At 41.2% G+C, this 207317-nt stretch overlaps 6 protein-coding genes, 1 long non-coding RNA gene and 1 pseudogene across 30 annotated transcripts; 3 read left to right on the forward strand and 5 right to left on the reverse strand.

The window, feature by feature from the left end:
- Positions 1–350: 350 nt before the first annotated feature.
- On the reverse strand, positions 351–22675 carry ZC3H12D (zinc finger CCCH-type containing 12D). 5 transcript variants are annotated; one of them, XR_005224749.2, is made up of 8 exons: positions 22290–22675; positions 19082–19522; positions 13805–13944; positions 12322–12556; positions 9728–9834; positions 7449–9022; positions 6320–6417; positions 351–455 (listed from the first exon to the last, which is right to left on the reverse strand). XR_005224749.2 is itself a non-coding variant. In XM_027819409.3 (6 exons), the coding sequence occupies exons 2-6, from the start codon at positions 19381–19383 to the stop codon at positions 7965–7967; spliced, it is 1842 nt and encodes a 613-aa protein (XP_027675210.2). In that variant the 5' UTR covers positions 19384–19522; positions 22290–22675; the 3' UTR covers positions 5823–7964. The 5 variants fall into 5 exon arrangements, 1 of the variants encoding a protein (XP_027675210.2); XR_005224750.2 differs by lacking the exon at positions 6320–6417; XR_005224747.2 differs by having other exon boundaries at positions 6320–9022.
- Positions 22676–28157: 5482 nt separating this feature from the next.
- Positions 28158–55314, reverse strand: PPIL4 (peptidylprolyl isomerase like 4). 3 transcript variants are annotated; one of them, XR_005224751.2, is made up of 14 exons: positions 54991–55263; positions 53779–53846; positions 53629–53693; positions 51565–51682; positions 50617–50759; positions 48074–48170; positions 45862–45978; positions 44460–44584; positions 43774–43840; positions 42891–43017; positions 41729–41825; positions 41109–41247; positions 40055–40203; positions 28536–28584 (listed from the first exon to the last, which is right to left on the reverse strand). XR_005224751.2 is itself a non-coding variant. In XM_037894952.2 (13 exons), exons 1-13 carry the CDS (start codon positions 55058–55060, stop codon positions 28348–28350), a joined length of 1455 nt encoding a protein of 484 aa, XP_037750880.1. In that variant the 5' UTR covers positions 55061–55314; the 3' UTR covers positions 28158–28347. The 3 variants fall into 3 exon arrangements, 2 of the variants coding, with proteins under 2 accessions (XP_037750880.1, XP_037750879.1); XM_037894952.2 differs by lacking the exon at positions 40055–40203 and having other exon boundaries at positions 28158–28584; positions 42891–43002; positions 54991–55314; XM_037894951.2 differs by lacking the exon at positions 40055–40203 and having other exon boundaries at positions 28158–28584.
- Positions 55315–60120: 4806 nt separating this feature from the next.
- GINM1 (glycoprotein integral membrane 1) lies at positions 60121–103864 on the forward strand. Of its 3 annotated transcripts, none has more exons than XM_037894959.2 (8): positions 60121–60857; positions 81690–81749; positions 81944–82040; positions 85458–85609; positions 87680–87836; positions 88637–88770; positions 90910–91073; positions 93738–99508. In XM_037894959.2, the coding sequence occupies exons 1-8, from the start codon at positions 60747–60749 to the stop codon at positions 93835–93837; spliced, it is 975 nt and encodes a 324-aa protein (XP_037750887.1). In that variant the 5' UTR covers positions 60121–60746; the 3' UTR covers positions 93838–99508. The 3 variants fall into 3 exon arrangements, with proteins under 3 accessions (XP_037750887.1, XP_037750888.1, XP_043399061.1); XM_037894960.2 differs by having other exon boundaries at positions 60478–60857; positions 88640–88770; XM_043543126.1 differs by lacking the exons at positions 90910–91073; positions 93738–99508 and adding an exon at positions 102914–103864 and having other exon boundaries at positions 60523–60857.
- Positions 69578–71260, forward strand: LOC119565796 (annotated as a pseudogene).
- Positions 95620–126303, reverse strand: KATNA1 (katanin catalytic subunit A1). 9 transcript variants are annotated; one of them, XM_007057031.3, is made up of 11 exons: positions 126225–126303; positions 115742–115915; positions 114806–114963; positions 111522–111705; positions 109887–110008; positions 108627–108732; positions 105071–105229; positions 102943–103069; positions 101085–101219; positions 100167–100293; positions 95620–95970 (listed from the first exon to the last, which is right to left on the reverse strand). In XM_007057031.3, the coding sequence occupies exons 2-11, from the start codon at positions 115910–115912 to the stop codon at positions 95772–95774; spliced, it is 1488 nt and encodes a 495-aa protein (XP_007057093.1). In that variant the 5' UTR covers positions 115913–115915; positions 126225–126303; the 3' UTR covers positions 95620–95771. The 9 variants fall into 9 exon arrangements, with proteins under 9 accessions (XP_007057093.1, XP_043399059.1, XP_037750884.1 ...); XM_043543124.1 differs by having other exon boundaries at positions 115742–119151; positions 126225–126252; XM_037894956.2 differs by lacking the exon at positions 126225–126303 and adding an exon at positions 126036–126169.
- Positions 126304–133085: 6782 nt separating this feature from the next.
- On the reverse strand, positions 133086–172954 carry LATS1 (large tumor suppressor kinase 1). Of its 8 annotated transcripts, none has more exons than XM_043543129.1 (9): positions 172234–172408; positions 169310–169425; positions 163187–163699; positions 158953–159103; positions 156055–157583; positions 151098–151680; positions 149740–149922; positions 147631–147737; positions 133086–137376 (listed from the first exon to the last, which is right to left on the reverse strand). In XM_043543129.1, the coding sequence occupies exons 3-9, from the start codon at positions 163535–163537 to the stop codon at positions 136867–136869; spliced, it is 3414 nt and encodes a 1137-aa protein (XP_043399064.1). In that variant the 5' UTR covers positions 163538–163699; positions 169310–169425; positions 172234–172408; the 3' UTR covers positions 133086–136866. The 8 variants fall into 8 exon arrangements, with proteins under 8 accessions (XP_043399064.1, XP_043399062.1, XP_037750889.1 ...); XM_043543127.1 differs by having other exon boundaries at positions 156055–157586; XM_037894961.2 differs by lacking the exon at positions 169310–169425 and having other exon boundaries at positions 156055–157586; positions 172234–172954.
- Positions 172395–173125, forward strand: LOC122465083. Its single transcript, XR_006289651.1, has 2 exons — positions 172395–172511; positions 172624–173125. It is a non-coding gene; the product is annotated as an uncharacterized LOC122465083 (long non-coding RNA).
- A 10365-nt stretch (positions 173126–183490) lies between these two features.
- NUP43 (nucleoporin 43) lies at positions 183491–200005 on the reverse strand. The gene is made up of 8 exons (XM_037894968.2): positions 199714–200005; positions 198378–198500; positions 198018–198095; positions 195192–195372; positions 191885–192020; positions 190979–191130; positions 187770–187892; positions 183491–184682 (listed from the first exon to the last, which is right to left on the reverse strand). The coding sequence occupies exons 1-8, from the start codon at positions 199831–199833 to the stop codon at positions 184471–184473; spliced, it is 1125 nt and encodes a 374-aa protein (XP_037750896.1). The 5' UTR covers positions 199834–200005; the 3' UTR covers positions 183491–184470.
- Positions 200006–207317: the final 7312 nt, after the last annotated feature.

The raw sequence follows: 207317 nt of genomic DNA on the forward strand, positions 1-207317 counted from the left end.
TGAATGGAAGAGGAGAAAGAGAAATTAGTCAGGGAAGCAGGAGAGAAAAATTATGATGCTGGAGAAAAACAGGAAGGGATGGGGGGGAGTGGGAATAAGTGGGGTGGCTGTGATGAGCAAGTCCTAGGATGTCAGTGGTCTGCAGAGGGAGACTGTTTGTTTATTTTGATCAGCTGACTGTGTTCAGTGCTTAAATGGTCCTGTGTACTATTGTAGCATTTTAGCTTCCTGCCTGGCACTACTTATGCTTCTAATTATCCTCTTCACAGCTCCTCTTTTTCTGGCCCACATGCTGTATTTTGATTCCACATTACTCTCAGAAATCACTTCAAAGAAATTCAGCTGTTTTCTTGAGAAGGCAATTAAGAGGAGATTTTATTTAAAACCTTGTGCGAATGGTGATCCTGGTTGCAAAGTCAGCAAATGTATGTTTTGCAAGGGAATTTTCCTTTTGCCTGCAACAAAAGGAGCAGTTCATTCAGTACAGCAATTCTGATTCATAGCATGTAAAGGACACAGCTGATTTATTGTCATAAGCCGATACCCAAGGAATCGTTTTAGTAACATTAGCCACCCAAATGGCCGTGCTGTAATATTGCTGTGCACTTGTATAGCATTTTTTCATCCAAGAATCTTACAGTCAAGTAAGCCTGTACCTGTGAGGTAGATGTTACACCCATTTTAAACATGAGCAAACCTAGGCACAGAAAGGTGATGACCTACCCAAGGTCACATAGTGAGCTAGTAGCAGAGCTAGGAAGGAAACCCAGGAGTTCTGTCTGGCACCTCGAGAGTTTAGTTAATACAAAAAGATGATGAGTAAGGTAAATAGAATGTAATCATGGAGTGATGTGCTCATTCTATAGAGAACACAAGTCACGTGTGCTATGTAAGAGTGGAGTCTGTTTTTGAAAGGCTTTCACCAAGACTGATTTTGTTCCTTTTTTATTTGCGGTGATATTCTAATGCTCTAAGACTCTAAGTGGAATTTAATGTTTGTTTGTATTCTCTTAGGAACAAGAGAATTGGTAGGCAGGAAGGAAGCCATGAAGCCCATTTTGTTCTATTTAAATGTTTCTGATAAGTTAAAATGCTTCCTTGTAAACTCTGTGTCAGGTTGCATGTAAAGGGTAGTTCGAACGTTAACAGAATCTCTTAAATTGTGTTTACAGAACATTCTATGTTAATCTCACCCTGGTTTTGCATTTATCTGTTGTTTATAGACTTCCCTATGGCATTCACTGCGGTATTACCTGAGCACCCCACATCATTAATGGACTTATCCTCAACACCCATGGGAGGTATGAGAAGTGTCACTGTCCCTACCCCATTTTATTCTTGGGAAACTTAGGCACAGATATTGTGACTTCCCACAGTCATGTAGGAAATCGGTGGTAGAGCCAGAAATAGAACCCAGATCTTCTGAGTCAAAATCCAGTGCCTGAATCATACCCATTTGCCCCTTTACTCTGTCCTGTGGTCTCCTTCCTGCATGGGTGGTTTGTGCTTATTGCTTTGTAATGAGGCATTTTATTTTTTGTCCAATTTCCCCTCCATGCTGTAACTGAGGGCCTCCCTGGCTTCTGAGACAAGGGGAGGAACTCATGGAAACTTTACCACACCCATGCCTTCCAAGTTTCCCAGGAAAACATCTGTTCTGGGATGAGATGTAGCATATGAAATTTCAAGGGCACAGACTAATTTTGTGGAACTGGGGGGGAGATTTTGAGGTTTTGGGAACCTAGCTTCAGCTTTAACCCTGGAGCCATTACATCTGCTTCATAATTTAAATATCCCTGAAATGTTAGGGTGCTTTTAAATCAGCTGTATATCCACCCACATGACTACTTGTGATCTCTTGGGAGATAATGTGACAATTACATAAAGTTTGCATGTTGTCTCAGAACTTATGATCCAAACTTATTTCCTTGGAAGGTTATTGTTGAATCTTTTTGCCTTTAGTGAAGCTAAAGGGTAAGCCCCCTTATGTTAGCTTCCCTAAAGGCACAGAGATTCAACAATAACCTTCCAAGGAAATATGTTGCCTTTCCTTTGAAAATCCTCACTTCACTGTAGCTTTAGACAGGGCTATTTTTCACAAGTGTGATCACTGTTTAGTAAGTGGGGGAATTTTCCTCCAGCGTTCTGCAACATAATTTAAAATGCTCTGATCTAGGTAAGAAGGATATAAATTTGCAGTTTTCCCTGTAGATGTTGGCAGGCCATGGAATTAATCTTGGCACAATAGAAACCAGAACTTACTGCTGTCACTTCCAGAAAATGTTCTTGCCTAGACCTTTACTAAATAATTATGTAAATTGACCCTCCTCTTCTGAACAAAAGAGAGAGTGGAAGGGACTCCTGTATGAGCAAATATCTGGTGAGCAGCTGTCCTCCACCTTCTCTTGGCCTGAATTCAAAGCCAGGTGTGGCTCTTTTCCTTTCAGACAATATGCACATGGCTTCTAGAGTGGCTTAACGCCAGCCTGCTGACATGCTTTACTGATCTTCTTTCAGAAGAACTTCATTTCTCCCCCCAAAAGGAGATAGGTACAGTATGGATATTCTGTCTGGGAGTGCTACTGTATCATAGTTTCAAGAAAAGAAAAGGAGTACTTGTGGCACCTTAGAGACTAACCAATTTATTTGAGCATAAGCTTTCGTGAGCTACAGCTCACTTCATCGGATGCATACTGTGGAAACTGCAGAAGACATTATATACACAGAGACCATGAAACAATACCTCCTCCCACCCCACTCTCCTGCTGGTAATAGCTTATCTAAAGTGATCACTCTCCTTACAATGTGTATGATAATCAAGTTGGGCCATTTCCAGCACAAATCCAGGTTTTCTCACCCTCCGCCCCCCCCACACAAACTCACTCTCCTGCTGGTAATAGCCCATCCAAAGTGACCACTCTCTTTACAATGTGTATGATAATCAAGTTGGGCCATTTCCAGCATATATCCAGGTTTTCTCACTCCCCCCCCTTTTTCAAAAAACCACACACACAAACTCACTCTCCTGCTGGTAATATCTTATCCAAAGTGACCACTCTCCTTACAATGTGTATGAAAATCAAGGTGGGCCATTTCCAGCACAAATCCAGGTTTTCTCACCCCTCCACCCCCATACACATACAAACTCTCTCTCCTGCTGGTAATAGCTCATCCAAAGTGACCACTCTCCCTACAATGTGCATGATAATCAAGGTGGGCCATTTCCAGCATAAATCCAAGTTCATAAACCAGTCGGAGAACACTTCAATCTCTCTGGTCACGCAATTACAGACATGAAGGTCGCTATCTTACAACAAAAAAACTTCAAATCCAGACTCCAGCAAGAAACTGCTGAATTGGAATTCATTTCCAAATTGGATACTATTAATTTAGGCTTAAATAGAGACTGGGAGTGGCTAAGTCATTATGCAAGGTAGCCTATTTCCCCTTGTTTTTTCCTACCCCCTCCCCCTCAGACGTTCTGGTTAAACTTGGATTTGTGCTGGAAATGGCCCACCTTGATTATCATGCACATTGTAGGGAGAGTGGTCAGTTTGGATGAGCTATTACCAGCAGGAGAGTGAGTTTGTGTGTGTATCGGGGTGGGGGGGTGAGAGAACCTGGATTTGTGCTGGAAATGGCCCACCTTGATTATCATACACATTGTAAAGAGAGTGGTCATTTTGGATGGGCTATTACCAGCAGGAGAGTGAGTTTGTGTGGGGTGGGGGCGGAGGGTGAGAAAACCGGGATTTGTGCTGGAAATGGCCCACCTTGATTATCATACACATTGTAAGGAGAGTGATCACTTTAGATAAGCTATTACCAGCAGGAGAGTGGGGTGGGAGGAGGTATTGTTTCATGGTCTCTGTGTATATAATGTCTTCTGCAGTTTCCACAGTATGCATCCGATGAAGTGAGCTGTAGCTCACGAAAGCTTATGCTCAAATAAATTGGTTAGTCTCTAAGGTGCCACAAGTACTCCTTTTCTTTTTGCGAATACAGACTAACACGGCTGTTACTCTGAAACCTGTCATAGTTTCAAGGAAATACATGTTTATAGAGGTAGAAGGGAAGTTGCATTAAACTGAATCTTGGGTTAAAAAAAAAAAAAAAGGCAGTTGGAATCAAAATTCTCAAGTTTCTGAAAAGCAAGGGTTGGTGAATAATTGACCCCTGCTGATATTTTAAGGATTTGAGAAGTTTTGGGAGCTTGTGAGGCCCCTGCCCCTGTTTTTCTCTAGAAACTCCATCACATCCAGTGAAAGGCCATCTCTGTGACTGGACAACACCACCTATAGTGAAGGGGCAAGTTATGGATTTTTTTAAGATTCTCTGTTTAAAACCACCCTTGCATGTAACACATTTCCTCTACAGCTTTACCATTATATGTGTCATTGGATGAGGTATTAAGTTTCTTTTATATTCCTAAATGAAATGGATAAGGGCATCAAAAACTCCAATAATTCTCACTGATGTAGTAAAGCAGAGTGCATTAAGGTTAGTGCTATACACTGTTCTCCAGTAATCAGTTACATTACGGATGTTACAGGAAATAAAAATACCAGATAAGAAACTCCTCTCACAGGCTGAATTACTTCCTGGTTCTTTGTGGTGCAGTCAAGCAGGCTTCAGTTACGCACACAGGCACCTTTGTGGTACTCTATCTTCAAAACTATAAAGTTAAACTGAGTTTGCATGACTAGGAGGAAAACCACCTTATCTGCCCCAGTGAAGGTTTGGCAGCATAATAAATTAATCCAAATATGCCTGCTGAATCTACATGAAACAACATGAAAATTGTTTGTTTTTTTTAAATCACCATTGCTAAACTGCCCCCAATATAAATAGTTAAATCCCTTTCATTTAATCCTCTTTTTAAATAAAAGTAATTTCCATGTGGCGGGGGAAACCAGGTTAGAATATTCCCACCTTCTTCCACTTAACAGTGCATCTAGTTGGGGAGTGCCTTGACAAGGGCAGTGACTGCCACATCCACAGCACCAACCCCCCCCCCCCCACGCCCTTATTGTAAGGAAGCTTCTCTAATGATGCATCAGAAGGACTCTCAATTCACATGCAGCCATGAGGACAGGTCAGAGCCAGGATGTTGGTTCTCCCTGTCTCCAATGCCACACCATGCCAAAGCTAATGTCATAGCAGGAGATTTATAAAGGCATGAGTGGGAGTTAGTTAAGCACTCAACTTTCATTTGTCTTTGAAAATCTCCCCCATAAGAAGCAGCATCAACATCGGTTCTATTTGCTCTCAGTGCATAATGCACAATGCTGGCAGCAATGGGAGTGGAGAGTTCTGGTCTGGTAACATTTTACATCCTCTTCTCAAAGAGGCTGAGCATTATGGAGGATGAGAGGCAGTGGAAAGATCAGGCTGTTTTGTATCCAGTGCTCTTGTGCCTTTCACACAGGTGTTATGTGGCAGGCAGTGTAATAGGGTTATGGGATATGCGTGTTTGATCTCCCAGAAATCCTGCTGTGAATAAATAGCAATAAATCAAGGGTCCCAGACAAGCTGCTGGATAGCAGTGATAGCGATGCATGTTCAGAGTCTCAAGCTATTGAGCTACATTGGCTCTTTTGTGCAGGTGGTAGGTGTGGTGGTCAGAGAGAATGCAGGGCCGGACCGTATTACTCTTGAAGAAAATACCCCAAAAAGAAGCAATGGATAAGAGATCCTCTACTGTACCTACAGAGATTAGATGTAGACAGGTACTTGCAGGATAGTGTGGCAGGAGTGAGAGAGTGTGTGTGTGTATTAAATTGAATAGCTCAGATATACAATATTTTTTCTAAAGCAGAATGTCATCCATATAATGAAGAACATTTAATATGTGTTACAATGTGACATACTTAGAGTTTGGAAAAATTCCAAAAAGGGTCAACTTTAAGATTCCATGTTTTGTAACCTAGATAATGAAATGGCACAGGCTAGCAGCTTTACAGCTTACCAAAATCAAACATGTCCCAAAGGAACACAGTTTAAACGTTTGCATCCACAAATCAGCTGTACAACTGGGACCATAGTGGGTAACTAAAGGTCAGTTTAACTCAGTTAAGTTTTTGTTTTTTCATATAAGAAAAACAGCTTCTCTTCTCATTATCACCATCCTTGTGTTTTGTCCAGAAAAAAATTCAGAGGAGTTCAGGGTTTAAGTCAAAGATAAACCCACTAAATGGAGTTGAACTGCTCTTAAGTGCTGAATATGGATCATCATCAGCTTCAGCTGTCTCTACCATGGTCTGTAGGAACCCTGCTAATATTTCTTAACTAACAAAACAGATTTTCAAAAGAAACCTACTTTTTATCTTGTGAAGTATAAAATGGGTCCAATCCTGCTCCCACAGAAGCCGATGGGAGTTGTTAACCATTCAGTGAGGACAGGATTGGGCCTAATGGCTGTAATTATAAAGGCAGACATGCAATGACGAAAAGCCAACGTTCTCTTATAGCTGGGATGTCAGACTAATGTGGGAAAAGGCCACATTAAAAATGTAATGTTGGTGGGTGACCAATGTCTATGAAGCAATATACTAGATCTTGTAGGCTGAGCTCCTACAATGGGAAGTTTGTACAAAGCTCAGAGAGAGTGTATGAGCCTTTTGACGGAACTACACTTTTTAGGCCAAAATTTTAAAACATGACTAGTGATTTGGTGTGTCTGTCTTTGGGTGCCCAGCTCATGTTTGGCATGGTGAAACTGTCTCCTTTTCCAGAGCGCACAGGATAGACTATTGCATCCTGAGGCCACCCCTTTTTGGGAAGGGCTCAAATCTTGCAGTAATATATTCCTTAATTGGGCTGAACTCTCATTAGCTTCAATGGATAAGATCATCTGTGAGTAAAAACTGCAGGATTTATCCTCTGCTGAAGTTCTGAATTTTCCAAATAGTTGCACTAAGCACACAGAAATGAGGACACTGCAGGAAGCCTGCATGCATTTCTGCAATGGGAACAGAACCTCAGTCTTCCCATTCAACCTTTGTCATTTCAACAGAGTAACCGAAAGACAATGAAAACAGCTCTGTGTGAGACCGGGAGAAGTTTGGCCCTCATGGGAGGGAGCCCATGCTAGTGGGAGATATGCTCTGTGGCTTTCTATGGATTGTCATCGCTTTATTTTTTTTTTTTTTTTAAAGAAAATCTGAGTTCTGAGGGGAATCCTTTAAAAATGCAAATCTCTTCAAAAGAAGATTGTCCCACATTGCTCTCATGAGCAGGGGCGAGGGATAGCTCAGTGGTTTGAGCATTGGCCTGCTAAACCACAGGCTGACCACAGGCTGAAACCCACTGCAATAGCATCTTTGATTAAAGGCTCTTAAAGTGCTTGTAAAACATACACTAAGCCTTGCAGCAACTGCTCTGTAAGGTGGGGCAATGTTGTTAGCGAGTAAAGAACAGGCAAGTTAAAGGCCCCGATTGTGACTGACCTTCTTTGGATGGGTGGAAGGTTTTCAAAGAGTACATGTTCCTTGTGTGGTCTGCATATAGGTCAGTCACAATTGCAGCACCTGTATGCTGGTGACCCCAGTGCCTGCTCCACTTCCAGGGATGGCTGGCATCTTTCAGAAGATGGGAAGGGAGAAGGGGCAACAGCCCCACAACAGGAAGTAGAGTGGGCCATCCACACGAGGGGGATCCTAAGGATGGCGCAGTCTCCCTGTCCTCTTCTAGGGAACTCAGTGAGGATTGTGCCTCAAGGAAGGAATCACTTTCCAAGGCACAGTCCCTCCCCAGGATCCCTCCATGGGTGGTGCAGCTCCGTTCCATTGCCTGCTGGGCCCGTGGCTGCCTGCCACCATTTGAGTCTAATTGACTTGCCCAAGGCTACTCAGTGAGTCACTGGCAGAGCTGGAAACAACCTTGGACCCCGGCCCCAGCTGACAAAGTCTCTTGGTTTTTGGTTTTCTTTTGGGGGCACTGATGTTAGGAGGGTCTCCATCACTTCATAAGCGCTTGTGTCTTTGAATTAGTAAAATTAAACTAGCCATATCCTTGAGATCAGGGTACAAGAACATAACTCGATCCACTACATCGTATGGGAAGACAGAGCAGAGCACACTGCGGATGTGCGCTCGCTCTCCAGCAAGTGGCTCTGGAGCATGATTTGGGAGATACTCGCTGTGAGAAGTGGGTGAGTAGCTGAAGGAGCTGGGCTCCTTGCGGGGGTCTAACAAAAATGGCTGAATGGGAGGCTGATTCTGCAAATGCCTTTGGTATTGTCCATCTTCACGTTTGCTGTAGGGAAATGGGCCATTAAGAGGAGACCTGACAGAGTGTGTGACTTGCTGTTGGGCCTGTAGGCCTTGTGTGGACTGAGATCTGTCCACATTGTATTGGATTCTCTGACTCTGCGCCGCTGACATTTGCACATTGCAGCAGTGCTCAGGCCTAGGGTGAGCTGGGTGCCTACAAAGATGAGAAGGCAGCTCGCACTGTTGTAAGCACATGCAGTCCAAACTATGGTTGTGATGAGTTACGTATAGATTGTGTCTAGGATTACAGCATTGATGGGTACTGTCCATTGCATCCCCTCTCTTAGAGGGGTCTGCCAGCCTATTTGCACTATATATCTTGTCCCTGAGGGATAACTCAGAGAGCTGCTTTTCCATGAGCCTTTGATCTCTCTGTAGGTCTTGGTGTAATACATTTTGTTGGGGTTCCAGCTTACAGAGCAGCCTGTCTCCCCAGGCTCTCGCTGAATGCTCGGTGTAGCTCCTTTCCTGTTGCGTGGAATGGAACCAATCCGCTGCAAAGCTCTGAGTGGAGCTGCCGCCACCTGTAGCACCATTGGGTTCCTCCAGCCTTTCTATGCAGGCACCGTGAGGTGCATTCCCTCCTTGGGCTGTAGTCGGGGCAGCCTTCAGCTTTTCTTCCTCTGTCCCCAAGCTTTGAGAGGAGGCCTTTGTTTTGGCTCGGAGCTCATCAGCCACTGACAGCTGAGCTTGGTGCAATCGTTCTGGGTGGAAAAATTTGCACTTGCTGCCATATGTGCATTTTTTTCCTGAAAGAAAACAAAACAAGGAGCTGAGAGGTAGGAGTGGGACATTTAAAGTATCAGACAAATATTAATTTATCTATTTTAGGTACTTAGAAGGGAACCCCTCCCCATAGTATTTGAGCACCTCACAGTCTTTAATGTATTTATCCTCAACACTGCTGTGAGGTAGGGGAAGTGCAATTTGCTATTACTAAGGATACCAGAGGTGCCAACTTGCCACTTTCGCCGGGGGTGCTCGATCCCTGCTCCACCCCCAGCCCTGCCCCCACTCCACCCCTTTCCCACGACCCCACCCCCACCTCTTCCCGCCCCCTGCCCTGAGTGTGCTCTGCCCCCTCCTCCCCAGTGCCTCCTGCATGCTGCTGAACAGCTGATTGCGGCGGGCAGGAGGCACTGGGGGGAGGGAGAGAAGCTGATCAGTGGGGCTGCTGGTGGGTGCTGAGCACCCATTATATTTTTCCCCGGGGTGCTCCAGCCCCAGAGCACCCATGGAGTTAGCGCTTATGAAGAATACGATTTAGTCACAGAGGTCAGGGAAGTCACAGATGCTGTGACTTTACCGGACCTCTGTAATCTCGCTTCAACAACGGGGCTGGAGTGCGGGCTGGGGCCCTTGACCTGCAGCTTTGGCTGCAGCTGGGGCTGTGTGCAAGGAGCTCCAGAAGAAAAACAGGCAGGCATCACTGTGTCGAGTTAAAGAAAACCTACCATAAGGACAGGGCTGCCATCTAGTAAAAGGAAACACTGGCTTTTTGCTGAGGAAGTTGTGAAGAGTAGGTCCATGACGGCCTAGTGGGTCATCAGGAGGCATAAACCTGAAACCCAAAAAGAGCATTAGTCACTCAGTAGACATCCCTTTGTGAAATACTGCATGTCACTTACATTCCACTCTGGGGTCTTTATTTTTTTTAATCGTTTATTGTGCACAGTTATGACAGAAAAGCCTTGTAACATTTACACAATCCCTATCAAATCCTCTATCTTAGATCTCTGAGCTGCAGCCACACTCTTTCTGGGAGGGAAATAGTGCTCTTTAGCTGACCAGCCCTAGAGGTACAGTACTGCAAGTTCATAGAGCTCCTCCCCTTGCCACAGGTTCTAGTACAGGGGTTCTCAAACTGGGGGCCAGGACCCCTCAGGGGGTTGCGAGCTGTCAGCCTCCACCCCAAACCCTGCTTTGCCTCCAGCATTTATAATGGTGTAAAATATATTTTAGAAGTGTTTTTAATGTATAAGGGGGGTTGCACTCAGAGGCTTGCTGTGTGAAAGGGGTCACCAGTACAGAAGTCTGAGAACCCCTGTTCTAATATCCGTGCTGGAATCTCAAGCTGCGGAGAGAAAGGGTTGGCATTATGTTGGCCAGGCAATGACTTTGAATTTTCAGGCCCTGTATGATACTTTCGAAGCAACAGAAAATGACATGTTGGTATCTGCCCAGACTCCCTGTGTGCATCTATTTGCAGTGTTTGCAGCACAATGATCTGTGTTTGGCCACCCCAACTCTACAATATATACATATTTTAAAACAGTAGGAGTTGGCAGACTCAAATCCACCAGTGAAATCAGAGTGAAGGCTGATGTCTCATCACTCTGCCATTACTTCATCTTCCTATGCAACACACATGCACTGTATGTAAGAACACATGGATTTCTAAGACCTAGCACTAAGCCTTGGTTGAAAACCAGACCTACATATGAGCCTCTGCCTGCAGTGATACTGTGTTATGTAAGTCTTCGAAGCATGGCGAGTTGGAGAACTAATTCCCCTGTCATCTGAATGTGATGTTTTAGGAAGAGCCATCACAGCATGAATGTCAATAGCAGTTAGCACTTTTATAGTAATAAACCAATTAATCCTCATAATACCCCTGTGAGGGACTAGCTGGCTGGTGAAACAGAGGAAGAGAAGCTAACTGACCAATTTAGGCCACAGAAGTTGTCAGAGTGGATTAGAAACTGAGCAGCTCCTCTCTCATCCTCTGTTCAGAGCACTAGCCCACACATCTCTCAGCAAATGCTGATTGACCATAGCTCTTTCTGGTCTATTGGTGACCATGGTTATGTGAGATAGCAACAAATGGTTGGTGGGGTTGGGGCACATGAATGAGCGAGGACATTTAATTCCCTATCTCTGTGTGTGTGATGGAACCAGCAGCTGGGATCCTAAGTGTCTCTGAGAGATGAGCAGGTCTGTCCTAATGTGCTTGGCAAAAATAGCTAGACATATTTTAAATTTTTTTTTTTTTTGCAGTGAGGCTTGTGAAAATGTTCTGACAGCCTTACGAATGGGAAAGGAAGACAAGGGCAAAGGAGAAATGTTATGTAAATGTTTGATACCCATTATTAACAAGGGAAGTAACCTGGTTGTTAGAGACACAACAGATCTGACCTTTGAGTCCCATTATGCTGATAAGTAAGGGCATTAAGAAACCAAACACCATTACATTAAATGCATTGCCAAGTATTTTAGTGCAGTTTTGGGTGGCTGAGAACTACCAGCCGTCTGATATATCAAAGGTAAGATCAATTGAGCGTACCACATCTCGAGAGGCTTTGCAAGCTCATCAGTGTGAATGAAAACTTGCTCTCAGTGCCCAGCTAAATAAAGGCCTGGACCAGCTGACTGAGTAACAGCCTTTCCAGGGGCAGAGAAAGACATACAAAATTGGGAATGATCTGCACACCACCCAGATTCATATATCTATGATGAATGCAAAAAAATAGTGAAGGGATCAGTCGTGTGGGAGACCAGGATCTAATTGCAGATCCTGGCCTCTCTCTGCTGCAGCTAGAAGGATCCTGGCCTCTGTCTGCTGCAGCTACTGTCTGGGAGGAATTGAAAATGGAGGGGAAAGAATTACTCACAAAGGGAGGGGAAGGTTTAACTCACTCTTAACCCAGCAGGATTATTAGACATACTGCCAAGCAGCCAAATGCCTCCCTGTTGCCAGATATCAATTTCATTGTGTCTCTGTCCAAAATAAATGTTATAGTGCTGTGACAGGGAGACACAGGCCTATCTTCATCTCATATCTCTTATTCTCTGCACTAGTCGGGCTTTAGGAGCAACATGGGTCCTAGATCACCTTTCAGTAAACCTGAAATAGACAAGTTCCTCAAGGAGTTACACAGGACCTTTGAGACCAGAGGTGGGGAAGAAAAAACTAAAGACAGGACGCCCTAGCAGACTCTCTTAAAAATACACCTGCTCCCTTTGACATCAATTAAAGTTGCACTTATGGGTTGAATTTGGTCCACAGCATTCAAGGATGTAAATAAAAGTAAAGACAATTGTCCCCTACTTGTCACTGACAAAGGAGTACATGAGTAGCCGCTTCTCTATGAACCACTTCCACTCAGGATTCTCACTCTGGAGGTCCCTGTAGTTGTCATTGGACACAATCACCCCATCTTTCTCATGGGCCACTTTAATTATATAGCGATCGTCGTAGCAGACCACCCTCCTGCCTTTCACCTTGCGGGATGGGGTGTACACGAGAATGGTTTGCTTTGCAAGCTCATCAAGAATGTGCTGATCTGAAAACAAAAACAAGAGGGAGGGAAATTAGTGATTAGCGTGTACCAAGCATATGTTGGAGTCCTTTAAGAATCTAAAAGCATCTTAAAAATAATAAGGGTTTTTAGGTATCTAAATACAGACTCAGGACCCTAAGTGAGGGATGTGATTTTTTTTTTCAGGGGCACTGAACTATTGGCATCAGCAGGAGCTGATGAGAACTCAACAAAGGTATAAATTAGGTAACCTTTCTAGGTGTTTAAATATGGACTCAGGAGCCTAGCCTTAGACATCTATTTTTTTGAAATCTGGGCTTAAAGGACAATTAAGCTGTGATCCTGAGCTACGCTGAGCACCTACAACTCCCCCCGACTGCAGTGGGAGCTAATAGCGCTCTCAAAACCATCCCCTCATATGTGAGAACCCACCATTAAGCAAGCCTCTTTAGGAGGTAGCCAATTTACATATCTGAGACTGCGGATACTGTATTACTGAATTACAAACAACAGAAAATGTCTGGGTGGTTCAAAATCAGTTCTGAACCGATAACAGGCTACATGGCTTATTGTCAGTCATTCCTGCTGTTGGCTCTGTAAACATTAGGGCTATGCGCACAATTTCACCTGTAACAGCAATTTTATTTCTTTTCCCTCTTCCACGTGGGTCTGTCTTCTTATCTAGAAGCAGCAGCATGATCGTAAGCTCAGTGTTCTTGCTGATTCATTTTTGTACACTCATTTCTTCTCCGCTCTCTGCCCCTCTGTGCAGATATAGGCTTTGGCTAACATGTTTTATATATTTTACACAGTAAGTGCCTATATCGGTAATGACATAACCGAAAATGTTGTGGATTGGCTGTCGTTTGTGTGTTGCGACTAACTGCTGCTGGAGAAATGTCACCCTCCAGTAATACAGCTGACAGCTATACCATACATCATAATGCAGTTAAGCGCTACCAGAGATTCATTCTCCTTTAGCTCAACTGGCAGAGGTCTGTGCTTTTGAAGCAAAAGATTCTGATCTCTGTCACACATGCTACACAGACAGCAACAGCATATACACGGCCACGGATTCATCACTGAAACACCCTGAAATGTGTGCCTTGCTGTCTGCTTCCATTGTGCTGCTTTCTCTCCAGGAAAGAATTGCATCAGATTCCTCAAGTCCCCAATGCCTACCCTTTACATGACATGATAGAGGTACAGTGTTGCTATAGAAAAGGTTAATTTGTAATATATTTCAGATTGTTCTTGGAACACCCTGTCTACCTGTAATGGGGCTATCAAATCGTGGTGCTTCCTTTCTCCACAATGGGACAAAGACCTTGATGTCTTTGTGGCCTCTCTCCTTGAACCAGTCCACTGCCAGCTGAATCCCCCGGCATGAGAACACTTCTTTGTTCCCATGGCTGCAACCAGAAAAGAGAGAGGGAAATAGGTTAAGATTCAGGAAGAGGTTCATGCAGCTCTCGGAAGCTGAATTAGTAATACAAGGTAATCACAACATCAGCCCCAGCACCTCTTAATGATAGCCATGGAAGCCACCTTTACATACTGAGCAGAGAGCCCCAGCTGCACAACTTCAAATATATCTTCCAAAGGAAGAAGTGACATTTTATTTGCACCACAACTGGGATGTTTTCAAGGACAAGTGCTCCTGCACTCTAGACTTCAAGGGCAGACGTAATTGGGGAGATACTCTCCCTCTCCCTCTCCCTCACACTGACTACCTCAGCCTCCATGTAGAGATGGACCTGTGACATAAAGGTTAGATTCACTTTAGTCCATGTTGGGCTGCTCTGGACTCCCCTTCCGGTGTAGGCTGGTGTTTTGAACAGAAAGTGCTCATTGTGGGAGCCGAATCGCAAAGCGGCAATTTTCTCCTCAGAAATAAAACTTCTTAGGCCCTATTCTCTTGCTGTGCTATGTTAAGATGATGGCCAGGGTGGCCGCAGGTCACTCTTCTCCAGCTGACTCTTTGAGAGGCAGGACTCAAACTGGGGCGTGGAGGACACATGACTGGAAATCCCCACCACCCTCCCAGCAGATTGCATGTGTAGGTGCTCCCTGCCAATGACTCCCCAGCAGGGGACAGGACCACCATGTGGGGATGGGAAAATAGGAGACCCTGTGCCCTAGACCACTTTAATTTAGCCCAAATTGTTGGATTTTGTCTGTCCAGGCCAGAGGCCAGGGGAAAACCTAGGATCTCTGTTGTAGCAAACCCAGTTATGGAAATCAGCTAAAATTCAGCATCAATCAGGATGGCCTAGGAAAATGATGTCTGAGAGAGCCTGTAAGAGACTATATCCTTGTTCAGTTTCTTCACCCTGCCCCATAAAGTTCTTGTTTGTCATTATGGCTTGTTTAAATTTGACTACATTGTACATTGAAGAAGGTTTAAATTTGACTAAACAGTACACTGAAGAAGGTAATTTCGTTGCTCTTAACCATCTCTGCACAAGGAAATAAATGTACTGGTTTTATATATAGTAATCATCACACAGAGATTGAACCCTATGCTACGGTCCTGAAATGGAAAAACATATCCACACCCACGCTATCTACAGCAGCCTCACTTGTGTACTTTGAACTCTCTAGATCATATCTCCACAATCATACTAGTGCTTTCAACATTGCAGAATACACACACTAATTATTAGTCTGTTATTATAGTTCTACATCTGCACCCATCTATAGTGACATGACAGATAGGTTAGAAATGTTTCTATAATTACTGTCACAGGTACAGAGTACATTTATCTTCTGAACTAACAAAGGCATGGAAAGTATCATTTTATGCTGAATCATAAGTGCAGTAGTGAAATGATTGATTATCCCAAAATGATAAAATGGAATTTTATGGAATGGAATTTAGGGGGAGCCACCCAGCTGCCTCTGAAGGAGCTGTGGTTACAGGCCTCCAATACCAGAAGCCTACTTCCCCATTCACTTACACCACTGTTATAGCCATGTACCATCACGGATTTTAACAGTCACTCTGGATTTACCCCAGTGCAGATACAAAGAGAATCAGACCCCAGGAGTTTGTGTTTGGCATAGCGAGTATAGTAATAATACTTAGTCACCTTTGTAAAGTGCTTGAGTTCTGTGGATGAAAAGCTCTAAGGATTAGTACTGGATAAGCAGTGATGTTATTACAGTGAAACAAAATAAAATAGAGTCAGAAGTCAGGGTTGAACTACCCAGAATGCCTTCCTCCACCTGGCAGCTTGAATATTGCTAGACATACCTGCACATACTACATAACCTCTTTTTCATTTTAATATGCTTGCAGCTGGTAAGATTCTGGCAGTTCCCTTTTCAAGTTGGGAAGGGATATGTTTGTTGTTTTAACAACCCTGCCATCAGGAGCTCTGCTGTAGAGCTCCTCTCCCCAGGCAGTCTAGCTCATGGTTAATATAGTTTGTGACTCTGTTAGAGATGGGGATGCAAACTGTTTTTCAACCATCCTACTCAGGTTTGGGAGACAAGAGACAAAGACATGTTATTTCCCCCCACCATATATATAGAGATGGCTTGATACAGTACAGTGCCCTATCTACTACACCACATGATCTTTCTGTACCATGTACCAATGAAGTTTGTCACCAAGATGCTAGGATGTCAAAGCCCCTTTTCCAGCATCACTGGGAGTGTTTTAGCTAAAAGCACCTTCTAGAGCCATCCAGTGATCTAATTAATTTTCATAGATTCTAAGGCCAGAAGGGACGACTGGGATCATTTAGACCAGTGACTCTCAACCTTTCAAGACTACTATACCCCTTTCAGGAGTCTGATTTGACTTGTGTTACACCTCACTTTAAAACTACTTTTGGAAACCCATTTTGGGTATATGGCCTAAAAGCTCAAAATAGTAGCAACATTGCAGCCAAAACCATCTACTGCATCTACAGCATAGCATCACTGCTTTTGAACATTTCCTGTCTGGTGATCTCTGAAGTAAAAGATTATGCACACAGTAGACCAGGGAGAGCTCTGAATTATGGAGCTGCAGTCTAATTCCATCGCAGGATCCTGCAAAGAAAGATGGTCTTGTGGTTTTCAGGTGAGCCTATGCACACCTGTGTTGTAACCCAGCTGTGATAGTGACTCCTTGTATGACCTTCAGCAAACCACTTAACCACTCTGCAAATTTACTTAGCTACCTTTCAGAGAGCTAGTGGGGACTCAGTAGTTAGCACTTTTCACTTTGAGTCCATTACCAGTATTAAGAATTGTAACGTGGGCATTAATTTCAAGCAGTTTGTGAATTCACTAGAACCTTTGATGATGGCGATTCAGACCCTAATTCGAGATTGTTTTGACTTTTTTATTTTATACTATGCAGTACCTGGATCCAACAATAAAAACCAAGCTCCCTGTTGCTTTACTTTATTGTTTAGCCCAGAACATGTGCATAAACCCCCTGGGCTACAGTGATTCACTCTCAACTGGCCTAACACAAGGAATGAAGAATCAGCTGTTTAACCAACAACAAAGTCCCTTCTCCAAAGATCCTAAAACGCTTCTCCAAAGCTCTTTGGGACATCATTTAAAACAGCATTTTCCTCCTCATTAGTACTACTGTGGTGCCACATGTCAGTATCAAAGCCCTCTCACTGTCAAGTGACGACATCATCAGTGGAGTCCAAATTTTCCAGCAACTGCACACTAAGCATTATGGGACACTGCCCTGCTCGGAGGCATACTCAAGTGACAGCTGCAGTGGAAGACAGCTGTACAAGGGGTGAAGGACAGGTTGTTGGCTTTCCCCCATTGCCCTTAAAAACCTTCAGGGATCTGTGAGGGCAGAGGTCCTGGATGGAGTCGGGGCTAAGTGGAGACTCAGCACCAATGAAGATCCTGCAGAAGGAGTACCTGGCAATGGTGGAGGTAGTTCAGGGGTCTGAAGGTTGAGAGTGGTTTGGGGCTGATCTCAGGGCCTGGTGAAGTAAGTGAGGAACCTGTGGCAGGTTCTAGGCTGAGTGGGAGGAAAAAATGAGAGGGTAGAAAATTCCAGTTTTGAGCGGGAGAGCCGAAGCTAAAGCATGTGCTGCTCCCTCCCTACTTGCCTAGGGGATGGGTCTCCCATGCTCATACCCAGCCTTCTCTCTCCTGCCTCGGGGAGTTGGTTGCTCCCACCATTCTGCCTGGAAGATAAATCTTTGGCACTTCTCCCTCCATCCAGAAGAAGAAGTTACCAGGCAGGGTTCTCTTTCCTTCCCCAAGGGTCAGTCTCTGGAGGGGTTTTCTCCCTTCTCACTCTTGCTTCCCAAGGATCAGGCTCCTTATATGGGGAACTCCCCCTCTCCCCTTCCCAGGACTGAAGATGCTGAATGGGAAATCTTTTTTGTCTCTTCCCCCTTCCCCCCCCCCCAACAATGCAAGAAAGGAGAGCATGCCAAGGAGTCTCCTAAGACGATGTCATCAAGTAGGGAAATGGGAGTTGGTTGGATAGGAATAATTGACAGTCAGTGTAGGTTTAGAAGGTGATTGCTGCTGGGCTTGATGGCCTTGGAGGTTAAGGTCACTGAAGTAAACGATGAAACATTTGGATGTTTATCCAATACTAACTCTGAACACCTGGAGTTTCCATCGCCAGCTTTACAGGGGTGTATAATGCGATGTTGTGTGTCTCCTGCGTGCTCAGCTGCGTTTTTGCCACAGTAACTGGAGTATGTATATTTTTAAAAATTCTACTTCTCATCCTAGAAGTGGAACACAAACTATTTACAGAGAGAAAGGAGATTTATTTCAGTATGAAAGTCACAACTGAGCTGATAAACACTTGGAAAATGTAATATAGTCCAATTCCTATAAATCATGAATCAAAACCAAAACACACAAGCCAGGGACGTTTTGGGGTTGTGCTTGTAAAACCAAAATGATGATGCTTGAGGTTTTGGCAAAACCAAAATCCACATTTCCCCATTTTAACTGCTCTCTGCTTCTCAGGTCAGTTAGATTCTTCATTCTCTTTCTTGAGTCATGGTCACCTGATTTACAATCCAGACAAAATGGCAAAAACAGTACAGGGACTAACCATGTGATCTACTGAACTAATACAAGATTCAATCAACTGAAGTACTGTGCTGCTGCTTATCTGGACTTCTCCAAATGAATCTGATTTTTGAAAACCAAGTATAGTATTTACTTTATCTGGTCATCCAGCTTGTCCTGCCAATGCCTCAGCATATTGACTTAGATCTCCTGGATACTTGTGTGTAGCGATAGCATGACCTCACTTAGGAACTAAAGTGAAGGGAAGCCTTGTGAAACATATTGCTACAGACAGTAGAGGTTAGGAGTTAGTTTCAAAATGGTGATCAGAGGTGATCATTATTTTAAAAATCAGCTCATGATACTGAGGGAGAGCAGGTCCATGAAATAAGCTACAGCCCCATGAACAGAGATATGAGATCGCTCACCAAGCATCTTGTGTGCTTCACACATAAAGGAGAGCACAACTTCAGGCTGGATTCAAATGCAAAGTTACTGAGAAATGGAGATCCCTTGTAGGTATCAAAATGGAAAGGCACATACCTCATAGCAATGTTGCTGCCGTCGATCACGATAGGTCTCAAGTGACTGGAAGAATCGCTTGCCTCTTCTTCTGGCTGCTTGGGCACTGCCAGACTGCTACATGACCCCCGGGGGACAAGTTTTGGGAGAGGATGCTGGGCCTGCCTCTCCTGAACCGCAGGCCTGCTACCTACCCGAATCAACTCTTTTAGCACATCATCCTCCAGGGCCCCTTGGCCCAGATTCTCCAGCACTTTGCAGATGTCCTGCTTGCCATACCCCAGCTTGCAGAAAAACTCCATCTTGCCCAGGTGCGCTTCCATCTGCACAGCAGGTACTTCCTCTGGGTCTGGGCTGTTACCAGTCGGCAGGATGTGAACCTGCCAGGGCCAGTCTCAGCAGGCTTTTCTGTTCCCTTTACTTAATGCTTTTGTTCTCTCAGCTGCTTTTTGCTGGCATCAGCTTTAGAGGTGGGGAAAAGATTTTAAATAATACAGTTAAATGTGGTAGCCAAGGAACCGCTCTCTCTTTCACACACGTTCAGTACACAGTTACACCTGTACAAGAGGCCAATCTTATTAGGTCCCTTCTGGCTTAAGAGAGTGCCCTAGCTTTTCCTCAGACACCATGGACGTTCTTCTGCTCCACTCTTGTTAGAAAAGCACCTCTGTAGAGCATCCAGTTTTTGTCAGCTTCTTGGGGAGAGTGGTTGAAGATAGGCATTGCACTACTCTCATCTCACAGGAAATCACTTAGAATAAAACATAACTGGGGATTTTCAATTTGCTCAGTGTGGTTAATGACCCATAGATAACATCGTTCTGATTTCAATGGAGTGATCTCAGATGTCATAGCAACTCAACAAATATGGCAAACTTCATCTAGTGGCAATAAGGGAGTGTATTATTTTCAGCATTACTCAGAACTTTGAAAACAGGTTAGCACTCATGAAAAATTCTGCTCTTGTGAAACTGTTCAGGTGAAATCACTCAGATGTTCCGCTGATGCCTGACTTACCCTGTTGTTTTTTTAGTACTAGCTTTTCTGTCAGGGAGGTTTTTTTACTTGAACAAAAAGAGTTTACCCTTACAAAGGTGTAGGTGTAGCACCTTGAGCCTAACCTTATTTGAGCAGTTTTAATTTCAGTTGGATTAATTGTTGAGGGGCTGTGGCGAGAGGAGCAGACTGAGTCTGCCTGCCTGAGAGTAAGCTAAGGTAACATAACTTTCTGCAGCGTTCGCTAGGAATGTTGTACTGGGTCTTGCCCTGGCATTTTTCTGAAAGCCTACTGCCACTGCAGCTCCATGATGGAAGCACTAGTTTAGATTGGCATTTTAACCCAACCTCATCTCTGCAGGAGTGAAGGCTGATGTTTCCTTCCAGAGAAGCTGAGGTACTTTACAAGAGGAGGCTCTCTTGGGGGCAAAAGTGGATAGTAATTAACTCAGAGCTTCAACGAATCAGGGTTCACCTGTAATACCATCTTTGTCTCAGCATTGGGCTTTTCAGACTTTTCAAAAGCCAACTTCCTTCCCTGATGAGTTTGCAGTTTAAAATATGGTCATTGGATAGCACAATGAATAACGTGCTAGTGTGCTGAGACCACTGGCTGTGAGGCCGATCAGTCCTGTGTCACTGAGTTCTTGTACGCCCCAGCTGTATGTATCCTACTGTTGTCTCTCATCTTAGACTCATATTGTAAACTGCTCCTGGCAGGAGCCAACTTTTTTGTTCTGTGTTTGTACAGCACCTAGCACAGTGGAGTCCCGGTCCATGCCTTGCGCTCCTAGGTGCAATGATAATATAACTAATTATAGAAGAGTAGTACCCCTTGGGTACCCGCCCTCACATTGCTGCTGTCCTCACCAGCAGCTACTCCCAGGTACAGGCTCATGTGTTTGCTGCAGGCTTTGCATTAAGGAGCCAGGCTCCTTATCCCAGGCCATGGAGACTCGTGCTTTTGGATCCACGGGTCCTGGGCTCAATCCCCACATCAGTCACTCCAGCCAGGGCATCACAACACGTGTTGTGACCTAAGTGGGGATTGGAGCTGCTGTGGCTCTCTGGAACGTGGGCTGAACTTCCCTGGCCAGACCCCCTCTGTAACCCACCCACGTATGCACTGTGGCTCTGGGCTCCACCTAGAGGTCCAGCCACGGACAGAGGGCTGGAGTCTGCTAGCTCCTGTGAGCTGTGCAACCTGGGTCTTTTCGCTCAGGCACCAGAGGAGAGGTTTAGGCTGTTCGATCCCAAGTTCCTGGTTTCAAGCCCCAGAGGATTACACTTTGGGCTGGGAAAGCAGAGCAAGCAAATTGCCTTATTGAATAGATTGTGTGTGTCTCCTCCCTCCCCGCTTTTAAATGAGTAGCAGAAATGGATGGGTCAAGGGGCACATTAATAGTGAAAATACATTTCCAAGGGAACTCCCACTGAATGTCCGCTCAGAACTGATCTGTAAGGGCACTGGCTTCTCCCTCACGCTCCCCTCCAGACTCTCTTCTGCAACATCTCCACTAGCTGACTAACAATGTATGGGCTATGGGGCAACTGGGTACAGTCAATGGGTAGAGACTTAAAACAGACAATGAGCCCAACCCTCAACTTGTGTAAAGAGGGTAGTTCCCCATGAGCTACCACAATTTACACCAGCCAAGGCTCTGTCCCACAGTCACTTCTCTTTGAAGCCTCTGATCTTACAGAGAGACCCTCACAGCTGGATATTTGTGCCAGAGGAGTGAATGGGGCTCTGTGTAGCTTGAAAGCTTGTCTCATGCCCTGAGGTTGGTCCAATAAAAGGTATTAACTCCGCCATAAATAAAAGGTTTTGGCGCCTGAGGGTTGTTCATCGCTGGCATTAAGCCAGAGCAGCAGTCAGTCTCCTCTAGCTTGCATGCTGCAGCGCCAAGAGTGCGTGGACAGCTTTATGCCACCTTAGCGCTCCTCTCCATCCCCAACTTGTGCTGGCTGCTGCTGAAAAAGTAGCTGTACAGCTCTTGAAATGTACCAGCTACCACTAATTTGATTCTTACCTGTGGACATTGTCTCCACAGGAAATTTTAAGAACTAGTCTAAGAAGCTAAAAATACTGATCAAACAGCCTCACAGAATATTTGGTGGGAGGCTAAACCATTTGGTTGTGCTGAAGGATTGTGTGGGTGAAAACTCAACTTTCTCCTCTACCACCCTCCTGCGTTGGCTGAAATGAATAAAAGTGAAGAGTTGTACTCACAGAGAGCTCTGTGACTTGTCCGATACTATGCTTTGAGTCACCGGCTGCCTTGTCCCACTGCTAATGCACCAGGCTGGCGTCTGAGCAATGCTGTTCCCCACAAGGAAGTCAGCCCTGTATTTAGAGGCTTGTTATAACTCTGATGTCAACTGAACGCAAACAAGTGCAGCAAGCAGGCGACACCCCTTGCATGTGATCATTTTACTTCCTCAGCTGGTTGGTTAATATCATTGAACTACGAGGCCTTAGACTTTCATTTGTTTTGCAAAAGAGGAGGAAACTAAAGGTTTGAAACAACAGCTTATGAGTCACACATGGAGAACCCAACAGCACTCAGCTAGCAAGAAAGAGAAAAATAAGTTAATCTAAAGTCTCAAAGTGGATGTTTACCAGGTAGTGTGTTTTATCAGAATGACGGGGGCGGGGGCGGGAGAGGGAGAAAGTAAAGAATGAATTGTCCATCACACTGTCTCCCAAATTCCCCATTTTGTTTCATTTCCTAATGACCCACATCCTGCAAGCCCTTAGCCAGGTGCGTCAGTGGTGGAGAGGAGCTGCTCAGCAGGCCTATGATATATTTATAAATTCACTTGGCCATCACAGATAAGCCCAGAGCTCTTTACTGAAGGATTCCTGAACTCACACATTCATGTAGATGGACACACTACTCTCTCCAGAGCTACGGTGGGAGATGCCTTCCCACTATAGACGTGGAGTTCTTTCATCTCACGCCGAATGCTGCCATAACCAAACCACTGTGCCTGATGCTTCACTGGCAGGGAGGGACCTAGCCTATGGGAAATATCTGCAGGGACGGTTAGTAGCTATGGGGGGGTCCCAGCAATTAAGATGGATTGAATCTCTGGAGCATTGAAGTTGCTGCAGCTGGCTCCTGTGGGAGCACGGGCCCAGGCCACAGGCTGCTGCAGAGGGAGGGGGTGAAACAAGAAGGAAGCTGCTATGTCATTGTCACACAATAAGGTCTCAACGCTCGCCTGCATTTTATGGCCAGCATGGATATTTATTTTATTTATAAAACTTCAACTGACTGAGGCCCACCGCGTTGTACACACATATGGCCCTAAGCTGTTCTCAGGGCCCTCCAATTTGGTCAGTACATGCAGGTGTTATACAGCTAGTCTTAAATGAGCTTGTGGGTCTCTCGCCTCTTTGTATGTACAGCACCTAGGACAACGGGGCCCAAGCCTGATAGGAACCTTTTGGCACAGCCATAATCGAAAGTCAGCAATTGCCTTGCCGTTACTGTAAAACCCAGGAAACTCATTCCAGTACATGGTGACTGGAGCTGTTTTTTTATTTTTTTAGAAGAATGATGAAAACTCTTACTGTGAAATAGTAATAGCGAAACAGTGCCTGGGGTGGGTTGTTTCTGACTATACATAGCTGCGGCTGCAGCACATTCAGTGTCTTATAGGCCACAGCACAACAGAGGAAAGGGATTTCCCCCCCTCCCTGTTTTTACAATTCTAAATTTTCAAAACAGCAGCTATTGTCCCATGACAAGCTCACCCGTGAGAAGTGTAACTAATTAGAAAACAGACTGTGCCATTAGTTGTCACTCGTGATGGCAGCGGGCTGTTTTCTCATTCAGTGAGACAGTACAGCAAAGACTGTGTGATATTAGCTCCCCGGGTTGCTAGTGCCTGTCCCGGCCCCAGTACCGCCGAAGTAACAATGAACCTTAGTTCATTTACCTAAAGCATTGCATTGCTTTGACCAAAATGTCCTTGCGAGTACCTTCTCATAGAGACAAGGACTAGCAGACGTTCCCCTGTTGAGGTTGATTGTTTTTAGATTTGGGAATTTCCTGCATTGTGCAACAGCCACTATCTTCCCCCAGAAGAACGTTTTACCATGCTCAACCTAAAGTAGCTCGTGTTTGATACTGCTATGGGGTAGCTGACAGATTTTTGTGTGATTTCAATTGTACCTCTGGTCTTAGAGGACCGTGTACATTCTTGGTGTAGATTCCTCAAGCGAAATGCAGGCCCCACTGAAGTCCAGGGTAAAATTACCATCAACTCATATAGGGATGGAATTTCACCCTTGGACTGGAATTAAAATGTCTTGGCTTTACCTTCTCATTTGTAAGTGTATTACTGAGGCAGGGTGTTCAATCATAAGTACATACAATTCGCGCTATTGTCTGAGACTGTGGGTTCTGAGCAAAGAGATTCTAAATGGCAGGATCTAACATTAGGACCTGACCCCAAAGCCCACTGAAGTCAACGGGAGTATCTCTGGGCTTTGAATAAGACTCTGGGTGCCCTGAGTCAGTTTATAGCAAATCTAAAATACTTCTGAAGGCAAGACACCTTGATTCAGGCCACCTGCTGATGACAGGAAGTGACTGTGGAACTTCCACTGGCACTATTATCACTCGGTAAAATTGTTTGGTTTCTTAAATTGCAAAATGACAGTCACCTTCCTTCACTAGGGGCACAGCAAAATCGTATTCTGTTTGCTAATAAAGAGGGGACATCTGATTTGTTATCTGTGTTACAACTACAAGAAACCCTGTTCTGGCCCATGCCACCGGTTTCAAAAGTGAATACTTTGCCAGAAATCTGGTGCAGTTTGAGGGGATTGCATAATAGACACACTTAGCTCTTTCAATCAATGTATGGAGCAGCATTGGAGGTAGGCTGCCAAAACAAACAAAAACAAGCACTGCATTTAAAGCCAACCAAGGGGGACATAAAAGGCTATAGAAAGTGGTGATTAGTCAGAAGAGAGGAGAGCCCTCCCCTAGCCTGGCTGGATATAAGTTGGCCTGCCCCCAGCAAAACTAAACATAAGACAAAGCCACTAAACTCATACGACCAGAATGCAACTATTTCAGGCCCAGGCCATTGCCAGCAGTTGCACTAAACAGGTGTAGGAGGTTTTAAAAAGATCTTCTTTTGATGCCATCAGGATACACATTGCCTAGTCCCCTTCCAGAAGCAGAAAATTCTTAGGCTTCTTGGAAAACATTATGACCCCATTGCAAGATTTATCAGAACATGACCAGAATTTTTTTTTAAACTGTTGTTGCACCAGTGCTTTAAAGAGCTATCAGAAAGATTTTATTTCTGCTTTTATAGCTGAGTTGTTCTTATACCCCAGAGTTTTCTATCATACTAACTTAAGCATCTCGCTCTCAACCAAAAAGTCCCAAACAAGCTTCAAGTTGAAAAGTTTATTACTAGTCAACCCGAGATTTCTTAAGTGCTCCTGAAAACATCCTTCAGCTTTAAAGATTTGTCATAACACCTACAAAATTCATGGTTACTTTTTTTAATGCAGACAGTGCATTACATTAAGACCATCACTTCAAAACAAAAATAAAAATCTGACAGTAGCTAGAGCAAAGGTGTTCAGGCAATATATTACATACAACAAGCAAGCATTTGAGTGACCTACTGTCATTTAACATTTTTCAGATTGTTCTTAGCCATCAGGGTATTAGGCGCTTTTCAGAACTAGCTCCCTGCCCCAAAGAGCTTACAGTCTCCGGCTCTGATTTTACACTTGACAGTATGCTCTCAATTGCAGGATTAGAGACTAATTTTAGACCTGACAGACAGAGCAACAAGCCATGGGGAGACGAGGAAAGACAAGACACACCAATAAGATCAGCTGGTTACTCAATTAAAGCATATGCACATTTTAGTGGTGCACTTAAACATATTTATCAGAATAATTACAACTCATTTTTATGGACATCAGGCAAAAAGTGAGTCTTAAGGATCCATTTGAATAGCATGCATGCGAGAGAGGGGTAAGTGACTTGTAGCATAGAACTGTGAGGACATCTCATGCACAGGGGAAGTATGGAGGAATAACTTTGGCAAATGCCCCAGTCAGTATTTCACAGAAGGGAAACACTATGATTATAGCATTTAGAAGTCGGCATTTTGATTATAGAAAACTGAGCTGGATTGAGAGCTACTGAAGCTGCCAAAATATGAACTGACAGGGCTGATCATACTAGAGCAAATTCGTAAAATACTAAATATCTACCTACGAAGATCAAAACAGGAAACCATCAGCAAGACAATTGAGATGAAATACTAAGGTAAAGAAGGTACCTGGAAGAGTACAGGATGACTGATGACGTGATAGGGAGGATCCACAAGTAATCTAGAATAGTGCACCAACCAACCCCAGAATGCTAAAAATCAGGCTCCTCTCATTCCCCACCAATATGTCAAAGGTGTAACCTTAGGCCTCTATTTTGAGACCCTGGCTTCCTGCAAACATTTTTAGTGCATTAACACCAGCACTGGCAGGTGATGGGGGGTTTGAACATAAACATTCTCTCACCTATGTGTGCAGCTGTTATGTGTGCAGAGAGGTGTCTACAAAGTTGCATGTGGACAAGAGCAGAGGACTTGAAGCTCCATTGAAACTCAGATCTATAACTCCCCGCCGCCATGGAATAAGATGCTTGAGAGTGTGCTACTGTACTTTAAAGCTGTTTAAGGAAAAGGGAATTCTATAAGGAAAGAAGAGGGGAAACCCCAAATCTTGAGCTCAGAAAACTGCACTGATGCCCTGGAGCGTCTGAAAAATTCCCCTTGAAAAGACGTCACAGCCACAGCTAAGTGAACGTAAAGAAGCTGAGGTTTCTGCTCCGAGGTTTGTGGTTTTACAATCAACGTTACCAGGGAAATGGATTATTTAAATATCATGCTCATCAAGTGTCAGTATTAATCCTGAGGTTGAAGCTATCGTAACTGACAAAAATGAAAGAACAGTAGGGAAGTATGAACGCAACATGAGTAGAATGAGTCAGCTTTCTTAGGACATACAGGGCATGATTATGGCCTATTATTAAAAGAAGAATCTCTCTCTACTAAGCCACAAAACCACCGCAAGGACAGTCATGGTGTGAAATGGTTGGTTGTCTCAGCTGACCTTGCAACAGAGGTCAGTTCATCTACACTGTAATGTTACTTCTGAACACACCAGACAACATGAGCATGATCATAGCAATGGATTCCATCTATCTCATAGTGCTTAGAACTTGTAGCAGGAAGAGTTCGGATATTTTCCAGAATAGCAGCCTTCACATAGTGAGACATGCTGGGAATTGAGGTAGGTATGCCAGAATTTCTCAGCCCCATTTGGCATCTCCTAAATTTAGGTACCTACATTTGTATTTAAATCATAGAACTGTAGGACTGGAAGGGACCTCAAATTGTTCATCTAGTCCAGTCCCCTGCACTCAAGTAATTACTCTGTACCTCTGTATTGAGTACAGCGACTTTTGCACATTGGAAAGGCAGCATGGAAAGTTTGCACTGACACCATCTGTGCTATGGATAAAGAGTATCCAAGATCATCAATCCATCTCTCTTCAGCAGCATTAATTTCAGATACAGCAAGCATTAAGAATAAGAATTGTGTTAATAGTTTTAAGTGTTTACTTGACATGTGGTGAAAAAAGAAGCCATTTCTGTCTTCAAAACAAGAGAACCTTTCAAGGAATGGATTTTCTTACAGCAAAATAGGAAGTGACAGACAAAACCCAACTCCCTTGTATTTCTTAGGGCTATGAGAAAACCATACTGCCCAATCAGTCCCACTCTGGACAGTCTGTTGTAATACAATCCAACAGTTGAATACCATGTGCTGAATCCCACCCTGACTGATCACTGTTTCTAGCTCTGGGGGTCTCAGGGTAGGTCTACACCGCAACAAAAAAACCCACTGAACTGAGTCTCAGAGCTTGGGTCAATTGGCTCAGGCTGCAGGGCTAAAAATTGCAGTGTAGACATTTGGGGTGGGCTGGTGATGTAGAGGCCCAAACCTCTACACTGCAACTTTTAGTCCTGTAGTGAAATAGCAAAGAAATACACATAAAATACAAAATCCTTTATTGAGACAGTCATCCAGAACCAAGCAGTATCCTATGCTATCAAAGGTTAGACATGTACACTGGGCACTCCTGGAATTGAAAGATCAAGAAGCACTGGCAAACACAACTTTGCTCTGGTACCTGCACAGTTGTTTCCAATGCATTATACAAATATAAAAAGAGAAGGGGAGATCATCTGTATCTGGACCGCTCCTTATCTTTGGATTTCTTAGGACTTCTGCTTCTGTCTCTCTTTTTATCACGCTCTCTTTCCCAAAGCTCTCCTCGGTATTTGTCTTTAGATTTGCTGGAACTGTAGTGGCTGTCTCTGTCCCGAGACTGGCTGCGACTGCGACTCTGATGTCGGTCTCTCTTTTCACTCTTTCTTTTCTCTCTACAGCATTCTTCTTCATATCGTCGGTCAGAGTCCTGTCAAAGAAGTTTGGTGACATGCAGGTATAGGTGAAGGGGTAAAAATATTAAAGGGTATAAAACAGAACAAGAAAGTAGGTAAGACCCGCTCTCTGGCTTTCTAAAGCTTGTACTACTAGTAAGCAATTCAAACGCAAAATGTAAAGCATTTAATGTGAAATAAACATGTGGCTAAATAAACTACAGCAACACCAAGAAGTGCTACCTCTAAGGCAATGGTATTCAATTACATTTTCTTGGGGAGGGGGCGCGTGCAGAAAAGGCAATGTCCAAATCTTGGGGGGCCAAATGGCTCTTCAGGTGTTTGCACTTTAGTGAAACCATGTCAATTCTTCACCCAGCTGGCAGGGATTGGCTACCTATGGCATATGCACCAAAGATGGCACCAAAGATGGCACATTGGCTGATTTTGTTAATAGCATGCAGACTGCTAGTCCAATCAGGGGCATGCTTTGGGATGCACTTTCGTTTATTTGCCTTCTGCTTACAGTCATGCCAGGTATAGGTGTGGTCTGTTTATCTGAATTTCAAATCGATCAAACATCATGATTATCTGAATAAGCAATGTGTTCTCCCATGCTCATTCGGGTAATCAGGATTTTCAGTCCAATGGTGGCGAGAGGAAGGGGGAGTAGCTGCAGAAGACACGAGCCTCCTTATTACTGCATGTGCCGGGGGGGAGCTGGGAGAAACCCAGGGGAACAGGGGACGACTTCCCTAGAGCCTGTCCCATCCCCACCTCCCCCTGCCTACATCCAGCTCAGGACTCTGCTGTAAGAGGACTCCTGCTACCTGGCTTCCCATCTAGCCAAGGGCAGCCCTGCTACTCAGCTCTAGCTCCACCCAGGCTCCTACCAGCTCTGACCAAGGATGGTCCTGCTACTCAGCTCTGGCTGTGGCCTGGGCTCCCAGCAGATCTAGCCCCTGTATTCTGTTCCTCGTCTCAGCTTCAATTTCTTTGCATGCCTTCACACCCAGGCCAACGCATGTTGGCTTGGAGGATGCATTGCAGCCATGGAGCGAAAGGGGCTGCCTGGCAGGGGAGCTGCCCATGAGGCAATGTCCAAATCTCCACACAGCTCCAGCCTCTGCCAAGTGGCCCCTTTCGCTCCCCAGACGCAAAGCATACTCTGAACTGGTACAGGATGATATTCAAATGCATATCAGCATGGGGACACTACAGCCAGGACCAGCAGGGGAGCCTGTGGCCAGAGCTCCCAGAGAGCCCAGGTTAGAGCTGGAGCCAGGTAGTAGAGCCCCCTGCTCTGCTGACAGCTGACACCCAGCCCATCAAATGGAAGGCCTCTGTGGCCAGATTCGGTCTGTGGGCTAGTAAATGACCAACACTGCTCTAAGGCCTTCTATCTTCCATTAGCTGAAAGAATAGCAGATAGTGGTTAGTTCTTGTGGTTAAGGTCATGAACTAAAGCAAGTGGTAACTTGGTAATAATGGTCAGGGTTCAGCTCTGGAGCTTTTGTTTGGCCTGTTATCACAATTGGAGTTATTTGCAAAATTCAGCTCTGGGTTTGGATTTTGATTATTCTGACAATGGGGGTGTCTGGATCCAGGCTTTTGGTTCAGGCCCATCTCTATTTTGTATCAGCACAACACTGATTATGCAAAGCTCTATAATGTTACTTAGTTAAACTAGGGAAATTTCAGACACTACAAGTCATCAGAGAACAACTGCTATTCAAAAGCTCATAAGTAACATGATTCAAAATGCCATTTGGCATTAGAACTGAGCAGCCTGCGGCACTTACCTACAAGCTCTAACACATCAAAGCTTTTGTCAGAAGCGTTCAAGAATTTGCATTTTGGGAAGATCATTAAGAAACTGATTTGGCACTGAAATGTCTGCCAAATGAAGACAACAAGCCCTTTAACATATCATTTCTGGAATGATTAAGACGATGAGGCCACATCATTTCAAACCCCAAGCTTTTCCGTAAGATGTTCTGGTTGCTTTCATTTTAAAAAAATAGACTCTTTACTGTTTGCACAATCATTAAACTACCCAGAAGTGAGATTTCTTTTATTTCAAGATCTGAAAAGGACGATTTACCCTTTTTTTCCTTCAGCTCCTTCCCCTCCCAACACACATGCATACACTTCCTAAGAGATTTTGTGAAAGTCTATATTCTAACCCCATTCTGTGTCCTCTTCAAGTCAGTGTTGTAGCTTGCGTGGGAACAAAGGCTACTTCACCAATATGCAAATATCAAAAAAACCACACAATGTAGTCATTGCCAAAGAAGAAGAAACGTGCTTAACATTTGTTCATAGTTATAAACTATCCCTTACCATGAGGGCAAGTATAAATTTGCCTTTTAAATAAAGGACATATACCCAGTCCACATGTACTACAGGTATAAAGATCAACATTTATAATCACTAGTACACTGATCAAACAGGTGTTTATATGGACACCACAACAAACAGGTTGGCTTGTATTCTCAAACGTATTAACTTTAGTGTATCAAACACAGTCACATGTTTACCAAAGCTCACCTGGCCTAAAGCACAGTTAATTTCACTGACCAACAGCACCAATGCCTGTGTTCATTTACAATTTAAATACTAATTTAATGTAACTCATGCAGCTGTGTGTGTAAACCAGGTCTTAGATTCAAGGTAAGTCCCCAAGCATGGCCCCAACGAACTCCCACTGGACCTCAGTGGCCAAATTTCTAGACTTAAATCCACAACTTTAAATGGAAACCTTTTCTGACAAAAGAAATCCAAAAACTGCAGCACTTCCTTCAAAATAACTCCACAAGCGTAAGGGAACAGAGAGAAACCCTACATCTTTTAAGTTGTGGTTGTAAACAATAAAACTGAGATTACATGAATCCAAGAGAAAAACCTATATAATTAAGTGATTATAATAGGTCACAGTCATTGAGTCCATAACCTATGTGAAAGATACTTTCAGGCTGCCCTCACGCAAACACAGCAACTGCTGCAGAGGGAGATCAGGCTACACAATCTAAAGCAGTCTGAAAAATGTGAGCATGACAGCATGCTCTTTATTTAAGTAGTATGCGCTGCTACAAAAGATTAATTTGTTTGGGGATCACAGAGCATCTTCACCTCTCTGCCTCAGTTTTTCTACCTTTAAAATGGGGGTAATACCTAGCCTCACAAGAGTGTTACAAGGATTAGTTAATGTTTCTTTCCACAGCTGTCTGGCCATGTGCCCTGCACCATAGGCTGCTGGAGGTAAGGGTGGCATGGCATGAGCTATCCCAGCTTTATGCCACCTGAAGATCTCTCTCACACTGAAGTGTGGAACAGATGGAGTAAACTGGGACTGGGAGCCTGGGGAGGAGAAAGAAGAAAAACAGATCAGATGAGGAGCTTGGGTAGTAGGAGGGGAAGTTTTGGACAGGATGGAGATGGAGACTGGGATAAGAAGCTAAATGGTGGGGTGGGAGAGTCAGGAATGGAACAGAGACAAAGTGGAGCAAAAGGGGTCAGGAAAGGAAGAGGAAGAAGGGTATAGAACCCCTTGAGAAGATTCTCCTACAGAACCTGGAATTGTTCTGAGTCTCTACAGTCTCTGCTGTCATCATATAGCTGTGAAATTCACTGCCAACGTCTCTCTCCTTTCCCCTTTAGTGACTGGTCAATATAATATTAACTTTGGGTGTAGTTTTGTACATGTAATTTCCTAGAACATTCTGAAGACTGCAAAGTCAAGCACTCAAAAGTTAGGAAATGACAGAATTAAGGTTGCCACCTTAATTCAGCAATGTTGCCCATGTGTGTTATGACATGGTCTTTAGTGATAGGATCACATACAATTCCCCCCCCCAGGATCCCTGCTTTATTTAATGCACAGAACAGATCCGCGCTGGGGATGAATCAGGGATGTGTAGTGAAGGCTGTTCGTAGGACCCCTGCCTTATTTGTTGCAGAAGAAGGGTGTGTAGTTACTGAGGCATGGGACTGCAGGAAGAGAAAAGATAGTCTCATGGTTTAACCAACAGAATGCAACCCTGGGAAACAAAATGTTATAGTGTATGTGGTGGAGGCAATAGGTAGATGAGCCAATGATCCAAGTAGGATCATGTGTCATGAGAGTTAAAAAGAGAAGCAAGATAGCATGGAATGTTTCCCCCTTTAACCTGTATAGTTGAAGAATCCACCATACATTTCAAAAGCTTTTTATTAAATCCACGCGCCGTTTACCTGCATCGCAGGGATATGCCCTTTATACAGTTATGCAAGAATTGCTGACACGGTAATTGGTCATGATAATAAATCAGAATCAAAACTTTATAGAAGGAAGAGTACAAGAGCTGGATTCAGAAACCTACAGAAATGTAAAATCTACCTTGCTAGTAATCATTTTATAATCAAATTCCTTTTGGAGATACAATAGCTTCAATATTTGATATATCACTATGAACTCTTATAGCTGTTTGCCATCTTTATCATGATGTTAATAAAATTATATTAACTGAAAACTTACCTCAGACTATTAATTATCTTTCTGTAGAATAGTTTATGTCAGCACTATGTATAAAAACAACATCTCTCCCTTATTTTATGAAGGATAGCTGTACAAGTATTTTTATATATTAATACAAATGAAGAACACTACGTTGACAGTGTGGTTGAGTTTTTTACCACACCAAAAATGTAAAATAAAATCCTGAAACCCAACCCCAAGCAGAATTTTTAACCTGAAAGAGGAGAAGCACCAGAGACTCCATGAAGGCAAGTAAGGACTTAAATAGTGCGATCAATTTTACATGAAAGGCTCTCAGATACTACAGTGATAGAAAGCAGTATAAAACCTGAAGACAGACAAAATTAAGGAAAAATAATCAGGCACCTGCCTCCTGCAACAATCGTAATCACATAACACGACCCTACATTATTCAGTGGTCATCTGTTCAGGTGAATAAAGCCATCTTAAATACAATCCACAAATGGCAAACTTCTTAGATCCCCTGATTAAAGTTTCCTTCATAAGCAGCTTGGAATTGGGTAGGCAGGGTAGGAGACAAAGGTTTCTTGTTGCACAGATTAAGGCCAGAAAGGACCTTTACATCATCTCATCTATGACCTGCTGTATAATACAAGCCATAGAATTTAAATAAACCTTTCTGCAGAGAGTCTGAGGTATGTCTCAACATGGAGTTCAAACCAACTACCTTAAAATTAAGAGTGATCACTTTATTGACTGAGCTAGCCATGGCACCTTAAAGAGGAAGTAACAATGACCCCGATCCAATTCAGATAAAAAGAAAAGGAGTACTAGTGGCACCTTAGAGACTAACCAATTTATTTGAGCATAAGCTTTCGTGAGCTACAGCTCACTTCATCGAATGCATTCAGTGGAAAATACAGTGATTTTTTATTTTCCACTGAATGCATTCGATGAAGTGAGCTGTAGCTCACGAAAGCTTATGCTCAAATAAATTGGTTAGTCTCTAAGGTGCCACTAGTACTCCTTTTCTTTTTGCGAATACAGACTAACATGGCTGCTACTCTGAAACCAATTCAAATAAACAGCCTTCACACCTGGAGTCACATTCTACTGTTGTGCTATGAGCTTTTGTTGATCTGAGCTATCCTTTTCCATACTTTTTCCCCCCGTAAGTGTAATCTTATCTTTGAATACAGAGACTAACATTTGCATTTTCTGAGAAAACTACTATGCATCTCTACAGGATCTCTCTGTTCCTTTAAGTAATTAATTTACAACCTTAACTCCACTTTATCTAAGTTTTTAACCTTAGAATAATATATATGGTTGCATTCAGTCATAATTTTGTAGTATTTTCTATAATGTTTGTTTAGTTGACTGAGAACAGTAAATCTCAAAAGATATTGTGAGAGCCAGCAGTAGTATTTTTACAGTCAAGTATGTTAATTAACTTACTACCCTAGGGTTTTTTGCATTGCACATCACTGTCATGAGTGACAAGAGAGGGTTATGTCTATGACCCTGTTTAACTTCTCAAGGAGAAACAGCAAAGAGATTTTTCTAACAGCAAGTTGGAAATTAAGTTAAAATGTGCAGTCAACATACATCTGATTTAGAATCAAATGTTCTTGTTTTAAGTGGACAGTACTGAATGGGGAGTTGGTAAGGGGTAATCCAACTACAGTACTTGGGTTGTATTTACCTATCCTTAGAGCAAGGGGAATTTTAAATTATTGAATTAATTTTAAGTGCAAAGGAAAATGCTAATCCCAGAAGATGCTAATTTAAACTGGCTGTATAATGAAAAGGCAGTATGGATGCTGTTTTACTTTTCCTGATAAAATTATGATTCATGAAATTTAAGAAACCGGCTATATCTGCCCTATCAGCTATAAGAGAATTTAACATAGTAATAGAATATCAGAAATTAAGAGAAAGAAAAGGCCCATTAGGTCATTTAGACCCTCTCTATGCCACCATAAACCAGTCACTCTAAATGTCTGAAGTGGAGGGATATTTACACTCATACTATACAGAAATTGGCATAGTTAAGCAAGAATTTATCAGATACTTGCTTATTCCCTGTAATTGAAAGTCAGGTGTTTAAGGCTCTGATTAAAGGGTGCAGAATTTTGAAAAAATTCATTCCAGTTATAACATTGCATCAGCTGCTTTAAGATTCTTCAGTTTAATGCTAGTTACCATTGTGGCATTTTAGAAGTTACTTAACTAGAGGGAGGCTATGGTTCTTATGTTTCCAGAAAAGGAACAGCTTGCCTCACAACACCACTTATCATTCCTATGGGGGATCAGACCAACAGGCTAGTTAGAAAAAAAATTATATAATTACATCTGTAAATGCTTATTCTGCTACATTCAATCCTAGTCTATGGATCCAACGATTTCTGCTATTCTATCACTACTACTCAGCAAAGTAGTCTGATTGGTGGTTAAACATTTATCATTTTTTTCTGCTGTAAATTTGTCTTATTTTTGGGTGCAATGATAATAAAATGAAGAAGGCTAAAGAGAACATCTTATTTACTGAATTTTGAGACTAAATTCAGACGGAATGTGGTAGTTTCAAGGTGCCTAGGAAGAAACCAACTGGGCATTGTGGGCAAAAAAATAAATACATATTTATATAGACAGGTACACACGTAGGTGACAGCTATGTGATATTGTATTTTCACCACCCTCTGTGCACTAACCCAGATCTATGGGAATTACTACAAACAGAATCTGAGGCGCTCTTAACTTCCACTTTTTTATTGTATTTGAATTGGCTATAAGCAAAGTGTTTCCTTCTCCTCCCAATCTCCCATCTATTGAATTTTCCCTCCATCTTTCCCAAAAATTAACTGGCCTGAAGCCCTGGACAAGCAACATTTAGTCCTAGAGGACAGATCAAAGTTTAAGATCAGACGTCCTGAAAACCAGCAGGGCTAGAAGTTTACTCCACACCCAGGAGATACCCAGCTTTCCAATAAGACACGCAGCATTTCTATTCTGGGAGACCCAGAAATATCAGACTTAAAATTACAACATTACTGACGAGGAAAAAGCTTTTTTTTTTTTTTTTTTTTTTTTGGGGGGGGGGGGGGGGAAGGTAATTTTTTTTATTGGGTTCTAAGAACATATTGACTAATTTTCCTCTCCCTTTGATACCTGTATAAGATGAACCTATAGTATAAAGAAAACCTGGCTTTATAAAAAGATCTGAAAAGGGATACAATTTTAAAAATTTTTTAAAATCGTTCTTCTGTAAAAATGACAGATTACATGATGCCATGGGGGGGGGGGGGAGGGGCAAATATTTTATTGCTACAAGTTTAGGATTATTTTTAGAACCTGAAAGCGGCTTTGCCTCTCATGAGTCAGGTAACCATCTCAAACTCATGCTGACCAAACCTTTATATTTCACCAGCCATTGTACATAGTCCCTATATTTTCTTCTCTCATTTACCATTGGTGATTCATGTGTACATTACATATTACACAAACTGTACAGTAAGTGATGGCGTGATACAAAGATTGGTACTAGCATGAGTTTGTTACATCTTAAACAATAGCTATTTTAACAGGATTATCAATTACTTGTACTGTATTTCTATAGCACCTAGGAGCCCTAGTCATGGCCCAGTGCACTCTTGTGCTAGGTGCTGTACAAAAAGATTGTCCCATCTCACAAGCTAAGTCTAAAATCAAGAGGCAACAGATGTATACAGAGTACAAGGAAACAAGAATGTACTGGTCTGCATGACAGGCAATACTCTCAGCACACCAACAGCTGTTGTCAAGTTTTTTGTAGGCCTCAGGGCAGAGGAGAATTTTAAGGAGGGACCTGAAGACGGATAACAAGGTAGCTTTGCAGATATTCATGCAGAGCGGCTCACAAACGAGAGAGGCAGCATAGGGACAAGCATGAGGGTGTTGATTTGAAAACTTAACAAGTGTGCAATGGAGGTGGCATCGTGGGCCAATCAGACGTGGGAATTGACATCTCCACTGTGAAGGAGAGATGACAGGTAGGGTGGGGACAGGCTGTGATGGATCTTGAAAGTGAAGACAAGTAGCTTATGTTTGATGCCATAGATAAGGAGTCAGAGGAGGGATGCAAAAAGAGGGCTATGTGAGTGTGACAGAATATGCAAATGATCTTTTCAGCAGCATTCTGAATGGATATGAGAAAGGCAAGATTGCATTTGTCAAGGCCAGAGAAAAGGATATTGCCCAATCAACATGTGAGATGATTGGAGCCTGGATGAGAGTTTCAGCTGCGTGAATGGAAAAGGAAAGGCCATATTTTAATAATCTTATCCATGTGTAAAATCTGTATCTTAACATTTTAAAGATTTTAATCTATTTTATGTGTCTTTTCCCTTTAATTCTTTCACAGCATGTAAAAACATGTATTGGCACAGAGAATGATAAATCTTTTAGAAACCTCAGTTACTAAAATGATGATAATGGATTTTAAGATGCAGAGTCTTGTGACATAGCAGAGCTACAAACATATGTCACACAGCATTGGAAAGGGAGGGGGGAAGGTTCCTAATATGCAGATAGAATAAATCCCTCATTGGCTAACTCCTTTTAGTTATCTCATGTTGGACTTTAGGCCTGTCATTGGTCCAGCATTATATATTGCTCATCCTATTTCTTTGACCAGTGAAATGTTGGGGTGGAGGAATTCCACACTGGGTTGCAGCAGGAGGTTTAGAAAGGGAAGAGGAAATAGGAGAAGGGAATCTGTGGCAGTTTATTTATTTTGAAATGGCACTTATCTGCAAGCTCCTTAGAGGTTTGGAGTATTAGAAGCAGTCTAGCCTTAGGGGCATTACTTGGCAAAGGACAGGTGAAGCACCTGAAGGATCATGCAAATTGCTATTTATCACACATGATCCCACCACCAGAGAAACACCACAAATTTGCAAACTCATCTCACCACAGCAGAGATATCACAGGCATTTATATCAACAGAACAGCAAACAAATGAGATTGCCTTTTCCAATTGGCAACTTAAGATCAAACTTAGCTGTCAATATTTTTATTAAACTATTACAGCTATAAAACAGAACAAAGTCCAACAGAAAGAGTAGCTGACTCACTAATCTAACACTTGCTACCAACCATAAAAATCAACACATGGCTCACTACGCTCATAAACCATGAGAAATTATAAACACATGGGAAAGTCAGTAAGGTCTTAAATAAATGTCAACAGAAGTCCACTGGACAAGAACTACACTCCTCCCACAGATTCACTGACTCTGATAAGAAATCAAGGAAATCGACACCGAGAGCAGAGAAAACTGGAAAGGAAGGAAGTCATAAATGAAAATAAAGTTCCCAAACAAAAAGTACAGGTATTATCGAGAGCACCCTGCCAGCTCCTATTCAGATCCCTTCTCTCTGCCAGGGAGCCCACCTGCTCAAGACCCACATCCTGCTACTTACTGAAAGAAAACCACAATACCCTTACAGCCCCACCCTCTGGAATCAAGACACACAGTGGAAGAGTCAAAAATAATGTTTAAACCTGAAGTAGACTGAAGAGTCAGAAAACAAGAGTATGAAGAAGGATGAGTCAAAACACACTGAAGGAAAAAAAAAAGACCACCACCAGAGAGCTGAAAAACATCTTATCATGGAAACTACTCAGAGCACAAAAATACTCTTCAGATCATTATAGCTGATAGCGCCACCCAGAGTCAAGGTTGCTTACTATTATACGACCTTGTTTTCAGTTGATTAAAACTTCAACCATTCAGTTTCAAAATTTCCATACCGGGTGTCTACTTCAGGCTAAACTTTTAAATTAGGAAATTACATTTCAAACAAACAAAACAAAAACAAAAAAACCCCACTTTGTTAAAGGAACATTAAGGTTGAAAAGTCAAGCACTCAAGAGTTGGAAATGCCAGAATTAAGGCTGCTCCTGCCAGACACCAATATAGTAGTGATGAACACCACAGAAGCACCCAAGAGAAATTAATAATTTTGTACTCAGTGTAGGTTTGGATGGTATGCAGTAAATAAGGTCTGGGACCATACACTGGCTGTAGAGTATAAAAAGAAATATTGAATAATCACCTGTTTATTGAATGAGATAGGGATCCTCTGGGAAGAATAGCGTGTGATCACGTAATTAAAAAAAAGGAGTACTTGTGGCACCTTAGAGACTAACAAATTTATTTGAGCATAAGCTTTCGTGAGCTACAGCTCACTTCATCAGATGCATTTGTTAGTCTCTAAGGTGCCACAAGTACGTCTTTTCTTTTTGCGAATACAGACTAACACGACTGCTACTCTGAAACATGTAATTAAAGACTTTCACAGTGCACATGCACAAGGAAGCTGCATTAAGTTTGCACAGGAAACCTTCTTTCTGGCACGTCCTAACTTTTGAGTGCTTGGCTTTGCAAGTTTCATGTTCTTTTAAGGTAGATTTTTTTATATATAATTCCATAATGAAGTGAGGCCTTAATGTAGGACAATTCTATTTGAAATTATCTGCTCTTACAGAAAATTAGAACACATGCAGATAAACTTAACTAGATTTTTAGGGGTCAATTCTGCATTTTGTAAGAAAAAAGGAACAAATGGGAAAAAGGGGTAGAAAAGCAGAGCTATTTCAACTCTATAGAACATGTCTGAATGCTATGGAGACAACACAACTTACCTAGTGTATTATTCTGTTTGGCATGACATGTTTGTATGTGAAAGAGGAAGAGTTTCCACACCCTCTTAGCCTATATCTATGCCCATAATGGGAACCTGTTTAGATGTTGTCTCCCCCATGTATCACACTCTCTCCATTGCAGGATGGATTTCCTAGACATTTCTTTACCTTGTTTCAGAAGAGGAACTACATTTTTTTTTAAATTGGTCACACTGTGCTGATTTATCTTCTCAAACTACAGTCTCCAAACAGCTTAGCCAATATGCCACCGATATGAGCTGGAAATAGGATACATTTACTAACACTTCTCATAGTCTATTTGTGGCCGATGTAATCGCACCTTACATATAGGTCAGCTGTTCTAAATACCACATCAATATGTAGTGCAGCATTGTACGGTTAGGATAGGTTGCTTGTCAGTGAAGTGAATGTCTCTTTTTAGCCACGGTATACCTCAGCAGACAGAACAGAACACAAAATGCGTTTGACCTAAAGAAAAGCAGCAGGGAAAATTACAAACATCAGCGGAACTGTATTGCTACCACCAATAGTGGAAACAGTAGTGTAGACAAGTGCAGGTGTTTTTACTACCAGGTGATTAGATGATATGATGGTAAAAATGCCTGTGCCCTGTCTGCACTAAGGGTTCAATGGTTAATACTAACAAGGCGCATGAAATCTGCCATGTGCCAGGCAACGGAGCTTTTTAAAAGGAATGGCCAATCAGCTGTGTTCTTTCATACATGGTGTTAAAGAATGCTAAAACGACCAATTTAATAAATTCTACTTGGATTACATTAATGAAGATCAATAGTATCCTAAGAATAAAAACAGATGGGTGCAGGGAGGGGGGCCACTACTGACAATCATTGTCAGCAACTGATTGTTTTCACAGTGTCAACAAAGCCATCATTCTCCAGTAATACTAATCTACACAATACAAATACAGATTTCACATTTATACTTCTGAGTCAGCTGAAAGACGAGTAAAACCATTAAGAGGCTGTTTTCTGACTGCACGTTAGAGGAAGCTACTGTGCACAATTCCAGGAAGTACATGAAAAATACATTGCACTCATGAAATATGATTAAGCTTCGCTCATCTGTGATGGGAAATATGTGAAAAACAGACCCAGTGTTGAAACGCCTACTTTTGTGAAGTCTGTGCTACCTTTTCAGGACATTTCAGCAGAAGGTCAATTATGTACACCTAGCTTTAGAAGTTCAAGAATATCTTGGGCAGCCACTTTCTACACTGCAACAAGTCCTTCATTCATTGCATGTTTGCATGCAAGGTCCCCAGTCGAACCCATTTCCTTTTAGCAGTTATGAGGAGACATGGCCGTAAAGTGATACAGAATTAAATAGTCAGTGAAAAGGTGGCAGTTCAGTACCTTGGATTTTTTGGTCTTCTTGTCATCCTCTTCATCGTCCGAATGGCGGTGCTTTTTCTTCTTGTGTTTTTTACCTGAGTGTAGGTGACTTGCTCTAGCCTCCTCTATCTCCTCATCCAACACAAGGTCATACTTTGCGCTACATCAGTTGATTAAGGGCAGACTTGGTACCAATCATTGGTCAATTCAGAATATAAAAGCTCACAAACCAAGCAAAACCACGCTTTATCATGGGTATAACATTGAGACAGCCAGTATTTTGTGCAAAATAAAAATCACGTATAATGAAAAATTAAAAGAGTAAGGCTGATTGAAATCTGCTCTGGGAAACAAAACATCCTGCCTCTCCACTGCTTTGCAGTAGGGTAGTTATTTACAACTGGGAGAAGTGGGTGTAAAATAAACACATTCTGATTTGACTGTGTTATGCACACAAAATAGCAAATTAAAAAATAAATCTGTAATTCGAGAACTGATGCCACATAGTTATGTTAAGCAGCAGTTAAACATCTGCCCAACAAAAGCTTAGAGATTTAGAAGCTGTTTTCAAAACGTCTAGTTGCAAGTCCACTACATTATAGGCCAATACACCACACAGATTATTCAACTGTTAAGGATACTCTTGATTTAGCTTTACTTTCTCCTTCAAAGTTAATTTGGAAGGTTTATCACATTCCTTTTCATACTCTTTGAAGTCATCCTTGGTATACTTCCCACCTGTTCATACAAAAACAAACTGGGCTTTCATCTCCAGCTTAAAAATCAAAGACATAGGAGTACAGCACATTTCAGGATACAATTGTCATCATTACTGTAATCATATTTAAAGATGTGCACAGTAACAAACTCCAGGAATGGTCTTATCGTGTGCATGACCCAGAGCAAAAGAGGGAGGATCAGGCCATGATTTTCCTTCTGCCTCTAGTCCTTCTGCCTGAGAAGACCTAGCTAGGTAATGGTTTCCTCCCACCTCATGCCTATTGGATGCAGAGCTTGGATAGGATCACAAGGCACCAAGTGGCAATTGTTCTGTTTGTGCTTGAAGCTGGTCCTGCAGCTCTCTGCTTACAGCTCTGTTGGCATTTCTGTTACTACCCCCTATTTTCAAAATGAAAACAATGAAATTTTGCTCTGTGCTAAAACTTAGAGGAAGGGAGGGAGTCACACTACAAAATTATACACTTTTTAGTATAAATTTTGAAAAACATTTTTCATGGGTTAACATTTTGAAGAGGTATATTGGATTTTATTTTCCATATTTCTGTTTTGAAGTTTTGAAAACTAGTTAACAGTACTGTCAGTTATGTACTGCCACCTTATGGTGAAGGCTAATACTGCAACAGAAGTATTAAATACCTTGATATTCAATTTGTCTTGTAAATGTAGTCCTTCATGAAGTGAATGGCAAACAAAGGCAGAATATGCTGATTACTGCAGTTTTATGTTAATAAATAAAATCCAAAATTATCCCTTTAAAGTTTGAGATTAATATAAAACAATACCAATAGTTGACTTTTACTGTCAAAAAATACACTTGGCAACATGACAGCTACCGATAAACCCCTTGTCCTCTAATATGCAGTAAACAGGTAGAGACCTAGACTTAGTAGCCTTTGCTCATGCAGCCAGGAATACCAAGCTGTGGCCATTATACTGCCGAAAGGAGTTGATTAACCTTGTAACAGAGATGCTTGTCCTATACAAGGACTCTAGTTTAGGAGAGCAATATTTAATAATTTAAGGTTTGAAGTTGGCACAGAATCAAAAGGATGACAAAACTACCTTTTCCTCTCCATTTAATCTTTGCAACAGATTGGCTAAAATCCACATGTATTCTCCGGTCATCTATCAGCACGTTATCCATTTTGAAGTAGGCTTTCTCACAATCTTCCTCCTTTTGCAGTGTTTCCAGAAGATTTAAGTCAAGATTAATTAACAAATCATACACAAATATTCTTATGAAGTCAGCATTTAAATTTAAAGTGAATTGCTCTTGGCATAGAGATTCCTAATGAATATGCCACAACTGAGTAAATACGTATTTCATTTTCTAAAATGGATTATATCACAACACTCACACTTTTAAATTTTTAAAAATAAATATAATAATTTTACTATTTGCCTTAATGCAAGCATTTCATCTTTGAGATTAGATAAATCTATGCCAAAACATACTAGTTATTTATGTGTATTATGTTTGGAATAATACATTTAGATACAATTACAACAGACAATGGCTTTATTAAAAATCCTAAACTTTCTGGCAGGCTAAAGATAAGTGTTCTGGCATACTCTTGAATTTCACTCAGATATCACTCTACTGTCATTCTGTGAGAAAGTTAACAGCCAAACAATAAAACACAAGCTATACATTTTATATCATGAGAACAACTCTTACAGTCTGATCATATTCCAATTATTGACTTCAAAAGGGACTGAAGTACATATTTAAACAGTTTGCTAAACAGGGATGAACTTAAATATATGCTTAAATGTTTTCCTGAACTGAGGACTACATCCTTTGTAGGCTGCAGTCAATAGATGAGAATATTAACCAACACACTTGAGCAGAACACCCGTTCTCATTCCATCCAGCATAGAGCTGTGTTTGTGAGGAGAGAGATAACCCAAGCATATTATTACACTGCTTTTATAAGCAACATACCTTTTCAAATTCAATGAAAGCATAACAAAGAGATTCACCCGTCTTCCAGTCTCTAATCACTTCACAGCTGAAAAAATAGCATGAAATTAAAGTGTCAATGCCTTCTCGTTTGAAAATGGCTGACGACTATCACTGTTTGAAAGGGTCTTTAACAGGTTAGAAATTTTAACCTGTGTTATAATGCCTTTGAGGCTTGATCCTCAACCGTAACTCCCATAAGTAACCTCTACTCACACTGGTAGCCTCAGTGACTTCAAACAGCTGAAGTGGATTTAAATAGGACTACTCATGTGAGCAATCGTTGAGATTTGTACGGGTTTTAGAATTAGTCCTAAAATTAGTAAAACAAAAGCTTATTGAATCAGATTCTATTTTCCATCATTAATGCTCTGATGTTTTTTTACATTTTACTAAGCTAGGACAAAAATTTGTTAGTTTAACTTTTGGGATTGCAATTAATGCTGAGGAATGTTTAAGAAAGAGCCATGTAACAGGCTGGCAGTATTTCTCTGAAACACCCCAACTTGTCAGCAGTTGTCCCACTACTATACCCAGATACAAGGGTGGTCAAAGTGGGTCTCCAAAGAGAGTGAGCGCACGCAGAGCAGTGGAACCTAGGGAGACTGCTTAAACTGAACTTGGTTCTCTTTTTGGTGTTTTTTTTATAACTATTCTGTAAAAGTTACCTTTTAATGGGCCCAAATCGTGAAAATATTATCTCCAGGTCTTCATCTGTGGTCACAGGATTCAGTTTACAGACAAACAGCACATTTTCTGGTGGTTTGATATCTGCATCTGGTAAATCTCCCACCTACAGCACACACAAAAGGGAAGGCTTTTCAATTTGTTCTAGACAAAGCTTCCTGAATTTCATGGCACTATATTCTGTTGGGAAAGGAAGGGAGGGGACGACAAATATTCTTTTCCTCATGACTCGATCAGTGGAAACCTGGGGAAATACCTATAGTCACTCAAAGGACTCAGAAAGGAGAACATTATTTTCCCCAAAAAGTATGGTTAGTGGTTAAAACAGGTGACTAGAAATGTGCAGTGTTCTACTGCCAGTGACTGCATGATTAATATTCTCTGCTTTAGTTTCCCCATCAGTAAAATCAGGATAATACTTCTCTCTCTTGCAGGAATGCTGAGGCTTAAATTTGTTCGTAAAAAGCTTTCTTTACGTTCTTTAGATGAAAGATGCTATGCCAGAGTACCATTAGAGCTTAGTTGGTATCAGTCAAATTTGGGTGGATGAATAATACAAAGTTGACAGACAAAACAATGCGTAATGATTTGTCACATACATTCATACAATGAAAGGACTCACTGCTGCCATTTTAAAAAATAAGAACTGAACTGGGTCTTCCTCATTAATATTCCTAAAGAAGGTGAACTGAACCTCCTCTAAAGTCTGGCACCAGCCATATTAAATTCTAGTTCACCGCAATTCCACGAGGACTCCAGAAGCTACAACCATATAGTACCATTAAGTCATAAACATCCCAAGGGAAGAAAGCAGGGAGAAAAAATTAACTATTAGTGGGTCCTTGCTTATTATCTAACAGCAGGCAGCTATTCTGTTGTAATTCTGTGAATGGGAACCAACCACTATATTGCTGTGTATTCCCAATGCCAATATGTGAATTTGGGGAGAAATTATTTCATGGTAACTCAGCCATCCAATACATACAAACTTCCAGTACCAAGATAGAAACACACAGCAGGGATAACAGTTCCATGCAGGACTGACCAGCTTTTATAATTTTACAAGCGTCTCTAGCAAGTTCTTACAAACCCCCTATAAGACCAATTCTAGTCCTGGGTTTGGAACAGAGATGGTACAGGTGTTCCTGGGAAATCTTCTCCTACAAATGGATGAAGATCAAGTGTCCATGTTCACTCTTTTAGCTCTACCAGCAGCCTGATACCATGCACCCTAGTCCATGAGGCCAACATTTCTGATATGCAACTCAAGGCAAGCACTTGTCTTAAGCATTCACTCACCCAGACATAATATAGAGCATATATACACAAAGAAATTACATCTGACAAGACGAAAAAACCCCAAAACACAAAACTGATGTTTACCATTTCCAAGAGAATGGCCTGAGTTTTTGCTTCTTTCTCTGCCTGAATTTCTTCCACTTCATCAACAGACTTTCCTTTGAAGTCATCAATTTCTTCATCTGCTCTTATTCTGCCACTCTATGAGAAATTGAAAAAAAAAAAAAAGCATTTTAATACTGACCCATGGGTAAGCCTTTATTTTTCTTAATACTAAAACCCTACCTCAGTCTGGGATTGTGTGTGTTGTGAAACTAAGACTATATCCCTGAACCATTAGGCTAAGATCATTCACTCTGGTCAGACAGACAACCAAGCAGCCTACACATGGTAATGAGTTTCTATCACAGTCAACCTGGGCTAGATTCAATTAGACAATATGGAGTCTTTCACCTCTATTATACCAAATGTATCCCCAACATACCTGCCAGCTTGTTTCTATTTAGGGGAGTACCCCCTCCCTTTTTTTTTTTTTTTTTTTTTTTTTTTAAATATTTCTTTATTGAAATGAGTATACAAGTAGTATTGAAGATTTCTGCCTCATCTAGCAGGACTTCAATTTAACAGTACAATTACAGGAACTGTATATTTTATACTATTGTATTTAGTCAAGTATTCCAAACAAAAACATTCCTACAACAAAATAAATTCATTTATTTACAACAAAATCCATTTTAAATTCTCCTCCAAAAAGTTCTCTTATTTCAAAACATTTCACTAGAGCTAAATGGTGTATCCCTGTTTTTTCTCTGCAAGTGTCTGATTATAAAACTTTCAAGTGTTTGTCTAACATACACTGGGCTATCAAGCTCCATATGCAGTGTTTAGACTTGTGGATATATTAGACAAATTTTGGTATACCCTCTATTCTAATTAAGTTCCTATACCAAACTCATCACTAAGGTATCTGTTAAAACTTTTTTTAAAACATGTAACTTCTCTAGTCAATTTATTGTTTGAAACATTGCTCCCAGACAAAAGATATTTCCTTTCAGCAGCTCCAATAACTGCAAGGTAAGAAAACATAATAAGCTGAATTGTTCTGCAAATCCCTTCTGCCTAGAATACAAACAAAACAAATCAGCGTGTCTGCTTGTATGTGAAATAATACTTTCCAGTTTAACAATAATTTTCTTTTGTGTGGAAATGCTGATAATGTTTCTTATTGAAAAAAGGGAATAAAAGGATAAACTTCATTTTATAAAATGTAAAAAGAAAATAAGTTAGCAGAGATTTTTTTGATTCTTCCAGAAGAATGTATCAAGGAAACAATGCCAGAGCTGGGCATTTCAGACAACAGGTTCATTACTATTAAAACAACATTACAGCTTTTCTCTTTGTAGTGTGAATTATAAAGTAAGTCTTTGCATCCCATCCCACTATACACAGTCACAACTGGAAACACCCTGATCTTTTTTTGTTCTCTTCTTCAAAACTGTAATAGTTATTTGCTTTGTAAGCATAGAGGTCACTTCAAGTACAACTGTGCTGTGAAGGTCCATCTAGACTAGTATGCTGTGTTTCAACTGTGGCCAATGCCAGGTCCCAGGGGATAAGGAATGAACAGAACAGGCAATCATCAAGTGATCCAACAGAGGCAGGGACACCATCCCCGCCCATCAGCCACTGATGGACCTATCCTCCATGAACTTATCTAGTTCTTTTTTGACCCCTGTTATAGTCTTGGCCTTCACAACATCCTCCTCTGGCAAGGAGTTCCAAAAGATAACTGTATGTTGTATGAAGAAATACTTCTGTTTGTTTTAAATCTGCTGCCTATTAATTTCATTTGGTTACCCCTAGTTTTGTGTTATGAGGAGTAAATAACACTTCCTTATTTACTTTCTCCATACCAGTCATGATTTTATAGACCTCTAACATACCTCCTCTTAGTCATCTCTTTTCCAAGCTGAAAAGTCCCAGTCTTATTAATCTCTCCTCATATGAAAGCCATTCCATACCCCTAATAATTTTTGTTGCCCTTTTCTGAACCTTTTCCAATTCCTATATATAGATCTTCAGAAATCTTCCCCCACTCAAGAAATGTGTAATTGCATATTGGCAGCTCTTATTTTGCAAAAGACTTCCTTGCATGTTTAACTTTAAGCACGAGTAGTCTATTTGACTTCAATGGACTATTCACATGCTTTGCTGAATGTGAGCCATAGGGGAAACAACTAGTTAGCACATTTATTCATTTCCAACACCTTCCCAAGAAGCTGTTGGCAGTACTTACATCTAGTTGTTCCTTGCTGGGCTCTGGGGAGCAGTCAGGTATTATTAAACCAGAGGGGTCATCAAATGGATCATCTAATATCACTGTATGATTTATCCTAATGGGAAATTTAAAGTCAAGTCAAGTCCAGTCCAAGAGTCAGCATTTTAATTGGTTTAAAACTAGCTCTTTGATTCCATGTTCATCAATTAATCTTAGGGATACTAGTAGAGATTATATCCTACTACAGGGCTAGACAAATAAATACTCTATATAACTACATACTAAATTCTACGTACTCATATATAACGATTAATAAAGCCAGTTCAGATGTGCACACAGGCTGCTAGGATACAAGGAATAAACCAAGTATTTTTATTAATAAACAATTCTTGATTTTTTAATGTACTTGTTTATTCCTTGACCAACATTTAATCTAGTTTATGAATAAAGTCTTCATTTCAACCTCTTGCCCTCTTAACTCCCCACTTAGTGCATCCTACAGTTATTTTTGGCTACATGGAATCAAAACAAAAATACAGCTGAATTGTCCGAAAGTGGTACACAGATTAATATAGAAGAAACCTACAGATCACCACAGACACCTTCACAGATCCAGTGACCAATCCAAACATACCAAGAAATCTGTTATCTACAGACAGACACTCAGATACCACAGAACATGCTCCAAGAAGAAAGTCCGGGAAATTCATCTTAACACACTTAAGACCACCTTCAACAAGCAAGGGTAGTCCACCAGAGAAGTAGATCACATCATGGAACAAGTCACCCAAATTCCTCGAGAGAACCCGCTTCAATATGGAAATAAAGCCTCCTCTGTCTGTACACCTCTAATTGTCACTGACAACCCACACTGGAACCCATATGGGAGGCAGGGGTATCAAACAATTACAACCTATACACTATGGGAACCATATCCTGAATTAAATCTTTCCTGAACTGCCCCCCTCTTCTGGCCTTCAAACAACCCCATCCCAACCTCACCATCAGAAGCAAGCTCCCCACAGACCAAGATACGTCAACTAAAAGCAACAGAGCCTGCTAGATGAGCAGATACAAAAATCTGTAGATATATCTGAACTGCAATAATGATCAGCATCCCCCAACACCACACCTTTCAAGATCCATTGGTCCTACACATGCCTGTCAACATGTGCTGTACCTCCCTCATCCAGCGCACTAAATGCCCCAACAATAATTATGTGGGTGAAACCAGACAATCACTACATTCCCAAAAAGTTATAAAAAGACAAAAAACACCCTATTGCTTGTGTGTGTGTGTGAACATTTTTCACAATGAGATCATTCTATATCTGACCTCTCAGTTCTCATCCTCAAAGGAAACCTGCATAACGCTTTCAGTAGACAAGCCTGGGAGCTTAAATGTATAACTTTGCTAGACACTAAAAATCTTGGCCTGAATACAGAAACTGGATTTATGGTTTATTACAAAAATCCATAACCCACTAACCTCCTCCCCCATCTTTTTCTTCCTCTCCTTTTTCCTCTATGTTTAGAGAGGTGTTAACAGGCCACTTCACCTTGAATGATCCCTTGAAATATGTGCTACCTACTTATGCTGCACGATCTGTTCCACCTTGTACTTAGTTTTGACACTGAGTACATGTCCCAGACCTGAAGATCTGTGTGTAAGCTTGTCTCTCACCAACAGAAGTTGTTCCAATAAAAGAAATTACCTCACCCACCTAGTCTCTCTCATATCCTGGGACTAACACACCTACAACACCGCATACACAGATTAACAACATTATAAACATTTTGGATGGTCTGGACAACAACATCCATCCCATCTATGGACCCAATCCTGCAAATTCCCAATGGTGCTATGTGCAGATGCAGGGTCCATCTGAGCTTACAGGTCTGGGGCCTACAACTTCTCTTTCAGTTGATAAGACAGCATGATCTAGTCAATGCATCTTCCTCTAAAGTCATTTAGAAAGTCCCCCATAACATATGATTACACAATATTTTACCAGTAATAATGGAACGAAGAAACATACTAGATACTTTAACAAGTGTCCCGACATTGCCATATTAACTCTATTTACAGAAAGATCAATGAACCAGTTCTTACAAAAATCACAACACACCCTCTGTAAGAGGGCAGGTTCCATTCCCACCCTCTGATACCCAGAAACCTCTCAGACTCTCCAGTAAGTAGCACCTCCATATTTATTTATATTCCTGCCACCAACCCCAATACAGTCCTGTGCAGCTAAGTATTAACAGTGGTTTCTTGCCCCTTCCTGCAGGGCCAGAGAGGCACAGAGATCTCCCTTCCTTAGAATTCCAGAACAGACAGGGTTCAATTAACCTAATCTTCTGTCCCTTCCTTCCTGTGTCACCCTCAGCTGGTGTCTAATTGGTTCATCAGTCTCGAGACTGATCAGCTAATTAGCCACACTCCCCAATCGGCCTTCTCCATGGAAACTAATCTGTGCCGAAGTGATCTGAGGGCTGGCTAATAAGTTAGCCTCCAGCACTTTGTCACCACTAAGCTACAAAGTTAAACCTAGTCATACCTGATGTCTTGATAAGGAACAAATTCCTTGTCAACGAAGGTCTCGTTAATTTTCTTTAATACATCCATGCCTTCTGTTACTTCTCCAAACACTGTGTGCACACCATCAAGGTAATCTAGGTTTTCCCCTGTAGTAATAAGAAACTACAAGGACAAGATAAAAAAACCTGTTTACAAGTAAACTGTAAAATTTTTAGAATCTCCATATAATTTTGGGCCTGACACCATGCCCACTGAAGTAAGTGGGAGTTTCACCATTGACTTCAATGGGAGAGGACAGGAACAGACCTTCAAGCAGCGTAAACTGATGTAGCTCCATTGGCTTTAATGGAACTATGACAGTTTACACCAGCTGAGCATCTAGCCCTCCACCGTTAATTTAGAACAGACCATACGGTTAACCAACACAATAATGAATGACAATTGCAACCCATGCTTTACAATCAAATTGGAAAAGTCTTGCTCATTGCTATATTTAGCTGGACACAGCTCTAGCTAGGAGGAACTTGACAGATTTGTCCAGGAGCACAGGAGCAGATTTTAAAAAGTAATTTTTTTTTGAAGTATACGTAGGGAATACTACACATTAGACCAGGTTAACCGCCACACTGTCCCTTTCAGTCCTCTACCTAAACAACGTTATTGTTAATGATTATTTTATCAGCCTAGCACCTTTGAGCAGCTCTAATAAAGAGCCAATAAGTGCACCTGACGATGAAGAAAACATGTTAGTAAGGTAGGATTTCAGCTTCCAAGTTAGAGAGTTTATTATAACTAGGAAGCTCTAGAATCATTTGAAAAATTATGAATTCCTCATCAGTATCCTTTTAACAATAAGGACCAGCAACTGTGTGTTATTTTCATTGTTATGCACATTTTTTAAACCTGTGGAGTTTCCCTCTTTGCTATTCCAGAGTTATAGCAAAGCCTCTCAACACTGTGCGCTGACCTGAGATCCATGTTGATCATTGCCATTGTTCACCATTGACACGGTTCCCTTTTTCTTGTGCTTAATTCTTGGCACTTTTTCTGCCTCAAAAAATCTAGCTTGATCACCATAGAGTTTACTGAAAATATATACAATAAATATGTTATGAGGCAGCAAGATTAAAAAATGCTGACAGTGAAACAAGCGTTATACAACAGTGAACAAGACAAAATAATTTACAAAAATATGTTATAATAAGAATGCTCAAAGAAAATGATCATTTTACACTATACATTTATACTGTGACTATAGGATTACCCAGCCACCCCCCATAATGCAGATAATGTTAACAGCTCTTTCCCTGCAGACATTCTACAGAATTAGGGGGTTTTAAGCATATTAGAAAACACTTTCTGACATCTCTGGTAGATACTAGCATGTAATTTGCTAGAAGCTACTGTCAAAATGTACTTTCAGTACAGTGTGCAAGGAATTAAAAGCATAATTCACTTTATCAAATATAAATGGTACTTGTGCATCAAATTCTCTTTATAAAACAAAGTAAAAGCAATTAAATAGCTTGTTCATAGACTAAAATTCATCATCTGAACAGAAAAAGCTGCAAACTTCATTTTACACATTAGCTTTCAAGGCATACAGGACTCGATGCAGTGATTTTAAGTCTCAATGTCTGATCCTGATTTCACATTGTTCTCCCCCAGGTGAGATCTGGCTTACACATAAAGTTATGATTTTAAACTGATTGTGAATCTACATGTGCACTCTTAAATCCATTTCAACATGGCTTATATCAGTTTACGTTGCACCAAGAACTGAAACCCCCACATTTCAGTCCTGTTCAGCAATAAGAAAAAGATAACATCCTCAGAATGGATCTGTATTCTCAGAGGCAAACAGTAGAACAGAAGAGGGAAGCAAGTCAGCCTGCCACTCTTTTAGAAGATTCTACTTTTGACAGAGCACATCAAAGAGCCAGGCAGGGAAAGAAAAATCAGTGTATAATATGAAAAAGTGCAAAGGAAGAGAAGATCCCAGGAGTGACTGGTAACAGACCAGAATAATAATACACCAGAACCCTGGATTGTCAAAAGTTTTAAACCACTTACAGGGACACAGTTTGGTCCCCATCTACCCTACAGCGTGGGTAAAAGTTTGTAACCAGGTCTCCCTAACTCCATTGTAGCATAGCATAGAACAGATGCAAATTTATTTGGTGTACTTCCTTAAAGGTCTGTATTACGGAGGTCTGGAGTAGCATTAGCCAGTTTGCAAGTCTATTGGCTGCAGTTAGTTACATGAGAAGTATTCATCAACTATGCAGTAAATACAGGGTTTTTTTTCCCCCTGCAACTTGAACTTGATTTTCCCTCTAGAACATCAGTTTCAAAGGAAAAATGATCTGGAAGATTATGCAGTCAGCCAGAATTCTATCTTACCTGTTTGCATGTTTCTTCAGGTGCATCACTATACAAAACTGATTTTTATAAGAAACTTAATTTTCTTCCTAACACCAATTTTAATGCGTCCCTCTTAAAAACACTCAAACACAAAACTCTCCAATTACCTATTTCCAAAAAGCACACCATGTATTTAGTGTAGTTAAAATGTGAGCCCAAGCAACAGTTTTATTGACTTGGAAAGGGGGCTCGGGGAGTTGACACATGAATACAGGAATTTTTACTATAGTCGCCTGCTTCCCCTCCATCACAAGCAAAATGTAAGTGCAATAAATCATAGTTCTCAGCACTGCAGTAGAAAAATGTGTTTACTTCCACAGAGCAGCTACGTAGGACACACAGCACAGCAGCCTAACCTACAGTCACCTGCTCACAATTACACCCATTATTGATTTGATTTAGAACAGAAGCAGCATGCTGTCCCGAAAAAAAACTAAGTGTCTAGGATAAAAAAACAGCATGAGGAATGACAACAGACATCAAGATGTATGAGCCAAAAGAAGCTCTCATCTCCCAACAATCATTCAGTAGGACATTCAGCAAGTGCAAACTGGGTCAACTATACTCCCAAATTAGGCCTATTTCATTTTAGGTAGGTTTTACTCACCAAAAGATGGACTCCCCTCCACGGCCAGTCCCCAAGGGGTCACCAGTTTGTATAATAAAATCCCTCTGTAACAATGCAAGATACACAAGGTGTTAGTCTACTTACGGATGTAGACAAAGAAGGAAATAAAAATCTATTTTAAACGCTCACCTGTACATTGTGAACGAGGCAGTAGTTGTAGTACTTGATTTTGCAAAGCTTCAGAAAGTTCTGACAAGCTGCAAGAAATTATATTGAAATTTACTAAAAAAACCTGTTAATGTGATTTGCACATGGATCTTTTCTTTTTGGCTGTACTGGGACTTTATTAACCTTGACTCTAAAGCCTTCCGCACATCTATGGAAAAGATTAAATACCATGCATTTTCCCTTCTTAAATCCCACATCCAGCAATATTTAGAATCCTAAATATGAACAGTTGTATAACAAAGATCAGCACACATTCTACCCTCCTTGGCCTTCCCCAATTAATGTCTACCAAGGAAAAAGTCAATGTTGGTTTTTCAATTTAAAAACTATTACACTTACTGAATATTTTAGAGACTTAAAAATAAGATGTATAGTGTCTGTAGAAGAAGAAAATGAGTTCCCAACCAAAATTGTTGTTTATAATTAGAAAAAAAACCAGAGTAATAAATTTCCACATCCCCCTGAAATTAAATGTGGAAACTAAGGCCCTCATCCTGCAAGTACACACATTTAACTTACCAGAGTAAGCATCTTTTATCCTAACATCCTTATACCCACCCAAACACAGAATCAAGGACCTAATTTGGTATAGCAAATGTAATCTCCAACATGCATTTTTTCAACAAAAAAAAAAAAATATCTGTGCACACTTTATGAGAACTACAAACCAGAAAAAGGCAGGATTACTGCAAGCCCCCAACAAGGGGTTCCTTAAGAGTGTTAAGTATCAAAGGGGGTAGGCGTGTTAGTCTGTATCCACAAAAACAAGGAGTCCGGTAGCACCTTAAAGACTAACAGATTTATTTGGGCATAAGCTTTCGTGGGTTAAAACCCACTTCTTCAGATGCATGGAGTGTTTGAGTCAAGTCAAATGCAATCAACCCCTCATTTTCATTCTGTGACCGTATCACCCAGGAGAGCTGAAGCACAGTCAGCATCACCACATGATCTGCTCCGTGACCCTCCTGGTGCCCTGCTTTTGAACCCACCCACCCCCCACTCCCACCCCGAGGAATCGCCCCCCCCCGTACAGCACTGCGCCATTAGCGCGATCCTAAACTCTGTGGCCTCCGCCCTCCTCAGCTGAAGGAGCGGGACGTTTGCACTGGGTGGGTCTGCCCCCAACGCGCCCCCCCCCCCGCTGCAACTCCCCAGCCCCCCACCGCCCCTCACCTCTGGGCCTCTCCTCCGTGTACAGGTCGACCACCAGGTCGCCCACCGTGGTCTCCAGCAGCACAGCCATGGCCGCCGCGCCCCGGAACCACAACAACGCGGCGCCAGGCCCCGCAGCGCGTCCCTCCCGCGGCTGCCTCCGGGAGAATCAAGGGGGAGAGGCGGCAACTTTCGGCTCTGCAGTTATGGAGCGCGCCCGCGCAAACTGAGCGTGCTCAGTGACACCTATTGAAGCCGCCGCCCGCCTCACCCTCTGCCCTCACTTGGGCGGGCGGTGTGACGCAACAGCAAAAGGGGGCGGGGTGTGCGGAGCGGAGGGGCGGGACACTGTCTGCACAGGAGGGTGAGGCTAAGCAAGGCGCATGCGCTGCGCTGATTGGCAGTGGCAGAGGGAGTGCGCGCGCTGAGTCTGCCTGCAGGGGTTCTGGGACTAGGGCTGTGAGGGGTGGGGGCTGTTTCTCTTCATGCAGCCGGCTACAAAGGTGGATGGAGCTGGTGAGAGAGGCGGGGTTCTGTGAGGTGTTTTACACAGACAGCTGTACTTGCTTGTGTTAAAAGCGTCCGTTGTCAAAGTGTGTCTGCCTAAAACCTCCGGGCCCTTCACTGACTTGTCTCAGCAGCTGCTGGGGGGGGCCTGACTTGGGGCTACCTGGTTCTTCTCATCCACTGGTCGCGTGTGGTTTCACACCTTTAAATCACGGACTTTTTAAAATATTATTTTTCATTATTATTAGCACTGCTCTGCTTTATCTTTGCTAATGCTATGGGGTGGGGGCTATCATTGCGCTATTTAATATTTTAATCGCAAACAGGCACAGATTTTGTAGCATCTGGAACTTCTGTAAGTAACGAGTGTCAGGGGCTGGAAATCACAGGAGAATGATTCAGGGGGGCTTGGGGTGTACGTATGGTTAGCCTGCAAGGTGAGTTAGGAGAGTGCAGGGCCGTCCCTAGGTACACGCAGAATACGCAGCTGCGTGGGGGCACCAAATTGCACCAAATTTCATGGTGCCCTAGGCAGCTGCGTGCTGCATACGCGGCAGCACCAGCTCCGGCAACCAGCCCTATCCCTTGGCCGCCGCCCACTGCAAGGGGCAGGGCCGTCCCTAAAAAGGGCCGTTCCTCCACCCCACCTCTTACCCTTCCCCCAGCTCCGCCCCCATGCCACGTGTTCCCCCAGCGACCACGCACTCACCGGCAGCACCAGGAAGCGGAGCAACTCGGCCCCAGCCCGCTCTTCTTAGCCAGCTCCTAGCCGCGTCGCTCCGCTTTCCGCTTCCCGCTTCCCGCTTCCCGTGAAGGGGGGGGACCGACCCCCGCATTCACCGGCGGTGGGAAGCAGAGCGCCGTGGCTAGAAGCTGGCTGAATAGAGCGGGCTGCGGTCAGGCTGCTCCACTTCCCACTGGTGCTGGTGAGTGCAGGGGACCCCTCTCACAAGCAACACGGCTGGGGCCGGGGCGAGGGAAGCGGAACGGGCTGCTCTCAGCCCCCTGCTAATTCCCCGAACCACTCTGGGCCTGTGGCCCCCCCCAAAGTGGACCCCACAGCTCCTGCCCCTTGGGCCCCGCAGGCTTTGAGTGCAGCCTAGACCCTGGATGGGGAGGGAGCAGGTGCTGCCCCCGAGGAGGCCTGGGGTCCCCCACAGTCCCCCCGCGGGGGGGGGGGGCTGCGTAGGGCACCAAAATGGCTAGGGACAGCCCTGGGAGAGTGCTTGAGTGGCCGAAAATCTGGTGGTGCCAGGAAACTGATACCCAACTACCACAAGAAAGACTCCCTCCCCCTGGAGACCTGGGGTAACAGGCTGACTCTCAGTCCTGGGTACACCAAAAAGCGTCACATGTATTCAGTGTAATTTTGAATGAGGAAAATTAAGAGAGGGAGTGATGAAGAGAGCATCAAAGGGAAGAGAAGAGAGAATGGCTTTATAGGGTAAGTGAAAGCAGAAGGGAAAAGAGAGAGGAAGGAAGTCAACACTTAGATAAATATTCTGTACAGGGATCATCAAAGATGGGATTTTTCAGAGGAGTCTGAGGGAATTAGTTAGACACCCAATTCCCATTTAATTTCAATGGGAGTTGGGTGCCTGAATCCCTCAGGCTCTGTTGAAAATGCAAGGCTAAAAGGGATCCTTATTTTGCTACATGTTTGCATATTCATACAGTATTCTAAATAATTATCTTGCTGTTTAGTACATTTTAAGTATGATTTAATCACAAAGTCCATACTCAGAACATCATAGCAGCTTTAGAAGTGGGCCTGGTGTCAGTTGTGTAGAGTTCATCAGGCTTTTGTCAGAACACAACCCACTGAAACACGAACTATGACTTTACACTGGAATGCAATCCATAGTTAGGAAGGCATGTAATTTAAACCTACTCCCACCAGCATATGCAATATTCACAAATGCCAACAAATGATGCATGCTTATATCTGCCATTCCATCCTTGCAAACAGCTGTGTAACCATTATGAAATTCAGCAAAATATATCACTAGGATCCCTATTTACCAGATAGATTTATTGCATTATGTTGCTGGCTGACCTCCAGAGTGAGACTGTACAATGAACAGACACAAACAGAACTTCTGCCCCCTCGTTGAGTGGTACTTCTCTTATAGATGAGTCTTCTTTTTGGAAACTGCTTCAGTAGACAGCCATGCTGCATTTAAATTAGGGCTGTCAAACTATTAAAAAAAATCACAATTAAGCGTGAGATTTTAAAAATAGTTACAATTAATCACACTGTTAACCAATAATACAATATCAATTTAAATTCAGCATGGAAGCGTGACCTCTGGAATGGTGGTCAAAGCATGAAGGGACATACAAATGTTTAGCATATCTGGAATATAAATGCCCAGCAATGCCGGCTACAACAGTCCCATGTGAACGCCTGTTCTCGCTTTCAGGTGACATTGTACATAAGAAGTGGGCAGCATTATCTCCCGTAAATATAAACAAACTTGTTTCTCTTAACGATTGGCTGAAAAGAAGTAGGACTGAGTGGACTTACAGGCTCCAAAGTTTTAAATTGTTTTGTGTGTGAGTGCAGTTGTATATAAAAAATTCTATATTTGTAAATTGTACTTTCATGATAAAGAGATAGCACTACAGTACTTGTATGAGGTGAATTGAAAAATACTATTTCTTGTTTCTATTTTACAGTGCAAATATTTGAAACAAAAGTGAGCACAGTACACTTTGTATTCTGTGCTGTAAATGAAATCGATCTTTGAAAACGTAGAACATCCAAAAATATTTATAATAAATTTAAATTGGTATTCTGTTAATGTTTAACAGTGCAATTAAAACTGTGATTAATCATGACTTTTTTTAATCTAGTTAATTTGTTTTGCATTAATTGCTTGCATTAACTGTGATTAATTGACAGCCCTAATTCAAGTGTGTGGGTAGAGAAAGGAAATGGAAATCAAGAAACCTGTTCTATTCTTTGCCCTGTCAGTGATTTGCTATGTTACCCTGGGCAAATCACAAAACTTCTCTGTGCCTCAGTTTCCTGATCTAACTGGAAATAACAACAACAATAAAAATCATACTAACTGTTGGCAAGTGTTTGAAATTATCAGATAAAAGCAACTATATAAAATATAGAAATCAAAATTTCAAAAAATTATAACATTTATTTGGAGATAATCACAAACAAAACAAAACAAAAAACTAAAATAAAGCAGGACCAAGCAGTTATATACATGAAAGTTTCTTCAATGCTGAATGGTTCAAAGTCAAAGAAGTGAGAAGAATGCGCAAGATGTCATTTCCTGTAAGACTCCTAAACCTCAATCTCCATTGCCTTGTACATGTGCAAAGTGGATGTAAAATACTACTTCTCTGTTTTCACAACATTTCACATTTGCTTTACACAGATGTAAATGATCATGCAAGATGCAAGGTATTTGAAAATAAGCCCTTTTGTGTATTTAACTTTCAAGTATATAGATCTTCTATCCTTCAAATTATTATTTGCACAGAGTTTTAAATGTATTTACCTTTCCTGCCTATTATATCTGGAATCTCCCCTTTCCAGTGATATAGAGCTCCCACTTCTGGCCTTGCAGGGTAGGGAGGTCTCAAACCTGGTTCTGGTGCAAGACAGAATATTGCCTACATCTCAAACCAGTGTAGATTACATCAGAAAAGTCCACTTATGGGGGAAAAGAAGGAAACATTTATCTAGCAGGGGTTTTTTTTGTTTTTTAATATACAGTGGCTCTTCAAAGCTCCTCAGCAGTTTGAGAATTTGGTTTGTTCGAAATAGCTTCAGAAAAGGATTTATAGACGGAGTGCAGGTGAGGCCATGCAAAGATGTATGGTGAAGTAATTATCACATGAATATCACCACCTATGTTCATATGGTCTGTGGGGATGCGAGTCTATTTGCTTACTGTAAAAAGCATTATTCAAAATGTGCAATTTGTTTTCTTAATGTAAAATGGATATTTAGAGCGCAGCACTGGCTCACTGAAAAAGTCTCCCAGCAGGCCCTGATATCACAGAACAAAATGGTTTAAGAGAAATCATTACCATCAGTTGCATCAAAGATTCATTAACTACAAAATCTTAAAATAGGCTTTAGCTCAGCAGACAATTGCAGACTGTCAAGCAAGCAAGAAGGATTTTTAAAAGGCTGTAATGTAAGCAGGCCTAATTAATTTTCTTTCCTTTTTTGTTAAGGGGATTTATAAAAGTAAAAACTATTATTTTTTTAAAAGATGTGTAATGAATAATACTTTGGGGCCCTGTTATTTCGTTTAACAGTCTGGGGACCTAATCCCACAAAGAGTTGTCCACACACATCGAGCCTGACCCAAAACCCACTGAAAGCAATGATAGTCTATCCACTGACTTAATGGGTTTGGACTGAGGTCCTTAGTTACTCCGGTATGGAATCCCACTGCCGTCAGTGAGTACAGGAATAACTATAAATGTGTTTGTAACAATTTTCATGATCAGGCCATTGCATTATTATTGTAATTAAAATAATTTAACACATCTCATTTTCTTTTCTCTCCTTAAGCTGTTTGTTTACATTTGACATTTTACTCAGCTTGGACAGTTTCACTTTCCACTTACAATAAAGTCTTCCCTCCCCCCCCCCGGCACGTACCCGAAGATACAAAGCCGGGCGAGGAGAGCGTCCCGCACACATACTGCGGGCTGGGACGGCGGGGCTTTGAGAGCCGGCCCCCTTCTCCAACATCGCGCCCCGGCATCGGGAGCGGGGAGAGGGAGAGAGGAGCGCGGTGGCTGGGGGGAGAGGGGGTGTCGCCAGGGGAACAGTTGGGCCTGGAGCCTCCCCTACAGGCTGTAGCCGAGGGAGGAAAGGGGCAGGGACCGGGAAGGGGGAGGGGAGACGAGGCTTTGCCCGGCACACAGACTACGCGGGGCGAGGCAATGGCCGGAACGAGCCAATCCGCCTCATTGCCTTTCCCACCTCCCGCCGGGAAACCCCATCGCCACCGCCCCTCCCTCCCGCGCATGGCTCCGGCGACGCCCCGGGGCCTGGGCTCCGGCCAACACAGAGCCGCACAGCGGCGCGGCGCGGCCCGGCCGGCCGGCGTGCCCCCCTCCCGCGGAGGCGGGGTGTTTGCGCGCGTCCCCTCGCCCCTCCAGCCGCTCTTATGCAACACAAGGCAGCCGCAGCCCCGGCCCGGCCCCGCTCCCTTCCCTCCGCTGCGGCCCGCCCCTCTCCCCGCGGGGAATGTTTCACTAGTTTGCTTTAATTCCCGGGACCCAAGATGGAGGCTGCGCTGGGGCCTGGCGGGCTCCTGCTGCTCCTCCTCGGCCTGGGGCTGCTCGGCCCCGCGGCTCCGCAGCCCGCCGCCGCCCCCCCACAGTCCTTCAGCCAGGTACCGAGAGGGGAGACCCGGCCCGCGGCGGGGCGGGGTGGGCGCGCTGGCGGAGGGGCTGGGCTTGAAGCGGTTTCCATCACAGAGCAGGTTCAGTGGCTCTCAGCCGCAGCCCTCCCCCGCGGTACCAATTGTTCCGGCGCCCCTGTGTGCGGGGGAGGTCGGGGTGCGCCGGGGGCGGGGGTAAGGGACGCACCTGGCAGACAGGGGTGTGTGCTGGTGGGGTCGGGGCGTGCGGTGTGCCTCAGTGCATTGAGGGGTGAGCGTACATGGCGAGAATCAGGCTGTCAGTTTGAAAATATAAGCCTGATGTTGGCCGGGTGCTGAAACTTGACCTTGATGATCTGTTTTCCAGACGCATTTTATTAAAACGTGCTTGGGTGATTCCGTGTTTTCAGACTGCATCAAAATGAGTTTACCGGGGATGGATCTCTCCTTTTTTTGTTTGTTTTTTTACTCTCTTGTGTATGGAAAGGAATGCTGCAGATTGATAGTTTATGCACATGTTAATATTTAGAAAAACGGCTGCTTGGGGGAAGAGAGAAAATACAGGCATTAAAAATTAACTCGCACATGAGCTGTATTTTTTCTTTGTATTTTTAACGCATACATCCACATCTTGACAGCTCCGTGCTATAGATTATCATGATGCTATAGGCCCAAATCTTGCTTTCAGTGCTACATGATTGAGCCAAGAAAATGTTATGGTACATAGACAGGTTTCAGAGTAGCAGCTGTGTTAGTCTGTATTCGCAAAAAGAAAAGGAGGACTTGTGGCACCTTAGAGACTAACAAATTTATTTGAGCATAAGCTTTCGTGAGCTACAGCTCACTTCATCGGATGCATTCAGTGGAAAATACAGTGGGGAGATTTATATACACAGAGAACATGAAACAATGGGTGTTATACCATACACACTGTAAGGAGAGTGATCAGGTAAGGTGAGCTATTACCGGGGGGGGGCGGACCTTTTGTAGTGATAATCAAGATGGGCCATTTCCAGCAGTTGACAAGAGTGTCTGAGGAACAGTGCGGGGGGAGGGATAAACATGGGGAAATAGTTTAATTTTGTTTAATGACCCATCCACTCCCAGTCTCTATTCAAGCCTAAGTTAATTGTATCCAGTTTGCAAATTAATTCCAATTCAGCAGTCTCTCGTTGGAGTCTGGTTTTGAAGTTTTTTTAAGTATTGCCACTTTTAGGTCTGTAGTCGAGTGACCAGAGAGATTGAAGTGTTCTCCAACTGGTTTTTGAATGTTATAATTCTTGATGTCTGATTTGTGTCCATTTATTCTTTTACGTAGAGACTGTCCAGTTTGGCCATGTACGTGGCAGAGGGGCATTGCTGGCACATGATGGCATATATCACATTGGTAGATGTGCAGGTGAACGAGCCTCTGATAGTGTGGCTGATGTGATTAGGCCCTATGATGGTGTCCCCTGAATAGATATGTGGACACAGTTGGCAACGGGCTTTGTTGCAAGGATAGGTTCCTGGGTACATATAAGGTGGGGGTTGTTGCTGAAATATATATTCATATGATTGGCTATAAAGTAAATCTGTTTTTTGTTAGGGGTTTATTTTGGTACGATTTAAAGGTTACTTTTAGGGGATACTTCATGAGACCTGTAAACCATGACCTCTAGAATTACACCACCTCCCCCAAAAAACCAAACTCAACAACTGGCTCTATGTAGATACTGAAATTGTCTCTAATTACAATAGTTGTGAATGTCAGAGCATCTTATCACAGAAGTACCATATGGGAAGCTTCTGTTGGGTTGGCCTGTTAACACACAACTGATAACATGAACTTTGTTACAAAGCTCTCCTCAAGATAATTGTGTAAATAAAAAAATAAGCCGGGTAGCAAACCCATTAGTGGTACATCCTATACTGCAAGAAGAAAACCTGAGTTTACTTCCTGGTTTCTGCCTCTCTTCACAGAGGGCCTTCATTTGCTAACTGGAAACTCTCAGCTGGGAAACTATGGTCCTGATGCTGTTGCAAACATATAGTACCTGTGTAACTGTATGTAGGATTGGGGCTTTATGGAGGTTTGCTGTGTGTAAGTGTTATAACAGCTGTCAGCATTGACAACTCTTTCTGTGTCAGTGAGATGTATCTACACTGGCCCAGAAACAAGTGAGGCAAGAATGACCCAGTCTCAATTGTACTTTACCGCCTAAAAGTTACTGTCTGTTTGGAATGTTCCTTAATTGTCAGGACTCCTATGTGGATTGAAGATGCAGGGAACAAATGATTGAATAGGAACAAATATTTCTTAGCTTGATACATTTCTAAAGCATACCTAAAGGTATTTTAGATAGAAGAAACAAAACCTTCGTTGCTGAGCAGAATTACTCTTGACTAGATATGAACTGACTTGTCAAAATGTAGCTGCTGCTGCAGATTTTGAAATTGAAGGTCCCAAGAATCAGAAGAGTATGAGTTCTCCCTTCTATCCCCTGTCCATGTGGCTTCTTCACAAGACATGTTGTTTAAGGGATACAATGAGTGGTAGACTAATCTTTACTCTGAATAGTTTTGGATCTGCAGACCTGTGAGTGGCTTTCTCATCTGTGCAATACTATCACTTTTAGCTAGGTCTGGACTGGGCATTATGTAACTTTGACAGTTTGTGGACAGAATACTGTCAATTGCTTGATGTTTTAAACTTTTTAAACATGATGTTAAAGTTCTCTTTTGATGCAGGTTAAGAATGTATGTTTTTAATTTAGGAAAGGTGTTATGGGAAAGCATGACAGGAAAGGATTGAAAAACATTGACATCCTAAAATAACTTGAGTCTGATTTGTTTTGTAGGTTTGAAATGTTCTGCTTTAACTCTAGTATTTGAGTACGTCATTTGTTGCTCAGTGCCTGGCATTTCCCAAACAAGCACTTATGGATCATGGACTTTTCCTTCTTTTCATAATTTTTTTTTTGGACAGCAGCACAGGTTTTTTCCTTGTAATTTGGGTGAATCATTCCGCATCATTCTGTAGCGGTTCAAGAGATATTTCACAACATTATCTTTTGTTAAATTCTTCTTTCAAAAATATGTTCAAACTGTACTGGACGCTTAAAAAATGAGGGAAGATTAAAAGGGCCTGGAATAAACATCCTTCAGGTCCCTCAGAGTTCCTTGACAAAGCAAAAGCAGCTAGGAAATCACAAGGCAAAGTAGTTAATAGTCTCTGCTGTGTAAAACTAGGATATAAAAGAAATACAATACAGTTCTTAATGCTAAATCAAGAGTTACATTAAGTTTAGGCCATTTGGTTTTCATTTAGTTTTTTTATTCTTAGGCCTGGTCTACACTGGGGGGGTGGGGAAGATCGATCTAAGTTATACAACTTCAGCTACGTGAATAACGTAGCTGAAGTCGATGTACTTAGATCTACTTACCATTGTGTCTTCACTGCAGTAAGTCGACGGCTGACGCTCTCTCGTCGACTCCTCCTGCGCCTCTCGCTCTGATGGAGTACTGGAGTCAACAGGAGAGCGCTCAGCGGTCGATTTATCGCGTCTAGACTAGATGCAATAGATCGACCCCTGCTGGATCGATGGCTGCCCCTCGATCCAGCGGGTAATGTAGACAAGCCCTTAATATGGTCCTGATGAGAACAAGACATGAAGTGTGAGGGAGCTGGCTGAAAGCACAATGGGCTGGGTCCTACAATTTTATGATTGGTCTGGTTTACATTGGCAGTAAATGAGTTTAGTTATCTAAATGAATTTTCCCCTGGATGGTTGTTTCTAGTTTTTGAGGATGTGATTTTTGCCTTTTGATTATTTCTTTTGATGTGGCCTACTCACCTGTCAGAAATGTGGCATATATAATTAGCATGCATACCATTATGTTTCTTGCAGATAATATCTGTGTTGTTGAATACTAAAAACATCTGACAAAAAATAGTTTTTCATTGGTGAGATGTTAAGATATTCTCCACTATGTAGACTACATACACAGTATTAACATATGCTTGCAGGCACCATGTGCTGTTATGCTTCAGAGGAAGAGAAAAGGATTGTTAATAATGACTAATTTAAACCAATAAAAGAAATAACTTTTGCAAGTATCTTGTGGTGCTAACCTGATATGTGTTCTGAACTTGTGAAAATTTGTGTAATTTTCTGTATCTTTCTGTGCATATTTTATTAATTGACTGCGGGATGATGTAATGATGTCTCAGTGTCTTGGAATTAGGTATGTGATTTTACAACACTTGGTAAAATAATTATAATATGTTATGATTTAATAGTGAGAAAGCAGAAGTTTAATTCTAGCAATGTAAGTAGGAAAGAGGGGAGAATAAGTGGTGTTATCCAAAGAACCTTACTAATTCACCTTTGTGACTGGGACACGATTGTGAATTAATAAAATTTGCAGAGTAGGAAGTAAACAAACGTGTACATGCAAACAGAAAAGCACAGCTAGTGCATGGTAATGTGATGTCATTTATTTGACAAGTGTAGCTTAGTTTTAATTACTTTCACTTATTCTGTACTACTTAGACTAATAATAAATGTAATGAAGTTTTAGTAATGTAAGATCTCCCTCGATGACTGTTCTAAAAACTGAGCTGTAAAGTATGCAGGGTCTACCATTTTTTGTCCTATAGCCATGTCAGTAGACCCAGTTGCAACATGGGAAATTTTAAGAAAGTCTTGTGGAGACATCCACTTGCTGTGACAGGCATTAAGAACTGTTTGGACATTTCTACACTAGTACATGTGTGTGGAGTTGTGTGTGAGGGGATGCATGCATGCTATATATGGTGGGGTGCATGCATGCTGTGTGTGCCAGAGTATTGAGGGGTGAGTCCACATGTTCTCATTTTGAAAATATAAACCAGATTTTTGTTTGACCTGTATTTCTTCTTCAAGCTGAAACTTGACAATGATGGTCTATTTTTCAAATGTTTTTTAAAAAATTATTCAGGTGACTAAGTTATAAGACTGCTCAAAAAGTAGGTGTTTTTTTTAAATACTTTGTAACTTATAGTAGCTTTTTGTGTATTTAATGGAATATTGCATATTGATTATGTATGTATCAATATGTAGAAAATCTGCTGGCTGGGAGAAGGGAGAAAAATCTAGCTATTAATATTAAAGTTATTCCACATATATATCTTTACATTTTTAACATATATACATCTGTATCATGACAGCTCCATGCTATGGATTACTTTAGTGCTGTAGGCCCCAGTGTTGCTCCTGTGATTTCAGTGCTACAGGATTGGGGCAAGAAAATTTTGTGGTGAAAAGTTAATTGTGGTTTTTGTTGTTGTTGGGGGGCAGGATAGAGGGGAGAAGGGAGGTTATAAAGTAAATTTGGAGTTTTTGAATAGTTGGGTTTATTTTGGTACCATTTTAAAGATTACTTCTGTTGGAATTAGAGGCTGCTTCATGAGACCTGTGAACTTTGACCTCGGATTTTAAAAAAAGCTGGAAGTTCTGTGTTAATTTTTAAATTGTGAGTAAACATCCTGTGATTACACTAGTTGTGAACTGCAAAGTGTCTTATAGAAGCATGAAACGGGAAAGATCTGCTGGGTCATCTGGTCAGTTGTCCTGCTAATACTAGATTGTAATAAATTCATACACCAGCAAAGTTCTTCTCCAAGTAACTTTGGCAGCAATTCCAGTAGTGGCCTATCCTGTACTGTAAGGTAGGAAACCTGAGTTTACTTCCTGGTTTCTTTCTCTCTTCATGAAAGGGTTGGGAATTGTGCTAAAGCACAACTGTTGGGAGAGTCTCTGGGTATGTACACGCTGTAATAAAAAAAAACTATAGCATTGAGTGTCAGAGTCTGAGTCAATTTGTTTTAGGCTTACAGGGCTCAGGCTGTGAGGCTAAAAATAGCAATGTAGTTGAGGTTCAGTCTCAAGCTGCAGCCCAGGCTCTGGGACCTTTCCCCCCCAAACAACCATACTGCCACTTTTAGCCCCACAAGCCTGAATTAACTGACTAGGGCCAGTGGTGCCACAGGTCTTTTACTGCAGTGTAGATGTATCCTCAGCAAACTAAGGCCCTCTAGGACTGAGGCTTACTAGGTTCTCTGAGTAGCTGTAATAAATTTATAATTGAGAGACGGTGGGTCTCAGCCATGTTGGTCTCAGCATATTAAAGAGACAAGGTGGACCAGTAAAAGGTATTACCGCCTTGTGGTGCTACTAACCTGAGACCAACATGGCTACAACACTGCTTGCATAGATTATAGCTGTCAGAATTAACAACCCACTATTTGTGTCAGTGCAATATTTCTGATGCAGTGCAGACGCAATTGAGGCAAGGATGACTGAGACTCTATCATTTAGCACCAAAAATACTGAGGCCATGTCTACACTACCACTTATGTCAGCAAAATTTATGTTACTCTGGGGTGTGAAAAACAAAAAATAACAACAACACTCCTGAGTGACATAAGTTTCGCTGGCATAAGTGGTAGTGTGCACAGCGCTATGTCGCTGGAAGAGAGTCTCCTGCCTACATAGCTACCGCTGCTCATTGAGGTGGTTTTATTATGTCGACAGGAGAGCTCTCTCCCGTCGGCATAGAGTGGCTACATAAGCAATCTTACAGTGGCGCAGCTGTGGCGCTGTAAGCTCGCTAATGTAGACATGGCCTAAAATCTGTTTGGAATGTACCTTACATAGTTGGTAATCCTCTGAAGGCCTCTGTTGTGTGCATGCAAGATGGGTATTGTCAAGGTTCCTTCCCCACTCTGAACGTTAGGGTACAGATGTGGGGACCTGCATGAAAAACCTCCTAAGCTTATCTTTACCAGCTTAGGTCAAAACTTCCCCAAGGTACAAAATATTCCACCCTTTGTCCTTGGATTGGCCGCTACCACCACCAAACAAATACTGGTTACTGGGGAAGAGCTGTTTGGAAACGTCTTTCCCGCCAAAATACTTCCCAAAACCTTGCACCCCACTTCTTGGACAAGGTTTGGTAAAAAAGCCTCACCAATTTGCCTAGGTGACTACAGACCCAGACCCTTGGATATTAAGAACAATGAACAATCCTCCCAACACTTGCACCCCCCCTTTCCTGGGAAATGTTGGATAAAAAGCCTCACCAATTTGCATAGGTGACCACAGACCCAAACCCTTGGATCTGAGAACAATGAAAAAGCATTCAGTTTTCTTACAAGAAGACTTTTAATAGAAATAGAAGTAAATAGAAGTAAAGAAATCACCTCTGTAAAATCAGGATGATAGATACCTTACAGGGTAATTAGATTCAAAACATAGAGAACCCCTCTAGGCAAAACCTTAAGTTACAAAAAAGATACACAGACAGAAATAGTTATTCTATTCAGCACAATTCTTTTCTCAGCCATTTAAAGAAATCATAATCTAACACATACCTAGCTAGATTACTTACTAAAAGTTCTAAGACTCCATTCCTGTTCTGTCCCCAGCAAAGCCAGCATAAAGACAGACTGAGACCCTTTGTTTCTCTCCCTCCTCCCAGCTTTTGAAAGTATCTTGTCTCCTCATTGGTCATTTTGGTCAGGTGCCAGCGAGGTTACCTTTAGCTTCTTAACCCTTTACAGGTGAGAGGAGCTTTCCCCTGGCCAGGAGGGATTTCAAAGGGGTTTACCCTTCCCTTTATATTTATGACAGGTATATATGACAACAGGAATAAATGTTGTTCTTTGAGTGCTTGTTCATGTCGATTCCATTCCGCGCCATGTGCACAAGTGCTGGAGATTTTTCCCTCAGTGGTATCTGCAGGGCTGGTCCTAGTGCCCCCTGAAGCTCCACGCACGTGCCGGTATAAAGGGCATCACCAGCTCCATACCCTCTCAGTTCCTTCTTATTGCCCATCACGGTTGCTAGGAATGACCTTCTTGCTCTTGCAAGGCTTTCCTAACAGTGGTTTGGACTCTGATCTGTTGTAGTTAGCAGATTTAGTTATTCTGAGTGTATATAGAACAGATAGTTGTCCCAGTCTTGGAGAGATGTTGTCCCAAGTACTGGGCATGCCCCGGTCCCTGGGCTTCAAGCTGTGCACCTCCTGCAGCAAGCCTGTGCCTATGAGCAACCCGTGTTCGCCTTGCCTAAAGTGCCGTGGGGAAGCTCACATTAAGGAGAAGTGTAAAATCTATGAGGGCTTCAGACCAAGGACTCAGAAAGACAGAGACATCCACCTGAAGGCTCTGAGCTGTCCTGCTCCGAATTGGCACTGAGTACTGCAGTCTCTGTGCTCTTTCCAGTACCATTCCCCATCACCAGTGCCGAGGAAGAAGCACAAGAAACAGTGCGCCGGGAGAGGGCGCTCTCTGGTGCCGAAGAGTGAGAAGAGGGGAGCAACTGTTGTCAGACCCATGCCGGGCCATTCGTCCTCTCCAGATCCACAGTCAGTGTACCAAGCCCGATTTGGAACCCACCTCTGATTCTGGGGAGCGGTTGTGGTACCTCGTGCTTGCGGCCCCCCGTCAACTCTGTAGGCCTTCCAGGCTGCAAAGGACTTGATGTCTCTCCCGATACCTCTCACCACCCAAGGTTTCATGCCAGCCAGGGCTACCAGAGACAGAAGGGCGCAGGGGGTAGAGAGCTCCTGTTTGGCATCAGTGGTTGCGGCACCTTCCTGGCCCTGTTGCAGCAGTCCCTGACCCAGCATCGGTCACCAATCCCCTGGCACCACCTGGAGGTAGTACCGGCTACAGCGCCTCCATGGTCTCTGTTGTCCCTAGCCTCTGTTTGCGAGAAGCTGGGAATGGGCAACAACTAGGAGGTCTAGTGAGTATCAGGGGCGGGGAGCCCGGACTCCTGGGTTCTGTCCCTGGCCTGGGGGGAGCCAGGGGGTCTAGCAGGATCTGGGCGGTGCCAGATGGCCCCCTCCCCCTACCCCCACACTGATCCTGGCACCAGCACAGCCGTGACCCTCTTCCACTTTGGGAACTGCTTCGTGCTGGCCTGTTTCCCCTACTTCATCACCTACATTTGCAGCAGCCTGTTGGAGTATAATGCTTTCTGGAGATGCGTCCAAGCTGGGGCTACCTACCTCTTTGTCCAGCTCTGCAAGATGCTGTTCTTTGCCACTTTCTTTCCCACCTGGGAGGGTGGAGCCAGGGCTTACGATTTTGTGGGGGAGTTCATGAAGGCCACAGTGGACCTGGCTGACCTGGTGGGGCTGCACCTGGTGATGTCAAGGAACGCGGGGAAGGGCAAGTACAAGATCATGGTGGCAGACATGGGATGGGCCCCGGCAAAGCTCGTCGTGTCCAGGTGCATTCCCTCTCTGGGTGGAGCCCTTGGCATTGAATTTGACTGGAAATATATCCAGATGAGTGTCGACTCCAACATCAGCCTGGTTCACTACATCGCCATGGCTGCCCTGGTGTGGATGTTCACCCGCTACAACCTGCCCAAGTGCTAGCACCTGCCCCTCACCCTGCTGCTGGGCCTCAGTGTCTACAAGGCCTTCTTCATGGAATCCTTTGTTCACGTCTTCCAGCTGGGCAGCTGGATGGCGCTGCTGGTCAAAGCTGTCATCACCGGCTTCCTGGTGCTCAGCTCCTTGGGTCTCTTCGTTACCTCGGTCCATGGAAATTAATCGCCCCCACCCCGCCAGGGATACTCTCAGCTCTGCTATCTAGAGACCTTGGTGATAGCTAAACACCTGGTTTTGCCGCCCACCACCGTACCGGATCCGATCCATCTTGGAGCAACCAGGACAAAGGTCAGAATGAACCACAACTGTTGGGTTAAAAAAAAAAAAAAAAAGACACAACTGAACAATCACAGACCTGCAAAGGCAACCCAAAACAAGTGAAACAGCGAAGGTCAGCATGGAGGAAAAACAAAGTCTAGTCGGCATGTTTTGAGAAAGCTGAAGAAGGCCATAGAAAGCCGGTTTGGACTGACACAAAGAGCACCAGGAACAGCGGTCGTGGAATGGAACACCCCCAAAGGAGCCCAGGGCTTAAAACCCTCCGGAGAGCTGGAGCAATTCGGAGAGCACAGCGGATCCTTGGACGGTCTGGGCCCAGGACAGCACTGCCGTCCACCTCTTGCCGCCCCTCTTCTGACGTTACACCTAGTCTTGGCCAGTCTAGGAGGCGTGTGTGAGTATGAAAGTGGGTTAGGGCTTGGGGCATTAACACTTGCTTTCTTCCCCCCGGAGTGTTCCCAATAAACTCTGCTGTTGTTTTATTATTTTATTAATAAAGCTTTAAAATTTAGACACTTGGTGTGCCTCGTCATCTCCTTCCCAGAAAGATCCTGTGGCCCTAGCCTGATTAACTGTGGGCCCAGGCAGATTGGTAATGAAAATCTGTCACAGGATCTTTCAAGGTTCCTTCCCCACTCTGAACTCTAGGGTACAGATGTGCAGACCTGCATGAAAAACCCCCTAAGCTTATTTTTACCAGCTTAGGTTAAAACTTCCCCAAGGTACAAACTATTTTACCTTTTGCCCTTGGACTTTATTGCTGCCACCACCAAGCATCTAACAAATATATAACCGGGAAAGAGCCTGCTTGGAAACGTCTTTTCCCCCCCCCCCAAAATCCTCCCAAACTCTACACCCCCTTTCCTGAGGAAGGCTTGATAAAAATCCTCACCAATTTGCATAGGTGAACACAGACCTAAACCCTTGGTTCTTAAAAGAAGACTTTTAATTGAAGAAAAATAAAAGAATCACCTCTGTAAAATCAGGATGGTAAATACCTTACAGGGTAATCAGATTCAAAACATAGACACTCCCTCTAGGCAAAACCTTAAGTTACAAAAAGACACAAAAACAGGAATATACGTTCCATTCAGCACAGCTTATTTTATCAGCCATTTAAACAAAACAGAATCTAACGCATATCTAGCTAGATTACTTACTAAATTCTAAGACTCCATTCCTGTTCTGTTCCTGGCAAAAGCCTCACACAGACAGAGAGAACTTTTGTTTCTCCCCTCCCCCTCCAGCTTTGAAAGTATCTCGTCTCTTCATTGGTCATTTTGGTCAGGTGCCAGCGAGGTTATCCTAGCTTCTTAACCCTTTACAGGTGAAAGGGTTTTTCCTCTGGCCAGGTGGGATTTAAAGGTTTTTACCCTTCCCTTTATATTTATGACAGGATCACTTGATGATTACCTGTTCTGTTAATTCCCTTTGGGGAACCAGGCATTGGCCACTGTCGGAAGACGGGATACTGGGCTAGATGGACCTTTGGTCCGACACAGTATGGTGGTTCTTATGTTCTTACGGCTGTTGAGGTCTGAAATGCTTCCTGAAGGCCGGGAGAGCATATAGGCCTAGAGAATGGAGCGTGGCGCTCAAGTCTTTGAGGCTTTGCAGCTTGGAGTCTGTCTGCTCAGAGAACAGAGCAGTGCCCACTTAGGACTAAATCAAGAATTGCCTCCCCTCTTGTGGGTTCCAGGACTAGCTGCTCCAAGAAGCAGTCATTTAAGGTGTCAAGAAACCATATCTCTGCATCCCATCCTGAGGTGACATGTACCGAGTCAATATGGGGTAGTTGAAATTCCCCATTATTATTGGGTTTAATAGCCTCTCTAATCTCCCTTAGCATTTCACAGTCACTATCACCAGCCTGGTCAGGTGGTCGGTAATATATCCCTACTGCTATATTCTTATTATTAGAGCATGGAATTACTATCCATAGAAATTCTGTGGTACAGTTTGGTTCATTTAAGATTTTTACTTCATTTGATTCTACGCTTTCTTTCATATATAGTGCCATGCCCCCACCAGCACGACATGTCTGTCCTTGCAATATATTTTATACCCTAGTATTACTGTGTCCCATTGGTTATCCTCATTCCACCACATTTCTGTGTTGCCTATTATATCAATATCCTCATTTAATATGAGGGATTTTAGTTCACTCATTTTATTATTATACTAGCATTTGTATATAAGCACTTTAAAAACTTGTCACTTTTTAGCTGTCTGCCATTACATGATGTAATTGAACGGGACTTTTTTTCATTTGACTTTTTCTCATCAGATCCTACCTGTATTTTATCATCATCCATCCTCTCCTCCTTACTAGGACATAGAGAATCTCCATTAATAGATCCTCCCCTCAGGCTTGTCTCTGTCTGAACCACATGCTCCTCCGCACCTATCAGCTTTTCCCCAGCCCTTAGTTTAACAACTGCTCTACGACCTTTTTAATTTTAAGTGCCAGCAATCTGGTTCCATTTTGGTTTAGGTGGAGCCCATCCTTCCTGTATAGGCTCCCCCATTCCCAAAAGTTTCCCTAGTTCCTAATAAATATAAACCCTTCCTCCCTACACCATCGTCTCATCCACGCATTGAGACCCTGCAATTCGGCCTGTCTAACTGGCCCTGCACGTGGAACTGGAAGTATTTCAGAGAATGCTACCATGGAGGTCCTGGACTTCAATCTCTTACCTAGCAGACTAAATTTGGCCTCCAGGACCTCTCACCTATCCTTCTCTATGTCATTGGTACCTACATGTAGCACGACCACCAGCTCCTCCCCAGCACTACGTATAAGTCTACCTAGATGTCTCGAGAGAGCCGCAAGCTTTGCACCAAGCAGGCAAGTCACCGTGCGGGTCTCCCGGTCATTGCAAACCCAACTATCTATGTTTCTAAAAATTGAATCGCCCATTACTAATACTCGTCTATTCCCAATAACTGGAGTTTCCTCCCCTAGAGAGGAATCCTCAGTGTGAGCGGATACCACATCATCATCTGGAAGGAGGGTCCCAACTATGGGATCATTTCCTTCTGCTCCAGTTGGTTGTTTTCTTTCCCTGAGACTTTCATCCTCTTCAACAGCACAGAGGCTGTCAGACCGGGGATGGGACCAAACCCACCTCAGCAATCTCAGACCCAGGGTCTCTGGTCCCAGGAAGAACTCTCCCTGCATATAAACATCAGGGAACTCAGGGCAATATGCCTGGCCTGCCGGGTGTTTCTTCCCCAGCTGTCAGGCAGTCTTGTGCAGGTCTTGATGGACAACATGGCCTTGATGTTTTACGTCAACAAGCAAGGGGGAGCTTGCTCCTCAGCCCTGACTGTGGGCCTTCTGTGTGAACCATGACATCCATCTCAAGGCGGCACACTTCCCAGAAGAGCAGAATACACTGGCAGATCACCTCAGCAGGTCCTTTTCCTCTTGCCACAAGAGGTTTCTTCACCCAGAGGCTGTCAGCGTTAACTTCCAGAAGTGGGGAACTCCCCAAGTGGACCCGTTCACCACCAGACAGAACAGAAAAGGCAAATGGTTCTGTTCAGTGCATGGGCTCAGCAAAGGCTCTGTGTCCAATGCCTTCCTGTTCTCGTGGGCGAGTGGACTGATGTACGCCTTCCTGCCAATCCCCCTTGGTTCACAAGGTCCTCTTAAACTTTCACCTTGTCCCTCTTCATCTTACCTTGATAGCTCTGGCGTGGCCACATCAGTATTGGTTTGAAACACTTCTGGACCTCTCACTGGCAACTCCATTGGAGCTGCAACCACGTTCAGACTTGATTTCACAAGACCAAGACCAGTTGCTTCACCCAAACCTTGCCTCTCTACACCTGACGGCATGGCTTCTGCATGACTGAACCCCAAAAAGCAGGTCCAGCAAGTTTTGCTAGGTAGCAGGAAGCCCTCCACCAGGGCTACCTACCTAAGTGGAAGCGTTTCACTTGTTGGGCCTCAGAATGGAATCTTTCTCCATCTTGGTCTTCTCTGCAGTCCATTTCGGATTACTTGCTCCATCTGAAGCACCAGGATCTGGCACTATCATCGTTCAAGGTTCACTTGTCAGTCGTCTCGGCCTTCCATCCTCCAGTCCAAGGCAGATCAGTCTTTTCCCATGAGATGACGATCAGGTTCCTCAAGGGTTTAGAAAGACACTACTCAGAAGTCCATGAACCGATTTCCCCCATGGGACTTAACCCTGGTCCTGTCAAGGCTCGCTGCACTCCCCTTTGAGCTGTTGGCATCCTGTTCTCTACTGCTTCTCTCATGGAAGGTCGCTTTCCTAGTGGTGATTACGTCAGCCAGAAGGGTCTCCGAAATCAAAGCCCCTGACTTCAGAACTCCCTTATACGGTGTTCTTCAAGGACAAGGTCAGCTGTACCCCCAACCACCCTTCCTACCAAAGGTGGTGTTGCAGTTCAATAACAATCAGGACTCTTCTTTCCAAAGCCTCACAGCACCAATGAGGAACATTGGCTACATACTTTAGAGTGGGGTGGCCAAACTTACTGACATGCCGAGCCGCTTATGATAATCTTCAGACGTTTGAGAGATGGGCATGCCAACTGTGGCTCAAGGCTTCAGTCCTGTGGGGTGTGCCAGCTGTGGCTCGGGGCTTCAGTCCCGCTCCTGCTGAAGCCCTAAGCCCCACCAGATGCCTCCTGCAGAAGCCTTAAGCTCCCCCCACCCCAGACTGGAGTTGGAGAATGGGGTGGGAGTGTGGGGGAGACTCGGTGAGCTGCACTTTCACTATAAAAGAGCCGCATGTGGCTCGTGAGCCGCACTTTGGCCACCCCTGCTTTAGATGTTAGACGGGCCCTGGCCTTCTGTTTTGAAAGGATGAAGCCCTTCTGCAAGTCTGTGCAGCTTTTCGTAGCTGTGGTGGACAGAATGAAAGGACTACCGGTGTCGTCCTAAAGAATATCACCTTGGATCACTGCCTGCATCTGAGCTAGTTACAAGCAGGTGAAGGTCTCATTCCACAAAGGGCCCAGGCTTCATCAGCAGTGTTCTTTGTGCAGATACCAATCCAGGACATCTGCAGGGCCACAACGTGGTTGTTGATTCATATCTTCACATCCCACTATGCCATCACCTAACAGGCCCGTGACCATGCCGATTCCAGTAGAGCAGTGTTGCGATCAGCACGTCCATGAACTCTGATCCCACCTCCAGGGATACTGCTTGTGAGTCACCTAGCATGGAATCGACAAGAGCAAGCACTCCCAGGAAAAAAAATGGTTCCTAACCTTTCGTAACTGTTCTTCAAGATGTGTTGCTCATATCCATTCCATGACCTGCCCTCCTGCTCCACTGTTGGAGTCTCCAGCAAGAAGGAACTGAAAAGGCACAGAGCCGGCAATGCCCTTTATACCAACGCAGAAGCACCGGGGCACCGTGGCAGGCCCTATGGATCCCACTGAGGGAAAAATCTCTGGCATCTGTGCGTGGCACACGCATCCCTAGCATGGAATGGGCATGAGCAGCACATCTCAAAGAACAACAGTTACGAAAGATCAGTAACTGTTTTGTTTTTTTTTCTTTGATAAATTTTTCGGGGGCAGACAAGCCAATTATGGATATGGGGAGGAACAAAAAAAGTCAAACTGTGAAGGAACAAAATACGGACACCGTGTAGAATCAAGCACATGGGTTTATTACGCACAACGCTGGCGGAGTGTCACCTTGCTTATTAGGCTCAGACACTGCCAAACAATTGATCACAATGGATTATATGGATTTTCCATGGGTGGAGGGAAATGACAGGGTAGGCAGTCCCAAACCCCTGGATAGGTCTAGCAGCAAGACAAGATAGGCACGGTAGCCAATGGTCAAAAGGTTACATAATGTCTCCGCCCATGGTTTCAGGTTAACACATGACAATTAGTACCCAAGTGTTTTCCTTTAAACAATATAGAGTGTGTTAGTATAAAATATATATGTTGAATTCTGATTTGGGATCCATAGGAGTGAAGTAGCTCCCCTGATTGTCTGACAGGTACACACCTAGGAATTAAAGCAAAAGGACAAATGAAAAGTATATAGCAATAAAGATAGTCTTTTAGTTGTTCGTTTGTGTTTCTAAGGCAGGCACTGGCAATGGCTTGGGGGAGAGGTGCACATCTGTGAGAGGGAGGATATCATATCTCATACTGACATGTTTGAACCTCTTCGATAAACTCAGGGCTGGTGTGTAGGAAGGCACCTCTTCTACAGAAGAAACAGGGCCCCTTTCATTCATTTGGTCTGTTTGCAACTTTGAGATAAAGCCCCCAATTATAATTTCCACCTGGCTTCTTGCTGACCGAACTTATCTTAGCAAAAAGCAAGGTTGTCCTTTGTTTGTTCTCCTTTTTAGCTATTGTTCACTGTTTGCTAGGCCTCTGTCTTCTTGACCAAACTCTGGATTTTTGGGCCTTAAAAAGAGCTGACAGAGTCTATGTATCAGGTTGTAACACAAACAGCATATGGATTTTGACCCTTCAAACAGTTACTGAGCAGGAGAGTTAGTCCTATCTAGCTATGAACAGACTTGGAACTGAAGGCCCTGAGAATTGGGAATGGGAAGAGCATGATTTCTCTGCTGCCCATGTGGCTCTGCAAGCCATGAACACAGATGTGGCTGTGTTTTTTTTTTTTGCAAGGGCTACAGGCAGATGTGGGTGTGTGTTGTGGCAGACTAAATTGCTCTGACTAGATCAAGAGCTGCAACCTTTTTGATGTTGCACACTTCAAAGCATTTTGAATGTCCAGGCACTATGACTGCAGTCCATAACTTTAGCAGTATATGGACAAGACAACTGATCACTTTCATTTTTTTAAACTACTTAAACATATGCAGTTAAAGTTCCCATTCAAGTGGGAGTTAAGAATATTTTAATTTAGGACTAGATACTATGAGTTGAAAGGATTGAAAGACCTTGAAATACCAAAATAACTAGAGTATAATTCACATTGTAAGCTTGAAATGCTTCGGTTTAGCGCTAGTATTTGAGCACATGTATTTTTCTTTTATGCCTTTGTCATGGGGTGGTCCCCTGAGGATCCTTTCCAGTCTCACTCAGTCACCCGGTCTTCTTCACCACCACTGCACTTTATTATATTCTTTCCACAGGTCACAGCTGGTAGTGTTGTTTACATATATTTAGAATCCATAACCAGCTTCCCAACTTGTTTCTAGGGAAGGGAACAGTACGAGTAATAGCTAGTCACGTCTACCTCTGCTTTCATTCTGGCTCCCAGAACTTTCTTCCTGTCTGCTCATAAAATCCCAGCTGCTGGGGGTTGCTCCCCCTCAATTAGCCCCTCAGCTGTAGCTCTACTCAGTTAATTGGCACCTTAGGTCAGTCACCTATCTTCCAGTTAAGTCCCAATTAACAAATACTGCTGGGGAGCTGAGTGACAAGGTGTTGAGTTAGGTGAAGACTCAGCATGTCCTGTTACACCCTTTCATTTGCCTGTCTAACACTTTTTTTTGAAACATGAACTTTCCTTCTTCCCTTTTCATTATTTTTGGAACAGTGGCACAGTTTTTCCCCCAACTCATAATCTGAGTGAGTCATTCTACATCATTCTGTAAAGATTTTTGTATAAATACCTTTTGCATAAATATGTTCAAAATGCACCAGAATCCTAAAAAATGAGGGAGGAATAAGACTGGCTGGAAAACGTACCCTGTGGATCATTCAGCGTTACTTGGCAAAGCAAAAGAAGTTAGGAAATCACAAGAGGAAGGGAATAGTAATCTCTGCTGTGTAAGGCTGGGAGGTAAAAGATACGATACAGCTCTTAATGCTAAATCAAGAGTTAGATTAAATATATGTTTGTTTTAAGTATTTCTTAATATGAGCCAGATGAGAAGAATGTGTTTAGAGTGAGGGAGCTGGCTGAAAGCCCAGTGGGTTGGGTTCTACAATTTTATTATGAGTCTGATTTATATTGGCAGTAACTGATATTAGTTATGTAAATGAGTTGGTGAGCTTCATCTTTCCTGAATGGTTGTTTCCAGTTCTGGAAATGGTAGACCTCTGCTTCCTGTAACAGACATTGAGGAGCAAATTGGCTTTTGTACATTAGCGGCCAAACTGTTTTCAACCCCATTTTACTGGGGACAAAATATTTGTGGTTGGTAGATAAATGAGTCATTTTCCCAGAGAACTGCTATCTCTTGGGCTTTGTGGAGTGTTTATACTTGATTTAAACCTCGTTCCATCCAAATCATTTTCAAATGTGGTTTGGACTGACCAGCATAGATGAGGCAAAATTATTATAATGAGGACCCGCTCAGTAACTGGGGCCCTGTTGTGCAGTGCACACACATGGTAAGACATTCCCTGTCCCATAGAGCTTACAATCTAAATTGTATAAAGCCATTTCCAAAAACCACTTAAGTCTATGTGACCCCAAACTGTCTCTTTTAAAACATGGTTCAAATCCCAATGTACAGAGGGTCAAAGAGAGCAGAAGTAAAATAGTGATCTGAGGGACTCTGAAATGCTTCTTTAGCTATGAAGTTTGTACAAGAAAATGCAGTCAAAAAGGCTGCGCTGAGTTGAGGAAAATGAGTACAGAGAAGAAGGTACCAACAGCAGAAAAAGAAGATATGGCTTTAAGGAGAAGAAAGTTTTCCAGATTATGGCCAGAGCAAAAAGCAGGTTGAAATCAGTTAAGGTTGTATGAAAAGTGAAGTGGGGAAATTTAAAAACTACTTTGTCAAGCAGCTTGCTGAGAAAGGGCAGGGTAACAGTGGAACAGTAGTGAGTGTGTGTCAGGTTCGAGGGAGTTGTTTTTTGAAGACCGGAATGAACAGTTGCAGGTTTTGGAGCTATTTGGAAGGTACGAGAGACAAATGAGGGGTTGACAGTGCTAGTAAAGTAGCCGTCAGGACAAAGTGACAGGACTGAATGATGAGAAGGGAGGGAGAAGATGTAAGTTTTCTTAGGGACTGGATGATGGTAGGGGGCAATAATGGCATGAATTAAAACAATTTGAGATTGAAATAGGGAAACAAATCCCTTGCATCTGGACAGGGAAAGGATGTGTGGGTGGGGTTAGGGGTTGTGTCATGGGGCAGAAGGAGTGAGGATTACCAGCAACTCAGACAACCAAAATTTTGTCCCATTTAAAGGCAGCGTTATGCTTATTGAAAACTAGACTGGATTGAGCACTAAAAATCATGTAGATTACTTTGCACTGATGTGGAGTGGGAATGGACTTAAGTGTCGTACTGTATTACCCATTTGTAAAATGTGATGGCCTGTCACAACCTAGGAAATAGCTCTAGCACAAAAAACATCTGCCTACTAAGTATTTCTTCTTCGCAATATGTAATATACATATTAATAGGTTTCAGAGTAGCAGACATGTTAGTCTGTATCCGCAAAAAGAAAAGGAGTACTTGTGGCACCTTAGAGACTAACAAATTTATTTGAGCATAAGCTTTCATGAGCTACAGCTCCAATGCATCCGATGAAGTGAGCTATAGCTCACGAAAGCTTATGCTCAAATAAATTTTAGTCTCTAAGGTGCCAGAAGTTCTCCTTTTCTTTATACATATTAATGTAATACGTACTAAATAAGTACACCATACGTATCACAGTGGTGGCTCCTATGGCTCCTGTCATGTAGGGTTGGCTCCCTGCTCCAGGCATTGTGACCCCTGGGGTTGCAGCACTGCTCAGGTTTGGCCTGGCCCCTGTGGTGAAGGGTTGGCCAGGCCACCTTTGTGTGAGTGGCGTTTCCAGCTGGCACATGGGGCCACAGCACCACTCACTCAAATTTGGCCCTGCCAGCTCCCTGTCATCATGATGGAGGGATGGCTGGGCTAAACCTGAGCAGCACTGAGGCTCCCAGCAACAAGTTGTAACACACGAAGTGGGAACTGAGCCCAGACAGCCCTACAGGACTGGAGCCGCAGCTGCAGGGTGAGTGCGGAGTGGGCTCTGCAACTGCCTCTCCCAGGATAGGAAACTCCTCCCCACACTCTGTCTTCCACATGACACATTTTGGACACATTTTGATGACCCAAGTTTGAGTCATGACCCACAGATAGAAAAAACCTAATATGTTGGAATTTCTCAATCTTCATTTGCTATAATTTAGGGCCCTATCAAATACAGGGTCCTTTTTGGTCAATTTCATGGTTATAGGATTATAAAAATAATAAATTTCATGATTTCAGCTATTTAAATCTGAAATTTCATGGTGTTGTAACTGTAGGGGTCCTGACCCAAAAAGGAGTTGTGGGGGGGGTCGCAAGGTTATTGTAGGGTGGGGTTGCGGTACTGCCCAGCTGCTCTGCCTTTAGAGCTGGGCAGCTGGAGAGTGGTGGCTGCTGACTGGAGCCCAGCTCTGAAGGCAGAGCCGCCACCAGCAGCAGGAGAGAAGGAAGGATGGCATGGGATGGTGTTGCCACCCTTACTTCTGTGCTGCTGCCTGCAGAGCTGGGCCCTCAGTCAGCAGCCGTCGCTCTCCGGCTGTGCTGCTCCTGCGGGTGCTGTCGTCAGAGCTGGGTGCCCGGCTAACAGCTGCTGCTTTCCAGCCACCCAGCTCTGAAGTCAGTGCAGAAGTAAGGGTGGCAATACTCCAACCTCCCTAAAATAACCTTGTGACCCCTCCACCCACAACTCCCTTTTGGGTCAGGATTGCCAGTTTGAGAAACGCTGGTCTTCCCCCCGTGAAATCTGTATAGTATAAGGTGGAAGCACACAAAAGACCAGATTTCATGGGGGGAGACCAGATTTCACGATCTGTTACACATTTTTCATGGCCGTGAATTTGGTAGGGCCCTTGCTATAATTGAGTCAATTTCAAGCATATTGGGATGTGAAAACATGGCACGTTTCCTTGATCGTCTTTTAAAAAAATATATCACTTTTTTTCACTTAACAGGGAGTGGTAATTGTTCTTTTGTAATTAGTCCTCTTTAAAAATGGATGTGTGGGACAAGTAAGCATGTTCCACTAGCTGCACTTTGCCAGACAGTGAGCATAGAGAATGTGCTCACTTGTCCTACATGTCATTTATTCTTCAGTAAAGTACGTGAAAGTAGTTGGTAGACTTAATGTCTTTTGCACTGCAAGACACTTCCATTTTACAGGACTCAATTTATTTTCTCATTACTGTTTTTTTTTCAGGAAAACATCAGAGTTAATGTTACTATGTTGAAAACCAGTGGGGAATCTCAAGAAGCACAGGTTTGTTGTTTTTGTTTACTCAACATATTAGTAAGTTATGAATCAAACTCTACCTGTGAACGTGTGGCTTCCGCAGATGTTATTCATTTCAGTATTTTATACAATAGTGACTCACTAATCTGTTCTTTATTTATGAAACTGAAAATCTGACTGTCTATATTAATATTTTGCCTGCTATCTTTTATTTTTTTAAGGTTGTCTTTAATATCACCTACAACAGTGGACAGATTTATGTAAATGACTTTGCTATGAAGAGAGGTGTCACCCGGATTAAGTGTCAGACTTTAATATGTGAGTACTGCTCAGTTCTTTATGTGGGATATCTGCTTCCATGTCCCCTAGGGAAGGACATAATTCATTGCTCTGGTGCTCTCTGAAGGTCGGCAATATTTGGAAACAACACGGTTACAGAGTTAGGATGTGTGTAGAATCAACATGAAACAAAATCTGACATCCTCATTTGTTCCCATGTCTCAATCATGTCCTTGGTATTTACATGGTTTCACCTGAAATACAGACCTTGTGTTTATTTTTGAAAGGGGAGGGTTTTGCACTGGACTGGGTAATGTGAATATGATGATGCAACTCCCCACTGCTAATGGTTGTCTCCCTATGTTGGGTAGCACACATCCAAAGAGAGTTTGAGTAGGATAAGTAAAGATCAACATAATCCTAATTTCTAAGTATATTTTGCCATTATGTTGTCCTTCCACATACATTGGGATTGCAGGTTTCTCACATGTAAGATACTGTTGTGTAGGTGTTGCAATCCTAATATTTTATACTGTCTGTAATGGGGGAAGCTGTTGTATCCCCCACTAGTTCAATAAGAACATAAGAATGGCCATACTGGGTCAGACCAAAGGTCCATCCAGCCCAGTATCCTGTCTTCCAACAGTGGCCAGTGCCAAGTGCCCCAGAGGGAATGAACAGAACAGGTAATCATCAAGTGATCCATCCCATCGCCCATTCCCAATTCAAACTGGAAGTGGAATGGACACGTGCAATCACTCAAAGAAGGAACAGTTACTAACCTGTTCTGTAAATGTTGTTCTTCGAGATGTGTTGCACATGTCTGTTCCACGACCCAGCAAACATGTCTGTTCTCCTTCCCCTAGTTCAGTGTTGTAGTCTTGCGCAAGGACTGCCAATCAAAAGTGTTTTGATATTTGGATTTGCACAGTGGATTGCATAATTAATGAAGGTGAGACAGGGATGTTCATTTGACTGAAGATCCTTTTACATACAGATTTAATACTTATGGTCAGTCTCAAGGTTGGCTTCTGAGATCTGCCCTTTATGATCAGACCTTTACTAATGGCCTTTTAAATTGCTTCTCTAAACTGTGACCTCGTCTTTTGAAAACCCAAAGGATGACAAATGAATAACTAAATACTCTCTTTTGGGGTAGGCAGTAACTCATTACTATTTGTCTCATGTAGTAAAAGTATGGGCCTACCTTTTTCATCTCTAGTATAGATTAAAAAACATTTCAAAGTGTAACCACTTCAGAGGTAATTGACTCAAGAAAAATGCAAGACAAGATTTTATTCACTAATGTAAGGCCTAATCCTGTGAGATGCTGAGCATTCTCAAATTCCGTTTTCTTTCTAATTGTCCAACCCACTAATCTACAGTGCTTTTGAAATTTTACAGATGTGCTATGTAAATCAGAAACTAGGCAAAAATCAGTGATTTGACCCCAGGTCTAGGAACCAGGAACTCTAGAGTTCTGTTCTCAGCTTTGTGACCTTGGCACAAGACTTTTAACCTCTCTACAGGGTTGTTGTGAGGTTTAATTAGATAATATTGGTAAAGTTCTTTGAAGATCTAAAGTGCTATAGGATTACTAAGGTCCTCATTCTGATGTCTCTTATGTTATCGTAAAAGCAAATTAACTACACTGACTTTATCTGAGGTCTGAATCAGGCCCTAAGTATTCAAGTTCTTGCCCTGGACAGAAGTCTTTGAGTTGTTACTGAGTAGTTCTGTGTTAAGAACTATGCCAAATCCTGCTCAGCACCTCTTAAGCACTTGTAACTCCTATTGAGATCAGTGGGTTCAATTTTGCTAAGTGGTGAACGTCTTCAGTTCCCATTAAACTTAATAGAATTCAGGGGACTTAGCATTTAAAGGTTGGGAGGATTGGGAGCTGCAGGTGCTACGCATCTCTTAGGATTTGGTCCTTTAACTGTATATTCAATATTGTGATTCAGAAAATGTTCAACAAGCTTGTGGGTCCACTGGGAGATACCTATATAAATTTATCTTAATATTTTCTCTTATCTGGCAACAATTTTTTCATAATGCAAGGCATTGCTGCATAAATAAAAAAAATCTTTGATATTAAGGGGCTTTACTGTAAGCAATGAACATTTTAGGGTCTTATTGGGTGATTGAAGACACAAGGCCAAGCACCTTGTGCCTCCCAACACCGACAAGCTGTGCAGTGCATCAATGGCCTGGATGTGACATCCAGACCAGCCTCAATTCATATGCCTGACCACCTGCACATCAAAATATCAATGCAAACTTGGACTCCTCATTTCCACAACAAACTGACTTTCACATCTAACACACACTCACTAGTGGTGGGAGCATTGTATTTGGGGAGGAGGAAGCATTGAGAGAGAGAGGTGGAGGGCTGTTGAGTGTGTGCTCATGGTAGACTTTGAGGTGGTGGGTATGAGGCAGTTGTGGGTAGTAAAGTCATAAGGCTGGCAGGGGGTATGAGGAGGCAGGAGCAGTGGTGTCTGAACATGGTGGGGAGGGGTTAGCTTGGGCCAAGGATACCCCATTCCCCAATGTGCTGGCGAATCCCTTCCCTGCCTTTGGGCCCAGCATATGCTGTGTGTGGAGAAGGGTAGTGGACATTCTCCTGAAGGCTTTGATGACTGCTGAGGGGGTAGTGGCTCCCTTGGTGGCCACCTGAAGAAGGAAAATTGGGTCTGAGCCAAGCAGGTATCGCCAGGAGGAGAGGGTTGACCTCCTTAAAGAAAGTTTTTACACAAACTCCCGCTGATATTTTTCTAAGTTGTTGAATGAGTGGTTGTTTTGTCTGCAGCATCATCCCTTTGTATTTCTCTAGACAGTTGAGATGGGATGACAACTGAGGTGTAAATGGAGCGAGTCAGTTGGATTGGATGCAGACAAGTTTAGACAGACAGTTGCACCTTTTCTTCCCCTGGTGTGAAATTGCAACTTAAAAATAAGCACATATATTTTCTACACTACCTGTCCCTTTCAGATTTCCCATAGTTATGTGATTAGGTCAGTCAGTGAAAGCATTAGTGCAGACAGGTTGAGAGGCATGCCGGACTTTTAAGCACTGTATCATTTTAGATCTGCTTTGAGTAGGATTAAATAGGACAGCACTGAAAACACCAATGGTGGCTGCTCTACCCTAAAATTCCCAACGTGGCTGCCACCAATGGTACTGCACCATGGAGAGCAATGATAGAAAATTTTAGGGGGAAAAGTGAAGAGTAGACTTCACTGTGGAAAGTTACAATGTCTCTAATTGTGTTCATTGTACTTTGCAGTTCTGGTGAGTTTTGACATTGGGATAATGGTGTATTTGCTGGGTACATATCATTCTTTGTCAATGTTATAAAATTAACTTCCTCAAGGGTGGACTTATGTCATTTATTGGGTGAGCCTTCTGTTTCTCTTTGTGACTTTGTGCACTGCATAATTATCTGTTGACAGTGGAAACTGGAAACTCTGATAACCTATTGGATCAAAGGCATTTGGGAATTGTTAGTGTTCGCATCATGTTTCGTGAGTGGCCCTTGGCATCCAGATCGAATTTGCAATTGATTGTCATTCAGGAAGAGGTGACGGAAATTGATGGGAGAGAGGTAACACCAGCCATGCTTATTTGCCCATTCTAAACCAGAATAGTAATTTACACGTTTTAACTCTCATCTGCTTAAGTGCTTTGCTGGATTGGGGATAAAGCGCTTAGCACCTGGCAGGATCAAGGCCTAGACTATTTTGTCTCCTTATAGAATATTGTGTGTGAATTTTAAGCAATGCCCTATCCCCAAAAACTTGGTAGTTGCCATGAAAATAATCATCACAGACAGGATTTTGGGGAGAGACACTGAGGGCAAATGAGCTCTTAAGAAAAAATAATCTAATTTGCCTCTGGAAAGATGTTTCTCAATTATAGTGGAGAGGAGAACTCAAGAAAAATTGAAAAGTATGAAGCACTTTATTTTTTCAAAACTTGGCATAAATGGTTAGCCGCTCACTCTGCAGACCCGAGAAGCTCCACACCGAGCACGCCCTAATGATACAAGTTGTTGCTGCAACTAGAAATGTCCAGGTTATGGTTCAGTATACATTTCAGTCTTTTATACAGGCTCTAGTTTCTGTTGAGATTTTACTATCAAATTTACTATTAAATTTACCTCAAAATGGCTTATAGTCTCCTTTCACTGTGCATGCACAGACATTTAACAGGTAGTACATTTGTCAAAACAATTGTGACTGGAGCTTATTAAAAGGATCTGGTAATTCATTGTTTCAAGTAAGTGTGTATTACACCTTTTATTATGAAAACAATTAGCCTGTGTTGCACTGGTTCCTGCTGTGACTACCATAGAGTAATATTGCTTTGTTTCAGATCTTTCGCTATTCTGTGCAAAATACTTCAAATCTTGCTAGGGAGTTAGTACTAGCATATTAAACTGCTTTATTTCTGTCTGAACTTTCACCCTTTTCAAACTGAAGAAGAGCCCTATGTAAGCTCAAAAGCTTGTCTCTTACTAATAGAAGTTGGTCCAATAAAAGATGGTCACCCACCTTGTCTCCTTAATATCCTGAGACCAACACTGCATGCAATCTTGTTTGATTATCAGCTGACAGTGAACAGATGATTCCTATTATGCAGTAGTTCTAATTCTAAGCTACGCAATACTGTGCACCACCTAAGGGCAGGGTCTAGCTAATAGCTTACATCCGACTGCATTCCTTTTTCTTGACAAACTTACATGTTGCAGTCTTTGTCCTGGACCCAGTGCACATGCCGGATTTCTGTCAGTTCCTGGTCTTGTATTTTGAACAGCTGTTCTATTAATCTTCACACTGAATTTTTTTCCTATCAGTCAGTACTTCAAATGATCATTTTTTAAAAATAAAGAATAAGTCAAAATTATACATCACCTAATATTTGTGTGGAAGAAAAATGAGTTTTGTTATGTTTTAGGTCAATCTAGTATAAATATGGTTACAAAATATGCATAGTCTGTTTGTACTTTCTAATAACTTTGTTACATCAGTGTTGTGCCACTCCCTCCTCTGAATATTGTAGCTTTAAATTAAAGTCGATAAGCGTAAGCTGCTGGAAGGACAAATGCAGATATTAATCATGTTGGCAGAACTTGTTTTGCAGACAAGCTGAACTGCTGCTGGTCACACCAGAAATCACGTTACTGGCTCTGCAGATAATACACCTGTGTAAAAATGCATTATCCCTTGATGTCAGACTTTGGTAAAGTAGGAAATGGTAGCAGTAGTGCCAATGAAAGGCCAGTAGCGTAGGCCTCAGTTCAGCAGCGTACTAAAGCATGTGCAAAATCCTATTTACTTCATTGGAACTACTCACATGCTTGAAGTGAGGCAGGTGCTTAAATACCTTGCTGAATCAAGGCTATAATGAGTTAGGTACAACTCTTGAAAATCAAGCAGATCGTATTAACACACCTTCTTGCAGGAACAGGCACCTTCCCAACCTTTAACGCACTCATGCTAATGTATAAGTAAATAAAAAGAATTATGTAAATATGTTCATTATGTTAGTAATATTTGTGCATCCACAAAAATCTTCATGCTAAAAGTATTTTAATGGTGCTTGTTTTTAGCCAGTGGCCTGCCTCACCCTTACTTTAAAATATATAAAATTCCAATATTTTTCTCCTTTGCAGGTTCAGCAAGAGGAGGTTACTGAAATAAACATATTAATTAAGGGCCTGAAAGTACTTAGACATTCAAACCATTCTGTTCCTCTGAAGGAAAGCATGCTGTATTCCATCCCCAGGGACAAGGACGTGTTGTTTACACTTCCCAATCTCTCAGGAAAAGGTAAGTAATATATAGCACTTACATCATGCTTTTAATGCATAAATCACAAAGCATGTGACAAAGGCAGGCAAGTTTCACTATCCCAGTTTCATTGAGAGGGAAGCTGAGGCATGTAGAGGTGAACTGACTTTCCCAAGACATACACTCTGTTCATTAAGAGATTATTGGTTATGATTTAGTATTGTGTGCTGTTTCTTTTGTTCTCTTTTCAAATATGTTTTTTCCTTCAGAGGTGATTCTGAAATGGCACTTAAGATGATGGGGATCTAATATCACTGTAGTTCTCCTAGCTGAGTTGTATTTGCCATTTCTGCCCTAGTCCTACAATAAAGGTTACCACTGAAGCTCTCTCAAGACAAGAATTGAGTTCTGTAAAGTAAGTTCCTGTCTGGTCCATTTCTATATAGGGAATAGTTTGAGTTACCAAATTTTACTTTATATTGAAAATGTGGCTAGAATTCAGTTTATTAATCAAATTCTCTTATGGGTTTACTAAGGGACTTTATGAATTTTATTTCTCACCTTTTAGCAGATGACAGCTAAAGTTCATAGTTGAATCTGCCTAGTAATGCTACCTCAGCTTCTTTCAGGGTTTATTCCGAAGGTCAAATGAAAATGTCTGCTTTAATTATTTGTATTTTCATTATAAACTTAGATAACCTTGCAGTGCACACACACATGCAGCATCACTTTCTTTTGCTTACTGTGTGCATCGTTATATCATATGCTGCTCCACCAGAAGTTGTGTGGGTGAAATGGAGAAGCTAAAAATGTTTAACTATGCCTTTCTGCTTCTTTAGTAGATGTTCAAGGCCCACTGCAACCAACCAGTCACTACCTCCTCTGGCAAGCAGAAACTACAGTAGATGAAGAGACATTACCTGGCAAGTTACCGGAGACTCCTCTCAGGACAGAGCCTCCATCATCTTATAAGGTAATTGTTTAAAATACTTATGGTATCCATCTTAAGTCCCAGTTAAAACGGAATCAGAAATGTCTCTAATTTTGTGTTTAGGACTGGAAATGGATAAGAGCAAGTGAGAAATCTAGAAGAAAATAACGGCGGTTAGGGGGATGCTGTTGAGAAGACTAGCACTATACTGATCAACACAAACTTAATTGTCCAATGTTACAGAATCTTAGTCTCTCCTCCTTTTGGAATCAAGCAGAAAGCAGTAAATTTTCCCCATTAATCCATGGCTAGGAAAGGAAGCCAAACACCCCTTGTCAAGGTTCCTTCCCCACTCTGAACTATAGGGTACAGATGTGGGGACCTGCATGAAAGACCCCCTAAGCTTTTTCTTACCAGCTTAGGTTAAAAACTTCCCCAAGGTACAAACTTTGTCTTGTCCTTGAACCCTGCGCTGCCACCGCCAAGCGTGTTAAACAAAGAACAGGGAAAGAGCCCACTTGGAGACGTCTTTCCCCAAAATATCCCCCCAAGCCCTATATCCCCTTTCCTGGGGAGGGCTTGATAAAAATCCTCACCAATTTGTACAGGTGAACACAGACGCAAACCCTTGGATCTTAAGAACAATGAAAAAGCAATCAGGTTCTTAAAAGAAGACTTTTAATTGAAGACAAAATAAAAATCACCTCTGTAAAATCAGGATGGTAAATACCTTAAAGGGTAATCAGATTCAAAACAGAGAATTCCTCTAGGCAAAACCTTAAATTACAAAAAGACACAAACAGGAATATACATTCCATTCAGCACAGCATATTTTACCAGCCATTTAACAAAAGGAAATTAACGCCTTTCTAGCTAGATTACTTACTAACTTAGAGTTTGAGACTGCATTCTTGATCTGTTCCCGGAAAAAACATCACAGAGACAGACCCTTTATTCCCCCCACTCCAGCTTTGAAAGTATCTTGTCTCCTCATTGGTCATTTTGGTCAGGTGCCAGCAAGGTTCTCCTAGCTTCTTCTTCACCCTTTACAGGTGAGAGGGTTTTGCCTCTGGTCAGGAGAGATTTTATAGCACTGTATACAGAAAGGTGGTTACCCTTCCCTTTATTTTTTTGACAGCTCTCCTCCCACAAAAAAGCATGATTCAGTAAGTTGTACATTGCAACATAAAGGCCATCCACATGCCATTTCACAAACACAGTGCCTTTCTAGAGGTTATGAAAGCTATTCTGGTGTTTTTATTTTTTTAAAGAAGCTTGTGATTTTTTTTTCCTCAGAACTCCATCTCTTGGAGGTTTTTTTCTTTTTTGGTATGTAGAGAAAAGCAGCATGATACATTATTACTTTGTTGCAGAGGCTGTTTCAAGTTAAACAGGGCTGAGAATTGAAATTGCAACTTTTCCAGCTGCAATTTTGTTGTGGGTACCCGGTCTTACATGATAAGAATGTAATAATTGCTGTTGTATGATACTAGTGATCCATCTGATCCAGTCTCCTGTTTCTGAGAGTGGCCAATACCAGATGTTTCAAAAGGAAAAATTCTGTTCAGTGCTCTCCACCTGGGAGTACAGTTACTGCTACAATGCTCCTGTTTCAGAGACTGTTGCAGTCAGACACACAAAGCGAGCACCATGAAAAGAGAACGTACTACCTGCAAGTCACCACTGCAGCAGGTTAATGCCTGGCATTGTTTGACAGTTAAAAAAAATCACCAGGGTCCTCCTCCAAATATTCTACCCTCTTGTGCTCTCTCAGGCAGCCTTCAACGGTGCTTCATAGCCAATGTAATGTTGCTGCTGCAGCACCAGTAACCCTTTCCCTGATACACACTGCAGTGGGAAATGCTATTCTGGTTGCAAGTAGCATGTGTAATCTACATCTATAGCCTTGCCTCTGGCTGCTCTGTGGTTCTCAACTCCCCACCCAAACATGGGATCTCCTCTCATATGACTAAGGCTGTCTTACAGATTTGCATGTGTCAAATCTTCCTGAGCAGGGAGACTATCAATTAGAAAATAAGAGTGATATGTAAAGTGGTGTATGAACTGTATTATATGTTTAAACCAGAGCTAATCCATCTTGTAGGGATTCACCAGTAGCTAGACTGCACTAGACATATTTCAGAAACTGTCTTGTTCTTTTAACGTGTTTGTTGGTTTCAGGTGATGTGCCAGTGGGTGGAATACTTGAGAAAAGAGCTGTGCGGGTTCTGGCTTAAATCTTTCCCTGTGTTCTTTAAGTTGATGGAAGTCATTGGGACAGGAGTTGTAGGAGCAGCTCTCGTTTTAGGAATCTTAAAAGTGCTTTTCCCTTCCTGCGAACACAAGTGAGTAATTCTTGCATACTCCCAAAAAAGCTGTTTGTAGTCCTAAGACTAGTCAATGAAAGGAGACAACCTCATAATGTGGAGAGTTTGCTACCACTCCACAAAAAGGTAGTGATTAGCTTTCCACTGTAAGTGGCTTCTTATAAAGAAGTTTGGAAAAAACAGGTCAGTACCACCTATTAAATTGTTGGTGATAATGCATTATTTTACATGTGTAGTAGCAGCTCTCTGAAGACCATCTGTGAGGGGTAGGCTTTTTCTCTACAGCATTATTCATCTCAGGAACAGGAAGGCCAAATATCTGAAGCTCTGCAAGCGCAGTGTAGTCAAACAAGGTTAAGAACCGTACATTCTGTTTCAGTCTTAACTTTGCCACACAGCCTGGCTTTAGCAATAACTCTACACTTTCAATCAAGGACACTGAAGCGCTTTGAAAACACTACGGCTTTGTCTACACTACTCACCTTTTAGCGACACAGCCGTCACTCAAAGTTGGGCAGTGTAAACGCTGTTTGTCTGCACTTTTGCTGACAAAATATTTCCACCCCCTACAAGGAGAGCACTCCTGCTGACAATGAGCTGAGTCGTTTACACTACCACTTGCCTTCACAACACTTTTGTCTTTTGCGGGGAGGGAGCTTTTTTAAGCACCTGTGAACGACAAAAGTTTTGTCTTTCACTTGGCAGTGTAGACAAAGCCTAAATCATGTGAGTCAATTATATACACCTCCTCATTCTACAGAAGTCACTTCACTTCCCTCATCTGGTGACAGTTTGCCTCCCTTTTCCGTAAGGGTGGGGGGCGAATTAGTGGGTGTAGTGCTCTGACAATGCAAAGCATTAATTGCAGCTTGGCAGAGTAGAGTTCCGTGATCAGTCCCTATATCTAAGCTGTGCTACCTTGAGTAAGAAGCACATCAGCTCAGGGCATGTCTACGCTTACCTCTGGAGCAAACAAACAATCTAGTGGGGGTCGATTTATCATGTCTGGTGAAGACACGATAAATCAACCGCCGAGTGCTCTCCCATAGACTCCGGTACTCCACCGGAGCGAGAAACGTAGACAGAGTTGACGGGGGAGCATCAGCAGTCCACCTACCGTAGTGAAGACACCGCGGTAAGTAGATTTAAGTACGTCGACTTCAGCTATGTTATTCATGTAGCTGAAGTTGCGTAACTTAGATCTATTTCTCTCACACACACAGCGTAGACCAGCCCTCAGTGAGCAAGGCATGGAGTTTATGCTTACTTTCAACACAGTAAGATAACATACCTCAAGGTTTTAACATACTGAAAATAAAATACCAGGCCAACATTAAGATGGAGTTAAAACTGAAAATGTCTTACATCTGAGCCACAGTGGACTTGTCTATGCCAAAATTAGCTGAAGTCTTCAGCTGTAACAGATTATATAAAGCCATATAAGGAATAAAGCCAGCCAGCCAGCCAGCCAGGCAGGAGTGAGAGACCTCAAGGTGCTTGACAGCCCTTCTGGGTTTGGGGAGTAAAGGCTTTGCAAACTGAAAGTATACACTTGAAGTGCCCTTTACCAAGGCATCTGCTCTGCTGTCACCCCCTGCCATCCTCACTTCTCACCAAGCACAATGTTAAAACCAGAGCGATTTATTTACCATCAGAGTAGGGAGACAGCAACACTCATTGGATCTGACTACTGTACAACAAGCAAGTGGTTTAATACTGACATCTGTTTAAACTAGGTAGAACTAGAAAAAAGGCTAATTATACAGACTGACAATGAGCAAAGTACTGATTTGTAAACAAGTGGTCAAAAACAGGTGGAATTAAGCTATAATTCCTTAACTTACCACTGAAAAGCATACATGTGACCTAATCACTGCTGGCCACTGTTCCAATAGGTGGGGTCTATGCCAACAAGAGTTTGAAAGAGGTAATTTTTCAATTGCAGGCCACCTTTCAAGGTTGCATTTTTTTCTTTATCGATTAAAGAAATCACCTTAGAACTAGCCACAGTGGCAGGTCTCATGGTAGTGGAAGACTTACTAGGGCTTTCAAGCAGATGGGGAATGCTCATCCCTTAACTGAACAGCAGCATGTTGAATCTTCAACAGAGTTCTCTATTGTAAAAGCGTGTCTTGTAAACGTGTCCTGCCTGTCTCATTTGACCTGCAGTTTGGCTTAACATGAATGTAGCTCCTGGCGGCAGATAATTGTTTAAACTGCTTTCAAATCAAGTTTTAATATCTGTGAGGTAGGAGCTGAATCGTACGCTAATATTTTAGATTGGAAACCAGCTTACATGATGTGCCAAAAGTCACCAAGTATCAAAGCAGCTTCCCTAACAACTCCATACTAGTGCTGCCTCTTCATTTAATAGATGACGGAGTCTGCAAGTACTTCATATGTTTTTACAATGAAAGGTTGATAACATATACAAGAAAAACTTGACAATGAGTCCGGTAGCACCTTAAAGACTAACATTTATTTAGGCATAAGCTTTCGTGGGTAAAAAACCCACTTCTTCAGATGCAAAAAAGTGGTTTTTTACCCATGAAATCAGTTAGTCTTTAAGGTGCCTCTGGACTCTTTTTGTGGATACAGACTAACACAGCTACCCCCTGATTAGAAAAGGGTAGCTCTGTTCTGAGAATGCAAATTTTTCTTATGTTAAGTAATGTCTTTCAGAGGAGTCCTTCACCTGGAGGCTATCAACACTGCACCTGTGGTTGTGATAAACGTCTCTTCAGATATTCCAGAGAAGACAGACAATTTAGTGGAGAAATGATGTACTCAATACCATGCTTGCGTCTGAATCTTTGTACCAATCTTCAGTGGACCTAAAAGTTGGCACTGGAACTTTAATACCTTATTTGCTTCCTTTTATGAAAATAGTATGTCAACTGATTTATGTTTAAAGGGACATTTCAAGGTTGAGGCCCAAAATGATCTCCCCTCTTTCCACAGCCTCTTGCTCCTAAACAGCAGCAGCTTCCTACTATGAGGGTTGTGACAAGTTTTAATTTCTTTAAAATACTCTCCCAGCAGATAGGACAGGGAGCTGGCCTTTGTATTCACAGATAAGGCAGTTAGGTAATGAAATACAGAATGTGCTAATCTTCAAGCATGGACTAAAGCACTAGAAGGAAGAGATTACACACGTGCCTGCAAGCCAAAACAAAGGTGGTCAACCTGATTTTAGACCTATTACCCTTGACTGTGCCTTGTAAAAACAACAATCGTTCTTACTATTAAAATAAGGAGTTACTATATATGTAAAACAAGATATTAAGGCAATTTTTGATATTTCAAGCACTTTATTCAACAGCCACTTTCATATTAAGCCCCTTCCCTACTGAAAATTGTAAGCCACTTATAGATGACTTGTTTACTATGCTTTTTTGTATATCTTGTGGTATTGTGTAAAGTTTCTCAGAAACAACACAAATGTCTTACAAGACACTGGTTTACTATCTTGAATACAGGAGGCATAGTTTTCTCACAGATGTTCACATAAATTAACATTTAAATTGTTTACTACACTCACTGTACATATAAAAATATACTGAAAGGAAATCAAACTGTAGAGAAGTGACTTGCAGGAATACATTACCTGAAGAAAAAAAAAACAGGCTGGATTTTTAGCTTTCCAGTGGTATTCCCGAACTAATAGGATTATTTAATATTACAAGAAAGAACCTCACTAGAGAGTCATGTGTGATCTTGCTTTAAGATTGAGGGCAGCGGGCCTTAGAATAGTTGATCTTTGGCCCTATTTTAAAATTTAAATTTTTAAAGTAAAATTCCTCAATACGATAAACTGGCACATGCACAAACAGGAGTAGTAGTTATCCCATTTTAGAAGGCCACTCTCGAACTTTAAAACAGGACTTCTATAGAAGTCTAGGACATACTCATTTGTACATCACAAGCTTATTTTAGAACACAGATTCCTTCCCTAAGCAAGTCATCTGCCAACATTGTTTTTTTTATTTTAATAGAAAGTGTGCCAGATATGTTTAATGCCTTGGTCTCCACTTTCTAAAGACAACTGCAACACTTGTAGACTGCAAACCTGACTCAGCGGCAGTGCTGGCAAAATAGTCTGGTATTAATCAGAGTTGCCCAGCATATCCTAAGGAAATGCTTTTCCCAATGCATCTTAAGTGAAGTCTTACTTTTTAGTTCAGTCAGACTTAAGTTTAATTTATTAACTGTTACAAGTTTCAGGGTTTTTGCACCTTAGTCTTGTCACAATTTCTTTTAACAGATGCAGGAACATTTAAAAGGCAAAATTTGCCACAGATGAATTGGCACCACTGTTTAGTGAATCTTATTCTTCCTATGTTGAGATTTGCAGTATCAGGATCTGACAAGCACAAAGACTACCAGTTTCTGTGCTAGTGAAAGAATTCATATGAACCCCACTGGTGAACAGATGCCACTATTCAATTAAAATAAAACAAAATGAAAACCAAAACATTTGATTGATGACATTCATATCTTTGAAAGGGAAGTAGATAAAAGGAGACTTGTTCTGAGTAAATTCAAAGAAGAGGCAGAAGTGACATGCAATTTAAAAAATTACTTTATTCAGAATCATGTTGCTCTTAAGTTCAAGAAAGTTAAAAAAATAGCACTTAGTGCACATGAACACTACCTTTTGTTACTTCTGAAGCTGTTTTAAGACAGGTTTCCCAGGGGAAGCTTGGTTAGGAAGACTTAGCATGATCCAAATTCAACAATCCATTTTTCATATTTTTCAATGTCCGCAGCAGATACCGATTTAGAAACCTTTCTTAAAGCCATTTCAAAATCCTCCATAGTTGTAGGCATATGCATTTCATCCCTGGAAAGATTTCGGATTTCTTCTGGTGTCAAGCCTTCAATACGCCTTCTCATAGCCATCAGTGATGCATCCCTATACGTTAAGAGGAAACAACTCATTAATATGGACATTTAGTTGCTTAAGAGGCTACAAAGTTAGGCTTTAAATTAAGTCACCACATTCCAATTGGGAGAACCAAAAATTAATTTTCACTAACTTCTGTTCTATCTTAGTACTAATATGGCCCCTGATTACTGTGGTAGCTAAGCACTTCACAATTTTTAATATTTATCTTCATCATACTCCTGTGAGGTCCGGAAGTCTCTTATTCCAGTTTTACAGATGGGGAACTGAGAGAGAGGTTAAATGATTGCCAAAGGTCATACAGGAAGTATGTGGTGGAGAAGGGAACTGAACCCACTTCTCCCAACTCCCAGACGAGTGGCTTACTTACTGGACCATCCTTATGTGCAGCAGAATCTTTGAAACTGCACCCTTAGAACCAGAGAGCTTCAGTAACACCTATCTGCAGTACTACTGAAAGTACATTTACCTTGTACCTGTTACATTACGCAGTAGTCAAATTCTAGCTTGGAATGTTGCTTTCAGCTAGCAAAACCACCTGTGGTTGGCTAAAGATAATTAAATTGATCTAATTGTCTAGTGTAGAAGAGACCTTAGTTATGTCAGTCAGGGGTATCAAAAATCCACACCTTTGAATTCTTCCGTCAATTTAACTACTGCCTCTCAGGACTGAGGATTGCTTACACCAACCTCTTATCAGCATAGCGTCTACACTGAAGTGCTAAAGCACCAGAGCTGTGCTGCTGTAGTGTTTTAAATGTAGACAGACACTGAACAAGTTCAGGGTTGTGGAATAGGGGGCTAATACTAAAAATTATTTCAAGATCCATCTCTAGCTAGAAGATTACTTTTCACAATATATAACCTGGAATTCTATTTCTGATTTGCACCACCACCAGCTTGTCAGTTTAGTGAACCAATTTTAAATCAATTAGGGCATAGGTCTGACAGATGGGGGCAAAGAGAACCAGAATATATAATGTGCATCTGTTTGTTCCTTTTGCTGCTGAAAGCAAGCCTTTTTCTCTTCCTGTTATTATCTTGCAGTAAGGTCAGAACAATGCAGAGTCTGCATGGAAATTGTCATCAAGTTCAGCAATATGACTTCACTTAAACTGATTACTGACTATGGGAATATGTCCTTAATTGCTCCTTATCACAGCTAGCTGCAGTTTGGATAAGATATGCGAAATATATATGGAGTTCCCATTTATGATGTAGTTTGGCGATGTTAAACTGTTCTGACCATCTCTAGAATCTGCATGGTTTGGAGCACGAGTTTCAAATCAAGCAGAGGGATAGTCTTGAATTCACAGAAGTTACTTTTATCATAGTCAGGAAAGTCTGCTGTTTTGACCAAGTAACAAAGGCTGGAAAATTCACCATTTGCAGATGCATAACTAAACTTCATAGAGTTTTGTCCGTTAAATCTCTTGATAATTCCAGTTGCTCTGCACAACTTCCTCTTGTGTCATTCTAAAGCAGCCAGACAGAACTAAAATTCCACATGGGACATGAAATGGATCCGTCTCCTTGAATGTTCTTGTATCCTTAGGATAAATTCAGTGGGCCAGGAACCAGAAGACTAAACATTCAAACCTCACTTGGTTAATATTTCTGTGCACTTCACAGCCTTACTGAGCAGGGCTTATACCCCTATTCTGTGAGGAACACAAGTATCCACCACGACTACAGATAGACTTGTAGTGGCAGGGACCTGTGTTAGTCCCACACCGTTTTCCTTTTTGACTGTGCTATTGTACAGAGAATTGGACTGTCCCTATTTAGAACTGTTTCACGAAATCCCAAACCGTCACACATGAATGGAACATATACATTTAAAGGGAAGGGTTTTGAAAAAGCAGTTTACTATAGAAGGTCTGTAGTATCTCCAGACTGCAAATTACTTACAAATCTGAGCTAGGGATTGAATGATTACCCAAACAAACCCCAAACCTATTCATCCCTATGTACCTTATATTGCTGGCCGCAATAAGTGCTTATAAACTGTCCCTATAAATACCTCTTTTCCTGCTGTATTAAGTGATGGACTTATTGGTAGTTCCTGTGTTAGGTAAGCAAATAAAGTAACAGTCTACATACACATACTTAGTGGGGGGGTTGGACAAATGACTGAAGAGTCTGCAGTTTAGCTTGCACTGTTTGAGTAATTTATTGAAATTAAGTTCTAAAACCATAAATTTTCAACCAAAAAGAAAAGTTTGTGCATTTTAATAACTAAAAATAGTATTTCATTTTACTACAGCTATCGTTTCATCTTTTTCACTAGCAAATATAACGGATAGATCAGGCCCCATGGGAGATGCTGATAAAATCATGATTTTGTCCACACTGAGGATGGACAGACCAGTCGCAGCAATTAAAGCCATTGTTGGGAGGGGGCACAATGAAAGTGGTAACAAAGTTTTATTTCAAAGCTCCCAAGGACTTGAATGAAGCCACCTAATTTTCTTTCTTCTATATTCACCCTCACCATAAAAATGTTAACAGGGTGGGCCTTGGGTGTCGAGACAGCTAGATACGCTGCTGCCTATTTATAAAAACTTACTCTTTATGCTATAGTACTGAGAATGGTTTAACTGGCTGTGAATGAGACAAAAAAGTCCTAAAAAACAGAGCTTCTCATTCCCCCTAGATTCCAAGTTCAGTTGCTGCAACAATAGCCACCACTTGCCAGGCCTCGGGGGCAGGGAGTTCTCTTTTAGGGAGCTACTGGGAGCTTTAACTATCTGACACGTTAACAAGGGCCTGGCCCTTGCTTTCCACTGCAGAAACTTCTTCAACTTACTCTCCCCAATGAACATTAAAACACAGTCGGGAGATCTGTCTATTATCATGCAGGGAAAAAGGCGGCAACAGAGACCCAAAATTCAAGTCCCCAAACTGATTCGCAGGCCCAGAAAATCTAAAAGTCTCAAAATCCTAGAGGAGAGAGATCTTGAGATTGATACCAGAGGAAATAAAACCCCTGCTCTGCTGAGTCTGCATAGTTGGATGATCAAAAAAATCAGTAGTATCTTCTGGTGTGTGTAAAACCCTAAAGTTACTAAAAAGGTAAATCTTGCTTTTAGGGAATCCTACATCTCAATAAGTTAATCCATCTAATTAAGGAAACATTTAATGTGATTGAAGATTTTATTGAAGGGACCCTTACACATCTACCATATTTTTGAAGCAGCTTCAGGGAACAAAGTAAGGATTTCTCTGGTTTGGAATAGGTCCTTTGCATAGAAGCATTTAACAAATCGATAAATGTTGAAATGAACCACCTGGTGAAAATGGAATTGACTGGTGTGCTTTCATTTCTCATTTCAATTTGCAATTCTCCTCGGAACTGCACCATGAAGTTGTCCATTTTCTGACAAACAACTTGCCTCCCTTAATACTCGTCTAGAACACCACCTCCTCCTCTCCCCATCAAAAAATTGTTCACTCCCTTCCATTCTCTCCTGTTTCTTTTCTTATGTAACTGGATGTTCCAGTTTTCCCAATATGGCAATAAAAACAATATTTCAACCAGTATTAACTGGATTGTGTAGCAAATCTAGTGTCAACCAGCAGAAGAGATATTTTAGGACAATAGAAATTATGTTAAAAGAAAATTTAGTAGCGTCATTACATCCAGCATCCTACAAACAAGATTTTGGCTAAGTGCCCCTATGCCTCCCTCATTCATATAAATTGAGTTGAAATAAAAGCCATGTCCACACACACACACAAAAAACAAGAGAAGCAGCTACTTACATCTAACACTGTATTTGCCTCAACTCAGTTTATAGTGGTCAAATATTTAGGGCAAACTTCTCTATTCACTGCCTTTTCACCATCCACTCCTTTGGTCCCCTCTATAGTACCAGGTTACTTATTACTTGTTCTGATTACACACAAAAGCTGCCATCAGAGTGGGGAAGCCCTCATCATAGTTGGTGTTGCATAGAGTGGGGGACAGTCCTTTGCCCTAGAGAGCTTTCAGTTCAAGAAGCAGACAGAATGTGAAAACTACTCGGAGAACCAAGTCAGTTTATATTAAGCCTTTAACTTAGTGACAAGGTTTGTGTTTTCCGAGTACTGTTAATTTCAGTCACCAAATTAGGGTCGCTACTGGACATGATTAAGGCTGACTAGTTCTCAAATAAGTGATTCAACAAGAGAAACTGTTTTATAAGGTTGCAATTCTGACATACCTGCATACATTGGTAATGTCTGCACCAGAATAACCTTCCATTTTTTCAGCTATATTTGCAAGGTCAACGTCGTCAGCCAGTTCCAACTCTCGCAGGTTTATCCGTAAGAGTTCTTCTCTGCCTTTTGCTAAACAAACAAAAAAATAGCATGTCTAATTCCGTGATTCAAAAGATACACACAGGGTGGCTCTAATTTGTTTTAATCTTCCTTTGCTCTATTCTGCATCTACATCTAAAGTCCAATTCAGAAGGCAAATATTTTCAGAAACAGGAGCACAAAGTTAAGTTCCTAAGTCTATATTTAGGATCCTAACAAGTTGCCTGATTTTCAGAAGCGCTGAGCGCAAATGGACTTAGAATCATAGGGTTAGAGGGACCACAAGGGTCATCTAGTCTAACTCCTTGCCAAGATGCGGGATTTGTTGTGTCTAAACCATCCAACACAGATGGCTATCCAGCCTCCTTTTGAAAAACTTCCAGTGAAGGAGTTTCCACAACCTCCTTAGACTTAAGAGGTTGCAGCTGGGCACTCAGCATTTCTGAAAGTCAGGCCACTTTTTAGGAGTGTTAACTTTGCATTCCTATTTTTGAAATTCAATCAAGTATAGTCCTTACATTGTTTTTCACCTCTTTGTTCTAGGCTAATCTCTGTATCCATTGGCCTTATACCCACATGTACCTGCCATTTTAATGCTTTGTCTGTGGTGTTATTGATGCACTCTCTTCCATATCCAGACCATGAATGCATTCAACCAAACAATACACTCAAGGTAAAGTGCCTCCAAAGTTCAAAGGTCTCTTCCGAGCCCAGATGTCCGGCACAGTATACTAAGATACTGCCAAAAATCACAAGACTCATCACAAAATAAAAGAAGCAACGATCACTTTTTTTTTTTTAATCTAAGGAAATCTTTGTACCTGATGGTAAAGGAATATAAATTCTCTTTTCTAGTCGTCGTCTTAGGGCCTCATCAATATCCCACGGAAAATTAGTAGCAGCAAGTACCATAACCATTTTGGAAGGATCATCATTTTCAGCAGCCCCTCCAACACCTGTGGTAGGAGGGGAAATAGTTAAACCTATTCAGCTATCATGGGAAGATCCTATATAGATACAGAATCACGGATACCCTGAGATCTAATATTAAAGTGCAAGTTTAATTTTAGTTCCACCTGCCATTTTGGGATGAAGAACTGCAAATTCTAGGTCAGAGAACTGAGGTTAACATTGATGTAAGTTTCACTAGATGGGCAAGTCCTTCTGCATCAACAGACAATTTTGCAATATCTGCCTGGATTTTTGCCTTTATCACAGGGTGTCAACGTGAAAACTTAGAATGGAACTAAAAATAAGGGTACTCAAAAATGTCATTAACAGCCACGCCAAAAAAGTGTAACTGCTGCTATCAAAATCAGATCTTCCCCACCAATTTGTAGGCCTGATACTGCAATCCCTTACTCAGGTGAGTAATTTTTATTAACATAAGTCGTCTCAGGAAAGTCAGCATTCAAGACTGGTGGATTAGGTCCATGGACTAAAACCCTTTTGAACAGACAGGAAGTATTTTAGTCTGTAAAGCATTGTTAAATTAGTGGCACTATATAAATAGCTTTTACTAATAAAAATCCAAGATGTGTTTTATTAGAATTGTCATCCTCTACATCTGTTACCAAGGTGTTTATTTGTAAATCATTCTAATGACAAAACCGACAGATTTTGCTTGTAATCAGTGACAGACCCTGGAATACCCACTGTACTGTTTGCCCTAATATTAAAGCATAACAAGACACCATTTATGAATATTCCAAAATTCCATGGCTAAAAAAAGGGAGCTAATGAAAAATTCATTACTGATACAAATATCTGAATTGCAAGGAAAGTGTCTCAAGGGCTCTGACCATGCTCCTATTTAAGTCAATGGGAGTTTCTCTATAGACTTAAATGGGTGCAGGATCAGACTGCTCAAGTTTAAAAAAAAAGGTTTTATGACTCCTGGAATCCTAACACAAGTTATTCTGCAGATTAGCAAAGTATTTGAAGGTTTCTTTAAGTACATATTCAACAGTGTTTAGCAAAGAATTTTAAATTTAAAATAGCTAATTTTCTGCACAAATAAAACTGGCATGGGTTTTTCCCTATTCAGTAACAATTGCTTAAATTAATTGTAGAAAGTAACTGAAGTGTGCCATTTTTATTAAAATGCTATTTAAAAAGAGTATCATAATGTGAATCCTTTTGGAGGTGATGTTAACTGCCATTAGAAGTTTAAATTCGCATAGATTACAGTTATTCAAATCACTTGTATAGAAGACTACAGTCTGGAGCGCTTAGTGATGGTTGTCTTTGAAGACTTTCTGCTACTAGAGCAATACAGCTACATCTGACTGCTCTACTTTATTGGACTACTAAGGGGGAAGGGTTAGGCTGGAAGGGGGAAAAATCACTTGTGGGAAGTGTAGGGTTATATAAAAGGAGTCATGACTGACAAGGAGCTCAATGATTCCACACATTTGAGGAAGCTCAATTATTCTGAAGTTATAATAAGAAGTTGAGATTCAGATACTGAAGAGCGTTTGTGGGAGTAGATAAGGTAGTATAGATGAGCTCAGTATATTTGTAGTGTCTTGTGAGTTTGAGTAATGTTTATGTGTTCATCATTTTAATCTGCCTTTTTAAAAACAGCATAAGTAAGTTCTTGTGCCTAACAGAATAAAATTAAATCCTTTTATTTTTTCCCATAACCCAGAACCATCAACAATGATTAAGTTCATTTACCATCCATCTGAACCAGTAGTTCTGCTTTTACCCGTCGACTGGCTTCATGCTCCTCCGAGGTTCCTCTGCGACTACAGATAGAGTCTATCTCATCAATAAATATAGTTGTTGGTGCATAAAATCGAGCCTAGAGAAATGAGAAACTGAAATTGCATCAGTTTATCTTAAGCTTTATTTAATCTTATTTCTTTGGAATTGTCACATCTCCTAGAGCTGCCTATAAGCAATGCTGTGCTGTCTTGGCTTTGGTGATTCACCACAATAGGAATAAATAGCCAACATCTCTTCTCCCTTACCTCCACCCTTCAAACATACATACCATGAGCAATTATGCTTTCAGTAGCAATGATATAAAAGCAGAACATTACCCTACTCAAGTGTAGTAACCCTTAGAGTATTACATGCCAGCTATTTAACAGCCTGCAGCAAGACTATACAATAATTTACCATGGAAATGAATGTCACATCCAGCTCAATGTGCACCCCAGAATGTAATTTAAATAGGCACAGTAATTATCGAAGGTAGTATCTGACCAGGACACTAAAGTTAACACCTGTAACATGTTATGGGATCTTTAATGAAACCAAGGTCAAATCTCCTAAATCAGCACTAAAACCATGTTGGGATAATCAGTTCAATATTACTACAAGGGGTGAATGCCACCAAATGATTCATCCACACTAATTCCTGTAGCACGTTTCCAAGAAGCATGGCAGTCACATGCTAATCCTAGCCAGACCTTGAGATTCGATAAAAAGCAGAGAAAAACACACCCAGGAAATTCAAAGTTATTGTCCCACAGCAATTATATTGCTTTGTGCATACATAATATTTTCTGTTGCTGTATATGGCATTAACTTTAATGCCTTTACCATGTATAATGTGGTCAACTTCAATAAATTCAAACCTGAAGTTCCCACAGCAATGTGATAGGACTTGTTTGTAGAACTGAGGCTACAATAACCACATTTTGCAAGACTGTTCACCCCAGAATGCACTGCATTTGAACTTGGCAATGTAGAAAAGCCTTTACTGAGTCCACCACTCCATTAATTCCAAGCATCACATGCTCTGTAGACTACTGAGTCTTAACCACATGATATGATTTGAACTGAAGATTAAAATTTGTGTTATTCTTAGCTAAAAGGGAAAACTACACATTTTATATAATGGATGATTGTGTGACCATATCTAATCTACTTAACTGGGATCTAAAGTCGCAGAGCAAGGTTTTGAATTTTAGTAGTTTTGTCTTCAGGGAGTTATTTCAAATCAGCCTGCAAAGTCTATTTGTAGAAAGCACAGACCAAATAGTGTCTCAGACAGAAAATGTTTATTTTATAGTGTATCACATTATTAGTAGGTATAAGCAGGCCTTGATTAAGGAAATCTGGAGCCTTTGGGTATGTCTACTTGGGAAGTTTCACCCATTACGTTTGTATAACTAGTGATTTAAAGTCCCTGTGTAGGCACTTATTCTGGAATAAGAGTGGCTTTTTTCAGCCTACTTTAAACCATTTTCAAACAGGCATAAGCTAAACCACAAAAAAGCTCTTATACTAGAATCAGCATGTCCACATGGGGAATATAGTGGTACAACTATAATGAGTTAAATTCACATTATCTTATACAAGTATACCTTTCCCATGTACCTGAAGGTTTATCTACGTCACAATATGCCAAACCCCTCCTTCCACCATTGAGCTATTGTTTTGGGCTGCTTGCTGACTCAGGCAGTCATTACTACATTGGTTACACTATTCAGTTTTTCTTAAAACCATGAGGAATAGCAACCTTTTATTAAAATGAAACTGGAGATTCTGATGCAGTCACATGAATCCAAGAACTGTGGCCATAAGTTTGGCTGAAAGCGCTTATGCTTTAATTCAACCTGAGGTATGAGCACATACGCTAAGCAGGACCATTCTGTCAATTTTTACAAGTGGTTTTCTATGAATAATACCTGTGTGCATATTTATACACACACTAAAAACTGAGGGTCTCAAACTTCAATGTAACTAAAAAGGCTTTAACTTGGAGGCCTACTGCCACACTATATCTTGCGTAGGTTTCACTACTCTGGGAACAGAATTACAACCCACTATTCCTTTTAGAGTTGTTAGTCACCATTTCAAACAGCAGGCGGACAAGTTTCTCAGATTCTCCTCTGTATTTTGAAGTAAGTGTTGATGAAGAGATGTTGAAAAATGTTGTTTTGCATTCAGTAGCTACAGCTTTTGCAAGGAGAGTCTTTCCAGTACCAGGTGGACCAACCATCAGCACACCCTATTTGAAAAGAGACAGTCCAAAGTGATGTACCAAAATCTGTTAAGGCTAGTGAAAACCCACTGCAACAATCATAGCCTAAGAAACTGTTTGATAGCCTCAGCGTTAGACTATTTAGTACGAACTTTTGCTTAATTACATTTCCAAACCAGGAAGAGAAGGTGGATGAGGCTTTTTTTAAACTAACAAAATCATCCAAAACGCAGGGCTTGGTGGTGATTTCAACTACCCAGACATCTGTTGGGAAAGTAAGACAACAGGGTACAAATTATCCAACAAGTTCTTCAAATGCATTGGAGACCACTTTTATTACAGAAGGTGGAGAAAGCAAATGGGAGAGAGGCTATTCTGGCTTTGATTCCAACAAACAGGGAGGAACAAGTGGAGAATTTGAAGGTGGAAGGCAGCTTGGTTGAAAGTGATTATGAAATTATGGCGTTCATGATTCTAAGGAGTGGTAGGAGGGAAAACAGCAGAACAGAGACAATGCACTCAAGAAGGCAGACTTTAGTAAACTCAGGGAGTTGGTAGGGAAGATCCCATGGAAAATATGGCTAAAGGAAAAGGGGTTCAGGAGCGCTGGCAGTTTTTTAAAGAGATGTTACTAAGGGCACAAGAGCAAACTACTCCAATGCTTAGAAAAGATAGGAAGTGTGGTAAGAGGCCACCTTGTTTAATTAAGAGATCGTCAATGACCTGAAACAAAAGAGAGTCATACAAAAAGTGGAGACTAGGTCAAATTACAAGGTTTGAACGAACACACACACACACACACACACGCTCTCTCTTAAGGACAAAATTAGAAAGGCCAAGGCACAAAATGAGATTGAACTAGCTACGGATATAAAGGATAATAAGAAAGCATTTTACAAATTCATGGGAAGCAAGACAACAATGAGGGACAGGGTAGGCCCATTACTAAATGAAGGGTGGGAGGGGAGAAGGGGGGACAAAAACAGAAAACACAGCAATGGCCAAAATCTTAATTAAATACCTTTTTTGTTTCAGTTTTCACCAAAAAAAAAAAAAGTTAGCAGTGATTGGACAACTAACAGAGAACATCAGTGTAAATGGGGTAGGATCTGAGGCTCAAATAGGAAAAGAACAAGTTACATGTCTTCAAGTGATTAGGGCCTGATGAAATAGATCCTAGAATTCTTAAGGAACTGGCTGAAGACATCTGAGCTACTAGCAATTATCTTTGAGAATTTGTGGAGGACAGGAGAGATGCTTAAGGACTTGAAAAGGGCAAAATTAGGTACCTATCTATAAAAAGAGGAATAAAGACAACCCAGGGAATTATAGACCATTCAGCTTAACTTCAGTAATCAGAAAGATAATGGAGCAAATAATCAAACCATCAATTTGTAACCACCTATAAGAAAATAAGATGGTAAACAACAGTCAATACAGATTTGTCAAGAACAGATCATTTCAAACCAACCTAGTGTCCTTCTTTGACAGATAAACAAGCCTTGTGGATAGGGAGAAAGCAGTAGATGCGATAGTAGATTTTGACTTTAGTAAGGCTTTTGCTATTGTCTCATGACCTTCACATGACATAAACAAACTAGAGCAGTGATTTGCAAACTGAGCTGAGCCCCCCAATTTTAGTTACTTTTTGGTTACACCCCTGCAACTCAGACAAAAATAGACACATGCAAAAGTATACTTGTTAGCCTATTTATAAACCTAACAGAGACCTTAACACAACTTTAATTAAATTACCTACACCGGTAAGTTTCAAATACACAGATACCAAGCCAAGGCTCCCTCAGCAGCAGGTTGCTTCTACCTTGCAGCCAGGATGCACTGCTATGGCAGGGCCAATACCTGGCCCTCTGCCCCTCCCCACTTGGGTTTTCAGGGTTGGGGAAGGCATATGCAATGGTCTCTGGGGACAGAGCCAGAGCTGGGCTCAGAATCTGCCAGAAGTGGAAATGGGCCCAGCAGATGTTGACACTGACCCACAGGCTGGGTGGCCCACTGAGGTGAGTTGGAGCTGGAGGTGGCACTCCCTTCCCACCCCAGTGGGGGCTGGCATGAGCTGCCTGGCGTCACCACTCGCCCCCATAAGAGTTCCTCCACACTGCCCTAGGGGGCACGCCAAACAGTTTGAACACCTCTGAACTAGAGAAATACAGCCTGGAAGACAAATCTACTATAAGGTGAAAAACCACACTCAGAGTAATCCTCAATGGTTCACAATCAAGCTGGAAGGCCATATATAGTGGCGCCTCATAGAGATCTGACCTGGTTCTATTCAATATCTTCAGAAATAATTTGGATAATGGCACAGAGAGTACACTTAAAGTTTGTGGACGATATCAAGCTGGAAGGGGTTGCAAGTGCTTTGAAAGACCAGATTAAAATTCAAAATGATCTGGACAAACTGGAGAAATGGTCTAAATTAAATAGGATAAAATTCAGTAAGGACAAATGCAAAGTACTCCACGCAGGAAGGAACAGTCAGTTGCGCACACAGAAAATGGGAAATGACTGCCTAGGAAGGAGTACTGCAGAAAAGGATCTGGGAGTTACAGTGGATCACAATAATACTGTTGCAAAAAAAGTGAACGTAATTCTGAGATGTATTAGCAGAAGTGTTGTAACCAAGGCGCAAGAAGTAATTCTTTCATTCTACTCAGCACTTATAAGGGTTCAACTGGAGTACCATGTCCAGTTCTGAGCAGAACACTTCAGGAAAGATGTGAACAAATTTCAGAAAGTCCATAGGAAAGCACCAAAAATGATCAAAGGTCTAGAAAACACATTTTATGAGGAAAGACTGAAAAAAATTAGTTTGTTTAGTCTGCGGAAGACTGAGGGGAGACCTAACAGTCTTCAAGTACATAAAAGATTGTTATAAAGAGGTGGATGATAATTTTTCTCCTTAACCACCGAGGACAGGACAAGAAGCAATGGTCTTAAATTGCAGTGAGGGAGATTTAGGATAGACATTAGGAAAAACTTCCTAACTTAAAGGTAGTTAAGCACTGGAACAAATTACCTAGGGAGGTTGTGGAATTGCTGTCATGTAAGGTTTTTAAGAACAGGCCGGACAAACACCTGTCAAGGATGGTCAGATAATACTTCGTCCTGCCTTAGTGCAGGGGACTAGACTAGATGACCTGTCGAGGTCCCTTCCGGTCCTACATTTCTATGATTCTTTCAAAACTAAGTAATATTACTTTCTTGAATACTAACAGAATGCACACGTCAGTATATGTTTTAGCCTACACTAACTTCATTTGTATTCAAATGACACATAGTTGCCTTAAAAGTTTTGGTTAAAGATGGGTAGATATAATATACACAGAATATTTGCGAGTTCAGGTGTTCCACTTAGGACAGGTCTTAGAATTACACTGCATGCTAAGAATCAGCAATTTGTTACCTTCCACGGTCTTCTAATTCCCTTAAAGAATTCTGGCATCCACATTGGTAAGACTACAGCTTCTTTGAGCAATTTTTTGGCGTCAACTAAGTCAGCTATATCATCCCTGATAGAGAAAAAAAGAACGTTGTTTAACACTTTATGACAGGGACATGCCTGATCACTGTTCAATTCAAGATGCAAACACTTTCATTACCATTAATAGCTATTTAGTAGCCTAGATGAATGAGTTGGTCTAGTTCTGTTTCTAGGGAATATCTGCACTGGAGCTGGAAGAGGCAATTTCCAGCTCGGGTACACAAACCTGTAGCATATTAAAAACAGAAGTGTAGCCAAAGCTGCATGACCAACAAGAGGGACTGGACACCTGGAGTACGATCCCATTCAAGACCATAGGTATGTATTTGGGGCAATTAGCCCCTCCTGCTGCTTGTGCTGCAGCGGCTATACTTCTATTTTTAGCACACTAGCTTGATCAGAGCAGCATGGGTATGTCTCCTCAAGCTGGAAATTATACTTTCCAGCTTTACTGTAATCAGACTACTAGTGGGCAAATTCTCTCATCAATTCTTCAATTGTAATCTCCACAGAGGTTTTTCAACGACTGAAAAGACACTGAAATTAAACTACGTTCTCACTTGTGCCCTCAGCCTTTCCGTGCAGTCAGGGAGGAAGAACAGTGGTTAAGGCAGTTTAGGGGAAGCTTGTGTGTTACCACTGCCTGTTCTGTAGCTCTCCCACTAAGGACTTTGACAGCCCAAGAAACCTGATCTTGTGATATTCTGATCAGCATATTCAAGGCAACTATGCTTCCCTTCTTGTTTGAGACTAGGTTTCAACACTTTCTGTAAACGCTGAAAAATGACTGTCTTTTTCCACTAGAGGTTACACTATTTTCAGCACCAATTCAGGTGGACCCATTAGTGACACGTCCTTTTGCTAGCACAGACCTATACAGCAGAAAGCCTTTCCAAAAAGACACTGGCAGACCTAATATCTTACATATACTGAAACACTGCCTCATGCATGAGCAGCTCAGACACTGGGCTATAAGACTGATTTGAGAAGTTTTCCACCAGTTTTCCTGTAATTAAAAAGAGTGCTAGAAACATTCAGGCAAGCAAACTTACTTTAATATAGGAAAAAACAATGTAGCTGTAATTATTTAATGTGTCAAAAACTTAATCCCAAAAAGATAGCTTCCACTTTATAACAGAAAAACTGCAACCTGGATATAAGCTTAATTTTACTCAAACTTACCATCGAACATTGGGATTTTGAGAAATTATATCTTTTTCCAAAGCCTCTACTAAGTCTTTATCATACCCAGCACCATCAAACTTCTTTGGCTCAGATTCTGAAACATCAGATGACGACTTGTTCTATGTTAAAAAACAAAATTGATACATGTGATAGTCTGAATTCATGAGAGGCTGTACTGCAGTATTATATTGCCTTCTCCTGGGTAGACCCAACAGTGGCTCCGAAGGCTGGAATTTTGGGGGTAAAAGGGATCCCATCCAGCTCTGAATCCCTGCATAAATATTCTGCCCCTGTGATGCTTTCAAAGTGCCTTTACTAATAAATAAATATATATCTCAAACTGACTTGGTTAAGAAAACTTTTCATTAACACTTCACCATCAGCAAAGCCCACCGAAGGCACAGAGGCAACTTTTTTTCCTTTCTTTCTAAAGATTCAATGTAGCATTTTACTTATTAGAGTTAATCCTGCTCTTACTAAAATCAGCTGCAAGACTCGCATCGAAATCAATGGGAGTAGGATTTGATATTATCACTAGTATAAAGCACTAAACCCTGCCTACCTGCCTAACTCCCATGCTAACTGTTTAATTTACAAAGATACACAATATGAGGTACATGCTATTTCATTTCCAGGTGTCTAGTTCTAACTAGGCAGTTTATATTATGCATAACACCCCTATATCGAAGCACTTTTAGAGATTACAGAAACTGAAGTAAACCCTGGATTCTATCCATCAATTCTGTGGACATTAATAGGTTGGCTTTGATTTATTTGGTAAAGACATTGGTTTATTTTAGAAAGCTATGTCAAAGATGGATTTTACTCGTTGAATGTGATCTCTTATTTCAGCCATTATCAGGTTATTATTACGTGACACTGTCCTTCTGGGAATTGCACAGTTCTGACCATTAAAGGCTCCTAGTTCTGACTGGAAGAATAGGTCTTTTTAGATTGAATCCAGATATATTGCTAGTTTGTTTTTTAAAAAAAAGAGAAATGTAACTAGCTGAGATCAGGCTGACCTTCTGAATGAGAGGTTTAAGATCTCCCTTAAGAGTTAATTGAATCCTGAGAAATTTTGCTTCCAGATGTTTTGAAAGATACAAGGCAACAGCCTCCCACTGTCGTCTGCAAGAGAGTCGTATATAAAAAAAATAATTCACTCTGACTCTCAAAATTTGAATCAGCTACTGAAATGAGGACTGAAGTAATACAATTTTGTATTTCTTGTAAACAGCCATGTCCAAGAATTTCCAATGAACTCTTGTATAAGGTCTGAGTTACACAGCAAGAAGGGCTTTACAAATAGGCAATATCGTCTAGGGGAACATGTACAGGATCTGAGGTCAGCAACTGGCAAGTTCTAAGCCCTGGCTCTGCTAATTAATCTATGTGGCCTTCAGCCAATTATGCTGTCCTTCAGTGTTCATCTTCATCCATTAAACACCTTACAGATATGTTCCGAGGTTTCATGCTTGTATACAGTGTTTTAAATATGAGAAGCACTATACAAGTTTTAAGTTTGGTCAAAGATAACGTCTTCTGTACTAGTCATCTCCCTATCCCCCAACGTAAGGATGCAATGAAACCACAAATCTCTAAACTTCATGAAATGATCCACAAGTTTACCTTTTCCTCTCTTCCTTTATTCTGCTGATCCTTCCTTTCTCGGCCACGGACTGCTTTCCCTTTATCATTAGGATTTCGAGAGGCGGGCCGGTGAGGGCCTCTGACGGCTGCACTTATACGGTTATTTTGACCTCTGCAATCATTGCACTGAACAGACTGACGTTTTCTGGCTCCTGGAGAAGGTCTGATTGGTCATAACATATACAAAAGGTTTAAATTTAAAGACTATGGTGACCTTTATCAAACCTCATCAAATCTTAACTATGAATTGCCCAAAATAAATACTCTCTCTTACCTATTTAATTTTACGATGCCACCAATATTACAAGTTGCCAATATAAAAGCTAAGCTCAAAAACCAGGACTTTTATTTTAAAATAAAGTCACTGAGATTTCACACTTTTCAAACTCACTTCATCCTCTGTCTATACTTAGCCTACCTACACCAGAAGCTTAACACATTTATAATATGTTAAAGTACCAGTGCTCTTGGTGCTGTCCTAAAGGCTGTCCTAAAGATGCTTATGATCCAACAGAAACTGAAATCCCTTTACCAGAGTATTCTTCCTTGATCACTTGCACAAAATGAAAAAGCTTCTCATGAATACTGGATCACTGGTCAGTTATAAGTCAAAAAATCCACTGGAGCATTTCACCCCCTACAGAAGACTTACACAGACTGTGCAAACCAAGGAGGGAAAAGAGTTTGAGACTTCAAACGTTGCCCCTCTCTGTTTAGGCCCTTAATCAATAACAAAAAGCTACATGTACAACTGCAGCTTTTTTTTGAAACACCACAAGAACCATCAGATTCTGACTCCAGAGTTGAAATGCTAGTGCACTAATCTACGTTTCTTAGAAGCAAAATATTTTAAAAAAAAATTGTTACTGATAAAAAGGTAAGATTTAATACGAAGTTGCCTTACCAGGATCCAAGTCTCATCTCAAGCCTCCAAAAAGAGAGCAACTCCACCAAGCTTTTGTTTTCTAATCCTGCACACACACTCCCTTCCCAAAACCTCCTCAATATGACCAGCTTAACCCAAGAGAATGCAATTTATTCTAAAAATGTGTAAATTTCCCACCTTCAGAATTCTCACTGAAACTACTAGATGTCTCTCCTACTCTTCCTGAGACTCTCGGACAACCTTTAGAAACATGCATGCAAATAAGTATGGAGGGGATCACTGAATTTTTTTAAAGTCAAGATCTCTCCTCTGTAGGTACATTTGACGCACAATTTCTTAACTACAATTAGTATGTATCATATAGCATTAGTCTGTATTTTATATTCTTTGGCACCAGCAAGACTATTGATACAAATATTTTTGCAGCTGCTCTTTCAGAAAAATTCCAACTTACAATCCTAAGAGCCAAACTGTTTTCTTATGGATTATTTCTGAGAAATAAGGAAGAGGAAACTCCATGAGGTTTGACTTGAATGGCCTGTTGAGGTTAGGTGCAAGGGATCTCTAGTCCACAAAACTCATGGGTATCCTAGGAGATTCTGTGGGGAGATTCTGTGCCTTAATAAAGCTTAACAGCTCTCTGGCTTCCATAGCAACACATTTTCCACCACGGTTCCTATGTGTGGTGGTAGGCAAGAGATGAAAGAACCTACATAAATTCATGCTAATATGGTCAATGTTAAGCAGCAGCTAACCTTCCTGCTCCTTAGTAGTCTAGTGACAAACAGAACGTTCTTTCCACCTGCAAAGTGAGCTGTGCTCACTGTCACTAAAGCCTGGTAGGAGACAGAAGGACAGATTTCTGGCATCTGATCAAAGAGGATTGTTATGTTGCAGTCAAAGTACTGCATTTGGAGGGCAAAGTAATGAAACGTATTTAACTGCTTAAAGGACAGGTGAGATTAAATATAAGTAAAAAAACCGAGGGTTAAAAAATAAAAATGAAATGTGCAGATTTAAATAGAGAAATTATAAATAGAAAAGGTTAGAGTTAATTTAAAAATAGATCAGGCAGGGTTAAATATTAAAAATAGAACTCTCTGGTTTAGTTTATTAAATTTTATTTTAAAAGGACGGCAGGGTAATAACCAAGATGAACATCTGCCACCTTCTGACCGACTGACCCTTTCTCCACCCCCTATTTGGCTCTTTTGCCTTTCAGGGTATACATTCTTCAACACAGGGACTGTCCTAGCACAAAAAAGCCCAAATCCTCATTGGGGATTTTGGGTACTACCATTATCCAAGACTAAAGCCAGTAAACTAGTCACTTCTAATATAATAGTTTAAGCATACTTCTTGACCAACACTAAACACCTTCCTTATGCCCATTCCATCTTTAGGACCACAGGAGAAGTACAAATGAAGTAAGCAGGTTTTTGCATGGGGACAGGTATCAATCTATGACAAAACAGCTTGTGGGATCAAGGCCCTAGTCTTCAATTTCTACAGATTTTAAACTTTTATTTTTTAAAAAATAAATTACATTTCAAGCCTTTTTGGTTGCAAAGGCAACTTTCCAAAAATGTGAACTGAACTGTTTTCTTTAATCTTCAGACATAGTTCCAATGCCTCTGCTCCTTGACAAAGCTGTTGAAATTGGAATTACCAAGATTAGTAACGTTGAAACTGACCTCTCAGAACACTGGGTAGCAAAAACTGTCAAAATATCACACCTATTTCAGGCTGTTGCTTGGGAAAGCTACTAGCAGCAGCAAAGGCAAGCCCAGGAGTTATGAACTAGAAGATGACCCTAAAAAAAGAGAGGCCGTAGAAAGTGCTAGAGTAGCAGATACTTCTCCCTCTCCTTCACACTACCTGCAATGAGAATCATTGCAGGGATGATGAGGAGGGAAGAAAAATACAGCAGCGGAGAGTCAGCTTCCTTGGAACCTCCAAAACACTCATGTTTTCATACTACACTTTCTTCCTGCAGCTAGAAAGTTGGCTGACGTTTCACATTTATCAGACTATTAAAGACAAAAATAAAATGACATCCTGAAATATTTCAGAGTAACAGCCGTGTTAGTCTATATTCGCAAAAAGAAAAGGAGTACTTGTGGCACCTTAGAGACTAACCAATTTATTTGAGCATAAGCTTTCGTGAGCTACAGCTCACTTCATCGGATGCATCCTGAAATAGAACCCAGAAATCTCACTCCTTTCCCAGAATCTGGCTAATTAGGTGTCAAAGTTTCCAAGCCCTGTTCCTTAGCCCTAAAAAAGGGAGGAATTCTCCAACTGCAGACTCTCATTGAAGTTGGAGCATGTTTTTACTTAATTACATGTTATCTGCTCCTACCAATTTTCTTCTTACCTACGTTCAGCTGGCACAGGCAAGGACCACACTTCTCCATCACGAGCTGGTAATTCTTGCTGTGCTGCTTTCAAGGGACTGCAATCTAATTTAAAGCTTTCCAGTGTTTTCATTATATCCTTCACATGCTTAGCTTCCACGCTTATCTCCTGCCAAACCTAATGCAAAAATATGAAGTATATTAAAGCACATTACTAACAAATTTGTAACAGAGTATGCTAAAACCAATGTGAATGAACTCTGCTGGATTCCACAAGATTTCTCTAGCTGTCTTAATTCTGATGCTTTAAAATTAGTCCAATACATTTAAAATACTACGTGTGCTACAGAACAAGAAATAATATACATTAAATTTGTAAAGGGTTTTTTTTTTTTTTTTTGGTCTTAACACATTTTACACCGTGAAGAATCGGTCAGATAAATGAACAGAGATGGGTTTAATACCAACTCCATAGAACCTGCTACTGGTTTTCATTTCACAGTCTTAAGAAAAACAACACAGTAAAATGAAAAAAGACTTCGTTACCCTTAGGAGGGTAAGGCTTTATATCAAGGGACATGAATATGGTGGTCTTAACTCACTCTGTATTAGACAGCCAAAACCACACCGCTGAAGTATTGTAATAAGAATAAGAGCGATAAGAATTAAATATACTGAAGCGTAACCAGGGCACTCATTGACACAGTTAAAAGTCAAACTGGCAAGCAAGTTAGTACAATACTAACTCAGTGTTGTTCTTCACTCCTTACTCTGCCAGGGGCAACAAAGAGAGAAATCAGCCAATGAAGCCTTAAATAAGAATAGATAGTGGTATTACAGTTTACCAAGGAATAGTTAGATATTTTTACATTTCTTATTCAACATGGAACTAAATCATTCATATTAGCTTAATACTTTACCATTGAAATATTAACTGGCAAAACAGGACTGCTCACCTGTTGCCATTTCTGTTGCAGATATGTATCTTTGACAGAGTAGAGGTATTTATTCATTTGGTCAAGTACTCCTTGGTAGTAGACCATTGCAGAATCATAGTTTCCCAGCAATGCATATTCACGGGCCAGTTTTACATTCTCGCTAATCATAACAAGACTCATACTCAACATAAGCTGAAAAAAAATTAAATAGTTATACTGAAAATTCAGTACAAGAAAACAAGTCAAAGCATATATCTGAAATATCTTCCAGATAAACAAACATATCCTAATCATCTTATTGATTAATAGGGATGCCGGGAGTAGACTCATTAAGAGGAATCACACTGGAAGAAAGAAAAAAAAAAACCAACCTATTTGGTCAGTATAAAATTACAAATGAATTACACTTGTCCATAACCACAGATGTATGTGAAACTTATTAAACAAGTTGAGTTATCATGCAGTGTAGAACCTACTGTTAAGCAAATATGCAAGTGTGCAGAGACCACATGACGTTGGGAGCCATGACTGAATACACTCTTCCCCACCTTTTCCCCCCATCCCTTCAGGTAAAAGAATCTGGAGGCAGTGAGTGTGATGGTTTGGGGTTCAGGTCACCATCTGCCTTGTAATCCTGGCTGTCTTGTGGCAGTGCAGCTTTGGTCCAGAGCTCTGACCCAACAGCCTACCAGCAGCCCACATGCCTCCCCCTGACTTTGCCCAACCTGGATACTTCTTGCATGCTGACCTTAGTACTCTTCCAGCCCCAAAACTGTCCTACTGCGGGACCAGTCCCTCTCATTGGGCTTTCACAGAGAAGGGTTAGGGTTGCAGCATTTACAGAAACAGAAAAACATTCCAACCTGTTAGCTTTCTGGAAGCACACACTTCAATGAACTTGCACAGCACTGATTTATAATGAACATAAGAACGGCCATACTGGGTCAGATCAAAGGTCCATTTAGCCTACTATTTCCGACAGTGGCCAATGCCAAGTGCTTCAGAGGGAACGAACAGAACAGGTAATCACCAAGTGATTCATCCCGTTGCCCGTTCCCAGCTTCTGGCAAACAGAGGCTAGGGACACCAACACGGGACAACAATAAAAGCCAACATGTTTATTTACAAAATAGAATGGATTAAATGATACCAAGTCAGGGAGATGAAGAAAGAGATGTTTACAAGCAAATACGTGAGAACATCTAAAAATCTAAAACTTATACAAGATACAGTCTTTGTTCAAGATGGATTCTTCATCCAACAATCTCCTTACTAGCAGGCCTAGCCAGGACCCATCACAGAGATCAAATTGCTTGGTTTCTTTGTCTCCTAAGGTGAAAGATAAAGATGGAGTCTCTCTCCATTCCTTATATCCCCAAAGGGAATGTCTTTGTCTTACAAGTCAGAAAGGCCTGCTGGAGATTCAGTCTCCTGTCTCTCTCTGGGGTGCACGAACCTTGATAATTCTCAATCTTTCAAGTTCAGGATCAGGGTAACTCCCAATGGTTCAGTTCGACAGCTTTGTTTACTGCTATTATGGAAACACTCCTTTGTTTAGGACAGACCTGTTTATTGTCTTCATCTAGGCGAGGCTGTCTGGTTTTAAACGTGTTCTAGTAACATCAAAGAGAATTCATAACTTCACATATAACGTTTACACATGCAGTTTACAGTTATACTAATAACAAGAGTCTAAGCTTTCATATGATACCTCAACACATACTTTGTACAAATATTATTGCACTCTGTGTTTAGGGTGCAAATACAGGGGTGCCTAGGGTCAAAGTGAGTGATTTTATTGCTGGTACTCCAGCATCATTAATATTACATGAGCTCTATAGATTTTTTATTTCACTGAACTTACTATTAAAAAAAAAAAAAGTCAAATAAGGGGCCCTTCCACCCCTGGAGACTTCAGGCTTGAATAAGGGTGCTCCCCCACCTATATAGCCACCTACTAGCCTTATAGCACTATCTTCTTCCTACACATGCAGAGATTACAGAGCTAGCAGGAAGAAGTGGCCACTGAGAAGGTACAAGTTGAAAACAAATGCAGCCAAAATCTTTAACATGTCAGAACACACCAAAGGACATTGTCCTGGAAAGCTAGACAATCTCAGGAAATGGAAATTCTAAATCTTGTTTCCTGTAGTTCTGGGTCTCCTATTGTTTCCTTATCTTGTCTGTATTTAACAAAAGTAACGTTCCACCTTAGAAGAGAGGCTTATGGGAGCATTCTAATTATTCTCCTCTGCTATTCCCTTCATTCTTGACTTCTCATGTAGATCCCTCTGCAAGATTCTGAGTGAGAAATGTAATGAAACCAGCATATTCTGATTGTAGTACACAACCTGAACTGAGATTTAGTGAAGGAGGCAGGGTAAGGGAGGGAAAGCAGCACTATGTGGTCTGTACAAAAATGCACCTCCAATACTCAAACAACATATCCTCCCTGGAGCATATCTTTTTTTAGCAAAACGTCTTTCTTTGTAAGTATCTACCTTCCCCAGAACAACACAGAACTGGAAAGGTGTAAAGATTTCTAAAATTCACCAGATAACATTCAGAAAGAATTTAAATGTTAAAGGATCACAACTGCTGCTTAGACTAGTTTATTTGATTATAGGACTGAGGAAAATAGAAAGGAAGAGGGGTTCTAGTGAGAAGAACAAACCAAGTACTGTGAACACACTCATTTGTACTGTGTTAAGAGTCTAAGCACAAAGTATATGCAACTAGTGCCTCTATAAATAACAGCAGAATGAAAAACATGCATCCTTCAATGCATAGAAAAGAGGGAAATGAAGACCTGGATCAGGGATTCAAAGACTTAAATATCTACAAAGGAAACAGGTATTTGAGTGGGAACTGAAAAACAAATATTTAAGAAACTTTGGAAAAACAGCAGCAAATGTGTTCAAGATGCTTCAGTTGCTGCTATTATATTTAAATATGCCTTTTCTAAGATTTTTTTTTTAATAGCTACACAATAGTTAGTACCTTTTGTCTGGCACAGCTCCAGATTCAGAGATGGGACATCAGTCAAGGGTAAAGCATCTTCTGTAAAACTACTAGACAAACTGCTAAAGTTTTTCACATAACCAAACATTGTCAGCTTGTTTCTTAATTTGACATAATTTCCTATTAGTAGTGCAGAATAATATAAACAAAATAAAAGTTAATTGTCAGAGTCACCTTGTTCATATACTTGGAAAGTTTCTCTCATCTCCTTGTGTCCTAATCCCATAAGAAAAGAAGACAAGCACTGACTTCAGGAAACTGTTAGATGCTAAAGTCACTGAGTTAGGTCCCAAGCATGATTTATCTGAGAGTCTCAATATGAGAAGCACACAGATGGGTACCATACAGAATCCTTCCCATCACCTCGATTGGTCTTGTTCTCAGAAGAGAACAGCCGTCTACCTCATCTGAAATAGAGCCATATGTGAGTAAGACCTCTCTGACATCTGAACGCCACCCCATTTCTAAAACTTTTTTCTAAAAACTAAACAAGAACAACAGATATTTATTTAGAAAGTGGATCATAATTGACAATACATTTTTATAATCCCCCAAATCTGAGATTTAAAAACAGTTTGTACTGAAATTCAAAGTAAAACTGCTATACTGGATCAGATCTCTGACCCATCTAGGTCAGTATCCTGTCTCCATCAGTAGCTAGAACCAGATGCTGCAGAGGAAGGTGGAAGAGACCACAAAGCAGGCAGACCTGGGATAATCTGCCCCCCGCACCCCCATGGAGGTCTCATCCTAATCTCTAACTGAGATCACCCAAAACCTGAAATGTGAGGTTTTATTTCAGTTCCAATACTCTTTTTATTAGCATTAACTATGAAAACTCTGGATATTCTTGTTACACAAAGCAATGTTCAATCTCTCTGAGTTTTGCTAAATCCTTGGCTTTAACATCCTGTGGCAATGAGTTACCAAACCTAATTATGTTAAAAATTTTGGAATTTGCTATGTTCCGTTTCACTGAATAGCCTCTTGGTCTTGTGTTATGATGACACAGGAAGAACATACACTCCCAACGTTCTCTGCACCATAGGCGCTGACTTCCACTGTTCTCAGTAGGTGCCCGACACCCCCCTGCCGCTCACCCCACCCCCTTTCCCCAAGTCCCTGCCCCTTCTCCGCCTCCTCCCCTGAGCATGACATATCCCCGCTCCTCCCCCTCCCTCCTGGAAAGTCCCAAGTGTCACCAAACAGCTGGGAGGTAAGCAGAGAAGCAGGGACACGGTGTGCTCAGGGGAGGAGGTGGGGCAGGGGGTGAGGGGAGCTTGGCTGCTGGTTGGTGCAGAGCAGCCACTAATTTTTCCCCATGGGTGCTCCAGCCCCAGAGCACCCATGGAGTCAGAATCTATGCTCTGCACCATTCATTATTTTACATTTAAAAACCGAAAAGACGAACACTTAAAAGTTAGGAAGTGCCAGAATTAAGGTTTCATGTACAACCTTAATTTGCCTCCTTGTGCATATGTATTATGGTAGTCTTTAATTACATACTATTTTTCCACAGGACCCTGACTCAATGAAGAGAGGTATTCACTATTTATTTTTTCCTCCACATTCAACAAGTGGAGGACACACCATCCAAATTCTGCATGAATACAAGATTATTAATTTCTTCATGAATATTTCTGTGATGCTCTCACCAAAGTATTTGGGAGGTTCACAAACAATGAATTTTTCTTAATGCCATTGTGAGATTAGATGGTATTATCCACATTTTACAGAGGACAAACTGAGGCACAGAGATTAAAACTGAAACAGTAAAGTGTCCACTAATTTTGGGTGCTCAGCTTGAGACACCTCGGACCTGACTTTTCAGAATACTTTGCATTTTTACGGTGCTATATATGTTCAAAGCACTACTCCCATTGACCAGTTGCAGCTGTGAACACCCAGCATTTCTGAAAATCTGGCTCCAGTGTCTCATACTGGGCACCTAGAAAGTAAAGAACACATGCATATTGCTCTACTATAAAAACTTGCTTTTAAGTGATTTTCCACCTTACATGGAAACTCTGTGGCAAATATAGGGATAGAATCTATTTCTCTGGGGTAGCATTTAATTCCCTTAGTCATGGGACCATTCTCTCGCTGTAATCTCACTCACTACACACTTTCTAAATTCTCAACAAATAAGGTAGGTGTCCTACAGACAACTGCCTTCACTATATAAGCCTGATTCATCCATGGAGCCTGTTCCATCCTATGCATTGAATGAGGCAGAGCTCTATAAAAATAGCACATTACTACACAATTAAAGACTATCATAATACATACACACAGGGAGACAAAGTAAGAGTACATAAGCAACATTTAATTCTCATATTTCCTAATTTTCGAATGCTTGGCTTTGTAACCTTAATATTCTTTTAATGTAATTTAAGGTTATTTTTCTAAAGCCTGGACTAAAGCAGTGGCTCTCAACCTTTCCAGACTACTGTACCCCTTTCAGGAGTCTGATTTGTCTTGTGTACCCCTCAAGTTTCACCTCACTTAATAACTACTTGCTTACAAGGAGCTTATAAGGATCATCCCTGCACTCTACAAATAGCTGCAGAGACAGTGCTATGAATTTGTGGTTCCGGCTCTGAGGCCTATGGAGAGTTTCCTATACAGCATTTTTTTTTTTAAAATATAAAGAGCAGGCCTGTTGACCCAGGCTATGAGGCTCACGGCCACATGCTCTGTAGATGTACTCAGTGATGCCTAGTTCCCTTTCACGGAACACCTAATTTAGATTTTGGGAAAAGGTTTTAACTTAAGTTTTCAGAAGAAATCTATGTAAGGATCTCTTGTTATGTAGGAGAAAATACATAAAGTTCATCAAGGATCACTACAGATATTACCACAGGTTTTAATAGCAATATTCAAGACCAAGCATTTCCACATGTGTCATCCTACCAGATACACCTGTTTGCCTGTCCCATGAATTTTAACTGATGACTAAACCTGCTGAAATAACAAGTTAAGCAAGATGCTACTAAACATTTTAAATCAAGTAATGGCATGTTACTAATGTAGAACTAGGCTTCCAAAATAAAAAGGAAGAAAACTACACCATAGCCATATACAATAAATAGAGCGCAGAACTCAGAGCAGGGCAGGCATTCTTTAGAAATCTGTGCAGGGGAACAAACAGTTCAACCATATGAGCGTTTTTTTCTTCCAAATATGTGGAGTCACAAAGAACAGAGAGGAAACAAAAGGAAATGAATGATCCCTTAATGGAAAGAAAAGAAGGCATGGAATGCCTAGCCAGGAAAATGGGGGTAATAACACAAAAGATGGATGCTGTGCTGGTCTACTAAATGAATTTCCCAAGTTAAAGAAAAATGAAGGAAGTAAACAATGTGCAAAGGAATAAAATAGGCAGAGAATGGGAGTAGGAAGAGAGAGAGTTAAATCAGTGGATTTTTGCTTGTTTCAACAAAACTCAAGTGTTTCTCCAGAAGTTATCTGAGGACTGTCAGTTTAGATGTGGGTGCTAAAGAGGCAACACCAACAGAATTTAATCGATTTGCTGACCAAGGTTTAGCCTGTAATCAAGGTTACGTCTACACAGCAATTCAAGGTGTGATTGCAGTACAGATAGACAAAACAACTAAAAATAGGTACATACTCACTTTGCTAGCCTGCTCTGAAGCTTGTGCCACTCCATCTACACTGCCAATTTTATCTGTACTAGCATGGGTAAAGATAATACAGGTATGGTGTGCTGCAATCACACCGTGAACTGCAGCGTGGACATAGGATAATTGCCTTAGTAATGTAGGCTAATTTAAAATGCCAAAGTGGCATATAATTTTTCTTTCAAATTTTGTGTCCTAGAGTGTGACAAGTTGTTGTTTTGAGATTGATGATTTTCATAAATACCAATGCATAATGCATTCATATTTGCATCACAGTTTTACTATCAATTTTTCTTCATTTATATTGTTGGATAGCACACTGATCCTAGATATTTAAACTATGCTTGTTACCATTTTAGTGGAGCACCATATTCTACAATGTCTTTTAAAGAACAAGACTAGATTATGTAAATTAAGTGGACTGTTCAACACTATTTCCTCTTTACCTTTACTGCTATAGAATTAGATAATCGGAAATACATATTGTCTTTCAGAACTATCCCAGACTGGTTCCATATACAAACAAGCATATGCAAATCTATGACTACACTAAAATAAAGGAAAACTCCTTTATTAGACAAAATATTTTAACTTACGTGTGCACAGTGGCACTAGACGACGATAAAGCAGATAGTCTACATAGTACTTTTATCAATTAGAACCATTCCCCGAATTGTATTCTATGAAGTTATCTACGAACAAAGCCACTACGGTGAAGATGAGTCTGTAAAGTCACCACCAGGCAGGAAACAATGCAAAGAATCCACATTGAATTTTGCCCTCTTAAATGTAATGCTATGCTGAATCCCCAAAAAAGGTTTCAGAATTAAAATAATTTATTCAGAATACAATGCATAGGATTTCCCAGAGATTACTAATATAGAAATACAATTACAACTCTTGACAAATCATCCTGTCACTAGCCACAGACTTTAGTCCACTTGCCTCAAGTGCCTGAAGTGCAGCCAGAGTTTGGTGTGTCCAGCAGGGCAAGGGTTGAAGACTCATGGTAATTTAAGATAAAGAAAGTGGCTTTGGCATTTGCAATCCCATTGTTAATCCTTGAGATTAAAAGTAGTAGTTCACACATATTAAGGACAAATCATGCTTTTTTTCTCCATAGAAGAGCCCTCAAATAGCCAAATCAGTGTAATTTCACCATACAAGATCTGGGAAGTCTATATAGTGGTTGAACACCCCCTTACCTCCCAACACACATACCGAGTTTAATCAAACCCAGTTCCACAATGGTATTCAACATACCATATGAAGCTGGTACGTGAGTGCCTGACTGCTTTATCAACTACTACATGGATCCACCAGCTACTCTATCCACAAACTGTGCGCCACAAGTGGGACAGAGACAGTCCTAGGGCCAGAGTAACATTAATGGAAGAGTTCCAATGCTACAAAGAGACCTAAGAATTTTTTTTCCACACCCAGAGGAACTCTTCATCACACAACCTGGCTGCTTAGACGGAGCTAGAGCCAGGTTTTTTGGGGCCTTAGGCAGTTTCTATTATTTCAATTTGTTATGCACACTCAGGAAAACCATGGTATCAGTTCACATTCAGAAAGTTTTTTAGCTGGAAGATCAACATTTAAAAAAAAAGTTTAAATTCTGCAGAAAAAACGGATGGAAAGTCCCCTAGTACTCTCTCAACTCATGGGGGTCCTCAATATCAGCAAGTGGATTTGTTAAGTTTGGCAACTGTATCTTTAGTTGCCAACATGGAATATTAGATGTGAAATTAGGTGCATGTGTTTGCTCTATGTGCTATGTATTCTAGTTCGTGCTTCCATTCTGTTTTTTTTTCCCCCTCAGCCACGTGTGCTTTTGTGAAGTGTGCCAGTGGTTTATTTCCTAATAGACCGAAGTGGTGTGTATCTTTTTTTTTAAAAAAAAAAAGAAAAAAAGAAAAGAGTTTATTCTGGAACAGCCTCTCTTATTTTACTAACTGAAAAGGTCTGTGTTTCAAGATTGGTTGCCTAAATGCATGTCAGACCCTATGAGGTAAGGAAGTAAGCAGCATTCTGTACTGACTCATTTGAAAGACTCAAACTTGACAGGAGAAAATAAAAAAGGACTTTTAACAGACAAGTGCCAAGTCAAAAAGTTTCTCTATATAAACAAAAGAGTACGTGTGAAATCTAAAATATTAATTCATACTTTATCCAGTGCGGATTAGCCAGTAGGCCAACAGGGCCTGTGGCAGGGGCCCCAGCCAATTGAGCATCCCCACGTCCTGACCCCACTCATCTGGCGCTCCTAGGGAGCATGGTTGGGGAGCAGGGGCTTGCCCTGCTCTGCCCGCTGCTCCTGCCAGGGAGCGGGGCTGGGGCACAGGGGCTTGCCCTGCAATGCCCGCTGCTCCTGCCCGGGAGCAAGGGAAGACCCCGCACCCCAACCCCATTTCCTCAGCAGCAGCACCAGGGGTACTGCAGGTGGAATGGGTGGGGAGGGGCCCCCACTTGCTCTGACCCAGGGCCCCACAAAACTTTTATCCGCCTCTGACTTTATCAGGAGAACGAAAGCACATGTGATAAGGGCTGCACATAGCAAGTTGTCATAAGTATAACTAGTATAGATGTTAACGGCAATTACCGTAGCTACTCACATAGAAAATGCAGTTTGATCACGGTCTTTAAAAAGGTTTTAATAATGTCAGGAATGACAATGGATTGCAGGATGTTATAAAAATTGGGCTGTTTAGAGTGCACAGCTATGGTGGAGAACTTTGAAAAAAGTTAAATTAGCAAATACTTTAATAGCAACTAGTGATGGGGTGGGATATTAAAGGAGCTTTTACTTCACTGTGATCCTTTTTATTGACAGGTTTCAGAGTAACAGCCGTGTTAGTCTGTATTCGTAAAAAGAAAAGGAGTACTTGTGGCACCTTAGAGACTAACCAGTTTATTTGAGCATGAGCTTTCGTGAGCTACAGCTCACTTCATCGGATGCATAGAAGTGAGCTGTAGCTCACGAAAGCTCATGCTCAAATAAACTGGTTAGTCTCTAAGGTGCCACAAGTACTCCTTTTCTTTTTATTGACAGAGGCCTCATTTGAAACTTGCTTACTTATCAAAACGCCTTAATTTGAGATGTGAAATGAGCGAGGCAGGCTAGGAACACTGTCTAGTCTACACAGCCTCATGAAGCAGTCCAAGACAGACTTTCTTCCATTTGTTTTGTTCTCAAGAGATTTCCAATTCACACCCAAAACGATTTCCCTAACTGTGTCTCCCCGTCCCGGGTCTCTCAGCCATGACCTCACCACCACCCCAACTCCGAGGGTCGGAGGGAAGAAATCCCCTCTGGGATGACAAGGGAATGACATCGATACATGCTGCATACACCGACCACCACCCTCACCGGGACACCGGCCCCCGCAGCGCTCCTCTCCCCCAAACCCGACCTAAGGCGCTAGGTCAGCTGCAGCCAGGAGCGGGCACGACGGCACGAAGCGCCCGACTCGCCTAGGGCCGCCCGCCACGCCTGGCTGGGGCGGGAGCTGGAGGCGCCTGCCGCGGGGAGAGGAGCGGCCTCCCCGCCGCCCCGGTAAGCCGAGGACCCGCAGCAAGCCCGGCCGCGGCCCCGGCCCCGGCCCCGCGCGCACACGCACAGCCCCGCCCCATCCGGAGCCCGGCACCTTCCCAGCCCCCGTCGCCTCAGCTCGCGGCGCCGGGAAGAGGGGGGCGGCGACGCAAGCGCCCTGAGGTCCAACGGCAGTTCGGGGATGGGAGCTGAGGAGACCCCGTAGGAGCAACGGCGGGCAGCGGAGCCTCCACAGACCCGGGAGCCCCTGCCGGGCCGGGACAAGGGACGCGCTGACACTCACTCGCCTCCAGCGCGCTCCGTCAGCTCCGTAACGGCGGCTCTACGCGCGCGCGCACCCCCCCACCTCGACCCCAGCTCCTCCCACTACCCCGCCCCCCTTCGAAGGCAAATCTGCTTGCGTCATTTCCTGGAAGCCTAGCGCGGTGTGGCCGCCCTTCCCCTGCTGCAGCGTGAGGGCTGGGGGGCCTGGGTCGGAGCCCCTGCTTAGGGCTCTAGGAGGGGCTCCGCTGGCAGCGCGCGGCGCGTCCCTCGCCCTTCCCGGGGTCTGCAGGCTCCCGTCAGTGGGGAACCTGAGCAGAGAAAAACAAACAGTATCTTGGCTGCGCTCGCTTTTGTACTTGTGAATGTGAACCAAAAAGATACTCATAACTGCATGGGCCAGGAATCGAACCCAGGATTCCTGCATGGAGGGTAAGAAGTCTTATCATTGAACCACCAATGCAAACATAGCTAGAGAATTTAGGAACGGCTCAGTCAGCTGTGTTCTCACCATGCAATTCTTCAAAGCAAGCCCTGGGCAAATCAGTAACAGCTAGTGTCAAGGTTCCTTCCCCACTCTGAACTCTAGGGTACAGAGGTGGGGACCTGCATGAAAGCCTCCTAAGCTTACTTTTACCAGCTTAGGTTAAAAGTTCCCCAAGGTACAAGTTATTTTACCCTTTGCCCTCAGACTTCCACTGCCACCACCAAACATCATCTGGATTTATTGGGAAAACTTTGTTTGGAAACATCTTTCCCCCCAAAAATCCTCCCAACCCTTGCACCCTACTTTTTGGGGAAAGTTTGGTAAAAATCCTCACCAATTTGCATAGGTGACCACAGACCCAAGCCCTTGGATCTTAGAACAATAAAAAAAAGCATTCAGTTCTTGAAAAGAAACATTTTAATAGAAGAAACAGTAAAAAGAAAAGGATCACCTCTGTGAGATCAGGATGGTAAATACCTTACAGGGTAATTAGATTCAAAACATAGAGAATCCCTCTAAGCAAAACCTTAGGTTACAAAAAGACACACAGACAGGAATATTCATTCTATTCAGCACAGCTATTTTCTCAGCCATTTAAAGAAATCATAATCTAACCCATACCTAGCCAGATTACTTACTAAGTTCTAAGACTCCATTCCTGTTCTGTCCCCGGCAAAAGCATCACACAGACCCTTTGATGTTCTCCCTCTTCCCAGCTTTTGAAAGTACCTTGTCTCCTCATTGGTCATTTTGGTCAGGTGCCGGTGAAGTTATCCTAGCTTCTTAACCATTTACAGGTGAAAGGATTTTTTCCTCTGGCCAGGAGGGATTTAAAGGTGGTTAGCCTTCCCTTTATATTTATGATAGCTAGTTTTGGCTGACAGTAACGTTGTAGTCAGGGCTAGCATTAGCTATTGTATTGTCTATAGTGGAAAACTTTTTTGGCATCCATCAATCCCCAAACCATGCAAGCAAAAAAACACCCTCAAAACGAAGGATTTGGCATCCCAAAAAGTGGTGTGTGGGCAGTAGCTCTAGTACTTAAAGCTTTCCCTCATTTTGCTACTGGGCAGTGCTGGGGGACTCACTTGCTTTAAAGAAATCAATAAATGTCTGCCTGTTACCCTCAGAAACAAACCAAGCTGAACATTTTTAGGTTGAGCAATATGTGTATTTGGACCAAGAAATTAACGTGACCCCAATCAGGAAGGTGAACTCTCGCAAAGAAAGCAAGCAGGTTGGTGTGCATTCAGTTCTTATCAAGGATGTCCTCCAAGGAAAAATCAACAAGGCAACACGTGCCAGCCTCTTCAACTCAACAGTACTGCCAGCAATGTTGTACGGCAGCGAAACATGGGTGCTGAGGAAGACAGAGAAGCAGCAACTGTCTGTAACAGAGAGGGCGATGGAAAGAAGAATTCGGGGAATTTCAATCCGCGACCGAGTCCCCAATGAAATGATCAGACAGCAGAGTGGAGCGCAGGATATCGTTGTTAAGAGAAGGCATAATCAAATGTGATGGGCAGGGCATATAGTGAGGCTCACTGACAATCGATGGACTGCAGCTGTCACTGAGTGGTACCGATGCCAGGAACTGAAACAACCACTCAGCCAACCTCCAAAGAGATGGGAAGATTTTATCGTGAAAAGACGTGGCCGCACACGGAGAAGGAAGGCCAGGATACAAGAAGAATGGATGAAGTGTTGTGATTGGCGCAATCTATTTGAGGACAGAAGGACTGATTGATCAAGGTGATCATATTTTTGCTGACATGGCTTTCACTTGTTCTGCCATTTGTGGCTCAGTTAGGGCAGCTGAGTCTCTTTTAAATGTTTCTGTTTAAAGGGGAACTGTCACTTTAGATTTGGCCTTGACTTCACAAACAGTTGATAAGGGAACAGATGCGAACACACACTCTCAGCTCCTTCTAGGACTGGCTTTAGTTTTTTTTAAAAAAAGTTTATCCTAGACAAACAAATATTCATACAAAAATACAATGGAATTTTTTTTAAACTATCTTGCAGTGTTTGCCACTGAGCATTCCAGCACTGTGGTAGTGCATTAGAACCTAAAAGTGAAATCTACTAGAAAATTACTATAAATCAAAGCAGAACTAAATCCTTTTAATTTCCGGTGGAGTAAGATACATAAACAAATATAAATAATAAAAAGTTGTTTTGAAAATCATTAGCATTACTAATCTACAATATGAGTAATACAAGTAAGAGCATTTGTGTTTTAGATATCACTTTTAACCTGGCAGTGTCCTTTAATCAAGTCAGACTGAATGGCAATAAAATTACATCATAATGGTTTAAATTGTTAAAATTTTTGGAATACATTCTTATTTAGGAAGAAGGGAATTTGACAAATTATAAGTGTGTGGCACAATAAAAGTCTGAATGTGTGATGTATCCTTTTTACCTTTTCCTCCATTGTTGTTTGGGGAGCACAATACGTGGAGCCTGAGGTGATGTGCCTTGTTTGCCACTCAAGGTATACCATACAAGCTGTGCCTGCTCTGCACTTTAGGTGAGGAAGTGCATTTGGAAGTGCTGCATCAAGCTCCATTTGTCCCCACTACAAGGAATCTTTGTTGGACTCCCTGAAATTGAAGGCCTAGTAGAATAATCTCTACTTTGTTTAAAACTTTTAAGTGATGTTACAAAGTTGTGAGCCATGTTCACACTCCTACTAATCCCCCCCAATTTTTTTTTGTCCTCCATTTCTTAAATGTAAAGTAATTCTATCATTCTCTGTAGTACAGTACTTCCAGCTTCACTCAGGAGACATAGGACTGGTTGCATTGACTTAGCTAAATGCATACAAACTGATTTAATTAAAATCAGTGCAACCCCCTAAAGCAGATATTATTTAAGATACTTATTTAAGATTAAAAGAAAAGGAGTACTTGTGGCACCTTAGAGACTAACCAATTTATTTGAGCATAAGCTTTCGTGAGCTACCGCTCACTTCATCGGATGCATACTGTGGAAAGTATAGAAGATCTTTTTATATACACAAAGCATGAAAAAATGGGTGTTTACCACTACAAAAGGTTTTCTCTCCCCCCACCCCACTCTCCTGCTGGTAATAGCTTATCTAAAGTGATCACTCTCCTTACAATGTGTATGATAATCAAGTTGGGCCATTTCCAGCACAAATCCAGGTTTTCTCTCCCCCCCCCCCCACTCTCCTGTTGGTAATAGCTATTACCAACAGGAGAGTGGGTTGGGGGGGGGAACCTGGATTTGTACTGGAAATGGCCCAACTTGATTATCATACACATTGTAAGGAGAGTGATCACTTTAAATAAGCTATTACCAGCAGGAGAGTGGGGTGGGGGGGAGAGAAAACCTTTTGTAGTGGTAAACACCCATTTTTTCATGCTTTGTGTGTATAAAAAGATCTTCTATACTTTCCACAGTATGCATCCGATGAAGGGAGCTGTAGCTCAAGAAAGCTTATGCTCAAATAAATTGGTTAGTCTCTAAGGTGCCACAAGTACTCCTTTTCTTTTTGCGAATACAGACTAACACAGCTGTTACTCTGAAACCTTATTTAAGATTGAGTGCTATACTTTGATTTTGCTTGAGCTAAGTTTCTAACCAATTTAAATCTAAATAAGTGCTTGAAATATGCATAGACAGGACTCTGCTAAAGTTGCAGTCAGGAGCTGTCAGGCTTCCCTCCCCACTCTGAACTCTAGGGTACAGATGTGGGGACCCGCATGAAAGACCCCCTAAGCTTATTTCTATCAGCTTAGGTTAAAACTTCCCCAAGGCACAAATTCTTTGCCCTTGGAGGGTACGCTGCCACCACCAAGTGATTTAACAAAGAATCAGGGGAAAGAACACTTAAGAGTTCCTATTCCCCCAAAATATCCCCCCAAGCCCTTACACCCCCTTTCCTGGGGAGGCTTGAGAATAATATCCTAACCAATTTGTTACAAAGTGATCACAGACCCAAACCCCTGGGTCTTAAGACAATAGAGAAATCAATCAGGTTCTTAAAAGAAGAATTTTATTTAAAGAAAAGGTAAAAAAATCACCTCTGTAAAATCAGGACGGAAGATAACTTTCCAGGGTAACAAAAATTTCACAAACACACAGGAACTCCCTTTAGGCTTAGTTCAAAGTTACAAAAAACAGGAATAAACCTCCCTCTAGCAAAGGGAAAATATACAAGCTAAAACAAAAGATAATCTAACACACCTTGCCTGGCTTTACTTACTATTTTTGTAATATTAGAGACTGGCTCAGGATTGGTTTATAGGAGGAGGAGTTTTCTGACCTGATGCTTCTCTGCTTCCCAAGAGAACACCCTCAAACAAAGCCTCCCCACCAGATTTGAAAGTATCTTCTTTCCCCATTGGCCCTTTTGGTCAGGTGCCAAACAGGTTATTTGAGCTTCTGAACCTCCTACAGATAAGGAGGAAGTCTAGGCTACCCTTAGCTGTATGGTTATGACAGGAGCAAGGGTGCTCTGTTGCCTTTAGCAACCCCCTGACCATTCTCCAGTTTCTTTACATGCCAGTTGAAATTATTTTTTTAGAATAAAACATTTCAAAACCATTTTTTTATTCAAATACATATTCCAGAGCAGAGCCATTATATTTCTCTCTTCTGCTGGATTTCTTCACTAAGATATGCAAGACCAGCACAAAGCACCTCTCAAATTAATGGAAGGAACCTGTGTGAGGGTTTGGGAATGTCATTTTATGAATTCCATTTTGTTTTCATAGAATCATAGATTAGGGTTGGAAGAGACCTCAGGTCGTCATCTAGTCCAACCCACTGCTCAAAGCAGGACCAACCCCAACTAAATTATCCCAGCCAGGGCTTTGTCAAGCAAGCCTTAAAAATCTCTAAGGATGGAGATTCCACCACCTCCCTAAGTAACCCATTCCAGTGCTTCACCACCCTCCTGGTGAAATTGTGTTTCCTAATATCCAACCTAGACCTCCCCCACTGCAACTTGAGACCATTAGTTTTTGTCCTGTCATCTGCCACCACGAACAACAGCCTAGCTCCATCCTTTGGCACCCCCCTTCAGGTAGCTGAAGGCTACTATCAAATCCCCCCTCCCTCTTCTCTTCTGCAGACTAAATAAGCCCAGTTCCCTCAGCCTTTCCTCATAAGTGAGGTGCCCCAACCACCTAATCATTTTCAGTGCTCTCTGCTGGACCTTCTCCAATTTGTCCATATCCTTTCTATACGGGGAGGGGGGTTGCAAACCTGCATTGTGGAGTAGAACTTCCAGTTTGTGTATGGACCTACATTGTCAAGAGCCAGTTTAAACTGATATACGCATAGCCAAAGGTGATGCATAGCAAGGCTGGAGAAGGACGCTTTCCTCACCTTGGAGATCTAATACAGGCTGACCCATCCAAACTGACCTTAAGGACTACTGACTTGCTAATGATGTGTCTTGGTTTACCAGGCCCTCCTTGTGAACCACAGAAAGTTAGTATGTGAGCCTAGTTGGAACAGGGGATCTCATGGTGGGGCTTAGGACCAAGTCAATGTATAGGTAAGTAAGTAAAAGGGCTTGTGGATAGGGGGCTAACTACCACCAGCAGCAAGGACTTCCTGCACTGGAGACATGGGAGTCTTCACATACCCTGAACATGGACAGATTTCAAAACCAAACCAGAGGGGTGAGATCAGCCTAAGTGAGGATTTGCATTTAGATGCTTGTTTTTCCCATAGATATGTAAATCTTTTATGCTTCCGAGAGTAAAATGTGTGTATGTTTAAAAAGTTCCTTTGCAAAGCCTATGTGTTTCTGTCGCATGGTCCCTGCAGAGTTTACCAGCCACTCAAGAACATCAAAACTATCACTATATTTTATTTCAAGCCCAAGAGATCTAAGTCTGGTAGAGAAGCTAGCATGTAACATACCTCTTTGGTAAAGCATGGATTTATGCTCCTGTTTTCATTTTTAGATATGCACTTTAAGCTGAAGCCTATTAAAGAAAAAGTCAATGTCCTATATTTGGATAGCATTCTTATGCTAGAAATGGATTTCATAATTTAAGAACTGTACTTCCTCTAGATCTCCAAGAAAAGCAATAATTTATGAAGTTAGTTATCCATGATGTACAGTCTATACAGACTGTGTACCCATTCATTGTCTGCTGAATAAGTAGATCCTGAGCAGAGCTATTTTAATCATTTGTTGGTGGAAGTGGGAGAAAGAAGAGTGACATAAATTACAATTGTGTGACTTGAGTTACAGAACTTCTAGAATACAGATCAAACTATGTCCAATTACAGCTAACAACATCATTGCTGTTAACTGCATAATGATGTATTAGTTCACCAGTTCTGAGCTGTTACGCCATTTGCACAGATTTAAGAGAACAGAGAAAGACCAACAACTTTTAAACAAAATTTAAAATTTTAACTTGTATTTGATTAGTAGAACCAGAATTTACCATTTATAAGGAAAAAGATTTACTGTACTTTATTCTTTATTATCCCAGCAGATATTACACTAGAGAAACTGATTTTGAGAAAATGAAACATTCATAAAACAGTTATAGGGAATGTCACTGATTACCAACAGCTGTTACATTCAAAAGTATGCAAAGAGGATTTATACGGTCTACAAAGGCTGCAATTCCTTCTCTTAATCTAGTGTCATTTTATAAAATTGTAGTGTTTTGTCAGCAGAACATTTATCATACAAAAGACATATATACATACGCAATACAATAGTAAACTTGATTAGTGCCTTTGCTCAAAAGCATATTAAGGCACTCATAACATTTTTACCATTATGTTGACTGAAATTTGTTCTCTCTGTGCTTTGGTTGAATTAAAGCAAACAGATTAAATGTCTGATTTTAAATACCAATAACATTTGGAACAGAGTCTTATGGTATGTAGGGTAACAACAGCAGCAGCATCTAAGAACCCACCCACTGCATTAGCTAATAACGAAACAAAATTAAGTCCAAATAAATCATACCCACTGTCAGCTTTGCAATTAGCAACAGCAGAAGATTTTTTTAAGTCAGTCTCAAAATGACTTTCTAGTCATACATTCTATTGATTCTATTAGAAATATGAAGATAGAAAAGATACAGCAAGAGGGCCTGCCCTAGGATAGAATATAATTGAACAATACATCAGAACAGTATTTACAATAGTTACATGATTACAGAACATTTTATAAATACAATTTATATGTATACATGAGGCAAAAAAAAGACAGTCACTCATTTTAATTCTTTACAATTGAAAATATTTTCAAGAAGTCCAAACTAAAACTGTGATTATACAGTCTCACAGTTGCTGGTTATAAGTATCTCTCCTCTGTTGTCAATATAAACTAGTCCGATCAAAGATCAATCTGAATTTCAATGCCCCAGAAGATTCTAGAGGCAAAATTTATGAAGGACTGAAATATCAATATTGTAAACAGTAGACACTAAGGGTTACAACAACATGTCCTGGATCCATGTTTGGAACTACTTCTGTAGTCAATGGGAATTTCACACATGGGCGCAGGGAAATACATTGGAGAGCTGAGATAAACAATTGTGTTATGAGGATATTTTCTGTTCTTCCAGAGCAGGACTTAGCGCTGTAATGCACTGGGAGATCCAGGAGAGAAATACATGTATGGAGTACTGCAGCATTTAGACTGCAAACTTCAGAAATTAGGAGAACCAGAAATTTAATGGTAGATAATAGAAAAACTTGAAATACTACCAGTTTATCAGGACACACATGTAAGTGTTTCAAAATGGCAGAGCGGTATCTCATATTTCAGTACCATGCATATTAGCTTAAAATACTCAATTATTTTGGTTTAATAGCAATTCCTGTTGGATTTAACTTCCTTATGTAAAATGGAAGTGCCTTGGAAAGGACATCTTTCTTCAGCTAAACCCAGCACTGTTTGGCTAAGACCAATCACAAGTCTAGATCCTGATGGACTGGGAAAGGAGAAATATGCTCAGATAATCAATTATAAAAATTGTATTTGTAATTAAAAGGTGACATTGTCTAAGGAAGTTTTATTTATTACATGCCCACAAATAATGCTCACTTGATTAAATTGGTTTTAACCGGTAATATGTTACACTTTACTGCAGGACAAGTAAAGGAGATTAAAACTGCCAGTTTTACTGGGACACTTACCAACATGATGAATGGAGACAGTCCTTTAAAAGATTATTTACTGTGAAATAAAGCCTATTTTTACAAACAAAAATAAAAAGCTGAAGTATTTATATATTGCATCCATTTTATAATGTTGAAGCTAAACATTATAGATCTTAGAAATGTTGAGACAGAACAGCTTTCTTTAAGATAGACACAGAGGACTTGAATTGTGTTTTACTGATTCAAGTCCTATTGAGACTATAGAGAAATAGCTATTTTTTTATTATAAGGAATGGATATTTTTACATAAATATCTTTTCACCATGATAGATGCTTCAGAACAGAAAGATAAGTAAATATCCTTAAAGAAACAGGACTCTCCTCTTAAAATTATTTTTAAAAGACATTGATCATGATAGCACCATAGTGATACTGCATGTACTCCTTACACTGCTGTGATACCAGCTCTGAGTGTGGTTTCATGATGCTTAGGGAGCAAGAATTCTAGTATAATGGCCTGGATGATCAGAGTAAACAAGAGGCACTGATGTTAAAAATTTCTGATTGATATTAACACACAGGACTTCAACCCAGGAGTGGGGAAACTGTGGTTGTTTAAAAGTATGTTTAAATTTGGTTTTTGTTTTTTAAAACAACCTGCATTTCCCTGTCCCTCAAAAAAACTGCTGGCTATGGGATGGAGGGGCATTACTCTTTCTTCCCACACCTGAAACAACTGCTGGTCTTGTGAGTGGGACAGCTGTTTAGTGGTGTGTTCCCCTCTGAGCATCACAAAAGGCTTATTAATTTTGCATCTGAAGGCTGTGACACTAGAACTTCTGCTTAGCTGCTGCTTGAACGCCATGAAACCAGTATTCAGAATTACATGCATCTGCTATCGCAGTATCAAATACCACAGAGGTGAATCTGCTTTCAATTAAGCTGTGAATGACAGAACACCAGAAATGTAAAAAAGGGGAAACAAACAGCTTAACTTGTTTGTTCCCAGGTACACGCACAGCAGTGTTTCCAACTGGTTAAGGTTTAACACACAAAACTGATCTTCGCAGCACAAAAGCCTAATGAAAGCCATGTATCATACTCTCAATCCTTCCTCATAACCAGCTGAAAGGCTGGAGCAAGAAATAGAACCATTTTAAAAACAATTTTTCAAGCTATAATTTTCTGATTGGAGCAGAGTTTGAGACACAGTACAGTTTGGCTTCCATCAAAAAATGAAGTTGGAGCAGATTTCAGTCTTTTTTTTCCAAAGCTTCATTCCTCCCACATCTTTAAGAGGGGCTGACAGGGAGAGAGCTAAATTGCTGCTAAGTAAATACTATTACTGGTTTTAGTTATAAATCTAGTTATAACTTTCAATATAATTTTAAGTTAAATATAAATAAAAACCCTAAGATTTTTTTTTAAACCATTTATAGTCACATTACAACAGAGACTGATGTTTCCCATTTTCAAAGCTGTGTACTGTGCAGTTACTGTACTGACTGGGAATTACTTACCAAACAGGCTTAATTTTGCTAACAGTGGAGCCTGATATTGTGGGAAGCCACAGTATAGCAGCCATGTATCAGAGAGGTATCAGTTTTGTAAGTGTATGATAAGATTTATATTTGGTCAAAGCAAGGCAGAACTGTTTAAGTCTGGAACAAAGATTTTTAAAAAAAATTATTTAGCCTATGTACAAATAGATAACATCTCCTTTTAAGAAATCACTATTTCCTATATTGAGTACTTAAAGTACAAAGAACTGATCATAAAACTCAGTTCATAATTTATTTTTCCTAACATCAGTTCTTTTCTAAATGAATGATTAATAATGCTGGAATAAATTAATGTTTTAAAATTATTTCCCTGCATTTTGGGGAAACAAAATGTACAGAAAGCAAAAATACAGAACTCTGGGATAATGGTAATTTTTTTTTTTAATAAAGTATGCATATATTTACCCAAGCAATCTTCTGTTAATTCTCTTATCACAGGGGATTTTTGAAAAATCCCAACTTCAAAACACACAGTTCAACTATCTTCAACTTCTCTGCTAAACATAAACTAGATCACGATTTTGAACCCCTTTGCCTGCCTGCTCATCATCATCATCTGATTGCTGCTCCAAGTTTTGTGGATTATTGTATTCATATTCAATGGGTTTTGGGTAGTTGTAAGGGTAGCCATTGTCATCAAAAAACCTTCGAAATGTGAACTCGTAAAAAGCATGTTCAGGATGTTTCCCATTTTTGTACCACCCATTAAGTGTGTCATTTACATTCCCGTCCTTATCATCATCACACCATAACTTATCTGGATCAACTGGGTCAAAATTGGATGTGTCTGTGGGATGTGTAATTTTAGGAACATATGAAGCAGTCTGCTGTCGTAGATCACTTGAAAAATCAATAGCTTTAAAAAATGGATGAGCTTTTATTTCATCTGTACCATTCTTGCCTAAGCGGTCTTCTGGCCCTCGGCAGAGTTTGATAATAAGGTCAGAAGCCTCTGGAGTCAATTTAGCTTGAGGTGGAATGTGAAGAGCTGTTTGCCAATTTATAACCTTTAAAAAGAAAGTGTAAAAAAAGATCATAAAATAAAGTTAGATTTTTCATTTTCTGTAATTTCTTAAAAATAAAACCCGCCATGTATGAAATGCACAATGAAAACTGTTTCAAGAGTCATCACTTAACACCTATAAGTGTTTTCCCCTAAAAACTCAAAAGCCCACACTCTTGATATTTTTATTTATTTTGCCATCATCTCTCTCTTCAGGACTTATATGATCCTCCTTTACCAGAGCATCCGAGTTGCCGGAAAATCTTTAATGTATTTATCTCACAACACTCCTGTGAGGAAGGAAAGCACTATTACCCTCACTGAACAGATAGGAAACCTGTACTGACTAAGGGCTAGTCTACAGTAGAATTGCTGCAGCGTCACAGATGCACTGATGTAGCTGCACTGCTAGTGCAGACACTCTATGCCAAGGGGCGAGAGCTCTACAGTCGGCATAATTACTCCACCTCCCCGAGTGGCGATAGCTGTGTCGACAGAAGAACTTCTCCCGCTGACATAGCGCTGTCCACGCTGGTGCTTAGGGTCAGCGTAACTTATGTCGCACAGGGAGGTGGCTTTTCCATAGCCGTGAGCGACTGAAGTTATACTGAAGCAAGCGCTAGTGTGTACAAGTCTATCTGCGAAGAGCTGGGGCAGCACACAGAGGGAACACGCATGCAGCCAACTGTTATCATCGAACAAGAGCAGAGCACCACACCGGTAGCTGCTGACAACACAAGCCTTAAGAGATGAAGACATTTGTTTTCCTACAGCCAAATGCAAGGTAGTTCATCTAGGAACAAAGAATGTAGGTCACAATTACAGGATGGGGATTTTTGGAAGGCAGTGTCTCTGAAAAGGACTTCGAGGTCATGATAGATAACTAATAGAACATGAGCTCCCAATTTGATGCTTTGACTGAGGGCAAGTCTACCCTTAAAATGCTGCATAAGCTGCACCGATGCAACTGTGTCCCTGTAGTGCTTTAATGAAGACACTAAGCTGATGGGAGAGAGCTCAACTGTCGACATAGTTAATCCACCTCCCTGAGAGATGGTAGCTATGTTGGCAGGAGAAGCTCTCCTGCTGACATAGCATTGTCTACGGAAGGTGGTTAGGTCAGTATCACTACATCACTCAGGGGAGTGAAAAATCCACGACCCTGTCCTGAGTGATGTAGTTCTATTGATATAGGTCTGTAGTATAGACCAGATCTAAGAAAACTAATGGGATACTTGGATGCATAAGCAGGGGAATATTGAGAAGTAAGGTGGTATTACCACTGTATATGGCATTAGAGAGACTATTACTGGAATACTGTGTCCAGTTCTCATGTACACACTTTAAAAAGGATGCTGACCAACTGGAAAGGGTTCAGAAAAGAGCAACAAGAAGGATTAAAGGTCTAGAAAGCCCGTCCTACAGTGAGAGACTATAGAAACGTAATTTACTTTATCCAACAGAAAATTAAAAGATGGCTCAATCACAGTCTGCAAGAACCTACATGGGGAGAAGACTTTGATAGTAGAGAGCTCTTTAATGTAGCAGAAAAAGGCATTCAAAGATCCAAGGTATAGAAGCTGAAGCTGGACAAGTGCAACTAGAAATAAGGTGCAAAGTTTAACAGTGAGGGTAATTAAATGGAACAACTCACCTAAGAATATGGTGGATTTTTACCCTTGAAGTCTTTAAATCAAAATTGGATGTCTTTCTAAAAAATATGCTGTAGCTCAATCAGAAGTTATGGGCTTCACATAGGAATTACTAGATGAAATTTGATGGCCTGTTATTCCTACCAGCACTACAATGCTTACAGATGTTTGTCAATGCCAGTGATCACATTAGATGATTATAATGATCCCCTCTCATCCTATAAATAAATAGATCTATGAACATATTTTCTCACAGGAGGCATAAGACAGAATCTGGAAAGACCAGGAGATTCTATATGGTAATATCTGGCTAAACTTTCTGATGTCATCTAATGTTTCTCTTTTGTAACTAAGATTTCTAAGGGTCTCACAAGGGCCTAGAAATAGGACCGTAGATAACATGTATTATCTTCTAAATCTTATCAATATTTTCTCTAATGGACTTCAAAATAAAAATATATAATTTTAGTCATTCAGGATTGAATCTAGGTGTGTTATGTGACTGTTACCATTCTTGAAGAATATGCTATTCACTGGTCTTAAGTTCTGGAAGAAGGTAAGAGAAAAAGATAACTATCTGGTTGTGACGGGATGCACCAGGCCTTCGTAGCCTCTCTAGAGCCCACACTTCTCTATTACACCCTGCCCTAGGAAGCAGGAAGGTGTAAGGAAAAGAGCAACAAAGGTGGGTCCTCCAGGCCTACCTAGAAAGACTTCACTGGAGCACTCATCCTAAAAGCTAGTGACACCAGGTCCTTCAAGGGCTAGTGACAGCCAATCAGAGCTCAGCAGGCTCAGATAAAGGAGCTGCAGGGTCTTAGCAGTTCAGTTTGCCCTCACATCATGTGTGGGGAAAATCATGGTAAAAAATTACACCAGTGGAATAGTTGGAGAAAAATGATATTATAAACAGCACTAAGTGGTTTCATAAAAGGAAAATGCATGGTTGAACATATATAGTGAGACTAGAAATGGAGGTACAAAAAATCATAAAGAACTAAGAACTTTATGATATCTGTCTTCCTGGACATTGAAAAAGAATATGACATACTATGGAGGGAAGGCCTCCAATATAAATTAGCCAAAACTGAAATAAAAGGGAGAATATTTTGGTGGCTAAGGGACTTTTCAAGTGATGGAACTATAAAGGTAAAAGTGGGAACAGCTTTACCAAAAACCTACATGCTTACACATGGAACTCCACAAGGGAGTATTATTAGCTCTCTTTTGTTTTCCATTATGATAAATAACTTCCCAGAAAATTGTGCAGATGGGAATAGGTATTTCCCTTTTCACAGATGACTGTGCTATATGGACGAAGTATGAAGACTAAAAGTAGCCATATGAAAGACAAATGAAGCACTCCGGAGAATTTCCAAGTGGGGAAGTGATTAGGGATTTAAATTCTCACTTGCAAAAAACTAAGGGAATGCTTTCAACCAGGAAGAAAAAAAGGGAAGACTGAGACTTATTTCTTTATGGTGGGGAAAAAAAACACAAACATTCCAAAGCGTAGGTTCTTAGGAGTAGTATTTGTTATTAAATTAATTTGGAAAGGTCACATAGATAATCATACAAATGTATAGAAGTAGGATGAACTTACATAAAAAAGCATAGCTGGAAACAAATGGGGTGCAGATAAGAAGGTACTGATGATGATGTACTGAGCATTGATAAGACCAGTTTTAGACTACAGATGCCAAGCTTTTGGTTCAGCCTCAAAAACAACTCTTAGAAACTTGGAACTGCTGGCACAACATCATCATCATCATCATTAGCGTGTGTGCTGCAAACAGCCACTGCGGAAGCACCTATCTAAGGATGAAACTATTAGCTCTAACCTTTCAGGCTAAGGTAAAAGGGAATCATGACAATGGAAGTACACAACTGATTTACAAGTGTTACTAAGAGCTTAGCAGACAAAGTGATATGGATTGCCACAGACTGCCTCATACTCATCATCAGTCAGTCAACCAACCATCCGTTGTCACTGTTCCCATTACGCCTCTGGCGTTTAGGGCAGCAACGAAGCTCCTCCATTCCTGTCTGTTTCTGGCAAATCTTTCAATGGTTCCCCAGTTGTGCCCCAGGGTTTTTCAGCTCTGCTTCTACAGCTCTTCGCCCATGTTGTTTTCGTGCAGCCTTGTTTTTGCTTGCCTTCAGGTGTCCATCTTACTACTAAAACACATGGCCAATCCACCTCCAACGCCTCCTGGGAATGATGGTGTCATATTTTCTTGGCTGCACCGTGTGATCTTCGTTTGAGATTGTTCTGGGCCAAAAGATACATAGGATTTTTCTGAGGTAGGCTGTATGGAATGAAGACAGTTTGGACATGTCATACTCTCTCATTTCCCCAGCATTCTGCACTATAAAGTAGTATTGAAAGTACGCAGCTCTGATAAATCTCGAGTTTGGTTTTGGTGCTGTATTTTAATGATTTCCAGACTGTATTTAAGCTCCTGAAGGTGTTCCTGGCTTCACTGATTCTGTTCCAGATATCCTGGCTTGTTCCACCCTCCTGACTGATGGTGTTTTTACATTGGTGAGAACATGATCCTCTATCTGTATTGGTAATGGTGAGACAATATTAAAGGTCATGATATCGGTCTTATTGCAGTTGATTTTCAGTCAAATTTGCTGGCTGAATGTGTTGAGTCTAGTTTTTTCTTGTATATGGGGTTGGGTATGTGATAGGAGAGTGAGATCATCTGCGAAGTCTCTGTCTTCAAGGGAGGAGAAGGATGTCTATTTAATGCCTCTTGGCATGTCTTCTGTTGTACACTGCATTACCCAGTCAATGGTAATGTTGAAGAGGATTGTAAACATGACTCACCCCGATGTACTCCTGTTCTGACTTCAAAACTGAGCTCACTGTGATCAACATTGCATGTAAAGTTGGAATAGAAGCTTTTGATTATGTTGATTATATGGAGAGGGATTCCATATGCCCACAGAATGCACCATAGGCTGGTCCTGTGAATGCTATCAAAACCCTTCTCAAAGTCTATTAAGTTTATGTAGAGTTGCCGTTCCCATTCTAAGCATTGTTCTGTTATGTTTCATAGAGTTAAGATCTGATCTGTGCATCCATGCCCTTTCCAAAAACCAGCTTGCTCTTGTCTGAGAATACTATCAACTGCCTCTGATATATGCTGGATTATGATCTTGCACAATACCTTGCTTTGCACAGATAAAAATGTTATACCATGCCAGTTATTACGATCCCTAACAGTTCCTTTCTTTGGTATCTTCACAATAACACCTATTGGTCCACTCATCTGGCACTTTTTCCCTTTCCCAAACTGACAAACAGAGGGACCAGGATAGATGCTGCTAACTCAGGATTTACCTTGAACAATTCTGCATTCAAGTTATCCTTGCCAGGAGCTTTCCCATTTTTTAAGGAGTTGATGGCTTCAATCTCTTCCTTAGTTGGGGTGTCTGTATTGATATCAAGATCTTCTGCCTCCCGGATGTTTGCTTCCTCTTTAGGTGGCTCCCTGCTCAGCAATTCTTTGAAATGCTCTGTCCAGTACATTTCTTGTTCTTTTTCTGGTGCCAATAGGTGGCCTTGTTAGTCCCCGATGAGAGTGGTGTCTGCCGTTTACCACGGATAAGCCATGTAGACAGTTCCTTGTTCACCACAAGCAGCTGAATCCTCTGCTTGTGTTGCCAGATCATCAATATAATGTCATTTGTCTGCTCTCACAAGGCATTTGACCTCCCGGTGTGCCTTGCTATACGGCTGGTGGTATTTGTCTTTTAGCTTCTGGGATTTTGTGTCTAAAGCTTTTTTTCTTCTTCAGGGCTCATCTCGTTTCTATGGCATTCCATGTGCTTGGAGTAATCCACCCCTTTCTTCTCTTCTGCCTGTAGTCTAGACAGGTTTCACTGCTCCGTTTATAAATTGTTGTTACTTTGTCCCACTTTTTGTTGATCTCATCTGCATTCCCCTCCTCTCCGCTGTCTGCAAGTGCCTGAAACCGGTTCTTTAACTGCAGAACGAAGGCTTTCTGTATTTCAGGGGACTTTAGCTTGTCAACGTCATAACGTCTATGTCCCTTGTTTGGTGGACCCACACTTCTCAGTTTTAGCTTGACGGAGGCTGTCACAAAGTGGTGGTCACTGCCAACATCTGCTCCCCTTCTCACTTTCACACCTGTCAGTGAGTGTCGCCATTTGTCAATGATCATCATATCGTCAATCTGCTTCTTATGTCTGCCATTTGGAGAACACCATGTCAGCTTGTGAATTTCACAATGTTGAAATAGGGTTCAGCCAATGACTAGGTCATTCATATTGCAGAAATCAACAACTCTCTCCGTTGTCATTGATGATGCCACACCATGTCTTATCATTGCTCTGTCGTTGTTTGCGTTGTCCTTACTGACCTTGGCATTCAGGTTTCCCATGACAATAGGTCGTGGCATGGTCCTCTCTCTAACTCTGCCTGTAATGCAAGGTAGAATTTGTCCTTTGCTTTTTCATCACTGTCATGTCAGAGCATAGCACTGAATCAGGGTGATATTATTGTGTTTCCCTTTCAGTCTAGCTCTCAAAAGTCTGCTGCTGATGGACTTCCACTCAAGCAGGAAACACTCCACTCCCTTCTTCAAAAGGATGGCAACACTCTTTTGGTGCTGTCCATCATCCTGTCCAGAATACAGCAAAGTTTCATCATAGGCTGTTAATCTTCCTGATCCCATCCATCTGCTTTTACTGACACCCAGAATTTGTAAGCTGTAGCATCTCATCTCTGCTGTGACCTGAGCTAGCTTCCGTTTTGTAAATTGTCCATATGTTCCAAAAACCAAGTTTGGTTTTTGTCTTGGTGTTGAGCACTTTAGTCTTCATGCCAGTGGCTTCCTTTTGACTTTCAGCACTGCCAGTCATACAGATCACTGACTTCTGCAGGCCATCACACAGTAATGGTTAATTTCTCCGCCACTGTTTCCATAACATATTTTGTTTTGTTTTTACCAGACAGGGTTGTTAGCCCTGTGCCTAACCCCTAACCTGGAGGACCAGGGTGTCTTCATACTCTCAGGATCAAAAAAATCGTTAAAGGAGACATATAAAAATAAAAAAACAGAACTAAAAGTTTTTAGTCACAGGAAATGAGATTTCAGCTAGACAGTTATTCCTCCATTGGTGGATTTGGAATTGTTTGGGAAAAAAGAAAAAAAAACGAGGGAAGGAAACAACCCACACATTATGACCAATGAAATTTCTGAACTTATTTATGAAAAATGGGACCACCTTTCCCAAGTTTATACAGATGACAACACTGGGTAGAGTAGTAGTTGCGGTCCTAGTTTTGGAATCCAGAAATCTAAAAGGCTTTTGAATTATGTGAATGTACTGATGGCTGAACTAATGGGAAAAATGTTGGCACTAACCTGGGTAGGAGATGAGTGACCGACTGCAGCTGTAATTTTATCTGATTCCTTGTCAGGTATTAGGACACTCAGAACAGGGACTTCAGAAAGCAGAAATGACATAAGTGAATAACGTTCCTAACTATGGAAATAATGCAAGCAGGTAGCTGTGTAACAATAGAATGGGTTCCATCACATATCGGAATACCTGGAAATGAGATGGCTGACAAAGCAGCAAGACAAGCTCTAAAAAATGAGGAGGTGGATATTAAGATACCCATAAGTAGATAAGAATTTAAAAGTGTGATCACAAAGGAGCTTGCGAAGGAATGGCAAGAATTATGGACTAAGGAAATAAAAGGTTTTATGATATATGCTAAAAAAAATCAAAGATTCTACACTCCAGTCATGACAGAAAAAAGCAAAGTAGAGATTTTTAGAGAGTTAACAGGTCATTGTGTCTTAAATGATAAGGTAAACTTATTAAAGACACTTAAAAAGACAGTCTGTACTTTGTGTAAAACCAAAGAAACTGTTGACCATATTCTATGACACTGTGTGCAATATTCTATGGAAAGAAAGTTTCTTTATGAAAAATTGAGACAACTTGGAATCAAAGATTTTTCCCTAAAGGGGAACATCAGGGAAATGGAATTGTGCACACACAAAAAAGCCTTGCTGCATTTTCTTAAGGTTACTAGACTGAGTCAAAGGATATTAAGAAAAAAGTTGGCCTAAAAATGAAAGAAGAAAGTGGCTGTCATAGCCTTGTATGAGACTGCTGTGCCAAAAAACAAAAAAGACAGACAGACAGAAGTTCAGTTCTTGGGACCTGGAAAGGAAGGGTGCTCCTCTCTGGACAAAGGAAATTGAGGGATAGCCGGATTGTTTTCTGGCTGCAATTTTGCATAGCTGGATTTGCAGGGAGAGAGAGGACCTAAGAACCACAACTCTGAGATAAAGGTGAAACTAAAGGGGGCAAGTAGGAAAAGGTGCAGGTAAGAAGCAGCAATGAATTGAATCAAGCCGTAAGCAGCTGCTGTTTTTAGGATCCCTGGGCTAGAACCCAGAGTAGTGGGTGGGTGTGACTGAATACATCTCTGTGTTCATACTCTAAGCACTATTGTAATAATCTTTGTACAAAGTACGCCTTGTAAGGTATCATTTGAAAACTCAATTTGCTGGTCAATATTGTCTTGATAAAATGTGTGTGTTATAACTTAACATAGTGTTATGATTCCCCTGTATGATGTTATTAACACACGTTCCAAACCTCACAGCCCTGCCCAGCCACAAGTTACGTCTGTCCGAAACAAAGGAAGGAATGTGTGCGTGCCTTTGTTTGCATTTAAGCAGTAAACAGTGTCATCAACCAGGAAGGGAAAACAAAGGAAGTTCAAACAGGTGGGAAAAAAAACCCAACAGGGAACATCCTTCCACATAGACTCTTTGTCTCCTGGTTCTCAGCTGCAAACGTTTTTTTAAGAAGGGGGCTGAAACTATAAAAAGGAGGGACAAACACACCAAGGGACCCCTCTTTCTCTCTCTGCCCGTCGCCGCCTCCGCAACTGTGAAGACAAAAGGAAATAGCCAGTGGACTCTGAGGGAGGGGTCCTGACCTGAAGAGTTTGGTCAATAACCTTGCTGGAAATACGTGGTGAGAAAGTTTGCTTTGCAACTAAGGGCTAGTCTACACAGGCAACGTTAAAGCACTGCCACGGCAGCGCTTTAACATTCCTTGTGTAGTGGCAGAGCGCTGGGAAAGAGCTCTCCCAGCACTCTTAAAAACAAAACAAAAAACAACAAAAAAAACCCACCTCCATGAGGGGCGCAGCTCCCAGCGCTGGTGCACTGTCTACACTGGCGCTTTACAGTGCTGAAACTTGCTGCACTCAGGGGTCTGTTTTTTCATACCCCTGAGCGAGAAAGTTGCAGCGCTGTAAAATGTCAGTGTAGACAAGCCCTTAGATAGTTTAAGTAGGTACCAATCAGAGTTTTATCTTTATTCTTCTTGTAACCATTTTGTCATTTAAGCCTTATTACTTATACTCCTTAAAATCTCTTTTTAGTTAATAAGCTGGTTTTAGTATTTTATCTAATCCAATGTGTTTAAGTTAAAGCGACTGGGTAACTATTTAAAGTAATAAGCGGTTATATTATTTCCTTAATGATCTCTTGGACAGGACAAATGTACTGAAGTCCATTAAAAGGGTGGGCAGTACAGGACATACATTTCTGGGGGAAGATTCTGGGGGTGTGTTGGGTCACCTGCAGTATAACCAAGGCTGGGAGGAGCCAGGGTGTAGCTGGGAGGCTGCAGTTACACACAGGTACTCAGGGTGTGGAATACATGCAGGGTGTGAGCAGCCCAGGGGGGAGTTACTACAGCAAAGCATTGTAAGGCACCCAAGGTTGCAGGGCGGGGCTGTGTCAGCCCCCCACTAGTGTGGACTGTGCCCTAGTATGTTACAGCAAGCCCGGGTTCCCCTTCTGGCCCCAGGTAAAGTGGGGTAAACCCCAGAAAGGGTACCAGGCTTATTTGGGAATCTGAACAAAGGGCCCAGAGCTGGGGCTGAAGACCCAAGAAAGGGCAAATAGACTGTTTAGTTACTGGACTCTTACATACCCATGAAAAAGTTCATTTGAACTTTGTGACTCGGCTGAAGAGTGACACCACTGAAGACCCATTAAGGTCAGCTGGCAGCCTGCAAGGGGTGCCAAGGGTGAGAAAAGGACTGTACTACTGCATCCAGCCACTAGGAGGCGCTCAAGTGAGTACCCCTTTACACTGTTAAATTGCTTGTCTCACAAAAAGGATGCTGGGCCAACACTCTCGCTCACTCTCACTCACACACGTGTCATGACACTGTTTGAGAGAAGTATGGTACTGAGAAGGGCATACTGTAAGAGAGCAAAAATGGTAAACTCTTGACAAAGCATGAACAAATGACTAGCTTGGATTATTGCATGAAACTAAACAAATCAGATCTTACAATATTCAGCCTCTGTGAAAAATAAACTAACCATATTTCTAAGCCAAAGGGTATCACCTAGTTGTGCATAGTGCTTATTCACTTAAAACTCTCCTCTCACTTTATAGAGCTAGAAAGTTTTGCACAAATTCTTACTCTGCTTTTTCAGCATGGTAATGCTTGTAGGATTATACAAACTACTACTTTTGAACATTACTATTACATAATTTTAAGACCTGATTTTCTTAATTACCTTCATTTGTGTTTCCAATGGTGTCTGTGCCAGGAACGGAGGCTGCCCCACCAACATTTCAAAGAGAATTACTCCAACACTCCACCAATCGCACAGTTGTGTATATCCTGAAACAAAAGCAAACTATAAAAATGAAACCAGTGCTTTGGTTACTTAAATTTACATTTAAATGGGTAACCAACGTATCAAATTACAGTAAGTATTTGTTGCATTATCTTCAAGATTAATAATAATTTAGTACTTATTTTTGACCCAGAAAAGCTTAAGAATGGCCATACTGGGTCAGACCAATGGTCCATTTAGCCCAGCACCCTATCTTCTGACAATGGCCAGTGCCAGATACTTCAGAGCGAATGAACAGGACAATTATCAAATGATCCATCCCCTGTCATCCAGACCCAGCTTCTGGCAGTCAGAAGCTTAGGAAAACCCATAGCATGGAGTTCCATCCCTGACCATCTTGGCTAATAGCCATTGCTGGACCTATCCCTCCATTAAACTCATCTAATTCTTTTTTGAACTAAGTTACACTTTTGCCCTTCACAACATCCCCTGGCAACAAGTTCCATAGGCTGTGTATTGTGTGAAAAAGTACTTCCTTATGTTTGTTTTAAACCTGCTGCCTATCAATATTTTGGGGTGTCCCCTTGTTCCAGTGTTATGTGAAGGGGTAATACCACTTCCTTCTTCACTTTCTCCACACCATTCACGATTTTATAGACCTTTATCATATCCCACTTAGTCATCTCTTTTCTAAGATGAGCAGTCTTTTTAATCGCCCGTCATATGGAAGCTGTACCTTACCCGCCTAATAATTTTTGTTGCCCTTCCCTGTACTTTTTCCAATTCTAATATAGATTTTTATTTTTATAGAGGCCTTATGATATTCTCTGTATTATCTATTCCTTTCCTAATAATTCCCACCATTCTGTTAACTATTTTGACTGCCAATTAGCAGATGTTTTCAGAGAACTATCCCTGATGACTCCAAGCTCTCTTTCTTGAGTGGTAATAGCTAATTTAGATCCCATCATTTTGTGTGTATAGTTGGGATTGTGTTTTCCAATATGAATTACTTTTCATGTATCAACACTGAATTCCATCTGCCATTTTGTTAACCAGTCACCCAGTTTTGTGAGATCCTTTTGTAACTCTTCACAGTCAGCTTTGGATGTAACTATTTTGAGCAATTCTGAATCCTCTGCCAACTTTGCCACCTCACTGTTTAACCCTTTTTCTAGATCATTTATGAATATGTTGAACAGCACAGGTCCCAGTACAGATTGTTGGGAGGGACCCTACTATTTGCCTCTCCCCTTTTGAAAACTGACCATTTATTTATTCCCACTCTATTCCCTATCTTTTAACTAGTTACTAATTTGAGAGAAGATCTTCCCTCTCATTCCAAGACTGCTTACTTTGCTTAAGAGCTTATGGTGAGGGACCTTGTCAAAGACTTTCTGAAAGTCCAAGTACACTCTATCTTCTGGATCACCCGGGTCCACAACACCCTCAAAACATTCTAATAGATTGGTGAGGCATGATTTCACTTTACAAAAGCCATGCTGACTTCTCCCCCAACATATTTTGTTCATCTATATGTCTGATAATTCTTTTTTACACTACAGTTTCAACCAATTTGCCTGGTACTAAAGTTAGGCTTACTGGCCTATAATTGCCAGAATCCCCCCTGGAACCTTTTTTAAAAATTGGCCTTACATTAGCTATCTGGTACAGAGGCTGATATAAGCAATAGGTTACATTTCACAATTAGTAGTTCTGAAATTTCATATTTGAGTTTCTTCAGGACTCTTGGGTGAACATATCCTGTTGATTTATTACTGTTTAATCTATCAATCTGTTCCAAAACCTCCTCTTATCGACACCTCAATCTGGGACAGTTCTTCAGATTTGTCACCTAAAAAGAATGACTCAGGTATGAGAATCTCCCTCACATCCTCTGCAGTGAAGACTGATGCAAATAAGTCATTTAACTTATCTGTTACTGGCTCCACTATTAATTAATCTGTACAAGTGCTGGTCTTCAGAAATGGCCAAAGCCTTTAGACATCAGTCATTTTGCAAAGGGATCCAATTAAAAAGCTTTACCTGTTCGTAAGAGTACTTCTGGTGCAATATAATTAGGTGTGCCAACAAGCGAATGTGCCAAACAACGTTGATGCTGCCGTGCTGCCCTACGCTCAAGTGGCTTAAGCCTGTCTCCACATCTGCAGTTTGCTGGATCACCCCATTCATTACTAAAATCCATGCTGTCTTGACGTGAATGGTCACCTACAATATAAAAATGAAAGCACTAATATTTTGGGGTTTTACCCCTTGGTTGAGCTTCTCAGCTAAGACCAGTTTCTCTCCAAATTCTTTAACATTCCTTTTTATGAACACACTCTATTCTAATGAATTAAAGTACTTTAAAATAAAAATAATTAAAAGTGAACTTGTAAAGAACTTAGAATATTGAGCTTGTGTGCTTTTTTTTTTTTTGCTTATGATGTAAAAAAGAGTGCCTGAAAGTTATTTTCTTTTGTTTGTTAAAAATGGATTTTTTTCTCCTAACAAATAATAGGAAATGTCAATTCTGATCTTCCCTAGTTTTGCTGAAGAACTTGTTGGAAGTATAGGATGTATATGGTTATTTCTCTCACCTGCAGTGAAGGAGGGCCATCTCCAAAATATCAATCACTGAAGTTAAACAGGTGTTTAAAAAATAGAAAGTTTTTAAAAGTCTGATTAAAAATCTTACCTATCACAATTGTTCAACTTTCACTCTGTTGCCTTATGTAATGTCATCCCTCTTGCTACTTCTCCAATCACCGTAAAATATACCAGGCTAAAGAGGAACTGAATTTCTAGTGTAAAAACAAGCCAGAAAAGTGGTTTTTTAAAAAAATCTATTGAAGAAAAAAGGTACAAGCCCAATTTTCATTTAATTCTTTGCAGGTTACCTATAAGAAAAAATAACCGTAAAACGAAGAAGGAATCCAGATACTGCCACTTGAGGAACAAAATGCAAAATTATCTTTGCTATAAGCTTCCCGCAACTACCCTGAAGGCATTAAATAAACTTAAATCTTTTTTTAAAAGAAGCTTACTTACTGAATTTCCACATAACTGCAGAAGAGGGATGAAGATTGTAGATCTTGGGTAAAATTGTCAAAAGCACCTATATGACTTAGGCTCCTACATCCCATTTTCAAAAGTGACTTAGAATTTTTGTACTGATATAACTATTTCAGTTAGATTTTTTTTTTTTTTTTTTTTACCAAAATAGTTAGATCAGTACTACTTCAAGTGTGCATGCTGCTATATTGGTTTAGCTTATTCCATTTCCCGTATGGGTATTAAATTCAAACTTTTTTCATGTTGTGTTCATCTTTCTACTCATACTTATTATTCATGAATTAGCATGGAATGCTACATCAGTTCAGATAACAAGAATAGCTACTTACCACTTTGATAGTATTTGGAATCATGCGTCCATCGAAAACCTGTACAAAGGCCGAAGTCAGTCAGTTTAATATGACCATCACGATCAATCAAAATGTTATCAGGTTTAATGTCTCTGTGAATGAAGCCCATCTTGTGAACACTTTCAACTGCACAGGTCAGCTCTGCTATATAGAACCGTGCCAGATTTTCTGGGAAGACCCCCATTCTAATTAACAGGCTCATCATATCACCTCCTGGAATGTAATCCATTACAAAGTACAAATTGTCCTTATCTTGGAATGAATAGTACAGGCGAACCACCCACTCATTGTCAGCCTCTGCAAGGATATCCCGCTCAGCTTTAACATGAGCAACTTGGTTCCGAAGCAGCACATCTTTCTTCCGCAGGGTTTTTGTTGCATATAAAGCATTAGTGTCCACTTTCCTTGCTAGGCAGACCTCTCCAAATGCCCCAATCCCAAGAGTCTTAATTTTTACAAACATTGATTTGTCCATTTTAGCCCTTTTGAGACGAATGTAGTTAGACTCCTTCTGGCACAGCATTTTTCTCATTTGATCCTGGGCATCTTGGGACAACCCAACCTATGTAACAAAGTTAAATTTCACAAGTTAAAAACACTTTTTGCTTTGTGGTGATCATCATACATTAGAAGGTTCAAGCAAAGTAAAGGAAAAACTTACGTGTAAAATGAGGAGTAATACTTGAAGTTTTTTCCCTAACACACATTAGGTCTCTATAAAAACACTTAAGGTTGAAACAAACAACCCACAAAATGTGCAACCTAAGGGACAGTTGTAACAACAATATGCACAAGGTGCCATGCACCACCATGCTCTTGATTAAGGGAGCCATTTTTGGGAAGGGAATAGGGTGGGAGAAAAAGACAAGCTGATGGTGGTTGCCTTCCATGCCCTTTATAGAAGAAATGGGTTTGTAGGATAGGAGGGAGGCCATTAGTAATCCACTATCCTTCACAGAGATTTTCCCACATGGGAATACTTCCCTTACATATTAACAACTGTACAGATTTGTCCACGACACTCTGCATACCCAACTTTTACCTGATTCTCTGCATTACTGGAGTCATTACTTGCTTGATTCCTAACACAATGAACTGAATGTATTGCTCTGTAGATTTTCCAATTAGTTATCCACTGATTGATCACTGAGTCTTTGCACACTTAATTGTTTTGGCATAACTATTTCCATTTGGTTCTTAAAGATGTCCTTCTGCCCTATTTTGCTTCTTATGAAATATAAAGGCACAATGAAAGGTGGTTCTGCTTGTGTTTTTACATTAAGAAGTCAAGTCTTGTATATCAGGGAAGACACTATAGTGGTTGGAGAACTAATGAAACTATCAAACAACAGAAGCCAAGATAGTAAAAGGTGAGCAATTGAGAGAAGATTTTCAGTCAGGATGTTTAATTCTCTTGTTTTAGTTAATTATTGTTTAATGCAAATTACTAATTAATATTTTGATAAAGGGTATCTTTGTTGAAGATTCTATACCATCTTTTTAAGTAAGGTATTAAACTTAATAAAAATGCTCTGGAACCCTAAAGAGATCCCATATAAAGATAATTTAAGACAAAATAGGCAAACAAAAAGAAGAAACAAATGAGGGAGAACAAGAACAGAAATCACGGTTACATAGGTAGCTACAGTTTAATGATTCCTGAAGGCACTTTTTGTTTTAAAAAATAAAATCAACTATCCAACTCTCATAAAACCAGACAATAGCAGATTTCTTACAGGCATCACAGCAACAGTGGGTCTCAAGCAGAGATTTAAAAATCTGACTTTGTGTCTGTCCATACAGCAAAAAACCTGGTGCAGTCCTCACCATCTCCAGGTTTGACTACTGCAGCCTCCTCCTCTGTAGCCTTTGAACACCCATGATGCTCTCCTTTGGCTCCATCAAAACACTGCCAAGATCATATTCTTTGCCCATCAGTCAGACCATTCCATCCCCTCTAACCTCAGTGTACTAGCTCTCCTTCCTCCATGGCATCAAATTTAAATGTTTTGTCCTTATCTTCCAGAACCTCCAAGCCTCTGCTCTCCACTAGCCTTATCTCTTCATGTTGCCTGACAACCCCTTTGCTCCATCAAAAATCTCAGCATCAATACCTTATTTATCTTCTTTCCCCCAAAAAGACCTACACACTTTCCTCCATGCCACCCACACTGTACCTCAAACACCCTTCCTGAGCTGATCTGCAAGGTCCCCTCCTTCACCTTATTAATATTGCTTTTAGGACCCACTTCTATGATGGCTACAAGAAATTAACCTTGAAATATATTAATTTTAAATTTATACATACATACACACCCCCCCCCCCAAATACGCCGTTCTCTTTACTTCATGCCATACACTAGCTCTTTCTGAATAGCCATGTGATCTCACTGACATCACCTCTAATTTCCTTCCCTATGGTCTTGTTATTCCCTACATCATGACTAATTTTGTTTTCACACTCTTCAGGGCAGAAGTGTGTGTGTTCTGGCAGGTGCCTCGCACCACTTTTGGCACCATTAGAAAGAATAAGATAATAGAAGTGCATACCTCCAAAACACATTACTACTCCACCTGTGAGACAGCTGCTCCACGCCCAAAAAACCCAGTTCTCTCCAATACGCACCTTCCTTTAGACACCTGCCCTCCCACCAGGGAATACATACTGGCTGAAACATTTTGGTGGCCCTTTTCCCTCAGCTTCCTGCAGAAGGAGAGAAATGAGGAAATCCACTCCTGGTTTAATCCTCTTAACTCTCCTGCAAATAAAGATGAAAAAGTGCTAAGGGAAACAAATGGCCATCAAGTTTCGCTTCTCTTCCTACTCAAGATGTAAGGTGAGTTGGCCTATTCCAGTCAGATTTCTCTCCCATTGCGTACTAAAGGGAGCCGCTTCTCCCCCCATGACACCCCATTTTTCACCATCCAACCCCCAAAAAAGATCCTCCTTTTGAATTAAACACATTTTGTGTGAATTGAGCACAATTACCATAAAATATATTTAGTGTAAATAAGAAAAATAAAATTTTGATTTCAATTGACTACGTTAAGCATGCAGGGAAAAAAATCATTACCACTAAGAGGGATATGTGTCAACATAACTAATTGTGCTTACACCATGGCAGAGCACACTCAATAAAATGCTCCAAATAAGAAATGAAAGTGAGGTTTGCAAATCAAACTTACTTATGATCTTGCACTTAAGTACCCAAATGTAATATTAAAAAATACATCAACTTCATGCTTTAGTTTTGATGCAGGTATACATGCAGAGTCCTTTGGAAAGGGTTCATGCTATTCTTAATATAATACTGTTTCTCCAAAGTCTTACTTGCCCACACAGTAATGGAGGCTATAGAAGTCAGCAAAGCTTCCAACACCTTAAGAGTTTAAAATCAGCTGTTAGTGAAAGTGAAAAGGAAAAAGAAGACTAAGAATAAACATCTAGAGACTTTCAGGAATAAATCTTATTTGTTAACATTTACTTAGGTTGTGATTAAGTAGACACTTAGAGTACAGTTTAAAGCAAGATTTTTTTCAGAGCAGGAGAATGTGGATTTTGAAATGATGGCTCAGTCAAGCAAAAAAAAAAAAAAGGTTTCAGTTAAAGGTATCAATTTCAAACAACCATTTGTCTAAATTCTGTTACCTACTATTATTCTCAGAAAAACTAAGATTACAAATAAAGCTTAAGATTATTACAAAAATCATAGCTAAAGTTCTCTCTGTATTTTCTGGTTTTAATGTGGGTATTTCTCAATGTTTTCTATAAAGTCAGTTTCACTGTTTCCCCTGTTGTGCGGGTCTTTACATGGCAACAAGGAAGACAAAAGTTTTAGTATAAAATGTGACTGTAAAAAACACAAATTGGCAAGGGTCATCAGATGCATCATCGAAAGCCAGTTTTTACACTAAAAGCTGTCTTTTTTTTTTTAAACTTCAATTAATAGAACGTGTACTCTTGGGCCAGTGCTAGATAGAGTATAGGCTTTACAGAACTGTGGCATTTTTGTTGCTCGCTGCAGTGTTTTAAAGTGCAGATTAAAGTGAGTTTTAAAATTCCCTAGCCAAGATTCAGTTAATATACTATGGTGGCCAACCCTGCATTCCTTGTGTACACAGATCTCTCATTGATATTATAGGAATTTTGCACAGTATGGAAGGACTATGGAATAGAGGATCAAACCTTCTGTATATTTAGCAAAATCTGACTCTAATATTTAGAAGTATAATTCATTCTCTACTTTCAAATACTTTACTTGAGTAGAAATAACCTACAACTCAGCAAACAGACAGTGTCTCTTTTTGTTCTACAATATGCCTTTTAAGCACTTTTGAATGTTGAACAACATGAAATACATTTTTAGAATGAAATTTCCTGGACAAATACCATCACACAATGGTGTCAAACTGGTGAAAGTGAAGGGAGTATTCATTCTTTGGGGCTCTATATGGAGACTTTAGCCAGCCCAATTACCATTTTTTCCTAAATTGCATCTACAAAAATCTTAAATAATACTTAACTGTGACAATTTTAACAAATAGTTTCCCCCAAATCACCATTAATATCATCCATGAGAAAAACCTGGGAGCCATGCAGCTAAGCCCAATGCAAGCTTCAATAAATTTACTTCAGCCTCCTCATAAATGACTGAGATGATTAGTGTGCAGAATATAAAATATTTTTGGTTTGCTTGATTAATTTAAAATTATACTTTCCAAAGAGAGGAATGGGATTACCTAAACACATACTGAAAGGCTGGCTGCTTCTTAAACATGTGGTCAAACTAAAAATGAACTTCAATACCAAAAGATACTACAACTGCACACAAAATTGCAGTATAACCAAGAAACCTGTCTAGATATGCAGTTTTTAAAAACGTGTACCAAAAGCTAAGTAGTTCCACTCAAATATTAAAGAAAATAAAAGTTTTACCCGCATCATTTCATTCTCTAGTTGTTTCTTGCGATGCAATCGTTGCTGATGAGACTTGAGTATGTTTTCCACATGTTGCTCCATGAAGAATTTAAAGGCCTGAGGAGAATAGCTCTGAATGCGAGACTCCCTTCGCTCTTCATCTCTCTTATTTTTCCTAACAGGAACAGGTGAGGTTGTTATTTGTTTTTTTTCTTTATCTGTCCCATCAATACATTCATTATTCTTTTCACTCTCTTCTTCCTTAGGTAAACTGGGATGATCTTCTTTGTTAGGTTTGGTTCCTGTCTCATATGGACTGACAGATGGATTCTGGTGTAGCAAGTGTTTTGGATAAGGTGGTGGAGGACCTTGGTAATTTGGAGCTTCTGCAACAGGTGACATAACTGCCATGTTAGTAGATGGACTCTCAGAGAAGGGGACTGGTTGGACAGCTTGCATTGGCTGTGACATCCAAGAAGGATGAGTTGGTGCTAAGGCAGTCTGCAGCTCTGGCTTTAATACTCGCATACTTTTTACTGGCTGCTGAATGGGAGCTGGGGTTATAGCTGTTACTGTGGTGGCTGAAGGCTGAGAACTGCTAGAGTGACTCTGTCTATTTCCATGAGGGTTATTGAAAGAATTCGATCTTACTGGAATGTTGGGTTGCCATGTAGGGATTTCATGTCCACTGCCAGGTGGTGATTGGGGCGGAGCAGATGAAGGCTGTGACCAGGACATTGGTATTCCAGGTAGATTTATATTGTAAAGTTCCATGTTGTGGCTGTTTCTATTTGGCACCATCATGGACTGAGGAATGTTTCCATTGGTGTATGCTGAAGGAGGAACAGATCCTCCTGCTTGCATCTGCAATGCTGTAGGACTTTGCCTGTTAGTTGGGGATATTGGGTACGGAGGGGGTGGCTGACGATTGACCGAGTTCCCAGACACAACATTCTGATGAACCATGAAATCAGTCTGACAATTGCCATTTTGCATTCCAGCTCTTCCTGATGGAAAACTAAACTTGCTATTGGCAGAACTCTGCATGATTATTGGTTGCCTACCAAGTGGAACAGAATTAATGCCTCTTTGTCCCTGCGTAGAAGAACTTACGGGTGACGGATTCATTGGTGGGGGCGGATAGCCATCCTGCCATGCTCCTGGTGGTACTGGAGAAATGCGAGAAATCATATATTCCATGCTTCCAGAATAACGTTTTGTTTGAGCATTTGGTTCCCAGGAAGGAGGTGGTGGAGTTGTTCCTCTTGGTGGAGGAGTCTGCCCTCTTGGAGGTGGAGGAGGGGGAGTAACACTCCTTACTTGTGGTGGAGGTGGTGGATTCACTCTTTGTCCATTGCCAGGATGAGCCTGAGCAAATGCTGCTAATCCAGAACCAGATAAAGGCCTTCCTACATCCGACTGAGAACTTGGACTTTCTGAACGATAAGCTACACTATCTCCCAATGGAGGGCCATGTCTCGGAGGTACCAAGGACTCTTTAGAACCTTTCCAGCTCTGTTTACGGTTAATTGATTGCTGCACACTACCTGCTTTTACAACAGGAAAAAAAAAAAAAAAAAAAAGCATAGGATTTTATATTTGTGGGGGAAAAAACTACTTGCAGCTTGCAATATTTTACTACTGTTCTAATTCAGTTACTTTTCCTTTTCTTGGCAGTTACCTTACTGCTATGAAATAGATAATAAATTTTAATGTAAGTCACAATAAGTCACATGACTGATTTGTGACTAATCAGAAAGGAAGCTATCGAACTATTTCTAGCATGGAAAAACTGACCAAAGAAAAATGTATTGACCTACATTTTACATAACATTGATATCACAAACATTACATCAAATCAATCTTATAAAGTGACAACTTATGAACTTGACAGCTTTATAAAGTGACAACTCAGTGATGTACTTGAGGGGTTCATAACCTTTGAGTGAATTAGTCAGCTGAAAGATTGCTAGGACTTGTACACCTGTAAACAGGCACACTAAATTAAAAAGATAATGCACTTAACACAGTTTAACCCAAATGCATTACATTCCTTGTATGCAAAGTTCTGTTCATCAAAAGGTTATGTTTTAAATCAGTCTGAAAGATACTATATGTTTGTAAGTGTAAGATAAGACTGCATACATGCAAAATTTACAATGACCATCTCAACAATGAATTCTTAAAATTTAACTCCTTTAAGAATTACAGAGCCATCTTTTATTGGAGGTACCAGAAAGTAATTACAAGATAGAGGTCATATTATGGCATATGAACAGGGCAACTGTATGTTTAATTTTGAAAGTTTTCATTTATTATTTTCACTGCTGCAGATCAATATTTTTTCCATAAATGAAAAATGGGTAAATTGTGATAAATTGTGCAAGTAAGAATGAAAGTCCTGGCTAAATTCCATTATCCCACCAAAAGCTTGGTACAAATTCTAGTTAATTTAATAGGTTGAAAGATAGTGGATTGAAAATGAAAGCCCTGTTGTACTTTGCTAGTGTTGTTTACTATGTTATTTTCTTGTACATAGATTAACAATTTAACTGTAATTGCACAGAAATTAAGTGATATGACTCCCAAATTTAAGAAATGAATGAAAAGTATTCAACACAGGAAACGAACACCAAAATGACAGGTCTGAACAGGATTACTTATGTATGATGTTGAAAACAAACCTAAAAGCTTATTATAAACTAACGTCAAGTACTGACATTTAAGTGGATTACTTTATAAATTATACTAAAAAATTTCTCCATTTTCAAGAAAAATGGTATTTCAATCACCTATTTAATTGTTAAAGTTTATGCTTCACTTCCCCTCCATCCCCCAGTTGAGAGTGCAGAACTGAAATGTTCGGCTAATTTATGATTTCTTTCTATAAGAAAAATACCTATTGGATATACATACCTGGTGGTTTCATACCTGCATTAACAGGTCTGGCTGCTGCTGCAGCCATCTGCTCCCGACGAGGATCTTGGTAGCTCATTTTACTTATGAATTCAATTGCTGCTTCTATACTACGGCTGTTAGTTTGCCTAAGAGCTCGTACAACCATATCCTAAAGGGAAAATTAAGTTAAAAATATTTTATTTTATTTTTAAAATTAACAGAAAAAAACAGTCAAAAGCACCAACAGTTGAGATTTTCAAAGCATTGCAGGGGGATTTAGCCACACATCTTCCATTAACTTTAATAGAAAATGCCTGGCTAAATTTCACTGACAGATTTGTAAAATCTCAAAGCATCTCCCTGAGTCAGAAAAACTGCTGTTAAATCTCATACTGCCAAGATGCGCAGAAAAAGTTAACATTTTAAAGAGTCTCACTTTAGTGTATCTACTGTGCTGTTTGAATCTCAGAATTACTGTTACTACAATTTGTTCATGTGCCTATATATTACTGAAAGGCAGTAACCTCTACACAATTAAGGTTGCAACCAGCTTCCAATGTAAGGCCCTATTTTTAGCCCCCACTGAAACTTAAAATAGTTAAAAACTGTAGAGCTGAAAATCAACTGATTTATTGTGAAAGCAAAGGAGATAATGAATTACAGGTCACAAGAAGTACTCCGATTTGAAATTGTGAATTTTAGCTTTTTACTATTACTTCAGCATTAACTCTGAATCTCCTTGTACGCTAATGCCCTGACTATATTGGAAGAAAATAGGCTGACATCAAGTAATATTAAAAGCCTTTGATGAGGTGCCTCACCAAAGGCTCTTAAGCAAAGTAAGCGGTCATGGGATAAGAGAGAAGGTCCTCTCATGGCTCATAACTGGTTAAAAGACAGGAAACAAAGGGTAGAGATAAATGGTCACCACTAACTCTTTCAGAATGGAAAGAGATAGTGGTGGCTCTCAGGGACCTGTACTGGGACCAGTGCTGTTCAACATATTCATAAATGATCTGGAAACAGGGATAAACAGCGAGGTGGCAAAGTTGGCCGAGGATACAAAATTGCTCAAGATAGTTACATCCAAAGCAGACTGTGAAGAGTTACAAAGGGATCTCACAAAACTGGGTGACTAGGCAACAAAATGGCAGATGATATTCAGAATTGATAAATGTGAAATAATGCACATTGGAAAACACAATCCCAACTATACATACAAAATGATGGAATCTAAATTAGCTGTTACCGCTCAAGAAAGAGATCTTGGAGTCATTATGGGTAGTTCTCTGAAAATATCTGCTCAATGTGCAGCAGCAGTCAAAAAAGCTAACAGAATGTTAGGAACCATTAGGAAAGAGATAGACAATAAGACAGAAAATGTAATGCCACTATATAAATCCATGGTATGCCAACACCTTGAATACTTGCATGGAGTTCTGGTCGCCCCATATAAAAAAAAAACTATATTAGAATGAGAAAAGGAAGAGAGAAGGGCAACAAATTAATAAAGGTACATAATTTTCATATGAGAAGAGATTAAAAAGTGAGACTTCTCAACTTGAAAAAGAGACAACTAAGGGGAGAGATATGATAGAGGCCTATAAAATCATGAATGGTGTGGAGAATCTGGGGGTCACCCAATGAAATTAATAGCAACAGGTTTAAAAACAAACAAAAGGAAGTACTTCTTTATACACAGCAGTCAGCCTGTGGAACTCATTGCCAGGGGATGTTGTGTACACCAAAACTGTAACAGGGTTCAAAATAAGTAAGTTAATGGAGGATAGATCCATCAATGGCTATTAGCCAAGAGAGTCAGGGATGCAACCCCATGCTCTGAGTGTCTTTAGCCTCTGGACTGCCAAAAGCTGGGAGTGGGCCACAGGGGATGGATCACTCAATAATTGTCTGTTCTGCTCATTCCCTCTGAAGAACCTGGCGTTGGCCACAGTTGGAAGACAGGATATTGGCCTACATGGGCAACTGGTCTGATCAAGTATGGCCATTATGTTCTTAATTATTTCTGTTGTGAACAGATTTGAGCCCTATTCTCTTACTGATACAAAGGGGATGTTTTTTGCCACTGACCTCAGTGACAGTAGCATCAGATACTTTGGTGGGATTTTTAAAAAGGGTGAAGAGTTAGGCACTCAATTCCCATTGAAATTCAGTGGGATTTGTGTGCCTAACTCTCCTAGACTCCTTCAAAAAAAACCTTATCTATATGATTGAACATGTTGCTTTCTACTGACTGGAAAAATAAATAAAAAGTATAAAGGGTCCTTCAATGGGTGACAATTTAAGAAATTTTCCTGTAGCTCAAGTAGTAGATGCCTATAGGACCAGATGATTACTCCCCACAATGCCAAGGTATAGTTCACTGTGGAGCAGTAGTAGTCTTTCCATAGCTAAAACTGATTTTGATCTTTCTTGTAACCACCAGAAAAATCCTTATGCTTTTAAAAGTTTAGAATTCAGGCTCATTGACAATTAAAACGTCTGATAATTTTGAATAAATTAAGTCCTTTTTGAGATTACAAGATGCCTTTAAAAAAGGCTTCTTTTTGAAAACACTGACATATCTAACATCCTTGTGCCCCACCAGATGAAATCACACATCACAAAATCCATAATTTAAGCAGATTTTACCAGATGCAGTGTCACTATTTCTTAATCCAGGTACAGTAGCACAGTGAAATTCTTTATAAATGCCAAAAGTTTAGATACTGATTTGTGTGATATGCAATTTTCAACAACAAGGATGTAGGAATTTTTTTTAATTGGATATTTGAAAACTAGACACAATGGTCTATCATTAAACAAAATGGAGAAAAGAAAGCCAATGGAGAACAGATATTATGACAACCCGTTGTCAATGAGTTCTTTCAGCAACTAAACTGAGCTGATGTATCATTTATATGCACTGATTAGCTGAATGCATTTGTATGTTATTGAGAAGCTCCTTTCATAATCTTTCTGTATGGGCAACAATATGGTGATCTCTTAACCACTCCTTCTTGAAGTCTTTGCTAACACTACGTTGATGTACAACTAATACATATGACACACCAAAACACTTTGCCTAACCTTTAATGGAAATTAGTGCAAAATAAGTTGATTCTTTAATATTAACCTGCAATTACAACTTTTGATAGGATCATTATTTTGACTAGTGCAATTATGAATGAACCATTCTACCTTGTTTGCTTGTAAGCTATCCTTGGCCTGCTATTATATATTTTTGAAAGTGATGGGCCTGAGGTCTGTGCTCAGGTTTACAAGTGCATGTATAAAAGGGTCTTTTAGACTCACTTCCCAGGAAAATTATTGCAAACACACACAACGGTCTCTAAATGTATTAATTCTTTATTCATGGAAACCAGATATTTTGTCAAGAAATTACATGACACTCTTTCCCATACAAAGTGAAAACAAGTTCAGCTGGTATTGAAGTAGATGTCAGGATTTCAGGCAGATGTCTGTCAATCACCTCATCCATGTCTTTATACTGACCAACAATACCAACTTTGAAAGACATCATTATGGGACTCTGGCTATATAATGTTTACATTTTTTCTTAGAAGACACTACGTTGTTGAAGGTATTCTGCACTGTTCTCCTTGCAGTGTATTATTGTACTATCTGATTTAGGGTAACATACATCATTTGAATATAGCTAAGATTCAAGTGTTCAGATTAATAAGACAACAAATGCAGTTTTTTGTTAATATTCAGCTCAGATAATGAACCATTTTTCTGAACAAGTTTAAGTTATTAATAATCAGGGGTTCTGAAATACTCATATAAAAAAGAATAAAAGTATTTAAATATTGTCAAGTCACTCACATTTGGTATCCTTGCTTTACTATTCTGAATTGTATTGTTCTCACAACACATTTTAAACCACATAATCCAAAATTCCATTAAATTACTCTGAAGAAAATTCCAGACTTTGAAGAATCCACTCCTTTCCACACACAGGGATGTAAATGACTAATCAAACTATTGCTAATCTTATAGAAAGAATAGATTACACTGGATGTAGAGGGGGAAAAACATGGGTTATTTTAACATTACTAATTTCCTCCCCTCCCCCCTTTTCTTCTTTTTGGCCAGGTCACAGTTAAAAATTCATTTATATTTCAGGGAAACATTTTGACTGTCATGCTACTTACACTCTTTACTTACAAAAAGGGTAACATACAACTAAAATGCGTGTGTATGGTTAATATTCAACAAAAATGCTTACCTCATCAAACCCAGCAGCCTGTAAGTCTTGCAGCATTTGTCGATTGATTTCAGATGTTCCCCGGGCAGAGGGGCTGGTTTCATTTGCAAAAGGCAGCAGGGAGTTTCTAATTTCTTGCAAAGCTTTATGGTACGTCACAAATTTGGTGGGATTTCGGCCTTGTCTGGGATCTTCAGCTGACATCTTACCCATATTGTGTTCAACCTTAGCAGCATCTGAGGGCTTAGGCAAATTCCTAAGGCTCTCTCGTATTTCTTGTAACATTTGCCGGCTGCTGCCAGTGTAGTTACTAGCAGGAAAAGTCTTAGGCCTCATTTGTCTATATCCTTCCGGCTTCTCACTTCTCTTCATGAAAACATGTATCTACGTAACCTCCACCAAGGATTCAGCCACAAAAATTTCAAGAAAGGCTGGTTGGTAGTTTCAGAACTCACTCTTAAACAAGAGTGAAAACATTCACCACCATTTGCAGTTCCAACAGTGCTGAAATTCTCAACAACCAAGTCAGCCACCCTGTAACAAAAGAAAATTCAAGTTACACATGCAGTGAAAAGGTTGCAATTTGCAGGGCATACATATATCATTTCCTCCATATTTACTAAATTCATCATATGCAACTTATCATTCATGCAGTCTTTAACCATTCTAAATTAAAAACTATTTTGGCCTGGCAACATTTAATTAGTAAACAATGTTTTAGTTGCCTCTCAAGTTTAAAGATCCCAAAGCTGGGAGGGATTGAAAACAGGCTTATCAAACCTAGGGAGTAAACTTGTCTTACAATTATTGACAGTGATAAACACTGCTGATTTTTTTTCAAGCAGGGAGTGTACTGCCATCAGTTAACTGCAAACTTAACTATAATCTTCGAAAGAGTCCTTGGTATCTGCTACAAAAATTAACTGCATGCCTGAGTCATTTTAAACTATGGCCCAAATGTTTAAGTCCTGAAACGTCCTTGAATTTAATCTCACCTAGAAGACAAGAGAGGGAAAAAAATACATAATTTATTTTCCTCTACAGTAGTTTATCCTGATCACTATCCTAACAGGTTGCTTTTCTATGCTACTATTTGAAATATCATATTACCACAACTGAAGGATTATCAAAGATCTACATGTAAAAAAAAAAAGTGATCTAATGGACAAAGAATGGAGGGCTCCTTGATCCTGTTTCCTGCTCTACTCCTACTGACTGTGATACCTTGGATCAAGTCATTTAGCTCTCCATCACATCAACGCACTGGAGTTTGTTCCCCACCATTCCTCCCACCTTTCATTTTATTTTTAAGGACACTAAGGAATTTAATCATAAAACAGATTTTTTATAAATATCATCTGCTTCAATTTCCTAGCTAAATGCAGATGTCTGATATCAGCTTTGCTTGAACAGAAGTGGGACACAGAAGAGCTCTTTGTAAGCTTGAAAGCTTGTCTCTCTCACCAATAGAAGTTGGTCTAATAAAAGATATTACCTTACCCACCTTGTCTCTCTAATATCCTGGGACCAACATGGCTACGACTCTGCAAACAATTTCAGATAGTCTGCCAAGTGGGTGATATTGTAAGAACTTCAGTGCAACAGACTGTGTGCTTTTAGAGTATCAGAAAAACTGAAATGTATTTAAATTGGCAAAAGTGAACTCAATAAGGTAAACTGTTTCAAAAGAAACATTTTTCTTAGTGTTTTATACAAAATGATAAAGCTACTAGTCCTCATTACATATACTTTTCCATCAAAATTTTAACAATAGTTTATATTTTGGTTTGAATTAAAGAATTATACTTCTGCATGCCTAGGCAAATCACGCAAGTTGATTCTGATACCACCTTTCTTACACCCTTTTTATAAGGCACAACATATGCCTAAATATAAGAGAAATATGTAAATAAGTCATTCTTTTTTAAGGTTCCGAATGAATGCCTTACAAAATCAAGTAAAAATAGTCTACTGTGTACAGGTCTGACGTGACAAAAATTGGTATCAAACAAACAAGTTGGGGAAGAAAACAATGGGAGAGGAAGGATGGTGACACTAATAAGGCTGTGAATTAAAAACAACCTACATAACATACAAACTTTAATGATTCTAGTCATTTATTTTTATAATGTTAGTCATAGATTTTAAGGTCAGAAGGGACCATTAGGATCATCTAATCTGTCATCCTGCGTAACAGAGGCCAAAACTTCATCCAACAAATTCTACACCCAGTCCATAACTTTTGTTAGAACTATAGTATCTCCTTTTAGAAAGATATACAGTCCTGATTTAAATATTGCATGCAATGGAGAATTCACTATGTCCCTAGGTAAATTGTTCCAAGTATTATAATCTTTCCTCCTCCATCACTTCTTGTCAGGGGGAATGTGATGAAATACTCTTAAAACTTCACAAAAAGTAACTAACAGTAAAATTACTATATTTACAGAAAACTATTTCAGACCTCCTAATTATGGGGTAGGCATACATGTTTCTCTCACAAGCATTACAGCTGAGGGGGGAGAGGAGTGTTAGAAGTGCCAAACACTTGTAGCTCCCACTGCTGTGGATGCTCAGCACCTCTTAAAAACAGGTTAACTAGTTTTTAGTTCTTTAGTTCAAGGATCTTAACCATTGATTTTACCCACCTTGTGCATAAAACCAAACATTTGCCTGCATTTTTCTCACTAGTGAGAGCTTCAGTAGTTTCCTATGCCGTTTCCATTCCAGCCCTGTTTTCAGGTGCTCTTAAACTTCTACAAGTGTCATCCCTAAGTTCTCACATGCCTGGTCATTGTCACAGATTCAGCCATTTGGGGGATGAGGAGAATCAGGGGAGAGGAAGAGAGTCTGAGTAAATAAATCCAAAGAAATGTTTTCCTATTGTAAAAATATTTTAATTTAAAGTTAACTAACATAAAACTCACTGTGGGTAGAATCATGAAATATGGCATGGAAATAATCCTCAATGGGAGATGCCTTTGAATGTTGTTGTAAAAGTTGTTTTTTTGTTTTGATGGGATTTTGACTCATTAAGGAAACAAATTACACTGTATACACAGAGTAAGCTTTTAAACCAAGCTCATAAGGTGTGTACAGCTAAGGAAGACCATATTGATTAACTTCCGTCATAAAAAGTTTGAGGTGGTGGAACAAAACAAGCAGAGGTGTGCAGAAACACAATGGACCTCTGCTTCACTCAGCATGTATCTTATAAAGTAAAACCCGTGCAGGTCCTAAGGCTCGCCAGGAAAGGAACTCCATCCTACCAATAATGTAAGGTGCAAGGAATGGGGCATTCTTGTGATGTCTTCCTTTTTCCTTTATAGGCAACCTGAAGAAAAAAAGGGCACAAATCCCCTATTTCTTTATTACATGTTAAGGTGGCCTGAAAGTGCTCCATTGTGACCAACCAAAAAAAGTTTCTGCTTTTTTACCACCTTAGAAATATCAACAATGCCAAACCTTCTCTATATAGTTTTGCTGGATGCTTTCCCTGGAAGACCCAGACACGTGGAAAAGGCACTCTCTCATCCCTAAGTTAAAGGGACAGGATGTAGACAAAAGCCTTTGTCTTTTTTTTTTTTTTTTTTTAATTACTAAAACCAAGCCAAACAGCTCTTTTAATCTCATTTGCACACAAGCCCAGAACTCCTGGGTTTGCACTGGGGACACAGAACAAGCCCTGCACTGCAGCCCCACTTGGGGCCAGCTGGCAGCTAAGCCAAGGGGGCGAGAACGCCTCCGCCTGGGGAGCCAGGAGCATCTGCAGTACCTGAGTCTGTCTTTAAGACTTCCTTGCTGTCACTTTTCAAGGGGAGTGAGGTCTGCCCGGGTGGCCTCCTGACTAACCCTGCTCCATTTCCCTTTAGCAGGCAGAAACTTCCTCACATGCACAAGCCACACGCCTGTGGCATCCTGTGGGTCCAGGCCTCAGGAGGTAGCGGGTGCAACAGGCACAAAAGCAGAAAGATTTCACGTTGAGGCTGCGCCCTGCGGGCAGCCTGCTGGGCTTTTCCTTTGGACTGGAGCCAGCAAAGCAAGGGGCAAGAGCATCACCCAAGCCACAGGTGCATCAAACAGCAGCGGAGGATTCAAAGGCAGCATGGGCAGTCAACCCCAGGCACTGGAGTGCAATACAGAGAGAGGCAGCCCTCCTGCCCCCTGGAGGGCACTTCGCCAGGAATCTTCCTGGGGCTGCCAGACACCAGCTGGGATGACATACCCCCAAGGCCCAGCAATGAGGGTTAGGGGATGGAGAAGCAAACCTGCCTCTGTGCGTTACATTCAGAGGGGACAGCTCTGACTCCACTACAGAGAACGATAGTGCTCCTTCCCGTGGGTTACCTCCCCCTTCTCGGTGCCAGCAGCCCATGGGGGGCCCAGCTTCACGCTCCCAGCAGGCAGCTCCTCCTTATCAGGCATTTGAGTTAAACTGGGGTATATAAGTACTTTTAAATAGTCTGCATAACAAATTACTCTCTCTCTCAATCCAGTTTTCATTTTTATGATCTCTCTCATGTCATAAACCTCTAGCTGTTCATGCTATTTTAATACAATATATAATCATTTTTTTTTGTAGTCTTGTAATGTGCTCTTTTATGCTACTCAGTGAATAAGGCAGAAATCTTCAGGTATATACTTCCAGAGACTGTCAGGCATATATAAAATATTACAAGATGCTATGTGTTAGAATATAAATTGTAAAAAAAATACATGTATAAATAGTATAGGATTATATAAAGAGTTATAATCCCTATAGGCAAGGGGACATAGTTAAGCTCTCCTGTGCAACCATAAACTCTTAAAATCAGGAAATGTAAAAGTTAACTGCAACTTTAACACTAAAAATTTCAAAAAGTCAGAAGTTTAATAAATAAGTAGTTGAAGTGAAATATGATAAAGCAGAAAGCATGCAATGAGTTATTAAAAAGACTGTTGAAAATAATTATGCTTAGATAAATTAGATGCTTAGATTTTTGTTCTTTACTTAGTTTTAGTCTTTATTTTCTATTTCTTTTAATGTGTGAAATGTAACTTCAATGAGAGTGTCTGAATAAAGACGTGTCCCAAAGAAAGGTGAAGGCTAGGGTAACTTATTGCCAATTCTAAGTGGGACTTGTTCGTGCTTGGCCAACATGATGGAGAAGGAAGTTTTTCATCAAGGAAGAAGGTACTCAGAAGGTGTAAACTTATCCAAGACCCCATTCAAAATTATCTTTAAGACTAGATGGCTCAGAAGATTAGTAACAGAACATTTAGGTTACTGATTAGAATTCAGTTGAAGCTGGTAGCACCCAGAAGCAATTATTATCTGACCACTACTACCTAAGCTACTTAAAATGAGTTTGTCAGTCCACACTGTGATAGAGAGACAACCATTACAATTTAATCTGACTACATATTTTCCAAGGAACAATGCCTACTGGAGGAATTTTCCTATATAAATTTGCATACCCCTATAATTATGGGGAAAAGGGAACTGTGAGGGGGAAAAAAGTTGCTTTGCACTCTTACGCTTTTCCATAATATTGTTTGGTGCTTAGATATCTAAGGGATAAGCATCTTTTAAATACCTAAGCCAAACAGACTTTCCACCCTTGAAAGACTCTGTGGTCAAGTGGATACGGCACTTAACTGGGAGTAAGGAGACTTGGATTCTATTCTGAGAGTTACTTATGTGGCCTTTGGCAAACCACTTAACTTTGTGTGTCAATTCTCCCCCATAAAACGGAGATAATTATACTTGCCTTCCTTTGTAAACTGCTTTGAGATCCTCAGACAAGGAATGCTATGTAATAAGTGTTACATATAATTTATTGTTTTCTTGGTGGTTTCAGCAAGACAGACCAAAGACCAATGGGCTTGAAAACTGAATTGCTTTGAAGCCAAATTGAGTTGGTTCCTCAATTGAGATTGTCCCTCTATATTAGGGAAGTATGAGGAAGCAAGTATTGCCACAGACTGAGATATACCTGTTTTGTGTACAGGGAACCTCAAACCCCAAGGCTTTTCAATTCATCACATTTCACAAACAAGGAATTTACACACCCACTTTAAAAGTAAAAAAGGCTTTGCTAGGTGGTCAACACCACTCCCTTCGTCTTGCACATTGAGCCAGGGGACAATAACTTCTCCCTGTACCTGAAGAACTGATGATGGCCCCACTTGCAATTCTGTAAACATTGTCCATCAGTACATTTTCAGCTGCATCTATCTCCACTTCTCAAATAAAGCTGCATCAGTTTGCCCCTTCTTTCCTTTTAAGGAGACAAAAACCAGGATAACAGGTTTCTTACTTTCCAGGCCAAATTCTCAGAATATGTTTATTGGTCCTAGAAATATCTGTACTGATCTGCCATACTGCTTCTATACCCTGTATTTCACAAAATATTGGACCCTAAAAATGGATGTTGTTTAAGCCAAGAAAATATCCAACTTGAGAGCTGGGAAGAGAAAGTCTGATAATTTAGGTAGTTGTAGCTCAATTTGAGAGCGTAAACACTTGCAGCTTCTGACAGTAGCGTGTAGACTTCACTGGGAAAGGGAACCATTGGAGACGTAAAAATATTATAGTTTAAGGTTTTATAAAACTATCACAAATTGTACATAGTTAATATTTCATAACAGCAACAACATTTAAATAACACCCAATCCCTAAAAACTGTAATTGGAATAAACTGTCATTTCTCCTTCCACGCTTCACTTCTGAATAATTTAACCAGTCCAAATTTCTCAATCAAGACTATCATGTTAGAGATCAATTCTTTACACTTATTTAAAAGCTGAAATTCTTAGTTGTTTTCACATAGTGTACAGAAGTGATCCTAGAAGCTATGAGGACAGTAGCCACTAAAATCACATTGGAATTGGCATGACAGAGAGGTATTAAGGTAATTAGAATAAAGCAATTTTAAAGGTACAGCATCTCATGGAACGCCAGGGCTAGAAATGAATGGGATACTGCATATGAAATTACTTTGCATTACTTTGGCAACATTGAATGTGCATTAGAAAACATAATCCCAACTACAGATAAAAAATTATAGGGTCTCAGTTAGCTGTTACCGCACAAGAAAGAGCTCTTGGAGTCATCATGGATAATTCTCTGAAAACACTGCTCAACCTACAGCAACAGTCAAAAAAGCTAATATCATCTTCGGAACCATTAGGGAACAGTCAGAAAATACGACAGAAAACATCATAATGCCACTGTATAAATCCATGGTACGCCCACTCCTTGAACACTGCGTGCAGTTCTGGTTGCCCCATCTCAAAAAAAATATATTAGAATTTGAAAAAGTACAGAGAAAAGTAACAAAAATTATTAGGGGGGGTATGGAACAGCTTCCATATGAAGAGAGATTAAAAAGACTGCGACTGTTTAGTTTAGAAGACAGATATATGATAAAGGAAAAAAAAATCACAAATGGTATGGAGATAGCGAAGAAGGAAGTGTTATTTATCCCTTCACATAACACTAGAACCAGGGGTCACCCAATGAAATAGGCAGCAGGTTTAACACAAGCATAAGGAAGTACTATTTCATACAATGCAGTCAACCTGTGGAACTCATTGCCAGGGGATCTTGTGAAGGTCAAAAGCATAACTGGGTTAAAAAATAATTAGATAAATTCATGGAGGATAGGTCCATCAATAGCTATTAGCAAGATGGTCAGGGACGTAACTCCCATATTCTGGGTGTCCCTAAGCCTCTGACTGCCAGAAGTTGGGACTGGATGACAAGGGATCAATTGGTAATTGCCCTGTTCCCTTCATTTCCTCTGAAGCCTCTGGCACCAGCCACTGTTGGAAGCCAGGATACTGGGCTACATGGACCATTAATCTGAGCTAGTATGGCCATTCCTATGTTCTCATGATGTCCTCTTCCATACTGTATTACAATGGTTAACAGCTTTTGTTTCTAATCCTGGTGATTTGCAAGATATTGGAACAAGACAGTCACTGATCCCTCAGATTAGCACTGTATTTTGGCATAGACGACAGATTTATAGCCAGTACCAAACCTGGGACCAATTTAGTTTTCAACCTATATACAAAAATTCAGAGCAGCATAAATACCATTGTCAAAGTATCAGATTCTCCCTTATCTGTGACAGCTGGGTACTTGGAGATGGCACTTGGACTAACGTGAACATCCACCAAATTTAAACCACTATAATGGTGGGATGTTCCTGGGACACCAACAGATAAATAAGTTAAACTAGGTTTCACTTAAATGAAAATATGCTAGCCAAAGCTGACCTACTTTCATATAACAAATTATTTGACTGCAGAGGTTAGTGCCAGTAACAGCTGAAGAGACCAAATGGGAGCATCATGTACAAGGAATAATCCCTCATCCAGTGTCTCCTCCTCAGCCTGGTGTCATCCCAACCCCATAGTCCTCAAAGATTAATAGATTTGGGTCTCGAATCAGTTGCACACACACACCTTCAACTACCCCGCCCCTTTCGCCCCTATCTTTATCTTGCAGGAACGAGGGGAAACGTTTCAAAATTTAATCCAGGACTGAAATACACCAAAACTCCAGCTGCAGGAGAGGAGCGCCCAGAGAGGAAGAGACCCCAGACCGTACCCACCCCGGGGCACAAACTGGATTCCAGTCGGCGCCGCCCGGCCCCTCCCCAGAGCAGCTAAGGCGAGGCGCCGGGGCAGCAGACGGGGAACCCCAGCCGGAGAGATGGATGATGGGTGAATCTCCCCCAGGGGCAAAACGCTCTAGCGGGGCGAAGAGATCTGAGCAGGAGCTGGTGGGGTGGGGGAGAGATGCAGCAGCCGGGCAGAGAGCTGCAAACGGCGTGAGCCAGGCGGGGAGCCGGGAGCAACCCCCGAGGGCAGGGGGCGGGGAGGAGCTGTTATTGTCTCCACTCGCTCGCGGGGCAGCGCCCCCCACCGTGCCGAGAGGCGGCGGCCGGGGCCGGCGGGTCACGTTCACGCCCGATTCGCGGTCCGGACTCGCCTCCAGCCGGGGCACGGGATCCCCCTGGCCGCGCTCCCCTCCCGGGGCAGAGCGGGGCGAGGGCGCTCAGCGGAGCCGGACCTACCTGCGGGGACAAGGCGGCGGCGTCGCCCCGGGCCCACGCCTGTTGCGCGGTGCGGCGCGCTGCGTGCGGCGCTGGGCTCCGCCCGTGAGGCGGCGGCGGCGCCGTTCGGGTCCCCGGCGCTGGTGGCGGCTCGTCCCCTCCCCCACCCCCCGTGGGGCTCAGTTCCGGGCCGCCATGTTCTCGGTGGGTCTGGCGCAGGCGGTTTCCCGGATATGGGCAGTTCCCGGCCACCTTTGCGCGTAGTCCCTGCTGCTCCCCCCGCCCCCCTGGATTGGAATGTGAGTAGTTCGGAGTCAGCATTCCGGGCCGGGCCGCGAGCGCCTCACGCGCGCCCTCGTCCTGGCTCTGGCCGCGGCCCGTAGCACGACTCCGCCCCCCCCAGCCCCTCAGGAAAGGCGCCGTTTCTGGTTGGCTGATCCCTGAGGATCCCGCTCCCCTCCCAGCCGCCCCCACTTCTGAGTGCAGAGTTGTTTGGTGCACGCAGAATAATCTGATATAGCCACGCCAGGGCGGCGGCGTTCTTATCAGCGGGGTTCCGGGCAGGAAGGCCTCCAGGGAGTGGAGTCATTTTGCAGTGCTCAGCCCTGCGTGTCATGGTTTGTGGCTGCCCACACTGACACAGTCACCTGTCTGTCACACGCCACTGAAATTCCGCTGCGGCGCAAATTCCATGCCTCATACGGAACCGGTTCAGAAGGCTCCATTGCCTTGGTGGTAAATCAAACCCGGGTTGGCATTGAGTGGGGTCCGAAGCAAGATAACTATATGTCACTTTCTCTGCGGACTGTGAAGTTCCTCACGCGTCCTCTACCGTACATCCCTCACCCCACAGTCATTCACAGCTGGCAGCATGAGGGCAGACGGCCATATGGTGGCTTAAACAAGTCTTTAATGAACAATAGCGAAGTGGCATATTTTGCAGTTTTGTCACGAGCTTTGCTACGCTTTCCTCTCTACCAACACTGGCCGCAGCAATATTGCAGAGCACTGGTAACTATGGTTAAGGTTAAGATTTTGTCATGGTTATTTTTAGTAAAAGTTACAGACAGGTCTTCATAATACAGAAAAATTAATGGGAGCCATGACTTGTCCTTAGTTAAAGTCATGAATAACCGAGGGTGAGGGGGGGAAACAGCTGGAGCTCCATGGCGGAGACTGAGAGCCCAAGTCCTACTGCAAGGGGGACTGATAGCCCCACTGAAACAGGGGGCACACAGCCCTGGCCACAGCTTGTGGGGGCACACGGCTCCAGCTGAAGCCAAGGGTTAGGGGCGCACAGCCTCAACCAAAGACACAGGACAGGGGCACACAGCTTCGGGCCCAGACGCAAGGTTGGGTGGGGGCACACAATCCTGCTCGAGCCCTGACCACAGCTATGGGGGGTGGCGGGAGCACAACCCTGTCTCCAGCCCCAGCTGAAGCCGCTGGTTAGGAACACCCAGGCCCCAGCTCCGGCCACAGCAATGGGCAGGACACAGCCCCAGCTCCTGCCATAGCTGCGAGGAGGGCTTTGGCTCCAGCCGAAGCAGACCGGTACAGTTAGAGAATTGTGACTAAATCATATCCTTAACCATGGTAGAAAAGTAGATGTAAATATGCCTGAAATGATAGGTGCAATTAAGTTATACGTTGATCATCTTTGCATGAGACAAGGAAGCCCCTTCACCTCTGAATAACTGAGGGTCAAGGCTGAAGTACCTTAGAGACTAACAAATTTATTTGAGCATATTGTTAGTCTCTAAGGTGCCAGAAGTACTCCTTTTCTTTTTGCGAATACAGACTAACACGGCTGCTATTCTGAAAAGCTGAAGTGTGTAACATATGGGCGTTGGCACCCCATGTCGTTCTGGCCAGTTTCCTGAGCAGATTGTAGCACATTTTGACTTTAGTTGCTGTCTTTGTAAGATGGTAACGATATGTGAAAGTTCTATCCAACGTGATGCCAAGATTGACCATGTGTGAATCATGCTTTGGTCTCTAACCATTGAGAACTACATTCATCTCTGCCTGCTTTTGCATGATGTAAGTGGAAGGCACTCAACACACTCTTACTTCTACTTGGTATAAGGCATCACCACCAAAAATAATCAGCCATAGCTGCCATATCTGCATTCAGAGCACTCTCAAGTATGTCAAAGGAGTGATGCAGGCTCTGGGCTGAAGGGGTTGCAATGTGGAAGGGGTCTCTGGGCTGAGCCTGGGGTAGGGGGTTGGGGTGCAGGAGGGCTTGAGGAGTGCAAGCTCTGGGAGGGAGTTTGGGTGCAGGAGGGCACTCCAGACTGGGGAAGTGTTGGGGTGCAGGAGGGGGTATAGGGTACTGGCTTTGAGAGGGGCTCAGGACTGGGGCTTGGGGTGCAGGAGGGGTTTCAGGGTGCTGGCTCCGGGAAGGGGCTCAGGGCTAGGGCATGGCCTCCTACTGGGCATCACTTACCTCCAGCAGCTCCTGGTCGACAGCGCAGCATGGCTGCTACTAAGGCAGACTTCCTGCTACCCCAGCCCCATGCCGGAAGGGGGCCAATGCATCTCTGCAGCCTCTGTGGGGGGAGGTATGTAGCTCCGTGTGCTGCCCCTCTCTGCAAGCACTGTCCCACAGCTCCCATTGGCCATAGCTCCCCATTCCCAGCCAATGAGCAGTGCACAGAGGGAGACCCCTGCCCCCTCCCGGGGCCACGCTAGGTCCAGGGCAGCATGGGTCCAGGGCAGGCAGGCAGCCTCTCTTAGCAGCAACCACGCTCAGGGCTATCCCTACCCATATGCTAAGTTGTAGCTGCTCCACCCCAGCCCCACCTCTTCACACCCCTGCTCCCCCAGCCCCACCCCCACTCCACCCCTTCCCCAAAAATCCTGCCCTTGCTCCGCCCCCTGCCCCGCCTCTTCCTGCCCCTGCTCCGCCCCCACTCCCCTGAGGACTGCAGCAGGGGGTGGGCCTGCACTCACCAGCGGCGGTAGGTAGAGCGACCCGGCTCCAGCCTGCTCCAATTGGTATGACCAACAGGTCATACATCTAGGAACAAAGAATGTGGGCCATACTTAAAAGGATTTGGGACAGAATCCTGGAATGCAAAATACTGAAAAGGATTGAGATCTTGGTGGTGGATCAACTTGGAGGATAACCAACTAAGCAATACTGTAGCCAAAAGGGGTTGGCTGGATGTATAAATAGGGGAATATAAAATACAAGTAAAAGAAGTGATTGTGACATTGCACACCATATGTTTTATGGAAAAATGTTTATAAGTGTGAATATGATGTAACTGGAATATGCTTCATGCAAAAGGTCTCTTGTAAGATATCATTACAAAGCTTATGATCTACTGAGTGTGTTCATCCTATTTGTATGAATGTATCATTCTTGTATTTGAAGCTAGAAATATGAAATATTACTCTGAAGTCCTATTGTAATTATGCAAAGTGTGGAACATTAATGGTGGCTTGGAATCTTGATGGCTCCCATTGACTAGGACAATTATTGTAAATGGCTCTATTTACTTGCAAGCCTTCCTGTGAGTCAGGCCAAGAAGAATGGAGGCTTGGGGTCTCACAGAACAAGTGCCCATGTCACCTGGTACTGGAATCCATCTTAAACCTGGTGCATTTCCATTTAGGAGAAGGGATGGGGACCCAGAGAGACAAAAGATTCCTGCCTTGTGCCAAAGCTATAGAAGGGGGTGGAACAGAACAAAGGGGCTTCTCACTCATGAGAAATCCCCTAGTTACCACCTGAGCTGGAACTAACAAGGACTGTACCAGGGAAAAGGATTGGGCCCAGATTAGGAAGGAGTCTAGTCTGTGAAAGAAGCTTATTGGAACATCTTTGAGGCTGAGATTTAACTGAATTCAGTTTCTTAATGTATTAGGCTTAGACTTGTGTGTTTTGTTTTATTATGCTTGGTAAGTTATTTTGTTCTATAACTTGAAACCACTTAAATCCTCCTTTTTATACTTAATAAAATCACTTTTATTAATTAACACAGAGTAAGTGATTAATATCTGGGGGAGCAAATAGCTGTGTATATCTCTCTATCAGTGGTATAGAGGGTGGACAATTTATGAGTTTGCCCTGTATCAGCTTTATACAGAGTAAAACAGATTTATTTGCGGTTTGGATCCCATTGGGAGCTGGGTGTTGGAGACAGGAGTACTTGCTGAGCTGTTTTCAGTTTAGTCTGCAGCTTTGGGGGCGTGGTTCAGACTCTGGATCTGAGTTGCAGCAGGTTAACATGTCTGGCTCAACAAGACAGGGTTCTGGAGTCCCAAGCCATCTGAGAAAATGGACTCAGAGATAGTTTCAGCACATCAGGTGACAGTCCCAGTGATATTACTTTTGTATACAGCATACATGAGATTCATAGTGTCTCTGGCCAGAAGGGACCAGTGTAGTCATGTAGTCTGACCTCCTGCATAGCACAGGCCATAGAACTTCCCCCAAATAATTCCTGTTTGAACTAGAAGAGATCTTTTAGAAAAATATCCAATTTTTGTTTAAAAGTTGCTAGTGATGGAGAATCTACAACCACCCTTGGTAAATTATTCCAATTTTAATTATCCTCTTTGTTAAAAACATACACCAGTGGTTTTCAACTTTTGGTTCATGGACTGCTGGGAGTCCGCAGACAATGTCTAAGATTTCCAAAGGGGTCCGCACCTCCTTTCAAAAATTTTTTAGGAGTCCGCAAATGAAAAAAGTTTGTAAACCACTGATATATACTTTATTTCCAGTCTGAATTTGTCTACCTTCAACTTCCAATCATTGGGTCTTGTTATTCCTTTCTCTACTAGATTAACAAACCCATTATCAAATATGTGTCTTCCATGTAAGTACTTGTAAACTGTGATCCAGTCGCATCTTATCCTTTGCTTTCTTAAACTAAACAGATTGAGCGTCTTAGGTGTCATGTAGAGCATGTTTTCCAATCCTTTAAATCAATCATTCTTGTGGCTCTTCTCTGAACCCTCTCCAATCTATCAACATCCTGAATCAACCTACATCTTTAAATTCTGGACACCACAACTGGACACAGTATTCCAGCAGCAACCGCACCAGTGCCAAATACAGAGGTCAAATACCCTCTTTGCTCCTTCTTGAGATTCCCCTTTATGCATCCAGGGATTGCATTAGACCTTTTGGCCACAGCTTCACAGTAGGAGCGCATGGTCCGCTGATTATCACTGCTTCCCAAGACAGTGTCCCATCCTGTAAATATAGCCTACATTCTTAGAAATGTATATATTTACATTTGACTGTACTAAAATATATATTGTTTGTTTACAACCAGCTTACCAAACAATCCAGATTGCTCTGTATCAGTGGCCTGTCCTCTTCGTTATTTACCACTCTCCCAATTTTTTTGTTATCTGCAAATTTTATCAACGATGACTATGTTTTATTCCAGGTTGTGATGGGGTGAACAAACCCCACATAGGGCCAGAAGAGGTTAAAGGTAGCCCTGCCCCTCCAACCTTGTTGAGCATTCTCCAACTGGAGATAGGGTTGAAAAGGGAGCAACCTAGCTCAGAAGGGAGAGGCTTGGGGGAGTGCAGATCTACCAAGAAGGCTCTTGCCCAAAAGAGGCTGGAGAAGCCTCCCTGTATGAACAGGACTGTATGCTGAGCCCAGTTGGGGCTGGGAGTTTGGGTTCCATTTCTCCTTATCTGGGACCAGAAGCTGAGGGAGTGAAGCAGCAGTAGGAAGTGACTCAGGGAAGGTAGCTCAGAGGGACCTATCTGAAGGTCAAATGATGCTGACCCTCTTAGGGCTGTGGGTCAGAGCCTGGTGGAATGGGCAGGTCCAGGCTCCCCTACCACTGCCCCATGACCGAGTGGACATTAACCCCTTGGCCCACCAAGGACCCTATTACACTGGTCATTAAGGACATTAAATAGCATAGGGTTAAGAATCTATCCCTGCAGGACTCCACTAGAAACACAGCTGCTCAATGATAATTCCACATTTATAACTACATTTTGAGACCTGTCATTTCGCCAATTTTTAATGTGCTTAATTGGCATCATGTAAATTTTATATGGTTCTAGTTCTTTTGTTTTTAATCAAAATGTTGTGCAGTACCAAGGCAAATATGTTGGAGAAGTCTAAGTATATTACATCAACACTGTTCTCTCTAGCAGCTGGATCACTACTGGAATACTGGTTGCAGTTCTGGTTTCCATATTTCAAAAGGGATAATGAAAAATTGGAGAGGTTGCCAGTCATATCTCCTTTTACAGTTACTTAAAGGCAATCAAAAGTTATTCTTAATAGTGATTTATAGGGTGCATCCAACCATCATCTCTTTATAAGAAGGTAAAAATCAAGATCTAGCATGAGGTTAGAAAAATTGAGTACAATACAGAACTTCTCAGATATAATAAATAGGAAATAAAGCCTTTTCCCAAAACCCCTCAAAAAGCAGGTTTCTCAGATCTACAATAAAAAGGTGGTTCAGACAAGTACTGGCTGCACTGCCTGCAGCTCATAAGCTAGATTTTTAAACAAATGCTGCACATCTGTGTCCTACTGAAAAGTTCAAACTGAGGTTTCATTAAGGCTAAAGGATTTCTCTCAGCAGTCTATAAAATACTAATGAACCTAACACAGCGGAACTGTGTAAGCATCATCGCTCTTTGGAATAAAGATGTAAACATCTCAATCAAACCAAAGGCAGTGTTTGAAGCTTTATATTCAAAGCTTCCAGTGCTTCCTAAGGGGACCTGAATTCTTGCCTAAGTCATCTTCATGGCCTCTAACTAAAGACGTATATTGTAGTTATATCCATGAGTAATGCTTTCTCTATCATCTCCAGAGAGCTAGAGACTCCGTCCCATCCTGACAGATGATGATCTAGCCTCAGTTATTTATGCCTTCATCACTTCTTGGCTGACTAAATCAATGTGATAAACCTGGGCATGAAACCTTCATCTGTTAGGAAACTCCAACTAGTACAGAATGCTGCAGTTTATCTCCTCAGCAACAGTGGCTACTACAAACACATCAAACCAATCCCCCTGTCTACACTGGCTTCCCATTGAATTCTGAATCAAGTTCAAGGTCTCAATCCTTATTTTCAAGGACTTGGACCAGGAGATATAAGACACCACTTAAAACTCCAAGATGAAGACCACTGTTGACAGCTACACTCCTCTGGCACAATGGAACTCTTTATAATTAACATAACCTATGAGAGGCAGAACTTTCTTGGAGGCCAGTCTGAGACTGTAGAGTTCACTCCCCCATGAACTGAGGGCTATCATTAACCTCACCACCACCTTCTTCAATGGCAAGGCAAATTTGACATTGCCTTCTCTAATAAATATAAAGCAACATGAATAGTTACAAAAAAATCCTACCAAAACAAGGTTATTACATGGAGGGTGAGGGGGGGCACGAGCTGTCAGCCTCCACCCCAAACCCAACTTTGCCACCAACATTTATAATAGTGTTAAATATATTAAAAAGTGTTTTTAATTTATAAGGGGGGGGTCACACTCAGTGGCTTGCTACATGAAAGGGGTTACCAGTATAAAGGTTTGAGAACCACTGGTATAGATAGAATTGACCAATATAGAACAGGAGATGCTGAAAAGTGAGGTTTTTAAAAAACACTTTAAAAAGTCATTATGAATCTATTCTTTATTAAATATTTAGCTACATAAATGTATAACTAGAGTTTTCTGGTCTTTTTCCTGGAATTTGGCAGTTAGATTATGACTCCTTTTCAACCTATTGATTTTAGATTTTATCTGTTAATTTTTTTTCAAAGCATTTTTAGTCCAATGTTTCCTTCCTATTATACAATCAAAGGATGCTGTCTTGCTTCTAACAAATGTATATTCTACAGTTCCTTTCCTCTCTATTATTAAGTTCCTTCCATCTCTAGATTGTCTTCCAATTTGTTGAGAAATCAACAAGCAAATGTCAAAGAAACCCCTAAAATTTCAAACTAGCTAAAATCAGTCATTTGCTGAAGTGAAATATAGTCTCTTTTACTGTTGGCTGTACCAGGACAGGGGAGAGAGGTAGCCTTGAATGTTTATTCCTCTCATATATGTAAATACTTGCTTTAATTCCATTTTTAAGTTCTCACCGACACCAAAACACAAAGTAAGATCTCTTTCACATTGGTAGGTATTTGTAAATCAGTAAGGATTTGTATCAGTAAGGATTTGTAAATCAGTAAGGATTATTTGATTGGGGATTGGTCCTGCTTTGAGCAGGGGGTTGGACTAGATGACCTCCTGAGGTCCCTTCCAACCCTGATATTCTATGATTCTAAGTATGCTATTTATAAAAAAAATCAGAATGACAGTTCACTTTTCCGTTGATCAAAACCTAAAAGTTTTCTTCCCACGTGTATTGGACCCTAATTTGGTGGAAGTGAACATTTAACCATGATCAAATCCAAGAACCATATTAATCACCATTCCCACAAATGGCATTGAAAAGGCCAGGGTCCAGAGACTGGTATCTTTAAGAGATTTGATCGCCTGTCTTGTTTTGCAAAAGAAAGAAAAGGTTGACTTTTGATAATAAAACTACTAATATTGAACCTAACCGGTTTTGTATTGGAATCTCATTTGTTTTAACTAGGGTAATGTCAGAAGACTTGGGCGGGGGGGGAGAGGAAGAGCTGAATCACACCAGATTTGATCAAGTGGTCTCTCTTCATCCCCTTGTGTGAAGGGAATTGGGATAAGAAAGGGATTGGAAGAGGTGACAAAGTATGAGCTCTGGAAGATGTTAAGTGTCCTGGGGGAGAAGGGACTAAAAACAAAAAAACTAAACTGTTTGACTCAGTTATTAAATGTATTATCCTAATTAAGACATTTTGTACAAATAAAAGGTAGTTACTTTGAACACAAGTTTGAGCTTAGCTTGTGAGGTTTGTTTTGTTGCCAAAACTCTTCAATAGAGTTATTTGCAATTCACTAAATCCTATCTATTATGAATTTAGAGTAGTTTTGTGACTTGATGGTGTATGCAACTTAACATCTAACATATCAAAAGTCAAAATCAAAGTACATTTCTTTACCATAGATCATTTAGTCACGCTCACCTTCCAACAGTGAGAAGGGGAAAAGATGTAAAGATCCTTGGAAAAGTGGCTGAGCCAGGGCAGTAATATCCATAGGCTCCCATTTTGCTGACACACAGTCCCAGGTGATCACACGCTACCACTGTAATTACCACTTTCTGGGCCCAAAGATACAAATTCTCTTCCCCCCCCTCACTGATGGTAACCTAAATCTCACCTCCCAAAGCCAGTCTGAATCCCTCCCCACCCCCGTGATCATTCATGATAATGGGAAGTATGAGGCTGTTTAGGTGAGAGTTCATATTTTTGTTGATGGTTCAGTCTACCATCTGTGGCAAGTAGGTTGAAGCACAGAAAATGTACTTCATCACTACAATGCATAGGAAAATAACGGATTTTAAAGTGGTTTAAGCATGTTCTGTTCTTTACAGGTGACCAGCAAATTATTTTTGAAATATTAGAGATATTTGTCCTTTATTTATTTATGTATGAAGGCAGCCTGGCAAACGTTTTTTTAAAATTAGTTTGGCTTTTTTTAACCTTGGAAATATCAAGCGGCATTAAGAAAGTTATTGGGAGCACTGACCACCTTAATCGTAGGGGCTAGGGTATTGAGTCTAAGACTTCTATTCAAATTATCATTTAAGTTAAATTGTTCTTTTCTGGGGTAAAAAGTTTTGAAAGGTGAATAGAAAATCCTTTTCCCTTCTTGCTGATATTCTCTTCACCATTTCACTTGTTCTCCAAGCATCAGAGATTTCCAGCTTAGACAGAACCTGAATTCCCATTTTAAGAGAAACAGGCAGAATTTAAAAAACAAAACAAACACTGCCCCCCAAACCCATCTTTCAGCACTTCTTACATCACAGAGAGAACCAAAGAACACATCCTCCCCCCCACCCCCTTCTGTAGGTCACTTTTAAAGAACAGAAAAAGAATGTGCCTTACAGCTTTGCAAGTCAGATCTTTCCTATGTCAAGATGGCAGCTTCTTTTAATTAGAATTCAGACATTTAATTTTTTAAGTGATGTATTCTCTCTCCTGTTACGTAGAATACACTCCAGTTTTCCTGTGGTTATGTGGTGGCAGAGAAGCTTACCCTTACACTATGGTCTCTGTCTGGATTCTAGATTGATGGTCTTGTCCACCGTTGGGATTTATGAAGATTCATAGCATAGACATACCAAACCAACAAATCGTTTCAACTAATACAAGTACATCTTTTGGAGTAAACTACAACAGCACAAATTATGGTTTATAATGTGCTATTATGTATAAATTAGGGGTTTGCACCAGTATATAGCTACAGTGATGTAGATATACTGGTTCAAAAAGAAATACACACAGAGTGTAGACAGGACCAACCCTTCAAGAGACATCACCATTTTGAAGTAGCAATACCTAACATGTATGTAATGGATCAAACATAAAAGCATCAGTTGACAAATTAGTTGTCATGATACAGTGAGCCTGATTACTAGGAGTTAATGTTTTACTGTCTCACAACACTTGGCACCTACATAGCTCTTCCTCCACAAAGCTCAAACTTTACAAAAGGTGAATAAAAACCATTAGCCTTACTTCACAGATAAGGAAACTGAAGTAGAGATTACATTACTTGCCCACAACAAAGCACAGGCAAAACTGGGAACTTGGGTCTCCTGATTCTTAGTTTTATCCTGTCAGCCAGTTCATCTTGATTTACAAAATGTTAAGCCTCAAGCATTACTCCCTTAGAAATAAAATTGCAAAGAAGAATGACTTTCCCAGAGCCACAAGACAAATGAGCAGACTAGAACTCAGATTGTGTGACTTCCTGTCCTATAGTCTTACCAGCCACGCGATCACTCAGACTGTGCATTGTGTAGCTGAAAGGCTAGCTACTCACCTTTGTATCCAGGTGAAGATATTCTAGTGTGCTCATGGACTGATTGGACTGCAATGGGATTAGAGGGTGCTCTACACATCTGAGAAGTCAAGCTACTAGGGCATAATAACTAAGGTCCCAATCCCACAAGGTAATTTGTGCAGGAGGCCCATGGTTCCAGTGTGGAACCACACTGTGGGACCTTAAAGTGGGCATGGTGCATATTAAGATCAACTTCTATCAGTCAATTGTAACACCAAACTAAGCCAAAAATAAGTCGTTTAGCCTCCTGCAAAATGGCCATTCAAACTTATCTTTCACTTTATAATAAAAGCTAAGGCATAAGAACGAGTAATCAAAATTCTGGTGGAAAAAATATTTATTAAAAACATTGTAGAAAGGGCTCCTTGTTACAAAAGCTAGTATTGAATAATAATATTGAAAAGTTAGGCGTTTTTATGATAGCTGTTGGGTAACACTTAGATTTAGTACTCCATTAATTTGGACAAAACTCATGACTAAAGCTTTGTCAAAAATTGTTTATCATATGAAATTGACCTTAATAGGATAATGCTGGTCAGATGTCTGTCCAGCACCCATAAAGACTAACTTATAAACAATTTTTTCAACAAATCAGAAGTGTACAGGCACAATGTCCACATCAAATTTTAACGTGCCTGTATCAGTGTTGTTATCATTGTCTTAGATTACTACAGCTTCAAGATTTTTAGACTCTTATGGGACTTAACCATTCACCATTTAAACTGTCCTTTTTGCATTTCACTTAACTCTGTTTCCCTTTCTAGTTGTCATGCACCAGCATAACAATTGCATTTCTAATAGTGTCTGGGGATGTTTAAATATAAAAATTTCAAATAAAAAAAAGTAATATTTCTGTCTTTAAAAGAACATAAAACTCCTAAATTTTTGCCTTGAATGAATACTTTAGTGTTATTACAGTAGCATGAACATTAAGGGACTTCAAAGCTATCGTAACACCCTTAGAACATTTAAAATACAATTTATTTCCCTACTGATTGGTTTTTTTGCTCGCCAAATAAGAAATGCAAAAGGTAGTGGGCAATAAAGAAGGGTGCACTTACATAACATATGGTAAATGCTATTTCATTCACTGGATGCATAAGCATCAATGGTGATGGAACAGTTCTCAAGAGCCTTATATAGCTTGTTTTCCCTCTGCATTACCAGGACTGCATTAAAGGCCCCTATGTTACAGGCTTCTGTAAAAGATTTCATTTTTAAAAAATTGGAATCCTCAGGACCTTTCCTGCTAGTTCTCAAGGTAGTTAAACTACTTAAGAGTGTCGCTTTAAAGTATATTCAAGCAAAAAGGTGCCTATTAACATAAATGGCTTCTGCATCAGTACCACATACTAGACAGGGTCCTAAAACATCCAAGCTATTCACAGATAATGTCTGATTTGGAACTAAATTGGTGATCTCCATGCGGTCCTTGGTAGGATTGTTGCTTAGCCAGGCACTTATTACAGACTGGTTAGCAGTGTGTGATAGAAGTGTAGTACTTCTTCCACCTAAACAAAAAACAAAAAAAAGAACCAGTTAGCTTTGATTTTATTTACTTCAATTCAGGATTGGGGTGGCATATTAAGCATTCAGCGAAAATGGTGGAATACCAAAGTCTGTGTTTTAGATTGAATTGATTTGATGGGCTTAGATGAGTCTCCAGTGGACCAAAAAATATTTTGCATTATTTAACTGACAGGAGTCACTCAGAATAGCTAGTTTTTACTAGCTCTTTACCAGATCTCCCCTCAACTGAGAGCTAATGCCATCATAACAGTAAGGAATCACCTTCTTAGAGCACAATGAGAAATAACATATTAACCTCCTGATAAACTAACTTGCACAGTTCCAAGCTTGCTTTCAGTTTGAAAGAAGTTTGCTTAGAAGGTATTTTCCTATGTTTATTGCTGCTTTAGATTTGTGTTTAAGATACTGGTCCAAATCATCCCATCCCATCCCCAATTTCCTGCTTATCCTTTACATAGGATACACCTGGTTTTGACTTTGCTATGGAAAGAAACAGTCACAAATTTCACAAAATCAGAATTATGATTTCCTTACAAGATTAAAATTGGAGGAAGAGATAGACTGAGGGAAAAGCTATTTGTTTAGAATCCAGGGTATGTAATAGGCAAACCTGGTACAACTGAGAAGCAGAGTGCAACTAGATTTATTATTTAGTCTCAGTTGTATCAGCTTTCCCCTATATAGAAATCCCTCAAACCCCTGAGCCCAGGACAGAGGGGGGTTTACTTCACAAGAAAATCTGAATATTTTCCCTATTTTTAGCTACAGTAATGTTTTGTACTAGAAATTTCCAGTGTATTTTACATCAACACTATGTTGTGAGTTTTGTTTCTACATGGAGGTGGAATTTTGCACTCCAGAAATGAGGACAAGAATGAAAACAGAAGGCAGCAGAATCTGACCTTCTTAGTATTAAGTCTCATTTTTCATTAAAATATGTTTTCCCCTACAATGATTTGTCTATAGGGCTGTCGATTAATCGCAGTTAACTCATGCACTTAACTCAAAAAATTAATCGTGATAATTGCAGTTTTAATCACACTATTAAACAGAATACCAATTTAAATGTATTAAATATTTTTGGATTTTTTCTACATTTTCCAATATATTGATTTCAATGACAACACAGAATATAAAGTGTACACTGATCACTTTCTATTTTTCATTACAAATATTTTCACTGTAAAAATGATGAAGAAATAGTATTTTTCAGTTCACCTCATACATGTACTGTAGTTTGATCTCTATCGTGAAAGTGCAACTTACAAATGTAATTTTTTTGTTGTTACATAATTGCACTCAAAATGTAAAACTTCAGCGCCTACAAGTCCACTCAGCCCTACTTCTTATTCAGCCAATCACTAAGAGAAACATTCGTTTACATTTATGGGAGGTAATGCTTCCTACTTCTTATTTACATCACCTGAAAATGAGAACAGGCATTCACATGTAGCCAGCAATCGCAAGATATTTACATGCCAGATGCACTAAAGATTCATCATGTCCCGTCATGCTTCAACCATCATTCCAGAGGACATGCATCCATGCTGATGACAGACTGTGCTTGATAACTATCCAAAGCAGTGTGGACCAACGCACACTCATTTTCATCATCTGAATCAGATGCCACCGGCAGAAGGTTTTTCTTTTTTGGTGGTTCGGGTTCTGTAGTTTCCGCATCCGAGTGTTGCTCTTTTAAGACTTCTGAAATCATGCTCCACACCTCGTCCCTCTCAGATTTTGGAAGACACTTGAGATTCTTAAGCCTTAGGTCGAGTGCTGTATCTATGTTTAGAAATTTCACATTGATATCATCTTTACGTTTTGTCAAATCTGCAGTGAAAGTTCTTAAAACGAACATGTATTGGGTCATCATCCGAGACTGCTAGAACATGAAATATATGGGAGAATGTGGGTAAAACCGCAGGACACTCCCCCAAGGAGTTCAGTCACAAATTTAATTAACACATTTTAGTGAGTGTCATCAGCATGTCCTCTGGAATGGTAGTTGAACCATGACGGGACATGATGAATCTTTAGTGCATCTGGCATGTAAATATCTTACGATGCTGACTACATGTGAATGCCTGTTCTCACTTTCAGGTGACACTGTAAATAAGAAGTAGAAAACATTACCTCCCATAAATGTAAATGAACTTGTTTCTCTTAGCGATTGGCTGAATAAGAAGTAGGGCTGAGTGGATTTATAGGCTCTGAAGTTTTCCATTGTTCTATTTTTGAATGGCTTTTTTTGTACATAATTCTACATTTGTAAGTTCAACTTTCACGATAAAGAGACTGCACTACAGTACTTGTATGAGGTGAATTGAAAAATATTTCTTTTTACAGTGCAAATATTTGTAATAAAAAATATAAAGTGAGCACTGTACACTTTGTATTCTGTGTTGTAATTGAAATTAATATATTTGAAAATGTAGAAAACATCCAAAAATATTTAAATAAACGATATTATATTATTGTTTAATAGCGCAATTAAGTTTTTTAATCGCTTGGCAGCCCTATTTGTCTAGTTTATTAGACAAGCAATTTCCTTCAAGAGGTATACAGAAAGTCTTCCATTTAGTCTCTAATATATTTGTCCAGTTAAAAGACAGTTCCCTTATTCATAGTTCAGTTTCCTTATGTCCTTATTACAGTATCCCAGAATCTTATCCATACCATTCTTGAAGTCTCCCTCAAGGATATATGCAGTTATATGGCATTTAGTGCCCTTCCAAATCAATAAAGCTATGATTTTTGGAAAGTGAACTGGATTTAGCTGTGAAAATTCTAGGTGTGCCCCTTGACCCATTGTTGGTGAGTGCACTCACATGGGATATGAGGTAATATTTAAGGAAACAAGTGAAAGCCCTGAAATTCTCTTGAAGAGGACCACTAAGACCATCTCTTTCTAATAAGAAATAATCATACTCCCATCTTCAACAGCCCTCAATATAAATGATCAGAGTATGGAATAGTGCCCTCAAGCCAATTAACTAACTACTCTGCCCAAACTCAGCCTAAGATTTTCGCCTTCCTAAAAGGAAGTTTGCGTCAAAAATACTTACCTTGATGGAAAAAAGATGGCTTTTCTGATACATCTGTGGAGGTATCCCAATGCCAAAGAGAGCCATCTTCAGAACATGTAAATAAGTGATCTGGGTTGGAAGGATGGAAGTGAACTTCCCACACTACAAAAGTCAAGCAATTCATGTTTATTACCCATGATTATATAAACAAATCTATATTAAAGTAATAGCAAAGAGTTTGATTCTCCAAGAAAACAAGGAAATTCCAAATCAAGGTGTTCAGTGTAACTCCTCACTCAATGTACTGGAGATGAACTAAACTGTCTATAGAGCTTCCATTCTGTCTTAACTGTAAAAAAAATAAAATAAAAAAAAAAAAACGTTCACCAAACCAAAACACAAAACAAAATTAAAACCACACAACCCATACACAAAACCCCCACTTCTTTTGCAATCATTTCTCGGTCATTGCAGAGGCACTGGTGCACCTCAGTCCCTCCTATTCTCTGCCTGTGGCACATCAACAACTTGGCCTCCTTGGAGCTGTAATACTTTGGTCTAATTTCAATTGTTGGGTTTAACGGTTGCTGGGTGGTGTTGATAGCCTGTGACATACAGGATGTCAGGCCAAATGATTTGAGATTCCTTCTGGCCTTAACCTCCATAACTAACTCAACTTTTAACTGTCACTGTTCTAAATAATACCTGAGATTACTTTATTTGAGCATAAGCTTTTGTGAGCTACAGCTCACTTCATCGGATGCTGTAGCTCACGAAAGCTAATGCTCAAATAAATTGGTTAGTCTCTAAGGTACCACAAGTACTCCTTTTCTTTTTGCGAATACAGACTAACACGGCTGCTACTCCGAAACCTGAAATTACTTTATTTGAAAGACTAAAGAATTTTCTCCCTGGTTTACATTGTGCATCATGTATACCCAGTTTCACTGTTTCCCCTGGTTTTGTGGGTCTCTTCTCCCATCTGAAGTTGAATCATCTATTCTACTCCCAGCAATGTGCTAGGTGCCTCATAAAACAAGGCAAAAAGGTCCCTGTCTTGAAGAGTTTACAATCTAAATTTAGATAGACAAAAAACAAACAAGAAGGGGAAAGGACACAAAAATAGGAATGCATTAACTAAGCTATATACACTTCATAAGACTGTACACTTTCCTCCGTTCACCTTAATGTTTAAGTTACCTGTGTCCTGCCAGACCAAAATTCAATTTGCTTTCTTAAAGTGGAATATATTTTAAAACTCATTTGTATCAGAAGAGAACCCATACTACTGTATCAACTTTCATGAAGTGTCACACATGAAATGTTAGAAAACAAATGCAAGATACAGTAAAATCTGATTAGTTTGCACCAATGAGGGAAATCCAGTGCAAGTTAATGAATGCCAGGATAGGGCAGATGTAAGCAAGAAATAACGCTACTATACTTGCATAATCTTTTCTTGTTATTGAGATCAGTGGTAAGACAAAGACCACCAGAGCCAGGTTATCTAGCCAGTACTCGCTGTAGCTCAGATGGAGTTGTGGAAGAGATGCTAGTAGGCTTCTGTGGGGTGGACCATCAGAAGCCAAGAACTGGACTACTGTCTTTCTAAAAGGTGCACAGGCATAAACCTGATACTTTCACAATCTGCACACTAACTTCTTTACTTATTGCCCCAAGAGGGCTGTTGGAGCAGCATAGACCAACCTGACCGTACCCTCCTCTGACTCATCAACACTTTTGTATCAGACCCCCATACTTGACAGCATGTAATTTGATTAGCCAGTAGATTTAATATCACATGCATCACTCTACCCACAGCTAGAACCTGGCTAATATATCAATAAGCAAGCCCCCAAAGTTATGTTTAGTGTGAATTTTTGGGCAAAGTTATACATTCAATGCAATGCATATACAGAAAACTGGTAGCTTTTTCCCTGCCTCACCCCATGCAAATTAAGAAGCTGAGTGTAATAAGTGTACATTTTCCCCTATAAATCAGTGTTTCTCAAACTTTTCTTTTTCGCGGACCACTTGAAAATTGCTGAGGGTCTCGGCAGACCACTTAATGATCTTTCTAAATGTTATTTGTACCGTTAGCTATTGTAAAGCACTTTGGATAAAAGTGCTATATTTAAAAAAAAACAACAATAATTAATGTTTGTTTTGTTCTACAAAGAAAGGAGGGCCATCTCTCCCTGGCAGCTGCAGCCCTGGGGCTGGGGAAAGTCACCTCTTCCTCTGGCCGCCACAGCCCTGCAAGTCCCTAATTCCCCCCACCCCTCTCTTCTTACCCCACTTCCCCCTGCCACTTACCCCCTATCCCTCCCAAGGCTGCCACCTCACATGTGCTTCTTTTCCAGGGTCCAGGCACCTAATTAGTGGAGCCACGCCTGCACAGCTCCACTAATTAGGTGGGTGGTCCTTCATTCTCTTGTGTGGCTGCCCAGGCGCGCACCTTCGAGGGAACTATCCGCAAACCACCTGAATGGACCACAGTTTGAGAACCTCTGCCATAAACTAAGTTGACATTTAGACGTAAAAGGCAATGTTCTCAAAAAAACTTCCGTCCCACTGAAAGTCAATGGGACTTACGATCTTAAATGACGTAGGCGCTTTTGAAAATTTTACCCCAAATCTGTAAATACATTTCTGCAACTGTCAAGGAATATTTCCAGCACAGTGTTGTGAAAAAGAGCTATTCCCTCATAGTTAATGCTCTCAGAATTGCCAGTAGAAGTGGTTATGTTTCATCATTTGAGGGTACATCCCAACCACAAAAAGGAACAAAAAAAACCTATCCCAAAGAATATTTTTAAAAACTATTTTTTTAAGTTCTTTTTCTCTTGACTCAGTTGCACATTTTCAAATTTGTCAATTACTATAATCCTGCTCTCGGTGCTTATGTGATTCCTATCAAATGTTAATAGATGTTACACGAGAAAAGGACCACCAATATGCAATTCTTATAGAAACACACAGAGCAATATATGTTTAACGGCATTATAAGATGCGTTTGACAAAACACAAACCACTTGCTCAATTCTATTTCTTGATTGACTAGACTTTTAGTTAGCCATAACATACAACATTAACCAGCTCCTGTTAGACAAAGAATAAGCCTGGAAGCAAACTGTGTGGATGAACACACATTTAGCAGCTATAACACAAAAAAGCAGTGTTTAAATATTTCTGTATTTTTGGACAAGATTTGGAGATACAATATCTGTTTCTCTTTAGGTTCTTACTTTCAGCTTCATGAGCATTGAGCAGAGACACTGGCATGCTGCCTTGTCTAACATCCCAGATACTCAACATTCCATCTTGGCCACCTGTAGCTACAATATGCTGCTGGTTGGGATGCCTGTCAACACAGTGTAGTGGAATTCTGTCACCTGTCCTGTGAAGAGGGGGAAAACAAAAATAATTTCCTGTTCAAACCATTTTTCCCTCCCAAAGTACTATACTGTTGATCATAATTAATATAATTACCAATTTTGATGTATAATTACCAGGAGTATCTTACTACTGAGGCTAGAACAATTTAACACCCACTGGAACTTGTTTCTTTTATTAAGTTATTGACCACTAATTAGACAGGCACCAGGCTCTGTACCTTGTGGTTTATTATTGACCACCTACAAAAGCTTAATAAATATTTCACTAGAAGTGTAAGGGTGCTTTGTGGTAAGAAGTACAGATAAACTTATATTTACAAAGGGTTGTTACACGTCCATTCCTAATTCCAGTTCTAACACACAATAGGCTGCAAAGGGAGTTTTAGTCACTCACCCACTAGATAAGCCTGATTCTCCATTGACACCAGTGGGATTCTGATCGGGCCCTATTTTTCAATTTCTTACCTACCTCATGAAGCACAGGGAATTAGTGTTCATAACGCACTCTGAAGGCTAAAAGTGCCAAGTGTTACACAATGCTGTTTTCCTACCCAGAAATATACTGTATTCAGAGGAGATGGGGGAAAAATTTCTATAGATGTAAACACTGCAGTCCTCCAATTACAATATCCAAATTCAATTATGTATTACCTGTTATCAAGAAAGTATAGTCCAAGAGATTTATATGTAATAGATTTTGTTTTCTTGTTTAAGATGTATTTACTGGAAAATACAAGCTGAAAATAAAAAGCTTACAAGGAAAATATTTGAGATGGCTCGTTTCTTTGCTGTCTGAAGTCCCATATTTTTAACTGTCCAATTGAATTTACTGTCAAAATCTCAGTTGTGCGAAGGAAAGTCACTGCATGGAGTGTACTGCTGTCTGCGTTTTCTGCAAGAGGAAGAGATTAGGAAAATATTGATTAAACAACGAATGTTTCAAACTAAGTGCTTGCACTATTAACGTCTATTTTCCTTTTATCTGTCAAAAACCCATGGTCTGCAGATTAAACTTCACCAGTTTTCAAAGCAGCTGCTCTTGAAACTCACTGCTAAGAACATCCTTCCTCCCCCTTTATATATAATAGAGTTTTCCAATATGCTCTAGCTTCCTCTATGTCCACAATGCGTTTGTATTGATATACCATCTCCCTAACCTGAATTCCCTACTATGAGTTTGTTTAAACAAAGTTATTGAACCAGATTTTTAATTTTATTTTTACTGGGTTTATAAAAAATTAAGTAATACTTGAAGGTACATAGGAAAAGATATGCATGCTCTACAGACCATCTAGTTTGTTACTGACTGTCAGGTTATTGGTCTGTGCTTTATAAATTGAATTATTTTAGAAGAATCAGATCTAATTTTTGACTTGGGAAGATTTACTACAAGTGGTTGACAAAAGGAAGTCATTTAGTCAGTGTGTGTGGCATGCGCCATTCCTTTGCAACGGGCCTTTTCAAAAAGGACATATTGTATATCCCAAGTCCATTGTTTCACAACTGGAGGCTGTGAAGCTTTTCATAGTGTGATTCTGTGTTCCATAAGAGCCACAACTCCAGCTACTATGATAAATTAAGCAGCTGTCAACAAAAAGATTTCAGTGCCATTTCATCAATCTTTACCAATAGGTGACAACTTATTCAATCATCACCACCTACATGATGCCCATCCAGCAGGTCATCTGTCCTTCAATAGGTCTTCTCTACAGCAGCAGCGCCCACTATTGTTAACCCCATAGTTAGGGTCAAAAATATTTGTTTTTCATTAAAATATTTCAAGAGTGCTTTACGAACACCATCATTTACCTTCAGAGATGAAAGCCAAGTCTAGCAGCATTTGGTCACTCTTTTGGAGTTTAGAAGACAGTGCCTTAATTGACTGACTTACGCTGTGTGTTCTTATTAACTTATGATTTCTGTATTGCTCATACTTTTTATACAAATTATTCCATTACAGTAAAAAACAAAGTGTACTGGTCTCCTTTTTAGATGCTTTTGCATTGTACTTGTTAATTCATGCTTAAGATGACACAAAAATTCAGGAGGTATCCCTATTTCTCTTTTATGGAGATTACCTGAATTGTATAGCTATCATGTTAAGCATGCATTTAAATGAATGTGTTCTTTTGTGTTCAACTGAGAGTAGACAACCAGAGAATATTCTTTAAAAGTGAACTAGACTACAGTTTGTGCATACTGCACAAACACAGGAAAGGCCAATTCCATTAAAACTTCAGCATATACTAACTACAAGAAGAATTTAGAAAGTTTGCACCCTTTTAGCATGACTTAATATCTGCCTTTTATATATTTACATAGACTTCCCCTCTAGCTTTTCTTCTGAAGATAGTAGCTTTGCAATCTATTCAATCAGAAATAGAGAGGCATTACATTCCTGAACAATGTGCTTATTCATAAATAAATTAGAACAGCAGTTAGCACAGTTGCCCTATTGAAGTTTATTAAGTTCAACTTCAATTGCATATTAATTTAGTGTGTATTTCACTTTGAAATTTCACTGAAGGCTATTTCCTATAGGGAACCCCATCTTGAGACCATTCCGATATATCCTCTCATTTCCCCTATCCATACTAGAGAAGCAAATTTTGCTAGTCCACTGAGTGTCACTTAAGACAAGTTTCACTGACAAGGAAATTTGTCCATACGATCTAAACAAAAAATACATTCTGGCACATTATTTCTTTTCCCCACATACTCTGTCTCTTTATAAAAAACTACTTCCCTTTTATTTCTATTTCCCTATTATTCCCTTTTGTGTTCTGATGTATATTAAGTGCATGCCCTGCAGTAGAACTTACTGCAAATTGTCATAATTTAGCACTTTACTATTTAGCATATATTGGACATATTAGCTAAACAGTAAATTCCCTTTTTATTAGGAATTAGTGGTAAATAATCCTATATCTATATTTCAGTTTTTTTTAACAGTAAGATTTTTTTTAAGTGTGCAGAATTTATGTGGGTTAAATCATCTGAACAAAACAATTACACATTTAATACGATGTCTGTTATAAATCGTCACCCTGTCTCGTGTTCCATAGCAGAGACAGAAATAGAATTCTCAGTCTAGAAGAGATTAAAAATCTCTTACAGGAATTCCCAACAGAACATTACCATCCCCATCACATATTTTTAGGATACATCTTGTATATTTCTGTAGTGTCTTTCATATAAGAGGATCCCAAAATACTTTGCCCATTAGCTTACTCATTATAGTTTGGATTCCTTCATCTACCAAAAATGCAACTACATCTGGGGTGAATCACAGCAGCTGTTTAATAGTGCAATTTCAGATAGAAAGTGAAACATACCACGTCCGGCTGGAACTGCCTGGGAAGTAAAAGAATGTTATCAACTTAAAAAAAAAAACCTGAAAATATTTTTTAGATACCATTTAAGTGGGGGACTTAAATATTACTGTAACAGAAAGATTAGAGAAACATTTCTTTTTCAGTTTGTTTACTTTGTAAATTTCACTTCTTATATGGTTGTTTCTTTTGTGTGAATGGGGTTTTCCCCACAGAGAGAAAATGTAATTGCAAAACCAGAGAAAATGGCAAGAGAACTGAAGGACCAATAGTACCAGAAGCTAATTTTTTTAATTTATAGTGTTCCTTTAGGTAGACATAAAATAAAAACAACAAAATTGGAATTTGGCCAGAACAAAAGGATAACATCTCTATACCGTGTGAAAAGAAGAATGGGCTCATATTGACCACTTGTGGTCAAGATCTTGATAGTCATGTTTCAAAAGGTAGTATAATTTAAAATAGCTGCTGTGACAAATAATGCAGTATTTCAGAGGCTGTGAAAAACATATGCATGCAGGTAGCTCTAAGTCTGAATTTTGTCTGTCAATTAAACACCATAAAATAACAAATATTTTAGATCCGAATGAATACCCATTACAAGTTCTATTTGAGACATTCAGCACAATTCTGAAGTTACTGGCTATTCCTTTTTTTTTGGTCTGTCACCTGATGAGTAGAGACTGAAATTCTTTAGACCACATTTGTTAAAAAGGGATTATTTGGCCTACCTATAGTTCTCACAGCCTCCCTGTGGTCAGCTCTGAAAAGATTTATTCGACCATCTTCTCCAACAGTGACAATTTCTGGGTTGTTGCAGATGACCCCTGTACATGACGCTCCACCATAGAAAGGTGTATCTGGATCCACATGGTAATGGGCCCTCTCCCATTGTTGGTTTACAGATAAAGTCTAAGTAGTAAAGAGGAGAATTTATCAATAGTACTAATCAACAATCCTGTGACGCTGTTAGAGACCAAAGCTTCTGAAATATTTAAAGAAGTTGGATCAGAAACTAGTTCTGATATAACCAGGGCACATCACATTATTTCAAGGGTTGTTCACATCATTACAGATCAGATCTGTCATTCCCCTTTAATCCCCAATGCACAACTCTGCATTGCAGCCACTATCCTTCTGGGCATGATGGACCAGACCAAACTCTCTTCTCAGCTCCATCACTGGAGCTTCCTAACAGGGACATGTTGAATAGCAATAGCTCTAGAAAGCGTAAGAATCCTGCCAGACAAGAAACGGAATCTATTACCTATTTATTTTTATGATCAGAGACATGTATTTCAACACAGTGATATTTATCAGGGATACAGGGTCTTCATGAGGTCTGGATACTGAGCATAGACTTTTGAGATCAAATAATTGGTTTATGGCAGTAAAGAAGTCAATTTATTGCCAAAAAACCCCTCTCTCATTTAGTTGTTCTCAGAACTACACAATAAAGTAAAACAAATACTGAAAGTTAATTTACGGGTGGAACTGTAGAGTTCTCAGATATTGCCTGTCTTTCTATCAGACAGCATATTCATCAGGAAATAAATCCAACAGTTACGAAACATCCTGTTTAGCTAAGTGTGTACTTGCTTTATAAATTCAGGTTATATCTAAGTTCTAGACTCATACATGTTCTCTTTAAAAACAAAACAAACAAGAACAACAAACAGGCCAATATTCTTTCAGAAGTATGGCAACTACTACACGAATCAAGTAACATACCATTGTAACTTTTATATATGCATAAACATTCAATGAACAGACTATTTGCTGACATATTCATCTAAGGAAGGAGTCTGTCTAGAACAGAGGTGGTCAAACTACATCCTGTGGAACCCTCCTGCCCAGCCTCTGAGCTCCTGGCCCAGGAGGCTAGCCCCGGGCCCCTGCCCCGCAGCCTCAGCACACCATTCTGCCGGTGTATCTAGTGTAGTGCTCCATGTAGGAATGTGCTACTGGTAGCAGTTATGGAGAGCAATTTACTACACTACACCAGTGCAACGCTCTGGGCAGCCAGCCACCAGTGCTCCGTGCTGCGCGGTAAGGGGCCGGGGGTGTTGGATAGAGGGCAGGGGAGTTCGGGGTGGTGGTCAGGGGGCGGGGGTGTGGATGGTGTTGGGGGGCAGGCAGGGGTTCCGGGGGCGGTTGGGGGGGGGGAGGGGAAGGCAGCACAGCCACCTCTAACCTGCCCTCCATACAATTTCTGAAACCCGTTGTATGGCCCTCAGGCCAAAAAGTTTGCCCGCTCCTGGTCTAGAACATGGCTCTTCATATATCCTACATGAGTCATCTGTCAGACAACCATAAGGTCTGCTGGATTGGTTTAGATGAAATAAAGGGCCCAAAGATGTTAACATGACCCAGTCACTGTTCAACACCGAACAGTACTAAGCAAGGCCTGGAGTTTTGGTATACATACAGCCAGCTTAGTACCATGGCAAACACACCATTAAAAATCCTTTTAACCTTTTATTAAAAGATACATGAGACAGAAAAACAGTTAAAGCATTTGAAATGTAAAGTATTAAGTAAGAATTTTATTTTAACAAGCTTTCTTGCTCCCTTTCCTTTTAACTGGAGAAAGGAAAACCCCCTTCTTTGACAGTCTCTTATATGGTATTAAAAATAGTAATAACTTCCCTTTTGGGGGAAAAGAAAAGAAGCTGGTTAAAATGGTCTGAAACTGTCGTTGCTGCTGTTGTTCAAGTCCAAAACTTTCCTTTCAGGGAAAAAAGAAGAAGTTAATTGAGATGAGCTGCAGCGGTTGTCAAAGTCCAATCCCATTTCATTCTAGGTAGGGTTTGGGATTCAGCTAGAACTGAGTGAGGTGGTGTTGTCATCAGTATTCTTCTCTTTGGCTTGGTCTGATCAGAACATCCCTCAGGTTTAGGACAAAAAAGTTCCAGTGTGCAGAAGACAGTTGGGGGTGACAGCCATGATGGTGGAGCTTGCTCCAGTTGCCATCATCTGTTTTTATTTTTGTTTTTTCCACACAAAAAATTCTCTTTTAATGACCCAAAAAGGGAACAATCGGTGGAATACCCCATTCCCTCATTATTTTGTTTATTAATTAGACTTAGTATTTGACACACCATTTTTGGATTAACAACTTTTGGCTTTACATTCTGTGTTGAACATAATTCAAAGATTGTGTTAAAATTATACTTGTTAACTTGTCCTTTTTGTTTAGGCTAATTTAGTTATGCTATCTGCTTTTTATATCTTTTCCTATTACCATTTGTTATTATGGGTTATTGCAATATCTTATGAACGTATGCATACTTTCTACAATAAAGTTCACAATTTAGGTAAATTTGTAAGCCCAGTTGTTACCACAGGTCCACTTATATAAGTACTATCTGACTATTCTACATATTTTAAAAATTAGCCTAATTCTTGCTTTACAGATTTTAGTACTCATGAGTTCATTTGCTTCATGTTTTGATAGTTCTGAGAAGTCACGTCTCTGTTAACACTAAAATGATTTGTACTATAAACAAGGAGTAGCTGAAACCAAGTGCAAGTTATGTCTACAGCAAGTTATTTACCTGATTATTTTGATGGTGACGGAAAATTGTTACATTTCCTGTTGATGAAGCAGCTACAATTCTTTCCTGGTCAAAAAACTAAGAAGAAATATCTTAAGCTTGCTACAGTTTGAGGACATTATCACAGAAACACAAGTGATTTGAATTTGCAGCAGTCTTACTCATTGTTAGATAATCTCAGAATGTACACATGCAAAAACTGATGTTTGGAAATTGATTTATACAATAACCCCCTAGGAAGAAATTATTTGATTCTCAATATTCTGATATTCCACTGATACTTAAAATTTTCTTTAAAAGTGGTGTTAAATCCTTATTAAAAAAAAGAAAAAACACAGCCACTGAATATAACTATTTTACCTGCATGTCCATAACATCACCATGGTGTCTGATATCGCATAACAGCTGTGGTTCTCCTTGATACTCCCCATTGGGACCCAAACTTCCAAAGTCTCCAACAGACCAAACAGAGATCTTGTTTTCCTGTATGACAAGAGTGAAGCTAGCTTATTTTAAAATATTTTAAGACACTCTTGTCAATAAGTCAGCTGAGACAAGGTGGGTGAGAACATTTTTATTGGACCAAATTCTGTTGGTAAAAGAAACAAGCTTGTCTTTTTGAGCAAGTTGGTCCAATAAAAGATATTACCTCATCCACCTTCTCTCTCGAATATCCTGGGACCAACCAACACATCTACAGCTATACCAGAAACAATAACTCAGCTCAACTTTTTCTCTCTTTCCAAAGAGACTACCTTGGGAAAATAAACAAGCTGACGTATTTTCATAGAGGTAGATTAAATACATTCAAAGCACCTGGAGAAAATTAACATACCATAATTTTTTTTGTACTTACACAGCTTATTAATCCTGCAAAATGCTAAGCAATTAATGGAATCTACATAACCAGTTAAATGCAGCTCTCTCTAAGGAGAAGAGAACCGATCAACCGGCACACACCAAAAGGAAAAGGAATTTTTGGTCGTGGAACTAGGCAAACAAACAAACACACAGTGTCCCGCAAGGAGCTTTAGCCTTCATGAAGAGAAACCAGGAGCTTAGTTCTTAAAACCTCACACAACTCGATGTGTGGTGCTCAATTTATTGAATTGAGAAAGATGAACGTCTCTGTTCAACCTACCAGGATCTGAAAATACTGAATGCATCCGATGAAGTGAGCTGAAGCTCACGAAAGCTTATGCTCAAATAAATTTGTTAGCCTCTAAGGTGGCACAAGTCCTCCTTTTCTTTTTGCAGATACAGACTAAGGCGGCTGCTACTCTGAAACCTGAAAATACACAGAGAACCACGCCGGCCCCGGCGCAGGAGGCTTCGAGGAGGTCCCAGCGCTTCAGCACCGAGAGGCAGCGCCAGCGCTCCCCTGCAGCGTGGTGAGGCGGAGGGTCCGGGCACAGCTCTGAGGCGGGGGACCCGCTGGGCCCCGCCGCAGCATGAGGCGCAGCACCCCGCGGCTTGTGCCGCTGTTACACACTCGCGCCGCTCGGCCGCCTCTCGGCCTGCCCGGGTGGGGGGCGGCACTAACGGCGCGAGCCAGGCAGAGCCGAGCGAGCCACACGTTCGAGTAACGGCCACAGGAACTGGGGCCCGGCCACGCGGGCAGGGGCGCGGCAGCAGCACGAGCAGGGCGGGAGGGGATTTGGGGGCGCAGCGCGCGGGGCTGCCCCGGGGCCGGTACCTCGTTGTCCCAGGAGCCGGTAGCGAAGAGCTCGGGCGGCTGCAGGGCGGCAGCGGGCACCGGCCGCCAGCGAGTCTTACTGATCTTCTGGGACACGAACTTGGCGGAAAAATCCTCCATGACGGCAGCAGCGAGAGGCACCAGCACTACGGAGCGCTAACCAGCTTCGACCGCAGCGCCCCGATGGGCTCCTGCCTCTTCCTCCCAAAGTCTCGCGGATTGGCTGAAGCCGCCCGGTAGACGGCGGCAGCGGAAGGACAAACCTCCTCCGCGGTGGCGGCTGCGCTCAGACGTGGGGGAGAGCTGCTGGGGTGGGGGGAGATGAAACGTTGCCTGGGGGCGGGGCCGCGCTGTCAGGCCTGCCTGCTTCCCGAGACAGGTTCGTGCGCCTGCGTCACTTTGCACTGATAGCGCATCCAAACCCAAACACGGCTGCACAAAAATCTCAAACAGGATCCCGCTGTCCACATTTACGGTGTAGGATGCCAGATCTGGACCTGCTGATTAGCCAGAAATACCCAACACTTCATTAGAGAAAAGCATATATAGCCCTTGGAGAAAAAGGAAGGGCCGGTTTCACATCTGCACTTCAACTGTCAGGTCAACATTTTCAGAAGAGTGCATTGGTGTAAAGGTCAACAATGCAGCCAGAGCTTAGCACTACGAAGTCCAACGCTGTTATCATACTAAATTATTCCAAGGCCAGAAGGGACCATTATGAGCTAGTCTGACCTCCTGTATAAAACAGCCATAGAACTTCTTCAAAATAATTCCTAGAGAATATCCCTTTGGAAAATATCCAATGATGGAGAATCCACCACGATCTTTGCTAATTGCGGACTATAGTTAATTACACTCACTGTTAAAAATTTACACCTTATTTCCTGTTTGAATTTGTCTGGATTCAACTTCTAGCCATTAGATCATGTTATACGTTTCTCTGCTAGTCTGAAGAGCTCATTATTAAATATTTGTTCCCCATGTATACACTTGGAGACTTCAATCAAGTCACCCGTTAACCTTCTGTTTGTTAAACTAAATAGATTAAGCTCTTTGAGACTATCACTAAAAGGCATGTTTTCTAATCCTTTAATCATTCTTGCAGCTCTCTTTTGAAGCTTCTCCAATTTATCAACATCCTTCTTGAACTGTGCACACTGGAACTGGACACAGTATTCCATCAGCAGTCACACCACTACCAAATATAGAGGTAAAATAACCTCCCTCTTCCTATTTAAGTCCAAAGCAGACTGTGAAGAGTTACAAAGGGATCTCACAAAACTGGGTGACTGGACAACAAAATGGCAGATGAAATTCAATGTTGATAAATACAAAGTAATGCACATTGGAAAACACAATCCCAACTATACATATAAAATGATGGGGTTTAAATTAGCTCTGACCATTCAAGAAAGAGATCTTGGAGTCGAGGATAGTTCTCTAAAAACATCCACTCAATGTGCAGCGGCAGTCAAAAAAGCTAACAGAATGTTGGGAATCATTAAAAAAGTGATTGATAATAAGATAGAAAATATCATATATAATAAATTCATGGTATGCTCACATGTTGAATGCTGTGTGTAGATGTGATCAACCCATCTCAAAAAAGATATACTGGAATTTGGAAAAGGGCAACAAAAATGATCAGGGGTATGGAATGGCTTCCATATGAGCAGAGATTAATAAGTCTGGGGACTTTTCAGCTGGGAAAAGAGATGACTAAGGGTGGATATGATAGAGGTCTATAAAATCATGACTGGTGTGGAGAAAGTAAATAATTAAGTATTATTTAATCCTTCTCATAACACAAGAACTAGGGATCACCAAATGAAATTAATAAGCAGCAGGTTTAAAACAAACAAACAAAAGGAAGTATTTCTTCACACAATGCACAGTCAACCTGTGGAACTCTTTGCCAGAGGATGTTGTGAAGTCCAAGACTATAATAAATTCATGGTGAGTAGGTTCATTAATGGCTATTAGTCAGGATGCACAGGGATGGTGTCCCTAGCCTCTGTTTGCCAGAAGCCAGGAATGGGCAACAGGGGATGTATCACTTCATGATTACCTGTTTGTTCATTCCCTCTACAGCACCTGGCATTGGCCACTGTTGGAAGACAGGATACTGGGCTAGATGGACTTTTGGTCTGACCCAATATGGCCATTCTTATGTTTTTACGTTCCCCAGTTTATGCATCCCAAGATTGCATTAGCTTTTTTGGTCACAGCATCACACTGCGAGCTCATGGTCCCCAAGGGTGGACTGCTACCATGTAACATACTGTAGGACAGTGGTCTGCAACCTCTTTACACCCAAGATAACTTTTTGAATTTAAGGGCAAACCAGGATCTACCCCACCCTTGGAGGGTGTTTGAATGCAGGAGGGGCTCTGGGCTGGGGCAGAGTGTTGGGGTACAGGAGGGGGTGTGGGGTCCTGGCTCTGAGAGGGGGTCAGGTCTGGTGCCGGGGCTTGGGTACAGGAGGGGGTTCAGGGTGCAGGAGGGGGTATAGGGTGCTGGCTCTGGGAGGAGGGTCAGGGCTGGGGCAGGGGACGCAGGAGGGGGTTTGGGGTGCAGGAGGGGCTATGGGGTGCTGGCTCCGGGAGGGGGCTGGGGTGTGGCCTCCTGCTGGGCGGCACTTACTGCAGGCTGCTCCCGGTTAGCGGTGCAGCGAGGCTAAGGCCAGCTTCCTGCCTGCCCCAGCCCCACGCCGCTCCCGGAAGGGGCCGATGCGCCACTGTGGCTCCTGGTGGGACACATGGCTCCGCGCACTGCCCCTCTCTGCTGGCACCACCCCTCAGCTCCTATTGGCCACAGATCCCCATTCCCAGCCAATCGGAGCTGCTGGGGGCAGGAGCAGCACACCCAGACCCCTACCCCTTCGTCCCCCAGGGCCGCTCTGGCCACTTCTGGGAGTGGCATGGGGCCCGGGCAGGCAGGGAGCAAGCCTGCTTTAGTGGCAGCCCCGCTACACCACCGGAGATCGCAGTCTACTGGGAGAGTCCCCAGGATCGACCAGTCAATTGCAATTGACCAGTTGATGACCACTGCTGTAGGACAAGGCCAGCAGTTCTAACATTAAGTCACTAACAACAGTCCTTCAGGTCACAATCAATGCTAGGATAAATACGTTGAGACAGCTCTTTTAGCACTTATGACAAAGGTCAGTATGAGGCTTCAAAACACAGCTGCTCTGGAGGGGACAATGTAGGTTCTACAAATCATGTAGTCAAACTTCAAACAGTCTGGAGGACTCTGGAGTACACAAACTGTTTTACTGTTAATATCTTATTTAGGGTTGCCAATTTTGATTGTATGTATTCTTGGAGGTTTCATCATATGACATAATCTTTAATTAAAGATTAAACTTTAATTCTTGGTGACTCCAGGACAGTTCTGGAAAGTTGCCAACACTAGTCTCATTCCTGCTAAATCCATGGAGTCAAAAAAAATTGTTATTTTTTCTGTATTTATGGTTATTTTCTTTCTTCTTTGCTTCATGAAGATGTGGTCTTCATTTAAATAACCTATGTCCAAGGGTTTTTGGGAGGAAAGGCAGAGGGTAGTAAGTGTCAGTGTATTCATTTGTTTAAGAGAAGGAGAAGGACTTGAATGCATTCTGGTTCTTTACAAAGAATATTGGCATAAAATGTATTCTGTTTTTCTGTTTACTGAATGTGGTTACCAAACATTTTCTGGGATATGTACATAATTATAGGGGAAGCTGGTAGCAACACCTTGATTTTGGTTGTCTAACACTTTCCATTATTATAAATATTTACTAAAACCTTTTTTGGAGAAGCTCTAACATCTCACTTGTTTGCAGCAGGCCTCTGAAAATTCTGCATGCAAAAAGCTGTTGGCCTAGAGAACTGCCTTCTCTTTGTCCCATGGAATTCCATTCAGGTTTAGCTGAGTTGTAAACTATTAAAATCACCATTTCCCTTCTCTCACTTGCATTCCTCAGGAATAGTTTGGCAACATGATAAATGTGAGTATTGTGACAGATTTGGAACGGTTCTGTAATATTTTTTGAATAATATACGTTCTATATGTAGTGTAGTTGTAGCTGTGTTGGTCCCAAGGATATGAAAAAGACAAGGGAAGTGAAGTAATGTCTTTTATTGGAACAACTTCTGCTGGAGACAGAGGCAAGCTTTCGAGCAACTCAGAGCTCTTCTTCAGGTCTGGGAAAGGAACTCCCAGCATCACAGCAAAATGCAAGGTGGAACAGATTGTTTAGCATAAGTAGTTAGCACATATTGTAAGGGACCATTCAAGGTAAAGTGGCCTTACCTGTTAAGACCTCTGCAGTCACAGGACAAAAAAAGGGGTTAGTGGATTACAGATTGTTGTAATAAACCATAAATCCAGTGTCTCTGTTCCATACATGATTTTCAGCGTCTAGCAGTGTAATGAATTTAAGCTCCCAGGCTCATCTTTTGAAAGTGTTGTGAAGGTTTCTTTTGAGGATGAGGCTGGAGAGGTCAGATATGGAGTGATAGCTTTGTGAAAAGTGTTCACCCATAGATACCATAGGGTATTTTTGTATGTTATCATTTTCCTGTGTGAGTTAATTTGAGATCATAGTGTTTGCATGGTTTCACCCACATAGTTGTTGGGGCAGTTAGTGCACTAGATGAGGTATACCACATGTTTTAGTAGGCATAGGTAGAATCATAGAATATCAGGGTTGGAAGGGACGTCAGGAGGTCATCTAGTCCAACCCACTGCTCAAAGCAGGACCAATCCCCAATTTTTGCCCCAGATCCCTAACTGGCCCCCTCAAGGATTGAACTTGCAACCCTGGGTTTAGCAGGCCAATGCTCAAACCACTGAGTTATCCCTCCCCCCTGGATCTTGAAAGCTGAGTTGTCTGGGGTGTTGATCACTATGCCAGTGGAGATATGTCTGCAGGTTTTGTATCTGTTGTCCTGGCAGGGTCTGAAGCTATTTTGAGTTGGTGTGTCCTGGTGTGTGGGGAGCTTGCTTCTAATGATGACCTTGGAAAGGTTGGGAAGTTGTTTGAAGGCCAAAAGTGGGAGTTCAGGAAAGATATCTTTCATGATGGGGTCCCCATCGAGTATGGGTTGTAGTTGTTTGAAGATACCTGGTCTGGGTTCCAATGTGGGGTGGTAGGTATTGATCATTGTAGCAGTGAAGATATGTCAACAATCTGTAACCCACTCATTAACCCCCTCTTTTTGTCCTATGACTGCAGAAGTGTTAACAGGCCACTCCGCCTTGAATTACCCTTTACAGTATTGTGACACTGACAGACCAGCCAACCTGTGTATGACCCATAAGCATTTAACAGAAGGCATTATAATTGTAATCAAGGCAATCTACTTGCATGAGAATTTCAAAGAGATGTATTAGACTAGCAATCATCAACTCAAAATCAAGGATAGATGCTAAGGGTATTCATTTGTGTTTACCTGTATCTACAAAAAGAAAAGGAGTACTTGTGGCACCTTAGAGACTAACAAATTTATTTGAGCATAAGCTTTCATGAGCTACAGCTCACTTCATCTAGTTAGAAGTTTAACAATGTAACCAGATTAGTTTGTAGATGCTAATTCCCTTTGATGTCTTAATTGCCTTAATTATGTATGGGACTGTGTCCAGTTAACTTCAAGATCAAAGATGTAAGATACTGCAGGAAAACTAATAATATTATGACAGGTTTCAGAGTAGCAGCCGTGTTAGTCTGTATCCGTAAAAAGAAAAGGAGTACTTGTGGCACCTTAACAGGTTTCAGAGTAGCAGCCGTGTTAGTCTGTATTCACAAAAAGAAAAGGAGTACTTGTGGCACCTTAGAGACTAACCAATTTATTTGAGCATAAGCTTTCGTGAGCTTAAATAAATTAATTAGTCTCTAAGGTGCCACAAGTACTCCTTTTCTTTTTAATAATATTATCTACATTGTCTTCAGTTTAACTATCTCTGTTATTTGCCTTATGTTAATACGTTAATGAGTGTAACTAGTTTACCTGTGTATGCATAGGAAATAGAAGATCATCTTCAAAGCAAAGGTTGACATCGCCTGCTGTGACAACGAGGCATGTCAGCCTGCTAGAATAGCTATAAAAGAAAAGCCCCAAGCCTAATCCTGTCATCTCTCATCTGCTTAAATTTTGAACAGGGAAAGTATACATGGTAAAATGGAGATCTTCCAAATAACTATTTGGAATGCCCTGGAAAATGCATGTAAAGACTTTAATAGACTTTACATCTAAACTAAACATCTAAATTTGGATTCTGACCTGTTGGGATGATTCCAGAGAGATTTTTACAAACCAGCAGTTCATTCCATCACTGCTCTGATCCTGAACTGTGAACACTAAAAGTCATTTGTCTGTGTATTGTTCTTTTAACCACTTGTACCTCTCTTCTTTCTTTTTCCTTTTAATATTAAACCTATTATTAGGACCTTTACTTCGGTGCAGCTGCACTGCTGTTAGCTCTGCAGTGTAGCCATAGCCTAAGACTTCAGAGCTTGGTCCAATGTAAATTTGGCATTTCCTAATTGTGCAGTCCAATTTAATGTCGAATTTTGTATGTCATTTAGAAGGAGAAATCTTATGTTGCCCTAGTTTAGCTCTCAGTAAGCTTCCTCTAAGGTACACCAAGTAAATTCCACATCATAACCTTCACTCACAAAAGCCTGTGACAATGGATGGAGCTTTATACTACACTCTATACTAATGTTTTCTAAATGAAAAATCTTTGATGTTATAATTAAAGGAATGAATTGATATGCTGATGGATGCAATCACCCTCATAGCCCCTCATTTCCCTTCCACTATTCACTATTGTCACCCTCCCAGTTTCCAACACATTTTTGGTGTGGTGAATTTTAGGGCACTTCTACACTGGCAGAGTTACAGCACTGGCAGTTACAATGCCACTCAGAGAGTGCAGAAGGAAAACCGCTGTTGTGTGTTCACGCTGACAGCTGTCTGCACAATAGTGTGTTCACACTTGTGGCACTTGCAGAGCTATTTGAAGTGGTGCACTCTGGGCAGCTATCCCACAGAGCACCTCTTTCTCTTTTGCTGCTAAGGTGGAGGGGGTCATGGAGCATCCTGGGTCCAGTCCCAATGCCCCGTGATGCATTGCTTTGCATCCCAGCAAACCCTGTGCTTCCACCCACATTTGGTGCCATCTTTCAACGGTTTGTGTACTGCTCTCCTTGCCTCTTTTAGGCTGCAGGAATAGTTCCCGAACTGCTGACCAGTATGCTGCTCGCTCTGACTAACACGTCACAAGGGGCAGTGGTGTTATTCCTTAAACTACAAAGGCAAGAGTAGTGCGATATTGATCTCGCCACGCATAGTAAGACACAAGATTGCTTGTGGCTTTCACAGAGGTGCTGACCACAGTGGAACGCCACTTTTGGGCTCAGGAAACAAGCACTGAGTGGTGGGATCACATCATGATGGGATGACGAGCAGTGGCTGCAGAACTTTCGCATGAGGAAAGCCACATTCATGGGACTGTGATGAGCTTGTACCAGCCCTGCGGATCAAGGACACGAGAATGAGAGCTGCCCTGTCATTGGAGAAGCGCGTGGGGATTGCACTGTGGAAGCTGGCTACTCC

Source organism: Chelonia mydas, chromosome 3 (assembly GCF_015237465.2).
Source record: "Chelonia mydas isolate rCheMyd1 chromosome 3, rCheMyd1.pri.v2, whole genome shotgun sequence".
Classification (NCBI taxonomy): Eukaryota; Metazoa; Chordata; order Testudines; family Cheloniidae; genus Chelonia; species Chelonia mydas.

What these genes read in the sequence shown, in the direction of transcription:
- ZC3H12D (XM_027819409.3), bottom strand. Translation starts at nt 19,383, where the DNA reads ATGGAAGCGCACCTGGGCAAGATGGAGTTTTTCTGCAAGCTGGGGTAT. An exon ending in TACTCCTTTGTCAGTGACAA is followed by an intron (nt 9,835 to 12,321) that starts GTAGGGGACAAT and finishes TTTGGGTTTCAG; the next exon opens with GTTTATGCCTCCTGATGACC. An exon ending in ATGGCAGCCCTGTCCTTATG is followed by an intron (nt 9,023 to 9,727) that starts GTAGGTTTTCTT and finishes GTTTTCTTTCAG; the next exon opens with GAAAAAAATGCACATATGGC.
- PPIL4 (XM_037894951.2), bottom strand. Translation starts at nt 55,060, where the DNA reads ATGGCTGTGCTGCTGGAGACCACGGTGGGCGACCTGGTGGTCGACCTG. An exon ending in CACGGAGGAGAGGCCCAGAG is followed by an intron (nt 53,847 to 54,990) that starts GTGAGGGGCGGT and finishes AATTTCTTGCAG; the next exon opens with CTTGTCAGAACTTTCTGAAG. An exon ending in CCAGCAAGGAACAACTAGAT is followed by an intron (nt 45,979 to 48,073) that starts GTAAGTACTGCC and finishes AATTTCTCATAG; the next exon opens with AGTGGCAGAATAAGAGCAGA.
- GINM1 (XM_037894959.2), top strand. Translation starts at nt 60,747, where the DNA reads ATGGAGGCTGCGCTGGGGCCTGGCGGGCTCCTGCTGCTCCTCCTCGGC. An exon ending in CCCCACAGTCCTTCAGCCAG is followed by an intron (nt 60,858 to 81,689) that starts GTACCGAGAGGG and finishes TTTTTTTTTCAG; the next exon opens with GAAAACATCAGAGTTAATGT. An exon ending in AGCCTCCATCATCTTATAAG is followed by an intron (nt 88,771 to 90,909) that starts GTAATTGTTTAA and finishes TGTTGGTTTCAG; the next exon opens with GTGATGTGCCAGTGGGTGGA.
- KATNA1 (XM_043543124.1), bottom strand. Translation starts at nt 116,053, where the DNA reads ATGAGTCTACTCCCGGCATCCCTATTAATCAATAAGATGATTAGGATA. An exon ending in CAAAATCCCAATGTTCGATG is followed by an intron (nt 108,733 to 109,886) that starts GTAAGTTTGAGT and finishes TTTCTCTATCAG; the next exon opens with GGATGATATAGCTGACTTAG. An exon ending in TCCGCCTGCTGTTTGAAATG is followed by an intron (nt 103,070 to 105,070) that starts GTGACTAACAAC and finishes TCATTTCTCTAG; the next exon opens with GCTCGATTTTATGCACCAAC.
- LATS1 (XM_037894961.2), bottom strand. Translation starts at nt 163,537, where the DNA reads ATGAAGAGAAGTGAGAAGCCGGAAGGATATAGACAAATGAGGCCTAAG. An exon ending in TGCAGGTATGAAACCACCAG is followed by an intron (nt 157,587 to 158,952) that starts GTATGTATATCC and finishes CTGTTGTAAAAG; the next exon opens with CAGGTAGTGTGCAGCAATCA. An exon ending in CATTGGAAACACAAATGAAG is followed by an intron (nt 137,377 to 147,630) that starts GTAATTAAGAAA and finishes TTCTTTTTAAAG; the next exon opens with GTTATAAATTGGCAAACAGC.
- NUP43 (XM_037894968.2), bottom strand. Translation starts at nt 199,833, where the DNA reads ATGGAGGATTTTTCCGCCAAGTTCGTGTCCCAGAAGATCAGTAAGACT. An exon ending in GTGATGTTATGGACATGCAG is followed by an intron (nt 198,096 to 198,377) that starts GTAAAATAGTTA and finishes ATTTCTTCTTAG; the next exon opens with TTTTTTGACCAGGAAAGAAT. An exon ending in GCCATCTTTTTTCCATCAAG is followed by an intron (nt 184,683 to 187,769) that starts GTAAGTATTTTT and finishes TTTTTTGTTTAG; the next exon opens with GTGGAAGAAGTACTACACTT.